The following is a 288,358-nucleotide window of genomic DNA, read 5'->3' on the forward strand; positions in this document are numbered from 1 at the left end:
TTCTGATGCTTGGTCTGCACTTCAGTAAGTTGTCCTGACCACCTCTACATGCCTAAACGCATTAAGTTCTTTCTTTTTATTTTATTAATCCCACAAACGGGGAAATTCCACCTCCGCACTCAACCCACCCGTGAAGTGAAACACCACATACACACTAGTGAATAGACACACACACTAGGGGGCAGTGAGCACACTTGCCCAGAGAGGTGGGCAGCCCTATCCACGGCGCCCGGGGAGCAATTGTGGATTAGGGGGTTGTCTTGCTCAAGGACACCTCAGTCACATGCTGTCGGCCCTGAGGACTGAACTGGCAACCTACCGGTCACAGGGCCAGTTCCCTAACCTCCAGCCCACGATTGTCCCGGCCTTGTGATTGGCTGATTAGCTATTTTGTGTTAACAAGCCACTTAACAGGCTTAATTATTAATTACTAATAAAGTGGCCAGTGAGTGTATATATGCACATGCACATATTAAGCATGTCCCAGCATTTTCCAGCTTAAGTGATTGATGTTCTGGATGAGTTGTACAATAATCAGAATATAAGGTGTTTCAATAACTGTAGTCTAACATTTTGCAGTCGCCAAGTAGACGAGGCTGAAGAGGCTCTTATTTTCTTCTTATTTTCCAATTTTCCGTTCCATGTTAAATGCTGCTACAGAGATAACATTTCACCTAGTAGTAACAGTTCACTAAAAAACCTTGTTGGAGCTCATTACCAAGAACAACTGCACAGCGAAGACACTGGACTTTTTCAGCAGCAAATCAGCATATAATTAAGTGTTTATCAACTAGCTGAATTTCCTAGAGAGCAACACCAGGTGTGCTAGCACAATCATGTACCCCCGGACAAAAGAGACAAGAGCATTTCATGCTTGCTCAAGCCAAATGCCACTGCTATACCAAGAAGTATTTGGGGAGTAAGATTAGACAAAAAGCCCCCCGATTATCCATCCATCCATCCATCCATATCCTGCTGGAGAACAGTACTGTAGCCCTCTCTTGATGCTTAGGCCTGTATCTTTTAGCTATGTTTCTGAAAGCAACCACAACCACACTGAGATAGCTTTAAAACACTGTTCATAACAATTTGTTGTCTCAATGTCCTCTACATTGAGTATTCTGAGTATCCAACATTTAAAGCAACATTAACACAATGACACACTTCTAAACAAAATACATCTAAACAAAGGTGTAAAGCAATACCCTTCATAAACACCAAGCCCAGTGGATAGACAATCCTTAGCAATGCTATCCTAAAGTCATGACAATGCTTGGTAATGGCATCAAACCATAAATGAACCGAAAGGACTGATGCAATGACTCTAGGGGTGTGCTTTGTGTTGATAGGCCCAAATGGGAGGATGCATCCAAAGACGGAAAAAAGTTTCGACGAAGCTGAGTATCTTTGAGCAATGTACCTAAAAGCAAAGCCAAGCCTAGACCAGATGTTAATGCAGAAATCAGAGTTATTATATTAAACCAGGAACAAGCCACAATCAAGGACTTCCAAACTCAGTCATGATGTTTGTTCAGTTCAAATGGCTGATATGTTCCTTTTGCCTTTCAAATAAAAAAAGCCTACGCAAGAGCAGTGATTAGTCCCTTATTGAAGTAAATGTTCATAATGGAAAAGGTTATAGTACCAAAGTGTGTGTGTGTACATGTGTACGTGTGTGTAGGTGAGCGTAAGGTAATGATTTCAGGCAGACACAGTCGGGCCAAACCGACCAGCCAAACACATTTGATTATAGAGCATTACAGCAGCCTCTGGCACAGAACACACAACTAATGAGAACATGAGAAGGGACTCATCCGCCATAACCAACACACACACAGAAACAGAGAGAGAGAGGGAGAGAGAGGGAGAAAGACACCACAAGCACCTTAAATAAATCTCACTGAGGCTGGGCAGGGAGAGAGAGAGAGAGAGAGAGAGGATTAGATGAATTTGCATGCCATTAACAGGAAAGAAAAAAGAGAGGAAAAGAAAAAGTGTTTTGGGCATCTGTAGATCATTATTCACAACAGCCGCGGTAATTCCCTCCTCTTCCACCACACACGCCACTCTCGTTTCTTTGTGCCCTTAAACCAATTACGCCTGCTTTGGCCTGTTCACTTCGCTGACGGCATGAAAGAGATGGATTAGAATGAAAGGATGTACCAATGGACATAAACAAGCCAGCACAGGCAGACACAGAGACACATGCATACAAAGCAACGTCCCCACACACAAAATCTGCCCTGTAAAGCATCACGGCCTGTCCAACATATCGGTGGATTATTTCAGTTAGGGCTGGGCCGTACACTCTTAGAAAAAAGGGTAAGACACTGTCACTGGGGCAGGACCCTTTTTGTCACTGGGGTGATACCCTCAGAGGTACATCTCAGAACCTTTAGTCAGGGAACATAACTGTACCATAATCCAGTTAAATGATATTTTCTAAGCTGTACTGACTCCACACCTCCCATCTCACCTCCAGGCTTTTTATTTTATTGCTCTGTTTTAAAACATTAGTTCATAAAAAGAGACAAATATCTACTTTTCCTCTGGGAAAAACTTATTTAAGGTGCACAGTTGGACCTTAAAACCGTTGTCGCACCTTTGAGGGTGCACTTACATTGTTTGTACCTTGGACAAATCATGTATCTGCACGGTACCTTTATTACTAACAGTGTATGACAATATTTACTGTAGGAGTGCAACGATTATTCAACTGAGCTGTAAAAATCTACAATCAACGAGCAAATTAGCTGGCAACTAATTTAGTAGTCAATTAGTTGGTGACATCACCATGTGCGTTTCTCAAGCTAACTAGGAATGCAGGAGCGTCTGATTCACTGTTTAAACTTAAATTTTAATTTAGACTTTACTTCATCAAGAGAAAAATGTTTTATTAAATATTACTGCTACTTTGCACACACATGGTTTTAAATTTGAACAGGAAAAAGATGTTGGAGTTTTATTTATATTTAGCAGGAAAGTTCATTACAACAGTAAAACAGGAAATTATTGAAGTCATTCATCTTTGTTGGTCTTCATTGTTAGCAAATCCCTGCTGTCGTAACAAAACCTTGTATCTCCACTTTGTCACTTTAGTTTTTGACACAATTTGGAGTGCCTTTGGTCTCTTACACTGTGCATAAATTTCATGATGAAAGAACCAAAGGAAGTGGCACAAAATTACTTGGGGGGAAGTTCTGGTTACATTAAAAGTAGTTTTCTGTTAAAAGTAAAAGTAAATCCCCCTTAAAATTACCTTTTTGAAGATATGAGGTTTTGTTCTGATAGCAGCGAAATGCATGAAACAACCTCAAGCTATATTTAAAGGCTGACACCTGCATAAGACTAAATAATCAATTATTCTTTTCAATAATCCACAGATTATTCGACTATCAAATTAGTCATTTGTTGCAGCCCTAAAATCAAGACACAACGTTTTTCTGAGCATATTGTGAATATCGTCAGTACTACTAGAATACTGACCAACTGAAATACAACAATTAACACTAATCAATCATTGACTGAATATCAGTCAATAGTGCAGGATCAGCAAAATTCCCACCAATCAAGCATTGATATTAAGGGCTTGTTTTATACTAATTTATAATTGATTATTTACAGTTTACAACTAATAAATCACATCATTATGTACAACACTGCTTGCCTAAAATTACTGCAGTTAAATTTAGACTATATTAAACTACATAGGCTTACAGTATGTGTTACAGCAATTTTAGTTCCTTGAAATTTTCATATTGGTCAGGACCTACAAAGCATGCTTTGGACATAAAAGCAGGCATGGATGTGGTAAGGACGGAGAAAAAGGAAAAAAACAATGGCGAAAGAGATTAAAGCAAAGAGGCGGCGGCATTTCAAATCCAGTCTAAATCCAGTGTGGGCTGCACCCATGCAGTTTACTGGCAACTCCACTGCCACAAACAAACCACTACAACTCAAACTACTAGAATTAGCATCTCCAGAGCTAATGGTGCTGCATGACTGCCAATGAGGCACTATAACAGCGCGTGTGTGCGTCGTTTATCCAACAAAGAAAGCCATTCAGTAAATGCAGGTGGACCCAGGTGGCTTGATTAGGGCTGAAAGCAGGGACGATGCTGTCTGTAATGACGCTTCCCCACAGTGTGGCAGAATGGAGATTAGGCCGCTGTTTTTGTCGCATACACACAACACACAAAACAAGAAGAAAACACCCCAAACCATGGACAGATGGGTCTGATGGAAATGTAGAAAGAACTTGGCTGGTTGAAGATAAATCTGTATCTGGTTGCTTTTTACAGCAGCACATTTTTCCTCCAACCTCAAAATTCATAGACAGGCTCTGGTTTGAAATTTGAGATTTTTGTCACAATCTCAAAGTTCAAAGAGCTTCTACAGGCTCACATAAGCTGTGAGTGAAAGAGAAGCCTGACCAGTCTTGTGCTGCTTCTGTGACTTCTTGATCAGAGTCCTGTTAAAGGAATACCTCAGGGTTTACCTTACATTTACGGTATTTGGCTGACGCTCTTTTCCAGAGCAACTTACAATTTGATTATTGTTACACAGGTAGGCGAAGGCAGTGTTAGGAGTCTTGCCCAAGGACCCTTATTGGTATAGTGTAGGGTGTTTGCCCAGGTGGGGATTGAACCCCAGTCTACAGTGTAGAAGGCAGAGATGTTACCCACTACACTAACCAACCACCCCACCTTAACTCACCAATCAGTGCTGCATTTGCATTTTACATTCAATTATTACACACAATTTCCCTGTATTCAGCAAAAGAACAGAAAAACGTACTTATAATGACAGCCGATGGAAAGTTGCTGAATTCAGGTGCCCAAAGGGTGTTTTTTTCTGTTCTTTGCAAAGTTAGAAACTCAAAAGCAACTCAATTCAAGCTTAGAACCTGTGTAATTTCTCAAATAATGGCCCTTATGTGCTCTTATTCCGACCTCAGATGCTGCAGGTCACCTACCAATGGCTCCCTGCAGTTTAACCCCTTCTTTAGAGCAGCCTGGGTCACACATCTTCTTAGGACAGGTTAACGTTGTTAGCTGGATACCTCTGAACTAAGCTTGACTTAATAAGATCATGAAGCCAAAAGGAAAAGAAGCTTATCTGAGATTAAGAATGCGTAACACAAACCACCTGCAAGACTTTTCAAAACCTGAAAATCCTGAAAAACGTCAACTTCAGCCAGGATGATCATGGAAGTTTTAGGTACACGGTCATGTGCTCCAGACCTCACCACACAGTGATGAATTTAAAATGAATAAATACATAAATAAATAAATAAATAAAAAGACAGATCTGAGAACAACAGCTGCTATTAATACCTCATCTTTGGTCAATTATTAATGGATTAACAGGACCTTACACAACTGCAAAGCCAAATGAATGCATTCATAATTCATGTGTGGTATTAATGGCCGGCGCTGCCGATCTGAAGATGGCCAGATCTATTCTGGGGCCACTTTGGCTGTCCACTGCCAGAGAGAGGGAGGAGTAAGCGGAGTGCACTCTCCATACCCCAGATGGTCCCCCTTTTCTTTCTCGCTCTCCCTCTCTGCTTTTTGACACATCGTTTGTGATCACTGGGACGATTTGGCGATTAAAGGCGCATAATCTGATTGTCATTGTGACACAGAGAGCAAGGCTGGTGCAAAAATACACACATACATGCTGCAACAGACCAGCTTAACCAGCCAAAGACCAATTCCCTTTCAATTAGCCACCAAAAGTGAGATCACTTTGTCCCCCGCCCATATATTCTCCCACCCACCCAGCCCAGTCCATCTGCTGTGGTTAGCCACAGTACGGCCCACTAAACGATCCTTAACACTTTACAAGCTGTTATCAATTACAAACTCTAACATTCTCCAGCTCTGCTCGACTTTATCCTGCTACTCTAAGACTCCGCTTGCTTTATTTCACTCGCCGGGGCTCCTGGACTGAAAAGAGGAAACTATAACATGTAAAGAAAGACGGAGTAAGAACGAGTGCTTTCAGGTTACAGTGAGGTGTACAGCACTGAGTCGCTCACTCACATTGACTTTAACGGATTTCTCAGAGATAAGAATGAGAAACAAGCGCGCAGTCAGAGCCTCAATCGACTCTCAACAGACCAACATCGGAAATCACAAACAATTAACCTTCAAGAACGTGAACTTGACTGAACCTGTGTTTGGAGGGAGAGAGAGAGAGAGAGAGAGAGAGAGAGGGAGAGGGAGTAAAAGAAAGAAAGAGATAAAGAGAGATACAGAGAGAGAGAGAGAAAAAGAGAAAGAAAGAGAGACAGAGAGAGAAAAAAAAGAGAAAAAGGGAGAAAGAAAGAAAAAGAGAAAGAGAAAAGGAGAGTGAGACAGAGAGAGAGAAAGAATGAGGGAGAAAGAGAAAGAAAGAGAAAAAGAGAGACAAAGAGAGAGAAAGAAAGAGAAAGAGAAAAAGAGAGACAGAGAGAGAGAGAAAAAAGAGAAAGAAAGGGAGAAAGAGAAAGAAAAAGAGAGAGAAAAGGAGAGAGTGAGCCACAGAGAGAGAAAAAAGAAAGAAAGAAAGACAGAGAGAGAGAAAAAAAGAGAAAGAAAGAGAAAAAGAATGAGAGAGAGAGAAAAAGAGAAAGAAAGAGGGAGAAAGAGAAAAGGAGAGATGAGACAGAGAGAGGGAGGGAGAGAGAGCGAAAAAGAAAGAGAAAGAGAGAAAAAAGAAAGAAAGAAAGACAGAGAGAGAGAAAAAAATAGAGAAAGAAAGAGAAAAAGAATGAGAGAGAGAGAAAAAGAGAAAGAAAGAGGGAGAAAGAGAAAAGGAGAGATGAGACAGAGAGAGGGAGGGAGAGAGAGCGAAAAAGAAAGAGAAAGAGAGAAAAAAGAAAGAAAGAAAGACAGAGAGAGAGAAAAAAATAGAGAAAGAAAGAGAAAAAGAATGAGAGAGAGAGAAAAAGAGAAAGAAAGAGGGAGAAAGAGAAAAGGAGAGATGAGACAGAGAGAGGGAGGGAGAGAGAGCGAAAAAGAAAGAGAAAGAAAGAAAGACAGAAAGAAAAAGACAGAGAGAGAGAGAGAGAGAGAGAGAGAGAAAGAATGAGGGAGAAAGAAAAAAGAGAAAAAGAGAGAGAGAGAAAAAAGAAAGAAAGAGAAAAAGAGAGAGAGACAGAGAGAGAGAAAAGAGAAAGAAAAAGGGAGAAAGAGAAAGAAAGAGACAGAGAGAAAGAAAGAAAGAAAGAAAGAAAGAAAGAAAGAAAGAAAGAAAGAAAGAAAGAAAGAAAAAGAGAGAGGGAGTAGGAAAAAAGAGAAAAAGAGAGAGACAGAGAAAGAAAAAGAGAAAAAAGAGAAAGAAAGAGGGAGAGAGAGAAAAGGAGAGATGAGATAGAGAAAGAAAGAAACGGAGAAAGAGAAAGAAAAACAGAGAAAGAGAAAAAGAAAGAGAGAAAGAAAAAGAGAGAAAGAAAAAGAGAGAATGCGAGACAGGGAAAAAGAGAGAGACAGAGGAAGAGAGAGAGAGTGAGCTTGCAAAAATAAGAAAGTTAAGAGCGAGACAGAAAGAGTGAGAGAGAAACAGAGAGGGAAGGGAGGCCGAGTGAGGGTGAGTTACAAAGAGAGAGAGCGAATGAAAGAGCGAGAGAAAATGACAGGAAAAGAAGGAAAAGAACAACAGCGAGAAAGACCAACGAGGAGGGAACACAGAAATAGAAAAAGAGAGGAGGGAATGCAGGAGGTGACAGACAGACAGATAGATAAATAGAGGAGGCAAGAAAAAGTGAGAGAATGAGAAAGGAGCAGAGAGAGGGAAAGGGGAGCAGAGAGGAGGTGATGGATAGATACATAGACAGATAAACAGATAGAACCAAGAGAGAGAAAAAGAAGGGGGAAAGAGGGAGAAAAAGAGGTGCAGAGAAAAAAACTGGGTGAGAGAGAGACTATTGTTGCTCTTTCTCTCCCTCTCTCTCTCTCTCTCTCTCTCTCTCTCGTCTTTAAGCCTTTCTCTGCTACTCGATGACTGAATTCTGGCAGCGCTTCACCATCCAGTCAACCTCCATCTGTCAGATGCCAGACAAGGCAGGATACATTTTCTCCTCTTTTTACGCTCCTACGGACGTTCCTGGTCACTCTCAGAATAAATCACACCCTGATGTGACCTGAATAGAGCGGCTAGTGGCTCCTTAGTGGAGCCGGAGGCGTCCATCAAATCGCCAGGGCAAGCGTAAACACTACACAGGCTACTCCACCGTCATCTGACAAGCGTCTTCAAACAGAAACACAAATCGAGATCCTTCCTTCACCGATCATTCTCGCCGTACACCTCAACACCCGGAAAAGGCTCAGAAGACATGAGCCAGTCACTATTAGTGATTACAAAAACACGGTCCGGTCACTTTACATCTTCATGCCAGCTGGACTGTGTAACACCCCACCTTCACGGCTCAGATGCAGCGCTGCTTCACCCAGGCCCGGTTCTGTGGGGGTGCACAAGCATGCACTGGACCCTTAGTTTGGATTTCTGACAGGTCAGTTTTGGAGGAAATGCTTTTAGACAGGCTGCCTGGCTCAGCACCGTGGCGTGCAGACAACTTTTTTAGGTGAGTACAAGAACTCTGGCAGCGCCGTATGAAGAACAAACACTGCTAAAGTCACGGCAAACGGAAAACAGGTCTCGGAAAACCGTCGAATCATGACCACACGCACTATTCCAATACACACACTTCCAAATGATGGCTCTTCAAGAGCTCCTCTGCAAAGGCAATAGCCCTATTTAGAGCCATTTGCATGCTACAAAGGTTCTTTTTGGTGAAATGGCTCTTCAGACGGTCTTCTATATGGTTCTACGTAGCAGCAAAAAGGCGTTCTTCTGTTGTTGACATCATCATAGTAGCAGTACCCTTCCTGGTGCTATATAGAACCATATTCAACACATTCACTATCAATCTAAAGTTCCATACAGATCCAACTGCATGCTTAAATGGACCTCTGCCTGGTGAAACGGTTCCTCTGATTTATGCAGAACGTGTTATGGAAAATGGTTTCCCACAGCACCAATAAGGGTTCTTCTGTTGTTGATGTCGACAGTAGCAGAACCCTTTTTGGTGCTATAAAGAAACGTATTCGCCATCAATCTTTAGTTCTACATGGAACCATTTGCATGCTTAAATGGTTCCCTGCATGGAGAATGTGTTGAGGGAAATGGTTCTATATAGCATCAAAAAGGGTTCTGCTACTGTGCAACTGTGGAAGAACCCTATTTGGTGCTTTATTGTCAGCAGTACATGTTCTCCATCAATCTGAAGAACCACGTCACCAAGCACAGAAGCCTTTAAGCAATGGTTCTAGACAGAACCACTGCATCACTAAAGAACCCTCAAAGGGTCATCTTTTCCAAGTGGGTACCCAAGGAGATATTCTGTTAGCTATCCTGGGAGGTTAATGTGAAGCCTCGCTCTTCCACAGGATCGTTAGCCTTATTTATTTGTTTATTTATTTGTTAACTTATTTGGCTTGTAGTCATTCCCACAAATTCCACTTCCCTGCTGTGCAGCTGCACTTATGTCTGTACTCGTTTCTCAGTGACTGTGTTTGGGAACCGGGACTGTGTTTTAGGAGGAGGGGTGGGGGTCAAGTCCCAGCAAACCCGAAGAGGCGAGGCTCCATCCTCATCCCACCACAACAAGCTAGAGCAACCTCCGCGTCTGTTAAATCCGCCCAGAGAAAGTTCCACAGCCACAGCCGAGGCGCCAAAAAACGAGCTATTCCTGTGAGGAAAGTTGACGCGAGTCCCGCGTGACAGAGAAGCAGAAGGAAAATCCAGCGAGTTTTAAACGCTCACGTTACCTTCCATCGCCGTAACGGCCGTAACGGCCCACAGAAGAAACGTTAGCACGTCCACGGCCATGGCCAAAGGCGTCCTCCTCCACTCGCCGTCGCTGCCCCTCGTGGAAACCGCGAACTCCTTTCCGTCGTAATTCCGTAGGCGAGCGTCGTGTTACATCGCCGGTGAAACGCCGTGTGTGAGACCGTGTGAGTGTGTGAGAGGGAGAGAGAGAGGGAGAGAGAGCGAGGCTCGCCGCGAATGAGAGGGAGAAACTCCAACTGCCAGCCTCAGCCTCTCAGCGCGCGGATGACAGGAGCCGAGCCGGCCCCGCCCCCAGAGTCACCGCAGCCAACCCGAGAGCGAGAACCGAACCGCGCCGACCAATCGCAGCCGCCCAGCCCTCCCCGCGCGCATTGTTATTCAAAACAAAAACTTTTCGCAGGCCCGCTCCGGCGCGGCGGACCGCGGGGCTTTGGAAGGGAAACGGCGCCGCCAAGCGGCCGAAGAATCGCACAGCTTTGAAAAAAATCTCTGCGCTCTTCGAACAAGATGCTTCTTCAAGGGTTCTTCAGTAAAGGCAGTGGTTCTATTCAGAGCCGTGAGTTCCGCTTAGAGCCATTTGTATGCCTAAAAGGTTCTCTGCATAGTCAATAGGTTCTTTAGATTGACGGAGAATGTGTTGTATGTTTTCTGAAATTGGTTCTATGTGGTGCGGTGGGTAGCGCTGTCGCCTCACAGCGAGGCGGGCCTGGGTCCTGGGTTCAATTCCCTGACCGGGCAACTGCGGTCCTCTCTGTGTGGAGTTTGCATGTTCTCCCCGTGTCTGCGTGGGTTTCCTCTGGGTTCTCCGGTTTCCTCCCACAGTCAAAAGACCTGCAGTCAGGCCAATTGGACATGCTAAATTGCCCCTGGGTGTGTGCGAGTGTCTGTCTGTCTGCCCTATGATGGACTGGTGACCTGTCCAGGGTGTCTTCTGCCTGATGACCTCTGGGATAGGCTCCAGCAACCTCCTGTGACCCTGAGGGAGAAGTGGCTTAGAAAATGGATGGATGGATCTATATAGCACCTGAAAGGGTTCTGCTTCTGTTGTCACGATGTCAAGCTTGTAAAAGTACACTCTTAAAGATGGTTCTTTAGTTAACATTTAAAAAACGGTTCTATAAAAGAACCACAAACACTAAGAACCCTTTGCACAATTAAATGGTACTTTGCATCATGAAAGGATTCTGCAGAATGCTTTGGATGGTTCCATGTAGAACGTTTTTGAAAAGGGTTCTCTACAGCACCCAAAAGCGTTCTTCTGTTGTTAGCTTGTAACAATACACTGTCAAAAAAGATACGTCTTAAAGGGTTCTTCAGGAAAGAGAAAGGTTCTATAAAGAACACTGACAGAACGTTGTGCATGATTAAAGATAAACATTACCAGATGGATTGATGGAGGTGGAGATAGTTCTGCATGTATCCCTTTTGAAAAAGGGTTCTTATACTGTTACGATGTCAAGCCTGTGACAACAGAAGAACCACTTGGGGGCTATAATAGAACGCTTTTCAAAAAGGTTCTACGCAGAACCATCTATATCTACATTCTCCAATAATCTGAAGAACTGTTTCATAACACAAAGAACCCTTGAAGAACCCCCCCCCTTTTTTTTTTTTTTAAGCCTCTTGCTGAAGATGAATTGGCCCGGCTTGGGGCCGTTTCCTTCAATGAGTAATTGTTTGAGAATCGCAGTCGGACACGAAACTTAATAAAAAAAGCAACACAAGCTGGCTCGCACTTGCATCAGATGCTTCATCAGTAATAAATCACATCGTCCCCTGTCTCTCAGATTGCGCGAGAGCCTTGAATAGTGTTTTTTTTTTTTTTGGTTGGGGGTGAGGGGGGAGGGGGGGCAGCATGGGGACAGTAACTAAGGTCTAATGCAGGAGGAAATGTACTCCATCATTGTTTCAGGTGTAAAAATACAGGAAAGGGAGGTTTACCTGTTACCGACATTGCCTGCCTCATATACAGGGCACCACATGGGTCAGGGCTTCTGCACCCAAAGAGGGCACACTAGCCACTGAAGTCATGGCTGACTTTATGCCCATAGTAGGAAATTGGAGTCCAAGATTGTTCCATCTATGGGAAAAAAAATAAGGCCTGTAAACAAAAACGTTCCAAACTCAACATGTTTGTATGTCCTGTGGACATTTTTAATCACTGGATTGTCCTTCTTAAAGGGCGGACATGCAGTATGAATACTGGTACATGCAAGCCAACACTGCTGGACACTTATCAGGCGTAAACCTAGTGACCTCAGAAAAAACAGCAAACTTTGTTAAGTGTGGTGTTTAAGTGGTAGCCTACAGTTTGAGAAGCAAAGTCTAATAGTAAACCTGCTTTCATAGCTATGAAGCGGCAGACCACACAAGCTTAAGAGTGGAGTGCTGAACTACAGTGTTCACCTGCCTGACTGCATTGTGCCAACTGTAAAGTTTGGTAGAGGAGGGATGATGTTATGGGGTTGTTCTTTTAGACACCTTACTTCCAGAGGGGAAATCTTAAACCTTCAGCAACTTTGTGGGAACAGTTTGGGGAAGAACCTTTTCTGTTCCAGCATGACTGAGCCCCAGTGCACAAAGCAAGGTCCATAAAGGTATGGCTGGGTAAGTTTGGTGTGGAAGAACTTGAGTGTCCCACAAACAGCCCTGAACTCAAACCCCACTGAGCACATTTGGGATAAACTAGAACTGAGATTGTGAGCCAGGCCCTCTCGTCCAACGTCAGAATCTGACCTCAGCAGACACTCAAATCTTGTAGAAAGCTTCCCAGAAGAGTGGACGCTGTTATAGATGCAAAGGGAGACTAAATCCACATTATGGCCTATGGGATTCATAAAAGCTCTTGTGGGAGTACTGTGTAGGTGTCCCAATTCTTTTGTCCAAATAAGTGTAGTTCCACAGAAAAATTCACCACTATATTAGTGCCACCATCCAAAATCTGTTATATCTCTATTTTTCTAGTTTTAGTTGCTTACATTATTTGAACATAGCAAATACCACGATGAATAGGCCAATAAAATGATCCAAAATGATTTGGAATAAAGTCTTTTGGCATTAACTTTACAGATTAAACTTCTTTTGTATTCTCCTGTTAAGTTAGATACAGTGTAAAGATACAGTGCACTGTTTTACTCTGAAGCTATTGTGATTATCATCAGCATCAGTGCACTATAAGAATCCATTTGCAAGCTAGTTGAGAATCAATCACAGGCGAGTAGTTCCCTGTTGGACGTTTCATGCAATGGTTTTATGACCTACGTAGTGCACTAAAGTGGGACACTATATGTCCAATAGGCAGCCAAATAGTGCACTGTATACTTAATAGTCAGCCATTTGGGACCACTGGACACTGTGCACTAATTGGGTGCTGTAGCCAGTTTCATGACCTATGTAGTGCGCAAGAGAGCGAGTAGGGAGCCATGTGGGATTCAGCTGTCAGAGAAACCACACCATTGCACTGGACAGAGCGCTGTGAATGAGCTCAATGCAAATCTGCGGGAACTCAGACTGAGGCTGTTTGCGCAGCATCCTCCTCCAGACTGGAGAGCTGAACACCCTGCTGTACCTGCTCTCTTCCAGGGAACAAAAGAACGGGTGCATCTGCGCCAGAATAGGGTGTCTCAACACACGTTCAGGAGGTGATTTGCCTTAATTGGCGCGCTCTTCATTAGCCGTTGAGCTTATTAAGTAGCGCACGCGAATGAGTTGTAGCTCAGCGGGCGATCTGCGGGACACCGCTGCTTTCGAGCATCGACCTAACCAGCCTGTCACACACACACACACACACACACCTTCGGATGTCAAGCCCATCCCGCGCATGTGCAACACACACATATACACACACACACACACACACACACACATACACGTCCGCGCCCACGCGCGCGCACTTCTCAGCAAGCCCAAACAGAGTGGTTCTCATAATTGTCTGTGCATGCTCAGTCCATGGCCTTGCATTATTATCTTCATCAGGGCTGGAGGAAGACATTTGAATTCAAATTGCCCCCTAATTACCCTGAAAAATACAGAGACATTTCATGACATTTCATTTTCAGCATAATCCCCTTTTCTCTCCCTCTCCCTCCCCCCTCTGTCGCTTATCTCTCAGGCTCTCCTTTCTCCTGTATTTTTCATTTGTCCCAAACACACACACACACACACACACACACACACACACACACACACACACACACACACACACACACACACACACACATACACATACACATACACATATATATATATATATATATATATATATATATATATATATATATATATATATATATATATATATATATACATACATACATACATATACACACACACATATACACACTCACTTCTCAAAAAAATTAAGGGAACACTCAAATAACACATCCTAGATCTGAATGAATGAAATATTCTCATTGAATACTTTGTTCTGTACAAAGTTGAATGTGCTGACAACAAAATCACACAAAAATCATCAATGGAAATCAAACTTATTAACCAATGGAGGCCTGGATTTGGAGTAAAACACACAAAATTAAAGTGGAAAAAGACACGACAGGCTGATCCAACTTTGATGTAATGTCCTTAAAACAAGTCAAAATGAGGCTCCGTGTTGTGTGTGGCCTCCACGTGCCTGTATGACCTCCCTACAACGCCTGGGCATGTTCCTGATGAGGTGGCGGATGGTCTCCTGAGGGATCTCCTCCCAGACCTGGACTAAAGCATCCGTCAACTCCTGGACAGTCTGTGGTGCAACGTGGCGTTGGTGGATGGAGCGAGACATGATGTCCCAGATGTGCTCAATCGGATTCAGTTCTGGGGAACGGGCGGGCCAGTCCATAGCTTCAATGCCTTCATCTTGCAGGAACTGCTGACACACTCCAGCCACATGAGGTCTAGCATTGTTCTGCATTAGGAGGAACCCAGGGCCAACCGCACCAGCATATGGTCTCACAAGGGGTCTGAGGATCTCATCTCGGTACCTAATGGCAGTCAGGCTACCTTTGGCGAGCACATGGAGGGCTGTGCGGCCCTCCAAAGAAATGCCACCCCACACCATTACTGACCCACTGCCAAACCAGTCATGCTGAAGGATGTTGCAGGCAGCAGATCGCTCTCCAGGGCGTCTCCAGATTCTGTCACGTCTGTCACATGTGCTCAGTGTGAACCTGCTTTCATCTGTGAAGAGCACAGGGCGCCAGTGGCGAATTTGCCAATCCTGGTGTTCTCTGGCAAATGCCAAGCGTCCTGCACGGTGTTGGGCTGTGAGCACAACCCCCATCTGTGGACGTCGGGCCCTCATACCATCCTCATGGAGTCGGTTTCTAACCGTTTGTGCAGACACATGCACATTTGTGGCCTGCTGGAGGTCATTTTGCAGGGCTCTGGCAGTGCTCCTCCTGTTCCTCCTTGCACATAGGCGGAGGTAGCGGTCCTGCTGTTGAGTTGTTGCCCTCCTACGGCCTCCTCCACGTCTCCTGGTGTACTGGCCTGTCTCCTGGTAGCGCCTCCAGCCTCTGGACACTACGCAGACAGACACAGCAAACCTTCTGTGCCATCCTGGATGAGCTGCCCTACCTGAGCCACTTGTGTGTGTTGTAGAGTCCGTCTCATGCTACCACGAGTGTGAAAGCACCACCAACATTCAAAAGTGACCAAAACATCAGCCAGAAAGCAACTGAGAAGTGGTCTGTGGTCCCCACCTGCAGGACCACTCCTTTATTGAGTGTGTCTTGCTAATCGCCAATGATTTCCACCTGTTGTCTGTTCCATTTGCACAACAGCTGTGAAATTGACTGTCAATCAGTGTTGCTTCCTAAGTGGACAGTTTGATTTCACAGAAGTTTGATTTACTTGGAGTTATACTGTGTTGTTTAAGTGTTCCCTTTATTTTTTTGAGCAGTGTATATATAATATATTTTTTATGCTTGTTATGAAAAAAAGGATCATAATGCATTGAAATGACATTAAACTAAGATAATGATTATCATGTTTTTTAACAGAGAAAATACATTTGTGGGTTTGTTTGGTCACTTGTGCAACCGTCTTGCCAGCTTTTCTTTTATCCTCTTAACACTCCATTTGTGGTGTTGCCTCTTCAAAACCTCCGTTTGGAGAACCATGTAGCCCTAACACTTCAACCTACCCCTCCATCTCAACAAAAATTTAACAAAAAATTCTTCTCAGTAAGAGGATGTGACGGCTACACATGCTTTCACATCCATAGCCCTGAGTTGTCTCATCGCAACGGAAGGATGGACAGATTTTCTCCTCTCTGTCTCGAAGATGAAGGCTTTAAATGTTGGTGGTCTGCCAGGTCTTGCTGTTAACACGCCTGTTTTCTTTGTGGCTTGTAATCACTTTTTTTTAGTTTTAGAAGCTCCATTTTACTTTACTTTGGCTTTCTCTTTTCTTATGCAAGTGGAATATTGTATATAATCTTAGAAATATCACCTTTAACCGTTTTTTCAATGCACTTGAGAAAGAAATTTGCAGGGCAGCTGAAATGTGTTTGAACAGTTATTATGTTAATGTTAGTGTTTTTCTGTTTGGAGGGAACATCATGTCAGTGACAGTAAACAGTTTTTGTTGGGAGCCACTGTCACTGGTTGGGTTTCAGATCGTAATGATGGAAAAGTTATCAGCAGGTGCACAAAACCAGACAGTGGACAAATGAAATGATGATAGATTTGATATATTTAGTGCAGAGAGTCCAGAGCCCAATGTCGTTGAGTGTCTTTGAATGAATCAAGAGAAGAAGAAAATGCAACCAACTTCTAAGACTGAACTTTGAAGGTGTGGAAAAATGTCCCTGCAGGTTTCTTTGAAAGATTGAAAGTAGGTCTCCTGAAAAGTATGGAAGCTCTAATAAAGGCAAAGGGTGGACACCCTAAATACTGAAAAAAAATGACATTTAGTTGTTAAGGCTTCTGTGTAATTTTCTCTTAAATGTTTTCTGAATTTGTTTCCTGATGCTGAAAAACAAACAACTTGTACTCAATGACTGTTTTGAGTGTGAATACCTAAGTAAAAAGGTGTTCTCCAAGTTCTCACAATACTGCGTCTCATTCCCCCCATTCATCCCATATGAGTCTCGACCCTGTATACTTTCTCTGCCCTCATTTCGTCTTCTCTCATTTTGCTCTTTCATTTGTCCTCCTCCTTCTGTTTGTCCGTTACCTCTCTCAACCCTGTATACTTTCCCCTCATTCCTCTCTCTCTCTCTCTCTCTCTTTCACTTCCATTTTCCAGTCTCTAATTTTCCCCCTCTCTCCCCTCTTTGTTCCATATCTCTCTCGACCCTATATGCTTTCTCTCCTCTCGTCTCAGCCTCTCTCTCTTTCTCTGTGATGGAAGTGTTGGAACAGATGGTGGACACAATGCCTCCCCCCCAGAGGGACAGCCACTGGGAGGGTTGCTGCAGACCATTTCCGTTCTATCCTCTTCACAGGCTTATCAATAAGACACCTCCATCTCCTTCTATTCTCCATTTTCTCCCCTCGTTCTCCTCTCTCCCCGAGTTCCTTTCTTCCTCCAAGTCCCTACGCACCACCGTGGCCGTGCATGGCCTGCCCCTGATAACACCGGGCCAGGTTCCTGTGCTGTCAGATCACTCACACACACACACACACACACACACACACACACACAGGTCTACACTCTCTCCTATCTCTCCTCAATTCCATCCCTAAGATTGAAGAGGAAATTCAATCCTGTTGCAATACCTGTAATATCTCATAGAAGAACAGCAACTGAAAGCCCTGAAGATAGGAGCTTGGCCATAACTCAGGCCTGCAAGGGGTCTCAATGCCCCATCCTGCATACAGGAACCAATATATATTCTATAATCTATATTAGCCAGGGTTATAAGTCTAATTAGCTATTTAAGAAAAAAAAAAAAAAAAAGAGATGTAATTTTACACGACGCTCTGAAGAGGCAATCTCACTATGATTTGATAGCCAAATCCCATTTGAAGGAGGAGTTGAGGAGGAATAGTTTGACAAACAATCACTCGAATCACTTCTACTCTATTTGAAGCACATTTCAAATGCGTATTCTTACTAAAGCATTTTCATTGATTTTAAATAATTTTCTAAATAATACACTTAAGTTAATTATAAATATACTTTTATGTATATTCTTGAAAAAGAAGGTTCTTCAAGGGTTCTTTAGTAAAGAAAACAGTTCTATATAGAACACCATGAATGCTCAAAGTATCCTTTGCATGATTACAAGGCTCTTTGTACTGTGAAGTGGTTCTTCTGAGTAACAGAGAATGTGTTGTAGACGGTTCTATATAGAACATTTTTGGAAAGGAAACCCAAGAGGGTTCTGCTATTGTAACAATGTCCAGCTTGTAACAATAGAACACTTTTTGGTGCTATATATATATCCCAAAAGGTTCTATATAGAACCATCTACAGCACATTCTCCGTCAATCTGAAGAACCACTTCATGATGCAAAGAACCCTTTCAGAACCATTTTCTTTACTACAGAACTCTTGAAGAACCATCTTTTTAAGTGTGTATTCCACAGTATGTTAAGAAACACATGTATACATCCTTACAGTGTAATAATCCCGGTTCGATCCCCAGAGCCGACAGCACATGACTGAGGTGTCCTTGAGCAAGACACCTAACCCCCAAATGTTCCCCGGGCGCTGCAGATTGGGCTGCCCACCGCTCCGGGCAAGTGTGCTCACTGCCCCCTAGTGTGTGTGTGCTCACTAGAGTGTATGTGGTGTTTCACTTCACTGATGGGTTAAATGTGGAGGTGAAATTTCCCCGTTGTGGGACTAATAAGGGTCACTTAATCACTTAATCACTTAATAAAGTATAATTGAAAATTATACCGGAAAGTATATTTTAGATGTATGTCCATAAACATAAACATTTTAAAATGTACTTTTAGTATTGTCTATGTTGCAAGTACACAGTTAAAGTACTTGTGAGAAAGTGTGGTATGAATGCCTTAACCACACCTTTAGGCCATCAGCCAACTATAAAAGAAACGAATAAATCCAAACTGTGCTGCTTAGCCACACTTTGTTAAAACATCTATATGAAGATTTACAACTGTGTCATGACCAGCTTAAAATGATGCAGATGAATGATGATGCTGTGATACCAGCAAGATGTTTGAAAAGTATTGCAACACTGTGGTAAACTTAATTCTGAGTCCACATTTGGTTTCCCCTTCAAGCACAGCAAAAGATGGATGTCTGACATCTGCTCCTAACACCCTGACACAACTGAATATGCAGCACAGAAGCACAGCTCAGTTGGCCAGGCATTTTCCATCAGTCTCTTCTGCTCACTACCAGTCATACTGTACTGCACTCGATTCCACAGTGGAATTGCATCAGACCCAAACATCATGGACTCATGACAGCCTGAATCCAGATTAGTTCACTCCTACAAGCTTGTGTGCATCCATATGAACGTTCATCATATGGTCTTGCAAACTCATGGTTAGGGTTGTGATATCGTTCATATGAAAGGAGCATTTAAAGGTTTCTAATCCTCCTATTAACATTGGGGTCAATTTATGTTTTCAGTGCTTAACATCTCTGGATAAAATGATTGATTTTTTTTGTTTATTTTTTGCTTCATATGTAATGAATCCCAATTTAATTGGGGCACCTGGCTTAATCTAAAATTAACATGGTGTTTTCAATGTCCTGTACACATTGGCCTTCTGTGGGGTCAGTTTGACCCCCAAGCTGTTTTAGCTATCTAAAACAAATATCAACATTTTACACACATTTGTTTTGGATCATATTCAGGTCATTATAACATGCAATTATATACCTGCATTAGTGCGAGAACCACTGATTTACACAGAACAGGCGAGGGGACAACATATCCCACCAGAACTTTGATATTTCACAAAGGTTTAAATTCCCAGGGTCAAACTGACTCCAAGGATTAAAAGATGTTAAACTGGAGGATAACAAAAAAGGCCAAACTCGTTAATGTAAGTATATACAGTGATGCGCTAAACCACTGGAGCACCTTACACTTTAGTTTTTAAAAGGTTCCTAAAGGGTCCTCAGTTTGTAAGGTTCTAGGAATAACCTTTAATAGAACCTTTACATTTACCTCATAATGTAAAGGTTCTATTGAAGATTACTCCTAAAGGGTCCTCAGTTTGTAAGGTTCTAGGATAATGCATCTAATGCATCTATTCTAAGGGTCCTCAGTTTGTAAGGTTCTAGATAATGCATCTAATGCATCTATTCTGCCAAATGCAGAAAGAAGCGTCATCTCTTTTCTGCATATCTTCTTTGGTATGTGCAGTCTCCGACTATTTTTACATGCATTTTGTCTCTTAATGAGGTCTGAATTGGTAATTATAGAATGGATAGCTTCAGTCACGTTCCAAGCTACAATAAAATACTAATCACTGCACACCTTATATACTCACTGCTTTCCATTTGATAAAAGCAGTGATCTACTCAGTGATCTACTCAAGGTTGGAACAGGGACATCATTCTATTTTGTGCTGTGGGAAAACCACAGCTGTTCATGGTCTATTACTCTGGAACAGGAGTGCCTGGAGATCTACCACCCTGCAGAGCTTAGCTCCAACCTTAATGCACCTGATCTTGTAATCGTGGCCTTCAGGGGCATCTGTCTATGCTAGCCAGGTGTGCTAAATCTGAACTCTCCAGGGTGGTAGATTTAGACCAAGATTGCGCACTCCTGCTCTAGAGTATTAAAAGACATAAAACAAGACATAGGTGAAACCAACAACCTCAGTTAAGCCAGAATAGGGCATGGCTCCGAAAGATTGCTGGATATTATCCCACTTAAAAAAATAAATAAATAAAAAAATAAAAAAACTGATGTAAAAAAAATAAACAAAAAACTGTTCAAACAATTGTTTCATTTTATCTCTATGACTTTTCTTGTTCTATGTTAAATATGTCCGCATGAACCCCAAGTCAAGCAGAATTAAAATGTAAGAATGTATCATTTCATGATTTAAAGCCAAGGGAACCAAACATCAGATATAAATGCCATCAGATATAAATGCACCCTTAGGGTGTAATAGTAATGTGTATGTTCCAGAAACTCATATTTAATACCTACGTGAAAATGCTTCAGTATAATTTGATAATGCCAACTTGCACAACCCCAGAAAAGCCAAACAAACTCAATAATAAAATTCTAAGACACGTGTATAAAATGTATAAAGGTCAGGATGAAATAAGGGCTTAGTATTTGAGATTGTGAGAGGATTAGAAAGTTCTGTGCAGAAATGGACCATATGAACCATATGAAGATATTAACCAAGTCCCCCAAGTTCTAGGTACTGAGGGACAAACTCCATAGTAATTATTTTTTGTATACAGTTTAATGAAAGCACACTGGAATGCATCAAGTTCTAGATATTCACGGGGTAAGTGTGGAATACTGTGTAAGTATTTTGGGTTTCCAAAACAGTATAATTGAAATACCTAACATTTGTAGCTATTAAACCATTGCACTAGTCTATCTATAAGAAATTAAACTGAATATAGGCTGCTAAGGAAAGCAATGAACAGTGCTATAGTTTTACTGGGTCTATTTACTTGGAGATGCCCAGCTAAATGTGTGATGCAATAAAATTTACAATGTGTTTCTCCAGAAATTTCTATATTTTTTTGAGTTTTTACAAAGATTTTTTTACAATGTCCTTTATCTGCTTAATAGCTAGAACCTGTAAGTCATTTCAGTGTAATTTAGTCCAACTCTTCAAACTTACCATCATGTAAAATAATTAGTACTTTAGATTTTGTATCTCATGCCTACTAGTTAATACCTACAACCTAAGGGATTGCAAAAGATACCATACAATTGTTATACGTACATCTTAACTTAAACCCCTTATAGCTTATTTTTAACTTATAGACGCAGAAGCATTCTAAAAGCATAAAGAAAGTTCAAAACTCTTTTGTGAAAGTAAGAGTCTTTTTTTTGTTTTGTTATTGTGTTAATGTGCTGCAAAGCATATTGCATAATTTTGTCATGTAAAAATTAATTGTCATGTAAAAGTAATAGATCTCTGTGCTCTTTTCATTCACTCATTGTTTAGCTTTGAGCGTGCAATGTCTAATATTGTCTTTTTAATCAATCAATCAACCTTTATTTTGACTCGGAAGTACATTGAGGGCAACCCTCATTTTCAATGTAGCCGAGCATTTACAAAAACGAGGGATTGACATGACAAAGAAAATAATAACTACATTTAATCATTTTAAATTAAAAGAAAATTTAAAATAACAGTGAATAAAAGATAAAAGTAGATAAAAATAGAACTTGAGATTTTAAATGGTAAGAAATTAAGATCGAAATAGATAAGAAATTAGTAAAGTAATAGTAAGACTACAGCTCATCTTATGTAGTATTTAATGCACGTAGCATGATATGTACAGGAGCTCTGAATGAAACTTAGTGTTCTGGACACAGAGAGAAAGCAGTTTCTGAACTAGGCCAGAGTATTGCACTAAGCTGAAGCGCTATGAGGCTTTCTGCTGCTGTCGCCTCGCTCCTACTGTCCCCAGGCCCATTCTTCATTTTTAATGGTGTCTCTCCGACTGGAGAGTACGTTCGGTGGGCATATGTGCGTGTTTGTACCGTGTGGATTTACGAGGCCCGGCCATGAGGATTTGTCATGCCCCACTCTTGACGTTCACACTGTGACCTTTAACCGCAGGGTCATCTCTTGGGGAGGACTCCAGCCTGAACCAATCAATCCCTGTTTACACTGCAAGCTCTGGGGAGAGACAAGGAAATGTAATAGCTTGCGGATGCGCTCACACACACTTAGCAGCTGTAAGTGAGCTCATACACACACTGAGGATACACTACACCTGCACGTACACACACACACACACACTTACACTTATACAGACAACACAAACAGAGCCAGGGTAATTGAGCCAGGGCTCTCCATTACTGTGTACTATTAAATCACATACATACAACACACATAACTGTTAACTGTTATTTGTTAAATATCCAGTCAAAATGACTTAAGTACAAGCTCTTCACTTTTCAGGAAAAATTTGTAATTAGACTTTGATTAGATATGATGTAATTAATATAAAATTAATATAAACAGATGTAGAGAAACTGGGATTCCTAACAACCACCCCTAAAAGACCTGGTAGAAAATCTCACTCTTGTGTCAGATCTTCCTGTCCATCCTTCCACCGTGAGAAGACGACTCAGCGCTATGGGTCTGAAAGGATTTGTAGCTGGACTGAGCGCCCCAGACTCCAGATCTTAACATCAACATCATCAAATGCCTTTGGGATTATTTGGATTGTGAGGGGACTGGACTTTGGAGGCGTAGAAAAAATGTCCAATCAAACTTTGTTTGAAATATGAAAGCAAGATCAATCTGAACATTGAAAATATTTGATATGTTTAATGATTAAAGTGTTTGTGTAAAATACATGCTTTGGTATTTTTCCTGGTGCAGAAAAATCTATAGCTTTGTATTTAATGGCTGTTTTGATTTTAAAATAAATGAATAAAAAGGTGCTTTCCTGCACACAGAGGTTGGAACAAGGCAATACGTTGCAAGTAACAAGTAAGTCTCAAGTCTTCACACTCATGTCCCGAGTCAAGTCTCAAGTCAATAGTCCTTATCGCCAAGTCCATGGTACACAGATGACCACACTCTTAAAAAAAGGATGGTTCTTCAAAGGTTCTTTAGGAAAGAAAATGGCTCTAAACTGAACCATGAGCACTCAAAGAACCCTTTGCATGGTTTTAAGTGCTCTTTGCATCATGAAAGGGTTCTTAAGAATGTGCTGTAGATGGTTCTATATAGAACCTTTTTGAAAAATGTTTTTGGAGCACCCAAAAGGGTTCTTCTATTGTTACGATGTCAAGCTTGTTGCAATAGGAGAACCTCTCTCAAAAATGTTCTATACAGAACCACCCCACTTATCTGACTGTTACCTCACTCATCCCGTTGTCTGCCACTATACACCCTGTAACTGCTGCTGCACTCAGCACTTTAACTTTAGACTCATACTTTGCACGTTGTATGGTTTACAGGTATGACTGTGTGTGTGTGATTGTAGGAATGCAGGATTTGTTTAATTTAATTTTATTATATTTTATTTTATATGTATTTTATCTTATTCCCTACTTGTGAATGTCTGTCTGATACTGTGTGCTGTGAGCTCCTGTAACCAAAACCAAATTCCTTGTATGCACAGCATACCTGGCCAATAAAGCTTGATTCTGATTCTGATCTCCATCAAACTGAAGAACGCTTTCATTATGCAAAAGGTTCTTTGAGTGTTCATGGTTCTTTTTAGGACCAGTTTCATTACTAAAGAACCTCTGAAGAACCGTGCTTTTTAAGTGTGCCTGACAGACATCCACCCTAATAGTACCTGCTCTGTGAGGGTCCATGGGGACCACTGAAGAACAGGGTAAAAGGGGATTGATAAATTATGCAGAGAAACAGATGGGCTACAATCTGTAACTGTAGAACTACAAAGTGCAGCTATATAGTAAGTTGAGCTAATAAAATGGACAGTGAGCATAGAAATATATTAAGTACACATATATACACATCTCGTGTCTCCTTCACCAACACGGTCATCATTGCAACTGAAAGTCATTCAGTCCTGAGTGCTGCAAAGCAACCAACGCCTTCATTACATCAAACTAAACTCTCACTGTGGAGACAGAGGAGACTGTGTTGGGCTTTAGTGCCTTTTGGTGTGAAGGAAAATTGAGGAATGACCGTTATGATCACGATTATGATGAACCCGTGTCCATATGCCTGCCTGATTTCAGACATGCAATGAGTCCAGACGCGCAATCTGAGCCTTTATTTCCAGTTAAAGTGACAATGTGTTTATTTGAATCAGTAAAATATGACTGTTTATTCCATTGTTTATAATTGGATTTTATGATTACTTTGTGAAACTGCAAATGAAGCCATTTCTTGATTTTTCTTTTTTTGCTCCGGAAAAAACAAATAGTGGTGAAAAGCTTCCACTTTCCACTACTGCGCTTCAGCAGTGCAGTGTTTTGTGTTCAGCTCTCTGTGAGAACTGAAAGCAATTAGTTTAGTGATTTACTGGAACCAGTTGTATATGAATAGTATGGAGGAGCTAAATATGCACAGCTCATGTAGTGCAGACATGCCATGCAGCATACATTCAAACCCAGGACAAAATGGAGGTCCAGGAAGAAGTGTTCCAAGAGAGAAGTCTGCTTGACATCGCTCAAACTGTGGAGCGAAAGCAGCACCTCCTGCTGGCAGATCTGGAGAACCTGACAGCATTGCAGGAACAGGTGAAGTCGAGCTCCTGACAAACCTCCTGGTCCTGGAGAGAGAAGACTTCAGGATGGAGAAGGAGATTCAGGAGCAACGAGAGATATGGAGAGCAGAAAAGGAGGAGATGAAGAGGACCGCACAGGAGGTCCTGGAGATACTGAGGAGGTCAGAGGAACACATGAAGGAAATGTCCAGCAACAAGGTCATGATGGGGTAGAAGGTGAGAGATCTGGAGAGTGAAAAACACCACCTGAAAGACACGCTGGGAGCAGTAAATGAAGGGTAATGAGCTGAAAAAGCAGATGGAGGAGGAGAAGAGGGTGAGGAAGTTGGAGCATGAAAGGGTGAAAGAAAAGAAAGCAGAGGACAAAGAAAGGAAGAAGGAGCAGAAAAAGAAGGATGAGGAGCTGAAAACGCAGATGGAGGAGGAGAAGAGGGTGAGGAAGTCTGGAAAAGACTGTGGAGAAGGAAATAAAAACCACCCTTAGAATGGATGAAAGTGAAGGAGTGAGAGAGACGTTCCTAATAAAAATGTATCTAGAACCATTAAGTTGTGTTTGAGTGTTTTCTGTACTCAGCTGTACACGCGTCACCACGTGTGCACTGCCTAAGTAATAATAATAATAATAATAATAATAATAATAATAATAATAATAATAATAATAATAATAATAATAATAAACACAATCATTATTTAGCACCTTTAGAAATTTTATATGCCGTGCAAATTTGATAAATATTATTGACATACTGAGCCAGCTAACAATACTAAGCTAAAGAGGAGACAGTCGTGGGCTGGAGGTTAGGGAACTGGCCCTGTGACCAGAAGGTTGCCGGTTTGATCCCCAGTGGCGACAGTCCATGTCTAAGGTGTCCTTGAGCAAGACACCCAACCCCCAATTGCTCCCCATGGATAGGGCTGCTCACCGCTCTGGGCAAGTGTGCTCACTGTGCTCACTAGAGTGTATGTGGTGTTTCACTTCACGGATGGGTTAAATGCGGAGGTGAAATTTCCCCGTTTGTGGGATTAAAAAGTGTCAATTAACATTGCTAACGGTTTAACGTCTGTGGCCTAGAATGCTATCACTTATCTGAATGTAAAGGAACTCAATGCTAATTAATACATTCACACTACTTAGAAACCTTCTGTTTAAACCAATAAGCAAAAAAATAAAAAACAACATAAAAATCACTGGAACGTGTGACAGACAGCTGCTTTACTTTATCCAGCTGGTAAAAACAGTGAAGGCTAACATGTTTGTGGGCAGCATTAGTGTTAGCTTCTGTGAGCAATGATCTTTCAGCTAGCATAGTTGGCCAAGTATAATAGCCAGATAAAGACAAATGTCTGCATTTCATCACAGAAATACTTCTGAGTGCAGTTTTAGCAGTTAGCATAGTTAAAATAGCTAGGTAAGGCCATGTGTTTATAGCTTGGAGCTAACGCTTTAGTACCCTGATAGCAAGAGGATGCCTACTGGTCTGGAGAGGAGAGATCTGAGAGCTGCTGCATTTACTTTTTTTCCAGTTTACTGGTCTCAGCAGGGTCTGTGTATCTTTTGGTCATTTGATTTTCATTCCAGAAATGAAATCACAAAAAACAAAAGTAATAAACAAAAATAATTGGTTTTCATTTCAAAATGGAACAGAAATGTCATATTTTGTTTTCCTTGTCAGAAAAAACAGATACAAAAAGGTGAGAGCGAATTCTCTCTCTTCTTTCTTCCCAACACGGAAAAGAAAATCTCAAGGAATTCTCTCTCTTCTTTCTTCCCAACACGGAAAAGAAAATCTCAAGGAATTCTCTCTCTCTTCTTTCTTCCCAACACGGAAAAGAAAATCTCAAGGAATTCTCTCTCTTCTTTCTTCCCAACACGGAAAAGAAAATCTCAAGGAATTCTCTCTCTCTTCTTTCTTCCCAACACGGAAAAGAAAATCTCAAGGAATCAAATACAGAAAAAAGGTCCGTCTTTTCATTTTCCTGAAACCGGAAATAATTCAGGTCTGTTGGGACAAATCAGAGCGACTTTCCCATTCTATCAGCGGGATAAAGCAGTACATGGAGCTACAACTAACTCAAGTACATTTATTTAACAGCTGTCAGCTCACAGTCTGTACATCACTGAGGGTTCAAACATAGCACTGTTTCTTGGAGCTTCTGGCGCTTGTAACAGACCTCTCTCCAAGAGGTCACCATCAAGTCCATGGTGAGGAAACTACTTCAGCCATTCCTTCTGCGACTCATCTTGCAGCTTTACAGTAAAAACCTTAATCTTAAAGGTATGTTGAATGTGTGTGTTTATCGCCTCAGGTGTTAAGATGCCATGCTTTGATATTGAAATAAATAACTTGGGCCAGACATAAGTAATAAATGTTTTGCGTCAAGCATTTAGAAATCTAAAATAATTTCACTAAACAGCAGCACATTGATACAAATGTTAAAAGAAAAGAATTGGTGGCTTAACAATCCATACAGGACTGTTTCAAGCGTATTGATTAGAAGGCAGGTACTGCCGGGGGTCGTGTGCGTGCACATGCTCATGCTTTTTGTGGATAAGCCTTTGTGTGTGAGAGACTTTGTAAAGACCCCAGTCAATAATCACTTGCAGACACGTTCTTTTTTAGTACTACAGTGGCCTTTAACACAAACATCTGGAGCCTTTGTTGGAAATGTAATTTTGCTACACTACTTAGATGTAGTTCCATAATTTTGACTTTATTATTATTATATATAATTATACAGTTGGGTAACACATTTGGTCACTGCTGTAATAAAATCTCATCTCATAAATGGTAAGAAATAAAGGAGACTATAAAAGCTGTACCTTTGAAATCAAAGTCTTAAGTTTGCTTGGGGGATTAATGCAATTAATCATTTCCACTGCTCCTGAAGAAATGTGTGCCTAAAGGCGTGGACGTAATTTCTTTGTTCAAAATGTTCAATAAGCGTGCCACCCAGGATCTTTCCATTGCTGTACTACATAAACTCAGATCACTAATCCATAGTAGATGACATGAGGCTTGAAATTTGTTGAAGTCGTTAAGATAAACAGATACATGTTGAGCTTCTGCTTTCACCAAGTTAGCTAGATCAAACCAAACGTGATAAATTCACTAAATGACATCAAATGAAAACTTTATTCTTCCACAACTATGAGTAGTAGTGTAAAATCAGCTAATGAGCTTGAGCTTGATTAACTACCACCAGGTGCCATAGCCCCTCTGGCAGCCTAGTGTGGTAGCATTTAGTTGGCTGCAGCAGTCTTTCTACGCTTCTTCTTTGACTTGAGAGATGAGAAACTAATCAACATGTAGGGCACAAGCTCTTCACTGCCCTCTGGTTTTGTGTAGGCTCAGATTTATGGCCCAGAGGTGAGAATGTATGAATTTGCATATCAAAAATGTTCGAGATGTTTATATTTCCATTCATTCACCTTCTAAACCAGAGATCTTTAAAATTCAATAATGTCCAGTTCATTTCCTCAAGCAAAGGTCTGGAGCATCACAATGTCTAACTTGCATTATTATTCATTGCCATATACTGTAAACTGAAGTAGCCTAGTAAGTATATCAACTTGTGTAGCTGACAACTGAATATCAAACCAAATAAAGCACAATTCAGTCATATTTCAATAACATTTATTGTTAGTATTCACTTTTTAGAACGTGACGTAAAATAATCTGGCTCACTTTCTTCTCCAGTTGTCTCGCCTTGTCCTTTCACTGTGTGTGCGCCACTCAGTCCAGTCTCAGTGATTATTGTAATGGACAGATCTGACTGGCTGAGTAGTGTCATGTGATATTACAACGCATGCGATTGGTCTGTGAGTTTCCCGGGGCACTGAACTGGTACCATGATGACTAGAAATCATATGCCAATTAAAAGAGGACAACACCATCAAAACATTAATTATCCATAGTGTCTCCACCTATTAGTGACTTCTGCTCTAAACTGTTCTTCCTCCTGCATCGCAGGGGGTTCTAGAGCCAATTTCAGTTCTCATTGTCAGTCATACACACACACACACACACACACACACACACACACACACACACACACACACACACACACACACTCCTGCCTAGAGGCAATTTGTGATCTTCAATTGGCCTGACTTGCATGTTATCTTTGGAAAGAACATGCAAACCCCACATAGAAAGGACCCTATTGACCTAGCTGGGGAATCGAACCCAGGGCCCTCTTGTAAGGTTCAAATGATTTATAAATTCCATACTGTAGCAAGGTTCATGTCTGTTCTCCTTTTATTATGACATCACAAGTTACAAAAACCTGTCAAAATGCGAAGGATGTTAAAATAATTATTTTTCCTTAAATATTAATAAGCTATGAGCCAGTAATAAATGAATCAATATAAATAACATTATTACAAATTAATAGAAAGATAATTACCAGTCTTATCATTTCAGTGATAACTGACTTCTAAGTGTTATGTGATTAAAAAAAAACCTTACATATACAGAATGTACATCAGTTCTTGGTTAGGAATCTCTTAAAGTCTCAGGGTGACTGTAGAACATGTTCCTGACTGAGCTTTAAATGAACTCTCTCCGATGTGACTGACAGCGCTCGTATTACTGCAGCTGGAGACGGATTGAATCTGAAACTCAAAAATCAATTCAGACAGGCTTGATCTTTAACATATCTGCTTGTTATTCCACCATTGCCCTATAGGGAAGAACCCCTGGGGCCAATAATCTTTTTTTCTGAAAGATCATACGTGCTGCAAATTTTGTTGGCGGCTCCGAAACCGAATGATCTCTTTAAGGCATCTTAAGAGGACTGGATTAATGGCCTCGTCACAGTTTGATATTACCGCATTTCACAGTCATCTGTGACATTCATTTAATGGATGGAAACTGTTCCACATCAAGAAGCAACAGCAACTGCAAATGAAACACTGCTCACTAAAATCTCTCTTTTATGCCATGGGTAAAGAAGGCCTCCTTTAACCTTATCTTACTTAGTATTATGGGCAGTGTACACAGAGACTGTCCTGGTCTTCTTTTGCTTATTAAAACCTGCCATCAGGGTGTTGTATCCAAACTGCGTAGTAAAATGGATCAGCATGTGGAATTGGAGATTTCTGGGACCTACGGTGTTTCAGTGTATAAAAGGAGCAAATGCTGCCTTTATTGTTGGATGCACTGCAATATTTTCTGAAAGGAGCATGTACACGTATTCAGATTGAAAACTGATAGATCGGTAAATGCTCATTTTTGACTGAATAATAAAATGCATGGTGTTTTATGGGGAAAGTCTTGCTAGGCCGCTACCTCAGCCGTTACAATAGCAAAGTCCTCAGCTAGAGAAGTCATTAAATAAAATATACGCAAACAATACAAAACAGTACAAACACCACAAACTAAACCAAACTTAACTGATGAAAAACAGCGGCCATATTGCGTTAGCACACTTAGAACACACACACACACACCCCCATCTCCACACCATTTAACAAACCAAAAAACTTTATTTATATTGTTATGTGGTAGTTTGCCCCAATACCACAAAAACCTACACATTTTCTGCCCTTTAATGTGGAAGCAAAAGAGCAGCTGCATGTGTCTGCATGCATATATACAAACACACTACTCACAAAAAGTTAGGGATATTTGGCTTTCGGGTTAAATTTATGGAAAATGGAAATTGTTCACACTACAGTGATATTATACACTGCTCAAAAAAATACAGGGAACACTTAAACAACACAGTATAACTCCAAGTAAATCAAACTTGTGTGAAATCAAACTGTCCACTTAGGAAGCAACACTGACAATCAATTTCACAGCTGTTGTGCAAATGGAATAGACAACAGGTGGAAATCATTGGCGATTAACAAGACACACTCAATAAAGGAGTGGTTCTGCAGGTGGGGACCACAGACCACTTCTCAGTACCTTTCTGCTTTCTGGCTGATGTTTTGGTCACGTTTGAATGTTGCTGGTGCTTTCACATTCGTGGTAGCAGGAGACGGACTCTACAACCCACACAAGTGGCTCAGGTAGTGCAGCTCATCCAGGATGGTACATCAATACGAGCTGTGGCAAGAAGGTTTGCTGTGTCTGTCAGCGTAGTGTCCAGAGGCTGGAGGCACTACCAGGGGACATGCCAGTATGCCAGGAGACATGGAGGAGGCCGTAGGAGGGCAACAACTCAGCAGCAGGACTGCTACCTCTGGCTTTGTGCAAGGAGGAACAGGAGGAGCACTGCCAGAGCCCTGCAAATGACCTCCAGCAGGCCACAAATGTGCATGTGTCTGCACAAACGGTTAGAAACCGACTCCATGAGGATGGTATGAGGGCCCGACGTCCACAGATGGGGGTTGTGCTCACAGCCCAACACCGTGCAGGACGCTTGGCATTTGCCAGAGAACACCAGGATTGGCAAATTCGCCACTGGCGCCCTGTGCTCTTCACAGATGAAAGCAGGTTCACACTGAGCACATGTGACAGACGTGACAGAGTCTGGAGACGCCGTGGAGAGCGATCTGCTGCCTGCAACATTCTTCAGCATGACCGGTTTGGCAGTGGGGTAGGTACCGAGATGAGATCCTCAGACCCCTTGAGACCATATGCTGGTACGGTTGGCCCTGGGTTCCTCCTAATGCAGGATAATGCTAGACTTCATGTGGCTGGAGTGTATCAGCAGTTCCTGCAAGATGAAGGCATTGAAGCTATGGACTGGCCTGCCCGTTCCCCAGACCTGAATCTGATTGAGCACATCTGGGACATCATGTCTCGCTCCATCCACCAACAGACGGTCCCAGGAGTTGGCAGATGCTTTAGTCCAGGTCTGGGAGGAGATCCCTCAGGAGACTATCCGCCACCTCATCAGGAGCATGCCCAGGCATTTTTAGGGAGGTCATACAGGCACGTGGAGGCCACACACAATACTGAGCCTCATTTTGACTTGTTTTAAGGACATCACATCAAAGTTGGATCAGCCTGTCGTGTGTTTTTCCACTTTAATTTTGTGTGTTTTACTCCAAATCCAGGCCTCCATTGGTTAATAAATTTGATTTCCATTGATGATTTTTGTGTGATTTTGTTGTCGGCACATTCAACTTTGTACAGAACAAAGTATTCAATGCGAATATTTCATTCATTCAGATCTAGGATGTGTTATTTGAGTGTTCCCTTTATTTTTTGAGCAGTGTATCATGAAAGTAGAGCATTTAAGTAGAAGCATGCAGTGGTGATTTTCCTCATGTCAAACAATTTATTGAAACAAAAGCCAACAGTGGTTGGTTTATCCCAACGAAAAATGTCAGTCTCTCTATAACTCATCATGTGCCCTTGAGCATCAATTACAACTTGACAACGACGTCTCATGCTGTTCACATGTCAACTTATTGTCTGCTGAGGCATGACACACCACTCTTCTTGAAGGGCGGCCCTCAGGTCATTGAGGTTCCTGGGGTACAGTTACGAGCCTCTACACGGCGTCTCAGCTGATCCCATAGATTTTCTATGGGATTCAGGTCTGGAGAAAGTGCAGGCCACGTCATTTGAGGTACCCCAGTCTCCAGCAGCTGTTCCCTAATGATGTGACCTCGATGAGCTGGAGCATTGACGTCCGTGAAGATGAAATTAGGCCTGTGTTGTTCATGCAGAGGCACAGTGACTGGATTAATGATGTTATTCAAGTAGTATGGGCTTGTCACTGTGCCATTCACAAAGTGTAGGGCAGTTCTGTATTGACTAGATACACCTGCCCACACTAACACCACCACCACCACGCCATTAAGGTCCTTGTTAAAGAACAGCAAGTTGTGCAAAAAGTACTGAAGCATTGAACAGTTGGACATTGCATTCAAAAGTTTAGAGAAGGTCACATTAAGTTCACTTGCATAGCTTAGAGTGCATTTTAGGTTCATCCTGAAATTTCACCCAAAAGCCAAATATCCCTAATGTTTTGTGAGTTGTGTGTGTGTGTGTGTGAGTGTGTGTGTATATATCTATATACCTATATATACACACACATATACACACACAAACATTTTGTATCAATCATTTTGCTCCTTGAGCCACCTTACTCATAGCTCATTGAAACAAGTGGAGACATTCTGCAGAAAGTGCAGATTCTAAGCTTTCCATTTCTACTATAACAGTCTTTATAATATTAAAATAAATAAATAATGTACATTTCAGTCTTGTTTATGGAAAGAAGAACCACCAGTAAATTTTAAATGTTTAGTCATTGCTTGACTTCAAAAGAAACAAAAAAAAGTTGACTCAAAACCTGCAAATATAGAATCTAAAACAAATGTGTGATAGATTGTATAATTGTTTATGGAATTTAAATGTAGCCTAAATATTACGATAAGTACATGGTATATGTGGCAAAATTATCTCTGTAGCAAGAAAATATAGACTTCCATGGGTTAACTCAAATCTAGAAGTAAGTTTTCCAGCATCTGTTGCTTGGTCTATAGGTATTTGTTGCAAACCTCTACAGCAGCACCAGATTTCACTAATGAGCTCTTCTTATCCAAGACAGAAGCTAATTAGAGAAGCTGGCTGTTGTAGTGTGGGAACGAATACCTGTAGAAGCTCCTCTACAGCAGAGCCGCCTGAGTAGCTCTGTATTACAGGAGTCATCCCAGATTCAATGCACATAATACATCATGCGGTTTAACATACCTGCAAGGAACTTTATTTCACTGTCTGCTTCTCACAGGCAAAGTTCTAAATATACTTTTCAGTTTTTAAAACCCGCACCATGCAAGTTTGTTAATTAGTCAGGAGAAGAAAATGCTAGAGTATGGTATGCGTGCAGTGTTGTGAGTCACCCGGTTAAGCCTGAAATCATTTAAAAAGTTAGAAGCACACACATACGTAGGCATTCACACCTAGGGGCAATTTAGCATCTCCAATTTGCCTGACTGCATGTCTTTGGTCTGTGGGAGGAAACCAGAGCACCTGGAGGAAACCTACGCAGTCTGTCTGGCCGGGGAATTGAACCCACACCCTTCTCGCTGTAAGGTGATAGTACTACCCACTGTGTCGCTCATAAGTAAGATATATTGGATGGGATTTTGTGAGAGGTTTTTGGACCACATCATACATTGTTACATTCATGTCGAATGTAAAGGTTCAAAAAAGGAGGTCTGGCTTGATGTTTAGGTGTCGAAGGCAAAATTAACATTACACTGATGGATACGATAACAGTAGTAGATCATTCATTCAAACCCACAAAAGACACATCCTTCACCAAGTTTTGACTGCGTTCTCTTTGAATAATCTCAACATGCTCACAAGGGGTCTGAAGCACTACCCATGTTACAAAATCTTCCATGTGTTGCATGCAATTACATATATTTCCATCAGAGTGGTCTGCAAACCCCCAAAACTTTCATAGTGTAGCTTTAAACACCAAAATATTGTCTATACTGTGACTATTGTAGCATTCTGCTACTGGCTGGCGCTGGCACCTAAGACTCTGGAGGTGTCATGGTACCACATGCCATCCAACAAAGGGACTAAACACTGGTGTTTATGCTGTTGTCTATTAATTGAAGTCACACGTACAATTGACTTATTTATTTTTGGGTCTGTGGGTTTTGTTTGTTGAGGAGGGGGGGTTCCTTTGAAGATGTTACGTTATTATTTCATGGAATGTCTGCATATTATACAGTACTTCATTCATTTTCATAAGGGAGATGAATGCCAAAGTAAATATAATGGATTAAAAAATTTAATTGCATAATTAGAAAGATGATCTGTAAAGTTATATGAAGAAAATAATAAATAAAATATACAAGAAAAGACGAGCATGTGCATGATCTTTGAAAGCAAAGTCAAAAATGATGTCAAAAAAAGCCTTTTGAGAGGCAAGATCAACTGCACTTATAGCAAGAAATGGTCCTGTTAATTTAGTTTATGATGCCCATGCATATATTTTTCTCTCTAGCATGTCCGATAATTTAGATTACTACTAAAATGACTGAAAATGTGCATAAAAATTGTATTTTAATTACAGAAACACAAGTATCTAGTGGTTTTGTACTTGCTCAGAGTATTCATTGTAATTCACACTGTTACAGTATACATCAGATGACCACAGTCCAATAAAAGGTCATGAATACTGAAAGATGTGAGGTCTGGCCATCAGTTCTATGAATCTAAACTACAGTGGTATACAAAAGTTCAAACAAGCCTGGTCAAATTACAAGTTTTGTTGATTTTCTACTAGAGAACACATTTTTTTGATGAACTCTTTATTTGCTGAACATACCACAAAAATAAAACATTAAATGTGCCATAATTTTTGCACTTGTTATAGTCTTTCTAAAATGTTAAATCCAGCAAATAAACATTGATTGTATATTTTCAAAAAGCAGAAAAGAAAGCCACACTTCTCCGCTGTTCTCTACAGTGGATTTGTTCAATTTCAGGGGTGCCCAAACTTTTGCATTACTGTTCATGTACTATATTTACTTGGCATGCTGTGCTATTTGTACAAGCACGTTGCTGTAATAAAATCTTAAAGACCCCTTTAACCAGGCTGAAAGGTTGCCATTGTTTGAACATTGGAACACCTTTCACTCTAATTTTCACTGTTTAGTGCCTCAATTTTGTACTTGGTTATTTCATTTGTTTGTTGAGTAGGTGGGTTGTTTTCTAATGTTGCCCAAGACAAAGACAAACGTTTCTGTTGATGTCTACATATGATCATGCTCACTGTTAACAGAATAAAAGCACAGAGTGATCGAAATGGTGAAGCAAAGGAGTCAAACAGAAAACAGCAGGAGGCATATGGAACAAATGAAAAATGGACACAGTGGCTCGAAATGAGAGTATGAAAGTAAAATGCCTTACTCAATAAAACGCTCATGCACACAGGCACAGAGTAGTCCTTGGGGAACTGGACTGCTCTGCTTTTATGTGGTGGTGCATCATGTATTCATTTGTCTTCCAGAAGTCCTGTGGATCCATAGCCGTCTCAGTGTATTGTTATTCAGGTCTGGATGGGGCAAACAGTCTACTACTGTGCAACATACACAACATAACAGATGCCCCACTATCTACATATTGCATGCACTGATGTCCAACTAGACACTCCTTCAAATATGTGGGATGAGCTGGAGTGATCCAAAATGGATCATCCAACATCAGTACCTGACCTCACTAATGCTCTCGTGGTTGAAATCAATCAAATTCTTACAGCAATGTCCCAACATCTGTAGCAAAGGAGAGGCAAATTAAAAACCCTTAAAAACCCTTGGTTTCCACAAGAAACGTTGGATGTCTGCAAACCTTTGGACATGCATTATGTGAAAGTCAGAGACCAGCGTTCGTTTATTTAAAGACCCAAATCTGTGTTTTTTCTAACTAGGCTGATCTCGTTCTTGCGGGCAAACCATAAACATGTACCAAGTTACCCCATTGAATAATGTTATCTCAGTATAAACTGGACAGCTCTACTCTAATCTAAATTCCTTTTTAACTGGAAAGTCCCGGAGTAAAATATTGTTTGTATTACACTAAACCTGAGTGTAACAAACATCCAGCAAAGCTTAAATGAAAAATAAGAGATTAATTTGATAAAACATGGCTTAAAATACTGATCAGACCTATCTGAGAACTGTGGGTGTGGCTAACAGCTTGATTGACAGTTCTAGCCAACACACCTCGCTTGCTCTGCCACTCATACTGATTTAAATCATCCAGCTTTTATGTGACAGTAATTGGATGAAAAAAGCCACAGACGAGGAGATGCAGAAGGAGGGACGAACGGACGGACAAAGCAAAGTGTAAATCAAGAAACAGATGACGAATGTTGGTGTGTGGATAAACAAATGAGGAGGCGACAGGCAGCTACATACAGGTGGTCTAGCTCGCTAACTTTCTCTGACTGGCAAGAAATGTCAGGTTTGTGATTGGTCAGAGAAATGCTTATGGAAGTGCTCCCCAAGAATAGGGGTGGAACTGTGGTGATTTTCCTGCTCGAGTAAACCTGATTCAACTCATGTACTAGAGCAGGGAAATCACCAAACCGTGCTGGACTTTGGCCCTCAGTTCCCCGCTCATGGACTAGATACAAAATAATCCACTTGCATGACTGAAGTGCCCTTGAGCAAGGCACCTAACCCCCAATTGCTCCCCGAGCACCATAGATAGGGCTGCCCACCACTCCGGGCAAGTGTGCTCACTGCCCCCTAGTGTGTGTGTTCACTAGTGTGCATATATGTGGGTGTTTTCCTGCACAGATGGATTAAATGCAGGTCTAATTCCACAGTGTGCAAACACATTTGGCTGCTGGTTCAAAGAGTCAAAGGAAAATCTGTGAAAAAATAGGAGGTTTGCATAACTGGAGTTCAAAAAGTTACAAGATATAGAGACATGGGACCCCTTACAACAACAACACAAAGACCTGGAAGGCCACCACACAAAAAAAAAAAAAAAAAAAAACACCCCAGAGACCAGACCTCAACATCTTCTGTTTGGGATTACTTGGATTATAAAAAGCAGAAAACACAACCAACTTCTAAGACTGAACTTTAGAGGTGTGGAAAACTTTCCTGCAGATTTATTTGAAAAGCTTAAAATGATTCTCCTGAAAAGAACAGAAGCTGCAATAGAAGCAAGGTGTGGAGACAAATAATTTTATTTTTTTTTAAATAATTATACTTAGTTGTTGAGGTTTCAACAGTTAAGGAGCTCACATAACACAAATCTTCATAGATTCAAATATCAGCATAGACTGAATCCCTGTATTAACCACAAACTCCACAGCATAGCTTCACAACACTAAACCCAACCTAGCAGCATTATATCACAACAGAATGCATTCAGCTTTATTTCTCAGCGAATGCACAGCAACAGGCAGCATATATTAGCAGCAAATCCTAAAATATACAGGATCTGTGGCATGGCCCTTTAACTGCTAACCCCTCTGGCAGTAGAAAACCTGTGTCTGTGTTTCAGCCCCCAGTGTGTTTCATGACGCCTACAGCAGACCTACATGAGAAGGAGCCCTGGGCGAAAGAATTACACTTCATACAGCTGCCAAAAGGCTGTCAGAAAGCATGGAGATCAAAGAAACAATAGAATGATTAAAAAAAAAAAATCTACATCGACGTCTACATGACTATTTCTCACCACCAAAGGGCAAGGATCAAAATCCAGAGCAAGTGAGCGAGAAAGAGAGATTTGTTGTGTGTACACATGTTGAATTCTAGATACCATGCTCTAGGGGACAATGAGGTAGCATGTATACCAAATACACCCACATGTGTATCTTGATACTTGATTTTAAGTACTTGATGTTTCCAAAGAAATCTGCAGGGATATTTTTCCACACCTCCTCCAAAGTTCTTTCAGTGATGTTGAGGTCTGGATTGTTCTGAGAACACCAGCAGCTTCTTTGATTGATTGGCAAATATTTTGGCAGATATCTTATTTCCTTTTCTCAGTGAGGGCTTCCTGACAGCTACACATACACTATATGGACAAAAGTATTGGGACACCTACACATCACTCCCACAGGAGCCATGATGAGATTCCATTCTAAATCCATAGGGATTAATATGACGTTGGTCCCCCTTTGCAGCTGTGACAGCTTCCACTCTTTTGGGAAGCTTTCTACAAGATTAAGTGTCTGTAGGAATTTTTGTCCATTCATCCAGACAAGCATTGATGAAGTCAGACACTGATATTGAACAAGAGCACCTAGCCCCCTTTTCTAAACCAATCTCACCCAGCCATGCCTTTATGGACCTTGCTTTGTGCACTGGGGCTCAGTCATGAAGGAACAGAAAATGTTCTTCCCCAAACTGTTCCCACAAAGTTGGAAGCATATAATTGTCCAAAATGTCTTGGTCTGCTGAAACATTAAGATTTCTCTTCACTGAAACTAAGGGGTTCTAGGCCAACTCCTGAAAAACAACCCCATAGCATCATCCCTCCTCCACAAAACTCTACAGTTGGCACAATGCAGTCAACAGGTAACGTTCTGCTAGCATACACCAAACCCAGACTCATCCATCAAACTGAGAAACAGAGAAGCACGATTCATCACTCCCTAGAATACATTTCCACTGTTCCAGAGTCCAAGTCACTGAGCTTACTAATATGACCCAATTCTACTGCCAGTGTTTGACTATCAAGATTGCATGGCTATGTGCTTTTATTATTTAATTTTATACATCTGTTCGCAATGGGTGTGGCTGAAACACCTGAAATCAATAATTAGGAGTGTCCCAATACATTTGCCCATATAGTGTACTTTCAGATAGCGTTATCTTCTCACAATGGAAAGATGGACAGAAATAGCGTTCCTCACTTTCTAAAGATGAAAACTAAGTCTTGGTAGTCTACCAGGTTTTGCAGGTGGTTGTTAGGAATCCTTGCATTTGCAAGTGGATTGTCTTATATCCAATCTCCTGAGAAATACCTCCTACAAAATAAACAATGAGGCTTAAATAGCAGTTTTAATTTGAAATTTGAAATTGAGGGCTGGTCTTCCACTATAGCCTATGTTTTGCTGGTTGCAGTGCTTCGATCATATGAATGTATTTTATCAAGAGTGTAAAGCAAATATGGAAATTAACTGACATCCATGTTATGCCTACAAAATGTGTTCTTTCGTATAGAGAAAAGTCTTTTGAGGGGAAAACTGAGCTGTAACAATAAAAAAAATACTAAAGAACAGAGAGAGAGAAAGAAAGAGAGAGAGAGAGAAAAAGAGAGAGACGAGAGACGACAAAGCTGCTGGTGTCAAAAGCTGACCACTGTTCCAGTGACCCCATCTTAATGTCATTGCTTAAGTTGAACCTGTTCAGGTGGAACACTCTGTAAATGCCAAGTGGAAGAAACAAGCAGCTACAGGTCACTAGCCTTCATGTTCATTTTGTTGTCTGGAAACAAGGCCATCACAGTCAGCCTGTAATTTAACTAATAAAATAGATTCATGTGGTGTACAAAAAAAAAAAACATGTCTTGTCAAGCACGACTGTTATATGTAGACAGTGTGTTGAATATTTCTCATAATGGTGTATAAGATTGTCCAACCTATTTCTAGACAATGTTGCTTACCTTCGGTGATAATCTATCGATAATTAATCAAATAGGTTGAAATTGTCAGATAAAGTTGCTTGTTTCAAAATACCGCTTGCACTATAAAAAAGTTGTAAAATGACACTAATTAACAGGCAACAGTTTCTCCTATATAGCTGTTTATGAGGGGTAGGATGCTATGCTAGTTAGCGCTATGTCTCCCTCCAAAAGGGTTTTTTTTCCAGAGAGACACTCCAAACGGAAAAAAAAGAAAAGTCGGCAGGGTTGCCACACAAGAAACACAAATGTGAGTATTTTCTCTGCTAAACTGATAATCATTGTATCATCACAGTTCAATGTCATTTAGATTCATCATGCTTTCTTCACAACATGCATAAAATTGCTAATAGTTTGCTGATGTCTTGGTAGCTAGTTGGCTAAATTCCCCATCCCACCTTAAACGGTGCGTCAGTTATATTCTGGTATCTCAGGCATCAGAACTATTGCATCATTTAAGGTGGAACGGGAAAAAATTAAAACAAGAAGCTTATTAATAGCCAATTTCAGCTTCATTTCATTGAAGAATCAGAGGGGGCGATGATAAATTGTCACACCCCTCCTAGTTTGAAGGCATAAGATTTCGTACATGTAACTAAAGCCCAGGAGTGAGGTTGCTGAACTTTACCGCCCCTCTTATCACTTCAGACTGGCAGGATCGTCCATAGAGCACCACTAGTAGCCTGTTAGTGAAGCAATGCTCTTTATTTGAGGGTCTCAACCATTGGCCCTTGTAAATCAGTTCCAAGAGGCAAGGTGACACTCGAAAAGGGGTTAAAGGGGAAGGGGTTAAAAATAAGATATGGGATTGGGCGTTAATGTACTCCTATATAACCCCTTACATGGCCAGGGCTACCGACAGACCCAAAGTTTTATTAAAGACTACTATAACCTAAGAATAGTTCAACCACTTTGCATTGAAGTCACAGAACAATAAGCCTTAGTTTGCAACAAGCCTGGCATTTTAAGGGGTTAATAAAATGAGATAATAGTATGATGGGCTGCTATCCAATCATTTTCTCTACTCATACTATGCAGCACTTACAGGCTCTATGATTGGTGTAAATCCTTATGATTTATAATGTGTAGAAATACTGATACTTATGCTTTACTCAAATGTATTGTGATCACTAAGAAAACCACACTGCCAAGCGCCAACACAGTCAAACATCTTCTGACCTATCTTTACAAGGAAATGTGTTAAACATATTGGAAAAATATTGCATCATCAGAGCACAGTGGTCTTGATGACAACGTAGAGTGAGACTTGCTTTCTCATTTATAGGCTAGTCTCAACACTACGAGGCTTCTGGGAAGCTGGCATTCGACAACTGATGAAACATCTGACCAATAGCTGTATTTAATAATACATTAGATTTCTTAGTCAGAGTCAGGAGAGTAGTCGAGCTACATCAGGACTAATGTAGATCAGCCATTAATCTGCTATGTGCACACGTAGTGAGAGAAAGATTAAGAGACCATGGCGACTTACAATAAACATCTACATTACAGCGGCACTATACAGATGTACAATTATAGACTTTCATGCACTGCTACTGCATAGTTTGTCAGTTATCCTCCATCCTCTTCATCATTGGTTTCTGATCACAGGTCCAGTGCCGACCCAATATTATGTGGGTGGTGGATCATTCTCTACGCACTATAACAGTCATGGTAGGGTGTGTAGGGCTGGTATGAAGAGCTGTGTGGCAAAGTCATCCCCAGACCTGTTTGTAAAGCTTTTGGACAAGGTCCTCTTAATCTGAGACACAAAGAGCCCAGCAAGACCCGACACAGTAGTGCAAATTCCTCATAGAGCCAAAGACACTGAGAAATTTGAAACATGTATGAACAGGTGTCTATTTCACTGTCGTATACAGTCAATTTTGTTTTTTGATTTTTTTTTTTTTAAATAACATTCTCTACTAATTCTCTATGGCATTTTCAACTGTTCACTAAAGGCTATTCAAGTAATGCCGCTGGGCAGTTATTTCCAGTCATATAAGGCCAGGCTCCTCTCTCTTTCAATGGGGAGAGGCCTAAAAACAAAGGCCAAATTTTCATTTCAAAAATACATTTGAACTCTGTGGTAAGATCTGCCGAAAGCTCTCATAAATAGTTTAGTGTTTGACTGAAATAACACTTTTTGGGTTGTTCTAGCTACTGCACATATGCATATCTGCGCACAGATGGGGGTGGGAGTTCCAGCTGGCAGCTTTACCAGCAAGCTGATTGACTCTTATCGAAGGGCAGGACTTGCCTCATAAAGAGACATATTGTGCATGTTAAGCTTCCTATTCATTTTCCAACCAGTGACCTGTCTCCTTTAGAATGTCTCTGGGTTAACATAATTGGGGGGAAAAAAAGTCATTGTGCATTAAAACGTGCAGAAGTTTGCTCTCTTTAGAGGATGCATTTACTTATTTACACTTAAATCAACAATACATTCATTTGACCGGGGTGTTGACTTTTGCGCTCAACTGTAGCTTCAAATTCAAAACATTTGTGGGAAATTTGCAGTTCTGCTGCTAAAGAGCTGAAAGGTAAAAGGGCTGATTGGAGGGCTGGGTTTGAAAGTACTCGACTGATGAAACGCAGAGGTGATTTTGCATTTGATATCATAAGCAAAAGTGATTCAAAGCAAATCCAATCCCTGCGTACCCAGTCGTTGTGCCACTGGGCAGTTCAGTGGTCAAACACTGACCACTGATGAAGGTCTAGATGATGGCCAACACACAAATGGGCCTAACCCTAACTGGATGGATTTCTTCACAGTGCTGTCTCTAAAAGCTCCCTTACAGAACATTATTACATGAAATGGTTATTAATATCTGATGCCAAACTTTGTTTTGAGATAAGCTTTTGAGCTATAATGCATTTTTTTGTATAATGGCTATCTTTGCATTGTAGACATTGTGAGCTCTGGCTCCCATCACTACCATGGTAAGGAAATCTGAGCCTCTCTAAAGTACACTGTGGAATATTAAACTGTACTGAACCCTTTGTTTACATCGCAACAATCAAATTTTGCAAAGTTGAATTGGTGGAATTCCCCTTTAAGCTGAAGATTCACAATTAAAGCTCGCTCCCTGCTGATCCTGCTGCTGCTGCTGTCCCCGCACCCCGTAAGAGGTCAGGATGAGCGGTGTTTATTGAATAGCTATTAGCTGATTAATGAGTCATTATCCTGCGGGTGTGTTTGTAAGCTCAGTGCTGAGCGAGGGGCAGACAGGTCACAGTGGGAAGAAAACCCACCTTTACCCCACGTTCATAAAAACACCATTAACTCCATCAGCCTGACTGAACTGATTTCTCCTCCCTGTCTGCTCCAGAGACTGAACGAAGCAGAAAAAACACCAGTTTTAGCAAAAGTCTGAACTCACACACACAAACGCTCTCTCTCTCGCTGACACACTTTACCCTATAGCTTTACGTGCCTCCAGCATGGAGGAAAGAGAGATGGATGAGCACATTTATCAGTGAGGTGATAGAGCTGTAATTAATAATGCATACTCTGAAATTAAGCCCATTAAACTTTTATAATTAAAGCCTTTAACCGTTTTTCAGGATTAATTAAAGTTTCATTCACCAAAACGAGGGTTAGAAGAGGCACGGTGTTACTCTACAGCCATGCTGAGCATTAGGAGGTACTGCACAGTGACTCAGACTTGGGCTGTTATTTAGTACATCAAGACTACATTGTGCGCGTGTGTGTGCGTGTGTGCGTGTGTGCGTGTGTGTGTGCGTGAATAACTGGACAACACAAAAATAAACACTGATTTCCCTTTAAACAAGCTAGTGTTTACAGTTTACAGTATATGTGCTACGCTGACCAGAAATAATAAACATAACTAGAAAGGGAAAGTTCCCAAATTAACATTGGCTTGACAAAGCCAGATAATAATGCTTCAAAGGCTAAATGAATTGCATTGATATGCATGCAGTTATAATAGTTACTGCCTTGTTCTGTTATTTTGCTTATGTTTACCATGTTGCTTACTGGTGGTTGGTATCCATAATATCCATCACTCAATGTCCTACACCAATGTCCTTCCACCATTGATTCTGATGTTTTGTATTTATGAATTTTGTAAAGAACCTGGAGTTGAAAAGGTGCTACATAAACAGGCTATAATTTACCATTACTATTAACAATGTATAGTACCAACAAAACAGAACAATGACTTATTGCCAGTCATACCTGAAACTTTTCTGAAAAACTTAGGATCCCCAAACTTTTGATGGGCAGTGCAGTGTAGGAAAAAGTTTAAGATTCTTTTTGGTTTCATCCCTGGCACAAAGGGAGTTTTTTTTTCTTCTTCTTAAACTCTTCTCTAGGAAAGAATGAGAACCTGGCAGCTGTTGAAGGAAGAGAGAGAAAGAGAGAGAAAGAGAGAGAGAAAGAGAGAGAGAAAGAGAGAGAGAAAGAGAGAGAGACAGAAAGAGAGAGAACAAGAAGAGGGTGAGAGAGAGGGAGGTGGGTTATTAGGAGTGGAGAGCCATATCAGTCTCAGCGGATTTCTTGGGTTATTAGATCAAACACACTCTTATCTGATGTCGTGGTAATGAAACCTCACTCTCCTCCACTACTGGAAAAGTAATAGCAGCACAATAAATTATTGGGGGGAAAAAAAAAAAGCAATTCCTGACCTTCAGTTTGAGCTCTACAGTACAGAACACTTCTAGAACTGTTTCATGATCTCATTTCTTTGTGTTTTTTGCTTATTAATTGACATCTCCATGCTCCACCCATAGTCATTCAACCCAACACGATTGCTATGTTTGTTTAGAGTCAGTAAAAGTCAATGGAAAGAACTAATTTATGCATTTTTTAAAAACCGGATTGAGCACTACAATAACCACATTTGATAATCTGTTAATAATCCAATTAGTAGCTCATTAGGAATAGACTAGTTCGATTGAGGCCATTCAAAATGCAGTTTCTATTCTGAGGTTTTTTCCTGAGTCAATAATTTTAAAGCAATTAAAAACAAGTGCACCAGCTGAAAACTCCTAACACACAGGCCATGTTTACATGCAAATCTGATTGAATCTGATTGAATACAATCCTACTACAGATTCAGACCGAGGTGTTTATATGCACACACTACAACAATTTGATGGAAATTCTTCATTTACACGATCACTACTAAGTAATCCGATGCAAAATGACATGCATGTGTGGAGTACTTAGAGTAAACGTTACCATGACAGCGACCATCACGTGAGATCGTCAGAGTGAGATGAGTTTAAAGTTGGCACGATGAGTTTCCAGTTGTCTCTTCTGCAGAACAGTTTCTGCTCTGCCATGTTGAATGATATAAACTTTTGCTATGATGTGGCACATGCACAGAATGCACTTACACATTCCGATAGGGAATGTAATCAGATACAGACGTTTTTCATGGCTATTATTCTTCTATTTAATGGATTTAGAGGCTTACCCACCTCATTCAATCGGATAGAAATTGTATTCTGAATGGCCTCAGTTGAACTAGACTACTCCAATTGAGGTGTTTACATGGACGTGTTCTATTCCAATTGAGCTATTAGTCAGACTATTAATGGATTATTAGGCTGCATGTAAACATGGCTACTGCTCACTCTGACTGGACTCATGGTAACATCTACACCAAGTTGTGCTCTAGACGTGGGATTTTGGATCTGTTTTCTTGTATTGTGCATGTAAATGAAGATTTCCATCAGGTTGTTGACTAGAGTGAGCATATAAACACGTACTTATTGGTATAGAAATCAGAAATGGCCATGTAATTATTGTTGATGTTGCATATGAATATTTTATTGGTTGATAAGCCGATGATGTATTATCAGCTCTAAACTGTATTGGTGTGCATCCGCCTCAATTAGGGTGGGGCTTATACTTTAAAGCCAGTCTATAGGGGTTTCCTGGGGAAGTGAAGGAGTAGGCTCAAGGAAGTCAGTGTGTAGCCGGTTTGGCCTTCTGGCCTCCAGACATATTTTGGCGCAACAGACTGATGTTTAGGCTGTGAGCATGAGTAAGTGATATTAGCTGAGGAGCAAGCTAATGGAGTCACCTTAAAAACTAGTTTTGTTTTTAAACCCCCAACACTGCTGCAAATATGTAAATATCTTCTTTTCTGGGCAAATGACACTTAATAAATGAATGAGAGCACTTGACATGTATGTGTGACATTAATTGAAGCAGAGCCCAAGGCTTCTTTCCTGCTCATTCCATCTCACTACTGGTGACAGTGGTGTACCATAACACACCATAACCTTGTAGATGCAGTCTAAAGGTGTAAAACCACACAGTGCGTTAGCCACCCACTAGCCCTTCATCAAGTCAGTTTCCAACCACAGAGCCATGTTTGGGTAGATACATGTGGGTGGTGGTCTGACCTCAACCTAGCAATGACACAGACATGTGTAAAACACTGCAATATCTGATACAATCATACTAGCATCACACACACTACCATGTCAGTGTCACTGCTGAACTGGGGAGTGATCTGCCAATGATGAGAGGTAGAGGGTGGCAAAAGATGCGCTGTAATTGTGCATCTACACAGTGGACCTGTAAGATGGATGTTTCTATAAAAAAGTGGCCAGTGAGTGAAAGCATAAGGTAGGTGTTTCTAATAAAGTGACCAGTGAGTGGAAGTGCAAGGTAATTGCTTCTAATAAAGTGACGAGCGAGTGGAAGGACAAGGTAGGTGTTTCTAATAAAGCAGCCAGTAAGTGGAAGCACAGGGTAGGTGTTTCTAATAAAGTGGTCAGTGAATGGAAGTAAGTGCAAGTTAAGAGTTTCACCCATAAAGTGGACAGTGACTGTATCTGAGGATATTTCAACCAAAATTCAAGAACCGTCCCGCTGGAATTATTCTCTCATTCCTGGCTTCAGGAAACAAAGGCTAAGTGTCACGTTTACATAGAACATAAATTCCAAATCAAGTGACCAGAAAAAAAATGTGTTTAGTGTTTCACCCAGATTCAGCTCAATGTGAAAAACATTAAACTTTGTTTTAAGCCACTGAAGATGACATGATTCCAACATGTTATTAGCATACAACATAAGGAATCCGTATAGTAGAGTTAACTTGTTCTTGTAAGCAACTAGTCTTGGCCCAAAGTAAACTTCAGTTCAGAGTTCTCTCTCTCAACCCTAAATTGGCCTATCCACTGTAGAAAGTGTAGCTTTGAGTCAATAGCTAGTTAAGAGTTTTAAAATGCTACATGTTTGGATTCCAGGCCATGCATGCCTGTGGCATCAGATCCTCAAATACCAAGATGGTTTGCTATTTGGAATCCAGAAAAAGCTTTGTTTTAAACAGATATGCTTAGATATTGTGACAATTTATGTGCAACCATTTCCCTTTCAGCTCTAAACAAGTATTTTTTCCAGCATTCTGTAAAGCTTGCAACAGTTGCCATAAAAGGATATTTGTTGACTGAGTTTGGGCAAGTCTTTTACCCATGAATCAAGGCTTGGAAGGCATAACCCATGAAGGTGCCATTTTGTGAGTTGTGACAAAAAGCCAACAAAAACGCACAGGCCACATTTGAAATGTCACCACTAATTTGATTAAACACTGAGTGCTTAAGTGATGCATGGACCAAAGCAGCAAACAACGAAGCAGCCATCAGAATGACACTAAATGTCCAAATGAAAAACAAGACTGTGCAATCCTGTTGAAACCTGCCAGACTAAATTGCCTTGAGCGCCCTGTCTCGTCTCTGACTCTGTTTACAAACAAAAGGAAGTCAGTGGCTGTTGGGTTTTGCATTCAGAATTTGTTCTGATTTTTTTTTTGTGTGCCTTCAGCAAACTTCAGCTGTAGCTCAGGGCACTGTCTCAGTGTTTTAATTGTAGCTTTAAGACACAACAGCCAATGTCACATCAGCACAACACTGCCGTCACCACACACACACACACACACACACAGCTCTGATGAACATATAAGCGTGAATCAGTGAATGAAAGAGCAAAGAATGATGTGTTATAGAGACAAGAGAAAGAACAGAAGAAAGTAGAGACAGAGAGGAGAGAGAAAGAGTGAAGGAGAAGAAAGGGTGGGGAGAGGGAGAGAGACACAGAAAGAGAAAATGTGAGATAAGAGAAAAAGAAAAGAGAATGAGAGAGAGGCAAGAGAATCAACAAAAAAATGAGAGAGAAAGAATAAAGAGAAAGAAGAGAGAAAGACAGAAATGAGACAAACATGAGAGAAAAAGAGAAGAAAAAAGGACAGAGAGAGGAAAAGAAAAAATGGGAGCGAAAGAGGCTGTGACAGTGCTGGAGCCTATACCCAGGGGTCATCAGGCAGAAGCCAGGATACACCCTGGACAGGTAAGAGAGAAGTAGATAAGAGGAAAAAGAATAGAAAGCATAAGGGGGGGGGGGGGGGGGGTAACATGGCAGAGGGAGAGAGAGAAGCTGGGATAAGGAAAAAGAGGATGAGAGAGAGAATGGAGAAAAAAGACAAAGAAAACAGAAGAGAGTGGGAGAGAAAGACAGAAGAAAAAGAAGAGAAAGAAAAGAATAGAGATAAGAGGAAAGCATAGCAAATAGAAGAGAGAAAGATAAAATGGCAGAGTGGGAGAAAGAAAGAGAAGAGAGAAGGTGAAATAAGGAAAGAGGAAAAAAAATACAAGTACGAGAGAGCGGGCAAGCGAGAGCAGGCGAGAGAGAGAGAGAGAGAGAGAGAGAGAGAGAGAGAGAGAGAGCAATGGTCGTGCTGTTCTTGCCGACACCTTCATTGACTCGGGCGAGAAGAGGAATTGAGCATTTAGACAAACAAATCATCTCGGAGTGAGATTGCTCTTGCCGCATAGACCTGTTCCATTACCTGGCTGCGGCTTGGAGAATAATGCTCAATTACAGTATCATTAAAGTGGAGGAGCGGACCTGCGAGGAATAGGCAATGGGGAGGCAGGAGAGAGTGATCGAAAGGAGAGAGAGAGTGAAAGGAGATGCTTATTCAAGTGTTCTGCCACTGAGTGGGTTGCAAATACAGGCCTTTAGAAACATAATTGGCCTTTTGGTTCAGGCCAGGCATGTCATGGAGTTGGACCAAGAAAACATGCGTTTGGCCTCATGTGATGAGGTATAGTGGATTTCTATTAGCTGAAGCATTAGGTTACCCCAGTTACATGCCCTGCTTTCCGCGCACAAACATCTTGGTTTGTGATACACTAAGAGTGCAGTAGATGGAGTGAAAAATGAAAAAGAAATAAATAAATAAAGAGATAAAAATAAGAGGAAACAGGTACATTTTTTGGCAAGGTTTGGACTTCGCTCAATCCCTGCATTCATTCCCTGGCAGGCTATACTCTACGGTCTCCTTCAGTCACTCAAACTAAATGATCTTGAGTGAGCCTATGATCTCTTAGGTTTGCCTGAGGTCTCAGAACAGAGACCCATATAAAAACTCATGAAAAACCAATAGGAGCTCTAAGCAAATAGAGAAGAGACCTGAACTCCGACTTACATGAACTCAGATTTCTTCTTTCTGGCTGCTGTTCTTGGTAAGCCTCCAGTTCTACTTCCAATACTCCTTCCTTTTGCGCCGCCATCGAATACTCCATGGTTCTCTACCTGTTCCCTTTTACTGCACCTGAAACAAGAGATAAGAGGGCTGCTTTTGTGACTGATCATTTCCCCCCTGCAGCATTCAGTATTAAATGATCTGCTGGGTTTTTAAATTACTTTAACATCAACAAAGTTGTGGAGTGCTGTGAAAAAAGTATTTGCCCCTCACCTGATTTCTTCTACTTTTGCAAATTGAGAACACTTAAATGTTTCAGATCATTCAACTAATTTCAATATAAGATAAAAACACTGAGTAACGCAATTGCTCCGTTTATTAAAGTCAGGACTTTGGCTCAGCCACTCCAAAACCTTTTTTTTTGAGCCATTTAGAACTGGATGTGCTTCTGTGCTTTAAATAATTGTCTGCTGCATAACCCAAATGTGTGTGAGCTTTAGGTCACAAACTGACAGGCAGATATTCTCCTTCAGGATTGTCTGATAGTGAGCAGAATTCGTGCTTCCAACAATTCATCCAGGTCCTGCAGAAGCAAAGCAGCCAGAGACCATCACACTACCACCATGACATTTTACTGCTGGAATGATGTTCTTATAGTGGAATGCAGTCTTAGCGTTACGCCAGATGTAATGGGACACCTCTTCCAAAAAGATCCCCTTTTTAAACTCATCAGTCCACAGAATTTTGTCCCAAAAGTCTGAGGAGTCGTCTAGATGTTTTAGTAACGGCAACAACTGCCTGTGTGTTCTTTTAGGCCAGCAGTTGTTTGCACCAGTTCTCCCATCAATGTCATTTTCACCTGGTGCCTTTTTGTTGAATTGTGTACACTGATCTTAACTGAGGCAAGTGAGGCCTGCATCTCTTTAGGTGTCCATATGGGTTCTTTTGTGATATCCTGAAGGAGTTGTCGATGCACTCTTGGTGAAGTTTGGGCAGGCCACTCCTGGGAAGGTTCACCACTGTTTCAAGTTTTCGCCATCACCATGGTGCGCTGGAGTCCCAGATCCTTAGCAATGGCTTTGCAACCTTTTCCAGACTGGTAGATTCCATTGATTGTTTTGCATGTGTATTTGAATCTCATCATGGCATCATGTGCTGCTTTTTTAAACCTTCTGACAGGCTTCCCATTGCCAGACAGATTCTATTTAAGTGATGTTTAGATTCAGCAAGTCTGGCAGTGGTCATGCCTGGGTGTGGCCAGTGAAATTAAGCCCAGTAGTCAATTGAATTTGGTTAACTGGTTGATTTAGAAGATAAAGGGCAATTACTTTTTCCACACAGGTCCAGGTGGGGCCGAACAGCATTTTTCCTTCAGTAAATGAAATCAATGATGCTTGGACCATCACTGACTAATATTAAAAGGTAGTCTGATCTGAAACACTGAAGTGTGACAAATATCAAAAAATAATTAATTGGGAAGGGGCAAATACTCCTTCACAGCACCGTATATAGGATTCTAAACGGGAAGAAAGATTTCCATTGAAACCCCGTGAGGAACAGCTGCCACGTCTGGACTACCTATGAGTTTATTAAGATAAAAGCAGAAGCACACTGTTGCGGTTGGAACAAAACCTTGTATCGCCATTTTTGTAAATGTCATTTGAAAATGATAAATGAAAATGATCATGACAGGAGGACAGATAGAAACTGTCCAATGTCACAAAAGATCTTGTTGCATTAACATGTGTTGACAGCTAAAGTTTGTTCTTGTAAACTTTATTAGAGATGAGAGGTTTCTTTTGGACATTGACAAATATATGTTTAGTGGCGGTGTTAAGATCTGAAAGCATTGCCCTAGAGGTTGTAGTCATTGCTCATTTAGTCATGAAAACAATGTTACACCTAATGCTCACATTGCTAATAATGAATAGAATCTAGCCACCAGTTAGCATAATGTCATTAGCTAATTGATGGCCATTTACTTTCACTGCTGGCATCATTAGCACTTTGACTGGACCAGTAATTGAAACGAGACCCCACAAGGAAAACTCATTTAGAAAGTTTGACATCACATTCATTCATTCATTCATACAAAATCACATCAAATAATTGAAACTAAAACTGTGGTTTTTATGGCTTTCCTATGATTCCTGTGATAAAAGTGAAATAACCCTAAGAGCAGGAACTGAAACATGAGTCAACAGCTGCCACACAAATCCATATTCCATCCTCCATGCCTTGTGCTTGTGACCCAAAATAAAGTAAGAAGCAATGATGTAAAAATTTCAATGCACAAAACACCACCTTTCTCCCCAACCTGTGTTATGCAAAAACAATGACTCACCTTGATGATGGATGCTTTGAAGTTTGATCTTGTTGGATATCAACATCAAAACAGCCTATCCGTGGACCTCTACCTGCAAACATGAGAACAAAGGGACTCATTTGCAGGCCATATGCTTTCACTTACTGCTAGCAACATTAACATTTTTGACTTGTCCAGTCGATGCCCCTTTAAAGCGGCTAACCTGATATTCATTTGAGCGAAAACTGAAAGTCATTTAGGTTTTTAGAGATAGTAGCTTTCCTTCGATACATGCCTAAAATTAAAATAATGAGCACCAGAATGTTCCGGCAGTGTCAGAAAGTGAGGCATAGGCTAAAGCTATCAGCTGCCAGAGCTCTCCACAAAAATAAATACTTTGATGCAGAATGAAACAAGAATCGCCCGTTAGTGCAAGACACACAAAACACTTCTTTTCTTTTACAGAGCATACAGTTCTTAACAATTACTGCCCTTGACTGATGAATCATGAGCATAGGACATTAGAATAAGAACATGGGACATCCAGCAAGAAAAATGACCATGGCAATAGCAAGTCTAGAGTCAACAGGCTCAAACAGAAATTAAGCCATGAGAGCCAGCACTAGTTTCAAAAAGAAAAAAAATAGAATTTGTGTTTCGTCATCATGCTGGTCAATTAGCATATGCCAAGTGGCCAGCTAAACCAGCACCAGACCTGCTTCAGACCATTATAATCCATCTTAGACCAGCATGGAATTGAAGTTTTGTCAGGAGTGTGGACCCACCAGATCATTTGAAGAGGCTAACTTGAGCAAAAACTGAGATTTGACAATTGTGTTTCTGTGGTACCTATGCTAACTGTAAACATGGGTGCGTATCTACACAGTGTCCTAAGTTTTCAGGGCCAATAAGGAGGCAACTTGGTTAGCTTCAGTGATCTAATTACCCAAATAAGCAAACTTCATTAATGCAAACCATGTTTTAGAAGTCAGATTAATTTTGAATAATCACTTTGTGGTGCATTGGCCTCCTTTTTGAGCCAGAGCTATCTAACTAGCATGTTACCAGTGTAAAGTACAAACGTACATCAGCAGTTATGTGTATTACATGGAGAAACTAAACTTATCAAGCTCAGTTTGAAAGCAAATCAGATGATATAGCTTATATATTAAGTAACAGACAAAATTAGTGTTGTATCAGATCACAATTATATCTGGGCAAGTTCTGCTCTGGAAGAACTTGAAGCATGATTTAGGCAACTTAAGGCTGATGCACATTTACATAAACTTACTTCTTGATGTGGTTCATTGAGACTTCTAGGGGAACTGCCGGCCTGGTTATCATCCTCTTTTATCATGTTGTAAAGGCCCAAAACCATACAGAGTGGAGGGGGGTGATCCCATCATCAGCCAACCTGATAAAGGAAGAAGAACATTGTTACTAGAAACCATGTAAAGTATATTTAGTTGCAAAATGTGTATAGGCCTAATGACATGTTAATTTTGAACGCGGTGCAGAGCAATCACTTGAATATCACTTTGTGTTTGCTGAGCACCTACCCCTTTGGGTGTATTGGTTTACCCTGGGGCAGGGCTAGAGATATAAATACACAGGGAGGGGTGGGGTTTGGAGCGAGAGCTTGAGAGTAGTCTCTTTGATCTCATTACCTTGAGACATGAAATTAAACCAGTACTGAGGTTGAGCCATGGTCTTAGAAGGTGGACCGGGCCAATGGGTGTAATTTTTTTTTTCCCTTTTGTAATTCACTTAATAAACACAGTCACATTTGCACTTACCTTTGGAGTTCCAATCCTACATTTTGGTAAACTCAGGGTTCCTGTCTAGCTACTTGAGCAGGTGTGAATCTGAAAATTATCCAACGTTACAGTAAACAGTGGCTGATGCAGAATTTTTTACTAGGGGTGGCAGGTGGTTTCCACAGGATGGCGATGTTCGCGGAGATTCTCACAATGTTGGAACAGGGGTCAGTGTGGGAATTTATCTGGTCATAGTGAAACAACTCTACCCTTAATGGCAAAGCAGGACAGAGCAGACATACGTGCAATGCTAATGTGGAACCAATGGGGGTGCAGAGGTTGTTGGAAAGATGTACCACTGATAGCACAGCTTTCCCTAAAAGGCAGAAACACCCACCAGACAGTGAGGTGGAAACCAAAGACATGGCAGAAATTTCCCCAGTGAACATGAGACCGTGGAAATATAGACCTGGGAAAAAAGGTACTGTTTCCAAAATTACAAACAGGAAACACAGACCCTGGAGAACATGGGGGGCTAAAGCCATAGGGCTGTTTCCCAGATATTTCAAAAGGAAAAAAGGCACGGGAAACATAAGGATACCCTAATTTGCTCCGGTATTGGCATAAAGTGTAACAAAGGCTGCAGTCATGCATGTCTAATACAAGGGAAAATCACTCTTGTAAAAACATGAATGTACAGCATGGCACTTGAAGGCCTTCTCCTTCCCTTATCATGCAAACAACTGCTAATCTTGATAATGAATAATTCCTAATAGATGTTTGATCTGACTAGGGCTTTGTCCGTCATCAAGATGAGTATCTAAAGCATTTCACACGACAACAAGAGCATAGGCTATGCAGCTAGAACCATTAACATAGCAATAGCAAACCTGGACCTGGATCAAACCAGAAAACATAAGCACCATCATCAAGCAGTGACACATGAAAAGAACATACAGTCAGGCAGATAAGTAACACAGTGACCTTCTTCACGTACACACACACACACAGGGGTGGGTTAGCTTCACATCAGTAAACACATCCACTGGCAGCGCCATAATCTGTCTGTTATCGTGCCCACAACAGCATGTAAAAGAGCCTGGAGACACAAACTCAACACTAAAATGTCAGGGCTCGACATGGGCCACCATTTCACATGCACCAGCTAAGATATTGGGCTCGGGGTGGGCTCTGGGATTAGAACTGCTCTGGTGGCCATTTTCACAGATGCCTGCTGAATGTACATCATCGGTTCATGAATAAATTGGTGACTATCGCCTAAACATGTTTGAAATATTAAAGACATATCTTATCTTTAGTCGTTGGCATTTTAGCCAAGTTGAAAAACTGTCATTGTAGTGGAGAAACTGAAAAAAATCCTTTCTTGAAAGTTGTAGGCCTGAAGTTATGCTAATCCATGCTAGTTTTGAGGTTTATTCCAACACACTAGTAGCCACAATAAGAATGGCACTTGAATCCTACCAGAATTGTGACTAATATATAGACGACCAGCATAATTAAAGACTAAAATCCCCAGAAGATACTGAGATTAGATGGGTTAAGTACATAAAACATTGCTTCTAAGCATCTCTACATGTATAGCTTGTTTTACACTTTTTCCCCTGTACCTGTGTCTTATTATTACATATGGACATATTTTGATAAGATCACGTATCATGATTGATAAATTAAACCCACATAGTTTCTCAGTCATAAATCATAAGTCTATTCAGAGCTTGTCAACATTCTTATTAGTTCTTCTAATAATAAATAAAGAAGTTTAAAGGATTGCAAAGGATTCATTTTCTTTTATCAAAGAGCCAATATCATGGAAATCTTACTTTTCTTGCTTTCTGGAAATAAAAGAGTTTGATGCTATATGTAAACATTGTTAGGGTTTTAAAATGTGTCATTCACTCCTCTGTTTATAGTCTATAAATGAAAACACAGCTGCATCAACAGCAGTTCAGCTCTACTCACTGACATAGAGGTTAAAGGAATGTTTCAGACTGGAGTGCTTTTTGAATGAGGCGCAATACAGAGCAGCCAATCAGGACAGACATCATTTAGATATATCAGTCTTAAAGGCAAAGTCACAAAAACAGCCTGTTAAATTCTAAGCAGTAACAAGCATTTTTGATGTTTTTCAGTTTTTGACATAATTTGAAAATATTTGTTGTCATTTTATGTGGGCTTAAAATGATTTTGGAAAATAGTCTGGTTCTACTGACTTACATTAAAAGTAAAGTAGGTTTTTTCCTTGTCCTGTAAAGTTACCATTTTGGAGATACATACACTATATTCACTCATCCATCCAAATCTCTGAATTCAGGTGTTCCAATTTGTTCCATGGCCACAGGTGTATAAAACCAAGCCCCTAGGCCTGCAGACTGCTTCTACAGACATTAGTGAAAGAATGGGTCGCTCTCAGGAGCTCAGTTAATTCCAGTGTGGTACCGTGATAGGATGCCACCTGTGCAGTCATGAAATTTCCTCGGTACTAAATATTCCACAGTCAACTGTCAGTGGTATTATAACAAAGTGGAAGCAATTGGGAACGACAGCAATTCAGCTACAAAGTGGTAGACCACGTAAAATGACAGAGCGGGGTCAGCGGATGCTGAGGCATATAGTGCACAGAGGTCACCATCTTTCTGCAGAGTCAATCACTAAAAACCTCCAAACTTCATGTGGCCTTCAGATGAGCTCAAGTGTACACACAACAGTGTGTAGCGAGCTTCATGGAATGGGTTTCCATGGCCGAGTAGCTGCATCCAAGCCTTACGTCATCAAATGCAATGCAAAGTATCGAATGCAGTGGTGTAAAGCGCCACCACCAGACTCTAGAGCAGTGGAGACATGTTGGGATGAATTAGAGCAGAGACTGTGAGCCAGGCCCTCTCATCCAACATCAGTGTCTGCCCTCACAAATGTGCTTGTGGGATATTGGTCAAAAATTCCCATAAACACACTCCTAAACCCTTGTGGAAAGCCTTCCCAGGAGAGCTGAAGCTGTTATAGCTGCAAAGGGTGGGCCGACATCATATTAAACCCTTTGGATTAAGAATGGGATCTCACTGAAGTTCATATGCGTGTGAAGGCAGACGAGTGAATGCTTTTGTAAATATACTGTGTGTATGTATATATACATATATAATGAGGAATGATGTTGGTACAGTTTGCTTGCTTTGCTAAAGCTTCACTAAATAGAAAAGCTTTACTAGATGGAAATTAAAACTACAGAGCTACAACACCCCATTAAATCACTTTTTGGCTAAGGTTGTACCTCAGGGTCAATTCTGGAGCCAATTCTTTTTACTATATATACTAATAATCTTTGTCGCGATGTACAAAATGCAAAATATAATTTTTATGCTGAAGATTTTTTATTGTAATTTCACCCTCTAGTTTTGTTCTGAAATGTTTTACATGCAGGTGCACACATATAGCTCAAGTGAGTCTAATGGGATTTCCTGACTTGTGAAAGACGCTGTAACATAAGATATAATTCCTAAATTAAGGTAAGATTTGCTTTGGTATATGATTTTTATAATACATTTTATCATGACCTCATCAGATCTTATCTTAGCACTAAAGATAGGACATTTCTTTAATATGGTCCTGGGTTACTAGAGATATTGGTTTTTCCTATGCTGTCCAAGAATAAATAAAGCACTGGAGGGATATAGACTTTTCCCTATTTGCCCATATCTATTTTCCTAAATACGTGTGTGGATACAGAATGTGTATGGGCAGGTGAATTTCTCTTGCTGTCCCTCTACTACCCTCATCATTCAGGTACAGTCTGACTCCTCATCAAATTGCAGCAGGACCCTATTACTTGCCAATTTCCTAGTCAATGATTTTTCACTTGCCCCATATTGCCAAGATACAGCACTCATTGGAGGCTTGATGGATGGCCTGGTGCAAATCTGTCAGCATGTGTGTGTGTCAAGCAGGGCTAGGGGGCAAGATGGTAATGTGTGCATGTGTGGGGGGTTAAAAGCTCTTGCCCTTCTCCACCCTGTCGGCTGTTGCATGCGCTCATCCGTGACCTGTGGCTCATAGCTGCTTGCATGCACTCAGCGAAGGGAGTATTTACACGCAGCTCCAGGCATCTGGAAGGCAAACAACAGCATTAGAGAATGCAAATTGAATATGCAGACGGGAAAAATGGGGCCTCGGGCATCAGAGGGTGAAGCAAAACTATTACACAAGTCACTCTATGTGCTGCGTTCAGGAAGTGCTGAAGCTCAGGCTAAACACTGCTGCCTAAAGGCAGGGCTGGGTATTGTGATTTATACCTTTAATAATTCATAAGCATTGTCAACGCCCAAATGAGACAAAACTGTGCTCCTATGCAGTGGCAGTGTTTGTTCATGCACAATAGGTTGCTGTAGGCTACATTTTTTAATTGAATCTATGTCTATGCTTGTACAGTGAGAGTTCACTGCTTTTATTTTTTCATTTATAACAAATGTGTTTTTTTTTGTCAACTTCTAGACTACATGACCAAAAGTTTGCAGCTATCTCTTCTGAAATCAAGGCTGTTAATAAAGAGTTTGTCCTTCTTTCACAGCGGTAACAGCCTCTACTCATCTGAGAAGACTTTAACTGCATTCCATCAAAGAATTCAGTCACAAAGAGCATTAGTGATGTCACATCCTGATGTTGGAAAACTAAAGGCCGCTCTCGTATTAGAGGCATTGGATGGAGCACCATTACTCCAGAGAATGCAGTTCCACTGCTCACAAACCCAGGATTTGAACTGTCTGAGCATTTCTTTACAAGTATTGATAGGCAGGACTTCATATCTGTATCAATAGAGATAACTTTTGCTGACAATACGACACAGCAAGTAGTAGTTAATTAATTAAAATATTATCTAATATTCCTTTGCTAGGAAAACAAATATATCAGCTGGCAGGTTTGGTGAGTTCACTAAGACGTAAAGCCAAACTATGATCTGGTTTGCTGTACAAATGGGTAAAATATGTGTATTTGCATGATGGCCTGGAATAGGCGAGTGCAAACACCACCCACTGCACCTTTATTCTTCTCCATTCCCAATCGAGAAGAACTTGGCACAATGCATTAGATTGATTGGTTAGGTTACAAATTCAGACTGGGTGAGTTTTCAATTGATCAAGGTGGAGTAATCTAATAATCATCATGACGAAAACACAGTACATTCATTTGGTCAGAAAATTCTTTTTTATTTTTTCATTTTGAAGTCAATTCAGAGCTTGTCAACATTCTTATTAGTTCTTCTAATAATAAATAAAGAAGTTTAAAGGATTGGAAAGGATTCATCTTTTATCAAAGAGCCAATATCATGGAAATCTTACTTTTCTTGCTTTTTGGAAATAAAAGAGTTTGATGCTATATGTAAACATTGTTAGGGTTTTAAAATGTGTCATTCACTCCTCTGTCTATAGTCTATAAATGAAAACACAGCTGCATCAACAGCAGTTCAGCTCTACTCACTGACATAGAGGTTAAAGGAATGTTTCAGACTGGAGTGCTTTTTGAATGAGGCGCAATACAGAGCAGCCAATCAGGACAGACATCATTTAGATATATCAGTCTTAAAGGCAAAGTCACAAAAACAGCCTGTTTAATAACAAGTAGTCTTACTGTCAGAAACGGCCCAAAATGACTGGGAAAACTAACCTGGTTCCACTATTGATACAGATATAAAATTAACACCCCAAAAAAGTGATGGGTTCACCTTTTGAGTCTTGGTTCCTTCCAAGGGACTTTTACTTCTTTCCACAGCAGCTCTTGGGTTTAATTGAATTGAACTTTAAAATAGTTGAATTCCCTAATTGTGAAGAGGCTCACGATACTTTTGCACATATGTTGTATTTTTCCACTTCAGTTTCCCAGTTCTGTATTTACCTGAAGTGGTCAGTGATTCATTTTAGATCAAAGTGGCTGCAAAGATTTCACAGAATGGTTCACTTTCTCTATTGTCAAATCTGTTCAAAAGGTCAAAAATATATATTCTGGAATACTAAGTACCAACTGAGTAAACAAGTTTTCTTTTCTTTTTCTGTTAGTTCTATTCCTTTTTTTTTTTCAGATGTGCTATTTTTTATAATCTTTTGACGCCACGTATGGCATCATGTGCACGGGTCTCGTCAATGAAAAATGACACCAAAAAATCATGAAATTTAATAACGCACTAATGCACACGGCTCTCTTCTTCCCGCGCTCTTCTTTTGAAGTGTCTCTGGGTAGGCGCGTCACGTGGTTACCGCAGCAACGAGCTCCGCGTTCTGTAAACAGACTCACGAAGCGGGACGCGCGCAAACCGGGGACGCGCCTTCGGTAAGTTGTGTGATTGAGCGTCTTCTGCAGTCTCTCTTAGTTTATCCCTATAGAAACGCTAGTGCGGAGTAACCGAGTCCTAAACGATCACTTTAACGTGTTTCTAATGTATGAAGACTTTGAACTTCCTCAGTTAAGACACACAGTACGAGGAGGTGAAGATCCATAGCATTGTTTTAAAGGGGATCACCACCAATTTTTAAAAATGCCTGATTGATTCAGTCTAGAATTCGATGTAGATGGCTGGATATAGAACCTTTTTGAAAAGGATTCTATGTAGCACACAGCAGGGTTCTTCTATTATTACGATGTCAAGCTTGTAACAATAGAAGAACCCTTTTTGTGTGTTGTGTAAGAACCTTTATAGAATATACATCATCATATATCTACATTACATTCTCCATCAATCTGAAGAACCCTTTTCTGATGTAAAGAACCATTTAGTTCACTAGCGTATCTTTACTAAATAATCCTTGAAGAACCATCTTGTGTACCAAGTGTGTAGCTTTTACAGACATTATATGATTCGTCTGGTTCCTATCACCACCACTTTCTCTACTTGTCTCATTTCACATCAAACCACACTGACTTTTGTATCTTAATGACTTAATTAAGTCGATTTTTTGAAAAACCAGTAATGTATGTGGTGTTTTATGAGGACACTATGTTAGATGTTGGAGCAATTAGACATTATACCACTTATAGTTGGTATAGTGTAGTGGGTAACACCTTCTTCTATACTGTAGTCTGGGATTCAATCCCTGCCTGAGCAAACACTCTGCGCTATATCAATAAGAGTCCTTGGGCAAGACTCCTAACACTATTTTTTCCTTTCCTGTGTAAAATGTCCAAACCGATAGTTGCTCTGGATAAGAGCATCTGCCAAATGTTGTAACTGTAAGCACAGTGTGTTGGATATTATAGGACAAACATTATAGGTCCTAAATGACAAAACCAATCTCTTTTTTCTGCTTCCTTCTAAAATGACCGCTGTGATGTCATGAGTCTATTTGTAGTATTTCCCTTTGCTCATTTAGAGCTCGAAGATGTAAACATCAGCAGAAATTAGAATAATAACAGTGACCTGTAAATCCTGATGGCCCAGAATATCTGAAGCAACACCGCCCGTATTTACATTCCACTAATCTACATTTGGTAAATTACACATACTTTAGGAACATCACATGTTACAAATGTGTACTATTTGGGATTATTATGCATCATTACAGCATTACATAAAATACAGTGCAATACAATACAGACTTCACTGTAAGGGTGCAATGATTAATCGACTTAGTTAACTAAAATCGCTGACCAAGTTAATCAAGTTAATCAATTTTAATAATTGATTAGTGTCTGACCTCATTATGTGTGCTGGTCTCTTGGTAACTTTGAATGGTTTGACATTTGGGGGCAATCGTGGGCTGGAGGGGAACTGGCCCTGTGACCGGAAGGTCGCTGGTTCAATCCCCAGTGCCGTCAGTCCATGACTGAGGTGTCCTTGAGCAAGCATGACTGAGGTGTCCTTGACACCTAACCCCTAATTGCTCCCCGGGCACTGTGGATAGGGCTGCCTACAGCTCTGGGCAAGTGTGCTCACTGCCCCCTAGTGTGTGTGTCTATTAACTAGTGTGTATGTGGTGTTTCACTTCACGGATGGGTTAAATGCAGAGGTGGGATTAAAAAAATATCGCTTAATTACCGCTTATTGGAGAGTTAACATAAGTGCAAAGGCAGCCTCAGGGGAAAAAAAAGGTTGGAAGCATTTTACTTCTGATGTCCTTTAATACTTTAACTCTGGATTTAACAGCATTAAGTGCCTTTGTTTGCTTTTCCTCGGCTGATGGATTTGCACTGCCTACTTCTACTTCTACTACTGATTAAATGTACCCTGTAATTGAGTAGAGCTTTGTTTATTCTACAGTAGCGCTGTGTTGGTTAGGTGCTCCTGGCCTGGATGGAGGAGGTGAACCGGCTGTGTGTGCGCATCCTGGTGCATCAGGAGGATGTGAAAGAGAACCCAGTGAGTGCACGGAAGAGACAGGACAGCCTCCGGGAGTCAGCACAATCACCTGTCAGTGTCCTTCCACAAGTGTGCATGCTGAAATGTCTCTAGACCAGTGGTCCTCAAACCTGAGGGACCCCAGATGGCCCATGCTTTTTTAAGCATTAAGCAAAAGCTAAAAATAAGAGACATAATAATGAATATGTAGATTAACAGTATAGCTCTTCAGGCTGCACCATCATTGAATCTGTGTGTACAGGTTCCCATATGTTTACAAAATGAGCCCTATTTTAAGCTAATTAAGCAGTTGTACATAGTCAGTTAGCTAAGGTATGTAACTCTGTGACTGGACGAGCTGCTGAATTTTTAATAGGTTTTTGTTTTATTTTAATAAGCCTGTTAAATACTTCTGACAGAAACTTATATGGTTTAGAATATTCTAGTGACTAATGCCGGTACTGCATCAGAAGCCTCAGTGATGTTTGTAAGAGTAATATTAGCTCATTCTGACAAATCACTTACAGTGTGCATCCTCAGTAGTTCAGTTTGCCAGAACAGCTGCATGGAGAGTGATTGATCATTTACTGACCGCCTTGCTGCTTCAACACGTTTTCTTTTCAGGTGGTTGAAGGTAACGTCTTTTCGTGGATTATGACTGTGTGTATATGTCGTAAGTTAATACTTTATTAATTGATTGTTAATTAACTAATTTGTTAATACTTTAAGAAAATGCACCCAGACATAATTGTCCTTTTTCTTTCACTATCTGCTCACATGGATGCGACACTGTAAGCGAATTGCTGCCCTCTTCAGACATTCAAGTCATTAAGTCACTCTAGGTTGGACATCACTATGAAAATATAAACAAAAAATCAACAAAGGAAAAATTTGTCAAGTAATAATGTCAAATATTTGATTCATCCCAACTCCCAGCACACCTGAAACAAGCCATTTAAAGCTCTGAATAGCTGGTTCAGGTGTGTTTGGAGCTGAGTTAGAGCAGAAACATGCACTGAAGAATGACTGCAGAAGACTGAATATGTGTGTAGGTGTTTCTGTGTGTGTTCGTATACACATATGATTTTCCTCAACTCAGTGTGCTTTAGTGTGTTTGTTGGGTACCATGGCAACACTGAGTGAGGCGATATCCCAGCTCCCCCTTCTGCCAAGGCCTGGTCACCCCATGCAGGTAAGCGAACACATTCTTCTTCAGAATCCTTCCCAACTTACTTTCTACAGCCAGCCAAGATTCATTTATTCAGTACTTTAAACATGTACCACAGTACAGTTCTGATGGATTTGTACTTTGCTGAGTATTAAAAGAAAATACTTTTACTTCTATTAAAGTCTGTTTCACTTCAGTTATTTATGTTTAGTTATTCATTTTTTTTTTGAGTTTCGGGTTAGGAATTCTGTTGAGTGAAGACTGGAATAATTACCATAGATGACTACTAACTAATTAACGTCTGTTTTTTTGTGCATGTTTATTCTATATTTGTTGCCAAAAGTTGGAACAGAGGCATGTTACCCATTGTGGTACATCACTTTTCCTTTTAGCAATGTTCAGTAATCGTTTTGCAAACTCAGGACAATTGTTGTTGTTATGAAAGAGGAATTTTTTCCCCCATACTTGCTTGATATAACACTTAAGCTCCTCAACAGATGTGGGTCTTTGTTGTCATATAATGTTCTTCGTAATACTCCACGCACTCTTTTAATAAAAGACAGGTATGGACCATAAGCTTTCACTCTCTGATTACAAAGCCACTCTGGTGTAGTATGTGCAGATGTGGCTCGGCACTGTCTTGCTGAAACAAAAAGGTCCCTGAAAAAGACACTGGCATGACCACACCCCCATACTATGACAGACATTGGCTTTTGAACTTTACATTGGTAACAATTGGGATAGTCCTTATCCTCTTTGGCCTGGACAACATGATGTCCATCATTTCCAAAGACAATTTGAAAGATTCACACATTAGACCACAACTTACGTTTCTACTTTGCCTCAGTCCATCTCAGAAGAACCTTATCCCACTGAAGTTGGTGGTGTTTCTGGACATTGTCGATCTAGTGTTGGTTTTTGGCTTTGCCCTTAATGAAAAGAAATTTCTCTGAACTCTCTGAATCTTATCGCCGGTAGATATGAAATTCTTAAATTCCTCGTAATCATGAATTGAAAAATAGTTGTAGCATAACCTGTTACATATTCTACTGTTTACTTGAGGAAAGCTCAAAAACAAGTGTTTTTGATAATTCCACAAACTTCCTAGTCTTACTTTATCTCTGTCCTATGTGTTTGGAATGTGTTTATTATCATATGCTTACAAAAGTAAATAAAATTGATAAGCTAAAATATTAATATCTCTGCTGTTTTCAATCAAATAGCTGTGAAAGTCTGTGAGTCACTACTTGTGTCTTTATATGCATTTTACCTATTGTCCCATCTTTCATGGATGGATGGATGGATGTACAGTGGTGCTTGAAATTTTGTGAAGCCTTTAAAATTTTCAATATTTTTGCATAATTTTTACCTAAAACTTTATCAGATTTTCATTTCATTTCAAGTCCTAATAGTAGATAAAGAGAACCAAATATAAACAAATGAGACAAAAATATTAGACTTAATTATACTATTATACTTATTAGACTTAGACTTAGGTCATATATTTATTGAAGAATTGATCCAATATTATATGTGAGTGGCAAAAGTATGTGAACCTTAAGGTGTGACTCCCTTGTGCAGCAATAACTGCAACTAAATGCTGCAGATAACTGTTAATTACAACAAAAACAACAACAAAACAATTATTTGTATAGTGCTTTTTACAGCTAATGTCGTCTCAAAGCAGCTTTGCAGAAAAGCAGTTTATGGAAGGTCCTGTGCATTGGCTTGGTGGAATTTAGCCCATTCCTCCATGCAAAACAGCTTCAACTCTGTTTTGTTGGTGGGTTTCCTTCCATGAACTGCTTGCTTCAGGTCCTTCCACAGCATTTCTATAGGATTACGGTCAGGACTTTTACTTGGCCATTCTAGAACCTTCGCTTTATTCTCCTCTAACTGTCCTTTCGCAGAACAACTTGTGTGCTTGGGATTGTTGTTTTGCTGCATGACCCACATTCCCTCGACTTCTCTTTCACAAACACGTGTTGTGAAGATCAGAATGTGATAGATCCCTGTTCTTTAAATAACTCAGGTTGGTCACTCACACCTGATTGCCATCCCATTGATTGAAAACTCCAGATCGAGTCATTTTCCTCTATAAATAAATGGCCAATTCTAATATTTTTTGTCTTGTTTTATTTGGTTCTCTTTATCTACTATTAGGATTGTGTGAAAATCTGATGAAGTTCAAGTCAAATTCATCTAGAAATATAGAAAATTCTGAAGGGTTCACAAACTTTCGAGCACCACTTTAAATACATACATGTAGTAATAATGGTATATCCCATATGTATTATACATATTTTATAAATATTGTATATTGTGGCCGTCAGAATAAAACCAAAATAGTATTGGTCTATTCATCATGAGACATGATGTAAAAGACAGGTGCCATTTTTGACAGTATGAATTGTAAACCCAGATGTAGATTCAGCAGATTTGTCTACACCTGAACCTCATTCTTCTCACACATTCATCTGTCTATTGTTAACATATTTGCCGTTAGAACTATAATGCAAAGCTGCTCAATTTCCATCAGCACCCGCGACACCCACAGCTGAAAATTAGAAATGAATTTTTCTGTTGTCTCAGAATTATAACGCAGGAAATGTTGACCGTGCATGATCAACAGATTTAAATATTGAACCTCACATCATGATATCAAATATTAGGACGTTTTGGCTGCTCAGTACTTTTTGTCCTGAAGATCAGATTATTATGTCATATATCAACTGTACTATTCATTTTAAAGCCCATTTTAAGTAAGCTCTTGATCATTCCACGTGTGTGTGTGTGTGTGTGTGTGTGTGTGTGTGTGTGTGTGTGTGTGTGTGTGTGTGTGTGTGTATGGGTGAATGTGTTTCAGATCAGAAGCGCTGATGGAAAAATCCAGCCTGAGTCTACAGCTGATGATGGTGTGTATGAGCAGTTCATAGTGTAGTGCACTGATCAAATTGACAAGCAGGTCAGATTCATCAATCAGATTACTTTTAACCCTTTCAAACCTAACATAACATCAGTAATACATGCAGACACTTTGTCTTTCTCTCCCTTAACTTGTTTAAATCTGCTCAAAGACTAGTTGGGCCACATGCATGACAGTAAAATAGATCAGCATGTTTAATTAGGACCATTCTGTGCTCTACAGTGATTCCTATCACTGTATTAACTAAAGGAATATATAACAAACATCTTTTATTTTTGGTTTGGTTAGCTCATATTCTTTATACAACTTTATACAACACTTAAACATGACGCTTTTAAAGAAGAATGGGTGAAAATGAAACATTTGTTCTTGTGGTGAATGTGTTGTCTTCTAGCTATTTGTGAATTGCTCTGATTTAATGTAATAAAAATACTGAGGACACTTTATCACTGGTTTTATTGTTGTGCATAAACTTGTAGAAACTGAGTTTCCTTCTTTTTTGCTGTGTGTGTTGTCACTGCAGAAAAGACAGAGAAGCCCCGCAGTCTTCCCTGGTCCACCTCACACAAGAGTAGAGTGGCCACTGAAAAGGTCAGAGGTCTTTGTGCACAGGACAGTGACATTCTGTCATTTCTATGCTGTTGTAAATTGAGGTATTAGCAAAATTGTAACGTGCAGACAGAATCGCAGACGCTCGCGGGTAAGATGAGGTGGTTTAATAATCCACACAGTCAAAGGGAAAACACAGGTCACAGTGAAAGTCCAGTCCAGATATCCAAAACACGAGTTATAGGAGTTCACCACTGTTCACCACTGTTGCACAAGCGCAGCTCATTCCCATCTATCCCTTGTGGACTGAAAGTGCTGCTCTGCCTCTCTGCCACTAACTGAACAGAGCAGACACAGAGAGAGGTGCCTCTTGCTCATGGAGCAGTACTGGCGACTCTTCTAAGTAGCTAAGGTTTGTCCAAAAAGTAGCTGGATTTTTTACTAGCCGCTTTCTTGAAAAAAATGGGTCTGAAACATTGCTAAATTGGCAACATTTTTTTTTGTTTGTTTGTTTTTTTTGGGACTTACCAGATAAGAAACTCTGGTCAAAGCATAGGATGCAGGCTCTACACTGCCCTCTGGTGGAGGATAGCATTCAGACATCTCGTCGTTGTTCAGTATAAGAACCTATAATGTTAGAGGGAAGTTAATGTGTGTATCAAAACTCCTAATTTATTTTTCAGTTTTTAAACATTTCCTCATTATTCAAACATTTGAAAATTCTGGCTCTTCCCTAACTTGCATGCATGTTTTCAGCGTGCAGTGATTACAACAGCTTTTATTCAACTAGTATAAAAAAAATTCTACTCAAACTACTGTTTTAAAGTGTACTTTAAAATCAAATGTACAGAATTTCTTCCATACCTTGTATATGGTTGATCGGCCAGGACATGTTTGGTGTCTGAAGTTTTCTTTTTTAGTTTTGCACTGGAGCTATGAGGCTAATGTAGCTAACAAGTAATGGAAACTTATAACCCTTATAACTTATAGCATCATAGATACTGTCAAAATATCCTTATCTCCAACTGTGTTGGTATATTAAAGGGGAACTCCACAGATTTTTAAAAAATCCACATTAAATAAGTGAACTACACCATTCTAGGGAAACTTGCCGAGTCAGAATTTTTACAGTGGTCGTGATAGAAACCAGACGGCTGAAGAGTTTAAAGCTTCTGAACACTTCCTCACAGAAAGGTATTACATTAAATGTTTATGAACACACTGCTTGATGTGTGACACATTGTTTTCTGATCATTTTGTGGTAAAACTTTGGCTTAAAACATATTTGAATCCATTCATGGTGGAGGGGTATGTGCAGGGCATTGTAAGGCAAAATAGTCCCCAGATTTTCAGATTTATGACTATTCATTAACTTCATCAACATTATATATAAAAGCTCAGCAGGCACGGGTGGTTTTGGATAGGCTATATTTGTGTTATTGACATTGTGACTCCTGGCACCACCACTGTAAAGAAAGTTTGTAAGTTTCTCTACAATGAGCCATTTCATGTGAAACCACTCTGAATGACTGTGTACATCACAAGGACTGAATTATTTACAACGTAGAATTTTTTTTTTTAATTGGTGGAATTCCCCTTTAAATGATCTGAAATAGACTTGCTAATGTGGTATGAAATACATGTATATACAACAAAAGTACATTGTGTAGATTACATCACTTTATTGAGTGGATTCATTGCATGCACTGTGTATGTCTGGTTGTGTGTTTGTGTAGAGAGGAGAGAGGATGAAGATGGTGGAGCTTTACCAGTGTCCTGTATTCACTGACATTCCTGTTCCTCTGCCTCATGATACTGCATACGCCACCATCGTCACACATGTTGTACAAGCACAGCGCCACCTAGTGCACAAGGTGCCTGAAATCTCTGTCAGCAGTCACAGTTCTTTAAACGTACTGGCCTCTTTATGAGAAACACCTACCTTATTGGTTCACTTTACATGGATCATTCTTCGGAATCCTTTTGCTTTGAGTCTTCATATATTTCAGTTATCTTTCATTAAAATACATGATTAAACATTCTAATTTATCTCTACCAATCATTTCAGTGGTGACTGTTTCTGTTGGGACAATTGTAGCTAATTTGAATACAGGAGAGTGGCTAAAGTTAGGCTCCGCCTACAGACTAAAACTCTGTGATTTGGTACACTCTTAAAAAAGATGGTTCTTTAAGGATTCTTTAGTAAAGAAAATGGTTATATAGAACCATGAAGACTCAAAGAACTTTTTGCCTGATTAAAGGCTCATGAAAAGCTTCTTCAAACTGAAGGAGAATGTGCTGTAGATGGTTCTAGGAAAGGGCTCTGCTATTGTTATGATATGAGCTTGGATAAATAGCAGAACCCTTTTTGGATGCAAAGAACCCTTTAATCATGCAAAGGGTTCTTTGAGTGTTCATGGTTCTGTATAGAACCATTGCTTACTATCCTTGAACCTATCCTTTAAGTTTTTGTTTTTATTTAAAAATGAAACTATGGTTAATTAAATCTTCACTTTAAAATAAATCAAAACTATCTTAAACAGATAGAGGTAAACAAAAAATGTAAGTATTATTTTCACATAATTCAGGGTTTGGGTGAGACACAGCCACCTTCCAATACAAAGTACAATAAAAATTATATATACATATATATGAAAGATAAATAAGATATATATTTAAGGCCTGAATACGTAGTTGTTTTTTTAAATAGTTTAACTATGACACTAATCCAGTAGAACGGTCCACATATGTACAGTTACTGACTATAGCCTATCTGTTGTCATGCATAATTTGTGACCCCAGTGGTCCTCACTGTTTTTGCTAATTTGTCTTTGCACAGTATACAGTGTATGCCTATAATGCATACAGTTCAGTGTTAGCTCCCTCTCCATCATCGCTGTGGTTTTCAGCCCTGGACTCTACACAACTTTTACTCGCCTTTATTTGGTTAGAAACTTTTTTTCTAATTACTAGCAATCCATTTTTGCTTTTCTGAGCATAAATAATATCCTCTCTCTTACTAATATAACAACTGATTGGCTAGTAGTAGTAGAGGACAGAGAGAGGCTTTATGGTCTTTGCTTTCTTCCCTATGGAGTGGAAGAATACAGGACAATACCTAGGATGGTGAAAGGCTAGTGTATGGTCAGAATAAACTGTGTATCAACTGATGGGCTACAGTCACTAACTGTCCACCAACAATGTGGCGGTATAAGGTAGGGGTTTGTAATAAAGTGGCCAGTTGTATTCCAAAAGGAAAAAAAAAATAAATGAAAACATAATGAATGTAAACTCCAGGACTGGAATGTAGTAAGTACAGATACTTCCACACAGGTAGTTAACATCTTATGATGCTTTGCGGCTTGTATGAATATGCTGAGCAGGCTCAGATGACTTTGATTTTGGATCGAGATGGCAAAAGGAAAAGATCTAAGCAACTTTGAAAAAGGGTTCATTATTGGGTCACAGTTGGCTGGAGCTTCAGTGGCAAAAACTGTGCAATTACTTAGTGACCAAAGTGACATCTACATTTAGATCTAAGGAACAGACATCAGTAAATAGGGTTGGAAATTGTGGTCAAAAGCGTATTACTGACCATGATGCTTATGCATTAGTGAGGCATGAGGAAAAAAAAAAAAACAGAAGAGCAACAGTTCCTCAGGTGACAGATTGTCATAGCAGAAGATTATCATATTATACGCTCATGAGCCAAAATATTATGACTTGCCTAATATGCTGTTGATCCTCTGAGTGCTATCAAATCAGCTCTGACTGACTGACAAAGCATGAGCTCATTGTTTGGACTAGCTCATCCCACAGATTCTCAATCAGATTGAGGTCTGGGGATTGTGAAAGGTCAGGGCAGCACCTTGATCTCTACATCATGTTCCTCAAACCAATGAGTGCATTGTGGCAGGGCATTACCCTGCATTACTCTGACATCAGGGAATACTGGTATACCTGGTCCATAATGATGTTTAGGTAAGTGGCACATGTCAAATTGATTCCCCAGACTCAGGGCTTCCCAGCAGAGCATTGCCCAGAGCATCACAATCCTCCACTAGCTTGTCCCCCAGTGCATTCTGGTACCATCACTTCCCCAGGTAAACACTGCACACATTACTGTCCATGTAATGTAAAAGAAAAAGGCATTCTTCAGACCAGGCAACCTTCTTCCATTGCTGTCAGGTCCGGTTTTGACGCTTGCATTCCCCTTGTAGGCTCTATTGACACTGGACAGGGGTTAGCATGGGCACTGTAACTGATTTGCAGCTGTGCAACCCCATACACTACAGATCAATGCACTGTGTTATGACACATTCCACCCAGAACCAGTGTTAAAAAATTCTGTGACTTGTGTCACGTAAGCTCTTCTGTTGGGTCAGACCAAATGGGATAGACTTTGCTGCCCTCGTGCATCAATGAGCCTTGGGTGCCCATCACTCTGTCATCGGTGCAGATATTCACCACTGCTGCCCATTTTTCCCACATCCAACACGTCAACTATAAGAACCTTACCTTCGCTTACCATCTATTATATCCTAGACCTTGACATGTGCCATTGTTACAAGATAATCAACATTATTTGCTTTATCTCTGTGGTCGTGTTTTGGCTCATCAATGTATACATAAAGAACATATCGCTGCTGTTATGACAAAACCTTGTATCTCCAAAATGGTTACTTGAAAGAAGAAAAAAACATACTTTACTTTTAATGTGAGTGAATGGAACCAGATATTTTTCTCAAGTACAGTTTGGTCATTTGTGTTGGCTCATTCGTCAAGAAGTTTACACACAATATAAACGCATTTTCAAATTATGTGAAAAACTTAAAAATGACGAAAAAGGGAGATACAAGGTTTTTGTTCCAACAGCAGTGATATATGACATTTTGAATGTTATATGCTGTAGTTTTAGGTCTTGTTGTGCACATCATGTGTTATAAACTATGTGTTATAGCCCAGCTTGAAGGCCTCTTTCCAGACCATTCTCTCCTCATCCACCGTGGAGCACTTTGTCATCGATTCATTCTGGTGGTTCTTCCTTTATAACTTTCAGGTGAGTTTTTTTGGAATAGCAATCGAAAAAAAAGTTGGATTTTTTTTTTTAGGTCAAGGTTTTCATTTAAAAAATGGCAGAGGAACTTTATGCCTTCCAGATTCAAAATGATTGGAAGGGCATCAGCAATATGGTAATAAATCTTCCCCACCTCTGCACGGCTGCTTGTCAGGTGCAGAGGAGCTGGCCTTGGGGGAGCCACCAGGGGACAGTTTTCTTACACTTTAGTTGCTGCACAGTCACTTGCGGCAACTGTTTAGACCTAAATTATCATTCTGACTGACAGTCAATCTCTATTTCCCTCCCTCTCTGGCTTACCGTTCTCTCTCTGACGCTGTCTTGCTTGCTTCTCTCTTATTGTTTTTCAGCCCGACAGGAAAACTCAGGATCGTCTGTTTTGCCGGATTGCTGAGAATTACATCAGTATTCTGACCCAAAACCTCTCCACTCGCAGTGGCACCACATTCCTCCGGGTAGCCTAAACTACTCTCTCCCTCTTTATAGTCTACAGTATCTCAGGATATGAGCAAGATTTCAGAAGTGTAAATGCAGGTGCAAAGGCCAGATCAGGACAGTGTAACCTACTTCAGTCCAGTTCTAATCACTTGAGACCAAACATCTTGACACATGCGCTGCCGTTCAAAAGTTTAGAATCACTTGCCTCTTAAAGAGGCCACATTATTGCTGTTCAGAGAAAGACTTGTATTTCCAAAAAGGTAACTTTAAAGAGGAAGAACTTTCTTTACTTTTAAGTTAATGTAACAAGATTTTACCCCAGGCAATTTTGGAGCATTTTGGATGGTGCAGTCACTGTGAAATACTCCCACAGTGTAAAGGGCAAAAATAGAAATCAACAAAAAATGGAGACACTTTTTTTGGACAATGACAATAAATATTTTCCTTTCAAATAAGAGTTTGATGTAGTATGTAAGTATTCTTAAAGTATCAAAATGTACCATATGGAAACTACAATAACAGCCCATTTTTTTGTCTTTTTGTTGTCACAAAAAAGCACATTTAATAATAATAATAATAATAATAATAATAATACATTATACTTACAAATTACAAATTTTCAAAACACAAACATCACAAGCAGAAACAAGACTTGGTGTAAAGAGCTAATTTAAGACTGTGGATGGTTTTAAGCTTAGATTTATATGTGGGGACTGTTGAACATGTGGGGGAAGAGACTTTCAGAGTCGGGGAGCCAACCAAGACAAAGCACGATGGTCATACCCACATAGGTTGGATCCAAATCCAGCAGAGGAGGACCTGAGAGTGTGGATTGGTTTGTAGGGAATAAGGAGATCAGTGAAGTAGGAAGGAGCAGGTCATGTAGAGCTTTGTAAGTGATGCATATTTTACAGGGAGCCAGTAGAGATTCTGGATGTACATGTATCCATATATTCAGCCCACAGCAGTTTAGCCCCACCTGTTCACATTGACGTTAGAAGGTCTTTCAGTTTGGACTGCCTTTTGAATGAGGCACAGTACAAAGCAGGCAGTCAGAACAGAGGTACAGTGGACCAAAGTGTTTCTTAGCTTTGACCGTCTGTAGGTGTTTCATAGAATATGGGAATTAGTTTCCTGCTGAAATGTGTGCGAGAGGGGACATTGTAATATGGAAGGCCTTTGGGCTCAAAACATGTATAAACATGCATGTTAACACGTTAATACATTTTTGTGTATTAACGTTTACATGTCTCCAGACGTACATGCATATTCATAATAGGAATTGCTGTACACATTATAACCAACAGCGAAACTGAAAGCCTATGTGTACGCAGCCCCTTCATCTCATTTGGATTATTCATGATACAGTGAGCTGATCACTGAGCTGACCTCATCAGACAGGGGAAACTGACACAAGAGTAACATCCCTTTAAGGAGAAGTCAATAAACATAAACTTTTAGAGGGAGTGAACCTGGAGGAATGAGAGGAAACGTGCTTTGAAAAATTTCTTTTGAACTGCATTCATACTTTTAGGGATTGCAGAAGACCTGTTAACACTTTAAACAGCTCAACAATACAGTGTACCTATGCTTATAAAAATTCTACCAAAATACATTCATTCACCGATCAGGCATAACATTATGTCCTTGTTTCTACGCTCATTGTCCATTTGATCAGCTCCACTTACTGTGTAGCTGCACTTTGTAGTTCTACAGTTTGAGACTGTAGTCCATCTGTTTCTCTGATACTTTGTTACCCCCTTTTACCCTGTTCTTCAGTGGTCAGGACCCCCATGGACCCTCACACAGCAGGTACTATTTGGGTGGTGGATCATTCTCAGCACTGCAGTAACACTGATGTGGTGGTGGTGGTGTGTTGGTGTGGGTTGTGCTGGTACAAGTGGATCAGACACAGCAGTGCTGCTGGAGTTTTTAAACGCTGTGTCCACTCACTATTCACTCTATTAGACACGCTTACCTTGTAGATGTAAAGTCAGAGACGATAGCTTATCTGCTGCTGCAGAGTTGATGTGGTCATCCACTAGTGCTTCATCAGTGGTCACTGGTCACAGGACGCTGGTCACAGGACTCTGTTGGCTGGATGTTTTTGATTGGCCCAAAGGCCTGCCATATCACAAAGGCCACTGCACACCGGATGCGTCGTGTCATATAGAGCAGCGTTAGACAGCAGAGCTTTGTTATAGAATGCCCGGCACGGAGAGCTGAAAATAGCCAGGTGCAAGTTCATTTTTACACTATACTCATAAAATGAATGAAATAAAGTGTTTCTGATTGCCACCACACATGCTTGAGACCATCTGAACCAAACAAATTAATCTTGGTCTCATCAGACTATAGGACATGGTTCCAGTAATCCATGTCCCTTGTTGACATGTCTTCAGCAAACTGTTTGCGGGATTTCTTGTGTACAGACTTCAGAAGAGGCTTCCTTCTGGGGTGACAGCCATGCAGACCAATTTGATGTAGTGTGCAGCATATGGTCTGAGCACTGACACGCTGATCCCCCACCTCTTCAATCTCTGCAGCAATGCTGACAGCACTCCTGCGCCTATCTTTCAAAGACAGCATTCGGATGTGACACTGAGCACGTGCACTCAGCTTCTTTGGACGACCACCACGAGGTCTGTTCTGAGTGGACCCTGCTCTTTTAAAACGCTGGATTATCTTGGCCACTGTGCTGCAGCTCAGTTTCAGGGTGTTGGCAATCTTCTTGTAGCCTTGGCCATCTTCATGTAGCGCAACAATTCGTCTTTTAAGATCCTCAGAGAGTTCTTTACCATTAGGTGCCATGTTGGAACATTCAGTGACCAGTATGAGAGCGTGCGAGAGCTGTACTATAAATTTGCACTATGCACACCTGAGACCTAGTAACACTAACAAGTCACATGACATTTTGGAGGGAAAATGACAAGCAGTGCTCAATTTGGACATTTAGGGGTGTAGTCTCTTAGGGGTGTACTCACTTTTGTTGCCGGTGGTTTAGACATTAATGGCTGTATATTGAGTTATTTTGAGGGAAGAATAAGTTTACTGTTATATAAGCCGCACACAGACGACTTTTCATTGTGTCAAAGTGTCATTTTGTCAGTGTTGTCCCATGAAAAGATAAACTTAAATATCTGCAGAAATGTGAGGGGTGTTCTCACTTTTGTGATACACTGTAACTCAAAAAACTGGCTGCTGGAGTTGTGATTATCATTGCACATCGGCTCAAATGCCGGGTGCACGCCTTTACTAAAAATGATTTCAAATTGTTAGACGTTGCGTGACAACCCTGGTCAAATTACATGTTCTGTTGATTTTCTAAGTGAAAATAGGTTAACACATCCTCTACCGTCCTCACAGTTACTGTTTATTTGCTGTATTTTAAATGGAAAAAAGTATACATTTATCTTTTTCCAATATGTTCAACTCAGCAAATAAATAGGAATTGTTTAATGAAATTTTAATTTAGAAAAACAATAAAACAAAGGAAATTTTGCTTAGGGTTTTCAAATGTTCTTAAATAGCTAAAAAGAAGTCCTTTAAAGTGAATAAAATTACAAATTAGTTTTGGTACATAGACCCACATGCCATAATGCCAAATTGTTTTACTCATTTTTGTTATTTTACAATAAATATCAGTATGGATTCAATCATTTTAGACAGCATTAGGTGATTTTAATGGTTTGTTCAATATTTTCATTTATCTGGGAAGAACTAGTTTTACACACACACACACACACACACACACACACACACACACACACACACACACACACATATATATATATATATATATATATATATATATATAGTAGTTGTTTTGCATCATATATAACACACTGTAATGATCTAGTTACAGTAAACTACAGCAAATGTCAAGCTGAAGATTTTATCACTAATGTGGAATATGAGATATTCTAGATACTAATTTTATGAAATGTTAAATGGAATAAATAGAATTGAAGTGTATTCCCTGTAGAGGACAGCGCAGAGTTTGAGGATTGTTTGGTAGATGTTGATGTTGATGGTGATGCTGGCAGTGAGGGAAAGTGTTCTTTGCTGTTTTTTTCAGTACTTCTCCAGCACACTGAGTCAGACACTCTACTGCTGCTTCTGCTGCTCCTTCCCTCAGTCCTGCAGCTTCCGCAACCAGGCCTTCCTCACTGCTCTGTGCTCCACCGCCTACCAGTGGACAGGAGGTGCAACTGCGCTTTTTCACTCTTTTGACATTTGTATGTTTTTATACACCAAAAAAGTCACAGTTTCTTTTTACATGACCATTTTACAACCATACATTTTGTCTTAGAATTAAACAGCCTGTTTTTTGGAGGTTTTTTTTGTTTTTTTTACCATGCCTTTAATATTGACATATGTAAATGACCTCTGTTGTGATTGGCTGCCCTGTATTGTGCTTCTACTTCTGTACTGCCTACTGCTGTAGGCTGAATAGACTAATATTTTTTATACATAATCATAATGCAAGTATGAAAAGTTTATACAATTTTTGGAGGGGATGACTATTGTGCCTTACTTCACAAATGGATTTTAAAATACATTTTAGACCAAATTCTTATCTCAAATCTGCCATAAAACAATATCTCAGGCATCAGGCAATGCATCTGAAACCATTTCATGTAATCTCTATACGTGAGGGAGCTTTTAGAGCCATTAAACTTCAGCCGTCTGGTTCCTAGCACCACCACTGTCAACAGTTCTGACTTGCTGCATTTCTCTAGAACAGAGCACTTCACATCAAACCAGTCTGAATTACTTTGTTTGTATCTTAATGACTGAATTGCATTGAAAAGTAAAAAAAAATGCTGTGAAAAATAAAAGGTACCATTCGCTCAAGCTGCAAAAACAGCCTGTTAGCCTATTTTAAATTCACTGTTCTTATGATGACATGAAAACCAGCTCATTTGTAAATATCCACCTATTCAGCATGCCTCAGTTTAGCCTTGCCCACTTACACTGAAGTTAAAACGACTGTTTTAGCCCTGAATGCTTTTTGATTGAAGCACAATACAGGACAGCCAATCAGAATAGAGATCACAGAACTCAGAAAACAGTCTTAGAGCCAGAGTAACAAAAGCAGCCTGTTTAATTCTAAGGTGTACAGAGATGTTGGAAAATGGTCATGGAAAATAAACTGATGACTGTTTTTGATGCATAAAACCCCACAAAAGCCATACAAAGACCTCAAGGAAAACAATAATATACAAGATAAATGCAGGATATATGTCCTAAATTCTGTATTCCATTAATATTTCATTAATATGTGTTCAATTAAGTGTTTTCAGGTTTAATTTCAGCAAAGTTTTTAAACATTTTTAAGAATGTCACAGTGACAAAGAAGAGAAAACCGTAGCCACAGATTACTGCTTTTGAGTTATTGACCGCTGCTGCCCTTTTCGAGTCTAAAATAGTGTTCAAGCAATAAACCAGCTTAGATCTGTCAGCCATGGCGCAGGGAAATCGGTACAATGGATCGTCCTTGTGTGAACTATTGAAGTATTGGTCACAAGTATGTGGATCAAAGACGCTATTATGGAAATGAGTCTCTTTCTCGCTGTGTTTCTGTAGGGATCTGTCCTGCTCCTGAAGTCTATAAGACGTGGGACTTTGAAGCTCTGGAGCCAGACGAGGCCACTGGCGTCTCCGAGAGTGAGAAAAGGCAGAAGGAGAGTGGTAGGTCATTACCCAAGAAGACTCTAATCCCTATAATGGGAATAAAATATCCCCTCCTTCTGCTCTTTAATCCTTAATCTTTATTGAGCTTTCAAATCTTCTTGCTACATTCATCGGATTTGCTTATTGTTGCTTTAGCACTAAGATGTAATGTATGCTGGAGCGATTCGGGCTGCATTCAGCTTTGAGATGGATCGTAGGGGTGCTGGAGTTTAAATTAGCCCCTCTAGAGAATGAGAGCTTAAATCCGCTTAAAGGTTTTTTCCCCCTTTTTCCCTTTTTTTTGGTGGTAAACATAGCTTTGACTTTGCCTAAGTGTGTATTTATGTGAATATGTGCTTGTGTGTATATGTCTGTTCTTTTGTCTGTGTGTGCATGTGTGTGTGTGTGTGTCTGTGTGCTTGAACAGGCTCCACACTGACTCTGTCTGAGAGTATGTTCTCCAGCACCTCTTTATTTAACCCCCCCATCCACAATCAACATGGCAGTCTCACAGGCCCGAAGAAATCGGTCAGTTTTTCACTTTCAGTTTCTCAAAAAAACTGCTGGGATATTTTTCCACATCTCCAAAGTTCAGTCTTAGAAGTTGGTTGCATTTTCTGCTTCTCACCATTCACCGTTCTGCAGTGGTCACATAACATTTTTCTGCAAACACCAGAAGCTTCTTTGTTTACTTCCTTTTCTCAGCAGCCACACATCCTTTCAGACCCATAGCGCCGAGTCGTCTTCTCACATTGGAAGGATGAACAGGGTGTTTTCAGATCTGAAGCAGCTTGATTTTCTCCTCTCTCTCCAAAATGAAAGCTTTAAGTGCTGTTTATCTGATGGGGACATTAGGTTGTTATAAATCCCATTTTTTCTGTACATTTTAATCATTTTGTGAACTCCAGTTTTGAAAACTCCTTCACTTATTTTCCTTAAAAAGTGGATTATCTTAGGCTTTTTTGTCTGGAAATGGAAAAGCGTTATTAATGTTACTGGTGTGATATTTTCATTGTCGTAACAAAGCCTTGTATCGCTCTTACAAGAAAAAGAAAAAATAGATAACAATTGAGTGATATTGCAAGCCAGTTTAATACAGACCCTTTAAAATTCATTGCACAAGCAGCGTTTGTTTGTCCGATCACCACCACTATAAATGCAGTTGTAGTTAAAGCTTTTCCTTTGTGTTGTAGTTTTCCAGTGATTCCTCATTTAAAGTAAAGCCCGTTGTGTGACGTTAGCTCACATTCTTCTAGCTGTAACCAAACAAAACATTGGATTTCCCACAGGTCATTGCAGTGTGACTTCACATTCCAAAGCCATGACAATATCAAATGTTTCTTACTTCATTTTTAAAATATAAATTCCAGCTTTTTAAAATACAAATTCCATTTCACAACGGTTCAAATGAACTTGAACTAAAATGGAGTTAAACAATATACAATACAAAATGTACATTTTAGTTGTTTTTTGTTTTTTTGTTTTTTTATTATAAAGTTACCATTTCAGAGATATGAGGTTTTGTTCTGATCGTGTGTAAGAAGTATGATATGAGGCATGAAATATAGCTAAAGCACCACTGATATTAAAGAGTTACTGTGTGCACGCAATACTAAAAGGTTTGCGTGGGTTTCAGAGGCGTGGTAGTGATGCGAATGAGGCCAGTATCATCTGCTCCAGGAACAACATGGCCATTACAAGCCACAAAAGCATTAGTGAGGGTGAGTGAGGCTGCTAAGCCAAAGCTCTTTCAACACATCCTCATTCTCTCTCTCTCTCTCACTCTCTCTCTCTCTCTCTCTCACTCTCTCTCTCTCTCTCTCTCTCTCTCTCTCTCTCTCTCTCTCACACTCTCTCTCTCTCTCTCTCTCTCTCTCTCACTCTCTCTCTCTCTCTCTCTCTCTCTCACTCTCTCACACACACACACACACAGCTGCAATCCTGGAATTCAGTTTGTTTATTGTTAATCATAACACGTCTAAGAATGACAGCAATTCTCTTTAACTGTGTTTTGCATGCGTATTGTATCTTTGTGTGGGTCACAGATGACGTCATAGGCACTGACCTAAAAGCTCTTACTGACCACGTCAACTACACATCACTAAGAGAGGTCAGTTGCACTCATTACCTTTAAAGAAATCAGTCGAAGGTCTAATACCAGTAATATCTGTTTAAGTCTTTCGCTTTAATGCGTGAATGTAATTAAGCATCAGTGTTAAACAGTAACACATTACAGTGATGTGACTACATTTTTCTGTAACGAACTAGTGTAATGCTTTACAGTGTTGGTTGAGTTTTGAATTGGGTTACTTGCAATATTTATATGCCTTTAAGAGAACAAAATATACTACTATGAATTCATAAATCTTCTTTCGTATTGTACATATCTGTCCTGTATGACTGTCCTGTGAACAGCGCAGCGTAAAGAGCTGTAAAGTTGGCAGAAGTCATTTGGAAATTGTAAATTAAATTTGACAGAATTTCTCCACTTGTTTTGACTGTAGGGAGTACAAAGTAATAAATATCAAACTACACCAAGATTTTCTCGACTGTGATATGTGCTGTGTCTATAGGTTAATATCTGTCTCTCTTTCTGTCCTTCTCTCCATCAACCCCCAAGTCCCATGCAGTGTATAAGTGTGTGGAGCTGAGGCAGTGTGTGTTTAATGTGTGGGGGAATTCTCCTCTGGTTCAGCACTACATGACCACACTCAACCTGAAGCAGACCGTAGGCCATGACCTTCTAGTGAGGAGATCTCAGATCCAGAAACTGCCTCCATATCCTTACATGCTCAACCCTATACACTCAGAAATCTCCTCATTCTTACACACACACTCACCTCCATAGGGGAGAATGATGTTGGTTGGCTCAGGGGTTGATTAGCAGTGTTAACTTTTGGACCTGTAGGTGAAGATCTCACAAAAATGGAGTAAGCTAACATCCTCTACAGGGAACAAGCTTCAATAGGGCATTTTTCTGCAAATGTTAGTGGCACAATTGCTATTTGCTGAGCTTAACAAATTGGGAAAACAATAAAACATAAAATCTAAAATGGAAATACAAGTCACAACTACAAAACCAAAATACACCCCCTGTAATCAACCAAGTTGTTTTACACCAGATGCTCTTTTGATGGACTATACTCACTTTTCGTACCAGCTATTCTGGTGACAAAACAAAAGTCTGCTGAGTTTGAGAAATACTACATCAGAGTTCAGACAACGAGACGACTCTGGTTACTCAAAGGTGATGGGGGTTGGTGTAGTGTAGTGGTTAACACCTCTGACTTCTACACTGTAGACTGGAGTTCAATCCCCGCCTGGGCAAACACCCTACACTATACGAATACGAGTCCTTGGGCAAGACTCCTAACAACACCTTCGCCTACCTGTGTAAAATGATCAAATTGTAAGTCGCTCTGGATAAGAGCGTCAGCCAAATGCCGTAAATCTGAAATCTGATGCAGGAGGGTATGCTAACCTGGTAGCTAGCGTTAGCATATGTGTTTAGCGATTCTCTCCGAGCAGTAAGTAGTCTGTAGCATTTTTATGTTACCTTTTGGTATCGGCTCGGCTCGCTTGGAAGCATGATGGATATAGTACCAAAAAAAAAAAACAGATTTGCTCAATGGAAAACCAAACAAAATGAGTCGAGTCGAGTTACCATGCTGTTAGCATGAAGTGGAAAAGCGGCTTTGAATACTGTGGTTAAACTGACCTCTTTTCATCAGAACACTGACAAAATAGCCAAAAATGGAGGGAGAGAAACCAATCCATGAGGTGGAGAAACATGAGCTGTATGATCTAATTCTTATAAGGACATTGCTTGCATGCTAGCATGGTCTTAAACCATGGTAGCTGATGATATTGCTTTTTAAAAAAGTATGAATGTGTAAAGTGTGTATCTCAAACCATTACCCTATAAGCTCTTGACGTTCCGGTTTAGTTATCCTGAAGTTTTTGCGTTGCGATACTTCATTTAGTAGCATTAATAAACAGCAGAGTTAGATCGAAGCTGTTTTTCCTCTTAACGTGTATATAAACATTTTTGTCAATTAGTTTGTATGTCATACATTTTACAAAAATTAATAATAAACATCAAAAATTGGTGTACCAGCACACCAAAGCCAATATTTCATGGTATAGTAGTCCCTGTTATGTATTATTGCGGCAATAAGCACATAGACTGTAAATTCTATGGGTTCATCTTAGATTCTTCTACACCAGACACCCTAAAAGCAGTGAATGGATCTCTGAATTACTGTTGCAGTATATGTCATCTACCTTGACTGGCCTGTCGCTCACTGCAGACTCGCTGACGTACCGTGACGTTTTAAAGCAGACTCTGCAGCGTTCCTCCAGCCGGAGGAGGGCGCTGGGCTCTCTGTGGACACAGCATGCACAGGAACTAGCCAGCCTGCAGCAGAAACACCTGGAAGAACAAATTCAGCTTCTCAGGTTAGAGGCATTGGGTGCATCTTATTTATTTAATTGTGCTCCTTCTTATTACTTTTCCTTGTGTTTTAGCTCCTTCCGCTGAGGATGTGAGGAAAAGATGCAAAGTTTAGTCTTGAGGATGAAGCAATTTGATGCCATACTGTAATTTACTAGCTGACATTTTCAGCAATCATCACTACCAAACATTTGTTACATTTTAATTCTATTCAACGTGCACAAACATATGGTCTGCTGATTTCACAGCCATCACTGGGCTTAAGGGCTCTTCCAACACACAAGGTGCTACAATCTTATAGCAAAATCAGCGCAAATATTGCAGTGCTAGATGTTATTCCCTGCAATAGATTTGTATTCACATTCTAGTGTTGGAGCACCAACAATACAAGGAGTGTTAAATGCCCCAAAGTCCCTGCACAAAATGAAAATTTGGCTGAAATGACTCACTGGGCCAAAAACCGAAAAAGCTGAGAACAAAAACAGTTTGTTTAAAAAAAAAAACAAACAAAAAAAAAAACAATTTAGATAAGATAAACTTACAAAAATAAACGAACAAGTTCGACAACAGTGAACTTTTGTTTATCCAAGGCAACGAATTCCATTACTTTTTAGGTTTTGATTTGTACGGTCATGTTTTTTTGGCTTTTAAAAAACATATGGATTTAGATGGTGTCAGCATTTGCAATGGAGATGTTCTTGCGTGCTGCACCTCCTCATAATGAACATTGATTAATCACTTGTCTGTTGTTCCTCATAGAAGCTGTTAAATAGTTCCACTTAGCTGACAGTTTCACTGTTGATCTGATGCTGCTCAGATAGTTTGAATGCGTCTGTAAAGGCCGTCACAGGAGAGCAAACAAGGTTGAAGTTAGCTGTGTATTTACTAGCTTCTTATTCGATTTTCCATTCCACCTTAAGTGGTTCTGCAGATACATTCTGGTGGCCACAGATGACAGTGTGAATTCGGTAGTGGTACTACTGTGCCACTGTAACTGTAAATTTTGGTGGAGGAGGAATAATAGTCAGGGCCTTTTAGTTTCAGTGAAGGGAAATCATACCGTTACAGCATACAGTGGCATTCTAAAGAATTCTGTGCTTCCAAATTTGTGGCAGATTTTTGGGGAAGATCCTTTTATGTTTCTTTATGATAATGAAGGAAGTTCCTCACAGCAGTCCAACATCTGGAGGGAAGCCTTCCGAGCAGCCTAGACAGTGTTCAAGCAGCAAAGGGAGCATGAATGTCATATTAATGCTAATGGTTGTGCATGACTGGAAATATTTGTCCAGGAGACGATACCAACCTAGTCACAGTGTGGTCAGACTTATCTATAAGGACTTTGGCCATGCATGCCATTCAAACGGTTGAAGCAGTTAGTGAACTCGACAGAAGATGTAAAAAGAACCATTCAGATACACAATGTATTTTGACCTGGCTTGTAGTTTGCAAGGCATCTGCATTCATATTTCATTTCTGCTCTTTTTTTGTGCAGAAGACACAAGAAAATCATGTCTCAGAAAAATGTGGTGCACAAACTCTGCCAGCTGCTAGTGCCGCCAGCCAAGGTCAGCTTTCTTTTAGTTTATATTTGTGGTTATTCATTCATGTCAGTAATGGCAAAGCTTTATTATACACTTCCATTCAAATAACATATCAAGTGTTTGACATTTTTGGGTATAAGAACGGTATTTTTTGTTTCACTGTCAACTTTGTATGCGTGTGTGGCAGGGTGAAGAGGACAACAAAACTCGCTCTGAACAGCTGCTTGCATTTGAGATGACGTTGGAATAAATACTGCTTGGACTCACACGCGTACACACATTCACACCACAACACGCAGTTTACATACAGTGTCTACCTTTTGTAACACAATCAGAGCATTAAAACCAGAATGAACTCTGTGAAGTGGAATACTCTGTCACTGCCCTACAGAAGTGAAGCAGTACTGTGATCAACCACTAGATGGCAGTACAGGCTTGAAGGAACTGTTGTTCCTCTGTTCCCCTGATTGTATCAGAAAAAATAACTGGTCCTGAACTCTGTAATCATGATTACAGTCGTATTTCAGTAATACGTTGCTATAACACACATATATGTCTGTCAATTTGTCTGTCTACCTATCTGTCTATCTGTGTATCTATCTGCCTGTCTGTCTACCTATCTGTCTGTCTGTGTATGTATCTGCCTGTCTGTCTACCTATCTATCTCTATGTTTGTGTATCTATCTGCCTGTCTGTCTACCTATCTGTCTGTCTGTGTATCTATCGGCCTGTCTGTCTACCTATCTGTCTGTCTGTGTATGTATCTGCCTGTCTGTCTACCTATCTATCTCTATGTTTGTGTATCTATCTGCCTGTCTGTCTACCTATCTGTCTGTCTGTGTATCTATCTGCCTGTCTGTCTACCTATCTATCTGTCTGTCTGTGTATCTATCTGCCTGTCTGTCTACCTATCTATCTGTCTGTCTGTGTATCTATCTGCCTGTCTGTCTACCTATCTATCTGTCTGTCTGTGTATCTATCTGCCTGTCTGTCTACCTATCTATCTGTCTGTGTATCTAGCTGTCTGTCTGTCTACCTATCTATCTGTCTGTCTGTGTATCTATCTGTCTGTCTACCTATCTGTCTGTCTGTCTACCTATCGATCTGTCTGTGTATCTATCGGCCTGTCTATCTACCTATCTGTCTGTGTGTCTAGCTGTCTGTCTGTCTACCTATCTATCTGTCTGTCTGTGTATCTATCTGCCTGTCTGTCTACCTATCTGTCTGTCTGTGTATCTATCTGTCTGTCTATCTCTCTGTCTGTCTGTCTACCTATTTATCTGCCTGTCTGTCTATCTGTCTGTCTACCTATCTGTCTTCCTATCTATCTGTCTGTCTGTCTGTCTACCTATCTATCTGCTCACTCTTGTTCTGTCTTCCTGCTCTCTTCATATTTATCTGTCTGTCTGCTGACTCTTGTCCTGTCTTACTACTCTATCATCTGTCTATTTATCAATCACAGTTCAGTCTGCCTAAATCAGTCTTCTCTCTCTATCTCTCTCTCTCTCTCTCTCTCTCTCTCTCTCTGTCTTTATCTAAGGGGGATTTAGATGCACTTAGTGGGTCCAGGGCTGTTTAAAAGTGAAGCGCTCTGAATCAGAGCCGCCTCAGCTGATGCAAATACACATCGCAGACTCTCCTTTTAGTCTGCACACATTAAAAGAATGTCTGAGAGAGACAGAGGGAGAAAGGGAGAGGAGAATGTAGTTGCTACAGCCAGGGCCCTAACCACAATCACAAGAAAGCCACTTTTGAACTCCCATATAAATGCCTGCCTAAAAAATGGAATGGTGGTTTTTCCCCCGTTTGCTCAGAAAAACGTTTCCGCAAACATGTGGAAGAATCTGAAATGTGGAATATGCTTGTTGACGTTGGATACAGAGACTGCAGACATTATTACCCTAATCCATAATCCATCTCTCTACGGAAAGAGAGACGCGCCTCACATCCTCCTGCAGCCGTCTGCCACTCGGAAGAAATCAAAGCAAGGAATCTTCAGTCAGATCTTAAAAGAAAGGGGAGGATGACACATTTTCACAGTGAAGTTTTCATGTCATGCTGAATTGGGCCTCAGTGCGCTGAGGAGGCACGGGAGGCAGCAGCACAGCTGATTTGAAGTCTCAATAAAACGGAAAAGGCACTGCTGGCTGCTACCAATATATATGAAATGCAAGAGAGACAGAAAGTCACTCGTGTCACAATAAAGAGGCTACAAATGGGCCACAGCAAGGCTACTCTGCAGCCCTGCACTGTGGAGAAAGGGCTCCAATGCCACAGCTATAGGTCTTTAAATTGTAATACAGGCTGGGCTCGGCAGTACAGCAACACATCTTGTGGATTACAATATACTGTTAGGGCAAGGGTCAGCAACCCAAATGTTTAGAAAATCTGTTTTGTGCTTTCAACGAAAATCAAACCTCCTTGGGAGCCTCAACATTTTATGTCAATTTTACCATCTTGACTGTAAATATGTCCCAGTATGTGCTAATGTACCATAGTACAGGCTAAAATCTGATAAAAACAAAAAAGCCTTAGCTCAGTTATAGCCACTTTTCTCGTATCTCCATCAGGAAACTATCTACAGTAAAATGTCTTTCAGTGTTCAAGTTTTTACGAGACTGAAGTCACTTCTCATTCGCCAGCTTCTTGTTAGAATTTTCCAGTTCCACCTTAAAAGGTGCCTGAGGCAGCAGAATACAATTACGTCAGATGTAATTGCTGTACCATTTAAGGTGGAACGAGAGAATTCAAACAAGAAGCTGGCAAACAAAAAGCTGACTTTTAGCATTTGACAGTTTTTCATTGCAGATTAAAAGCCAGAGTGATTACAAACAAATAAGTCCGTTCATCTCCAGATCATCAATGTTTGTCTTAAATTCTCTATGCTGTTTCGTTAGTTACTAGCTAGGTGAGACTGTTGTTTGTGTTTCTGTGGTGACCAGTAGTCTGCCCGGCAGTCTTCAGGGTTAAAGGGTGAATTAACAGTTATACATTAACTCCAGCATTTATTATTAAAACGGTGTTGGAACAAAAATAAAATTTTGCCGTTGAGCTGCAACAGGGCAGTAAAAGAGCTGTCTGCCCCGTTTTCCCAACCCTTGTTTTAGTATATTTTCAGTTAAGGAAAACACAAGTCATTCGCCTTAAGCCAAGGTTCTTAAAAATAAACTGCAACTCATTAAACAGTCACAAATTCTAGGCAGAGCTTTGTTGGTCATTAGATGGTGAATATACAAAATAAACTCACCTAGCCTCCAGCATCATCCACAACTACATAATTGATCTCCTGTAGTTGGTTTGGAGTGATGTGAGATAGGTTTGGTTGAGGCGGCTCTTGAGGAAAAGACTGGCATCAGCATCAATGTGTAAAGGCTGTTGCAGACTGAAAGTAATATGAGGAAACAATACAAAAAGGCACAAAGTTTAGATCTGTTCACACCATCACTACACACACTAAACATTTGTGGAATTGACTGTTTTCAAATTATTAGAATTTTCACAAAAAGGACAAATCGTACCATTGGGTAGGCTACTTTCTATGACAAAGTGAAAGTAGCATGAAGAGTTTCACTCCCTCATTCAGCTGATCGTTCATCTCAATCACCATGCAAGTAGAGAGCATCTCCCATTTTTGTCGTTTTTGTCGTTGGACAAAAAGAAACAACCAAAAATTACTCAGAGAGATGTTTGGTTCCATTGACTTACATTAAAAGTAAAAGTGTTTTTTTTCCCCTTCTCCTGTAAAGTTTTTATTTTGGAGATACGAAGTTTGAATCTGACAACAGTGATATATATATATACACACACACACATACACATACACACACACACACATATACTTAGAAATATACTTGACTCATTTTAAAAAATACATGCAACCCAGAGGGATATATACTCATAGATAAATGTTCAAAGATGTTTGACATCTATATAAATATTAAAAATTGAATGTAAAATTACTTTTACATATATTTTGGTTTATATTTGTATGATGTGCATATTTTGAAATAAAATTCAAAATTTAAAAATGCCACTGTTAAATATATTTAGCACCTATATTTCAAAACAGCACATTTATTGCATGCTATTTTAATATGAGCAAATAAATGAACATATATTGTTCTTCCACATGAAATTAAAATGCATTAAATTTTATGCATGTGCGGAGCCAGACTGACAGATTGTTATATGCTACAGGACGCATAGGGGGCGATATGGCTTCGTTTGTTTCACTGCACCAAAAAAAGTAGAAGCGTGTAGAGCTTTGAATGATGGCAGCAGCAAAGGGACATGAACCAAAGAAGGCATAATACATGAATAACTGATGATAGGTGTTGTATAATAATGTCATGAGGGAGGACTGCAGTGCTTCAATGAAGTGCTCGATTCATGATGGAAGTACATAAAGAAGTAAAAGTCTGTTAAGCCTGCAAGTCACGGGCCACAAATGATGTGTTTAACCAAAGTGCAAAATTTAAGAAATGAGTGGCCATTAGAGAAAGAGCAATGGGTTATACGTGCGCAGGCCTCTGGAGCCGACAATAGAGATGTCTGTGAGAAGTGCTGACTTGCACACGTCTGAGAAATGACAGATGACTACTGGACTAATATGTGGGTGGGAGAGAGAGAGAGAAATAGGCAGAAAGAGCTACAGTATAAGGATGAACAGTGGATTAAAGACATGGCGAGAAAACAAAAAGCAGTATGAACAAATAAGGTTCTTTGGAGTGATGCCAAAGAAGAGCCACATTTTGTTCCCTAAAGAACTCCAATGCACGGTTCTTTTAAGAGCTGTTCTATTACTTTTGCACATGTTTTCAAAGTGGTCTGGGAATTGTTGTCCATGCTAATTGGTAGTTGGTAGTGCTACAGATGCAGATAGACACAGTCTCATTGATGCAAAGCACCACTCATAACTGCTAAAGGTGCCCCCTTGTGGAGAACTATCATACTGCCGAATGTGAGTGAGTCACAAGCCAACATTTTTAGATACAAAGCACTTTAGGTATATTGTATCTAAAAATGCTGAAATATTTCTTTGAAGAACCATCAACTGGTTCTTTAGGGCAGTTGTTCTCAAACCAGCCCTCACGGCCGCCAGACAGCCCTCATTGGTAATTTAAGCAAAAAATGTCTGAGGACCGTGAGGGCTGGAGCCTGGGGAGCCCTGAAGACTAGTTTGAGAACCACTGTTTTAGTAAACCAAAGGTAGTTCTTCTGTGTCATCACTCCAAAGAACCCTCTTGGCACTTTTATTTTTCTGAGACAATTAAAACACTGATCTCAAGCCGGTTGTCTGTTAGATGGCAAAACAGTACAATGCTGGCATCAGTCCTAGTACAGCAACAGACGGCTTCTACCCAGGAGAGGGAACAGGTGAGCTGCATGGGCAACAAGCCCAGAAACACTGAGGGCTATATTTATCAACCTTCCCGGAGCAAATGTGCTGATCTGGCATCAGTTTATGTCTTATGTATGCTAATCAATGTGACTGTGAGGACACAAGAACTGATCAAAAGCTCTGGCCAGATGGATTTATTGTTGCAGACACACTTTGTGGAAAAAGCCAATGATTTTTTGATAGTTATTTACATTCAGACTCCTCTCTTTAGTTAATGGCCAGACTTGATTCAGTGTTTACTCTAGGACTAGATTAGTATAGATCATATTTAAACAATGTGCATTTGTATAATTAGTAAATGACTTGTATTTGCAAAGTTGGCCTCCTCACTTTAGAGCATTATTTGATATTAACTGCATGTTTATGATCTGTACAGTATAAGAGTGTTTTAAAGCATGAGCAGTGCCCCCCAGTGGCCAATACCTGTCATACTTTAAAGGGTAGTAGACAGTCCATACATAGAGAGACTTATTAGGTTTCATGGTGATTGGCCAATTTTAAGGCTGTCAAATACCTGCTCAAACCTGTTTGGTCAATGGCAGCCATGTTTTTTGGAATATGACATCAGTCTCATAGATCCTGATCCAGGACAGCACATTGTAGCACCATGCCAATTTTCATGTCAATCGGACAACCTTTGGTCGTGCAACACTCGTTTGCTTGTTATAGCGCCACCTAGAGACGTTCAGTTCCACTGAACTCTGAGAATCCTCTACGGCTACGTACAAGCCTACGAAGTTTCGCTGAAAGCGTTTGAGTTATAGCTGTATATGCATGATATTTGAAATTTGAGCTGCACCCACATTTTTGGGTGGGGCCTGGACGATACACAGTGATGAAATTCCAACATTTTTTGATAATTATTAGCGTTCAGCTTGTTATGATTCCAGATTTGTGCAGATTATGCAAAATCTCAAGCACTAGTTAGTTTGTACGAATTTGCATTAAATGCAAGTTACCTTTAAATCTATAGAGATTTTTAATATGGGCAAAATAGATGTTTTTAGGGCCATGACATCATTAATTAGAAGCAAATAGAACTTTGTTTCTATGACATACGGTGCAGAATCACCGGTCCTAAACATATGACGCTTTGCTGTAGTGCCTTTGTGCTTGGCACCACCATAAAGAGTAAGGCCACCTTTTCCATCTGGAACAGCTTCTTGGACCTTCGTAGATTGCTGTGATTCTGCCAAGTATCAAGTACAACCAAATAAACCCTGAACGTGTCTTACAAAGCTCCTACAGACCAAAAGCATACCTTGGTGTAGAGCCAATGTGACTCAAGATAAGATATAAAATTACCTTGGATCAGGCCAGGATGACTGTAGATGAAGTGTGGGGTGGTTTCCAAGACATCAGGCCTACTTCTGGTCTATATAATCTGGCATGTATTAATTTAATCAAATAAAAACACACTTCTGCATATTTAAATACACAATTACTGTATGATTTTCACATATTGGAAAAATAAAACTACATATGTTCCAATGTGTTAAACTTGTGCACTAAAAATTTAAAAGTGTCATATTTAAGTTTGTTCTCTGTAATGGATGTATTAACTAATTACATCAACAAGATGTAATTAGTTTGGCAGTACAATTTTTTTGCATCAATGCTGCTCATATAAGAATCAATGGTACTGCAGAACCAGGATTAAGAACTATTGACCAAATCTGACAAACTCTAAACTGTGTGTTGTGATGCTGTATATTGGTCCAGTTGTCAGAGGAATATATTTAGTGTATTTAGTGTGTTTTGTGAAATTCTCATCAAGAAGTTAGTGTTGATCACCAAATCTCTTTCATAGCTGAAATTGCCATTCAACTTGGTATGAAGAGAGACATTATAAAGGAGGAGGAGACGACATTGAAATATGAGTATGATAGCTTGTAACGCTCAACATGGTGGTGTTATTATGGAAAGTCCTGCTCTTTAATGAAAAGCACCGATTGTCTTGTTGGTGAAGGCATAAGGGGAAAGAAACCAGCCTCATTGTGGAGATACTGCTATACAGAGAAAACAAATCTCTATTTTTTTCCAAATTTTACTTTTGTACATAATTTTATTATGGCAGATATTCTTTAAATTGTTTTCATGAATGGTCCAACAGAAATATTCTAAAATATCTTGTAATAAGACAAACCTACATTAAAAAAGTGAAAAAACTTACATTAAAAGTGAATGTTTTTGCCCTCTCCTGTGAAGTTTCTGTGAACTATTTTGGAAATACTTCTTGTTTTTCTTTGAACATTATGCATATGCATATCATCAGTGTTCAAGCCAAATACCACAAACTGTTTACCATCGATTTTAAGCTCAGTGTCAGTTTATAGGTCTCTCTCCATTCAGACAGGAGCATGGTCTTGTATGACTGAAAGCAACTGCTCGGGGGAAATGCTAAGTTTCCTCAAAGCATCTTATTCATGCGTTTTTCCATTTATTTTGTCCTCATCTTCTATATTCTAACAGTTACATTTAATAAATTGTATTCTGATAATCTATGAGTACTCAATTAGCATGTGTCACAGCACATATAAGACAAGACAGTCCCAGATCATCACATCTTTTTAAACAACTTTAAAGCCAGGCATAGTGTTTACCAAATTACTATAAAATTTAACAATTGTGTGTATTGTAACTCTGCCATACATTTTAATGAATCTATGTCTGTAATAATAAAAATTGTATTTTCTATTGACTACAAAAAGTACTCTCTCAGACAAATTTGAAAAGCTGTTACTCATTTAGTTGAATTCTTACTCACTGGTCAGTGGTGGGAAGTGGGAAATTCGTCAAATTAGCAAGAAAGTGTGACAATTTTGAACTTCATCTCTGTCACTTGACTGACTCATGAATTAATACACAGGGAGTCACTGTGTTTTAAAATTTCTCTCCAAAGAAATCTGCCATAGACTGAGCATGAATTCTTCTGTTCTTCTTACGGTTTGTAGATGTAAAATACCGTTACAAAACAGAAAACAACTTAAATGAGTTTGACACAGACATCTTGAAAATAGTATAATGTATATAATTGACACAAGAAGTTGTTTTTTTTTCCAGGAACATACAACAGCAAATTTGACACAATTTTCATCAAGCTCCTTGACGGTTTTTCACACTCTATCCATGAACACAAACTCTATTGGTGTTTTATTGGAAAACAAAACAGAAACACAAAAGAAATTAATAAAGCATATATCAGAATGTTTTTTATGTCGATTTTTTTTTTCCATTCTTGTTCTCATTCTCTCTTTCAACCTGGCACGTTTCAGTAATGCCACCCACATTCAACAATTAAAGTGGTGCTTTAGGGTCCCTGGGACACCAGTTCTGTCAGAACAATTAGCAAGTCTCAGGCTAGTGAGCTAGCATCAGGCTTGGCTTAAAAGTCAGGTTGTTACACAAGTAACTTTTTTTATTCAGCTCAAACTGACAAACTAAATTAGCTCACTAACCACCATCATAGCATGATCACCTTTTCATTCAGGCCTTTTATCCACAATGCTATCTGAGATGCTATTGCTAAGTGCTCACCTGGGATCCCATCACATGTATACAGTACCTGTTAAGACACCCAGCACTTTACCCCGGGGTCGCAGTCACAGCACGCATGTATGTGACGGATCCCCATTGATCAACAATAGCTTTGGCAGGCTGTTGCTCTGCTACGATCACTATAATCAGGTTAGCATCAGGCTAGCATCAAGCAAGGTTGTGCTGTGCTATTGATGAGTGATCATGTGCGTCAGAAAAAGTGCGTTTTCAAAAAAAAAAAAAAAAAATCAAGCCGACTAAATAAAGGAGTGGAGCACTGAGGATGTGGCGCAAAAAGTTAGAAATACAGGCAGATAACAAGGAAGGTGGAAACTGTGCAAATTTTCAGAAATGGTACCATTTTATCCCTCACTTTTTCTTGTTTATATTTTGGAATGTGTCCTGTAGGACAGTAGATAACAAATGGAGGCAGAGAAAAGCCGGGATGTCCCATGAGGCTCTCAATAGAGTGCTGGAACTGCAGAAGGAATTATTCCCTCTAAGCCCCCACACTGCCCCCCTCTGGCAGACTGTAAACTCCAAGCTTTTCTCATAATCTACAGACTGCCCCCTGTGGTAGACTATTAACTCTAAGATTTTTTTCCTTTGGAATCTCCATAAACTGGGAGGCAGATTGAACTCCAAGAATCCCTTAGAATGTCCACACCACCCCCTATTTCAGGCTGTGAACTCCACAGAATTTTTCCCTAAGAGTCTCCACACTGCCCCCTATAGCAGACTATTAACTCCAAGGATTTTTCCCTAAGAGCCTCCACACTGCTCCCTACGGCAGACTGTGAACTCCAAGGAATTTTTACCCTTTGTCTCCGCACTGCCCCCTATAGCAGACTGTGAACTCCAAGGAATTTTTACCCTTTGTCTCCACAATGCCCCCTATAGCAGACTGTGAACTCCAAGGAATTTTTACCCTTTGTCTCCACAATGCCCCCTATGGCAGACTGTGAACTCCAAGGAATTTTTTCCCATAGAGTCTCCACACTGCCCCCTATTTCAGACTGTGAACTCCAAGGAATTTTTCCCTTACAGTCTCCACACTGCCCCCTATGACAGATGGCAAAGTCCAATTATGTTATACCTTGGAGTCCCCACACTGTCCTCTATGGCATACTTTTAACTCCAAGGATTTTTCCCTTGGAGTCCCTAAACTTCCCCCTGTGACAGACTGTAAACTCCAAAGTTCCCTCTCCACACTGCCCCCTATAGTAATCCGTAATATTCGTGCATTGCTCTCAACGAGTGCACTTTATGACACCATCTAGAACTCCACCACACATTCTGGGGCCATGACCTGTGAGTGAAGACATGACTGAGGGCTGTGAGGACTCATTCACAGAACAAAGACATTCTGTCACAGACACTGAAACTGAAGCATTCAGCAACCTTGAGCATCAATCAAGCCGCAGAACAAATTTCTATTGTCTCACACTCTCATATAACTTTCCACACACAGACAAACACATACTTCCAAACATGTATATGTCCACACAGAACAACACACACACTGGGCCTGATGTACTAAGCCTTTTGCTACAGGTTCCAACACATATCAGATATATTCTGCCTGGGTGTCACATAAGAAACGCACACACTGTTTATGACCTGTGTGCATGGAAAAAGGCAGAATGACCATCTCTCTCATGCACCTGCATCTGAGGGAGGCTCATGCAAAACGTAGGAGGATGACACAGAAATGGGTGGAGATATAGGAAGCAGGGCTGATTCTGTTCGACTTGCTACGGTTTGAACAATTTGTGTAGATCTCCTTTTAAAACTGGCCAAAAGTTTGTGTACCTTAAGAAAGTGATGTTGGAAGACTTCCTTTAACAGTAGGGGCTGTCACAGTGACTAAATGGAGACACAAGCCCTCAAACATGCGGTGAAAAAATATTTACCCTCAAAATGACACTATTTCAACTCTCCAGATCAGATGTACGTGTGAGGGCTAAATACGCAATGATGCAGCTGCAACATGTGCTCATGGCCTATGCTATTGTTGCACAAATTCTATTATTTAATTATTTTGGAGATTAATTACACCCTTGTAGAATGTTTTGGTGGGATCAAAATGCCATTTATTAAGAGCGCTGTCTGAACTTTCATTTCCTCTTTTGTCTTTTCTTTGTTCTGTCTCGATGGCTCCAATATTTCACTGTGTCTTTTAAACCCTCTACCAAATGAGCGCACTGTTGGGAGTCAGAACTGTGCACCGTTTCAAAAAAGTGAGGAAAATTAGGTTTTTCATGATATTGGCCCTTTAAAGACAAACACACTCACACTTTCAAACATACCAACATAGACAAACACACACACAAACACACTTACAAACATGCACATAGCCACACACCCATTCCAGAGTCATGGATGCTTTAACATTCCTCTCAGCTCTCATTCTCATTTGTCTGTCAGTGGTGTAACGGTTCTGAACTGAAACTCAGATCCACAGTTTGGCAGCCTACGGTTCAACTCATGGTGCATGTAACAAACAATTTTTTGTCTTGCCTATCATAGATTCCAATGTAGTACTCAAGTCCAGAGTCTCTGCCTTGTCTCGGTCTTGGGGTAAAATGGACTTTGTTCTTGAGACCAGTCAAATGCGACACCTCCACCTAAGCTGATTGGATTCTATCATTATTGAATATCACCAATATATCCAAACAGAGAAAAAGGTCATTCTCTACATGTTTTAATAAATCTGAATCTTGTTATTACTGTTTTCATTTAATGATAAAAATGCATGTTGTTTTATTTTAAATTCGGATGGCTTTAGGTAGTGATTCTGAATAAGAGACAGAATAATCTCAGCATCATTTGCTTCCAAAAATTAGTTGGACTAAGAACATAATATAATGATCATCATATATTGTGATACATATTATGTAATGTTGTATTTTATTAAATGCAGTCTTTACTTGGACTCTGTGACTACACAGTATTGGTCATGACTTGGACACGATGTGTCCAGGTGCTCAAGCAATAACAAAGGCAATAAGTGGATTCATTGTGTAAGATAATAGTAAGAATGGGTTTTATTTATATTGTGCCCTTCACAGTTTCAGATTCACAGGCTTTCAGTTTTATTTATATTCTTTAATTTCAAATTGTATAGAATTTCAGTACACTTGGAAACATGAAAAAACAAATGTAGAACTTTGTGAAGAGTGAAGGAAGGCACAATTCATTGCAATTACAATGGATAGCTGGACATCAAGTTGTTCTACCATCAACTTTAATGAAACGTGGAAAATGAGTGATTGTTAGATTTATTACACTTGAAGTTTATAATTAGTTTGTTATTCTCACTGATTGATACAACTGCTCTGCCTCTTGATGTTCCCGTTTTACATTCCAGGTGAAGTTTCATACTACTTGCTGATGTTTCCATTCATTTTACTTACGCTCGTTCTTGCGCTTTGTTTGGTGAAGATATTGAATAAGAGGAACTTTGTATTTGCACACTGCATTAAACTTATATGTAATAAAAACAAAAAAAACTATGGTTTAAAGTTACATCCACAGTGAACCATGGTGACCACAAACTGAACCGTGGCCTAGAAACCGATGACCGAACCAAACTGCAAAAAGGGGTTAACTGTTACACCACTGCTGTCTATAGCAGAGGTCTTCAAATCAGGACCCTGGATCCACTTTCTGATCTGGGAGTTTGTAACCACTGGTTAGGCACTAAGTTGGCATCAATAGTTACCACAAATTACAGGACCAGAAACTCGATTCAATGTCCAGATTTGAACATCTCTGGTCTCTAGAGCGCCACTCAGAGACTTCCCTCTTAAAAAATATAAATCAGTGAAGGTCTGGATTGCAGCGAGACCACCACATGCATCATCACAATCAAACAGTTTGAGTTAAAGCAGAAGGAAGTAGTAGTACAGCGATAGATTAGCGAGGGGATTGTATCATCAGTTACTGAAACCTGCATGTTGCTGTTCTACTAAAGCATACAGTAAATTAGAGTCTTTCCAACTTTCCAGAAGGCTGCATTTCATCATCCATGGGTGTCTCCAAAAGATGTTTGAGTTTTTCTTCATCCAGTCCAAAAATCTCCTCTTGCTTGGTTCCTGTGTAGTCTTTTTCATCACAAAACCTCACAAAACACACACATACACACATCTTTCTGCATATTCCAAAGCTGATTCAATTGAGAGAGTCTCTTCTGTGGGCTATTCTATGTAACATCTTGAATTTTTTTGTCTTTTTCTCTTTTGCTGGTGTACAAACTTCTTAACTCTATGCTTTGCCAAGGGCCACAAGCGATGTGTCAGAAACTGATGGCTGTGTTAGTATCTTCGTACTTCATTCGTAACTGTGGTAACATATAGGTAGTGCTTTCTGCAGGCCTGCCCATTACTGTTCATACAAAGCTGTGGACGGAAAAATGGTAACAATATTGATCAAAAGCATGAGAGAGATGGAGATAAATGACAAAAGATGGTCTCATCAGCTAAACAAAGCGAACAAAGAGAAGCAACTGCAAAAGCATGTTAAGTTAGGATACGTCTTCTTTACTCATTAGCAGGTTTCAATCATTGTCAGGCCTTGGAGGCCCAAACTATCTTCTCTTTGTTTATGGTAACTGCTGATAGGATCTGTTTTGTGTATACCGGATGTCCAAATGCTTTGGGATTCATGATTAGAACCAATTTTCGACTGAAATAAATAAATTATCAGAAGTTCTAATTTGGAAGCAAGAACAAGCTATTTGTGCAGCTCTCGTGGTGCTAAAACTCAAATATATAAGTTGCTTCTATGGCCAGAAATTACCAGCTCGTGGGTGCGCAATGTGTTTCCCTCACACTGGAGATGTAGAAGACCAGCAAAAGAACTGCTCTAGGAGCGCAGAATACTTCAAAAAGAGACAGAAAGAACAGAAATCTAAGAATATTTGTTCTTATAGTGACAAAAAAGTCAAGTCATTCAATTGTTTCCACTTGTTTTGCTATTGTTTGTATGTTTTGTATGTTGGTTTTGATTTTTTTTCTTTTTTGGCAGTAACTACCCTGCCTCATATCCCCACCCCTCCTCAATCCGTCCACCTGTGCCATACTGAGTCCCAGTTGGTGGAAATGCCTGTGGATTATCGCCTCAGCAGGACTGTGGCCAGTGACAGCAGGTAGAGGGCACTGCAGGGGACGTTCCGGCTGCCCAGGCCTTTCACCACCTTCTTGTTCTCTGGGGGGTTGGGATAGTTCCTAGGTCTGTTTGTGCTAGGGGTCATAACACGGGGATCACGGACACACTGGTCATCACTGCACATGCCACTTCCAGAGCCGCTGATGTCGTCGCCTATGTTGGAAAACACACAGAAGATCATAACATAAAACATCAGAACTGACCTGTCCATCCTGCACCTACAGCATTATTAAACAAATTAAACAAACAAACAAAAAAAACAAAGATACTCTGTTAGATAAGATATACTATTCAGTATGAAGCAAAATATACAAGCTTGTCCATAAGAAAGGTGCCAAGAAACCATTTTGGCAATAATTTTCAACTAAATATGCATGAAAAACCACTGGATATTGACCATGTTACATGCAAGTCAAAAGGCTTTTATTGTTATTCCATCTATGTACAAGTACACAGAGGAGTGAAATTAAGTTCTTCCAAGGAACATCCCTCCTAAATAATGATTTCAGCCACACCCATTGCTAACAGATGGATAACATTAAGCTCACAGCCTTGCAGTCTCAATAGACAAACACTGGCAGCAGAAGGGGCTGTACTGATGAGCTCAGTGACTTTAATCATGGTGCTTTCATAGGACGTCACCTCTGTTTGTGAAATTTCTGTCCTGCTAGATCTGCCCCAGCCAATTGTAAGTGCTATCATTGTGAAATGAAAGCATCTAGGAGCAACACAAAGAGGCAGACCACACAAACTCAGAGAGGGACTGAGTGCTGAAGTGCACAGTGTCTATCCTCTGTGGACTCACTCACTAAAAAGTTACAAGCTGCCTCTGGAAGCAATGTCAGCAAAACAACTATACTTTAGGAGCTTCGCGGAATGAGTTACAATGGCTGCGCAGCAACACACAGGACTAAGATCAAAATGCACAATGCCACTCAAAATGAATCACGCTTCTCTACCTCTCTACCTAGTCTTATGGATGAGTCTGGGTTTGGAGAATGCCAGGAGAACGTTACCTGCCTGACTGCTTTGTGCCAGCTGTAAAGTTTAGTGGAGCATGGATGATGCTATGGGGTTGTTTTTCAGGGGTTGGCCTAGAACTCCTGGCCTTGGTCAGCAGATTAAGACATTTTGGACAAACTGGACCCTGTTCTGTTCGAGGATGACTGTGCCACGTTGCTGGTTTTGTTCTTGGTGAATGTAATTCTTAGTCATGTTTGACTTTTCCTGCCTTTGTATGTTGATAATTGGTTGAAGGATTTGTTGCATTTTTCCTGTCTGCTTATCTTGTGATCGCTGCCTCTTGAAGTTTACCCAATTAAGTGATTTATCAAAATTGGACTTATTCAGTTAAAGAAATAATTAAATATAATTCATTTTGTCTTCAACTAGATGGTTACAAAGTAAACTAAATAAAAAATTTAATAAAAGAAATAACCAGAAATCTAAAAAAAAACCTGACAATGCAAAAAAGAGCCAGAATGCCCATCACTAGTGTCATATGTATATGTCCATCTACCTTATAGGGATGAAACTTATAACTGAGTCACTAACATTCCTGGAAGTGAGCCTGGAATTTTATTAACTCAATGAAAGAAAATTGAGTTAAAGTACAGCCTCAATTTGGGCCTAATTCTCTGGGTCCAAATTCAAGGGTAAAATTTGACAATAATATTACGTAACAAACTCAGATCACACTTTGATAAAGACAATACAGTGAGCACTGAGAAATCTGTGAAATTCTGCAAACTTAGTGTACTCACTGGCATCCTGGAAGTCCACATCATTGCCATTGATGGCATTCTTCAGTCGATTGGTCATTATTTTGAGCTGCATGATCTGCTGTCGTATGTTCATGTCTGGCTTGGTGATGTCGATCTCCACCTCTGGGTTGTTGATCTGGCTGGCTAGGCCATCTCCCATCACCTCAGGGAGATACCTGACACACAACAAGCAGACACTTTTAGCTTCATTTATACTGAAACGACTCTCTTGTGCTATTAGAATTATTTTAAATAAGGGTTAGTGGCCTAAAGATCCATGTGAACATCTGAAACAAGTTTCAAAGTTTCTAGTACGTTATTGATGTGTATCAACACAGCAGAGGAGAGAACAGTTTCATTGGTTAATGGTAGTTCATTCTTCCAAATGCTTTTAGTAGTCACCCATTAGGCCTGAGATGTTTGCTTAAATCTATAGCCAAGGCTAAGAAACAAAATAAAAAATCAGAGCAAAGAAACATTGTGTTTCTGTCCTTGTGCTCCAACCGACAAATCATCTAATTTGGATCAAACAAAAAAAAATTTATTTCATTTCTTTTTTCCCCACAGACTGTATTTAGGCCTAATAAAATAAAATAGTAGGTTTGGAAAGCTATTAAACATGACAGTTGTGTTTATATTGATAAGGGAAACAATATAGAGTTTATAAAGTTCTACAGTTCATAAATCAGTAAATTGCTCCAATATAGCTAAGAACTAGACAATAATAATTTATTATGCCGCGTTCAAAGTAAGTCTAAATACAATGTTCCCTATTTTAAAATGCATAGACGTGCTAGCCAGTAAATTGGTTTCTTGCATCATGATGTAATACAAACTAAATCAAGTGAGAGGGTACAGAAAGCACAGAGAACATTCAGTGCTATTGTCTCCTTATTCGTCATGATTACTGAAGTATAGCTAAAGCACAAAAATATCATTCACGCCACAGAGATGTCCACAAGCTGCTTCATGTGAGTCCAAAGTTGCTTATTTCCAAGTGGAGTTTCGATTCTCTAAGGTACGAGACTGAGTTAAGTCTTGATTCTTTGGGATGCAAGTCTGAGTCAAGTCTCGAGTCCCTGGGGTGCAAGTCCAAGTCTAATTTTAATTTTCTGATGTGCTAGTCTGAGTCTAGTCTTTAGTCTTTGGGGTGTGAGTCTGAGTTGAGGCAAATTTCAAGCGTGCAAGTCCGAGATGAGTCTCAAGTCTCTGGGGTTTGAGAGTCCAAGCTGAATCTCAGTTTTCAGAGGTATGAGTCTGAGCGCAGTCTTGAGTCTCTGGGGTGCAAGTCCAAGTTGAGTCTCAATCCTTGGAGGTGTGAGTCCAAGTGCAGTCTTAAGTCTCTGAGGTGCAAGTCGAGTAGAGTCTTGAGTTTCAGGGGGTTGAGTGTCTTAAGTGTCTAGGGTTCAGATCCAAGCGTAGTTTTAAGAGTCTGGGCAGCGAGTCTGAGGCTAGTCTGGAGTGTCAGGGGTTCGAGGCAGAGCTCAGTCTCAGTTCTCGAAGGTGTGAGTAAGAGTGCAGCCTTGAGTTTCTGGGGTTCAAGTCAGAGATGAGTGTCAGTTCTCAGAGTTGCGAGTCCAAATGCAGTCTTGAGTCTCCTGGGTGTGAGCCGAGTGTTACTTTAGTCTCGTTATTAGCTGCAGGCATTGCACTGTACAAAACTAAGCCTCTACTAAAAACCCATTAGGTTTGACAGGATTCGAATAACGATGGAAGCCCTTATAGAAAAATGTGATTTTGCCCATCAGTTTTACTCTGATCATAAGTAGTTTATATTAATACAAGCAATTACAAAGAAGCTCAGTGGGGCTGATTGAGCCTGACTGTGTTGTACCTGTCTACAGCCATGCCGTTCCAGCACTTGTTCTCATCACTGGTTTTGGCCTCGCGATCCACACACAGCTTACCGGGCAGCTGAACCCAGTACTTCATCATATCCCTCAACTTTATGGAGACATCTGATAACTGAGAGAGAGAGAGAGAGAGAGAGAGAGAGAGAGAGAGAGAGAGAGAGACGTGGAGAGGAGAAGACAGATGACATCTAAAGCTCTGATCTTTAGATAAAGTTCTGCAAACACAGAATGTGAAAAAATATGGCTCATCTGCTGAACCTAAAAATGTGGTAACAAGCTGTTTAACTGGTTTTATCTACAGGTTTCATAATTTTTGACAACGTCAAGAACCGTCTTCTTTTACAGGGAGAGAAGATTTAACTGACCTGTAAAATGACCCACTACAAATTGTTGTTTGCAGGGGCAGGAGTTACAGTGCTAGAGCAAAACAGACCCATGAGAAATAGTGGCTCAGCAGCATCAAACAACACTTGATTAACTTTTCAGGATCCTGTTAACCTCAAAATGTTATACTTCAAAACTTGTTACTGGCTACAGATGGTGAACAGGGTTTATGATCTATGATCACATTACACGCTGCTAGTTACAAAGCACCTGAGGTGTTTGCTGTGCAACTGAAATTCTTTTCAAACTAACCACACTCTTTGTATGGTTAAAGATAAACTTTGGATACAAATTTGTTGGGCTCAGTGCGGGTTCAGACTCAAAATGTGATGATGTGGGGTCTTGTGCGTCTTTGTACAGGATGTTCTCAGGCTGTATTTAGATCCAGACCAAAATTTCAGGCCCAAATATCTAACAGATACGGACACATACCAGTTTCTCTGGTCCTGCTCCTGAGGTGCTGCTGACGTCCTCGGCCAGGTTCTGGCCTCTCTTCACCGGCTCCTCTGGGCTGGGGCTCTCTGTAGGTGTACCACACGCCTGGAACACCTAACACACACACAGAACAATTCATCATTCTCACATTTCGTACCATCAGTAGCAACTGCTCAGTAATAATAATAATAATAATAGTAGTAATATTAATAATATTTACAGTTGACCTAATTGTGGAATTATGGAAAATTATTGCTGATTTAGTTAAATATATGATAAATTTGTGCCAAGCATCCATGTTGCCTCGCCTCAGAGTGTAAACTTCACCACTTTCCATGCATCCATTGGGGCTAATAAAGTAGAGATGCCTGAGAAAGAAATTGTGTGTGGGAGCACTTTTAATTATCGGACAATAAGAAAAATGTCCAGTGCAAAATCTGCAAAAGAGGTTGGTACAACATATGGGCATGATCAGTGTGATGAATCATAAATACAGTATCTCATAAAAGAGTACACCCCTCACATTTCTGTAAATATTTTATATATTTTTATTACATCTTATTATATCTTACTGTACTCTAAAAATAACACACAGCCATTAATGTCTAAATAGCCGGCAACACAAGTGAGTACACCTCACAGTGAACATGTCCAAACTGTGCTCAAAGTGTCAATATTTTGTGTGACCACCATTATCTAGCACTGCCTTAACCCTCTTTGGCATAGAATTCACCAGAGCTGCACAGGTTGCTACTGGAATCCTTTCCCACTCATCTATGATAACATCACGGAGCTGGTGGATATTAGACATCCAGGCTGACTTCCCACTTCTCTGACCTCTGCAGCACTCATGTGTCTATTTTTTAAAACCAATCTCTAGATATGACGCTGAACACGTAGACTCAACTTCTTTGGTCGACCCTGGCAAGGCCTGTTCCAAGTGGAACCTGTCCTGAAAAACCCACTATATGACTTTGGCCACCGTGCTATAGCTCGGATTCAGGGTGTTAGCAATCTTCTTATAGCCTAGACCATCTTTGTGGAGAACAACAATTCTATTCCTCACATCCTCAGAGAATTCTTTGCCATGAGGTGCCATGTTGAATATCCAGTGGCCAGTATGAGCGAATTGTACCCAAAACATAAAATTTAACAGCCCTGGTCCCCATTCACACCTGGAATCTTGTAACTCTAACGAGCCACATGACACCAGGGAGGGACGACGACACAATTGTGGACAATTTGGACATGTTCACTGTGAGGTGGACTCACTTGTGTTGCCAGTTATTTAGACATTAATGGCTTTGTTGAGTTCTTTTCAGAGGACAGTAAATTTATACTGCTATGCAAACTGTACTGCTTATAAGGTATATCCAAGTTTAATTTCTATAGTGTTGTCCCATGAAAAGAAAAAATAAAATAAATGCAGAAATGTGAGGGGTGTACTCACTTTTGTGGGATACATTATGTGAATATAGTGGATAGTCCTTATCCGAGTACCGCCATGCTTCAATTCCACACTGCCACCAACTCAGCTCCAATATTAGTTTTTCGTTCTTTGTTTTCTAATTAAACAGTATTAAGCACGTTTCAAATTTGACCAATCTGGTCAAGATCACAATAGTTTAACCACTGTATCAGAGAAGAGTCTCCTCCACACATCATTTTGAACTACTGAATTATTATTATTACTATTATTACTATTTTAAATGCAGTGTATAGCACTAAGAAAGTGGAATTGTGTGATTTGAATGGATCTCTATAGAGTTCACGATACACTCAGTGGAAGTGAAAAAAACGTGATGGGCTAGTGACAGACGTAAAACCAATATCTACCATAGTCAGTGTGGACTGAAGCATTGATTAAAATGGAAGTGTAATTGTATTATTTTCAAGAGTGATTTTGAGAATGTGGATTCAACAATTGTAAAATGCTGTTTGGGCCAGGAATAATAATAATGATAATAATAATAATAATTTCTCTACATTTTTGCTCATTTAAATAAATAATATTTAAATATCTCTTTTCACACAGTTAAGCTCAAGGGTTAGGCTAAGTATAAAACGACACAAATTAGTAGTTGTGAATGGAAGTGCGCTCACTAACAGTGTGCTGGTAGTTAAAGTCCTCTCCAGTTGCCTTCTGGACTGGGCTGCTCTCTGAACACGTGACCATAATTTACAAAAAATTGCATCTAAACCGCAAACTACCTGCATATTAATCATTATAACCAAAGTTTGCAGGGAAGGTTGAGCAAGACAGTTATTTTCGTCCTCTCACTATTACCATAATTTCTACATAAGCTGTATGAATATTTCATAGATGCTAATTGTGTCTAATGGCAGCAATAATAGCGAAGGCTTAATGGCTGGCCAAGAGCAATGCAGCCAAGTCAGCTAATGTTCCTGCTGAAGAGAAAGCACATACCCCCCACAAAATCTAATAAAATGCGACAAGTCTATTTCCTTCTTTATTATTCAAATCTGGAACTGACCTATCCATGCTCCGCCCACATATGCATTTTGCTCATAGCAGCTGTTGCTAGTTCGGACAAGCTTTACGGAAATTGTAAAGATTTTATGAACTTCACAGAAATCTAATGAGAAACTGTAGCACAAAAAGCAGATTGTGTTGAGATGGCCGATCTGATACAGAGTATCAGGCTGATATCAACAGCATACATACCTTCCAATAAATACAGTAATTAACTTGGCAATGTAATATTTCATAATATTCCAATATTTCATTTTGATAATACATATTGAGAATTTGACTGTAAAACATTACAAAAATATTGGATTCACTGATATAATAAATACTACCTTAAAAAGGTATCACTATTGCTAATACTGAAATGACAACTATAAATGAAAATATTTTTGTTGCTCTTTTCCTGGTTCTAAGAAACTGAAGAGTGAAGTTTCATTGCTTTCCTAAAGTTCCTAAGTAGTAAACACTTCCTGCATTTGGCCTTCCATCTCCCACTGGTGGCAATTTCAACCATAACACCAAAGAGAATGAGAAAGACATCAGTCATTCATTGTAATAAACAAACAAACAAATGAATAAATAAACAACCAACCAGTGGAGATACTTTAAGTTGGAGCAAATCTAATATTTCACTTTATAGGATTTTTCCTGCCCGAGCAGATTATTCCATCTGTTTCCAGACTTTTCATACATATTCCACGTAATCCTGTCAAGTGAAACGAGCTTACTCCAGTACCAGATAATATTGCCTCCTTCAGGAATTTATTTCTTAACTTTGATGATTTGTCATGCTTTCTGCTGTATTTGGAGGACTCGAATCACACATATCAGCTTAATAAGTGTCTGTGAGTGTGTATGTGTGGTTGTCTCATGGCTGGATGTGCAGTTGGAGCTGGACCTTGCTGTTGAAGGTGCTCAGGTTGTCCTGCATGTAGAGGATGGCCTCAGCGATGCGCTTGGGCAGGGAGAGCACTGCAGCATTCATACTGTAGGGTCTGTTAAGCCTATCAGCTACCTGTAACATAGCCTCTGCACACACAAACACACACACACACACACACACACGGTCAATGAAGTAAATCGTCTGGAGAGAACATCAGTGTTCGCACAAATGCAATTAATATTCTGAGCAAATGCTTTCATTTTAAAGCTCTTCCTATTATGGGTAAATAGTGATTGAGGGTAATTTGTTGTTTCCAACAAATGAAGCTGCAAAAAAAAGAAACGATCAGTGAATCACACCACAGCCATTATTCTAACACTATAAAAACTCTGGTGATAACAAGAGAATGTGTAGTTGATTGAAATGTTTTATTATTTCTCTCCTATTGCCTAAAAGTACAGATTCTAAACCCTGAACTGATATTACATTTATGTTCCAAAGTAGAGAAGGAGATATTTTAATGATGATTTGAATGTGATAAAATGTTTTTGTCATGCATACAGACTTGTTTTGTAGAAATCAGAACCATCTTTTACAATTTTGCAACATTTTTATCATTGCAGCAAACAAGCAGAAAAAAAGAAATATAAAATTATATAATCACGTCATCACACTTTTAGGGTCTATACTTTACATTTTTCCCCCCAAAGTCCTTGCTCAAAGTTTGAGATTATATGCAAAATCAGTCATAAATCATTTTTACATGACCATCTTCTGGCCTCCCTTAGAATTTAATGGGCTGTTTTTGTTACTGTGCCTTCAAGAATCATATATGTAAATCACCTCTTTTCTGATTGGCTGCCCTGTATTGCATCTCACCCAAAAAGCAGACTGGGCTGAAACAGTCCTTATTACTTTGGCGTGTATAGGCGGAGCTAAACTGCTGTAGGCGGGTGTATGTAAATGCACTGGTATTTGCGACATCAGCGAAATGGCTGTATTGGCAGGTCGGTTTTCATATATGGACTGTATGGACCGTTTGTTTGGAGAGTACATTTTGAAATATTAACAATGTTTATATCTCATATCAAACTCTTATTTAAGGAACGTGAGGAATTCAGTAGACCATGATTTGAGCCCTTTAAATGGTGCATCAAAACAATAACAGTAACTCTAGACTTCACTGTGACGATGTTCATATGAGCCCCATGCAAATTCCTTTCCACTCACTCTGATTCTAAATCTTATTCCTGTTCTGACGCTCATTGAACTGAGGCCCACAGAAGACCCTGCCCACCTGCCAAGTTCTTCCACTCAGTGTCCAGATCCGCTTGATTGGCCAGGCAGCCCTTCATCACGTTCCTGCAGTAGCTGGAGCAGGGCTTGACTGAGGCCACACCTCTACAGTGAGGACAGTACGTCAGCTTCATCAGAGCCCGCACACACTCCGCACTCAGTGGAACCTGAGGAGCATAGATAGATAGATAGAGAAGGAGAGAGAAAAAGAGCGAGAGAGAGAGAGAGAGAGGTATTTGCTCACAGTAACAAATAGGAGCAGCTTTCTGGGCATGGATTAAACCTAGTCTTGGGGCTAAATTAAACTGCCAAAGTGATTCATCATTGAAAATCATTTGAAATGATATTTTGCTTGTATGAAAATCCAAGATTAATGAGGAATATGAAGACAAAGAAGAGCAAGAAGAAGAAAATTATGAAAATGCAGAAGATGGTGATGATGATGAAAATGCAGGGGAAGAAGATGAAGAAGAAACAAAAATTATAAAAAAAGAAGCAGAAGCATGAAATTTTGATGTTGAATAAGAAGATATGAAAGAAGAAGATGGAGAAGGAAGAGAACAACAGATGTAGTAGTAAAAGAGGAAAAAAGCAAAGAAGAAGCAAAAATGATGTACTAGTAGTAATAGGGGAAGAAGAAGAAGAAAAGATGAACATCAAGATGAAAAAATCTAACAAAAGAAATATGAAGAAGGAAAAGAATCATGAAATAGCAAAAAGAAAAATAAGAAGAAAAATGAAAGTAATAGAAGAAAAGGGAACAAGTAGAAATAAGAGGGGGAGAGAAGAAGAAGAAGAAGAAGAAGAAAAGAAAGAAGAGGAGACCTAATCAAAATGAAAAAGGAGGAGGTGGAGAAGATGATGATGGAAAAAAAAATCACAATTGAAAAGAAGAAGATGATGATGATGAAGAGAACATGGTGTGAGACGTGCGGGTGCTGTTTTTGGGGAGGTGGGTGGTGGATATGAAACAGCTGATTGAAGTTTCCAATCAAACTTTAGTAAAACGGCTGTAATTCGTTCAGGAAGCAAATCTTTTCAACAACCTGGACAAGTGCATAAGCACTAAATTGCCTGGTAATCACTGTAATTTCCTTTTGTCAAGCCACACCAACTTCCCCTCTCCTCCTCAGCACAGGTCACTGTGCACAGCCTTCGAGAGCACAGAGGGAACAGGGCAGGAAACCCAGAGCACTTCCAGCCTCTTCAGCATTCTACACTGCTACTAACCATAATCTCTACTTACCGCAAGAGGAACATACACCCATGCAGCCACCTGACCAAAGCAGAGGCCACTCAAAATTATATGGAATAGCCAATGTTGCTCTGACCGAAAGCCGCTATTGTTAGCGTTTGTACATGAAACCTTAAACCAGCCAATTTTGTTCTCAAAGAATCACAACCTGTACTTAAAGATTATGTAACATTTTGATAGCTTTATGTAATGTGATGTGAAGTCTGTTTACAGGCTATGGTAACTGTATCCAGTAGCTGTTTATATTTATGTGTTTTTCATCATGATGTTTGGTCTGGGAATTGACTGTTTCAGGGTGAGTGAAGTCATTAATGTCTATCGCGTACAAGAAGGCAGTTAATCCTTCTTTTAATGTCTTTAATGGAAGTCTGTTTCCAGAATTCTGACCAAACCATAGCGGTACAATCAAGCAAAAAAATGCAGAAAGAATCTGGGACACATATTTTGGCTGGACGCAAAACACATTAATAATCTTATTTACTGGTGACCATAACAGTTCTTGGTTATGTAACTTACTGGAAATACAACCAACAACTCCATGGATCAAAAAATGCCCCCACCAGCCTTTAAAAACAGAGAAGTCTAGTGCACAACATGGTTGTACTTCTCAAAACTCAATGACTACAATCCAGACTCATGTGCCTGGTAATACATCAGACCAACACTACTAAAATTCTTCTAGAAATTTACAGTTGCCAGGTTACAGCGGACATACTGTTGTGTTTGTTTACAATATTATTGTATTGTATAATATACAATGCCCTGCGATGGTCTGGCGACCTGTCCAGGGTGTATCCTGCCTTCCGCCCGAAGACTGCTGGGATAGGCTCCAGCACCCCCCCCCCGCGACCCTGAGGGAGAATCGGCTTAGAAGATGGATGGATGGATGGATAATATACAATATTATACGTTATGATACTTGTTTTTAAATGCAAAACTGCTTTTAAAATTTATTTTTACAAGATTATGATGATGGGATGATTATATTGATAGCTACATGTTACTGTACTCAACAAAAATATCTCTTACATATATCCTGCTAGCAAAACCAGCATAGTATCTTACCTTGTATCTTAATTTTTGTTGTTTTGTACTTTTTTATAGGATTTGAAGCTGACCTTTACAACGAGCGAAAATTTGATAAATGGAACAACTGAAATGCTCCAAAAGTGCTTGGAAAGGAAATCTAGTTTGTTCCATTCTATAGTTTTCCACTCCAAATGGAGAATGACCCAGCTAAGTTTTTAAATAAAAATCATAAATCCTAAAAAATAATCAATTATTTATTTTCAGTTTTTCAAAGATGCAGACTACTACTCTTTCAAAAGCTAACAGGCTAACAGACTCCTCTAATACTCATTAAGATGATAAAGTCCTATGTTTATGACCTTATACTGCTGTAACCTAGTATAATAAAAGTATCCCAAGCCTTTCTTTTAACATCCAAGACTGATATCTTTTTTATCTTTATAATTTCACTTGGCGTGAGAAAAAGCTTTTTTGGCTCTGGTTAGCTCACCACTCTCTCCATGTGCTCATCTCAACCAGAATTCATGTGAATTGAACTATTTTTCCTGAATCTGTGATCCCATGCTTATTTCTGCGCATGGTTGCCCAAATACAAAAGGTGGCTCATTTTACCCGCTGGCTCGATATATCTCATTCTCCTCTATTCAATTTGAAATGGTCAGCTGGGAGCCAAGGAAATGATTTTCTTTTTTGATATATGAATATGTCTGCTTGAAGGTCAGCCCATAGACTGTAACAACTGTGCATGAGTGAAAATGGCTTTCTCCTTCTGAAATTCAGAAGAAATGAAATACATATCCAGCACCGACACTAGAACACAAAACAGACTCAATGAGGTGTTCAAATCAGATTCTGCCAGAAATGCAAAGACTAAATGGGTAGTAGAAGTAAACTATGTTCTATATTATATATCACTGCTGTCGGAGGAAAACCTCATATCTCTAAAATGGTAACTTTACAGGAGAACAAAAAAAAACATACTTTTTTTTTAATGTAAGTCAATGGAGCCAGACTTTTTGGATTTCTTTTGGTCTAATCATTATGAAATTTATATGCAAAGTAAAGAGCAAGAGGCATTTTCAAATTATGTCACAAACTGAAAAATAAGATACAAGGTTTTCTTCCAACAGCAGCAAATCTTTTTAAATTATAGTGCAAATAAAGTATTGAAACATACTGTTTTGGAAGTATCACTGAATCTGCTGAATTACGAGGTTGTTTAGCAGTCTAAATATGAATAATGCAGACATACTATAAGCAAGCTAAAGCTCCTGCACAGTGAACTGAGAAAAGGCTATAATTAAACTATATAACACTGTTATATACCAACACCAGCAACTCTCACTGAATGTGTTTACATGCACTTAATAATCCGATAACTGCAGAAAAGATTATCTGAGCATCAGATAATGGGGAAACTCCAGGTTTACAAGAGTCAGGCAGTAATCGTATTTCTGCTATGCAACCAGCCAGTAAACTCACAGAAAAAGACGTGTTTGAAATGTAATGTAAAACTCAAACTTCATGCCAACTTTACCATTGCGCCACTTTACCTGGAAATATAAACATACACCATGTAGGAGATCAAGAATATTTAAATCCTTCATTTCATCAAGCATGTAGTTGGTTTCAGCGCTGCTTCAAAGTGTTTTGCTGCATCTCACAGCAACACTGCTCGCTTATTATAAACAGACAGACCGCTGTTTTTGCACATGCGCAGACTGAGAAATCTGAAAGGAATCAGAGTAAGAGTTTACATGCACTGAGAAATCTGATGACTGAGCTAAATACCAGCTCTCTATCAGATTTCTTTATCAGATCTGCAGAACTTAGTATACATGTAAACGCACTCACAGTCAGCTACTACTGCCGAAACAACTCGCACATTTGACAAATCTTGCTGGTTTACATGGAGCATTTTGTCAAGGTTGGCAGTGTTATGATGTCAATTCAGTGCACAGCAGTGTTAGCATGTAACAACATTCATATTTCAATTTCTTGGCAATTTTATAATTCAGAGGATCTAGTGACATGGGAGGGGTGTATGAAATATATCAGCCTTGGAACTTTCTTTACCACAGGGCGGGACAGCGGCAATTTTCACAAATGCCATTCATTTTTCCCATACAGAAATCTGCTTATACCTGGAGTTGAATGACGACATGCCTTCAGAAGTCTGCCTCAATGACTAGAAGAAACTGACTGATTGTACTTTTCTACTACTGCTTTCTGTCCAGGTGTCAGAGTCACCTCGAAATTGAGGTTACTTGATCTGCTGCAACATAAAGGGACTCTATAATAGCTGCTACTGCTCAGTTTTAGGCCTGATTCACTTCTTTCAGTCTTCACACCATGTAGACTGTTTTTGTTATGCTCTAAGTAACCACGGAAACAGCAGAGTCCCTGAACAGTGCAGTGCTTTTGATGTGTGTCCGCAGAGGTGTGACATTTCCACTCAGCAAAATCTGCTGGTCTTACCATTCTGCGCTTTAAAGACGTGACGGCTGATAGTGGCCTTAACACACACGGAGCCTGTCTCAGCAGACACACCCTTAACTGCATTTTTGTGTGGTCCCTGAGTTGGTAGCTGCTATAAAACTGGCTACTTTTAGCAGAAATGGCTTGTGCTTTTGACATCTTACACAAACACAAGGAATGTCATCAGCCACTACAGCTAAACACAAGCAGATCTTTCAAGGAAGGTTGATGTATGTCACTTTAAAAAGAAAGTAAAAGCTTGGAGAAGTTTAGAAAGGAAAGGAATGGTTTGGTAAGGAAAGGAAAGGAGAGGAGAGGAAAGGAAAGAAAGGGATTAGTTTGGTTTGGTTTGGAAAGGAAAAGATTAGTTTGGTTTGATTTGATTTGGAAAGGAAAGGAAAGGAAAGGAAAGGAGAGGAAAGGATGAAATGAAAGGAAAGGTTGATTTGGAAAGGAAAGGAAAGGAAAGAAAAGATTGATTTGGAAAGGAATGGAAAGGAAAGGAAAGGAAAGATTGATTTGGAAAGGAAAGGAAAGGAAAGATTGATTTGGAAAGGAAAGGAAAGGAAAGGAAAGGAAAGGAAAGGAAAGGAAAGGAAAGGAAAGGAAAGGAAAGGATGTTTGGAAATGGGAGGAGAGTGAATGAAACGAATAAAGGAAAAGCACAAATAAATACTGAAAAATTAACTAATTCCAAGTAAAAGTACAAAACAGTTTTGTTGCTGCTTTAAGCTTTGCCATGAGATTTGTAGCTGCTGTAAGGTGAAACTCTGTTGAGTCAGCTGAGTATGGTAAGAATCCTTTAGTATCAAGGTCAGAGACTCAGAGGCTATGATACAGCATATAGCTGTTAAAGTGTATACTTTTACCCCTGTCTCAGAGAAACTGGAGATTTGCACCAATAGTCTCTTTGTCCATGTCAAGCGAGACTCATTTCACAAACAGCCGCCTCTTAAATGCCACGGGCATTATTACACCTATCAGCATGAACTCATATCAAAGCAACTGAGGAGCAAATACTACTTATGCTGGCCAAGCCCTATAAAACATAAATCACTCAGGTACCAAGGGTGTAAATTACGAAGGTAAAATCTCTATCAGCTAAGATGTGCCTCCAAGGCATCTGAGAGGTGTGATCTCCATCAGGGTGCTGATTCGAAATTTACACAAGGAGAGGTAAAACTGCTGAGGAGCAGCAAGGAGGTGAGTAGCATGCATAAGTAGGCAGAAGCACTCTGAATCTGATTAGGAATCATGTGTTATGTATTCATTTAATTGCTTATTAACAGCAGAACATTCTAACTTAAACTGGGTCTATTAAAATATTAGAGACCATTAGGGCTGCACAATGTGGACAAAATATTAGTGTTGTGATTCTACTGCTACACACTGCCATTATGATAAGTTGGGCCTATTTGGATATTGTGGCCTTTTGCAGTGCCAGTATTGCTAAGTATAAGTTTCCTGTTTAAAGGAGCAATATGTAATACTGACAGCAAGCAATCCAAATTCAAAATATTGGAGAGATCTGTATGCCCCCACTCCCTTCTCCCCAGACTCGAAGCACACTCGGGTTGCCAGGAGGACACTGAACCTACCCGAATGAGCGCAATCTTAAACTTTGACAACAGCAAGCGACGTCATGCATTGTTGGTTGATCAGCTAGTGTATACATTTGTAATGTTTTTATTGCTTGTCAATGATACACCAGCTAATGTGGACATTTTTTTATACCTCTGTCAATTACATTGCATGCATTTTCTGCTCCGGAACAGACATTTCAAAGGAGAACATGCTGGCTGTAGTCACCTGTCACCAGTACTGTCACCAGGATTTCAACACAGCAAGTCTCCTTTACCTCTGAAGACATATCATGGTCATTTTATGATTTACTACAGTTAATATATTACATATTGCTCCTTTAGTGGGTGCAGTTAGAGGAAAAGTTCAATTTTTTGATCTGATTTTTTTTCATGCAAGACATTTTGACACAAATAAGTCTGTAAGTCAGACCTAGGACAAGGCCCTTCCTTCAGACACCTTCACTCTCTATGGAACAACAGACGCAGACAATCATGCAGAGAATCCTTAAGGGAGCTGTGACTCACACATTTTTAATGAGAAGAGAAAATAAAAAAATAGCTCAGGAAGAGCTTGGTCAGTGAGAATAGTGATAAGGAAAGTGGGAGGAAAACAGTAGCAGCGGGAAGAAACAGAAAGTAAAAGAAAGAGGCGAGAGGGCAGACTTATGAAACAGGAGCCAGATTGAGGATGTGCGCGTATATGTATGTGTGGATAGAGCAAGAATGAGCGTAGGAGACAAGGAAAGTGAGAAAAAGAGAGAATGTGGGTGAGAAAGAAAGAGAAGAATAGAGAAAGGGAACATGTTAATGAAGGGGAATTATACCACATCAAACCACCCAAGAGCATCTGTGACTCATCACATCATTAGAAGGCTGGACAGAGGCCTATCAGCAAGTTCATGCAATACAGTTCCACAGGCCAGCAACAGTTCCAATGGTGCTCTTGTAATAGGATTCTAGAAATCTTGGGATGGGAACCCGAGAAATCTGGGCAAGGAGTTCTAAAGATCTGGCCAAGGAGATCTAGAAGTTTGGGCATAGATTTCTTGAAATCTAAGCATAGGTGTCTATAGATGGGGCATGAGGGTCTAGAACACTGCATAGGCATAGATTTCTAGAAATCTAGGCATGGATTTCTAGAAATCTAGGCATGGATTTCTAGGTTTTACACATTTAAATATGGGGTTATAGAAGACTTATAATGGGGTTCTAAAATTCTGTGTAAAGGTTCAAGACATCTGGGTTAAGGGTTAAAGACATCTGGACATGGAGTTCTAGAAATATGGTCATAAGGTTAAATAAAGGCGAGTATGGGGTTATAGAAGACTCATAATGGGATTCTAGAATTATGATTAAAAGGTTCAAGACATCTGGGCAAGGGGCTCAAGAAATCTGGCCATGGAGTTCTAGAAACACAGGTATGTTGGAAAGTCATGGGCTGGAGGTTAGGGAACCAGCCTTGTGATGGGAAGGTCACCAGTTCGATCCAATGAGCCGACAGTACATGACTGAAGTGCCCTTGAGCAAGGCACCTAACCCCAAACTGCTCCCCGGGCACCATGGATAGGGCTGCCCACCGTTCTGGGCAAGTGTGCTCACTGCCCCCTAGTGTGTTCACTGGCGTTTCACTGCATGGATGGGTAAAATGCGGAAGTGAAATTTCCCTGTTGTGGGACTAAGAAGGGTCATTTAATAATAAATTAATGTGAGTTCTAGAAATCTGGCCAGGTGGTTCTAGAAATTTGGCCATGGGGTTCCAGAAATCTGGTTAAGGGTTTAAATGTAGGCTTTTGTTTCTAGGCACTAAGTGACATATGGATCTAAAAATCGAAGCAGGGCTTTTACACATCTGGACATGATGTTTCAGAACTTTTGACATGGGGTTCTAGAAATCTAATTATCTGGACATGTGGTTCTAGAAATATATGCATGGGGTCCTGTTTGTTTACAGTTCTAAAATGATGTGCATGGGGTACCGGACCGCATGCAACTATTGCCCCAGAATACACAGCGAGCCCAGTACTACACTGAAATCCACAATGTGAATCAGAGGCTGCTGAAATTTGAGCAAAGCTTCAAAGTGAATTTGTTTTGGAAACTCATTTTTCATCAGGTGTTGACCAGAGCATCAAAACATGAACAAACAGACCTCTTTTTGGGTATTTTGGACAAATTATACACTATAAACTCGATAAAATAGAATTTAAATCAACAAATCCAGGGCTTGGTGCAAAAATATTCAGAATTGAACAAATCTCTGGACAGTCAGCTCACAATCATGGCACAGCTGAAGAGGCCCACAGTGTAGATTACAAGCGGGCCAAACACATTAAACTGGTAACACAAAAATCTTAGGCCCAATCCCATTTCACCTTTCACCCCTACCACCTAGCCCTACCCTTCCATTTTGCATGTTCACATCTAGGGGTACGGCATCCTGATTTTTGTTGCAATAGAATTGTAGGGCTCGGTGGTAGGGGTAAGAGGGGTAAGTGTTAGGGCTATACAGCCTTCCAAATGATTTTCTCTATCATAACCATTATATTATCTTAGTTTAATATCGTTTCAATGTATTATGGTCCTTTTCTTCATAACAAGCATTAAAATCACCAGTAGTATGCTGACGTTTAGCTAATCAGAGGAGAAAATGTTCCCAGCCTGCAAACTCCAATACAAACATGCTAAGAAAGGAATCTCTCTCTAACTGTCTGAAGGTCTAGAATCATTCATCTGTGAAAGTTCCTGATGTTTCCTAGACAGAGCTTTTTTGGCTGTCTGGATCACAATTTCCTTCCCTGGTGGCCAAAGTTCCTCCTCTGCACACTAATGAGGACTTCATCGCAGCCAGAACAAATCTGGCATCAAACACCAAAACAATGAGCTTAATAGACTTAGCCATGCCGCTAACGCTACACCAGCTCGAGGTTAAGGCATGCTGCCTGTTCTTGGGTTTTGCAGTAGCACAGGCTACATCCTGATAGCTAATTAAGTTACGCTACAAGATTGAAGCCAATAAAGTGATTACAACAGGCACTGCGAGGCATACATTACACACACACACGTACGTCCCTAATCTCTACCGATTATGAATATACTTAGTAATTTATCAGTGGTAAAATGGTGGGAAAGCAGTTCCGGCAGTCAGTGATGTTCAGACAAATGGAGAAGCCATTTACTACAGCATGTCTGCCAAAGTTTGGAGGTCATGTGTAATTGGTCACATTAACTATTTTAAATGTTACTGAGATACTGTGATATTTTGCAGCACAGCACAATGATTAGAGAAGAATTTTCAACCCTGAGCTGCTTAGTCCATAATATTTTTATTTATACTATTATCATATTTCAGTTTAGATTATCATTCCCAGACAGTGCTGTGCTTATACAGTCTGTGTGCCAGGCTGTTTACAGTACAGTCTCTTTCCACTTGTCTATTTATGTTATATCCAGGGTACAAGTACATTTGCAGTAAAGTCACTTGAAAGTTATCTGAACCGGCTGAACTTCAACTCTACAGATTTGTGATAGGTAGAGGACTCATTTATGCTCCTTCTGTGTTGCATAGGTGCCATAAACATGGCTACTGGTGGTACAGATACTGTAGGACACATGATCTCAACTGATTCTCCTTCTGTGGCAAGATTTTTGACTTCTGGTCGACCATGTGGATAATGTAATATATAATGTAACAATATCCTGTGCTCTATTGTATCTTTAGGCCTCTGCATGGCCTGTTTAATTTTTTTCTGATTACATCCATCCATCTTGTAGCTGGTCATCCTGTTTCTCTTTTACCTTCAACTGTTCCAAGCATAATGGACCTGTAATTAAACCACTAGATCTAGCTATCAAGTAAGATCTATTTTTTACTGCTATTGTAATATATGTAGACATTTAGCGACACAATGGGTATAATATATTTCATCATGAATAGAAGTGCGAGATACAGTGGGTTGCAAAAGTATTCAGCCCCCTTGAACTTTTCAACCTTTTGCCACATTTCAGGCTTCAAACATAAAGATATGAAATTGACATTTTTTGTGAAGAGTCAACAACAAGTGGGACACAATCGTGAAGTGGAACGAAATTTGTTGGATATTTTAAACTTTTTTTAGAAATAAAAAACTGAAAAGTGGGGCGTGCAATATTATTCAGCCCCCTTGCTTTAATACTTTGTAGCGCCACCTTTTGCTGTGATTACAGCTGCAAGTGGCTTGGGGTACGTCTCTGTCAGTCTTGCACATCGAGAGACTGAAATTTTTGCCCATTCTTCCTTGCAAAACAGCTCGAGCTCAGTGAAGTTGGATGGAGAGCGTTTGTGAACAGCAGTTTTCAGCTCTTTCCACAGATTCTCGATTGGATTCAGGTCTGGACTTTGACTTGGCCATTCTAACACCTGGATACGTTTATTTGTGAACCATTCCATTGTAGATGTTGCTTTATGTTTTGGATCATTGTCTTGTTGGAAGATAACTCTCCGTCCCAGTCTCAGGTCTTTTGCAGACTCCAACAGGTTTTCTTCCAGAATGGTCCTGTATTTGGCTCCATCCATCTTCCCATCAATATTAACCATCTTCCCTGTCCCTGCTGAAGAAAAGCAGGCCCAAACCATGATGCTGCCACCACCATGTTTGACAGTGGGGATGGTGTGTTCAGGGTGATGAGCTGTATTGCTTTTACGCCAAACATAAGTTCGATTTTGGTTTCATCTGACCAGAGCACCTTCTTCCACATGTTTGGTGTGTCTCCCAGGTGGCTTGTGGCAAACATTAAATGAGACTTTTTATGGATATCTTTGAGAAATGGCTTTTTCTTGCCACTCTTCCATAAAGCCCAGATTTGTGCAGTGTACCACTGATCGTTGTCCTATGGACAAAGTCTCCCACCTCAGCTGTAGATCTCTGCAGTTCATCCAGAGTGATCATGGGCCTCTTGGCTGCATCTATGATCAGTCTTCTCCTTGTTTGAGCTGAAAGTTTAGAGGGACGGCCGGGTCTTGGTAGATTTGCAGTGGTCTGATGCTCCTTCCATTTCAATATGATCGCTTGCACAGTGCTCCTTGAGATGTTTAAAGCTTGGGAAATCTTTTTCTATCCAAATCCGGCTTTAAACCTCTCCACAACAGTATCTCGGACCTGCCTGGTGTGTTCCTTGGTCTTCATGATGCTCTCTGCGCTTTAAACAGAACTCTGAGACTATCACAGAGCAGGTGCATTTATACGGAGACTTGATTACACAGAGGTGGATTCTATTTATCATCATCAGTCATTTAGGTCAACATTGGATCATTCAGAGATCCTCACTGAACTTCTGGAGTGAGTTTGCTGCACTGAAAGTAAAGGGGCCGAATAATATTGCACGCCCCACTTTTCAGTTTTTTATTTCTAAAAAAAGTTTAAAATATCCAATAAATTTCGTTCCACTTCACAATTGTGTCCCACTTGTTGTTGATTCTTCACAAAAAATTACAATTTCATATCTTTATGTTTGAAGCCTGAAATGTGGCAAAAGGTTGAAAAGTTCAAGGGGGCTGAATACTTTTGCAACCCACTGTAGATCTGAATTTCATACTGTGATAGACTAGTGAAAGTCAGAATAAAATATAGGTTGTTTATTGGAGGCAAATATGAACAGAATATAACAGAGGTAAATTGGTGCATTTCAATCATTGAGTGAAACCAACCAAGTCAAATAAGAAAAGACACAAATGTTACAAAAACCAAAATGTTGCAGTGGACTGTAGAAAACAAACTAGACGTGAAAACAGCCTAAAACACTGAGTGGGTTTACATGCACTCAGTAATCTGATCATAATCTCCACACTCTGATTTCTTGGAGTGGAGTAAGAAATCCAATTGAGAAATCTGATACAGAGAGCTGGATTTTAGTTATCTGATTTCTCAGTGCATGTAAACGCTTACTCTGATTTCTTTCACATTTTTCAGTCTGCGCATGTGCGAAAACAGACGGTGGTACTGGAAATAAGCAAGCAGTTTCCCATGAGATGCAGCAAATCGCTTTTGGAGTGATGCTGAAACCAACTACATGCTTGATGAAATTAAAGATCTAAATATTCTTCATCTTCTGGATGATGTATGTTCATGTTTTCAGGTAAAGTGGCATAATGATTATACAAAAAAAAAAAAAAAGCCATGACATGAAGCTCGAGCTTTACTTTACGTTTATGCTGTGTCTTCTTCTGTGATTTATTGGCTGGTTGCAAAGCAGAAATCTGATTACTGCCTGACTCATGTAGACCCAGAGTTTCCCATTATCTGATTACCCAAGTGCGTGCATGCATTGATTAGATTACTGACAAAAGTTATCTGATTATTAAGTGCATGTAAATGCACTCTTTGAAAGTCTGGAGTGATATGTAGAGTGAGGGCCTGTAATGACTATTCCACAGCGCCCATGTTCATGGTTCCAAAAAATGTTTCTTATTGTTTTAAGAATGAGGCCTCATTCACAAGACATTTTGGTATCCATTGGGAAAATGCACTGATGCGTGTTCCCAGTTTGTTGTGGGTGTAGATTGATGTGAGTGGGGAAACTTATTCAAACATGAAAACTGCTGGTTTTTGCTGTTCTTTCTCAAGAAAGGAACCAAAAAAAGAACACTTGCAAGCATGTGAGCTTTATCCAAACCAGCCACTGTCTGCTGTTTCTTTAGAGAGGGACTGTACGACTATGGATGGTGTATTGTTCAACATTGATGACTGACTGAAGCCCCACCCCTCACCATCTCCTATTGGCTGATGCATTGGCACAGTTCAAAGTTTCTTCAGTGGACAACAGACTGAAATCTTCATGCACGCTAATGCATTGGTGCTTTTATTTAAATCAGTGGGAAGAGATGCATTTTAGAGATAACAAAACACCTTTGTGAACGCAGCCTGAGGAAGAAACTGAATAAATTAGAGCAACTAGACTCCACTTTCATAGTAATGAGGGTAATAATGAATTACAGTGGCTCAGCTCTTTCTGTGGAAGCTTATGACTAGTTCTCTCTCTCTCTCTCCCTCCTTCATTCCTCCCTTTCTCGTTAACGCTCTATTCATACTGCTGTCCCTAAATGCTGTCTCCGGTGAGAGATATGTTGCCGGCTTGGAGGAGATGTGTTTTAAAAGGCATTCTCTGTAGTAATTATAGAGAAATGTGAGCGATCTCCCTCTCGGTGAGGGCAAAAATGCACTGCCTGGCCCACTTACAAGGACAGGAGGAATCCACTGTCCTTAATAAGAAGGAAAAATGCTAAAAGAGGACCAGCTGTGCTCCATGTCTCATTTTACTCCTCTCTTTCAACTCCTCTGTCTCTCGAAACTTTCTTCTCATGTCATTGTTCCTTTTTTCATGACTCCAATTAAGAATGGTCAAATTCAATCTCTTTTTTGTCTTTCGTTCTATGCTTGACAGATGCTCTGTGTTACTGCACACGTACCTGGGAAGCGAGAGAGTGCAGGGTGCACAAGTAATGAGCACAATGAACTGGTTCGGGTTGCTTTTAATGAAAAAGTTATCCAGCAAATTACTTCACTGAAACTGGCACCAAATCAGAAACGGCGAGGGAGAGAGAGCAAAATATGTATCACTGGTTATTCATTTAGAGAAAAGAATGAAACAGTATCCTAAGCCGATTCTACTTAAATATCTTTGTACGGCCGTGTGTGTGTGTGTGTGTGTGTGTGTGTGTGTGAGAAACTAGACCTTCAGTTTGATCTATAAATATCAACGCCCAGTCAAAAAATAAATAAATAAATAACGCTCATTTTTGCTAATCGCATCAATGGGATTTCCAATGCAGTGTACTAAGCACTAAGCTAATGCTGGTACACAAGACTATTTTTTGGCCATTCTGAATTAAACATAGACATTTGAATCTTGCTAATGAAATTCCGTAGTTCCACATATTTCATCTGAAGTGCACAGCAGACAATATATTTTATCTTGTATGCAGCAGTTTTACAGTGTCTCCTTCAGTAAAGAGCCTCCACCCCACAGCTATAACTCGTATTCAAGGTCAGTCAGACTGCCAGACGGCCTACTGTAACAGAACTGCAGCATAGGCAGAGTGAATTCAGTCGACTGTTGTTAATGCACCATAATAATCTATTATTTATTTAATATTCTATTGTTTTGTCTTATTCGAAGGTGAATTTATCCATAAGTGTAATGTTTTTTTTTGTTTAGTGCATTTATTCGTAAGCATAAACAGCAAAAAATATATATATTTTCATTTCATTTTGGTGCTGCAGTGAACTAAACTGTTCTGACATGTTTCAAATGGGTGACTTGACTATGGAAGAGCATTACTTTTAAGAGCTTCAACACTGGAAGTGTGTGGCAGAACAAAACAGAGAAAGCAAAAAATAAAGATCACACACACACACACACACTCACACACACACGCACACACACACACACACCCCTCCACATATACACACAAACACGCACTTACACACATACACACACATATACAATCCCTCCTAACACACTCACTTTCTCAGTTTGTGTTTTGAGAGGGACTGTGTATGTGTGTATATGTGTGTATTTTTGTTATCTTTGACAGAGTCTTTATCTTCATCTCCTTCATTTCCTGTCATCTGACACATTTTGCCTTTGACCTCCTATTTTCATCTTCATTTGTTTCACACATGTGCTCTTACACACACACAAATGCCCCACCTTCTATACACACACACACACACACACACACACCTCCACATGTACACACAAACACAAAACAACACAAAAACACACTTACACACATATATTACTTTTACAAAAAAACACACATACGCTAACCCTCTTAAAACACACTAAGAAAGTGAGAACTTGAAGAAATTCCAGCAATTCATCTATCTTCTTTGACAGAGTCTTCATCTCCTGTCATCTAACACATTTTGCCTGTGGTCTCTTATTTTTGTCTTCATTTGTTGGTTTCACACATGCACTCACAAACACACACACGCACACACGCGCACACACACACACTCTCTTGCCCTTTTCAGATAGCAATGCTGCCAGCTTCTCTGTATGAGGCTTACCTTGACTTTTAGTCTGGGTCATATTTAAAGTCACTACACTTTCATCACTTTCTCTTCTTGCATTTTTCCTTTTTTCCCTTTATATCACACTGTACATGATTCCATTACTTCAAATTGTTTGTCTTGCACCAGGCTTTTGCACAGATAGACCCCAGAGGGGGTCTGAGCCTCAGGCCTTTTGCGCTCAGACTGGGCAATAGCCCACCTGGTCAGTGGGTTATGTTTGAAAGCACATTATAAACCACTTTTGATATATGTCAGAAGTGGAGATTATATTTACAGAAAACATCAATACTGTATTATGTCCTCCCACAATTCCTCCCACTATTTAGGAATCCAAAGACATCCAAAGGAGCACAAAGGCTAGCACACTCTGAGACCTGTAAAGTGCCACAACATCTTTTTGAAGTGCCACTCACGCAACATCATTGGACAGCCGAACACGCTCAGAGGAAAGCAGCGACCGCCAGATCGCTGACTAGCATGGGGCGAGAAGGGGGGCTATCCTATCCAACCAGAGAGCGAGGCCAATTGTGCTTGGACTCCCAGCCAGATGGCTGTAGCATCACCAGGGATCGAACCACTGTATTGATTAAGATGCAAAGTTTAAGCACTGGTTTGACATCTGAAGCAGATCATGTATGAAGCAGATGTATTTCTGCACATTAGTGTTATTCAGTTAATAAAGTAAACATATCACCTCTTTCAAAATGAGTGAGCTGCTTTAAACCTGTCAGTTGTTTGCAAATATTCCCACAGTATCTAAAACCCCATATATTTCTAATTATAGCTTGCTAATTTTTTATGGTCAGCAATGGCACGTTGCGATAATGTAATGTAACTAATTTGTCTGAGACACATGAGCCACAGCGGAAGTAGTTTTATCACTCGAATGGATGTTTTGTGCACTCAAACGTGCATTCTTGGATTCAACGAACATTTAAATGTCAAATTTTATTTCGACAGCCCTACTTGTACCTCATTTGACTTGGTAATCAGTACTCTAGTGTGGAATACAGTGTGGTACCACAGTGTGAAAAATACAGAAAAAATCAGCGTTCAAACTCATCACTTGCGGCTGGTTTCTTTTTGCTGATATAATTAAATCTGTCTGAGGATCTTGTCAGAATATTCATCCTTCTCAGTGGTTTGTGAGCGCATATGTATGATTATACATATGTAGCCTCGCTCAGTAAGCAGGCCAAGGTTCAGTGACATTTAGATGTTTAGCGAAAGCATCAGTAGTTCTGTCCACGTTCTCGCTTTTATCATCAGAATCTGATGAACATATCACTCAAATGCTCTTGAAGCAGCCACAAAACACTGTTCACTCAGCGAGAAGGAAGGCACAGAAGTAAGACAGAAGATAAGATTGCAAAGAAACACACTGACATACCTGCTTAATGGCAGCTGTCACCGTCTTATCAACCCATATGCATTCCCTTAGTGCCGAGACAGTCAAATGACAGTCACCTTAAACGCCAATCAGAAGAAATTTAACAAATGAAAACCAATTATCTTGTTAAAAGATTAGTAAAGGTTTGTTTTGGACGCTCATATATGAGTATCTTGCGCAGTGATTTGGCTGGTCGGCCTTCATCCAGAGCAGGGCAAGTAGGGCAGCGAAGAATGCTTTAGCCCTTCCAGCAGTTTCAAACACAAGTCAGTAATTTTAACAAATCAAACCACACAGACATGAATAGGGTTGGATCCCCCCCCACCTTCCTTCATGCTCACTCCATTCAGTTCCTCAGGGAAATTAAACAGGATGAATCAAGACATTACTTTGGAGCTTATGATGGCAGGGATTGCCAGGACCAGCCACAGTCATTTGTTAATACAGATACTGCCAGTACACACTGTACTAGTGGTATTTTTTGGAAATAAAGGCTTGGTTTGGTCTCTTTTAATGACTCCAAAAGGAATAGATTAAGGTTAGCCTTCTGAATATGTTACAATCTAGACAAAGCAAAATTTTAGGCATGCTAACTTATACATTTATAGGTATTTTTGACATAGTGCTTTAACACAGTGCTGTCCAGTTAGCTTGTGTTGACAAAGCTAATTCGTATTAGCAATTTTAGCTTACAAAGTCAGTGTTGGTTACTTAGTTTTAGTTTTAGCTTACAAAGCATTGGTCAGAAAACAGAAGTTTGGTCAGACATTTTAAAGTATAGCAGTTGTATAGCAATGTAGAGTTCTTAGCAAGGTCTTTAAAATTGTGCTAAGAGAGAATGTGCAAACATTTTAAATCATCATTCATTTTGTCATACTGCACTTTGGTGAAAGTGTCATTTTGAGATCACACAAGCCCAGTAGCTACTACAGTTTAATATCAGAATATTCAGCAAGAAGTGTAACTGTGAGAATTAAAATATAAAATATAAATTAAGCGTGTTAGTGTATCAGCACCTAAAGCAAACTGGCACAATATTACTCAATGAAATGCTCCCAGAGAATCTGTAGTGAGAAGAATTGCCACTTGGTAAAGCCTACAGAGGGTGAAAAAGTCTATAGTAAAAATGAATAGGTTCCTATAAAGCTTTTGTGCTAAACTGTATTATATCCCATCATGACGCTAGCTTTACTTAGTCAGTGAGCTGAGCAACTCATTGCCCAGTAAGAAATACTTTGCAGTAATTTCAGCTACTTTCCAAAGCCTTTTTGCTGTTGAAAAATGGAAAGAAACTGGTATGTTTTCATATTTTTTTTATTGTTATGCATTTGCTTACTTTTAATCCTGAAATTGTCTGAAACATTTATCTGTTTTAACTCCATCTGTTCTTTGAGTACTCGCCAGTGGGCACCGTCCAGGGTTTTATTTTATAAACATAGTTTCTTATATAATGGGAGAAATAGGAAGGGGCTCGGCTCCCACTTTTCCACCAAACAAAACAAGACAGTGATTAATCTCTTTGTTTCCGAACACTAAAGCATCATAGCACTCTATAATGAGCATTACGGCAAGGGCAACACAAGAGCGACAGCCAAGCTTGACCAAACTGTCTTGTATCAACAGTGCTTTCGCCCAGTCAGCTGTCATGCAAAGCAGTTGTACGCGTCTCTTACAAAAAAGACTGCATAAACATTATATAATATATATTATATTGCTGTTGTCATCATACAACAGTCTTTTTTTTTCCAGTTGCGCTTTGTGTTGTGTTTAAATTTTCATGATCAATGGTCCAACAGAAATGCACCAAAAAAACTTAAGCGTTACATCTGTTACTTTAGTGTTCATTACATTTTAAGACTGTTTTATCCTTTTCCTGTAAAATTACCATTTTGAAGATATGAGGTTTCATTCCAACAGAAAAAAATCAAGGCAGTTCACACTCCTTTGCTGTTCACATGTTCAGTTACTGTGACTGTTCGAATAACAGCACATCCCGTTCTGATTTTTCCTCTGTGTTTTCATGAGAGAACATACAGTGAGTATGTACTAAACAGCCATGCATTTGCAAAGTGTTAGTCGGGTGTTGTCATTTACATTCACATACTTGTGTTGAGTATATTTCTGACTATACTCACTGGGCACATTGACACAGCACCAAATATAACTGAATATGGGAGCGTCATGGCATGTTATGTTGTACAGCCTGTAATCTGCAACACCACAAATTCATTGTTAATCTATGTTTTGAGTGCAAACAGCAGGGGTGATCTGACCATGTCCCTTCCTTAACAGGCATAATAACAAACTAATCACTGTTGACTTGGCACAGTTTCTGTCTGCGTATCATTCACACCATATACAGTCGTTTGAAAAGTTTGTCTGCCCCTGGTCAAATAATGTTTTGTTAACTCTCAAAGTGGAAATAAGTTAACATAGAGAACATTCTTTTCCTGATATATGAATGAGTAATTCTGAGAAGATTTGAGATGTGTATATTACTTCAACATGCCCTTATTTCAGTTATTCTAGTGTAAAAAAAGGAAGAAAGACAAGAGTTCAATAGGTATGGGCTGGAGTGTGTGTGTATGTGTGTGTGTGTGTGTGTGTGTATGCGCATGCGTGCGTGCGTGTGTATAGGTGTTGGCGAAGATGGGCAGAGGACATCTTTCACTGTAATGCTGACATTAATTGCAGCTGCAGTGGCTGATTGCTTTGGCAAGGTGTATATCTGTGTGTGTGCTGATTGCTTCAGCCTCAGGGTTGTTCTTGACGCTCCTACTTCCTTCCGACCATATTGATCGTCAGGTTTCCTCAACACAGCCTTCAATTTACACCTACAGCTGTTTTTGTTTGCATACAAATATATAGCAATATGCAAATAGAAATGCATGGAAGGAAGCCCAGATGAAAAAAAAAGAGATAAAATAAAAGCAAATGAATTGAAGGATGGATGATACGCAATGACTGAGTAACAGTACAGTTCCCTGAGGCACATTAAATCAAGACAAAAAAAAAGATCAGAGTGAGAAGAAAACATGTCCATGATCAGAGAAATAAAGGATAAAAAAAGGACATCAAACATGAAGTAGATAAAAAGCTGAAACCAAATAAGCAGAGATAGAAAGGCAGTAAGAAGACGGAGGACGACAGAGAAAAAAAGAAACAAGCACACAGACTGGAAGACAGACCCTGATATCAGCTTAGTACAGTCTGGGTGATTCAATGGTGTTTTTGTAGATAAAAACAGATACAGTACATGTCCAAAGTCACCTCTTTTAATTAGTGAATTCAGCTACTAAGGTGCACCCACTGCTGACACAGGCATTCAACTGAGGAAGCACAGCTAGAACAGAATGGGACACCCTGAAGTGGCTGCACATGAGCCTAAGGGCATCACGGATGGTGCTCCATCACTCCAGAGAGCAAATTTCCACAGCTCCACAGCCCAGTGCTGGGTGAGGTTATACCTCTCTAGCTGATATATAGAGATATGTTAGAGTGACATATCTAGTGACCTAGATGAGGTTGTTGCTGAATCTGAGACTACATTATACTTGATATGGTCATAGCATATTGTCAAAAGCAAGAACACGATCAGGCAAAAGTGGAAAGACCTTAAAGCAATTACAAAATCTTCCACATAGCTAAAGTAATCAGCCAAGACATTTCGTTCGGTCAGATGTTCGCTTATTTGGCGCCATGAGGCTAATGTAGCTAACAACAAACATGGGGACTCGAGGCAGCAGTTTAGAGGACTGGAGCCTGACACAGCGAAACAGCGAAACAACAAGTGCTGCATGCAGTAAATGCAGTGTTTAAAGAAAAGAGGAAAAACTAGCAACAGGTACCTAATTCAGCTTAAGTTGCCAATTGATCTAGACAAAGTTTTAGCAAAGTTCAGACCACATTAATGTAGAACTTACTGAAACTTCAGCTGGATTAGCCAATACGCTAGCTAGAAAATATACAAACTACAGACTAACCGGCCATTTTAACTTGTTTTGCCTCTTTATCTTAAGCACTGTATTAACTGCATGTAGCATTTCAGTTCAGTTCTTTAGACTGAAGGGTTTTCTACAATGAAAGGCTTGTTATTTCAAAAAATTGAAATTCTCTACTAAAGGCTCGAGACTTGACTCAGACTCGCACCTCAGAGACTTGAGACTTGACTCAGACTCACATAAAGCTACTTGTGAATACCTCTGGCTAACAAGTAATAGAAGCTAGTTCTTCAATTAGCATTATGTAAATTGCAATACCTAAATCATCACACACTTGCTTCAAACCACACTGAATTAAAGGGGCACTTGCATAATTAAATGGTTAAGATGTAAACAAACTCATTCAGAGTGGTTTGATGTGAAATGCTCCATTTTGGAGAACCTTGCTGAGTCAGTATTGTTCACAGTGGTAATGATAGGAACCGGACATCTGAAAAGTTTAATGTCTGTAAAAGCTCCCTCACAGAAAGTTATGACATCAAATGTTTATGGCCTGATGTCTTAGACATTTTTTACAGTAGCCTTGTGATAAAATTGTGGCCTAAAATGTATTTAAATACATTTATTTTAATCTGTTCATGATGGTGGATACATAAAGGGTGATCTAAGGCTAAATAGCCCCTAAAAAACATTTCAGGTTTTCAGATTATTTCAGATTCAGATGTCTGACTGTTTCATCATCAACATTACATATAAAAACTCGAAAGGCATGTGTACACTCACTGGTGGTTTTCTATAGTGAATAGAATAGCAGTAAGAAGTGTATTATGGTACCTGGGACACTTTCCGGACCACCTCCCCAGCCACCACCAGCCCCTGCACGAAAGACCTGGCCGCCACGAAAGTGCGAGTGACCTTTAGCTTGAACTCCCTGGGCGTCTCCCCAAACGGCCGTAGTGTCTCTGACTGCTTGGACACGCACTCCAGGTAGTCCTCACTGATGCTGTATTGTGCGTTGAGGAAACGCAGCAGCCTCTCCAGCAAGCGAGCCCAGAAGTCATTGAGAGACTCCTCCAGGTTGATTTTGGAGCCACGATAATAGAGCCGCAGATCTGTATACAGATCCTGGAAAACCCGGGAGTTCTGGGAGAAGAGTGGTCCAAAACCCCTCTGGAAGGAGTCCTGGAGAGAGGCCTCAGAGCGGTTCAGCAGATCCCGGAAATAACCTGCAACACACAAATCATTTACAGTGTGAAACTCTGCAAGCTCATACTGTGCTTTCGACATTCACTCATAAAAAATGTTCATAAATGGTACCTGGCTTGGCCCAACAAGTTCTTGAAAAGATCTTTCACTGGCACAGAGCAGGGGTCACCAGACTTATCTGCAATTAGCCAGTGTGGGTGCAGGTTTTTTCATTCCAACCAAACAGGAGCTCAACTCATGACATAGGGAACAATGTTTCTACTTGATTGGAATGAACACCTGCAGCCACAGCAGCTCTTTGTTGGTATGACTGGTGACCCCGATACAGAACCTTTACATTACTGTAGCGCTTCTCTGAATTTTAAAAAGGTTCTTAACGCATTTCTCACAGAACTGTACACTGAAACATTCATGAAGGAATTAAAAGGAGTTCACTTATAGGATCATTTCAAAAGACACAAAAGACACACTTTTCCACTTTTATTTTTAAGATGGTTTAAATTTGAGTAGTGATATAAGACTATAAAAGGGAAGAATTTGGGCTGGAGTTCTTGGGCAGCTTTTGCTTTAAACCAGAAGATCAGATGTCTTCGTCAAGCACTCAGACATAAGACTGAGGAAATGGAAGGAGACAGGGAGATGGCAGTTGCTGACTGCTGTACTAAACATACTAAACCTACTAAACACAGTGTCTAATAAATCAGACATGAGCTGGAAAATCCAAACCCTTGAGTACTGTAGATAACTACAGATCCATGCAGACTACAGGAGAAGCTCTGGAGGAATCATTTTGACATTAAAAGTTAAATAAGCATTAAGCAAATAATTCATTCTGAGATTAACTGAGTAAACTGTGTTACACAATAAATGACAAATCTCTCCACAAGGCGAAAACTGCTCTCTCTGAACACTTAAAGAGATGGATAATCCATTTCAAATATGACACCCAAATAATGCCACATAACAGTTTAGTCTTCAAATCTTGTTTTTTGGCCCTCAAAAGTGGAATGTCCTGATGGAACCACACTTTTGGATAAAAAAGTAAAAACCTTCAGTTTCTGAATGTGCAGACTTTTCATTCAGTTATCAATCATAAGACGTCTTAATAATATGTAAGTTATGTGCTTGTTAGAGTGAGGAACTGAAGTGTGGGCCAAAATACAACTGTAGGGTTTCAGAGGTTCAGAATAGTGCTGGGCATTGTTACATTGTGATAAATTATGTCACAATATACTTTTCACAGCATATCATGGATATTATCGGTATATAATACTGAAAAACTGCAAGTTTCTTTACTGAGAGAGCACAATTAGTCCTGTTCATTTGGATTTCATGCAGTTCAGTATGTGACAGGAAGTAAAAAATGACTGAAAATAGTAAAAATTGTATATGTGACTCTAAATTCCAACTTATCAAAGGTCAACAACACTTAAACTAAATTGTGATAGGTAAAGTATTGTGATGTTATATTTTGCTAGTGTCAAAGAAATCAAACATCTTCAGCTACAGCAACTTTTACTGTTTTATCAGCTCAGGACCAGCCTAGGCATCAGATCACTGATGCAGGACCCAGCGATTGAAAATCTGAGCTGCACCTTTTCACACACACAGATACATATGGACACATAGACATACATGCACAGAAGTACGCACACACGCACACACGCACGCACACACACACACACACACAACACACACACACACACACACACACACACACACACACACACACACATACATACAAAGACTTCATAAAGACATACAAGTATACAGACACACACATGCTCACATACACGCACATACTAACACACACATACATACAAAGACTACATAAAGACATACAAGTACACAGACACATGCACAAAAACAAACACATATGTACACACAAGATACATATACACATGGGCACACACACCCACACACACACACACACACACACACCCCCACACACACACACAAAGACAGTACACTTGTAATAGGTAGAAACAATCAGTGTGGACAGATACGTGTTATGTAAGACAGTAAAATCATAAGCTTGCACTGACCCAGTGACAGAGTTACCTAACTGATAGACAGATATGAGAGATAGAGAGAGAGAGAGAGAGAGAGAGAGAGAGAGAGAGAGAGAGAGAGAGAGAGAGAGAGAATTAAGGCCAGGTAGGCTTAATACTGTGTGATGTGTGCATATTTAATAGAGCTTAGGCCAAATGAGAAAGAAAAAGAAAATAAAAATGTCACCCGTGTAAAAGTTATAACACATTTTTTTTAATCTTATGTCTTCCAATATGTTAAACTCAAATAAATTGGAAATCAAATGTCATATTTAAGAGAAAGCGTTAACCTATTTTCACTTAGACAATCAGCATGTGATTTGACTGAGGGGGTTCAAACATTTTCCCACAACTGAAGATGTATAAACACCTGTGGTAAAATGTCAACTAAGTGAAAAAGAGAAAATAACAGAATAAACAGGAATGAATGCTGAAAATAACAGAAATAAACCAACAAACAGATATAATAAATCTGTTATTTTAAAAAGCAGTAATTTTGCCTCTTCTTGTTCTGCTATTGTAGGTGCGTAGGATGTTCCAGAAGAAGAAAAAAAAAACAGCAGAGTGCGAGAGATGAGCGACAACACACACTTCCCACGTTCCATGACACTTATCTTTAACGCTAGTGATCATCCCTAGCACAGGACACACATCTACATACGCCGCCACACAAAAACACACACTCTCGCACCCACACAGCAAGATTAACAGCGGTGGAAGGGATCGTGGCATCGCTGACACAAGCCAAAACTATGTCACAGTTAATCCCCTCTCGCTCAAAATCATCTTAATAACTTCTGTCAGAGCACTGTGCGCTCGCCTGTTCTAGCTATAATGTAATTATATTCATAAGGCTGCCTGGCCAGGCCTGCACTGACACACTTTTTATTCTACTGCACAAAATAAGAGAGAAACTCACTCAGTAGTGACAGGACACTGTCAGCTCCATGGAACTTGTGTGTATATTATATTCGATATATAGGCCATTTCATTTCCACTATACTGCCAAAAGTATTCATTCACCCATCCAAACCATTGAATTAAGGTGTTCCAATCACTTCCATGGCAACAGGTGTATAAAGCAAGCACCTAGGCCTGCAGACTGCCTTTACAAACATTAGTGAAAGAATGGGTCTCTCTCAGGACCTCAGTGAAATAGCATGGTACCATGACAGAATGCCACATGTGCAACAAGTCCAGTAGTGAAATTTCCTCGCTACTAAATATTCCACAGTCAACTGTCTGTGGTATTATAACAAAGCGGAAGTGATTGGGAACGACAGCAACTCAGCCACAAAAAGCGGTAGGCCACATGAAATGACAGAGCGGGGTCAGCGGATGCTGAGTCGCATAGTGAGCAGAGGTCGCCAACTTTCTGTAGAGTCAATGGTTACAGACCTCCAAACTTCATGTGACCTTCAGATTAGCTCAAGAACAGTGTAGAGAGCTTCATGGAATGGGTTTTCATGGCCGAGCAGCTGCATCCAAGCCTTACATAACCAAGCGCAATGCAAAGCGTCAAATGCTTTTGCATGCTAGAGCAGTGGAGACATGTTCTCTGGAGTGACGAATCACGCTTCTCCATCTGGCAATCCAATGGATGGGTCTGGGTTTGGTGATTGAGAGGAGAGCAGTACTTGTCTGACTGCAGTGTGCCAAGTGTTTTTCAGGAGTTGGGCTTGGCCCCTTAGTTCCAGTGAAAGGAACTCTTAATGCTTCAGCACCAAGAGATTTTGGACAATTTCATGCTCCCAACTTTGTGGGAACAGTTTGGGGACGGCCCCTTACTGTTCCAACACGACTGCGCACCAGTGCACAAAGCAAAGTCCATAAAGACATGGATGAGTGAGTTTGATGTGGAAGAACTTGACTGGCCTGCACAGAGTCCTGACCTCAACCTGATAGAACACGTTTGGGATGAATTAGAGCAGAGACTGTGAGCCAATCCGTCTCGTCCAACATCAGTGTCTGCCAGTGTCAGGCCAGAGAGAGAGAAAGAGAGAGAGAGAGAGAGAGAGAGAGAGAGAGAGAGAGAGCGAGAGAGCGAGAGAGAGAGTGAGAGAGACACACACACCCCGAACCTTGTTTCTATGCTCATTGTCCATTTCATCAGCTCCACTTCATTAGTGGTTAGGATCCCTACTACTTGGGTGGTGGTTCATTCTCAGCACTGCAGAAACACTGACATGGTGGTAGTGGTGGTGGTGTGTTAGTGTGTGTTGGGCTGGTCTGAGTGGATCAGAAACGGCAGGGCTGCTGGAGTTTATACATACATATATATATATATATATATGTGTGTAAATTTCATGATGAACCGACCAAAAGAAAAGGACCAAAACGAGCTGGAAAAATGAACCATTTTGGACATATGATGAATACACATCTATAATATATATATATATATATATAAAATCACTGCTGTCGGAAGAAAACCTTGTATCTCCAAAATGTTAACTTTACAGCAGAAGGAAAAAACTTACTTTACTTTTAATATAAGTCAATGGAACCAGACTTTTTGGCCAGACATTTTGGGCCGTTTCTTTAGGTCCATTCATCATGAAATTTACACACAATGTAAAACACAACAAAAATGGAGAGACGAGGTTTTCTTCTGACAACATTATATATATATAAATAAAACTAGGCATCCAAGCATCACACTGAGATACTGTTTTTCTTTGGATTTTGTCTCTTGTTGTTATTATTATTATGTGTAATCAAATGGAGGCAGAGCTAAACAGGCCTGACCTTTATCCTGAGTGACGGTTCACTTCGCTACGTTATTTGAAGCTAGGCTGATTGTGCAAGAAGTAAAGATTAATTGTGATGTCTCGCAGTGACCCATAAAGTAAAAAGGCTTTTCATACTGAAATGGGGATTACTCGTGCACACACACACACACATGCCCTTGTGAAGGTCAGAACACACAAAATCAATGACCTCAATAAGTGGTTTCTTTAAGCTCCTAATAGACCTTAATGTAAATGTGCAGCTGCTGATGTCAGCAAAAAGCTGCATGCATGAAGGGAAACGTTTCCACAACAGCAGATTTAAACTAATCTAACTCGCTGCATATTTCATAAAGAAATGGGTACAACTACAAGTACCTGCATTCACTAATTAGAATGAGTATCTAGATACAGTACATAGCATATATGTACATACCCACACAGGATGGAATGAGAGAACGTCTCCTTATGGACCTTATGGAGTCTCCCTGAACACAGTACACTCCATCAGCCCCACAGTGTACTACAATCTATAACAGCAACAGTTGCAGTGTCAATACTAATGGATGAACAAATGGTCTGAAACACAGACATTTGCTTTTTTCCCCTCTCATGGCGGTCTTCTGGCATGCCTAAGCAAACACAGTGCCTTGTAAATGTCAGCAGCACTGTGGGACATTTTTAACTATCCGTAACCCTGATCCCTTTAGACAGCGGTGGGTGGACTGAGGTGGAACTGAAAGCGGAATCAATAACTGAGTGAATGACAAGCTTCCAGCTTCAGCACTTAACGTAAGCTACACTAATGTGCTCAGAATAAAGATATGATGCTATTAGGAAGCTCTTTCACCACTAAACCAAGCAAATCATGGATATAGTATATACACATACATTATGTGCTCACTATCTGTCTAAATAGGGGCACTTGGTAGTGGACAATGTGGTCTCCATCTTTCCTTTCTCTCTTTCACTCTCTTTACCCATCTCTCCATCTTTCTCTTTCTCTATCATCTCTCCATCTTTCATTTCTCTTTCTCTACCATCTCTCCATCTTTCTCTTTCTCTATCATCTCTCCATCTTTCATTTCTCTTTCTCTACCATCTCTCCATCTTTCCTTTCTCTTCCTCTACTATCTCTGCATCTTTCTGTTCTCTCACTGTCTTTACCTATCTCTAACTTTCCTCTCTTTTACTCTCTCTACCCACTTTCTTTTCTTCTGCAGAACTTTCTTCTTTATTTAGGCACCTTAAATGTTACTGATGCCCCATTTAAGGTTGAATGGAATTTCTTAATAAGAAAGGAAGTTCAGCTTTATTGAAGTCATTTGTATCGTATGCGTGTTCCATTCTCACATACCCCTCACCACAGACTTGCTGGACAGTGCTGGAATTCAGAGAATATTACAGTTATACCTCTCTCAGTGGGAGCTGGTCCATGGCTTATTTTACACAAGGTGCTGAGACTGTGACCTCGTTTGATGCAGCTGACCACATCAGATGGCCTCTCAGGTGGTACAAGTGGAAGTGTGGTAGGCACTCTAGTGTCCATGTTACGTTAAGGCTAAACCCAAAAGACTGGCCGTTCCTTTAAGGCCGCTACATGGAAAATAAAGCCAACTACTTCAGATGAAATGAAAAGATTCTTCACTCCAGTGGTCCCGTAATCTCCTCTTGACCATGTGCTACTCTAGCCCTTCAGCAGTCAATTTCTGACCACAGAGCTGCTCTTGGCTGGATATGTTTGGGTGGTGGTCCACTCTCCACCTAGCAGTGACATTGACGTGTATAACAACTCCACTAACACTGCTGTGTCTGATACACTCACACCAGCACCACACACAATACTATGTCAGTGTCACGGCTTTGAGTGGCCCTGTGGTCAGAAACTGACCAATGATTAATGGGTCAGCCTGTAACTGTACAGCTATGCAGTGGGACCACATAGGTGTTCCTAATAAAGTGTACACACACACACACACACACACACTTCTTAAACTGCTTCTCCCTCAGGGTCACAGAGGGTTGCTGCAGCCTATCCCAGCTGTCATCGGGCAGAAGGCAGGATACACCCTGGACAGGTCAATAAAGTGTACCATGAGTGCAAAATAGATAGATAGATAGATAGATAGATAGATAGATAGATAGATAGATAGATAGATAGATAGATAGATAGATAGAAAGAAAAATGATGAAAGACAGCACAGAAAAAGACAATGACTAAAGATCTGCAGTTGCATTCCTGTCACAATCTTCCCTCCCTCCCTTCCTCCTCCATCCTTTCTCCTCTTCTCTTTCTCTCTCCATCCATCTCTGTGACAGGCGTGCTGCTCTAATGGTATCAGTGGCATTGTATCAGGACAGACTTGTCTGTTAATTTGTGGCTGAGTCTCTGATGGACAGACAAGTGGAGGGGAAGAGAAAGAGAGAGATGGGGAGAGAAAGAGAGAGCAAGGGAAAGATGGGAAGAGAGAAAGAGGGGCTGAGAAAGAGAGAGGGGTGTACAGCAGTAATAGTCAAGGGAGATGTACTCAATTCTGTTTAATTGTATTTGTCCACTTTGACAGAGCGATGAATGACTGAATTAAATGAGTGTGAAGGGAACGAGTGCGGGTTCTGCCTTAGGGGTTTATGAGTCTTTTTTCCTCCGTTTTTCTGCTGACGCATGTTGTTCACCAGCCTGTTCTCTGGACAGCTCAATCCATTTCTCACTGCCCTTTCAAATGACCACCTTACTCTTGCACCTCTCTCTCTCTCTCTCTCTCTCTCTCTCTCTCCCCCACCCTTCCTCTCCTCACTATCGTTACCTACTTCTACATATTTCTTCTCAATAGTGCTCTCTTACTCTCTACCTCTCTCCATTTTTTATTTCTCTCTCTCTGTACTCATCTCTCCAGCTTATCTTTCTCTGTCTCTACCATCTATCTTTCCTTTCTCTTTCTCTACCATCTATCTTTCCTTTCTCTTTCTCTACCATCTCTCAATCTTAACTTTCTCTCTCCCTACCCATCTCTCCACTTTTCCTTTTACTCTCTCTACCATCTCTCTATCTTTCCTTTCTCTTTCTCTACCATCTATCTTTCCTTTCTCTTTCTCTACCATCTCTCAATCTTAACTTTCTCTCTCCCTACCCATCTCTCCACTTTTCCTTTCACTCTCTCTACCATCTCTCTATCTTTCCTTTCTCTTTCTCTACCATCTCTCAATCTTACCTTTCTCTCTCTCTCTACCCATCTCTCTATCTTTCCTTTCTCTTTCCCTACCATCTCTCCATCTTTCCTTTCTCTCTCTCTCTCTCTCTCTCTCTATACCATCTCTCCATCTTTCCTTTCTCTCTCTACCCATCTCCCCATCTTTCCTTTCTCTCTCTACCATCTCTCCATCTTTCCTTCTCTCTCTCTATCTCTCTAACTTTGCTTTCTCTCTCTACCCATCTCTCCTTTCTCTCTCACTCTCTACCCATCTCTCCATCTTTCCTTTCTCTGTCACTCTCTACCCATCTCTCCATCTTTCCCCACCTTTGTCACTCTCTCTACTCATCGCTCTATCTTCCCCCTTTCTCTGTACATCTCTCTCCCCCTTCTTTTCATCTTTCCTTACTCACTCCCTACTTCTTTGTCTCAGTCTCTTGCCCAGTCTACTTATCTCTCTCCTCGTTTGTTCTACTCTGTCTCTCTCTGTCTTTCACTCTTTCTTTCCCCATTTCTCTCCGTCTCTCTAATCCATTATTTTCTTTTTTTCAGTTCAGTTTAATCAGCTTCACTGGCAGGACCATATTTAGCTACTGTACTGCCGAATAACAAAAACGAGCATTAAGAGCTCAGAAGTCTCAGTTTCAATTACAGAAAGCTTTATCTAGAAACAGCACAGGAGAAAGAACAGCAATGATACTGTACAAGCATAGTCATAAATCTTGTGTGTTTATGAGTGAGAGTGTCCTATTTGGGTGAGTCACTCACTGTTCATATTGCCGCAGACAGATATACACATTATTAGGCACACATACCATGTAGGCGGCTACTTAATTAGAAATCTTACAATATATGTCAGCTATTTTCAATAAAACCTCAACACCTATATTATACATATTTCTAAGAAAGATTAATCAACTAATACATTTACTTGCAAACACCTTCTACATAGGTGCGAACTATACATTTACAGTTACTGACTGTAAATCATCAATTGTTGTGCCAACTATCTGCACCCCACCCCCCGCAATCATCGCTTAATAGCAAAAGACCACCACAAGACCACCACTGATGATTTTCAGCACAGCAATGACTTTGTAGTGCCATGTGGCATTGATATGCATGAATCAGACATTCTAATCTCAAGCAAAGCTCCATCTTGCTGGTGTAAAGTGTGAGGCTGTAGCCCATCTCTAGATGGTCATCCTCCATCCCTTCATCATTGGTCAGTTTCTGACTACAGAGCTGCTCTTGGCAGGATATTTTTGGGTGGTAAATCCTTCTCAGCCTAGCAGTAACTACCCTGTCAGTGTCACAGATGTGCTGAGAATGCTCCACCACACAGTATCCTGTCAACAGTGGTCCTTTGGTGGTCCCTTTCCACTGTAAAGAGTGTCTGATAAATTGTGCAGCAACATATGAGCTACAATTAGTAAATGTAAACCTACAAAATGCATGGTAATCTACATGGTAATCATTCAATAATAAAGAGATGCTTCTCTAATCTCTGTCTCAGATGCTCCTCTAATCATGCCAGAGTTACATTTCACTCCACACAAAAGGCTTTTAATCATTCAAAGAGCACCAAACATTCATATTGACTAAACAAGACACTAAAAAGGCATCTCTCTCTCTCTCTCTCTCTCTTTCTCTTTCTCTTTCTCTCTCTCTCTCTCTCTCTCTCTCTCTCTCTCTCTCTCTCTCTCTTTCTCTTTCTCTTTCTCTTTCTCTCTCTTTCTTTCTCTCTCTCTAGCACTTCTGTACAGGATGTTAAATAACCAGGCCCAAATCATCCAGTCTGTTTATTTATATGTAATATATTTTCTACTTTCCGTTTCATTTGCCTAGTTTTTCTCAAGAGCACATTTGCTTGAGCGAGTCTCATTTCAGGGCTAAGAAGCTGCCGGCTGATCTCCTGAGATGAGATGTTTCTTTCTTGATTTTTAGGAAATGAAGAGCAAAAACCTAAATAAACAAAGAAATTTTGAAATAAACAAATACTTCCTCAGTTCGAAATTCTATAACTATGACCCCAGTCATAAGTTTGGACAAATCTGCTCATAAAGCATTTTATTATATTAGTATTTATCTTTTATTAAGCTTTTATTATGTTCCACATTTCAGAATAGTGAAGATATCAGAGCCAGGAAATATCACACATGGAATTATGCAGTGACCAGAAAATGTTAGACAAATGAAAACTACACTCTTCTAATTTGTGAATTCAACTACATTAAGGTGACACAAGAGCCTTACTATTGCTCTGGAGCAGCCACACACAAGCCTAAGTTAACCATGTTGGCTAGAGGGGTATAAAGCCCCCCAGCACTGTGCTGTGTAGCAGTGGAACTGTTCTCTAGAGTGACAGAGCTCCAAACCAGTACTTTTGGGATAAGCTGTAGTGGCAAACTAATCAGAACCAATTATCCAATATCAATGCCTGACCTCACATTGATGAGCTAAACAACTGCCCATCCTGTGCGGCCTGACGCTGTAACTTCATGCACCGTAATCGAGTGTGTACTGCTCACCAGCCTTCTGGACCAGTCTGACCACTACGGAGGTTCCTGCTGTGCAACACTTTGCAAACCTCACTTGCATGAACTGACCCTCCTGATACTGCTGCTGTATTTTTTAATCATAGACATTACTTCTTCTGATTTTTCCTTTTTTCTGAACGTTTTATTAACGATCAAATCTTGACCAGAGGAGAACTGATTGCCCTTTTGAGTCCTGGCTCCTCTCCAGGTTTCTTCCTCTTGATTTCTGATAACGCCTGTTGTAAAAAGCGCTGTATAAATAAACATCGACTTGACTTGACTAATGATCTTGTGACTGATTACAATTAAATCACAGCAAATGTTCCAACATCTAGTATAAAGCCTTCCAAAAGAATAGAGGCTGTTACTGAAGCAAAGTAGAACAAACTCTCATTTAGGATCCCTGATTTCAGAAGAAATATTGGATGAAACCTGCCTAGGTTGACTGTTTTTTTAGGAGTAGTAGCACTAGGATCATCCTGCATACCTGGATCATCCCACACACAATAGTTTAGTATCTAGTGGCTTTCCTGATATAGTAAGCCTATATCACTAGTGCAAATGAAAAACCTGTAATGCATTGCTGAGTGTTGCTGAGGTATTGATCCACTGTTGCATGTAATCCCTGAAAGATTGGTGCTATGAAAGAAAAGGAGCAGTGTTATATCAAGGAAGAAACACCATGATGGATTTCCTATTATATTTCCTATTAAATTTCGTCTTTCTAAACATAAAAAATTCAATTGGCACCAATTTAGGTAGTTATAGCATAGGATACAGTGACTGGACACTGCCAGACATGATCCCATGCACATACGCACGCCAGCCTCAATAAAAACTGCACACTGTCAGCTTCCATACACTGGAATTTATGGCAGGGATTTTGTTCAGAAACTGTATCCAAGGCCATTGCACAAGAAAACATAACCCAGTATAAAAGGCATAAGCATAAATCTCTGAGCAATGGACAGGCGTAACATGGTCTGCTGATTATATTATGTAATACAGTCTGATATGGTCTGATGAGTTGTCTTTTACTCCTTTCCATCTGGACATGTTTATGTTCATAGAAGCAAAAGGATGCTTTTAACCCACGATGCTGGTTGCCAACTGATCCGAAATGATATGGACAGCATCCTCATAGGAGTCATTAGATCCTATTATTGCCTTGCACAGTCATAAAACAGCTAAAGGATATGAGGCCATTTTATAAGGCCAGGTGCACCCTGCGGTGCACACACCATTCTCTCACGATGTGCCCATATTGAAAGACGATAAAGCCCCCATACCCACTGCTAAACAAAGTTAAGTGGCTTCACGAACACAAGGATGAAATCTAATGCCTTCTAATGTCTCTGCAATCTCTAGTTCTAAACATCACTGAACCTTTATGGGACATTTTAGAGCACAAAGTAGATTTCTATCTCCTTCATTCTGTAAGGATAGTCTAGTATCACATTGCACAGTTTAAGACTTGAATGCAGGGCTGCTGAACCACTTAAAGGACTGAGGCTGTTCTGAAAGTAAGAGTTACTCTGTAAAAATTATGCAGTTTTTTAGCTAAAAAATGAGTAAACCTGGTTTTGTTTGCGACTTTAAATAATACGTTGAAAAAGAACTAATTATAGTTCTGTTAATATTAGAAGCTGAATGAACTCAAAAGGACTTGCCCCAGGTGGAGGAGTTTAAGTATCTCAGGGTCTTGTTCACGAGTGATGGGAAGAGGGATTGTGAGATTGGCCGCAGGCTGGGACAGGCGGCAGCTATAATGCAGTCACTGTACCGGACTGTAGTGGTGAAGAGGGAGCTGAGCCATAAGGCAAAGCTCTGTTTACCAGTCGGTCTACATCCCGACCCTCACCTATGGTCATGAGCTGTGGGTAATAAGCGAAAGAATGAGATCGTGAATACAAGCGGCAGAAATGAACTTTCTTTGCAGGGTGGCTGGCTACACTCTATTCGATAGGGTGAGGAGCTCGGCCATCTGGGAGGAGCTTGGAGTAGAGCCACTACTCCTCCACATTGAGAGGAGCCAGCTGAGGTGGTTTGGGCATCTGATTCAGATGCCCCCTGGACACCTCCTGGTGGTGGTGTACAAGGCACAGCCTACTGGGATAAGACCCCGGGGTCATCCTAGGACCCGCTGGAGGGATTACATCTCCAAGTTGGCCTGGGAGCGGTCTGGGTTCCCTGGGAATGAGCTGGAGGAAGTTGCGGGGGACAGGGTCATCTGGGAATCTCTGCTCTCCCAACTGCTACTGCAACCCTATCTGGATTAAGCGGTTAATGACGATGATGATGAATGATGATGATGAACTCAAAGGTTTAACTCAACCAAGTTTATTTACCTTATACTTCCACTCACTGGCCACTTAATTAGAAACAATACCTCATACTTCCACTCACTGGTCACTTTATCAGAAACACCTGCCTTATACTTCCACTCATTGGCCACTTTATTAGAAACACCTGCCTTATACTTCCACTCACTGGCCACCTTATTAGAAACAATACCTCATACTTCCACCCACTGGCCACTTTATTAGAAACACCTGCCTTATTTTTTCACTCACTGGTCACTTTATCAGAAACACCTGCCTTATACTTCCACTCACTGGCCATGTTATCAGAAACACCTGTCTTATACTTTTACTCACTGGTCACTTTATCAGAAACACCTGTCTTACACTTTTACTCACTGGTCACTTTATCAGAAACACCTGTCTTATACTTTTACTCACTGGTCACTTTATCAGAAACACCTACCTTATACATCTACTCACTGGCTACTTTGTCAGAAATACCTACAGACTGTAGCCCATCTGTTGTTGTATTTGTCAGCTGCCCTCTAGCCCATTCATCACTGGTCAGATTCTGGCCATAGTACTACTGTTTATCAGCAATTATATGAGTGGTGGCCACTTTCAACACAGCAGTATCACTGACATGGTAGCGTGTGGAGCTACTACAGTGCTGTTTTGCTGAGTTTTTAATACGTCACTGTTAGGCTAACACTCAAAAAACCAGCCAAGAGCAGTTCTGTGGTCAGAACACAAACTGAGCATCAACAGGTTTTTAATTGTACACCATATAAATATGAGTAAGTGCCCTTGAGATACTCAGATATAGGATACCTGACATACAAGATGCTGAAAGGAATTTAATTATGATTCTCTTTGGCTAACTCTAAAGCCAAAAAAGTGTGTGTGTGTGTGTGTTCCTGGCAGAACTCTTGGTGGAAGCAATTAATCATCTAATACAGCTTCACTAACCACAAACATATAAAGAAAGGCTTATGTCCGTGACATAATGATCCTGCTGCAAAACTGCCCCCTCCTGTTCCAAGTGATTTGCATGGCGACAGGAAACGGCCAATAGGAATACACAATAGCGCAGATGTCCTTGTCGCCAGTGACATCAGCAGGGGTGACCTCCAATCCAGGAAATAGCTCTCATGCATGAATTGAAAAGCTTCTGTCTAATTGAAACTATTCCCTCGCTATCTGCAAATGTGATCCGCTAATAGCCTCCCAACTCACACACGCAACGCTGCTGAGCAAACTCAGATGCGTGGCCATATCTGATTCATTCAGCTTAGGGAGAAATAATTAGTGGATGCTAGCTTTCAGTGATAGGGCCCAATACATAAAATCAGAAGAGATTGTAATCTTGTTCAACACATATAACACTAGCATGGTGTTATAGCATTCATAATGAGAAAATCCATCTAAATAAATAAGGGTAGCTGTGTATCATGCAACTGATCTCCTTGGAATCATAAGGTTCTATCTGCTTTCGGAGTTGTTCTGAAATACTGAGCTTCAAAGAGTTTGGATTTCAAATAGCAAAACTGATATGCTGAACACTCTCTTTCCTACATGATAATGAAGAACACACTAAATTTGCTCTAGATGTGCAATATCAGAATCTTACCAGATTTGTAAATTAGTTTTTTTGGAACAGGTCAAATCCTGAGAACTCATTTTCAAAAAACAGTTTATACTTGTGATTTGCACTAAAACATAAAATTAGTGCTGTAACAGAAAAGTAATGCTTTCCCTGACATTTTCATGCCATTTATTTTTATTATTTGTTTAGTTTACTTCTCATTTTAGGATAAATCATCATTTTCTTATTCAAGTGGGACTCTAATGAGCTAAAGTGTCTTATTTTGGAAGACAAAAGAAACAAAATGCTGAATAAATGAATAAAATTCATGGTTATGTTGCAATTAAGAGCCCATCTGTTCAAATATACACTATTAATGACCTTTAAAAGGCTTAATATTCATAACATTTAAGACAATAAGACTTTTTAAGGAGCTGTAAGAAGACAGGGTTTCAGCAACATGTTTTCATGTTTTGTTTATAAACTCTCGCCGGAGTCACTGACCAGTGTGACGACATGACAAAGAAGCAGAACCTGATTGGTACTCTTGTGTGTATTCGAAGTGCTAAATGGCTCACAGATAGAACCTTATAGAACTAACAAAGTTTGACTTTGGAGAAAGGGAGAAGAACCCTTTCCTAGACAAATTGATTGACAGAACATTCCAATAAATCTAGGGGGATGAATTGGCTACAGACATATTTCATTTTCTATGCAGAATGAAGTGACAAACAGGTAAGGTGTAGATCATCACTGCCATACATTATAGTACAGAGACCCCTTTAATTAGTGAATTCAGCTACTTTACAGTAACACAGCTGTAAAATTATTCTTGGAAAATCTCAACAGAATAGCACTTTTAATAGAACGCTCTAAAGCAGCTGCACATGAGCCTAATATCTCCATGCCCAATGCAAAGTGTCTGCTAGGGGGGTATAAAGCCCCCCAGCAGTGGGCTGTGGAGCAGTGGATCTGTGTTCTTTGGAGGAGAAATAAATTTGGGATGAGTTGGAGTGCCGTTTGTGACCCAGAACTGATCATCCAACATCAGAACCTGACCTCACCAATGCTTGTGTGGCTGAATGCAACCATACAATAATTATGTCCCATGCTTAAAACTGGTCAGTCAGCTTATGGGAAGTCAGACTTTTCACTTTTCCTAAAGAGAAAGGTCTCTCTCCCCATCAAGAGACTAAAACAGAGAACACACACACACACACACACACACACACACACACACACACACACACACACCACACACACACACACACACCACACACACACACACACACACACACTCTGCACCACCTATATTTAACCTCACTGTTAAATCTGTGATTGTAACAGATTGTAAACAGTAAATTACACGGTTCCCAGAGCCAATTCCAGTATGCAGTAACACTTCATTTCAGTGCTCTTTAACCAAAGAATGTGGAATATTGGGACAACATGCAAAGTGAACAGCTCAGACACAGCCCTGGGCATAGCAGAGAGCCTAAAGCTCAGATCAGAGACAGATCAGACCTGGGCACCAGTGTCTTTAGAGGCCACTTTTTCTTCTTTCTTTCCTTTTTTTCCCACTGCTATTGCAACACTTCCATTTCTCCATTATTCATTCCCTTCTGCATGTGAAAAGATGCCTTTTTAGTCATCTGTCTTGAATCTTTGGTTCCTAGGCGTTGGCCTTGCTGGTCTTGATTTTTACTCTGTAATTATGGAATGAGAAGAAACACTGAATGAAAGATGTATCAATGGACAGACAGACAAATAGATGGATGGTCGGAATGACAGGTGGTTGGACAAATGGAGGAAGGAATAACCTAAATATGTATGAAGATTGATCAATTGATGAAATGATGGATGGACAGGTAGATGAACATATGACAGGATGGATTAACAAATGGATGGATATGATGTCAGGTGGATGAAGGCAGGAAGATAGAAAATGGGTGGACAGATTAAAGGATAGATCAATGAATGGCTGGATGGGATGATCAGTGGGTGGATGGATGAACGAATAAATAAATGGAAGGATGAATAAACTGAATAGGCATGAAGATGGATGGATGGACAGACAAATAAATAGGTCTAAAGATAGATGAACAGACAAAAGGATGGATGCACAGAAGGACAGATGGAGAGGCTAAATATAGAGGTGAATGGGTGGTAGTTTGGGCAATGAAGTCTCTGTAATCTGCTGTAGAGTGAAGTTGGAGGGCAAAGTCCTAAAATATTATCACACACTGCATTTACACACACACACACACACACACACACACACACACACACACACACACACACACACACACACACATTTTAAACTAAAGCAGATGTGTTGCTATGGGACAAATATGGTGTTTGTAAAACTGGCATTTAAACACTCAGAGAAGCTTTCTGAACAATGTCTTGCACAGCTCTCTCTCTCTCTCTCTCTCTCTCTAGGAAAAGAAAACACTGAAAAAGGATATAATGTAACACAAATCAATAGTAGTAAAATGCAACCAATAAAGCATGGATTTGAAATCACGCGAAATATTGATAATTAATACAACTATAAAAAATATGTAAAATATAAAAAATGTAGTTTTTTCATGCTAGACCCGTTCAATCATGCCATTGCACAACGTTCACTCTGTCTTTCTTTCTATATCATCTCATCTGTTTAAGTGTGTCCTATTAAACATAAAAAAGAGAAAATAGAAAGAACAAAAGCAAAATAAAATAAAAAAACAGTAACTACAAAATACAATAATATTAATGGTAAAAATGCTAAGGACTAAAGCACTGAATGCAAAACATTTAAACTAACAAAATAAAATTCTTTTAAATGAGGGAAACATTTAAAATAACAAAACAAGACAAGACAAAAAAAAACAAACAAACAAAAAAACAAAACCTGCACCCTGCACTACCTTTTAATAGCAAGGTGCCTAAATCTTCTAACTGCATACTCTCTCTCATTTACTGACTCTCTCCACATTACTCTCTTTCCACAACACTCACTCACTCTACACACACCCTACACCTGGTTTCTTTCTCATGCACATTCATTCGCACTCACACAGGCATAAATGTATACACAACCCTACACTGACACACCCAGAGTCTCTTTCACACTCACACTCACACACACACACACACACACGGCCTCACATCACTAACACCTAGAACGAAAACAAACTCCGGTGTGCATGGCGTTCCTGCACCGCTTAGCTTAAACTGAAAAGGCCATCAGAAGTGACACATTCGATCAACAGTCTGCAGCTGTATCATTAGTGATGGACCTTCTACTCCTGAGTGAGTTTCACTGAACTGTTTTAAACCGTCCCAAAACATCGTACAGTCACCTAAACCGTCCCAAAACATCATACAGTCACCTAAACCATCCCAAAACATCGTACAGTCACCTAAACCATCCCAAAACATTGTACACTCACCTAAACTGTCCCAAAACATTGTACAGTCACCTAAACCGTCTCAAAACATTGTACAGTCACCTAAACAGACCTATATCATACAGTCACCTAAACCGACCCAAAACATCATATAATCACCTAAACCATCCCAAAGCATCATACAGTCACCTAAACTGACCCAAAACATTGTACAGTCACCTAAACCGTCTCAAAACATTGTACAGTCACCTAAACCGACCCAAAACATCATACAGTCACCTAAACCGTCCCAAAACATCATAGTCACCTAAACCGACCCAAAACATCATACAGTCCCCTAAACTGTCCCAAAACATCATACAGTCACCTAAACCGACCCAAAACATCATACAGTCACCTAAACCGACCCAAAACATCATACATTGACCTAAAACAACCTAAAACATTGTACAATCACCAAACCAACAGATGAGAAAAAAAAACTAATTTGCTCAAATGTAGACAACCCGCCATAGCATGTTTGAAGTTACAAGACTACAATGTAGGTGTATAGGATGCTTATATACCATCAATAAGCATCAAGTGAACTTCATGCTTAAATCATCACACAATTTGTTCAAACTATGTTGAGTTGTTTACTAACCCAAATAGACATGCTTATGTCGTTTCTGGCAGTGTATGACTTATCTACAAAAATGAAAAAATGTATGCTTGTAACAGCACTTATTTAGCATAGCATTTTATTATCCAAAATGACTACTGAACTAACGTGTCTTGAATTTTTATATATGTCATATCGATGATGGTAAAATAGTGTTAAAACCTCAGAAAAATAAATTTTCTTTGGGGACTACTTATTTAAAATCTTATCTAAAAACTGTATCAGGCATCAGACAGCATATTCAGAACTATTTAAAGTAGTTGGAGTTTGGCCTGTCTCCCGACTCCACACGCGCACACACACACACACACACACACACACACACACACACACACACACACACACACACAATTAGTCCAAGACCAGATTCTCTGATTCAGCTTCTCCTCCCTTATCCACAGCCCATGGAAAATAATCACTGCCCAAGCATCCTTACCACAGACTCACCACCACTGTGTGTGTGTGTGTGTGTGTGTGTGTGTGTGGGGCTGGGGTGAGGGGACAGGGGGCTGTATGGTCCCCTTCTGCTGGCAGTGCAGTGTACATGTGTGTGAAGTTGAAAGCAGAGGAACACAGTTTATAGAAACTCTGCAGCCACCTCACTGATAGAGCAGCAGCACTTTACTCACCATGTGAACACAGTATAAACACCACTACCACATACATACACACATGCACACACACACACACACACACACACACGCACAGTCATACACAAAGGTTTAAACAGTCCTGGTCAAATTGCATGTTTTGTTGAAGTTATCATGCATGAAGGATGAGGGACATCAACGAGAAATCTGGAGCCAAAATTTGCTCTTCAAACTAGCTTACAGTATACCAACTACTTTTTTGAAAATAAGACATTCTTGTTATTTTTATTTTGGATGACAGCATATGTTTCTCCAAAACCTAAATATATCATTCAGCGTTAATGATGCCTTCACAGATGTACAAGTAACCTATGCCATGTGCACTAATGCACCTCCATACCATCACAGATGCGGCTTCTGAACTGTGTGCTGATAAAAAGCCGGATGGTCCCTCTCCTCTTTAATCCAGAGGACGTGGCATCCATGAATTTCAAAAACAATTTCAAATTTTGATTGGTCAGACCACAGGATATATTTCCACTTCGCCTCAGTCCATCTGAAATGAGCTAAGGCCCTGAGAAAGCAGCAGTGTTTCTGGATCCTCTTTATATATGGTTTCTTCTTTGCATGGTAGTTTTAAACTATATTTGTGGAAGCAGCAAATGTGACAGCAACAATATACATATTCATATACACCGATCAGGCATAACGTTATGACTTGTTTCTACGCTCATTGTCCATTTTATCAGCTCCACTTACTGTATAGCTGCACTTTGTAGTTCTACAGTTTGAGACTGTAGTCCATCTGTTTCTCTGATACTTTGTTACCCCCTTTTACCCAGTTCTTCAGTGGTCAGGACCCCCATGGACCCTCACAGAGCAGGTACTATTTGGGTGGTGGATCATTCTCAGCACTGCAGTAACACCAATGTGGTGGTGGTGCGTTAGTGTGTGTTGCGCTGGTCTGAGTGGATCAGACACAGCAGTGCTGCTGGAGTTTTTAAACACCTCAGTGTCACTGCTGGACTGAGAATAGTCCACCAACCAAAAATATCCTGTGTCGCTGTCCTGTGGGCAGCGTCCTGTGACCACTGATGAAGGACCAACACAAATTGTGCAGCAGCAGATGAGCTGCCGTCTCTGACTTTACATCTACAAGGTGGACTGACAAGGTAGGTGAGTCTATTAAAGTGAACAGTGAGTGGACACTGTGTTTAAAACCTCCAGCAGTACTGCTGTGTCTGATCCACTCACTAACACATCACCACCACATCAGTGTCACTGTGCTGAGAATGAGCCGCCAACCAAATAGTACCTTCTCTGTGTGAGGGTCCATGGGGGTCCTGACCACTGAAGAACAGGGTAAACAGGGCCAACAAAGTATCAGAGGAACAGATGGACTACAGGCTCTAATTGTAGAACTACAAACTGCACCTACAGAGTAAGTGGAACTGATAAAATGGACAATGAGCGTAGAAACAAGTCATAATGTTATGCCTGGTCGGTGTGTATACACACACACACACACACACACACACAGTGAATGCTTTTAGCCCTGAGCTTCCTAAAACTTCAAATAGAACGAGTATCAGCTTTTAGCGTAAAAGCTTTTGCAGGCTTACTGTCAAACTCTACATCACTTTTCTTTATAATACCGACACTCTGCAGTCTCTATAATGTAGCTCTGAAGATCACTCCTCTAAGACAGAAAAGCCTGCTTAAAAAAATGAGATCCTTCATATTTAATGCACACCAGATCACCAGTCCCAATGCAGAGTGTAAACTAGAGGGGTATACAGGCCCCCAGCACTGGAGGAGAAGAACTGCTTTCACTGGAGTCTTTGTCCAATACCTTTGGGATACGTTGGAATGCAGTTTGTGATCCAGAACTACCTAACTGATGCTCTCGGTACTCAAATCTATATGCAATCAAATCCTCACTGCAATGTTCCAACACCAACTTTAAAATAATTCCCAGAGGAGTAGAGGCTATTACTTCATCAAAGGGGGAACAAACGTTCTATTAATACTCATATACTTGATTTTAGAAGAAGCCTTGGATGAGCAGGTGTCTTCATAGCGGTCTGGTAAACGCAGTGAATCATGAAACCTTGAATACTCTGTTATTTGTTTAAATATTCAAGTAGTTTTCCAAAAAGACTTCACTCATAATAATGTTGTGCTACTCTCTGCACTAGCTGAATGGCATCATATTTAAATCTAACCTGTCTTGAGCTGCACCATCCACTTGTGCTGACTTCCTAATCCCCCACTACTGCTTTAATCTGTCTCATGAACCAATCAATGCACTGATTTTGGGAGTCTCTGAGCTTTTCCAGCAGAAAGAACCCCGAGTTCCAGACAGTTGCGCTGCGGTATTTGGCATTTCACTCTGGACCTTTTTTGGTAACAAGCTTAGACAGTGCAGTCAGAATTTAATCATTGTTTAGTGCATTTGAATGTTTAAACATCTCTAAATGTCATCGCTAAATGTCGACACGTCCATGCCTGGACATATTTCAGAACTTTCTGGAGCTTTTAACGAAGACAGGGGAGAGAGAGAGAGAGATGGAAAGAGATATGAGAGAAACAGAGAGTGAGAGAGGAGGCTGTTTGTTTGTCATTCTGTTCTTCTTTCTTCATGTTTTCCTTTCTTCGTTTCTTGTTTCACACACACAGAGGTGGGCGAGAGAGGGGAGAGAGCGAGGAGAGAGATGGGAAAGAAATGAGAGGGAACGGAGAGAGAGGAGAGAGAGAAAGACACAGAGAGCGCGGGGGGAGGGAGAGACAGGAGGAGAGAGAAAGGCCTAATCCCATTTCAACCCCTCAGCCCCAGCACTTAGCCTTACCCCTCTGTTTTGTGTGTTCACGTCTAGGGGTAGGGGGTTCTGATTTCTGTTGAGATAGAGGGGTAAGGTGAAGTGATAGAGCTATGTGGCCCTCCAAACTGAGCTTTTTCATGAGGCACGCTCCAAATAGAGTGTACGAAGAAAAAAAAGAAGAAGAAAGCCACAAATGTGAGTATTTTGGGGCAGTCGTGGGCTGGAGGTTAGGGAACTGGCCCTGTGACCAGAAGGTTGTCGTTTCAATCCCCAGTGCCGACAGTCCATGACTGAGGTGTCCTCGAGCAAGACACCTAACCCCCAGTTGCTCCCCGGGCGCTGCGCATAGGGCTGCCCACTGCTCTGGGTAAGTGTGCTCACTGCCCCCTAGTGTGTGTGTATGTGGTGTTTCACTTCACGGATGGGTTAAATGCAGAGGTGGAATTTCCCCGTTTGTGGGATTAAAAAAGTATCACTTATTTTCTCCGTTAAAACATTATGACAACAATTGCATTATTATAGTTTAATGTAGTTTCCTTTTTTTTCATTACAGGTATGCTGATGTCTCGGTAGTTAACTAGATAAATTTCCTGTTCTATCTTAAATGGTGTAGCAGTTACATTCTAGCAACTCAGGCAAGACAATTGCTGCACCATTTAAGGTGGAACAGGAAAAACTGAACAAGAAGCTGGCGATTAGCTGACTTCAGCTTCATATCAATGAAGAATTATTATACATTATTACTGTACTTTTTTACTATTGCTTTGAGTGTATTTCTACTTATTCAGTGTGTTTTCTATTATTTTCTAAGATTATATGCGGTGAATGGAGGAACAGCAAATTAAAAATTCCACTGTACACTGTAATTGCCTGTTTCTGCTGCGCATATGACCATAAAACTCTTGTATTTTGAAGAATCTGCTTTCACTGCAAACTGGCAGGGTCACCTACAGCGCACTGCTAGTAGCCTGTTAATGAAGTAAAGTCCTTTTTATTTGAGGGTCCCATTTCATAGGGCGAGATTTTAACCACTACTCCTCGGAACTTGGCGTTACAAGAGGTAGTGGTTAAAATCTTGGCCTATAATATGGGACCCTGAAAGATGACACTCAAAAGCAAGGGGCATGGGTAAAAATAAGAAATCTGATCAGAGCAGCTCTCCCTAAACAGCACCAGACTACGACTAAACATCATGGAGGGAAACGACTATAACTCCAGTCTACCGTAAGCACATGTCTCAATCCAGAATCCAATGCCCTTAATAGGGCACACACACACTTATATACACTGCTGAAAAAATAAAGGGAACACTTAAACAACACAATATAACTCCAAGTAAATCAAACTTCTGTGAAATCAAACTGTCCACTTAGGAAGCAACACTGATTGACAATCAATTTCACAGCTGTTGTGCAAATGGAACAGACAACAGGTGGAAATTATTGGCGATTAGCAAGACACACTCAATAAAGGAGTGGTTCTGCAGGTGGGGACCACAGACCACTTCTCAGTACCTTTCTGCTTTCTGGCTGATGTTTTGGTCACTTTTGAATGTTGGTGGTGCTTTCACACTCGTGGTAGCAGGAGACGGACTCTACAACCCACACAAGTGGCTCAGGTAGTGCAGCTCATCCAGGATGGCACATCAATGCAAGCTGTGGCAAGAATGTTTGCTGTGTCTGGCAACGTAGTGTCCAGAGGCTGGAGGCGCTACCAGGAGACAGGCCAGTACACCAGGAGACGTGGAGGAGGCCGTAGGAGGGCATCAACCCAGCAGCAGGACCTCTACCTCCGCCTTTGTGCAAGGAGGAACAGGAGGAGCACTGCCAGAGCCCTGCAAAATGACCTCCAGCAGGCCACAAATGTGCATGTGTCTGCACAAACGGTTAGAAACCGACTCCATGAGGATGGTATGAGGGCCCGACATCCACAGATGGGGGTTGTGCTCACAGCCCAACACTGTGCAGGATGCTTGGCATTTGCCAGAGAACACCAGGATTGGCAAATTCACCACTGGCGCCCTGTGCTCTTCTCAGACGAAAGCAGGTTCACACTGTGCACATGGGACAGACGTGACAGAGTCTGGAGATGCTGTGGAGAGCGATCTGCTGCCTGCAACATCCTTCAGCATGACTGGTTTGGCAGTGGGTCAGTAATGGCACAGCCCTCCATGTGCTCCCCAGAGGTAGCCTGACTGCCATTAGGTACCGAGATGAGATCCTCAGACCCCTTGTGAGACCATATGCTGGTGCGGTTGGCCCTGGGTTCCTCCTAATGCAGGACAATGCTAGACCTCATGTGGCTGGAGTGTATCAGCAGTTGCAAGATGAAGGCATTGAAGCTATGGACCGGCCGGCCCGTTCCCCAGTCCTGAATCCGATTGAGCACATCTGGGACATCATGTCTCGCTCCATCCACCAACGCCACGTTGCACCACAGACTGTCCAGGAGTTGGCGGATGCTTTAGTCCAGGTCTGGGAGGAGATCCCTCAGGAGACCATCTGCCACCTCATCAGGAGCATGCCCAGGCGTTGTAGGAAGGTCATACAGGCACGTGGAGGCCACACACAATACTGAGCCTCATTTTGACTTGTTTTAAGGACATTACATCAAAGTTGGATCAGCCTGTCGTGTGTTTTTCCACTTTAATTTTGTGTGTTTTACTCCAAATCCAGGCCTCCATTGGTTAATAAATTTGATTTCCATTGATGAAGTTTGTGTGATTTTGTTGTCAGCACATTCAACTTTGTATAGAACAAAGTATTCAATGAGAATATTTCATTCATTCAGATCTAGGATGTGCTATTTGAGTGTTCCCTTTATTTTTTTGAGCAGTGTAGTACCCTATGGATATGATGGCCATTCAAAAGTTCAAAAAACTGGAATTAAACTGTTGCTGTCACATGTATTTAGGAAACATGATAAACAGACCATAACAATCAAGACATGAACACTTGCACTTACTCCTGAAAATGCAGTACTTCTAGAAAATCTATATATTTGTATATAAATGTAGTCGATCAGACAAGACACACTTAGAGTAATGAAGTTTCCTTTTTAGTTGTCCAGTGAAGCTATGAGGCTAATGTAGCTAACAAATAATGGAAGCTTATGTATGCCAATTAGATATGCCATCGTATGACACTGTTATAAAAACATGCAAAATCTTGCGTTCAAGCTGGCTGCTACTATTGTTTTTAGCTATGCAACACATTTTTGTTTTATTTTACAGATAACAGTATGTCATACAGTGTCAGAAACCACATTATTTATTGAGATTACTAAACAACTGGTCTGAGGACACTATATGATGATTTAGACATGCGGTCTGTCAATGTATGATTTTAAAGGGGAATTCCACCCATTCTGCATAATGCAGCCATTAAGATGTAATCAAAAGTTATTCACAGTGGTATGAGGTGAGTCAGAATTGTTCACAATAGTGATGATGGAAACTTGATGTCTAAAGTGTTTAATGCCTCTAAAAGCTACACAAAAAGCTATTACATTAAATGCTGCCTGATGCCTGAGACATTTTCATGATAGTTCTGACACAAGCTTTTGAGCTAAAATGTATTTTTAAGTACATTAATGGTGGAGAGGTATATGCAGAGTGTTGTAGGGCAAGAGTGTACCCAAAGAATTATAATTTTTTTTATTTTTTCATTGAGTGCGTTTACATGCATGTTTACATTTGAATCCAATCATAATTGGATTTCTGCAGTTATCTTATTATTCAAAAGGTCATGTAAACATTCCGATGTAAACATATAAATATTCCGATGTAAAAATTCGAATATGATATCCATTAAAGAGAGCTGGATTGTAGCTCAGTAATCAGATTTCTCAGTGCGTGTCAACTCTTACTCTGATTTCTTTCAATTTTCTCAGTCTGTGCATGTGCAAAAACAGACGGTGGTGCCGCATATAAGCAAGCAGTGTCGAAGCGAGATACATCAAAACACTTTTGGAGCAACACTGAAACCAACACATTTGACAAAATGAATTTAAATGTTTTTTTTTTCTTTCTAGACAATGCATGTTCATATTTTCAGCTAAAGAGGTGCGATTTTCTTTTTAAACTGCAGCATAAAGAAATCTGATTACTGCCTGACTCTTGCAGACCTGGAGTTTCCCCATTATCTGATTACTCAAATGCATATAAAAACGTTGATCTGATTTTCTGCAGTTATCATAATTAAGTGTATGTAAACACACTCACTGTCAACATCACATATAAAAGCTTGGAAGATACATGGGTTTTGGAGGGTAAAAAATGGCTATATTTATGTTGTAGACACTGTGGCCCCTGGTTTCTATTGTCACCATTGTAATGAAATACAGGTTTGTAAATTTATATACAATTAACCATTTCATATCAAACCACTCTGAACGGCTTTCTTAAAACAAAATAACAAAAAAAAACAAAAAAAAACAAAGGATTGAATTATGCTGAAATTTGGAAAAATTGTTGGTTGAAGTCCAATTTAATCCACAAAGGCCCAGTGTAGCTTCAGCTTTTTATTATAATAGACAGGTAAACCACATCATCACACTGCTGCCTCAAACCACGGCTGATTGTTAAGTTGTTAAATTTTCCATTTCATTCTTTTTGCAAAGATACAGTAAAAAGAGAAAGAGCCATTTTTGATTTTGGCCACTAATCATAAACTAGGATTAAAATTCATGAGCATGCAGCAGAAGGGCAGTCATGTTGGACTTAGCTCCTGATGGTCAGTTTCCAAACACCCTGCAGATAAACAGTGGGCTCAATGGCCACTCACCATCAAAGCTCTTGTACTGGCTGTTCAGCGAGGACTGCAAGGTGCGTCCAGATTCTTTCACCTGGACCTCAAACTCCCTCTTGCTCAGACCGGACAAATCATCCTCCATTTGGCTTGTACAACAGGTGTAGCCCTGCGGACACACTCGCAAGTGCTCACCTAGAGAGAGAGAGAAAGAATAAAACACTTCATCACCTTCCTGTACTAAGAATGTGTCACAGTTAATGAAGACAGTATTAGTCTTGTAAAAGCAATGTAAAGCAATGCAAAATTAGACCTGATACTGAATCAAATAAACAAAAATATGCTCAGTGAAGTTCTGTCCATTGACTTACACTAAAAGTCAAGTAGTTTTTTCTTTCTCCTGTAAAGTTATCATTTTGGGGAAAAAAAAAAAAAAAAAAAAAAAAAAAAAAAAAAATATATATATATATATATATATATATATATATATATATATATATATATATATACACACACTATGTAGATAATGTATACATTTTTAATACTTGATATATATGAAAATGATACATACAAATGGAAGAGATTATGAAAGGTATATGAAATATATGAAACCTCACACATTTACACCTTTAAGACCCAAGTATTTTCCACTGACATCATGTGATCATGCTCTATTCTTATCCCTAATACATACCATAAATTAACATTATTAATGCTTCAAATTACCTATCATCACTGTATAGTAGTAATTTCTGATGACTGTTCCAATGGACGTTCTAAAGAGCAGCAACATTCCAAAATTAATATGTAATAATTTCTGGAGTTATTGCACAAAAATAACGATTACATGACATTCACAACGATTGAGTCAACGTAAGTACCAAATTCATGCCAGATTTATTATAGATCAACTCATAGTCAGATCCTTCACAAGTCCTCTACTGCCATTTACACCCTGCTGGTATTGGTCACAAAATGTTCATATCAGTTGGGCCCTATTATAAACATGGGAGGCTATGGGTTAACCCATAGCATTTGATGCTAGCTGCCCAAAAAGTGGGTCAACACACTTAGAAGAGAATACTAAACATTCAGTCTTGTTTCTATGACATAGCAAATGTGCATTATTGGCTGGCATCACTCTAAACTGACAGGTTTGGGAATCAGTAAGTGATTGTAGAAGCTATAGATGACTGTGAATCACAACACATTTCTATTTAAGGCGTAGTATGTAAACACTGGGCCTCATTCACCAATATCTTCTTAAAATCTTTTTTGTTAAAATTGTTCTTGAGAAAGGTCTTATTTAAAAAGTCTACGTCAGATTCATGACATGTTCTTAAACCATAGAACTGTTCACACCTTAAATTCTGTAAATTCTGTTCTTACCTAAGAATAAATCCCAAATCAGAAAACACTGATGAATGTCGAAATCTTTGTTTTTTACATATATCCATGTATTCAACCGATAGCGTTCTAGCTCTACCCATTAATACTAAGTTATAAAGAGTGTTTCAATCTGGACTGCTTTTTGAATGTGGCGTGATACAGGACAGCCAAACAAAACCGAAGAATCCAAACCCGAAGCTAACCAGGGGAACCAACCTGATGTCTGGGGAAGTGAAGTTTATTCATTGCACGTACCAAGGTACCAGACACCTAGCTGGTACCTCTCCCAGAGTGTCAATTTTTTGAAGCCAGCTAACTTTCTTTGCTGACTTCTACAAATTTACACATAAGAAGTTCAAATTGAGGCAATACATTCCATCATATCCAGATTACTCTGCACACTCGTAAAGCACTGCAAGAAGAATGAAAGCTTTGCATTTGCATGCTTTAGATCTCTCTTGGTCTCTCTCTCCTTCTGAGCCTTTAAAACTGATATGAAACTTTACAGTGAGCTTGATGAATGTTTCAATTCAGCAATCTAAAGTCCAGACGTGCTGTGAAGATCAGCCTAATAAACCTCAACTACAGTTACATAAGATCCAGTATTTAACAAGAGCTAAGTGGGTATGAATACTGATGAAGAGAAGTGTGTTACTTTGCTACACATACCCCCTGTATGTCCATCACCAAGTCCAGGAGAGTATTCAGAAGAAGAAGGAAGAAAAAGTGGGATAACCAGAGAGATGAAGGAAGTAGGCAGGAGTACCGTGAGGCTAGTCGCATGAGGTGTGCAGTTGGAGTGACAAATGGTTTCAAGGTGAAGGTAGGGTAGGGTATGTGTTGAGGAGGAATAGTGGATATATTGGTCAAAGAATGTTGGAGATGGAGCTGCCGGGTAGAAGGAGAAGAGGTTGACCTCAGAGAAGGTTTATGGATGTAGTGAAGGTAGACATGGAGACGGTTGGTGTGAGAGTAGAGTAGGCAGTGGATAGGGCAAGATGGAGGCAGATGATCTGCCGTGGCGACCCCTAAAGGGAGCAGCCGAAAGAAGAAGAAGTATGCTTCCAGCTTTGCGGGAACAGTTTGGGGAAGAACCTTTTCTGTTCCAGCATGACTGAACCCCAGTGCACAAAGCAAGGTCCATAATGGCATGGCCGGGTGAGATTGTTGTGGAACAACTTGACTGGTCCTCACAGAGATCTGACCTCAAACCCATTGAACACTTTTGGGATGGGACAGAAGGGAGAATGTGAGCCAGGTCCTCTAGTCCAACATCAGTATCTGACCTCACAAACGCTCTTCTGGATGAACAGACAAAAATTCCCAAAGACACACTCCAAAATATTGTAGAAAAGCTTCCCAGAAGAGTGGAAGCTGTTATAGCTGCAAAGGGGACCAACTCCGTATTAATGCATGTGGATTTAGAATGGGATGTCATAAAAGCTCCTGTGGGTATAATGTATAGGTGTCCCAATACTTTTGTCCTTAGAGTATATTTGCTATACACTTCAGAAATAAAACTCACTGAACACTTTAATAGAAACACATGACTTATAGATTCCCTAATTAGAAATCCAATTTTATTTGTAAGTTTGTCACCCCACCTTACTCACCCGTGGTCAGTTTCTGATCACAGTACCAATTTTCACCAGACAATATTCGGGCAGTGGACTATTCTCAAAACCTCAGTGACAATAAATGCGTGTGTGTGGTGCTGGTACAAGTGGATCAGCAGTGTTGCTGAGGTAGTCTTACACATCGCCATCACTGCATTCTTGAGAGTGGTCCAGCCAAGAGGGCAATGCAGTCAGAATTTCAACAACACCGTCTCTGCATGCACACCAGCACCATGGAGCTAAAAGGCAGGTGTTTCTAACAAAGTGGCCAGTGAGATAAGATCAAATACTGATTGTTTTGATGACTGTAGAAAGGGAGAGGCAGCGAGAGAGAGAGAGAGCTTCTGGATGTGTGTTTGATCACAGTCTTCACTCAAATGAAAGCTCTTCACTGCTGCTTTTGACTCCTGCAGCTTGTCAAAAGTAATAACAGTGATTTGTACACAAAGTGAATTGGAGATAAGTTTAAATGAGTTAAAAAGAAGTCTGGTTTTACAAGCTGCAGTGAGATGATAAGTGATTTTTTCCCCTGCATTTACTCCCTTAGAGATTCTCTGTCTGTGTGTGTGTCCTCTGTGCCTGCCAGCCTGGGTGTGTCTCAGCCTCCAAAATACCAAAATAGCATGAGCCTACCTTTAGTAAGTGTGTGTGTGTGTGTGTGTGTGTGTGTGTGTGTGTGTGTGTGTGTGTGTGTGTGTGTGTGTGTGTGTGTCATCAGGGACAAGCACAATCTGTCAGAAGCAGGATGCTTGTTGTAAAGACCTGGGCTGTTTGCCATGCCTACCCTGAGCTTCATCATCTAACCAAGGACGAGAGAGAGAGAGAGAGAGAGAGAGAGAGGGAGAGGAGAGAGAGAGAGAGAGGGAGGGAGAGGGAGGGAGAGGAGAGAGGGAAAGGAGAGAGGGAGAGGAGAGAGGAGAGAGGAGGAGACAGAGAAAGAGAAAAGAGGACATGAGAGAAGGTAAGAAAGTGGAACAGAGAGAGGAAATAGCAGAGATGAAGAAAGGGTAGATGAGAGGGAAAAGAGAGAGGAATAAACAGAGGAAAGGGGAGAGAAGAAGAAGAAGAAGAAGAAATGAGTGAGGAAAGAAAGCAAAAAAGGAATAGACAGACAACAGAATAAATAGAATAAAGATAAGGGATTAAAGATAGAGAGAGAAATAGGAATGTGAGAATGTGAAAGTGAGAGAAGGTAAGAAAGATAAAAAAGAGAAAAGGAAAGAAAGAGGGCGAGAAAGAGAAACAGACTTAGAAAAGAGGAGAAGCAGAAGAAATACCAAAAAAAGGGAACAAGGAGAGAGAGAGAGAGAGAGAGAGAGAGAGAGAGAGAGAGAGAGAAATAAAATTAGAGAAAAGACGAGTGTAACCCACATGAAATATGTCTTCTTCTTCTTCTTTCGGCTGCTCCCTTTAGGGGTCGCCACAGCAGATCATCTGCCTCCATCTTGCCCTATCCACTGCCTCCTCTACTTTTACACCAACCATCTCCATGTCCACCTTCACTACATCCATAGACCTTCTCTGAGGTCTACCTCTTCTCCTTCTACCCGGCAGCTCCATCTCCAACATTCTTTGACCAATATATCCACTATTCCTCCTCAGCACATGTCCAAACTATCTCAACCTGGCCTCTAGCATTAATCGCTAAGCTAGGGCTAAGCGGTTACCAAGAGCACTATTAGCTTAGTGAAACCTTTAAAAAAAAAAAAAAAAAAAGAGTATTTTACGGCATTGTGTTAGTTGAATTTATGTATTTTGATGGTTTTGATGTAAATATGTTACTATTGAGTGTATTTTGGATATCAGAATGTGCACATTATAAGTCTAGCTATGATTTGTATTCAAACTGATGTTAAAAAAAGTTAAAAATACTGGTTACTGATAACTGATTTTTTTTTCTAGAGCTAAAGAATGTGTTGGAAACCTGTGTAATGGCGAGCCGAGCCCAATGAGACCGCCGATGGTTGTTGAAGCGCTGTGGCCTACCGTTCGACTGCATGCAGAAAGCCCTTGGATTTCTCCAACTGATTTAACCAACGGCAGATAAGATCTTGAGCACACCATTTATTCTACCCGGGTAGATAGGTTTTAGACATAGTCAGAAGAAACAGCTTCAAAGGAAATTTCTTTGCACCAGGACACAACCTGAACTCTATTTTGGATCCAGAACTCCGCCTGTTAAGGGACAGTGTTTTTCCACGTAAAAATCCATTTCCCAATTTTCCATTTTTCTATTTTTTTCACAGAGCTCTATTTTATTTCTTTATTTTCTTTATTTAATAAATCAGCGCTGAATGTTTTATTGCATTGCTTGTGAAGCAATAAATGTGTTAATCCTTCAACTTCCCGTCAAGGTCCTCTGTGACTTTAAGGCGTAGCGCTAGCTGAAGCTAACAAGATGTTAGTGTCACTTGTTACTAGTTTAGTAAGCACAGGTGCTACACAAGAGATAAAGAAAGAATAGACAAGAGATAAAGAGAGAGAAAAGAAAAGGTAATATGGAGGAAATAGAAGAGATAAAAAAGAGATCAGCATGTGAGGGAAGAGGACAAGGAAGAGGAAAAAATAAAAAGTAAGATGAATCCAGAAAGAGAGGTGGGGGTGAGAGATGGAAAGACAGAAAAGGGGAACAGACAGAGGAAAGAGCAGAGATGAGGGGAGATAAAGAAATAGAGAGAGAGAGAGAGAGAGAGAGAGAGAGAATGAATGAATCATGGAGAAATTGACGTGAAGTGACGTGAACCAGATAATGTCCAGCTCAGTACCAGTTGAGAGACACAGCAGTTAAATATCCACCAAAAACAAACTGTGGTCACAATTCAAAACCAATGCGGCTCAGATTCACAACCAGATTATTTATTTTGAGCTTATTTGTTTTTTTACAACACAAAAATGACTTGATTAATTCGGTGGTATATAAAAGTGTGAATGCTCCCAGTCAAATGATGTGTCCTGTTGATTTTCTGAGTGGAAATAAGTTACACCTCCTCTGCTCATTTTAATACACAATTGCTGTTTATATGGATCTGAGCAAAAAATCGGATTTGAGCCACACGGCTTGTAATGTGAACATAACCTAACTGTATTACGTCAATACAATAATTGCAATAATTGTGTTGATGTAGTATATTCTATTCATGTACATATTTTAATCAAGTAATTCAGTGCATTACATTTTTCAGTGTATTTCTCAGGAGCTGTCAGTCCTCTGAAAATCTTCAGTACATGGAGAGGACTGGCATAAGTGGCATCGACACACTCCCCACCAGAGAGCAGAGTAATTCTCCCAGCATTAACTTATCACAGCTCTCTGGAGAGGAACAGCCCTATTAGGATCCAATTGGGAGACATAAAACGAGGACAGAACGAGATAAACTTTAACTCTATGTGTGTGTGTAGAGAGAGAGAGAGAGAGAGAGAGAGAGAGAGAGAGAGAAACGGCTATTTATAGACTGGAAGATAGGAACACAGTCTATAAATTCAAAGGGTTTCAATGCTGAGTGCTTGTTTCCTTCATCAGCCTACAGCTGTAAATGACATCAAAATTACACACACCCACACACAAACATGCACACACACATGCACACGCGCACACATATACACACAGAAATACACATCACACATGCTGAACTAGCCTGGGTGGGGCTAGAAACAGTGCAGACCATTGATTGGTCAGATGGAATCATCACATGGAGTCCCTAACCCTAACTAGCCAGAATCACTGTTGGTGACCCGTCACAAACCAAATGCTGAATAAAAGGTGATTCAGAACCTGCAGCTCCTCCACTGTTGCTACTGTTGTTTGTGTTTAGTTAGCATTGCATGATGTGCTGCCTGGTGGAAAACTGCCTATAGTCATCAGCTCAACAACAAGCACAATCACTACACTAATGCTATATATGAAGCAATAAAATGACTTTAAATTCAGATGAAAAATCACAACATACAGCTGCATCTTTCTCACAACCCTGATCACCTGTTCCTCAGTACAGGAGACGGTCAACTAGATGAAGATTTTGAGTAAATATAACTGATACAATCTGTTGTTGTGAAACCAGACAAACACATGCTTTTATAGCAGATGCATTATGAGCTGAGACGGCTCTGAAGTGTTTGTCATATTCACAAGCACTGAACCCCCTTTATATTCAGACTCTTTTAGTGGCAAAATGGAAAACTGGCAAGGTTAGAGTTTTACAGAGCTATGAAAGTTAGCCAAAGCTCATAACCAACCGACACAGAGACATTTATGGACTTTTTGTGGAGAAGAAGAAAAAAAAAAACACAACAACACACAAATGGACACAATACACAATTCACACAAGCACCTACCAATTTTACAGCTGGCCATGAGAGAGAGAGAAAGATGTATAACATTTACACACAATATAAAGGGCAACAGGTGTTTTCAAATTATGTTAAAAACTGAAAAATGACAAAAATGGAGACACAAGGATTTCTTCTGGCAGCCTAGAAAGAGAGAGAGAGAGAGAGAGAGAGAGAGAGAGAGATGAAGAGAAAAGAGGAAGTGAGAAGGTAGGAAAGTGGAACAGACAGAGGAAAGAGCAGAGATGAAGAAAGGGTAGATGAGAGGGAAAAGGGAAAGACATTTACATTTACGGCATTTGGCTGACGCTCTTATCCAGAGCGACTTACAATTTGATCATTTTACACAGGTAGGCGAAGGTGGTGTTAGGAGTCTTGCCCAAGGACTCTTATTGGTATAGTGTAGGGTGTTTACCCAGGTGGGCAGAGAAAGAGAAAGAGGGATAGACAGAAAAGGGTGAAAAAAAGAAAGGATGTGAGAAACAGGAATAGAGAGAGGAAAAGGAGAGAAGAAGAAGAAATAAAAAATAGACAAAAGACAACAGATAAAGAAAGGATAGACAAGAGATAAAGAGAGACATGAAGAAGTAAGAGAAGGTAAGACATAAAGAAAAAGAGAAAAGGAAAAAAAGGGCAAGAAAGAGAAACAGACTTAGAAAAGCGAAGAAGAAGAAATGAGAGAAGACCAAAAGAAGAGGGGAGACGGGGAGAGAGAGAGAGAGAGAGAGAGAGGGAGGAGGGGGGAAAGAGAGAGAGCGCAAGAAATAAAAAATAGACAAAAGACAAGAGATAAAGAAAGGATAAACAAGAGACAAGGAGAGAGACAGATGAAGAAGTGAGAGAAGGTAAGACAGATAAAGTAAAAAGGAAAGAAAGAGGGCAAGAAAGAGAAACAGACTGAGAAAAGAGGAGAAGAAGGCTGAAACACTCTTTATAACTCTTTATAACTGGGTGAAGCTAGGTGAGCCAGAAAGAAGAAGGAAAATGGTCATGGAAAATGATTTGTGGCTACTTTTGGTACATAAACCTATATAAATATTATATGTGGGTAAAACAGAATACAAGTAGCATATGGGCCATTTCATTTCCAATCAAAATGGCCATCAAGTACAAGTTCATTTTTCAGCGTCAGGAAAAGAACTCAAATTTAATCAGTACCCAGAAGCCTCAACAAATTTAGTGTGTCCACCCTTTGCCTCTTTTTGGGAGACTAGGTTACAGGTTTGTTTGTTTTTTTACTACAATTTAAACTCAGATGGAAAATCACAAGATGATTTTCAGCTGCATTTTTCCCACAGTCCTCATTACCGGATCCTCAATACAGGGGATTGTCATCTAGGTGAAGATTTCGAATGAATACAACTGATTCAATCTGCTGCAGTGAAACCTGACAAACAGACACACCCAGGCCTTTATAACAGATGCACGCAGAAATACTCTTTATAACTGCAGTGTGAATGGCAGAGATAAACTGGGGCATTTAAGGCTCACCCCTTCTGAACAGATGTTGCTGGGTTCAAATCCCACCTGGGCTGGTCTTGGAAGAAATAGAGCGTGCATTTCAGCAGTATGAAGCTTGTATCCTAAAATATTGATCTGGATAGTGCAGTTGGTAACACAGCTGCCCTCCATATAACAAACTGGGGTTTGATTCGCCACCCTGCACCAATAAGAGTCCTTGATCAAGACTCTCATCACTAAATTCGCCCACCTCTGGAACATGATTAAAACTAAGTGTTTCTGGATAAGAGCATCTGTCAAATGCTGCAACTGCCGTAGTTTGATCAGGCAGTGATGTGTAAATGCATTAGCTGTTTTTGCAGCTCAGTTTCAGAGAGTGGACCAATAGTAAATGCTATGAAACGTCATCAGTATACTACATACTACAACAATCTTTTAATGCAAAAAAGCAAGGAAAATGTACGGTCCCTTTAAACCAGGGATCAGCAACCAGAATGTCAAGAAGAGCCAATTTTGTCCTTTCAACAAAAATCAAACCACGACATTTTATGTCCATGTGGCCACCTTGGCTGTACATATGTCTTAGTATGTGCTACTGTGCTAGTACAGGCTCTGCTTTAAAGTTTAGCTCAGCTATAGTCACTTTTCTCGCATCTCCAGCAGGAAACTTTTCCTCAAAACTAGAAAGTTTCTTGTAAAATATCTCTCAATTATCGACTTTTATATGAGGCTGAAGTCAGCTTCTCATTCTCCGGATTCTTTTTGAATTTTCCTGTTACACCTTAAATGGTGCCTGTTGTGCCACAATGTAACTGCTGCGCCATTTAAGCTGGAACGGGAAAATTCTAATGAGAAGCTGGCAAACGAGAAGCTGACTTGAGCTTCAGGACTTTTTAGTGTTCGACAGTTTCTTGTTCCAGATTAAACATATCAGGAAACCAGCTGGAGTGATCATAAATGTAAATAAGTCCATTCGTCTCTAAATAATTAATGTTCACCTTAAATCTGTCTCTTTGCCTTTTCTTTAGCTACTAGCTAGGCGAGATTATTGCCGTGGCTATGGTGACCAACAGTCTGTCTGCCAAGCTTCAGGGTAAAAGGTGGATTAGCAGTTATACGTTAACTCCAGCATTTAAGATAGCTTATTTTTAAAACTGTGTTAGAACAATCAGCAGAGCTTTATTTTACTAGAAAGGAGGATTTTTTTTTTTACCAAAAAATTATATTTTTCTGTGAAGCCACAAAAGGGCAGTAAAAGAGCTTCATGCTGCCGACCCCTGCTTTAAACAAATGAGGGGTAGAATATAAACTTATATGTCCCACAAACTTATGGAGGCCATACAACAACAATTTGGCCTGCACCCTAATGAAGAACCTGAAGTCGCAGAGTCCCACCCAGTTATAGCTGTGTTTACTCTGCTGTGATATATATTACAGTAACAGAAAAGATTTGCTAATGAGGTGATTACTCAAATCAGGTTCACTGCAGCAGGACACAGGGTAAATCACAGCTCTGGCCCAGCGGAAACAACCTGCAGAGTGCATACAACCCTACAGTGCCTTAGCAATGCCAGTATGTCTGCTGCACGTCTGTGCTCAAGTCTGAAGGCTTTTTTATTGGTCTCTGCTGAGCATGTGTAGGTGTCTCCTGTCTGCCTGCTGGGACAGCAGCTAGGGTGGAGGCTGGAAGAACTGGAAGAGTGCAGAAAGAGAGAAAAAGCTGGTAATATCCGTCCAGAAGGGTGTGTGCTTCTGTCTAAATGTGTCACAGTATGGATGGGGTGTCCCTGCAATGTACACCATTCATAGAAATCAGGCTTTATGTATTGCCTTGGTGGGTGTGAGAGAGTATGTGTGTATATGTATGAAGATAAAAAACAGCTGACAACATCAAGCAGCTGTGCTGTAGGCTGAGAACTTCCTGTTAAACCCTGAAGCAAGTAACCCCCACACACACACACACACACACACACACACACACACACACACACACACACACACACACAAGCTGTGGTGGCTGTGTAGTTCAGTAATGTGATATGGGCTTTATAAATAGTTTCCTGTAGGTCTGCCAGATTTCACTGAACTCTGGAGCTGCACTGGATGACCTCAGAACCACCCCGCTTCCCTAAAGGCCGCCTATAAAACCACCCTACCTCCCTAAGGACATCATTATTTGAAACAATCACATTTTCCTAAAGGACTCATTTAAAAACATGAAAAAAATCCTTAAAATCGACCTATAAAACTATTCTAACCCTTTAAATGATCTATCCCAATCCCCTCATCTTCTTCATCAGTATTGGAGTACTAGGAGTACTTTTTTGTAGTTAAAATTAACATAAGGTATCATTTTTCATTCATACAAATTCACACAAAGTCATGCATTAGAGTACTTTTGTTACTTCTGAGTAACCACCTTTCATGGCAACTAGCAATGTAGCACATCATTTACATATTTCATTACATATTAGTTATTACTTGTTAACCAGAAATATAACATTTTTCAATTCATATTAAATTCAGGGCTCCCAAGCGGCACAACTGTCTAAGCGTTGGCCCCATCATCAGGAGATTGCAAGTTCAATCCCTGGTGATGCAACAGCCATGTGTAGCTGGGAGTCCAAGATGGCAACAATTTTGTTGTCTGTATTGATAATATTATCTAGTACAATTTAAATCATTTGAAGTGATTTTGAAGCATTTCGATTGGTCCAATCATCAGGAAATTTTCACAATATAAAGGGCAGCTGCCAGGGTCAAATGATGTAGAAAAATTTTTTAAAAGTTTTTCTTTGAACAGCAATGAAGTGATTAACTTGTACTATTGCGGACACAGGTGACATACTGTAGCTTGTACCATCTCCACAGAGAAGCACTGCCAATAGAACGCGATGATTTGGAGCAGCCGCACATGAGGCGTGGCCTCCATGCCTAACTCTGAGCATCAGCTAGAAGGGTCCGAAGACCTCCAGCACTGGGCTGTGGAGCAGTGGAACTTTTTTATTCTAGGGTGACAGAGCTCCATCCATTACCTTTGTGAAGACCTGGAGTGCAGTGCGGATGAAAGTAATCAAATCCTCACAGCAATGTTCCAATATCTAGTATAAAGCTATCCCAGAAGAAAAGAGGCTTGTGCTGCGGAAAAGGGGGGCAAATGATTTGCTTTACTTTAAGGGTACGACTTTACCCTTGATTTCGGAAGCAACGTTGGGTGAGCAGGTTTCTGCGAGCTTTTGGACACATAGTGGATGTTAAAGACTCCAGCTTAGAACAAGGCGTTTACTCACTGGACAGTATCTACAAACACCCACTCATTTCTGGATCAGCAGCTAAGGGAGGGCAAACTTCTTGAAGAGTGGCGGACTAACTTTGGGACAGTAAAAACTTTTTAATTTTAAAATCCCACACATAAGCTGACCCGAACCTTATCCACAGCAAGAGAAATTCAGGAAACCGATCAAGCAAAAAGTAGGATTTCTCTGTACCACTAGCATGTGCGCTGTTAAATTAGGTCCTGGCGGAAACGAGGCACCCACCCACTCTTTGTTCCCAGCAGTGAGCATGACAGCAGCTGCCTCCTCCACAGAGACAGAGAGAGAGAGAGAGAGAAAGAGAGGGAGAACGCGTGAGAGAGGCATTAGGTGCTTATGAGAGAGAAAGATATCAGGAACATGAAGGATCACAACACATTTTAGCAATGAAGCTTTTCCTGAAGACACGCACACATGCATACTAGTGTTGTGGTGATGGCAGAGACATAATGAGTGTGAGAACTAATCAGAAACTGCAGTGGAGGCAATGATTAAAGCTGTATTACACTGTATGTTTATCATATTCCGTCTTTATAACATCATATTGTCTACAGTCGGTGCCGGAGAGGGTGAATGGGAGGGTCTGGACAATTCCCACTGGGATGCAATTGCTTTGGGCTGGTCACCCAGATAGCAAATGAGCGACAGCCCAGTTCTTAGTACTTTCCTCCATTTTATATACTGCCATCAAATTTTGGCTATGACTACAATTCTGGCAATGACATTAATGTAGTATTCAATGTTCGGTCAGTTTAAACCAAATTCGAGTTAAACTGGAAATCACGAATGTTCCCACTCTTTCAGACAGATTATACTGGACTACCTCATTTTTTCCAGGTCACAAAAAATGTTTTATAGGCCAACATACTGCCAAATCTCTGCCAGAAGTGGCCCAGATCTGTTTTAAGACATGTGGGTTAATTAAAAGGTTTAAAGTGGACCGCTTCTGGCTCACATGCAGTTTGCCAGTGCTGTCAGGGAGCCAGGCGAGCCATATGCTTGCCAGAAATCGCCAACGTCCACATGCTATCTGGGACTGTGCACGAAAGTCATACATCACAACAAAGTGTCTTCATGATTTAAGCAAGTAAATTGCTGGCCCAAATGCTACAACCTTGATTTGCTAACCGTAACTGTTAGTAAGATAGATAAATTAGATAATGCTAGATCTTATCTATTTAGATAGATAAACGATTAGTTACTAGTATGTTCCAAATCATGGTGCTATTAATGTGGGGATGTTTAACACATCAGGCTGTGTAAAGAAATTACTATCAATGTGAAATGTGAGCAAACTCATACATGAATGGCAATGAAGAAGATATATGGCAAGAAATGACATCTTGATGTGTGGAATCATCTTAAATCTTGCTGATATATCTGATCTCTCTCCTTTTTGAGAGTATTGTAAGAATATGCACTGCAACAGCAAAAACTTTAACACCTGAAATCTAGTCAGTGTTTCTATCTTTTAATTTATTTCTAGATATTTTTATTTGTTCAGTCATTTAAACTTCAAATCATTTTCCTTTGAGAATCATTTCTTAAAATAAGCAAAATTATATCGCTGTTGTCGGTAACAAAACCTTATATCCTCATTTTTTTTTTCATTTTTTGACATAATTTAAAAATGCCTGTTGTCTTTTACATTGTGCATACAATTTCACGATGAATGGAGCAAAATAAACAGTCCATAATGAAAAAAAATGTAGTTTTTCCCTTCTATTTTAAAGTTATCATTTTGGAGATACAAGGTTTTTTTCCAACAGCAGTGATATGTTTTATACCTTGAAACAAACAAAATTATTGGGCAACAGAATAAGACAATTTCACTATATTAAATGTTTTTGGACCATTTATATATAACCATAAATTACTTTATGTACTGAAGTATTTTTAAGACTAAATTAGCAATTATAAGAACTATAAGAACTTATTACTAGCTAGTCGCTAATTTGGTCTTAAATTCAGTTTTTTTAAATAATAAAATAAGCAACTGAACTTGTTTGTTTTGTATTTTTAAGGTGGCAATAGAACTACCAGCCTGAAAACGAGACCCACCACAAATCCCCGGTCCATCTTAGGTGATGTCTGACCCTTCTACAATAGCATTCCATCTATAACACTGTTTAGAGAGAGAGAGACAGAGAGAGAGAGAGAGAGAGAGAGAGAGAGAGAGAGAGAGAGAGAGAGAGAGTTTCTGTCAAGTATATTACACTGAGTTGTCTGCACTGTCTCCTTCCTATGGCCTCCAAAACACTGTCTAGCCTATACTGCTACCGAGAAACAGAGAGAGAGAGAGAGAGACAGACAGAGACAGACAGAAAGAGAGATAGAGCATCTAGCCTATATTGCTGTGTTCTGAAGGTTATGAGCCTGCCTGGTCTAAACTGTCTCTCTCCTCTATGTTTGTCACACTTTCTCTGTCTGGCTGTCTTTTTGTCAGGTATGACGTGCTCCAGTCTTGAATTTTCCTCTTTTGAATAACAGTAAAACCCTCAAGACATTACCAGCAATTAAACTATCAAGTATCATGCTCTTGCTGAAATAGGCATGGTGTCATATTCAGAGGTTTATGCTAATAAGTGAACAGAAAAAGGCAGGAAATGATTGGTGCTGAGAGCTGCATTACGTGATGCCTGGATGCAGCAACATTAGCAAATCTTCAGAGATAACGCTTCTAAATAGCTAGGACAACTAGCTATTTAGAATTAGTGATACCTTTTTTCTGACAATGCAGGATGACATCCCGCTAATCAGGCCCAGATCGTCCTGTGGGTATTTTGGGCATGTGCCCAAGGGCCCAAGCCACTGAGGGCCCCTGTGAGCAGTTATGATAAGAGCCACATAGCTGTCTTGTCTTGCAGTAGGAACTTGAACAGTGGTAGAGTGGAAAAAAAGAACTAATCATCCTTTCGTTCTCCATGTCATTCCAGAACGTCTGCATCATTTCTCCTCCTGTCGTTGCTTAGCAACCATTTCACTATCCACCACTATTCAGTCAAGCCAAACAATTAAACTGATTTGCTGCTGTGACGGTTATCCAGAAACCGTCGTTTAAAAAGCTGAATAATTGGTTTTCTCAGGAAAATATTAAAGAATAAACAGACAGTGGCTGAAGAGAATTAGCTTTGCTCAGTTTAACTTGGTCATATAACTCTTTTCCATGCTGGATATTTCCATTGTAAAAGTCAGAGTCAACTGCTGCTCCGTTTCCATGGCAGCAGGTTTACTGATTGGCTCTGAACATATTTATCGTTTTCACATCTTTATGCGTACAAATTAGATAGACATGACTTATGGATTTGCGGTGTAACCACATCTAATAAAAGGATAGCTGACTAGAAACTAACTAGCATAACTAAGGATGTAGTAAAGTCTTTATGTCCAAACTTAAGTATAAACCAAAGCACACCTGGTGCAACCCAGTCCAAATCTGCAAGGGATATCTATAAAAGTCAGACCTAATACCTCGACAGAGTAGAGGATATCTATTTTCAAAGGCTCAACACAAACAAAACAATGTCAGCCCACATTAAAGTAAACATCTGTTGCATAGTTTACATTGATCTGTAAACTTTCAACATCAGTACATAAAGTCATTAAAGGTTATATATAAATGGCCCAAAAACATTTACTATGCCTGCCATGCCATGACACTACTGTCTGATCTTAACTGACATTTTCATTGGGGTAAATTTTGTTGGGTTTTTGCTAACTTGTGTTCTTATTAATGTGTGCTTAATCTTGCTATTGGTTTGTTTTTTTCCACTATAGGATGCTGTAATGTGTAGGATGGTCACTGCACTGTTGTCAGCAATAGGCTATGGTATCATACCACTGTCAGATAGAAAGGTTCTGTGCAGGTACATTTTTCTTTCATCAAAGTACCAACAATGTAAATGTTCCCTCAAAAGGTATGAAAATAGATTTAAGGTCCATCTGTGTACCTTAAAAAGTTTTTTTTTTCCCCCCCAGGGGAAACGTACATATTTGTGCTTTTTCATTATCGAATGCTTTAAAACAGAACAAGAAAAAAAGGCTGGAGATACAACTGTGTATAAGTTAATACAACTTAATATGCAATTATATTATCCATATAATTGCAATGGATTATGGTATAGTTATATTCACTGACTAAAGGTACTGAGACATACCCTTGAGAATACCACCGCAGTGTAAGAGGGGTATTGAAAGGGTTAACTTTCCTTTGGCCTGTCTCTTCCCCGGTGACTAACATGTATTAATAAAATCAGACACTGCTGAGGGTGCAAGGGTGTCTGCCCTTTGTGCATACTTACAGGCTGTTAATAACTATTGTTCCTCTTTTATTCTGCAAACCACTTGCACTTTTGACTTACTGGATTTTGATGTTGAACTGAGCACATCCAGAGATGGAGAAAAACAACTCCATGTATGGACCAGCAGGTTACGACATATGTTAGAATGTGGTCGGGCCCTTCCTGGCTGCCTGCGTGCACGTGGGACGGGCTCTCTGTGTTTATATAGAGGGGACTGCCCCTTCTTCTGTGTGCTTTATGAATAAAACTCTCATCTCTCTACGAGAGTGTTGTTCATTATTGCATCGAGAGCTCTCTCTGTCTTGGGACTTAGTAGGATTGCCGAGCAGGTTTATCGCTTCATTCTCTGTTTCTGAGGGAGAGCACTGAGTGTTCTAGGAGACCCTTCCTAACAGTCTTGGTGACCCCGACGTGATATCCTCACCTGGTAAGTCCGTTTCCTTCCTTTGGACCTCTGCCTGGTTGACGATATCGCGCTCCTTTTTGGCTCAGCTAACCTACCCAGCCCTGTCTGGTGGGCGGGAGTATGAGATGAAGCAGGATTTTTGCCCCTGTAACGAGGGTACAAACCTAGGCGCCTAGTGGTTTTATGCTCACAATCCCTCTGACTCCCAAGATTTGTGTTGTTTGTATTTGTATTGTGTTTGTTGATATGGGTACCTCGTTTCCCAAACCAGAGCCGGATGGGAAACCTGCTGATTGGATGAGGCGATGTACTCTGGCCTACTATGTTGACCCGTTTCTCTCTAACCTAGCGGGATGGACTGAGAGTAATCCTCAGATTCCGCCATACCCTAGGAATGGGACTTTTGATGCAGGGTATTTGAGTTCTGCTCATAGAATGATTTATGAAGGTATTGGGGATCCGCAATGGGACCTCCCCTACATGAAAGAGGGTTATACGTCGTGGTATGAAATGAAACAGCGGCAAACGAGTCCACGTATATTGGCGCTGACGGTGCGTGAACGCAGAAATGTGCTGCTCTTACTGTTGATTGCCTCCCTGGCCTGGATCTGGTTGATATCCAGTCTTCTGCCTCGCCTTCGGATGTGCAGCATTGGCTCTCGTGTGGTTATGACTCTGCTGTTGTGCCGTTCCGTGACGGTAAGGGCCGTTTGTGTCTCCCCTCCCATTGTGTTCCTTTTCTCGTTCCCGATTTTCATGGTATTTCTCATCGGGAGCGAAGAGGGGTGAAGCATGACATGTCAGATTTGTTTTGCATTCATAATTTGAATTCGGCTATAGACCGCATTCTAGACCGATGCCTAGTTTGTGCACAGAACAATCCAAAGCCTAAAGGCCCTCACCAGGTTCTTCCCAAACCTGAGACGCCGTTCCAGGAATGGCAAATAGATTTCACACACATGACAACTGTAGGGCCCCACAAGTATCTACTGGTAATGATTGATAAATTCTCCAGATGGACTGAGGCCTTCCCGTGTAATAAGGAGAACGCGAACACGGTAGTGACAAAACTATGTCAGGAAATCATACCACGATATGGCGTCCCTCTAGGTATTGACTCCGACAAAGGTACATCTTTCACTTCAAAGGTCACACAAGCGCTTGCTAAACAGCTAAGCATAGACTGGGCTTTTCACATTCCCTATCACCCCCAATCCTCCGGAATGGTAGAAAGGGTGAACCGCACTATAAAGGGGCGGCTGAGAAAAGCCATGCAGACTCAAAACACAACCAACTGGGTAAAAGTCCTACCTGTGGTCTTAGGTGAACTGCGCATGACGCGAACAGACACCTTAGGTGGCTTATCGCCATACGAGATTGTCATGGGACGACCATTTCCTGTTCCATGGCGACAAGTAACGGCTCTGGGGGGACTGGCGGACCTTGAGGTACGTCGCAGTGAGTACACAGCGGGCCTGTTGTCAGTCTTGAATGAGTACTGGGAGAGGGTCAATCAAAACATCACTGACCCTCCCAAGACCCCCACGCATCCGTATAAGCCCGGGGACCAAATCATGGTTAAAAAGTTCGAACGAAAGGGTTTTTCTGACCCTCCTTTTTCAGAGCCCACAACTGTACTCGCTGTTACGCGTACTGGTGTCTTAACTGACCTTTTCCCACAGTGGATCCACGCCTCCCGTTGTGTTAAAGCTCCTGAATTATAACCCACTCTGCCTATTATTAATCTCTCTTTTGTTTTGCAGAAGCATGATGCTGCTGATAGTGCTCTTTCTCTGCTCGGAAGGTATCTCGCCATGAAAGCTCCTATTGTATGTGTATGTGTGCTGTTGCTACTGTTGTGTATGGGACCGTGTCTTTTCAGGTGCCTCATGGATCGAGTGTACGCTCTGGCCTCCTCACTCATCCCCCACCGGTCCGACTACGTCTTTATGGCACAGACCGTGCGACAGCCCGTCTACGCGTCATTGGAACCATCTTATGATGATGCTGTTTCTGTGTAGGAGCCTTTTTCTCTGTTCTCTCTGATGTGCGTATTGCTTATAACCCGTCTTCAACGAGTTATAAAAGAGGGGAATGAAAGGGTTAACTTTCCTTTGGCCTGTCTCTTCCCCGGTGACTAACATGTATTAATAAAATCAGACACTGCTGAGGGTCCAAGGGTGTCTGCCCTTTGTGCATACTTACAGGCTGTTAATAACTATTGTTCCTCTTTTATTCTGCAAACCACTTGCACTTTTGACTTACTGGATTTTGATGTTGAACTGAGCACATCCAGAGATGGAGAAAAACAACTCCATGTATGGACCAGCAGGTTACGACATATGTTAGAATGTGGTCGGGCCCTTCCTGGCTGCCTGCGTGCACGTGGGACGGGCTCTCTGTGTTTATATAGAGGGGACTGCCCCTTCTTCTGTGTGCTTTATGAATAAAACTCTCATCTCTCTACGAGAGTGTTGTTCATTATTGCATCGAGAGCTCTCTCTGTCTTGGGACTTAGTAGGATTGCCGAGCAGGTTTATCGCTTCATTCTCTGGTTTCTGAGGGAGAGCACTGAGTGTTCTAGGAGACCCTTCCTAACAGGTATTGCCCCAGTGACACTCCAATACCTTTTATTCTGAGAGTTTAGGGGGACACAGTGCATTTGGAAAATATACTGTTTGACAACTTGCTTGTCTTTATACGAACAGGGCAGATCAAAATAGATGACAACAAATGATAAGTAACTTTACATTAGGTTATCATACATATATACAAGAAATATTTAATTCAAGAGGTTTGTTCCTAGAACCTCTTAGAAAGTCCTGATTTTAGTTCTTGTCCAGCCTCAAACTATTCAGAAAATAAAAAAGGCTCCAGTAATCTCACAAAGATTGACTCAAGACAGAGGCTTAATGCTGTGAACACACACAAACAAACATACTCACACATGCGTACACACACAAGCAATGTTCTGGTAATCTCTGAATGAATGACAGAACTGAGCTCAATCCGGCCTAAATCTCCTCCCACAAGCCTGTCAATCAAAGCGCCTGTGACGCAGAAGGGCACCGCTGGCCTACATCTGCGAGCTGGTTTTCAGCACTTGTGCATGTGTGTGCGTTTTCTCTACTTGTACACCTGTTGGCCCCATTTCTGAAATAGCACCCAAACACAAAACGTTTGCAGAAAACAGAGAATCCACCACACCGCCACCTGTAATCAGAGCACCAAAGCAGCACACACACACACACACACACACACACACATACAACTGGATCACTGTCCAGGTGACTATAATGTCTAGGAAGAAGGGCCTTTTTTTTCTTACAATAATAGCAAAGATGTAACATGCAAGGATTTACTGCTTTCTCTCTGTTTGTGCAACACACAGCCAACTCACCTTCACACTGTGGGTGTTTTTCTGCTGCACATTCAAAAATAAGAACTGAACTTGTTCAATTGTAGTTCTAGTCCAAACGGGAACAGTCATAGTAACCATGATTAATGACTGAATTTCTTTTTTCTTTTAGCCTATTTCACAATGCGCTGTACTACAGTCCCCACCATACACTGCACTGTAATGTGCTGTTACTTACTCACCCCAACAACAAACGATGGGACAGTGGTTACATGTCAGTTCTGCACAATTCTACACAGTTCCACACCAGTTATACCACTAAACACACTAGGTAGGTTTAAAAGATTGAGCTCCTGGGTACACCTTATTTTTTTATATTTCAAGTGTCCGTGTGATATTTCCAGGTCTACTACAAATGTCTGTATTTTACTGCTGTAGCTTTTGCATATTTTGAATAAACAATTGCCAGTGCAGGTTACAGCACATTAATTAAAAATGAAATAAAAACACAGGCGACCTCTGGCCCACGGATTTGTTGACGTTTTATATGTAAAAACTCACAAAAATGTCTATAATTATCCTGCATTAGGAAAGCAAAGCTCATTTCTCTCTGTTGAGTGTGAAAATATGAGCAAAAACACTGTGGAGGCTAAAAGAAATGCTAATAATGTTAACTTTAGCCTCCCAACCAGCTTATGTTACCTTAGTGAACTCTTCAGAAATGGACCTTTCTAAAACAGCAATGGCAAAACGAACATTTCATTCTAGCTTTTTCTAGGCTTCAGCAGCAAGAGTTACCAAAGACAGCAGAGCCTCCTCGGGTATAATTACATCCCCATCCAAAGAAGGTAGCAAAATCCATAAAGCTGAAACTTTCTGGCCAGTGGAAAAAGAACTGGTGCCAAATGTCTCAGTATTTTATGCAGAAGAAAGAACGCCCTATGCTTCACTGCGGAACACACCTTGACTAGGTGGGGAACATAAAGCATGACAGCATATTTTCTTTTCACTGTAACCAACACAACCTAAACCCACACATTCATTATATGTAGACATCTACTCATCTAATGTTTCTTCTGAAATGAAGGGTATTAATAGGGATTTTGTCCCCCCTTTGCTGCAGTAACTCTACTCTTCTGGGAAGGCTTTACACTAGATGTTGGAACATTGAAGTGAGGACTTGATTGCATTCAGCCATGAGAGCATTGGTGAGGTCAGGTACTGAAGTTGGATGATCAGCCCAACTTATGCCAGAAATTATTGGCTGGAGTTCCCTCATTCTACTGCCCAATGTTGGGGAGCTTTATACCCGAGGCTTGGCAAACGGGGTAGGTGACTTTGTGGCTGCTCCAGACCGTCTTGTTCTAATACACTGATCAGAAGAAGTATCTGGATCTGTTAAATGCGATTTCTCTGAAGAAATGCTATGTTTGAGAATCAACAACAATCTAACATGAATTATTTGGCAACCAAATCTACTCTGTAAGTAGTCAATCGGCCAAGCCAAGCATGTGTTAGTCTTTAGGTACCCAATGGAGCTACACTAAATGACATATTGTTATAAATGGAAAACAAAGCTAGACAAAAGTCAGGCTTCAAGATGGCTGCTACTATTCATTTTAGCTCTATGACATCTTTTTGTCCATTTTTACCATAAAAAAATCCACATAAAAGCTAGATTATGTGTATGATTACTTAGACATGTAGTTTACACAGTGCTAACTAGCGTACCTAAACTTCCATACTTGTTAGATTATTATTATTATTATTATTATTATTATTATTATTATTATCCACACAGCTCCAGTGCAAAACTGAAAATGTACCATATTTAGGATAAGGGGAATACTGTATGAACTAGATTTTTTTGCAAAACTATTCCTTTAATTTATGGTTTCCCACAACCCTGAAGGCCCGACCATAGCAGTACTCCCGAGAAAGTGGTTTGGTCCTTGACTTGACCCGCAGTTTTGCTAATCCAGATGCTCTGCCTTGTTTGAACATTCATCACAGCCGCAGTGGCGCAGAAAACAGGCTGATGACGGCGCGAGTGTTTCTGTGTCAGTGCGTGTTTTGACTGAGCACATTGCTTTTTGTCAACAGCGGGGACCTACACTGTCTGACAGACTTTCACACTTGGGGACTGCGGCTGGGGATGAGGACAGGATTTGGCATGACACCAAGCCATGTGAGAGTGTGTACATGTGTGTGTGCTGTGGCAAACACTGTCTCCTTGACGAACGAGTACCAGCACTGACTGCTGGGTGCTGGGGGCAGAGAGAGAGAGAGAGAGAGAGAAGGAAAGAAAGAGAGAGAAAGAGAGAGAGAAAGAAAGAGAGAAAGAGAGAGTGAGAGGGAGAGAGCAGGAGAGAGGGTGAGAATGAAAGAGAAAGAGAGAAAGAAAAAAGAGAGAAAGAAGGAAAGAAAGAGAGAGAGAGAGAGAGAGAGAGAGAGAGAGAGAGAGGGAGAGAGCGGGAGAGAGGGTGAGAATGAAAGAGGGAGAAAGAAAAAAGAGAAAGAAGGAAAGAAAGAAAGAGAGAGATTTTGCTTGGTCCTCATCAAATCACAACTACCAGTTATTTCCATCCAGGTGAAAAATGTTTCATGGCTCAATCCAGACAATATTCACCCTATTTGTACACTGTATACTACATACTTCACTACATGAGTACTTTTTTGTATAGTTTCAAGGACTATACAAAATGCAAGTGCTCAAAAATGCAAGAAAAAAACGACATTGCCGTAGACGTCATGTGATTTACCCGTTGAAAATGTTGTATTGTCACAGTTTTGGAAGTATAAATCTGGGATACAGGAAATTTAGTCAATTACAGTTTCCCAAAAACTTCACCCAATAATTCTGTGGCTGTCTGATTTATTCACATTCTCTTCATTTATTTATTTATTCATTAAGAATGAATAGCCTGAACAATGTTCAGATGGTGGGTGGTATGGTGGGAGCAAGTTAAGGCTGAAAAATTAAACATCAAACTTTCTGTTTTGTCAGTTCATTACAGAATGCAGCCTCTGCAGACTCTGCTTTCTCTTTGACTCTTTGATCATGTTTGTACGTGTGTTTGTGACTGTTTAACTGTCTTGTAGCTGTTTAACTTAAATACAACAAAAATTTCTGACTCTGTGTGATTAGTGCGATTACTAAAGGAATACAACAGTAAATCAAAACTGGATAGATTGCTGTTGTTGCTAATGACTGTAACGGGTACAACTACACAGTGCATTCATACATTTTGGAGGTTTACTCTCTCTAGAGGTTGACAGCTATGCTTTGCATTAGCCAGCATTAGTTAACTCACTACATTAACATTAACAAATGATTCAGAGATGACAGTTATCTTCACCTTTAAAATAATTAATGGCCAAAACTGCTCCACCGCAGGCTAGAACTGTTTGCTAAGATACAACAAAGACATAAAATTTGACCTTTCTGTTTAGGTCCTCATCTCTGCAAAATCATGAACCTACCTACTATATGAAGTGACGTTACTGAATTACCTGAAAAACTACTTTGCTGTGTGCACATTCTGTGCCGCTTCACTGCTCATGCAGGCTGTGCGAACTCTCTGACCCCTTAACATGGGCGGTTGAAACAAACCTTAAACATTCAGTGTCTTCAGTACACTGAGTACGATCATCACTTCCCTAAACAGAAATGACAAATTACGGGCTGGTAATTTCTCTCAGTAAATAGTGTCTGAATAGCCAGGCACCAATTTTAAAGTAAATAAAAATGCTCGCCCTAAAGTTTTGCTCTAATTTGCATCTGCAGTTCACCAAAGTCAGTTCAGCCATTATGGAATTTTCAAACTACAGTGGCCTTTGGGCCTGTCCCAGTTGGCAAACTTGCAATATTGCAGTTCTCATTTGCATATGTCCATGGGAATTGCGGAGTTGTAAGGTAGCCCATTCGTCATTCTGATGCTCAAAGGGGTGTTCAGGAGTGCCCTTACTGCGCCATGTGGCAGAGCCTGCATTAGTGAGCATACAACATTTTACTCTTACTAAAATTTCTTGTGGTACAGGCTAGGAAAAGGCAAATACATGCATAGCCTGTATGTCATGCAAGTCTAAAGCATTAAACCAGGCACTCTTGAGGGGAGTCCTATAGGTTAATGCTGCCATTTAGGACAGTATATCATGCAAATATTAATAGTATGCCCTTTCCCTACTCAATCTGAGACACAGCATGTGCGTGTGGTGTAGAAAATGCCGTTTCCTTGAGGGACAGATACCCACACTGACTACTGGGTACAGAAAAAGGGAGTTAGTAGCTGGAGGCAGAAGCTGTCAAAGTCAAGAAGATGCCAAAACACTGCTAGAATTGCTAACATCACACAGACGAGAGAGAGAGAGAGAGAGAGAGAGAGAGGGAGAGAGATAGAGAGAGAGAGAGAGAGAGAGAGAGAGAGAGAGAGAGAGAGAAAAGAGACAGAAAGAGCACAAGAGAGGCTACAGTATTGCCAGTTGCCAGAAGGGAAGTGAGATAAGTTGTTATTATCTTGTATAGTTCCCCTTCACAGAGGAAATAGAAGGATGCTTGATTGAATGAAGCACAAGTGGCAGCAGCCAGCCAAACCGAATCAGGCCTTTCAGGGAGTATTACAGCCAACGTCACATGGAACACACACAGCACAGATGTGTTTGTGCAAGAAGTGCATGTGCAAGACTTCATTTAAGCCTTTGCCTCAGTAGCAAGTCGGCAGCCCACAAGATCAGAAAACAAAGTATTTCAAGGTCTTTGTGCCACCAACAGCTGTTTGCACTGGGGCGGTTTTTGATATATGGAAAGTTACATTTTATATCCTCATATATCTAAAAATCACACTAAAACAGTCAGGATCATTTGCGCTGGTTAGTGCCGATGATAAAAAATGAGATAAAATGTAGTGTGTTATCTTAAAAGCAATACGAGCACAAACAATTATGGGTAACACTGTACTGTAGGGCACCATTAACAAGGCTACATGACACCTACATAAGCTTGTCATGACAACTGACTTAACCCCACCTAACTGTTTATAAATGCTTGTTCCAATAGGTGTCACTGGACATAAAGGCTACTTTAGCTACCTTCAAAATTGGCAAAAGTAACCTTTATAGAAAATGATGGCTATTGGAAGAACCATTTATAAATATGTATGTAAAGTTATGTTAGTTGTCATGACAAGTTTATGTAGGTGTCATGTAGCCTTATGAACAGTACCCCACAGTAAATTGTTACCCAATTATGTTTAATACATTATTGCGATAAAGTACACCACAGTATACATTTACCATGGGCACCACAGATATCATCAGTAACACATCTGCCAAAACAATGACTGGGTTGATGTCAATCAAAAAGTGGTGGGGCTTCAAACTTATTTCAGGGAATAAAAAACCCTCCATAATAGGACCGCACTGACCACTGGCCTGTAGACATGAACAGACACTAAACAACTCAACAACAACTGCATGTATCATAAAAAAGACAAATATTCAGAACCAATAACCAACGTATACTGCAAAGTAATAAGTGGCTGATTGGATGTCAGCCCGTAATGATATTAACTTATTTTATTCAGTTATTTTTATTTCCAAAAAATGCTCTGCCTGATGCACTCGTACCACCACCACACACACACACACACACACTACCATGTTACTATTATATTGTATATTATACATGTTACCAATTGTCCCTGTGCTGAGAATGGTCCTCCTCCTTAATAACATCTGGTTAATGTTGGAGGACCATCATTGATTGACAGTGACAAATTGTGCAGTAACAGATACAAAGTGCACCATAAGGTAGGTGTTTCTAATAAAGTGACCAATGAGTGCAAATACAAGCTAAGTGTTTCTGATAAACTGGAAACTCTTGCTACAGATCTGTTCCTGCAAACACATCTATACATTGTTGCCAAAGTGTAGTTGTAGTAGGAGGCAAAGTTAATCTGCTCTATTGCTTAGAGGAACAGCCTCATACACCTAATATTAGCCTCAAGCTGTGATGCCATTTTCCTAATATAGAATGAAAGAAGTGAGGTTAAACTTCTAATCTAGGACAATGAAATGATTCCACATCTCTCCTTTCTCCCTCAGAAACTGCACTCCAATGGTTCGCATGCATAACACTCCTGTGCATTGTGTTTCTTATTCAGTCCCCTCATTGTAACTGAGACAAGCATTCTGAGAAATGGGCTCATTGTAACTCACGTGCTCTGAGTTAACCAGGCTGTGTCATGATATGACTACTACAGCACACAAGGATAGAGTCATAGAGGTTAAAGGGGTTGTGTCACAGAAACTTTGGCACTCAACCAGCCAAACCGCATTGTTGTGCATTCTGTCAATGGTATAAAGAAACAATATCACAGATTTAAGTATTAATTAGTATTAAGCTATGAACTAACCCCTAATGATCAGCCTCAGGGCACCAGTGGAAAATGCTCCCAAGAGTGTACTAAGCGGAAGCAAGACTCAAAAGGAAAAACTCCCTAAGAGTATGAAGAAGAACCGCTGAGAGAACTTGTGGAGAACCTTCCGCCTGCTAAATGTGAGTAAGTGAGGGAGTGAGTGAGGGAGTGAGTCAGTTAGTTAGTTAGTCAGTCAGTCAGTCAGTCACAAGCCAATTATAAGACGTGTTTTACATATAAACACTTTCTAGAAGCATGGGGAAAAACAATGAGAAGAACCAAAGCTTTAAAGAAGAACACATCCTCCACTGGTCTGGATAACAAATGTATAATAAAAAGAATAAAGGTTAGAGGTTAAAAAATTACTAACATTAATTAACAGAGTCACTTGGATCAACAAACAGCAAAGATCTCCAAGGTAAAATAAAACATCTATCAGAAAACGGGGGTGTGTTTGTCTTTAATTGAGTTCCCCTAGACCAAAGCACTGTTACATTGCAGTTCTGGTTCATGTAGGGTTTACAGCAACATATTTGACAAAAGTTGTAAAGAAAAGGTCACAGACTGATTCTGATGACTGACACAGGCTTTCTCTGAGACCTGTGAAGCACCACTGCATCTTTTCAAACTGACGTCTTTAGACAGCCAAACACGCTCGGAGGAAAATGCCAACCACCAGTTCTGTTACTTCATTGGATGGATAACTGCATTGACTAGCATTCTGGCCATCCTACTCACCCAGATAGCAAGGTCAATTGTGCTCTCTTGGACTTCCGGCCACGGATAGCTGTAGAATTACTAGGGATCAAACTTGTGATCTCCTGATGACAGGGCCAGTGCTTAAGATGGTTGCGTCACTTGGGAGCCTGATGACAAATTTTAATGACATCCATTTTGCTACAATAACTGTGAAGTTTTGAAACCATGCAGTAGTCTGGCCTGCACACAAAAGTCTTATTGTATATCACAGCACTCTATGTTTGCCCCCTGTTTCACCAACTGAGAGCTCATGAAGAGACAATAAAATGTTTAACTGTCAAAACAGCATCACGAATGTAACTGTCACAGGTACCAAAGAAGGAGATGATGGTTCTGACGCCTGTAGGTGCAATATGTTGAAAAGAACCAGACATGCACTTGTAGTCTTTTGACATCAAAGAAGCAAGTCTATATAGATGTCTATGGTTTGTATTAGATTCTCACTTCAAAGGAACTGCACCAGAGTTCTCGAGGAACTTCTTCCTCAGGGGGTCTCAGTTCGCTAACTTTATGGGCACTGGAGTTCAAAAGGCAATGTTTTTTTGCTTGTTCTAACAAACCACACTAACAAAGCAGCTACGCCTGAGTGCACTTCAGCAGAACCAAACCTGCCAAGTATGAACATTCCCCAGAAATGCTCTGGTGGGCGACTCACTGTGTTAGACATATACAGAAGAATAAAAATAAGAACATGGTAGATGAAGAGTGCAAAATGAATGGTACAGAACAGGCCAGAATTTCAGGCAGAACTGGCAGTCAAACTAGCGTGTGTCTAATTATAAATCCTAATAGGGTGCTCCAAATTGTTACTCAATGCGTTTCAACTCTGCCACGGAACTTTAAATCTACATCATTGCAAAACCTCAATCCAGTTATAGAAGAGCTCATGTTATCCCAAAACCACCTCATGACTGAATGACATACAGGATGAGCTGAGTCATGTGCCGACTCACCGAGTAAGCCCAGTGCATGTGATGGTGGTGAGGACATTGAGGGAGAAAGAGTCCACAATAACTCATCTGTCCCCTGTCTGTGCCCCGTCCAATCCAATTTTAAATCCTGAAATTCCTCACACACATGTCGCTCACCCTCTGTGAACCCAGTGGCACTGTCAACATTAGGCCTCAGGCCTTTACAAACTGAGGGCCCGATGTACCGAGCCTCTTGCACCAGTTTCAGGCACAAATCAGACACATTCTGCCTGTGTATTATGTGTAAAACTGGCTCAGGGGCCTAAAAGTGCATTTTACAGATCATGTGCATGTGAACTGTAAAATGTCCCTCTTTACCTAATGCATGTTTTGATGTGGGATAATCATGCATAAAGTAAGCGATACAGCTGATTACATATTATACTTTATATGCTCAAGTCAAGTTCAAGCAATTTGTTTTTGTGCTATTCTCCTCCACCTTTTAAAACTGGGCAGAAATTTACCCTAGGGTCTCAAAAGATGCATCATTGAGAGACTTTCTAACAGAAGACATTTCTTCTTAAAACCCACTTCTGCAGTTTTCACAGCATGTTTTCTTATTTGGGACTTAGGCAAGACCAGAATCTACACACACTCAAGGGCACAAAGGTGTGAAGAATTCTGTGTTGTAAGAAGTCATGAATCTAGACTTCTTCTTAGAGCCTTTCTCAAGAACACATTTAAGAACAAATGTGATATTGTATAATGAGGCCAAATGATAGACAAGGAGGCATGAACCTCAAACGTGAGCTGAAAGAATGTTCACCATCAGAACAACACTATATAAGCTCTCAGGACCAGATGTGCCAATGTGAGAAGATGTGGCACAAAATATGTTGTGAGGCGGCCACCATATGCACATGCAGTCTGTATTATTGTTTCACAAACTCTGAGTAAAATAATACCTCTGAAGAAAGCTTTGACGAGAAAGAGTGTATTAACAGCGCTCTCTCTTCATCACTGAACACTCACATCTGTTTCATCTCAAACTTGTTGACAGTTTTTACTGCATCTTTTAAGCCCTGCAGCTAATGAGCGAGGAGTCAGTGGACAGGGATATGGACGGTTTAGGCGATAAGCAATCTCAGTAAATTGAATCCAATCTTAAATTCAGGTTCACTGTGGGTGCACATTGTTGTTCCCTCAAGACATGTTTTGCACTTGTTCACACATCTGATCCTGACAGTCCTGATCTAGTCCTGATTAGTGGAGTTATATAATGCACAGCTGATAAGCATGTCTTAAAATGACCACAACTACAAGTCATTCAGGCTAATATATAAACTCCAAAAGTATCCAGACACGCATTATAATTAGAGAAGTCTGCTATTTTAAGGTGCACTCATTGCTGATACAGGCGTTCAATTGAAAGGCATTGCCAAAAGAATGGGACACTTTGTCGCAGCTGCACATGAGCCTAACTGATGCCAAGCATCAGCTAGAGGGGCCCCTCCAACATTGGAGTATGAAGATCCATTTGGGATAAGTGATCCAGAACTAATCATTCAACATGAGTACCCAAGCTCACTAATGCTCTTGTGGCTGAATGCAATTGAATCCTCACAGCAACGTTCCAACATCTAGCTTAAAGCCTTCTCAGAAGAATAGAAGCTGTTACTGCAGCAAAGGGGGAACTAACTTCCTATAAACCCCTTAAAATCCCAGACTTATTACATGCCAAGGCTTATTATTCAAAAACTACAGGGACTTCAATGCAAACTGGTTGAGCTATTCTTAGGATATAGAAGTGTGCAATAAATATTTGGGCCTGCCAGTGGTCATTTAAGGTTTTAATACCCTCAATTGCAGAAGAAACACTGGATAAGAAGGTGTATATAATAAATAATGCCTTTTCTCTGGCCATTTTATCAGAATCACCTACCTTCCACTCCCTTCCTACCTAATCACTACCTCCATTATATAGGTAAATCCCATTCTCTATCACATTCATCACTGCATTGCAAAATATTACATCTATACAAGTGAAAACATCTTAAATCTCATCAATGTAGCTAATATTTCACATTATGTGATTGTTGGAAAAGTATAATTTCCCTGATTTTCCTCCCTTATTTGAAAACTGCAGCATATGTTTAAACTAACAATGATAGTTTAAAAACATAGTTTCCATACCGCCTATTCAGCATGCAGAAGCTTAGCTCCGCCCATTCACGCTGAAGTTATAAAGAGCTAATCAGAACAGTCATTTACATATAGTCCTTAAGACCCTTGATTAGATATTTTTTGCATTGTGACAGGATTGCTGCTGATGTGATATTATTTGGGTGGTGGACCACTCTCAACATAGCGGTGACCATGACACAGTAGCGATATAGCAGTGTTGCTGAAGTTTTACATGTCAGGTGAGATTAGTCCAGCACCCAAAAACATTGAGCCAAGAGCAGCACTGCGGTCAGAAACTGACCATTGATGACGGTCTAGAGGATAGCTAACACACAATGTACATCCACAGATGGGCTATAGTTTCAAACTGTATATAAATGTGGAACAACAACCTGGGGGTTCTGAATGGTAGCCTTGAAAATCTCATGAATGGCCCATTTTTGTTTCTTCTGCTCATGAAAAGCTTCGTAATTACCCTCTGAACTACACCAAGTGCATCAAACACAAGAAGCAGGAAAACAAGTAAAGGGTCCCCGGAGTTAGTGCTAAAGCCCACTGACCTTGTAATGATGTGCTGACACCTTCTACAAAGCCATGGATGTGTTAAGCATAGGCAAAGCCCCACGGCACCAGCTGAGATGCGGCACAAGCATCTTATTACTGGAGCTTCATACCTTTCATATTCAGACGGGTCAAAGGCCATTGGAAGTGTCAGACGGTTGACGTTCAGAGCATCAGGCTTTAGTGCTGTTTACAGACGTTCTTCCTTTTGGCTTGATGATTGATTTGAGATCTGTTTCACGGTGCCTTTCGCAACGGCTTGGAAGAGGACTTGGGTAGGAGAAGCTGTTCCCTGGATCAGTGCTGAAGGCCCATGTCTAGGGTTAATGAAAAGAAAGAAAGAAAGAAAAAAAAAAACGAGCTTCTACGTGCTCTGTTCCGAAACGCAAGACGAAGGGTGAATCGAAGTGTTTTGACGGATGAATGCAAGAGGTGTGGAGGAAGAACGCAGGGTGCTTTTTTCTTCTTCACTTCTCCATAATCCCTTTTTCACAGCCGTGCTGAAAGGCAGCTTTTCACTGACAGAACGCTCGTCACTTCTGCACTCTTTCGCAACCTTTGAGACAACAAAGATCCCCCCCACAACTCTCTATATCTCTTTCTTTACTCATTCTATTCTGAATGGTATTCCCCCACCTAATGCTGCTTCACCTTCTTTTTCTTAGCATCTCTCTTCACTTCCTTAAAGTGCATTCCAGCTCTTCACTCTCATATCTTTTTCCTTTTCTTCTCTTTTTCAACAAGAGGAGTTGTGACATTTTGATTACCAGCAAATGACCCTGTGCCAAGCCATCAGCTGCTTGTTGTTGTACGTTGCTTAGTCCAGAGGTTGCAAATGTTAAGAAGAGCCATTTTGTCCTGAATTTGTCCTGACAAAAATCAAATCACTTTGGGAGCCACAATATTTGTCACAAAATATATCCATTTTATTGAAGTAATGTTTATCATCTTGGCTGAAAATGTCTTAATATGCGCTACCTAATGCCCTAGTATACATTTAAAAATATAAATGAAAGCACAAACTTACTTTGCCCTGCTTTAAGGTTTAACTCAGCTAACTTATAACCGCTTTCCTCACATCTCTTGTAAATTGTCTCAATAGTCGATTTCTTTATGAGCCTGAAGTCAGCTTGTCATTTGAAATTTCCCATTCCACCTTGAATAGCACCTGAGGGGCCAGAATGTAACTGCTGCTCCATTTAAGGTGGAACCAAAAAAATTCAAACAAGAAGCTGACTTCAGCTTCACGACTGTGTTTGACAGTTCCTCGTTGCAGACTGAAAGTATCAGGAAACCAGCTAAAATGCCTATAAATGCAAATAGGCCCATTCATATGCAAATGATCAATGTCCGTCTTAAATCTTTCTCTTTGTCTTTTCTTTGACTAATAGCTAGGTGAGACTGTTGTCTGTGTTGCCAACCTTCAGGGTTTGTCATGCATCCCTCCGGCTCTGAGGCACACTCAGACGTCATCTCCTCTGAAAGATCACCTAACTCACGTGACCCCTGACCTTCCCTCACGATCCAATCAGTGTTCACAGTCTCCTGAATACTAACTCTGTTCACCTGTGTTCTATGTCACATGACTTAGTTTAGTTTAAAAGCCCAGGCTGTAGCTGCAACAGATGGCGAGGTATTGCTCCTCCCTTAGAGCTACTGAGTGTTTCTCCTGTGTTTTTGTTATTGCCTTTTTTGTGCTTGGACTGGTTTTCTTGATTTCTCGTTTTTCCTTTTTGTCTTTGCCCTCTCGTTAAGGTTGCCTTTTTGCTCTTTTGGATTTGGCCCACACCTGTTTACTGACCCTGATTCCTGTCAAACCCTGTGATATTAAAGCCTCATCTTTTGGCTTTAACCATGAGCGTCTGGCCCTTTCTGTTTTTTATTGAGTGAGTAGGATTATTTTATTTTACCTAAAAATATAATTCTGCTGTGGAACCACATGTTGCTGACCCCTGGGCTTGTCCAACCCAAGCACCTGCTCTAATTGTACAGACTTTAGCCCCAGTAAAAGAGACATCACTCTAATATAGAGACTATGATGAAATAAGAGTAACCAGTTGTCCATGATCAGGGCTGTGTGTTGACAAGTCAGCTAATTTATTTATTTTTGCCTTTAGGCTGTCATTATTATTTATTTCTCACTCACTCACTCCTACACTCACTCCTTCACTCACTCCTTCACTCACTACCTCTTCCCTTTTGCTGCAGTAATAGCCTCTACTCTGCTGGGAAGGCTTTACACTTGATGTTGGAACATTGCTGTGAGGATTTGACTGCATTCAAAAGAGCATTAGTGAGGTCAGGTAGTTATGTTGGATGATTAGTTCTGGATCACAAACTCCACTCCAGCTCATGCCAAAGGTATTGGATGGAGCTCTGTCACACCAGAGAATGCAGTTCCACTGCACCACAGCCCAAGGCTTTATACTGCTCTAGCTGATGTGCGGTGACCTCATGTGCACCTGCTCCAGAGCATCCTGTTCTATAGACAATGCTTTTCTCTGGAGATTATAAAAGCTTTTGTGCACACAGTTCAACATTTGTGCCAGCAATGGGTGACCTTAAAGTAGCTGAACTGACTAACTAGAAGGGGAGTCCAGATACATTTGGACATACTTCTGCAAATTAAAATTTGGATGATGTAGACAGTGAGTGCATTTACATGCACCCAATAATCTGATTATAATTGGATTTTTGCAGTTATCTGATGATTAAAATTGTCATGTAAACAGCATACTCTGATTTCTTAGATGAGAGTAAGGTCTAGAAATCAGACCAAGAAATCTGATAAAGAGAGGTGGATTTTAGCTCAGTACATGAGTACTATATGTATACATTTCTCAGTGCAAGTATACTATTACTCAGATTTCTTTCAGGTTTCTCAGTCTGCACATGTGCACAACAGATTGTGGTACTGGAATTAAGCAAGCAGTGTTGCTGCGAGACACAGCAAAACACTTTGAGCGATGCTAAAACCGACTACATGCATGGCGAATAAAGGATTTAAATATTCTTCATATTCTAGATGATGCCTGTTCATATTTTTAGGTTAAGCATGAAGCATGAAGTTTGAGTTTTACATTATATTTACATCATGTCTTCTTCTGTGAGTTTATTGGCCGGTTGCAAAGTAGAAATCTGATTATTGCCTGACTCATGTAGACCTGAACTTTTCATGCTATCTGATTACTCAATCTAACATGTTTCTGATTTCTTAATTTCTGCAGTTATTGAATTATTAAGTGCATGCTCACTGTTATTAAGTGCAGCTCACTGGTGTCACTCAGTCATTTTAAACTATTAATATCAAACCACCTACAGACAGCCTGTACCTGTTTTACTTAATCATATTTATTCATAACTTTTATTTTTGTGTTAGTTCTCCTTAGTTCTTTATCTCTTTTTATTTATTTATTCATTTCCTCTCATTTTATTTTTACGTTTTTTTATCATTACTTTTTTAATTTGTGATATTGTATTATTAAATTACTAATTTCTTTTCTACTTTTGATCTTAATTTGTTACCATTTAAATCTCAAGTTCTATTTTTATCTACTTTTATCTTTTATTCACTGTTATTTAAAATTTTCTTTTAATTTAAAATGATTAAATGTAGTTATTATTTTCTTTGTCATGTCAATCCCTGTTTTTGTAAATGCTCGGCTACTTTGAAAATGAAAATGAAAAATACTTAATCACTTCCATTTAAGGTGCAAACAAATTGTAATGTATATAGCCCGTTGTTTTCTGATACTATGTCGTTAGGTGATTTTTAGGGATGGTTATTTCCACCAAATTTGAAAGGCAATAGGTTACGTCAGGATATATTAGGTGGACAAAAAAAATCCACCAATCAGAATCCTACTATTGCAGTACCATATTAAACCCAGACCTGGACCACAAGTCAATGGTAGGTGATATGTAGCTTGAAATTTACACCAAGAAAGACTGCCAATCTGAGAGATAAACAGACACATGCTGTTCTAACTTGAACTACAGTTACTAGCCTAGATAAATCATAGCTTTTCACCTAGCACCTTTTAGCTTGTAAACAGTGAGTTTTTAAAGAGTTAGTTAGCTGATTCCAAATGTGATCGATTCTGATATTGAAAGTTTTATTCCATGTAATCTGTACGAGTAGACTGTAAAGTGAACTTGAGCTGCACATTTCTGTGATGCTTCCTATGTACTGTAGCTGCACTCTGTACTATCTGCTGTGCAGCACTTCTCGTCCAGTCTTTAAAAAGCTCCAATAGCTTTTTTTTATATTCTTTCCTTAAATTATAGAAAATATCAGGCATATTCATAGTATTTATATAGAAGTTCAGACATTAATCTTACATATGAGAATGTGTGATGTTAGAAAAAACTAAAAACTTATCTAAATTGAATTGTTTGATTTTTAGATGTTTCCAACTTTTCGAAAATGTAACAAAATCTCACTAAGCTTTAGTGATTAGCTACCAGATCAGGCCTTTTGAAAAACCAAGAGATTCCTTTGCCTGGGTAGCTATTATTAGGTCTAAATATCATCTCATTAACCTCATATTTTTAAAAAAGCCCCTAATGTTTCACTTAATTGTGGTGCTTTATTTTCCAGCTGTTGTCGGCCACAGCCATGCAATACATACCCAGAGTTTTTCCTCTATCAGCTCGCTCTCTATCCAGCTCACATCTAACTGCTCACACACATATACACACCTCTGGGGCAGTTTCTAGCCCAACCCTCCACAATAAGACTCCATAACAAAACTATCCAAGTATAATAAATGCTAAAGAACACATAAACCAAACCTAACATGCCAAAACATTTTTGAACAAGCTACAATATTAAAAATCCACACTTTGCAGAAATTACCCTGCCAGAGGAGACTCTTCATTTAAAATATTTTAGTCTAAGACTAGACTAATATGTTTGCAAAAGCATTGTCCAAGTTCAACAAGTGCACCCTCCTGTCCTAGCGCGTGACTAGTATATTATGTTTGTTTCTTCAGTAAGCCAGGGATTGAGTCAGGGGAAATACTTAATAACTCTCTCAGTCCATGACTTCTTGCCAGAAAGCAGACCAAGATGGCAATTTGAATTTCTCTACCTCCCTGGGCTTCATATTTGTTCTTATTCCATGTGTTTTTGACCACCTAAGCTAAATTTGATGAGATACACTGCAAAAGGGAGATCATTACCTGCATCAAAGACTCATACTCCCTCCCCAAAGGAGAACAGAGAAACCAGCCTTGTAGCTATTAGCATTCAGCACAGATACTGATCAAACAGATGAGGACTCAAGACCTCTAAACATACAGGAGATCTCCAGTAGCACTGCTGTGATTTGTGTTTAACAAGTTTTAGAGAGAAAGATAAAAGTACAGGCTGCAGTCTCAGAACTAAAGGTCTGAAATGGTCACTAGGGCAGTACCCCTCTTGTCACTGGGGTGGTACCCTCAAGGGTGCATCTCAGTACCTTTAGTCAGGGAACATAATTGTTCCATAATCTATTAAAATGATATTTTCTAAGTTGTATGGACTCCACACACCTTGTCTTGTCTCCACGATTTTTATTTTATTGTTCTGCTTTAAAACTTTAGGTTATGAAAAGGTACAATTAGGTATGTGTCCACTATTAAAACCTTATTTAAGAAACACAACTAGACCTTAAAACCACTGTTGTACCTTTGAAGGAACATTTACATTGTTTGTACCTTGATGAACGAAAATGTAACTGCACAGAACCTTTATTTCTAACAGTGTGGGTTTCAGTGCGCCAACCAAAAATGACAGCCCAGAGTTTTTAAGGATGCTATTCAAAATAGCCTCCACACATTAGAAAAACACCTCGCATTTATGCAAATATATTAGTCCAGAAATCTGAAGGTAAAGAAGTAAACTGCTACTTCTCTTAATCGCCACACTAAAATCTCATACACTATTTTTATAAATGGTCCAAAATGAGTTGCCATAAAAATCAGTTAATCTACTTTAAAAGTTAAAAATGTTTTTTCCTCGCCCTTTCCATTTTCAGATATGAGGCTCCGTTACTATGGCAACATCACGTTCTTTCATCATTTCATGCTAAATCTTTAAGTTGAGTAACTGACACAAAGGAACAGTGTGGTACTTCAAAGATGCTTTGGCTAGATTGTGACTAAATATGGCCATATTAATAAAACCTGAGGAGCTGAACTGAATTAAGGAATTAAGAAAGGAGGAGAGAGAAAGAGAAAGATGGGGAAAAAGAGGGCAAGACAATGAGAAAGAGAGAGGAGGAAAGAAAGGGGAGTATGGAGAGAGAGAGAGAGAGAGAGAGAGAGACCAAGAAAGAGAGTAAGAAAGAAAGAGTGAGACAGACAGACAGAGAGAGAGAGAAAGTGAAAGGGGTGAAAAAGAGGGAACGAGAGAGTCAGAAAAAGTGAAGAAAGAAAGAAAACGTAAGTGGGATAGAGATAGAGAGAGAGAGAGAGAGAGAGAGAGATAGAGAGAGAGACTGATAAAAGGAAGGGGGGGATGGAAAAGAGTGAGAGAGAGAGGGACAAAGAGGGAGAGAGAAACAGATTGAAAAAGAGGGCAATAGAGAGTCAGAGAGACAGAAAAGAAAAAGGAGGAGGGTTGGAGAGAGACTCAGGAAAAAGGGGTGGATGGAAAGAGAGACGGGTGTTGCTTTATTCTGGGCTTCAGGCACCAAGAAAGTCCAGGATAAGCCAGACCAAAACCCAGAAGCGACTGTGGAAAAGTGGTGGAATGCATTGCTGTGTATAAGCCATGAGCTTGACTGACTGACAGAGAGAGAGAGAGACAGAGAGAGAGAGAGAGAGAGAGAGAGAGACAGAGAGAGAGAGAGAGAGAGAGAGAGCGTGACTGAGCATGTGTACACACATGAATGTAAGTTGTGAGTGAGAGAGTCTAAGTCACAGTAGATTGTATACTTCTCTCACAGAGAAATGCATGGCTGCATCTGAGCCGGCCAGCCTGCTTGCTTGCTCCCTCCCTCGCTCCCTCCCTCACAGAGAGAGAGAGAGAGAGAGAGAGAGAGAGAGAGAGAGAGAGAGAGAGAGAGAGAGAATCCCCTAAAAGATCAAATGGCGCAGGATCTGACACGCTTTTCTGGCACAGAACATGACAGACTGACAGATTTCAAGTTAATTAAAAGTGAGCTTTTTGTCCATTCATTTAGAGAGAGAGAGAGGGAGGAAAGGAAGGGGAGGATGGAGAAGAAGCGAGAGAAGGAGAGAGAAAGAGAGAGGAAGATGGAGAGGTAAAGAAGGATAAAGGGGGAGAGACAGAGAGAGAGTGGGAGACAGAGAGAGCCTGAGCGAAAGAAGGGGAGGGGAGAAAGAGAGAGAGAGAGAGAGAGAGAGAGAGAGAGAAAGAGATGAAAGGTGACAGAGAGACAGAGCGGAAGAGAGAGAATAAGGAAAGAAGGGGAAGCAGTGGAGAGGTGAGAGGGAGAGAGGCAAGAGGAAGAAGCAAAAGAGGGGGCGAAGGAAGATGAGAGAAGAGAGAAGATGAAAGAAAGGAAAGGAGAAAAAGAGAAAGACGGGAAGAGTGAGAGGAAAGAAAAAGAGAAGGAAGGGGAGAGAAATGAGAAAGAGAAGGAAAGAAGAGAGACTGTGAGACAGAGAGAGAGGGATGGTAAGTTAGTTGTACAATGAGTGCTTTGTACGTTGCTGTGATGAAGGGCAATGCTGAGGTGATAGAAGTCTGGCCGCCACCCAAACATGTCCCCTCTCAGCTTTTTACACACACACAAAACTGACCGTGCGTATGCACACACAGACGTTCTGATGCACTCCACACAAATGACTGCGTTAAACACAGAGCCAAAAAGTTTCCTCTACAGTCTACAGCCAACTGCCTGATTTTATTTGCTAATCTTCTGCGTCTAACATTTGGCCAGCGTGTGGCTAAGACAGATGGCTCCTTAGTGAAGCTAAAACATTCTAGACTCGTATTGACTATTAGCCAACTTCTATCCATCAGTCAAAAACTTCTGAAAATCTATCAGAATCTAATGAACGAATCAGTGAATCGTGAAATGAATCAATTCACTGTCAGCTCTGAGATTAACACACTACTAAATCGAAAGTTCTGAGCTCTAAGAGCCACATACACAGAGATGTAAATGGTTTCTCTCCAGTCTTCGAAAACTACACAAAATGCTATACCAATAACATCCTTCTAACTCAGTGGTGTGAAACTCAACCATTAAAGGGCCATATTAAAAATCTTAACAAATCTGTGGGCCAGAGAATGACAATGTTTTATTTATTTTTTTAAATTTGAGCTATAACCTGAACTGGCCAATGTTTATTCACCATACAGAAAAGCTTCAGTAGTAAAATATAGGCACTTGTATCAGACCTTGAAATATTATATGAATACTTGAAATATTCAAAATTTGCATGTACCCAGGGGCTCGGTATTTTAAATTTGCCTGAACTAAACAAACTTTCTTTGCTGCACGTTCATTAATATTTGGGCTCAATTTCTGAGCAGCTGGGCGGGCGTTAGGCATTTATACTGGTTGAACTGCTTCTGAAATGCAGCTAGTGTGTTTGTTGACACAACTGGTGTGGAGTTGTATAGAATTGTGTAGAATTGAGGTGTAACCGCTGTCCCATAGACTTGTTGGGTTAGGAGAGTCAGAGAGCACATTATTTTCCATTACATGCTGGGGACTGTAGTGCAATGGTATTGTGAAACAAGCTAACATTAATAGAACATCAAAGTACTTTTGTGGGCCGGATAGGATTGTGCCACAGGCCTAATCTGATCCACGGGCCTTCACACCAATGAACCATTACACCAACGACATCCATCTAACTCACATAGCACAGTCTATGTTGAAACTGGCAGTCAAAGGGTGGGACTAACAACAGCCTGAAAATGAGCTGGTAAACTCACAAAAGCAAATGATCTCACTGCAGTCAGGCTTTTTCAGGTGTGCGTTTGAGGGTAATATTTTGATGGAGAACCTTCACAGAAAGGAAAAACAGCGTTTTTGACGATTGACCTTTCAGAGCTGAAGTAAAGTCCTGGAAGCTGCTCAAAAACCCAGAATTGAAAAAAAAAAAAAAACAGCCACTGAAATGAGCTCATAAACGACAATAATGTACACCTAATATTTCAGAGCACCGGACGAAAACGGGGGGGAGGGGGGTGACGAATACACATATACACACACACACACACACAAACACACCTGCTTGTCTGGACAGGCTCAGGCTCAAAATTATAGGCTGACAAGGGTCATGTGTGGACAACACACCTTTCTCTCTCTCTCTCTCTCTCACACACACACTCACACACACACACACACACACACACACACACACACACACACACACACACACACACTCATGAGGCATGCTGCCACAGCTCCTCTCCTGAGCCCAGCTATAGGGAAATGCAACCTGCCTAGTTAAGCTCCTTCCAGGACTAAGACTGACACTATTGTCGAAACGTCAATGGAAATCGTGCTCAGTGTATGTTTGTGTGCCAATGAAATCACTATAACTCTTTAAATCAGTTTTCTCTTGTTGATGTTACTTGACAAATGCATGTAAACTAAGTTAGTTGTGCTGTTTTAATGAAATACAGTGATTTGTCAGCTTTACTTGATGTGTGTGCTCAGTGCATTTTTGACCAAACCAAGAAATACAGTCTTTCCCACTGGCTGCTGGCACCAGCTAGTGTGTTGTTGCACTTGTTTTACTCATTCTCCGTGTGTCATCTTTCCTTTGTGTGTCTTCCTTCTATAATTTGGTTAACCACAGTATTATTAGTTGTAAGAGCAAGTTAACTGTAATCTGTCGCGTATTATGATTGGTTGGTGGGGGGCCCCACTAAATGAGCCCCCCAACACATGTAACTACATTACATATATGAGCTTGACTGGTGGATTTGGATATTAAACAGAAAGGCTATATTTGACTTGTGGATAGCATAAGCCCTGGTTCCTAGCACCACCACTGCAAAGAAATCTGAGTCAATGAGTTTCTCTACAATTTCACACCAAACCTCTGTAAATGAGTCAAGTCAAGTTAAAGTTTATTTATATAATGCTTTTTACAACAGGTGCTGTCATAAAGCAGCTTTACAGAATAATTCAGGTCCAAGCTTCCATGACGTCACCAATGGCAAGGAAAACTCCCTAAGAGTAAGAGGAAAAAACCTTGAGAGGAACCAAGACTCAAAAGAGGAACCCATCCTCTGGTTGACAGTGGATAGCAGACAATAACTTACATACTACATAACTACATAAAATATGTAACATAACATTTCAAAATATGTAATTCTGACATTTCAAAATTCCAGTTTGACCAATAACTATGAGGCATTTGTTAAATGTTTTCAACCTTGGAATATGTTAAAACTATGTCATTAAAAAGAAAACTCTTCCTAGATATGGTTCCAGTCCTTCACCACCACTTATGGACTGGAAGTATATGCACACAGGTTATACAAAGCACAATGGGGGCTGGAGGTTAGGGAACTGGCCCTGTGACCGGAAGGTTGCCGATTCAATCCCCAGTGCCGACAGTCCATGACTGAGGTGCCCTTGAGCGAGACACCTAACCCCCTATTGCTCCCCGGGTGCCATGCATAGGGCTGCCCATCGCTCCAGGCAAGTGTGCTCACTGCCCCCTAGTGTGTGTTTATGTGGTGTTTCACTTCACGGATGGGTTAAATGCAGAGGTGGAATTTCTCTTTTGGTGGGACTAAAAAAGTATCACTTAATAAGCAACAAACCACAACATGTGGCATTTCATAATAGAGTCACAGTCAAACTAGACTTTTGCAGGTCACGTTGTTATGGTAGTTACTACTAAAGAAAAACTGTAGCTTGGAACTGCATCATTTTCTGCATCATGAAATAAAAGCGCATATTATTAGCAGCGAGTGATATGAACGATAACTAACATACGTAATGTATTTACCTTCTCGGAGGTGAACTTTATGGTGAGCACTGCAGTTTAACCAACTGTGTCTATACAGTTGACGATGTGGGTAGTCATTTTTATATGCTGAGCTCAGAGTTGAGAACACCACATCCCAACTTTCCAAGTAGGAATTTGGAATTCAGGGGGGTATTTCCTTTGATTTTTCCTGGTCAGAGTTGGGGAATTCCAAGTATTAAGCTTCAGTCGAACACAGAAGTAGACACCAGTTAAAATAGCATTTAATTCATTTCAGAGGTTCAGTGTTATGAAGGGCCATCCTTTCAGAGGTTAACATAGCAGAAGTACTAGCTTTCACATGTCACAGTTCACCAATGATGAACTCAACATGAAATGTATTTGCCCTGGAAGGCACAAAGTCGCTCATCGGGACTTGACACTACTAGCTAGTCAGCTTCTAACGTTCTGTACAGCTGGTAGCAGTTGCAACAAATGAGTGTATTTGTGGGCGGAGCATGTATAAGTAAATTGGTTTTATTCCAAACTTCTGAACTACGTCAGGTCATCGAGTCTATGTGTCTCTCTCTCTCTCTCTCTCTCTGCAGGTGCCAGCAGGTCTTTTCTATATGCTACTTCAAGAGGTCTATTGTGTTCTCACAGCTGTATGTGGCGACCTAATGTGGAGAAACACACACACACACACACACACACACACACACACACACACACACACACACACACACACACATCCCCTTTCACCCTGCCTTCCTGAAGCATGAGGTTAGTCTCTCCTATCTTGAACGTACAGTGCTTAGACTTCGATAAGGCATATTTGTTAAACAGAAAAGATGTTATGGCGCAAATTCTTTCCTGTCTTGACTCATAAGCACAAGGAAAGCAAAGACAAAAGGGATTAAAAAGTGCATGTCTCCTTTCACAGTGCACAAACACATACACGATGTTCCTAGCTTATCCACACTACAAGAAAAGAGGCCATCCAAAGGCCATGAACTGTCATTTCTTGTTTTTACATGACAGTTTTCACATAAACAAGCAATTCGTGACACAGAAACAGGGATCAAATTTCAAACAGAATTAAGCACTTGCTTTTAAAGTAATACTTTGGCCAGAAACTGAACTTTGCACAGTGTACCCTTAGCTCAAACGTACTTGACCAGCCAAAACATGCTTGGTGCTTGAAGTGGTGCTTGGTGCTTTCTTTAGATGTGGACTGAAGATACAAGTCTAATTTACCCCCCCCCCCCCCCCCCCCCCCCCCTCCATTATCATGGAGCAAACTACTTAAATCATCACACCCTTGCCTCAAAATGCATCTAGTTGTTACGTAATCTAAAACTAATCTCAAATAGACTTGCTTAAGTGGTTTAGGACACTGTATTTACCGTAGTTATTAAAAACTGACAAAATTCATGATTCAAGATGGCCGCTCCTACAGTTCTTAGTCACGCAAAACACTTCTGTCCACTTTTATAAATAACAGCATGTCATACAGAGTCAGAAATCACATAAACAAGCCTACTTGAGATTACTTAATAATCCAGTGTGGTTTGAGGGAAAGTGCCACTTAGGTGTGTGATTGGTATAATATAAGCTCCCACTACTTATTAGCAACATTAGCATTGTGGCTCTACTGCGAAGCTAAAGAAGCAAACTTCAGGCACCAAGCACGTCTTGGATGACTGTTTTCTTTGGGGTTGGGAGGAAAAGATCCTTAGATTTCTGGTGCCAAGTTTTTCTTTAATGTTGTATATTAATATTAATATCTTGTTAGAGGCTAATCCATTAGCATGTGCGTGTGTTGTGCCCAGACATTCACATAAGCTGCATAACGTAATGTGTGTGCTCAGTAAGTGCCAGAAAGTGAAAAAAGGCCAAATTTTTCCCTCTCTCCCTCCAAAGAGTAATACTCACTGCACTGTTTTTGTGATATTTTAAAGATGGGCATTTTTAATGTCTGACATTTAATGCCAGCCGACCCTCGCGCTATTCTATTTTAATATTGCACTAGCTCTTGTTTGGTTCTGGTTATTCCTGGGGCTTTTCCCACCCCCAACACATTTGCCTGATGTGTAGCTCTACTTCTGCAGTTTCACACAGTTGTCCTTATTCGAATTGCGTACAGTCTAATCTGATCGTAAAAGGAGCGCACAAAGATTTGTTATTGATCAGTTTCATCTTTGCTGAACCTATACTCTCGAACTCATGTCTGGTAGGAGTCTGTGTACATTTGAGTGTAACAGTTCAACCTTAAAAACAATCTGTGCACATGGTTATCCATTACAAAGGTGAATGTATATTACAGTATATTATAGTAAGTGTCTATTACATAAGTAAGCTATAAACAAATGCTGAAACAATTCTGTATTCAATTTGAAGACAAACAATACAAAACACTCAGTGCAGAAGGTGTAATAATACAGTGTTTGAATGTGTTATTTATGGAAAATAATTACACTATGCAATCACATCGTGGCTTACGAGCTGCTGCATGCTGTCATTTTACTGGCTCCCTTCCAAAACATCTGCCTAAATTAGGGCATACTTCATGTAAAATGTATGTAAATGAGGTCCTGGGAGGCTGGTGCTTGATTTCACGCACCAGTGTTCAAATTTCCACGTCGTATAAAAGTTTCATGGATCACCCGCAAAGCAGTTCGTACATCAATAAAGGTGGTCAAATGTGTGCACTCTTTTATGCAACTTGAATAGGAGTCATTGTGTAGTAGAGATTTTGGAGGTATGCACGTTGCATGAGCCACCCTCCCAATTTTAAACTAGCCTTTAATGTGGTCAAGTGTACAGGATGGTTTCAAATTGAGCAAGAAGGGAAGGATGGAAAAAGCAAGGAGGGTAAAGGAATAAAAATGGAATGAGGGGAATCAATAGAAACAGAGGAAACAAAAATGAGGGTGGAGGATGATGGATGGATACTAGAATAAACAGAGAGAGAGTGAGGAGAGAGAGAGAAGAAAGAGAAGAGACAGCATTCTAGCTGAGCAGGACCAGATAAGATTTGAAAAAGGAAAAAGGAGGGATTCTGTGCATTCGCTTCAGACACAGGATTACGGCCTTGACATTCTTGGCAAATTCAATTTATCAAAGGCATCCTAATCCCACAGTAAACACACTCAACTGACCTGAACGGTCTTCATGCACTTCTCTCTTTCTTTCACCCACACCTCTCACCTCATAAGCCTCTTCTCTCTGGTGGTCTGGTCAATGTCTGATCAACACAGTAATCAGTGTACTCAATACAGTTTGATACATGCGCACACATCAACCCAGTGACACCCCACTGACACAAGAGCCGATGAGCTCTTGGCAGAAAAGCATAAATATTAACACTTTTTAAAGAGCACATACTGGGGGTTTATTAAGGCCTTGTTTTTTGTTCTCAAATTAGACACTTCTAAATAGTTTGTCCATATGCATTAACCTCTTAAATGGCCAGGAACCACACGTTTTTATTACACACTTTTATAACATATGAATAACAAGTTTGCATTGTAGTTCATGTAGGTACTGAATGTTAAGTCTTAGTATGTAATATGCCTGGGATTTTTAGGGGTTTTATTTTATTTATTATGATCTGCATGAGTATGCATTAGAGGTCTGTTATGTGCAAATCACTAGTAATTGCACTATTAGTTATAATATTTAATCCAAGTTTAATGAAGCAACAAGCCACTTGAGGCAGTGTGCTACTGCGATTCTATCACAGGAAGAGTGTTCTTTGGCACGGCGTGAAGCGGAGATAAATTCGCAGTATGCAGTTCCTTTAGTGTATGCTATCAATGCCAGGCAACCATGGACTGCTGAATTAGGAGAAGAATGTTCTGTCATCCATCGCTGTATATTGTGGTCATTTCATGATTTACATTGATATTTACAGCGTTTGGCAGATGCTCTTATCCAGAGCGACTTACAATTTTACATTTTTTACACAGGTAGGTGAAAGTAGCGTTAGGAGTCTTGCCCAAGGACTCTTATTGGTATAGCGCAGAGTGCTTACCCAGGCAGAGATTTCAACTTCAGTCTACTGCATGGAAGGCAGAGGTGTTAATCACTACACTATACCACACCATGATTATTTTTTTGTACTTTTTGTCACATAACCATGAACATATGATAAACCTTCGCTTTATAAGTACTTTTTGGTCACCAAATTACCACCACAAATCTTATTTAACACTAATCCAGCACCATCCCCCTTCTTGTGCTGGGTCCCAAATGGCTCCCTGCTCCCTACACGGTGCACTACATAGCAATGTAAATACTGCATCCTGCACTACAATGGTACATACTATAACTAAGAAATAGTTCTTTGGGACTCAGACACATCCACACTCGATAAATAATGCACTATTTGGCTGTAGAGGCTATATGAGTATGGACCCATTTGGGATTCAGCCTGGATGATATTAATAATGAGGTGTTTTAGGCTGTTGTAGTTAAGAAGATAAGCCAGCTCCTCAGTCTGAACAAAAAAGGGGTTCTTAGTTCATCAGTGTACTTTGTGGTGCATATGAGACCAGAGCAGCATGAAAGTCAAACATTATTCCATTAACAGCACACGTGCCATGGTATTAATGTACAATTCAGTGTTGAGGTGGCCATAGACATACGCATATTGTGCATGTATTATGGATTTTTACAACAGCTTCAAACAAGGCTCAGCCAATCAGATTTTAAAACAGTAACTGTCCAGTAACTATTTTAAAATAAGTCTTTTAATGTAACTTTTTTATTTTAACTTAATCTAACATGATTAACATTTACCCATGGAATTATGGACCATTTCCACCCGTCTACCCTTTGTCAAATTTAGACATAATGTAAAAAGTAGCAGGTATTTTAAATGATTCTTTAAAAAAAGACAACAAAAAAAGATGTTTTTTTTCAGCAATAACGAGAAACTTTTTCCACCTGCATATTTCCAACTAGACCCCAGAAATGCACTGCAATAATTCATCATAATAACCACATTTATTGCTACCTTTCTTAATGATCTGAAGGCATTTTACATGGCAAGTAGTCTACAGCCAAGAGGGCAATACATCTTACAGACAGCCAAAGAGGCAATTAGGCATTAGAGCTGTAAAACAACTATATACATGATATTTTTTGTGCACACAGATCAATGAGAGCTGTACAGTACAAAAATATGACAAAACTGGCTGCTATAGTCAGTTCATAACATTCAACAACAAATGAAAAACATGAACTGTGACAAAACAATTTATAGTACATTAATAAAACGCTGCTTTTGAAACATCATGTGTGCGGGAGCGTGTATGTGTGTGTTAGAGCAAGAGAGCGAGAGAGGGAGTGGATATACAAGTAGACAGCTCTGGACTCCGCTGGCCAGCCTTTAACAGCACTTCTGTGTAGTTTGTCAGGCCTCCTTTATCCAGCCATCACTCAGCAGCAACCCCTCTGTCTCTCTCCCTCCCTCTCTCCATTTATTTCTCTCTTTCCCTCTGCTCCTTTTCTGCTCTCTCTTTATCCCTCTCCGTCGTTCTGCTTTCTCACTCTGTTCCCAATTCTGTTCATTTTCGTTCAATTGCTCCACCCACAAATGTGTTTGGTCACAGTAGGACAAGCTGTAGAGAAAGTTAGTATAAATCCCTTTCAATCTACTCGGACGTTGAAGAAAAAAATTTTTTATAAATGTTTTTATAAGTGAGTTTTATAAATGTTTACTTTTAAAACATTACTGGAATAACAACGAGCACGAATGAGCTGCCACAATCAACAACGGTGCCGCTGAGCTCTCCGGAGAGCACACCAGACCTGCCGAAAAGTGTCATCAGCACCACTGGGCGCTCCATTGGTGGTACTCTTCATGATGGTGTTATTCACTGGTTTATCCTAAAACATGTGTTTATATATATTGTATCTCCTAAGTGGTAACTTTAAAGGAGAAGGCAAAAAAAACTCTGGGGGGGCGGACTTTGAAAAGTTTTGTGCAAGTCACTGAGTGACTTACATTTTCAAATTGTAAAAAAAGAAAAAGATTTTATATATATATATATATATATATATATATATATATATATATATATATATATATATATATATATATAGCTACTGTCAGAACAAAACCTCATAGTGAAGTTCATGATGAATGAAGCAGAAGAATTGTCCCAAAATGACAGAAAAATGTCTGATTCCTTTGACTTACATTAAAAGTAAAGTAGTTTTTTTTAGCAGTGTATATACATATACATATATATATACATACATATATATTATATATACTGCTCAAAAAAATAAAGGGAACACTCAAATAACACATCCCAGATCTGAATGAATGAAATATTCTCATTGAATACTTTGTTCTGTACAAAGTTGAATGTGCTGACAACAAAATCACACAAAAATCATCAATGGAAATCAAATTTATTAACCAATGGAGGCCTGGATTTGGAGTAAAACACACAAAATTAAAGTGGAAAAACACACGACAGGCTGATCCAACTTTGATGGAATGTCCTTAAAACAAGTCAAAATGAGGCTCAGTATTGTGTGTGGCCTCCACATGCCTGTATGACCTCCCTAAAAATGCCTGGGCATGCTCCTGATGAGGTGGCAGATGGTCTCCTGAGGGATCTCCTCCCAGACCTGGACTAAAGCATCCGCCAACTCCTGGACAGTCTGTGGTGCAACGTGGCGTTGGTGGATGGAGCGAGACATGATGTCCCAGATGTGCTCAATCGGATTCAGGTCTGGGGAACGGGCGGGCCAGTCCGTAGCTTCAATGCCTTCATCTTGCAGGAACTGCTGACACACTCCAGCCACATGAGGTCTAGCATTGTCCTGCATTGGGAGGAACCCAGGGCCAACCGCACCAGCATATGGTCTCACAAGGGGTCTGAGGATCTCATCTCAGTACCTAATGGCAGTCAGGCTACCTCTGGGGAGCACATGGAGGGCTGTGCGGCCCTCCAAAGAAATGCCACCCCACACCATTACTTACCCAGTGCTAAACCGGTCATGCTGAAGGATGTTGCAGGCAGCAGATCGCTCTCCACGGCATCTCCAGACTCTGTCACGTCTGTCACATGTGCTCAGTGTGAAGCTGCTTTCATCTGTGAAGAGCACAGGGCGCCAGTGGCGAATTTGCCAATTCTGGTGTTCTCTGGCAAATGCCAAGCATCCTGCATGGTGTTGGGCTGTGAGCACAACCCCCATGTGTGGACGCCAGGCCCTCATACCATCCTCATGGAGTCGGTTTCTAACCATTTGTGCAGACACATGCACATTTGTGGCCTGCTGGAGGTCATTTTGCAGGGCTCTGGCAGTGCTCCTCCTGTTCCTCCTTGCACAAAGGCAGAGGTTGCAGTCCTGCTGCTGGGTTGATGCCTTCCTACGGCCTCCTCCACGTCTCCTGGTGTACTGGCCTGTCTCCTGGCAGCGCCTCCAGCCTCTGGACACTACGCTGACAGACACAGCAAACATTCTTGCCACAGCTTGCATTGATGTGCCATCCTGGATGAGCTGCACTACCTGAGCCACTTGTGTGGGTTGTAGAGTCCGTCTCCTGCTACCACGAGTGTGAAAGCACCACCAACATTCAAAAGTGACCAAAACATCAGCCAGAAAGCATCGGTACTGAGAAGTGGTCTGTGGTCCCCACCTGCAGAACCACTCCTTTATTGAGTGTGTCTTGCTAATTGCCAATAATTTCCACCTGTTGTCTATTCCATTTGCACAACAGCTGTGAAATCGATTGTCAATCAGTGTTGCTTCCTAAGTGGAATGATTGTTATACCACAAAACCAAAATTACAGAATTTAAAACAGACTCTTTTCGTTTATAGACCAGGGAGTGAAGAATGGTAAGTAAGAATATAATGCATAGTGTTTAATGAGGTGTCCTCAGCAGACAAAAACAGCAGGTAAATCCACATCCGCCGAGTTCGCATCTCTCTGTTTGCTCTACAACCTCACAGCATGCTGCCTGCAGTCTCTGAAGTGTGTTCTAGTAAAAGACCCAAAGCTGAGAATCAATGCAAGCGTGTATATCATGACCCAGCTCAACTTAATCCCAGAGTGAGGGGGTTATTTTCCCAGCATGTATCAGTGGGATACTACACACATTGCTAATCCTACCTATAATTCCCTACAGAGGAGGATTACACACACACACACACACACACACACACACACACACACACACACACTTTCTCATCCACACACACACACACATGCAGACAGAACAAGCTACATGCATCCAGCAGTGTTTAGACATGGCAGACAGCTGGTGGCATTATAAGAAAAATGGTTATCTAGTGAACATCAGTGTAGGAGTAGGAGGGGAGAGAGTTTGATGCTTGAAAGAGTTTGATGTAGTATATAAACACTCTTAAAGTTTAAAAATGTACAGCTTGCCCTCTACTCCATACAGTCCAAAAGCTAAGCTGTGAAAACAGCCAACTCTGAATACAACACACTTACATTCATCCTCCTCTAACCCCGACCCTAACCAGCCTACAGCAGTTTAGCTATGTGTATATATATATACACCTCATATCACTGTCAGAACAAAACCTCACATCTTCAACATGGTAACTTTACAGAATTAAAAACATTCTCAACTTTGAATGGAAGTTAATGGAACTAGATTTTTGTTTTAAGTATTTCTGTCAGTTCATTCATCGTAAAAAAATCTTAGCAAGATTTTTTGCACATATAAACACACACACACATACACACACGGCTGAAAGTGTTAACGTAGAAGTAGTAGAAACCACACTGGTGCTTATATACACAAAAAGACTGCATGGAGGTTAATAATATTAGAAACAACCAAAACAACCAAATTAGCTTTTAAATTAAGCCACGTTCGCCTACAGCGGGCACCTCATGTGGAGTTTAAGCCTGACTCATCAGCTGAAGCGCACAGCTCTCTATATAATCTTATTCATCAAAATAAACAAAGCAAAGCAAGAGCTAATGTCTAAGAGCTGCACACACCGAATATGAAGGAACAAACCTTTCATTTCATCTGTAATATGTAGGATCCACACAGAATAAAGGTGGCAAAAACAGTGCACAATTTTTATTTATTGGCTGAACTTACCAAATTGGAAAAAATCTCAAATAAATTAATAAAATAAGATGCACCATAACTTTTATGCACAGGCCACATTTAATGTCTTAATATTTTTCCCATTATGTAAATGTAAAATCCAGCAATTACACAGTAAGTGTGTATTAAAATGTGCAGCGGTGTGTTCTCTGTAGAGGATTATACTACAACCCCAATTCCAATGAAGTTGGGACATTGTGTAAAATATTAATAAAAAATGCAAATCCTTTTCATCAACAATTTGAAATGTGGACTCATCAGACCACAGGATACTTTTCCACTTTGCGTCAGTCCATTTCAGATGAGCTCAGGCCCAGAGAAGTCGGCGGTGTTTCTGGGTGGTGTTGATATATGGCTTTTGCTTTGCATGGCAGAGTTTTAACTTGTACTTGTAGATGGAGCGACAAACTGTGTTCACTGATAGTGGTTTTCTGAAGTGTTCCTGAGCCCATGTGGGAATATCCATTACAGAATGATGTGGGTTTTTAATGCAGAGCCGTCTGAGGGATTGAAGGTCACGGGCATTCAGTGTTGGTTTTCTGCCTTGCGCTTACTTGCAGAAATTTCTCCAGATTTTCTGAATCTTTTGATGATATTATGGACTGTAGATGATGAAATCCCTAAATTCCTTGCAATTGAAACGTTCTTAAACTGTTGGACTGTTTGCTCACGCAGTTGTTCACATCCTTGCTTGTGAACGACTGAGCCTTTCAGTGATGCTGCCTTTATATCCAATCATGACACTCACCTGTTTCCAATTAACCTGTTCACCTGTGGAATGTTCCAAACAGGTGTTTTTTGAGCGTTCCTCAACTTTCCCAGTCTTTTGTTGCCCCTGTCCCAACTTCTGTGGAATGTGTTGCAGGCATCAAATTCAAAATGAGTGAATATTTTCAAAAAACAATAAAGTTTATCCGTTTGAACATTAAATATCTTGTCTTTGTAGTGTATTCAATTGAATATGGGTTGAAAAGGATTTGTAAATCATTGTATTCTGTTTTTATTTATGTTTTACACAACGTCCCAACTTCACTGGAATTGGGGTTGTAGCACATTAGCATCTGACTGCAGATATTTCAGGGCAATTCCCCATCTGACGATAATGAAACGAAGCCACATTTCAGAAAATGCCACTGCTTTGTAGTCTCTCGGTACAAAATATCACAAAGCCCCTTTAGGCACTGGGTGACAGTTTCAAACCATGTTCAATTTAAACTTGGCTGATTTCTGAAATGTAACTAGATTCATTTGGCTGCCTAGTTCAGATGAAATAACTCAGAAAGAGCTGCTCATATTAAGAATGTGAATATGAAGCCAAGAGTTCATTTGAAAAGACGCAGCCTATTTTGAAGTAGCCTGCAGCCAATGTCAATAGAGAGCAAACACGCAAATCACAGTGGAGACTTCATCACTCAGTCAGTCAAGTAATGGCAGTCAGGATAAACACTCAACACCTGGAGCATACCAAGACTATGACATTACACATAGTCATAGCCATGTCAGTCATCGTGTATATGCTGGTCCATGCATCATAGCAAGCTTTTGTGGCAGAAAACCACAAAAAGTTTGGTCTTGTGCACTGAGCACTGGGTGCAGGAATCAACAGATGCCTCAGGGTATGAGATGCATAAATCACAATGTAATTCTGAGCAGTATGATGTGAAATGGTGTACTGTAGAGAAACCAGGTTTCTTTGTGGTAGTGAGTCTAAAACACACATATAGCCATTTTATTTACTATCTACAATGAGCAGTGATCCTACATGTCTCCAAATTTTTATACATAATGTTAAAGGTAAAATAGCAGTAAATCACAAAAGATGAGTTTTTTGGGGATTAATTTGCTTTACAGCCTCCTGCATGTACCTCATATATATCTATATATCTATATATATATATATATATATCAATCACAGTTGTGTGAAGAAAACCTTGTATCTCCAAAATGGTAACTTTAGAGGAGCAGGAAAAAACCTACTTTACTTTTAATGTAAGTCAATAGAACCAGGTGTTTTTCCAAGTCATTTTGGGTCATTTTTTTTAGTCCAGTCATCATAAAATTTACAGAAAATGCAAAGGGAAACAGGCATTTCCAAATTAGGTCAAAAACTGAAAAATGTAAAAAAATGAGATATGAGGTTTTCTTCCAACAACAGCAATATTTTAATATGTTTTAAGCACAACTCTTCTCATAACTATCATAAAACAACATCTAAGGCATCAGTGTATTCATGATGATTTCATGTATTATTTTTCTGTGATCTTGCTTTTAAATGCCTTAGACACTTTTGACATCTGGTTCCTATCACCACCACCGCAAACAATTCTAGCTAAGTTGGTTTCTCAAGAATGAATCGTTTCACATCAAACCACTCTGAATGACTCTGTTTACATCTTAATGATTAAATTATGCAGCATTTTGAACAGTGGAATTCCCCTTTAAGCCACAGTACAAACATACTGTAATTTTTTAGGGATTTGTGATATTCTAGTATTACTATATATTGCTATGTAGGACCTCAAAACTTGGGCTTTCATGTATTGATACTACTTTTCCTACACAAAATATCCTGATATTATGTTGTGTCAAACAGGACATCTTCTCAACCTCGTCTATACTTTTCCCCTGCCAGCTGATTAAAACAGAAGCATGTAGAAGATTTAGCCCTCTGTTACCAAAGAGCACCAGTCAAAGAGCACCAGTGACACGGCCCTCTTAATTTCCAATGTACTGTTTAAAGCTTCAGACAAACAAGTATAGCTTGGATTTTGATTGGTTCTTATTGGTCAAATTGTTTGTGTGACCATATATTTTGCTCTCTGTAGGGCGCAAATGGAATCAGGATGATGGAAAACACGAGCAAACTGATGCTCTGGGCATGTTTGTTTCCCATGACAAAAAAACTGCTTTTCACGGCTTTTTACTTTTATTTCTGGAAAAAAGTAAGAGAGTACATAGGGTAAAGGAATGGTCTGGCAAAATTTGTTCATTTTCAATTTGATCTGGATTTAGACATGTTTTGGGTCCAAATCTTGTGTCTGTACTTTAGAACTGGAGCATTGAGGCTAATATTGCTAGTGAACACAAGAGAACTCAATAGTCACCCAAACTGTTTCTGTAAAAATACATCATCAAAACTTCAGCTCAAACCACATCTACGTCTTCATAAATGTTGTGCAGACTGGTTGATGTAATTGAGAACACCCGTCTGCATAAAATTTATGAAGACCTTGATGTGGTTTGAGCTGAAGTTTTGATGATGTATTTTTACAGAAACAGTTTGGGTGACTATTGTGTTCTGTTGTGTTCACTGTAGGCAGCCACTTAGACATCAGGGTCTGGTCTGTAGTCACAATCCACTTCAGGAGTAGGAGTGCTGATCTAGAATCAGTATAAGTGACAACTACTGGAAGGAATCTGATCTAAAAATCAGTCCAGCTTTGAGAACACCAACCTTGGTGTTGTCTGAAATGGCTGCCTATAGTGGTGAAGTTAATGGTTATAGCTTAGAGTTGTACTGAGCTCTAAATCACATCAAGTCTGTGCCACCTTCATACCCAGATTTCAGTCGGTTGAGAGATGTTTCGATTGTTTAGTTTTACAGAAAGGATTTGGGGTTTTTGGGTGACTATTAAGTTCTAGAGTTTGTTAGGAAAGTTAGCCTTGAATCTCAGGCTTAAACTAAAGGAGCTAAATTTGGACTTCAAGCACATCTTGGCTGAGATTAAATCTGGGTTAAGTGGAAAATTGGGTAAATCTGATTTATTCGCCGACCCCTTTCTTTAAAGCTTGGTCAATAGTTATTTAGGTTAGATATAGCAAAGCAGCAGCTACAGCGCCAGAGTGGTTATTAAAAATAAATACACCATAAAGATATATACCAGAAATATACAAGAGTGTATAGAAGGGAAAGTAGTGTAATGTAATGTTAATATGATTCCAAGCCTTTTGAACCATTTCTATTGGTCCATTCACAGGAAGTAAAGGGCAGCTGGCTGTTTTTGAGGTAGTGAGCGAGGATGCTGAATGCGACATGTGTGCATGTGTTCCAGTGTGTGGGGTGGCTAGGGGTGTGTAAGCTACATCTACATGTGCTTAGAAGTATGTTTGTGTGTTTGTGTTTGTGTGTTTGTGTTTGTGTGTGTGTGTGTGTGTGTGTGTGTGTGTGTGTGTGTGTGTGTGTGTGTTTGTGTGTCCTTGAGGTCAACCGATTCTGACACAGAGCAACAAATGTCTTAATATCAGTTTGACTGCACTGGCACATGAACAGATGAGCAGTAATCAGCGCTCGGATGAAATCCTGTGGGTGGGGAAGATGACGGATTTGTGTTTGGATGAAACAGGAACGATTGCTCCACCTCGTAAAGTCTTCGTGTCCAGCAGCTACATCTTTCCATGTCTTGCTCCAGTCACGGGAATCGAGAAACGAGCAGCCGTCCAACACATAAACAAAAGAAATTACATCGGACTTCAGCTAAAATCAACATCAGTCAGAAAACAGCCTGTTTAAGTAACAAAACAAAGCGACTAAAGCAAGCCAGCACAGCTGTGTTCAGGCCAAAGACAAAGATTCGTAGAACTGCTCCTTAACACTGAATATCATTACAAATAACAGTATCTTCACTGTTGTTATCATCTCGTGTTCAATTGTTGGGGCAACAATGTTTCATATAGGGGCAGGCTATGTCAGGATGTGTTATTATTATCATGATAAATTACATCACTATATATATATCCATCCATCCATCCATCCATTTTCTAAGCCGCTTCTCCGTCAGGGTCGCGGGGGGGTGCTGGAGCTTATCCCAGCAGTCTTCGGGCGGAAGGCAGGATACACCCTGGACAGGTCGACAGTCCATCGCAGGGCACTATATATATATATATATATATATATATATATATATATATATATATATATATATATATATATATTATCTTGTGCTCAATTGTACAAAAAATACATTATATACATTATACATTATATATATATATATATATATATATATATATATATATATATATATATATATATATATATATATAACAATTTTTTGGTTAACTTCATGTGTTAGGCCTTCTGTCCAGCTAGGTTAGATACCATGGGAAAAACCCTGACTGGACAATTTTCCTTTGCTGTTTCAAGACTTTAATCCTTTCATTTACATCTAAAATTGAATCAATTAATATAATTACTACACTACATACAGATCTGAACTACAACACGAATATTAAATTAGAATGGATTACCGATATTTATGTTCCCAGAAATCATGAGGCATCTCTGATGGCCTACAAGGTCCTGAGGGTTCCCCACCTCCAAATACCCCAAAACATGCTGTATCAATTCCTCACACCTGCAATATATAGTGCACAATATCTACCAAGAGCAAGACATCACACACATTCAGTCATGCAATATAACCCACCACACAGTCTCAATCATTTTCAACTGAATTAGGCACCACCAAAGCTCATTTAAGCTAATGGGTTAAAAGTAGGTTTAGCCTGACTAAAAAGAACTGAAACAAAAATGAAACTGCATAACTCAATGTGCTTAACCAAAGACTCTGATGTTCTGGTGGTACACTGTGCATTACCATGTTGCTACCAGAATTAAAATGGAATTGATGTTTTGGTGACGGTTAGCCTCTTGTTAGCAGGTTAGCTTGTAAAACATCTTGGAGAAACTAAGCAGAACTGTATTGTTGTGGGCCTACAGCCTGAATATCAACAGTTAATTTAAGAATTAAAGGCTCTTTTAGAATGAACCACTTTCTTCCATGTTTCATTATGGTAACGTTTTGCTTAGCAGTAGAGGGAAATCTTGTCTCCACCCGAAGGCTTTCAGTCATATTTATCCAACAGGTAGCTGCATGGTGTAAAAATGGAGCTGTATTCCAGTACCACTACTAGCATCTCTAACTGTTTATAAAAGTTGACATTTCATAAATACTTAACGAAATCACAGGCAGATGTGAAAACAGCTGTGGCTAAACTGGCATTCAACATCCACAACAAATGTTCATTTGCTTATCTCATGTTTGGGGTAAGCTTATGGCTGTCTATAATCTAATCGGACACTTCGGCTACATCTAGCCAACAGGCTGTAATGAACAGGTCGGATGCGTTTGCTTCTTGGACTGGATTTATGTTTAGACAAGCTGTCATCATGCAATTATTTTTTGGGAAGGCTGAATACCAGTATGTTCCAAATCCAAAGTGGAAAAAAAAAGATTTGGTTCTATGTAATTTCTCATTTTGCGGTTTGGCTAGAAGAGTTGCATATCCCTCCCCGCAGTCCTTAATGTGGAAAAAGGAAGTAAATAAATAAATAAGACGTGATATAACTGCCTGCGTGAGTACAGACTTAGTAGCCAGCTTGTCTGGGATTGCAGATTGTGGGCTTGAATACAATGTAACACAGGACATTTTGAATGAATATCATCATGACCAGGTGCTCGATATGGCAGCTGTGCATGGTAAAGTGAAGAGAGACTGATGTGCCAGTGATTTGTAGTAAGATGGAGAGATGGTCTTAATCACATTAAGGGCACAGTTTTATGAAGTTGGACCTCAGAGCCCTAAATAACAATAATAATGGCCCTAAATAAATAAAATAAAATAAAAAAACAGAAGAAAAAAAAACAGAAAAAATAAACAAATTTGCACAGTGAGCATAGAAACAAGGAGGTGTCCATAATGTTATGCCTGGTCAGCACGTACACACACACACACACACACACATATATATATATATATTTATTAGTATTTAGTCAGTCACCAATTGTGCAAGTTCTCCCACTTAAAAATATGAGAGAGGCCTGTAATTGACATCATAGGTAGACCTCAACTATGAGAGACAAAATGAGGAAAAAAAAATCAGAAAATCACATTGTCTGATTTTAAAAAATTTATTTGCAAGTAATGGTGGAAAATAAGTATTTGGTCACCTACAAACAAGCAAGATTTCTGGCTGTCACAGACCTGTAACTTCTTTAAGAGGCTTCTTTGTCCTCCACTCATTACCTGTATTAATGGCACCTGTTTGACCTTGTTATCTGTATAAAACACACCTGCCCACAACCTCAAACAGTCACACTCCAAACTCCACTATGGTGAAGTCCAAAGAGCTGTTGAAGGACACCAGAAACAAGATTGTAGACCTGCACCAGGCTGGGAAGACTGAATCTGCAATAGGCAAGCAGCTTGGTGTGAAGAAATCTACTGTGGGAGCAATAATCAGAAAATGGAAGACCTACAAGACCACTGCTAATCTCCCTCGATCAGGGGCTCCATGCAAGATCTCAAAATGGTCAAAATGATCACAAGAACGGTGAGAAGAAATCCCAGAACCACACGGGGGGACCTAGTGAATCACCTGCAGAAAGCTGGGACCAACGTTACAAAGGCTACTGTCAGTAACACACTACGCCGCCAGGGACTCAGATCTTGCAGTGCCAGATGGGCACTTCAAACTTCAGACGAGCGCGTCTGAAGTTTACAAGAGAGCATTTGGATGTTCCGGAAGAGTACTGGGAGTATGTCATATGGTCAGATGAAACCAAAGTAGAACTGTTTGGTACAAACACAACTCGTTGTGTTTGGAGGAGAGTGAATGCATCCAAAGTGAGTTGCATCCAAAGAACACCATACCAAGCATGGGGGTGGCAACATCAGCTGGATATTTTTGGTTGGTGGACTATTCTCAGCCCAGCAGCGACACTGAGGTTGGTTAAAAACTCCAGCAGCAGCTGGTCCGAAAGTATGCAGAGAAACAGATGGACTACAGTCTGTAATTGTTGAACTACATAGTCCACCCATATAGTAAGTGTAGCTGATAAAATGACCAATGAGCGTAGAAATAAGGTCATAATGTTAGGCCTGGTCAGTGTGTATATGGAAGGCTCAATTTTGTACATATACACAGTTCTCAGAATGACTAGTAAGATATACATACTAAGAAATGGTTCTTCCAAGGTTCTTTAGTAAAGAGAATGGTTCTCTATAGCCTACCATGAGTTCTATATAGAACCATTTCATACATAAATGGTTCTCTGCATGGTGAAATGGCTCTTCAGATTTTTGGAGGTTGTGTCGCATATGATTTTATATAGCCCCAAAAAGGGTACGCTACTGTTACAATGTCGAGCTTTTAACAATACCAGAACCTTCTGGTGAGGTTTGGAGAATAGGAACCTTCGACTGGAACTCTTGGTCGCATGCAAAATCTGAAAGTGTGTGGTGTTTCTTTCAGGGCAGATTGTGTAGTGTGGGGACAATTTTCTGAACAAAACATTTAGGTGTTCCTTGTTTTTACATATAACTGTTGCTTTTACTAAAGATCCCTTGAGGAACATATCATTGTGTATGGTCAGATTAGTGTTTTTTAAGATTCTCTAGTGTGGGCCAGGCATTAGCTAGATAAGTAAACCCCCCATTTTTCTCTATAACTGCAAAACTAGAAAATGTTCGAGTGTACATGTGGCGTAATTAAATGTAGTGCTGACAGAATGGGTTCTCTTTTCTAGATTTGAATATTTTTAACAAATTTATCCTCTTCATCTTCACTTTAATCGCTTTCGCCCAGTAAAAAACTCACTATTTAGCATGACATGAGTAAACCTTTAACTAAAAAATGACAGGGGACAGAACAGTATGGGGACATGAAACTATGCTTATGAATCACACTAGTTCACATTAGTCACCAGCACGTCTTTCTCCCTGTCTCTCTCATGTCCATCCATCTCTCCATCATTCCCTGCCCCGCCTGATCCCCCTGCATGGATTTGCGGTTCAATTTTGTTAAGTGATGTCATGAGGCAGGGCCTTGACGAGAGGGAGACCTTGTTTTACAGCCAAAAGGACAGATTCAATTTACACGCCGGGCTAATTTAAGAGCGGTCCCAGCACACACACTGGGGTCGTATCAGGGAGATCACAGCATGTAAAACTCAGAAAGGGTCTCATTATAATCGGCAGTTACTGTAGTTATGTCCTTGGCTGATGTCCAAAGACACCGAGGCACATGGGGGACCAGGGACACTTTGTGCCAAAAATGCCAGAAAGTGTTGGAAGACCTAGAAAAGATCTGTAAATGTAAATTTACATAAAATGTAAAACCTTCTTCACTACCAACAACAACAAACAACATCCCATATTCAGAAAGGATTTTAAAGTTATTCTATCCAAGACTTCGAATATTATATTGAGAAAAAAAAGTTTCATTTAAATGTCACCAAATGTCTTGGGCCAAAGAAATTCAAAGCTGACACATGAAAGGTTTTTCTTTATTTGCCAGACACGGTGCTCAAGCGCAAGATACACAGGTGAAGTAAAAACAGGGCAGCAGACGTTGCTACAAAACGACAGGGTTGGAAGTGGACTGCACTCTTGCCGGATGTCTTTCCAACCATTTATATGAATATGATGCATTACTGACCTAAGTCACAGTCATCACCCAGGCCCTACATGCAGTGTCCCAATGGAAACGCTGGCCTCTTTCCTCCTCTACCTCCAGTGTAAAAAAAAAAAAAAACCCTGAAATACCCTCAACTTAGCACGCTGTGCCAAGTTCCTTCTGACGGAAACCACATCCAATCAGAGGCCATTTCCAAAAACATGTGCTTGATATGGGTTAATGAAGCATGAATGAAGCATGCATGGAAGACTGGATCTCAGACTGGGAAACAGTGCCGGAGCTGAACTGCAGTTCATACAAAAGGAGTTCTTCAAGGGTTCTTTAGTAAAAGCAACAGTTCAATGTAAAACCAAAGATCCATCTGAACACCTAAATATTTTGTTTAGCAAATTGTTCTTTTTATTTGTCTTATTCCCAATATGCCACCATTGCCTCCTAAAGTCATAATTTTCTCTATTTTCCCCATTCCATCAAATATTCATTGTTAACATGAGCTACTGGTATATCATTAGATGCAAAGCATAGAACCTTTTTTGGGCATATATAGAACTCTTTTTGCTATGTGTGTGTAATCTCTGGAAAATACAAGAGCGAGAAAGAACTGAGAGAGACAAAGGGGGGTGGGGGGGGGGGGTGTTGGGTATTGCATCACATAAGGCAAAAGCAATCACTGAAATACCTGTACAGTGTGGGCGCCTACATAGGTCTGGTTGCTTTATTTGGTCTGGTTTATCTCTCTCTCTCTCTCTCTCTCTCTCTCTCTCTCTCTCTCTCTCATTATGTCTTGTCACTCTCACTCCAAATCACACACATTTACACATACACGCCAGATGTGCACACAAAACAGGTGCTCTGATCCTCTCAAAACAAAGCCAGGTTCACCTGAAATATTCATCTTACACACGGTAAGAGAGGAGGAGGAAAAGAGAAAACAGTTGTAGTAAAAATCTTCCAACATTACCCCACCACACACACACCCCACAACACAACACCCAAATACTAGCCCACCCCCCTATGCACGCACACACACACACACGCAGTGCTGGAATGAAGCTGTTGCAGTTTGTGATTTATTAGTTCAGTTTTAGCTGTTAGGTCTGAGCTGTATGAACTCAGGGACGGGGAAGCTAAATACATCCCTGTATGCTTTTAGCACTTCTGAAGATAGACCACTTACCACACGCTCTGATGAAAGGCGAGTGAATGTCATTCACCCCCGCCCCCCCTACACTTACTCACTCGCTCACTCTAACTCAGGGTGGGTGATATGAAGTCAAATTCTTTTATATATACATATACACATACATTATATAACACATAATACATATAATACACACACACACACACACACACACATACATATATATATATATATATATATATATATATATGAACATATATATCTGAACAATAACAGCATAAGAAGAAGAAGAAGAAGAAGAAAGAGAAGAAGATTTGTTAGTGATTTTATTTTTTACATACTTCATATATAATATAAATATTCTAATAAAATATAACATTTATTAATAACATCAAGTGAATAGTTTAATATTATTATTATTTTACTTTATTCATCATCATCAATCATTCTTCTTCTTCTTCTTATTATTATTATTATTATTATTAGTTGTTGTATTTTCTTTTATTTAATTGGCATTTATTAATAAAATAAAACAAAAGAAAACATTATTATTATCATTGGAAGCACTTTATTTTGAGTGGTCCTTTGTAGATGATTAAACTCTTAACAGATTATCAGTAACACTACATATCCTTGAAGTAGCAGTAGTAAAGTATCTGAATACACTGAAGTAAGTATCTTAAATATGTTCTGTTAATACATTACTTACATTAAGCAGATGTATTATTAATATGTTACTTCCATTACGTAAAACCTAACCTTACCAACCTTATCCAGAACCTAACCCTAACCCTGGCCCTGATCCTAACCCTCACCCTAACCCAGAACCTAATCCTAACCCTTATATGTCTTTGACATGTTACTGAGAGTCTGTTGAGTGTTTTTTTCACCTTTATTATTATTCAGAGATGTCACTTTTATATAGTGCTATATTTCACTCACTCTTCTCAAAAGAACATAAAAGCTGAATGCTCATCTCTGATCGTATGTCCAGTTAACTTGTGTTCTTTATTACCACTAACAAAACAATGTGAGTAAAAATAGCTTGGCTTCAGTGACCATACTCTGAATTCATCAGACGCTGGACTCATCGCCCATTAATAAACGCCACACCGATTTTCTGGAGAACGACTTTTAACTCCCCGTTTCTTGACAGTTTTGTTTGAGATAAATTGAAAACACTCATTCCCTATTGTGTCTTACTCACAGCATCTTTTCACCATGAGACTGGGCAAATTAACTGTGGCCACTGTGACATTTTGCAAAGATCATGCCAGAAAACTGTGCAATTCAAATGGTCTCTTCTAGGTAACTTTTTAAACTGCATGCAAAACTAATATGTGCAGTTTGTAGCTGCTTGGACCTTCTGGCAGACTTAAAAGCGCTGTTGTTTGTGAGTTTAACACTTTTCTTAATACAACATGGAGCAAAATCTCTCCAGAAGTAGAGGTTTCAATGCAGCCAACAAGTAATGGAAGTTTATACCCCATCAATTAGCATCATGCAAACGACATGCCCAAATCTTCACATTTACCACAAACCGCACTGAGCTGTTAAGTAATCTCAAAAGTCTGGGAGTTCCTCCCTCTTCCTCCCAGGCCAGTGCAGCTGAGCGAATCCTTACAGCAAGTACTCCAGCAGAATGTTAATTAGAGGATGTGTGGGAAAGAAAGAGAGAGAGCATACACTCATTAGTGATTTACTTTGATAACAGTCCACTCCCCAGTATCTGTCACTGCATCTGTTCCATACAGGAAACAATCCTGCTAAACACGGCCTTCTAACTTTGTTCTGTCACCTATCGGAAGATATGCTCCTCAAATCATCCTTGAGCTTATCGAGAAAGTGTATTATGACATTGTCACAATCATGTCTTGAACATGTCACGTCATGATGGGTGTCACATACTGCCATGGTTGTCATGGCAGATTCTGTTCATTAATATAACAATTATTATGACAGAAGTCAGAACATTGGATGTTTCTGGTCATGTCAGTAGCCACGTTTACATGCAAACTGATTATCCGTTAATAATAATGTAACTACTAGCTCAATCGGAATAGAATGCATCCATGTATACACTTCAATCAGAATAGACTAGTTTGATTGAGGCCGTACGAAATATAGTTTCTTTCCGATTGCACAAGGTGGGTAATCCTGTAACCAATTTGTTAAATAGAAGAATAATGTCCGAGTCTGTATCTGATTACATTCCCAATCGGAAACTTTAAGAATTGTTCTGCGCATGTGTGTTGCATCACAGAGAAAGTTTATAATGTTCAACATGGCAGGAGCAGAAACTGGTCTGCAGAGGAGATGGAGTTGGGGTAGGACGGGTGTCCAGCTTACGGGTCTCAGAACACAACGTCAGCGGTCTTTAATAAGTACGTGTGAAGTATATTTTCTGACATAATTTTGAAATAATTAAAAACACAAGCACTGCACACTGCTGTTCATCTCACTCTGACTGGACTCACACGATGCTCGTTGTCATGGTAACATCTACACTAAGTGGTGCTCTATGTATGTGCCTAATTTTGGATCTAATTACTTGTACTGTGCATGTAAACAGAGATTTTCCATCAGATTGTTGAGTAGAATATAAACACCCCAGTTTTACTCTATAATTGGAATGTATTCAATCAGATTGGCAAAAAATCTCTGCATGTAAACACAGCCACTGTCATGTAGCAGGACTCAAGTCGTATGGCCTTTAATGACTTTAGTATCATAACATAACGTTGAGTTTACCATTTAAAATGCTGCGCTACCGTGCTGGAGTATGTTGCTGTAGCTTATCAGAATCAAGCAGATTTTTTAAAAGATAATGAATTTGGCACCATGCTAACATTAGCTTGATAAAAAACACCCAGTCTATCCTAACAGTCCAGCCCCTTCACACGCATGCATAATAAATATCATTTGATATAAATAACTGACTCAAAATGTCTATTTTGACAAAAATGAGTTTTCAATGGGATTCTGGGAAGCTTGACCAACCTCATAGCAGTAGCTCTAAAAGAATGCATTTGTGGGCGGAGCTTGTACAGGCTGATTATGTTTACACTCGTCATTTACTCAATGATATCGTATGAAATCTTGTGAAATACAACAAGCTAAACAAAAATATGTTTATTCAATATATTAAGTTTTTTGGGAGTATCAAGAAGCTTCTAAATGATAATATACTGTAATTATTTACTGTAATTAATTACTATGACATCTGCCTTGAGAGTTCATCACCACTTTTTCAATGGTTATCAATTTCATTCTGCATGTTAATTTTATTACAATTCATTTTCAATGTTACAGCATTCTCAATCACTACACTGTTAAAAAGATGCCTATTCAAGGGTTCTGTATAGAACCATTTCACGCTTAAATGGTTCTTTTCATGGTAAAATGGTTCAGATTCATGTGATGTATATAGTTCACATGAACTCTCTGCATAATGAAAGGGTTCTTCAGACTGATGGATAATGTGCTGTAGACGATTCTATATAGAACCTTTTTGAAAAGGGCTCTATATAGCACAAATAACGAGTATAGCAATAGAAGAAGCCTTTTAAAATGTTCTACATAGAGTAATCTATCATGTTTTAAGAGCCCCTTTTTGATGCAAAGAACCCTTTAATCATGCAAAGGGTAATTTAAGTGTTCCTAAGAGTACTGATAACTGATAACTGTGACTTCTATTGGTTAAGAACGGACAGTGCTGGCTCTCGGTTTACAATGAGCTCTTCTCCTGACCCTGCATCCAAGCTACCTCAGCGTCTTCCCAGAAACCAGTAAAAACCCTCAGTCCCTCCCCACAGCTGGCTACAAGTGGCTCCCGACCAAACTTCCACATTTTCCCTTTAGTGTTCTTACAGACAGCTCAGCTGAAGTCTTGCTGTAATTGCTCACCACCAGAGACGCCATCTAAACACTGACGAAGCCAGATCTACTAGATCTCCTGCGTTTGGAGTGATGGTCTGGGACTGTAGTCTTCAGGTGTGCAGCTAAAGGTCTGAATCCCAATTGAGGCAGACAGGCCTCCGCCTAGACTCCTTTAAACACAATTATCCTAAATTCAACAATTTTCCTTTTATCCCAAATGTTGTTGTGATCAGCCAACACATGTTTGGCATCTGAAGTTTGCTTCCTTAGCTTTGTCCTGGAGCTGAGCTAGGAGTCAGAATTACCTGACGACAGCGGTAGACGACGTGTATTTCAATGGGCTCTCCGTTTTAGCTAAGTGATAATCAATTAGGCTTCTTTCTAATATATAAACATTAAAGGGCTGAGCACTTTAAGCTACTGTGCATTTGCACCAACTTATCCCACTTCTATTGTATTTGACTCATTAAAACACACACTTTAAAGTTACAGATTATTCATGTTTAAAAGTGAACAAACATAGCATAGGTTGTACAACACTAATAGTTGAATACAGTAGTATCAGCCATCATCACCATACGTTTGTCCATTTCATCGTAGGCGTTTACTTGTAAATGAGATATATTCATCTCATGTTGTGACTGCCCTCTTGTATATTGATCTGCTAGCCTCGCCTGTAGCTATTTATCTTTGTGACTGCCTTATTTTTAGTGTGCATACAGAATCTATGGGGAGTCGTACATTTAATTTCACTGTACATGTGCATTTACAATAATTCTATTTCTAATAGAATTTCTAATTCTATTGAATTGATGATAAAAGATGCTATCAAACTAGGAGCGTGAAGGTTAGCACATGCTTATTCCCAATCGTGTAAAACCCGTCACTGCTTCTTTTTGAACTGTTGCTAACTAACAGCTCAACACGCTTGGAGGAGAACACTAACTGCTAATTTTGCAACATCAGCTAACAAATGCTCACATTAACTAGCATCATACTCAGTGATAGAGGAAGCGGGAGGGTAATCCCAAAGAAAGCGAGGTCAATTATGCTGTCTTGGACTAGCCACGGATGGCTGTGGCATCGTAAAGGATTGAATTCACGAGTTCCTGAAGACAGAGGTAGATGAGGTGTATCTCAACAGCATGCCTCATATAGGCTTCATTTTGGAACATATAGATATGCATTATAGAGCTGGGTGTTACTGTGCATTAGCACTAACTTATTCCACTTCTACTGGATTTAACTCAGATGAAATCCAGTCAAGCCAAAATAATTAAACTGGCTATTGTTTAAAAAGAAACAAATACAGCATAGATAGCTAGATAGCTAGATGGAAGGACTCAATAAGCTAGCTGTGTAGTGCACTGACACACTCACCAAACCTGAAAATTAAACAAAGAAATGCTACGCAAACACAAGCTGTTTTTAACATTCCCCATGCTAAAATTGGCAGGCCTCACTGGTATATAATAAACTTGGGGAATATTGTTCGGAACTGATCACTTCATCAAATCTGAAATAACGTACAGTCGACAGAGTTGAATACAAGCATTTCCACTCAGAGTCGCTGATCAAGCACCAATCCTGACTCCCAGTTTATTCTGTTTTCTTGTGAAATGTATGCATGTGTGTAAGACCTTCTTCTCTGTGGACTATTTCCAGTTCCCATCTTAAGAAGCTTAACTCTGAGTCTCCTGGGTTCATACTTCCTGTGCTCTCTCTCTTTAATCAATTCAAGAAAGCATTATTGAGGCTTGTCAAAATTCTTGCATAACCACCTGATTGCAATTATTTGTTTTGATTGCAGTTCAAAATCAGAATGAGGTTCATTTTTATAGAATGATTTAAGCTGGACACAACTACTTTTCACAGTCCTAAGTCAATGCTGGGGTGTTAATGAATGCATTTTTCTCCACTGGACTGAAACAAATGCATGTAAATAAAAGAAAGCAGAAAATGTTTTAAGTTCTGGAGCTATAACATCTGTAGAAGGCAGCATTGAGTGATGTTTGTTTATTTGATGTTCGTTAATAACACCTTTAGAGAGCAGCGGTGAGTGATGATTATTTATTTGATGTTCGTTAATAACACCATTAGAGGACAGCGGTGAGTGATGATTGTTTGATGTTTATTAATAACACCTTTAGAGGGCAGCGGTGAGTAATGATTGTTTGATGTTTATTAATAACACCTTTAGAGGGCAGCGGTGAGTAATGATTGTTTATTTGATGTTCGTTAATAACACCATTAGAGGGCAGCGGTGAGTAATGATTGTTTATTTGATGTTCGTTAATAACACCATTAGAGGGCAGCGGTGAGTAATGATTGTTTATTTGATGTTCGTTAATAACACCATTAGAGGGCAGCGGTGAGTAATGATTGTTTATCTGATGTTTGTTAATAACACCTTTAGAGGGCAGCGGTGAGTAATGATTGTTTGATGTTTATTAATAACACCATTAGAGGGCAGCGGTGAGTGATGATTGTTTATCTGATGTTTGTTAATAACACCTTTAGAGGGCAGCGGTGAGTAATGATTGTTTATCTGATGTTTGTTAATAACACCTTTAGAGGGCAGCGGTGAGTAATGATTGTTTGATGTTTATTAATAACACCATTAGAGGGCAGCGGTGAGTGATGATTGTTTATCTGATGTTTGTTAATAACACCTTTAGAGGGCAGCGGTGAGTAATGATTGTTTATCTGATGTTTGTTAATAACACCTTTAGAGGGCAGCGGTGAGTAATGATTGTTTATCTGATGTTTGTTAATAACACCTTTATTGGACAGCGGTGAGTAATGATTGTTTATCTGATGTTTGTTAATAACACATTTAGAGGGAAGCGGTGAGTAATGATTGTTTCTCTGATGTTTGTTAATAACACCTTTAGAGGGCAGCGGTGAGTAATGATTGTTTATCTGATGTTTGTTAATAACACCATTAGAGGGCAGCGGTGAGTGATGATTGTTTATCTGATGTTTGTTAATAACACCATTAGAGGGCAGCGGTGAGTGATGATTGTTTATCTGATGTTTGTTAATAACACCATTAGAGGGCAGCGGTGAGTGATGATTGTTTATCTGATGTTTGTTAATAACACCATTAGAGGGCAGCGGTGAGTAATGATTGTTTATCTGATGTTTGTTAATAACACCTTTAGAGGGCAGCGGTGAGTAATGATTGTTTCTCTGATGTTTGTTAATAACACCTTTAGAGGGCAGCGGTGAGTAATGATTGTTTATCTGATGTTTGTTAATAACACATTTAGAGGGCAGTGGTGAGTAATGATTGTTTATCTGATGTTTGTTAATAACACATTTAGAGGGAAGCGGTGAGTAATGATTGTTTCTCTGATGTTTGTTAATAACACATTTAGAGGGCAGTGGTGAGTGATGATTATTTATTTTAGTTCATTAAGATATCTAACCAGGCAATTTGGACATTTAGCCTTGTACTGTAATACAATTTAATCATTTTTCAAATAAACACAAACTGTTAATCACAGTTACTTATATAGTAATTAAATGTCAGCTAAAACTTTTAAAACAATTGTGATAATTAATTATTACAGTAATAAAAAGTAATAACACACTATTTCTTCCTTAATAATTTTTTTAATTGTTGTAGTAAATGCATTGTGTCTCTCTCCCTCCCTCTCTCTCTTTCTCTCACTCTCTCTCTCCCTCTCATACTTTAAGAGCCTGTATGTATAACCTGAACATCTCTCACTCTTTCTCTCTCTCTCTCTGCTTCCCATTCGCGCTCTCTCTTTCCCTCTATATTTCTCTCCTTCATGCTTCTCTTTTTCTTACTTCTTTATCTTCCCCTTTTTTCCATTCTTTCTTTTTTCTTTCTCTCACTTTTCTCTTTTTTTTTGTCTTTTTCACTATCATTTTATCTTCTTTCATCTCCTTCTCTCTTTCTCATTCTCTTTGTAGATGTAAGCCACCTTTTGGAGCTAGCGTGTAACTAACTAACTGACTGAATGACCAACTGAATAACTGTCCAACTCCATGTCCATTCTGAAAACGTGTCTCTCCCTTTTTTCCCTCTCTGGTCTCAGCCTGTTCTCCCACTCACTGACCACTGAATAAAGAAAGCTGTGAATATAGGGCTGTTTCACTGTTCGGAAAGTGGAGACGTCCGAAGTTCTCTTTCTCCTGACCTCTCGCTCTCCCTTCATCAGCTGTAAAATGTGCCCTGTAAGACTGTTATTACAGAAAGGCTCACGGGCTGTGCGGCGTGGGCCTCCGCGCCAGGCTTTTTATGTGACAGACGAAAATAGCAGTTAAAAGCAGAGGCCAGAACGCTTTACACTGATTCGAGAGCTGGATGATGTTTATATGCAGAACACGGCAGAGTGAGGGGTCCTGATTAGCTCCATCTGAACCGCTTCAGCACATTAGTGCAGCATGTCAACGGGGGCTTTACACATTGGTGGAAGGGGGGGCAGGGGGATAAAGCAATAGAAACACAGAGAGAGAGAGAGAGAGAGAGAGAGAGAGAGAGAGAGAGAGAGAGAGAGAGAGAGAGAGAGAGAGAGAGCGAGAAAGAAATAAAGTAATAGAAACAGAAAGAGAAAGGGAGAGAGAAATAAAGTAATAGAAAGAGAAAGGGGGAGAGAGAGAAAGAGAGAGAACGGGAGAGAGATAAGTAAAGTAATAGAAACAGAGAGAGAGAGAGAGAGAGAGAGAGAGAGAGAGAGAGAGAGAGAGAGAGAGAGAGAAAGAAATAAAGTAATAGAAACAGAAAGAGAAAGGGAGAGAGAAATAAAGTAATAGAAAGAGAAAGGGGGAGAGAGAGAAAGAGAGAGAACGGGAGAGAGATAAGTAAAGTAATAGAAACAGAGAGAGAGAGAGAGAGAGAGAGAGAGAGAGAGAGAGAGAGAAATGAAGTAATAGAAACAAAGAGAAAGGGGGGAGGGAGAGAGCGAGAGAGAGAGAGAGAGAGAGAGAGAGAGAGAGAGAGAGAGTGAGTGAGTAAGGGAGAGAGAGAGAAATAAAGTAATAGAAACAGAAAGAGAAAGGGAGAGAGAGAAATAAAGTAATAGAAACAGAAAAAGAGATGAGAGAATGATAAAGAAACAGAGGGAGAGAGGGAGAAGGTGAGGGAGAGAAATAAAGAGACAGAAACAGAAAGACAGAGAAATAAAGACATAGAAACAAGAGATAGAAAGAGAGAGAAAGAGAAACAAAGAGATGGAGAGAATAAGAGAGAGAGAGAGAGAGAGACACACAAAGAGATGGAGAGAATGAGAGAGAGAGAGACAGAGATATGGAGAGAATGAGAGAGAGAGAAAGAGAAACACAAAGAGATAGACAGAATGAGAGAGAGAAAGAGAAACAAAGAAAGATGGAGAGAATGAGAGACAGAGAGAGAAGCACAAAGAGAGATAGAGAGAATGAGATGGAGAGAATGAGGGAGAGAGTAAAAGAGAAAGTTTTGAGTTTCAATATTGAGTATTGAGTCAGTGTTAAATATGTATGGGAGAATCTGGCCGACTCTCTCTATCCTGTTGTCAGCTGTTAGTGATTGATCAACCCACTCTGTAAATCCAGTTAAACAAACACACACACACACACACACACACACACACACACCCATCCATATAGCACGATCTCTCCTCGTCTCTCGCCTCCAATATTTATGGGTATCATTCCTTTCTTTTCTCTTTGTTCTTCTTAAACTTCTCTACATCCTTGGGTCAATTCTTATTTCCTGATCTTCCATCCATCCATCCAGGCAGAAACAGACAGACAAATAGACACAGATACACAGATGGATGGATAGATGGGTAGATATGTACAGATTGATTATTCTTGTATCTCTCTCTCTCAAACTGACAGAAAGAATAGCAGATCCATCAAAGATGCTTTCCTCTGAAGGTCACCTTGAACAGTCATGCTTCTGTGTCCTTTGGCAGGACAATAAATCACTGTTCTCACGTCCAGCCTCCACCTGCAACTCCTGCTCATTCAATCACACACACACACACGCACACACTCTGTTGATCTGATGCACTCTGCTACAAACTAACATCTAAATCATGATATCATCGTGGTACTCTCATTCCCTCAGATCTCGAGTATTATCTGTAGCAGAGGATTAGGCCATGATTCAGAAACTAGAGAGCAGAAATGTTACTTAGCCCTCGCGTTAACCACTCACTCAGCCTCTGACTGCTTTTGCAATTCACTGCCAGAACCGATCTAATTTAGCTGCAGCGGTAATGCCTGCATCTCATCTAACTCTATTTCGGATCATGCCTGTTCAGTTGCAGCGTGTGATTCACCAGAATCAAACGAGACACATCGTGTATTTGAAACATCCACGCTGCCCTCCCCAGGGTCCACTTTAGGTCAGTCAGGTGGTGTAATGACTCCCAGCAGTGCATCAGCCTGGAAACCCACGCTAACTTTAACCGTGATGAAATAGTGGTCCCTGTGCAGACCACACAATGCACAGCAGATGAAACAGAAGATACGCTTTAGTCTCGGCCAAGGACTGGGCCATGAATCAGGGTTTGAACATCTGTGAAAAAGGAACGAGAGTAAAAGACAAAAAAAAAAAAAAAACTCATCCCTTAATCCTCTTCCTTTTTTCTCTCCACCAGGACATTAAAAGCTGTGCGCTGGGTTTCATGCTCCTTGAGGTTGATTATAGCATAACGCTTCTGCACAGTTTCAACTGAATCAGCACATTATGCAGTTCTGAGCGTGTTTTGTGTATATATGTTTTGTCAAATGTGCATCTTCATCCTCTGTCACTGATTTGAAGCTACAAACCTCAATTCCAAAGCACATTGGACAGTCCATGAAACCCAAATAAAAGAGAAAGCAGGGATTTGTAAATGCTTTCTCTTTTTGAAGTCATTGTTTTTTGTAAAATATTCAAATATTCATTCTGAAATACACGCCTGCAACACATTCCAATAAAGTTGGCTATCTGAGGCTGAATTTAAGTTCAAATGTTCAAAAATATTCAGTAAATAATAACAGTTTAAAAACAAAATTCCTCAGCAAGGAACAAGATTTTAGGAATTTTACTCTCTACAGTGCATAACATCAGCAAAAGATTTAGGGTATATGAAGAAATCTCTGTGCTTAAAGGGCAAGGCTAAAAACAAAAGCTAAAAGCTGATGGTCTTCAATACCTTAGGCCTCAAAAAACAAACAAAAAATGCATACTAATTAAAAACCAGCATGCTTCTGAAATATATTGCGACATGGGTTTGGGAATACTTTGTCAGTAAATGCTGTTTGTCACTGCATCTACAAATGCAAGTTTAGACTGTTGTATGCAGAGCACAAGCAACACGCCAACAATGTCTAGAAACACCGCCGATTTCTCTGGGCTCAAGCTCTTTTGAAATTGAACGATACATAGTAGAAATGTGCTGGGATCTGACCAGACAACCTTCTAGATTGTTTATGTAAATACTCTGCATTCTCCAAGCCAAAGACAAAAAAGGACCATCCAGATATTTGTCTGTATAAAGTTCAAAAGCCAGGGTCTGTCATGGCATGGAGGGCTAATAGTCTGGCATTTGTGAAAGTACCATTAACACTGAAAAATATATTGCCGTTGTCGGAAGAAAACCTCGTATCTCCGTTTTTGACGTTTTTCATTTTTTGACATGATTTGAAAATACATGTTACCCTTTACATTACATGTATATTTCATGATGAATGGACTAAAATAAATGACCTAAAATGATTTGGAAAAAAATTCTGGTTCCATTGACTTTCATTAAAACTAAAGCATGTTTTTTCCTTCTCCTGTAAAATTACCATTCTGGAGATACAAGGTTTTCTTCCGACAACAGCAATATACATATTTTGCTGCAACACATGCTGCCATCAAGAAGACTTTTTCAGGGTATCCTTCCTTATTTTAACATGACAATGACAAGCCACATTCTGCACAAGTTTGCATGGCTGGGTAGAGAGTGGGAGTGCTAGACTGCCCCGCCTGTAATCCAGACCTGTATCCTGTAGAATATGAATGGTGAATAACGAAGAGCTAAATACAGTTGAAGAACAGAACGAAACAATGAAAGAAAAATATGCCATCACATAACTCATCACGTTTTTTTCTTAGCACAATCCCTTCACTTCCCTCACCTAAATTAACCTGAAGAAGTCTAATGTATATGAAATTACTTTGTAAACACTTCTCTCAGCCCTGTTCCCTGAGAGACCACAGTTCAATATCTCCACTAAGAGCTTCAGGCGAATAGCAGCGTTAGCTTGCTGGAGTACACCGTCAGCTGCATGCAGACACGCGAATGGCCATCATTAGTGTAGACGTAGAAGGGCAGGCCATGGGTCACAGAGCTAATTGCAGCTTTCATACGCTGTCTGTGTCTTTAGCGATCCTCATTATAGCTCTGTCATGCTAACCGCTCCCACTGTACTTACAGCTATGAGCCACTAACCGTCACTGCTCAGAGACAAAGAGTGGCTCAATCAGAAGTCTGCAATGTCAGTCTTGGAAAGCTGTGGCTACACATGATTAATTGTTTCCCTGGCTCTATGAGACCTGACCCATCTCTCAGCCAAAAGAAAAAACGGCTATGCTAATTAGCCTATAAGACGTCACCTTATAATTCCAAATTCTCCAAGGCCAAGAACAGGGTGGAAGCAAGGACATAAAGGATCACTGATGCAAAACATGTGATACTTCAAAAGTCCTAGAAAACATGCACGTGTTTCAGCTAACACATGGCTGTTTTCACTCTTGTTACTAAAGCATCACTAGCTCCACCTTGTGGAAAATCTTGTTAAACAGGACTAAGTGAGTGAGCGAGTTACAAGACGGGTCCATAAGGTGCTTTGCATTTAAAAATATCGGTTGTGAAACTAAATTCCTCTAACAACAGGTAATCACACTGCCATGAAGTATCATCTCATTGAGTTTGCTAGCATTTAGATTTACCAGAGCACCATGATTATGAAGGAGGTTGGGGGGGGGGGGGGGGGCCAAATAAATTTCAGACCATTTTTCTTGGCCTTCCTTGGAATATGACAATCATTAAACAAGAATGTTACGTAAGAATGTGATGTGACTGGTGACTAAGGCTGGAGAAAACACCAAAATGGATCTACACCCTCTTAAAGACACACCGGGCCAGTTTATAAGAAACCCGACCTGGTCTACAGTTAGAGTCCATCATCTGTAATCCATCTGTTGATGCACAATCTGTGTTAGTCATCCTGGTCAGCTTTTGACCACAGAACTGCTCTTAGGTGGATATTTTTGGATGGTGGACCACTCTTAGCCTAGTGAGTTTAAGTACAAGGTAGGTGTTTCTAATAAAGCAGATGGTGAGTATACGCCAAGCAGTATTTTCACACTTGTGTTTTCAGACCAAAGAAAAATCATCCCTAACCACAGAACAAAAACATATTATGCCCAGATCAAGGACGACATTGCGCTTTTATGTCTTATTCTGAGGAACATTTTATATTCACCAACCATTAATTAGGAATATTTTGTTCTTAATAAATGAACAAAAAACACTTTAAAGATCATCACTACTAACTAATTCTCTTTGTCCATCTTCTCCGAAGGCCTTGAGAATTTCTAAGGTCTGTACAGTGTGCTAAAGAGAGGAGTGTGGATTCCAGAACGGGTGGAAATGTTTCAGTCCATATGCCATAAGTTTCTCTTTCTGTTTGATCTGAGATCACTGCAGCGGTGGAAAGAGGTTGATAAGACCACAGGGAGGCTCAGGTTTTACAACAGAGAGCTTACAACTCACAGCTTTGACATAAATCACATCAATCTGTTTCTATTACGGATATTGTACATGCTGCACCTTATGCTGTACACTTGTGTATATGTACAATGACAGTAATGCTGAATTGAACTGAGGATACAGCACTAACACTAGCAATATCCTGTTGTTAGGAAATAGGAATAGAAATACATCTCTGCCATGGATGTTATTAAATAATACAATTTAGGCCAAAATCTTCTCAAAACTATCATAAAACAATGATCTCATGTATTAGGCAGCATATTCCTAAACATCTCATCCAATAGCTTTCTGTGAGGGAGCCTTTAGAGGCATTAAAACTCTTTGGATGTCTGGTTCCTATCACCACTGCTGTGAACCTGAAGTGCATTTGTTGTCCCAAAACCATATTTTTTCAGATTCATTTCTGTTTTATGACTATTAACATTACATATCGCCTCACAGCAAGGAGGGCCTAGGTTCGATTCCCTGGCCGGGTGACCGGGGTCCTCTCTGTGTGGAGTTGTTCTCCCCGTGTCTGCGTGGGTTTCCTCCGGGTTCTCCGGTTTCCTCCCACAGTCCAAAGACATGCAGTCAGGCCAATTGGACATGCTAAATTGCCCCTGGGTGTGAGTGACTGTCTGTGTCTGTCTGTCTGCCCTGCGATGGACTGCGACCTGTCCAGGGTGTATCCTGCCTTCCGCCCGATGACTGCTGGGATAGGCTCCAGCACCCCCTGCGACCCTGATGGTGAAGCAGCTTAGAAAATGGATGGATTTATGGAACATTACATATAAAAACGGGAAGACCGTAAAGTTCACTGGTCATTTTGGATAATAAATAAAATGTCTATGTTATTAGGCACTGTGACTTCTGGTTCCTATCACCCCCTTTGTGAAGCAATCTGAGTCGGAACATTTTTCTACAGTGAAGCATTCTACATCAAACCAATCTCTGGTTTAAATCATCTATTTAAATGATTTTGACCTTTCAAATGACCTAAATTTGTGAAAAGTTTTGAAAAGTTGGTGAAACTCTCTTCTTCTTCTTCTTCTTCTGCCTTTAACAAAGACAAATAAAAAGGCATACACTAGGCAAAAACTAACATTCTCATGAACTCTTATTCATTGTACATGACAAAACTAAACTACCAATCCAAACAATCTCTATTAAGTTACTAAAAGATATATTTATTTTCTCTATGAATTAGCAAGTTGGCAGTTATTAATGAAGATAATATATGTTTTAATTTAACCCTTTACTCATTTAGATGCATTTTGCTGCAGTGTTTTTATATCTTAATGCCCTACAGGTCTTTTTTAAAGGTAGCTTTGTTTATCACTCTCCAGTGAAGTATTTGGACTGTTTTTTTTTTTTTTATGATGTGGCCTCCAGTTACATTACTCGGTTAATATACTCGATTTGTGACAGCTCTAGATGGTGGTAGTGAAAGTGCTATCCAGCCTTATTCATATCACACACAGCACAGACAAAACCTGAATGTGAGATCACCTCTGGAGTCCAGATGTTTTACCTCATTCATCCAACTTTCCCTGATTTGTCAAAACAGCAGATTCTCGCAGCGCATGCATGAATGGATAAGTGTGTCAGCACCCGGTATAATGGGACAAGGACAGCTTCTGTTAAAAGCTCCTTTCTTCAGGAGCAGTACATACCATGACAATACTGCATGATAATACTAAAGTACAGACTGACAAGCATCATACAGCATTTATGCATCAGGCTCTTTTTTAAAGGGTCCATATGATGAAAAAAAATGAATTTTCTTCACTTTGCTATATATACACCGGGTGATTCAAAGAGATTCATCTGATTTCAAAGCGTCATATTTTTACAACTGTGTGGCACCTAGGAACCAATCACATACTAATTGAAAGAGAGGGTCATAGAGTTTCTGACTCTCACCGGAAGATGTTTCCCTTCAGTCTGCAAGGAGATGATGGAGACCCCTGAGCAGCAAGTGTTTTGAATTCTCCATTTCAATAAGAGTGAATCCATCATAACTGCGCAGCAGTGAACCTCCAACAGCTCAGAGCGTTCGTCGTTGGTTCCATAACTATGGATGATCGCTAAAATCGCACTGAAAGAACCGCGAGTGCATACTCGACATGCTCAATCAAGTATGGGATGAATTTGACTATGCCGTTGATGCTGTCCATACAGCTGGAGGAGGATCACTGAGCACTAGAAAAATTACATAAACTTTATGCTGACTTAAACCATTTACAGTTTACTGCATCGTTCTGTAATGATTTACAAAGGAAATAAAACATTTTTAATATCGGATGAATCACCCTGTATAAGAGTTGATGTAGTACGTAAATACTATTAAAGCTTCAAAACATACCACTCAATGATATCCACATATGTAAAGCTGCAAAAGCAGCCCTTGTTCAATTCACTATTTTGGTGGTAACAAGAAAGCCACCATGCTTAAATGCATCCGCTTATTCAGACCACAGCTCCACCCATTCATGCTGAAGAAATAAGGAGCATTTCTGCCTGGACTGCTTTTTGAATGAGGCAAAATACAGGAAAATCAGTGCAGAGGTCATGTAAATACACTCACTGAGCACTTTATTAGGAACGCCCCCTTGTTTCTACACTCATTGTTCATTTCATCAGCTCCACTTAGAATATAGGTGGACTTTGTAGCTTTCAATTACAGACTGTAGTCCATCTGTTTCTCTGCATACTTTCACCCTGTTCTTCAATGATCAGGACCACCACAGGGCAGGTACTATTTGGCTGATGCATCATTCTCAGCACTGCAGTGACACGGGTTAAGTGGTGGCACGTTAGAGTGTGTCGCTGCTGGAGTTTTTAAACACTGTGTCCACTCACTGTCCACTCTATTAGACACTCCTATTTTGTTGGTCCACGTAAAGTCAGAGACAGTAGCTCATGTTGCTGCACAGTTTGTCTTGGTCATCCTTTAGTCTTACATCAGTGGCCACAGGACACTGCTGGCTGGATATTTTTGGTTGGTGGACTGTTCTCAGTCCAGCAGTGACACTAAAGTGTTTAAAAACTCCAGCAGCACTGCTGTGTCTGATCCACTCGTACCAGTGTAACACACACTAATACGCCACCATCAGATCAATGTCACTGCAAAGTTATACAAAGTTAATGTTGCTTCCAAACTTTTGGACTATAATGCAGCTTTTGTCAAGACACAGCAAACGGTCTTAATTCCATGTGCACTTGAAAAGGATGTAACCTGGCTTCCGTAAGAATTTGAGTTCATAGAACTATAATCAGAGTGTTACGTTTTTTGTTGTTTAATAGCCTGCCAGCTTACTTTTAAGTGAAACCACCCAATCATGTTACAGTGCAAAAGAGACATTAAAAAAATGAGATTATTCCACTAAAACAATCCCAGCTGAGCATGTTCGTCTGTGTTCCAGCCTTGGTAACCCTCATTTGAACAGAGCACAGTCATAAAGCCGTCTGCTTCCAGCATTAATGTGTCTGACTGATATACGCTCACCAATTAATCAGATTGATTGAATGCATCTCCAGAAGTGCAGACTTCATGCTGTGATGTACAGTAGAAGATGATGCTTTTATGACTGTAATAATTTCATCTTGTAAGTGTCCAATAGCTAATGGCTGATTTTTAACCTGTATTTCAGCACAGTTAGTGGGCTTGCTGGAATCAACATGCACAGCACATTAAAAGGAGATCGGCAAGAGCTACAACCTAGGAGTCAAGTATATGTGTGTGACAAAGAAAACTGTTTTGCTGGGGTATTTTTGCCATTTCAACTAGCTCACAAACCTCAGCAGTGCCAAAAACTAAGGCCCAATCCCATTTCACCCCTTGGCTCTACCACTTAGCCCTCTGCAAAAAGCCCTCTGTTTTGCATGTTCATGTCTAGAGTTAGGGTGTCCCAATTTTTGTTGAGATAGAGGTGTAGGGTGAAGTGTTAGGGCTACATGGCCCTGCACACAAAGGTTTTTCAGATGCACACTCCAAACATGTTATGAGAAGAAAAAAAACACAAGCCGGCTGCAAAAGCAACCAAAGAAACCCACAGATGTGAGTATTTTCTTCATTACAAATTACAATAACCATCATATTATCTTACTTTAATGTTGTTTCAATGTATTATGGTTCTTTTCTTCACAACAAGCTTAAAATGTGCTAGTAATATGTGGATGTCTCGGTAGTTTACTAGCTAAATTTCCTGTTCCACCTTAAATGGTGCAGTAGTTACATTCTGGCACCTCAGGCGTATGATCTGCTGCACCATTTAAGGTGGAATGGGAAACTTTGAACAAGAAGCTGGTGAAAAGCTGACTTCAGCTTCATATCACTGAAGAATTAGGGGAGGGCAATAATAAATGTGTCATATCCCCCTCTTTGAAGGCATATGATGCCCTTAATCTAACTAAAACCCAGCAGAGAGGTTCTTGAACTTTACCCTGCTCTGCTATCACTGCAGACTAGCAAGGTTATCTACAGAGCACCACTAGTAGCCTGTTAATGAAGAGTTTTGTTATTTGAGGGTCCTGTTTTGCAGGGCACAATTTCAACCACCACTTATAATCCAGTTCCAAGGGGCAAAGAGACACTCAAAAACAAGGGGTAGGGGTAAAAATAAGAAATAGGATTGGCCCCTTGGGCCCTAACGCATCATCTCCAAGTATCACAAGATTATATTTTTGCTGCATGGCTCACCATTAGCTCTAAATACCTGAATTTGATGCTTGCGTTTTCCCTACTAATTGCTTTGAACCAGAAACTGCACGTGTCCATTACTGCAGTAATGCTTCTTGTGACTTAGCAGGTGATCTCCTGAGAATGGCAAGAATCAATGGGTAGGAAAGCTGTGTGGTTAGCAGCAGCATTTCAGGAGTAGATCATGCGTGCAGAATGGGTTTTGGGGGCTGTAAGGAGGATAAGCAGGTGTTTGCAAGAGGAAGCGCTTCTAATCTCAGTAGCTGTCCATTACAGTGGAAGCCATCATTGTCTGTAGTGCAGCATAAGAGCAATTCACTCAAAGCCAAGCCCAGCTTCATTCTGCCTTTATAACAGCTGTTTGTAAATAAGCATTCCCTCTAGTCGCTGCTATACTTCCTGCGCAGATTTAAATTCCAAGCGACTCCTCTCCTCAGCGAGAGCACGCACACACACAGCAGTGATCTCCAGCCTTTCAGACAGACCACAGAAGTAGCCAGCGAGGAAGAGCATGCACGCAATGTCCAGAAAATCAGTTTGCCCGTGTGTCACGGACACACACAGATAATGACTGACATCACCAGCAGGGATTGACTGAGCTTTACATCACTGCCAATTGGTGCCTCAATCAAGGGCACTAAAGCAAGGACAACGTTTTCAGCACACATCAGTGTATTATTACATTAGTGCCTTCTAATAGGAGATTAACAGGGCTGTGTCCTACATTTTCCTTGTGTTTTATTTTTTTCTCTGAGGTCCAGTTAAGACATTTGTCTGGGTTTTACGGACCAAAATTGCCACAAAAGTTTTTATACATGAATAAACTATTTTACTTGCTTAAGTATATAGCTATTTTTGCAGGTTAACAGAAGCTTATTATTCTGGAATGTCCTTTTTAACAAGAACCATTTTTAACTATCAAATAAAATCAGACATATTTTATTGCGCAAAACGGTAAAAATAAAATTCAACAATACAATATTGTTATCAATAAACCTGTCAGGATTGATTTCTAACACTAGCCCCTTAGGTCTGGCAATAATGGTGCTAAATGCTGTTTCCCGTCTAATGAAGTTGACTTCTTATTCAGCAGTGTTTCATATGAATATTCCATTCATCCTTAAACAGAGCAGCGGTTGCATTGTAGAATCTGTACAGGCGCCTGAATGTAATCACTGCGCCGTTTAAGGTGGAATGGTAAATTCAAATAAAAAGCCAGCTTATTTGAGCTCTGTCAAATTTCTCAAGTCATCTGTCTCATATACGCTTGCCATACACCTTCAGACTGTCAGACAGTGCAGGAATCTGAAAAAAATTACAGTTGTTCATGCTTCAGTACCAAATGGTTCATGGCTTGTTTCGCACACAAGGCCCTGACATCGTCTGATGCAGCTGACACAGTGAGGCGGCTTCTCAGATGGTAAGAGACGATGCGTGGCAGTCGCACTGGTGTTCGTATTAGGCCAAGGCTAACCTTGAAAAACAAGCCATTCCTTTATGTCTGCAGCCCTGAAAACAAAGTGGACCTCAGATGCAATGGATTAGATGGAAGGATGCGATTCATTTAAAACATAACTCAGCCACTCAGCTAATGGGATTAAAGCTAGTGTGCTCTCAGGATTTAAAAACATATAAGAACTGAAATCTCCAACCATGGGTACACTACTAGAGCAGAAACTTGTCAGTTGGGAGTGTACTGCCCAACCTCAGGCATTCCCAAAGTAACCTTCATGTGTTTTGGGTAAATTACAGGCATTTGCAGCAGTCTAACAAAAGCACATTTTGGTCAAAATTACAAAGCTTTAGCTCTAACCGTGTCACGTGGATTTGCCAAGCGTTCACCCATGTGTTATGATGCACTGCAATGTATTGCGACATAGTCATAATACAGTGTTCTTCCCCTATGTTGTGTGTCCTACTGTTTAGAGATCTCAATATTTGCATGACTTGTAAGATAAGGCCATAATTCACTGAATAATATGGGCACATCATTTAGAGGGGAAAATTTATTTCTGTAAGTCTGTTGGGCACATGAGGTCAAAGACATTTCCAGCATTTACAAAGCCAATAAAGTGGACCTAACTTCACCACAGGGGCCATGACTCATTCAGTATTCCCATCAAGAAAACCTGGGAATCAGTGTAACTTAATGAAAAAAAAAAATTCCCACACTTGCACTGCTGATTAAATTATTCAACATGGTCATTACCATTTGCCATAAATATCCATGACCATAATATCTCTATACAATTTGCAGTCATAATCTCATAGATAGGCCTGTGGCAATCCATGTCATCAGTTTGAGTAGCAAAAAGCACAATTCATAATCGTTGAAAACCGATTTAATCTGCACCCCAAAGCCATATTTTCTTCTACCGGTGTAGAGCGACAGTACAACCGTCATGCTGCCACTTTGAACTTTGTAAAGTGCAATTTATAAACGTTGAAAACTATCCAAATCTGGGATCTACTGTCATAATCATGATTCATAATAGATTAAGTCCATTTTAATCTCTCCATACCAGTCGGGGTCTTTTCCACAGGCCTGTGCCAGTACTGAAACACCCACCACATCACTTTGAATACTGAATAGTTTTAATAACAATGTACACTTAGTCTTTTCTACCAGCCTTTGTCAACACTGAAACATCCACACTACCACACTGAACAAGAAAATTTTACAAACATCATCTCCATTACAGGCCAAAAGCTATGATGAAGCAATCATACTCCCACTCTGAATTCTGAAAAACAATTCATAATGGTTAAAAAGTGTTTAACCATTCAATCTGCTGTCTTGATCTCTTCAACATGGCTTTAGCTATAATGATACATCCATACTACCCAACCAGAATAGTGAAAAGCAACATTCACAATCGTAAAAAAACTGTTTTAATCCGCAACTAGCAGTCATAATCTTTCCCATGGACTTGGTCAGCAGTGAAGTATCCGTCCCATCTCTTTGAATATTGAAATGCTTGATCTTTCATATGCCTACAGCTACAATGAAACATCCATATTACCACTTTGAATCGCGAAAGTGCAATTCATCATGGTGACAAACTGCCAAAAACTGCAATCTGCAGTCATAATCTCTTCCATGGGCCTATAGCTATAATGAAACATTCACTTTCAATGCTGAAATGCACAATTCATAACAGTTCCAAGTGTTTAAATCGGCAATTTGCAGCCACAATCTCTTCCATTGGCCTCTAGCTATAATGAAACATCCACCCTGAATAGCAAAAACCCACATTCACTATGGTTAAAAGCTGTTTTAATCTGCACTCGGCAGTCACAACCTTGCCTGTAAACTGAAACATCCAGCCCATCCCTTCCAATATTGAAATCCACAATTTAACATGGTTAAAATCCGCATTCTGCAGTCGTGATCTCTTCCACAGGCCTGCAGCTATTATGAAACATCCACATTACCACTTTGAATGGTGAAAACACAAGCATCTGCTCAAAACTGGTTAAAACTGCAACCTTCAATCCCGACCTCTTCCAGTAACCTGTAGCTACAATGAAACATCCATACCTCCATACTGTCACCCTGAATAGTGAAAAGCAACATTCGCAATGCTCAAAAACACTGTTTCATCAGCAGTTAGTGGTCATAGTCTTTTCCATGGACTCCACTATTGAAATGTCCATCCCATCCCTTCGACTCCTGAAATGTCCCATTCATAATAGTTCCAAACTATTTCAGTGCAATCTGAGGTCACAATCTCATCCACGGATTTGCTCAATAGTGAAATGGCCAGGGAACCCTGAAAGGCGCAATTCATAAAGGATAAAACTGCTTAACTACTGCATAAGGAGAAGGTTAAACGTACAGTGTGCAGTTATATCTTTCCCTTTGTCTTACAGCTGTAGTGTAACACTCACTCCACCACTCTGAACAGTGAAAAGTACTCTGGGTGCTGGACTGCACTGCTCTGTCCAGGAGCCGCACTCTTCCACGCTCATTGCGTACCAGCGCACAGGACCTGCCGGACCAACAGCAGCAGGGAGGGCTCTGACCGGTGCTGCCCAAAAGCCCAAACCAGGGCACTTTCTAACGCCCACTCAGAGTGATGGGTAACGCTGCCACTCACCGGATATCGCCGCCTGCGGGACTCCGGCCGCCACGAAGCCCTTCTCGGTGTAGAACTGCCGGACGTCCGAGCAGCTCCTGGGCTGCTTAGCGTCCCCGCGCGCCTGCCCGGCGAGCACGCACAGAACGAGAGCCACGCGCAGCAACATCCCGGAGAGTGAAAGAAGCTTCTGTACACGGCGGTGACGCTCGGGTCCGAGAGAGAGAGAGAGAGAGAGAGAGAGAGTAGCTATAAACGCTGTCGCGGAAAGCTGTCCCGTTAAACGGCATCCACAGGAGAACGGAGAGAAATGAGAGCGAGATCTTCTCGCGCTGCCTCGCGCAACTGAGAGATGCACTGAGGGGGAAAAAAAAAAAAGAAGAAGAAAAAAAGAAATCTCGCACACGCGCTTCGTTCCCGCGAGTTATTTCCTCGTCAGTCCGCGGACTGAGGCTCGTCTAGACTTTCCTGCGTCCCGTGGGTTTGTTGGTGTCAGAGGTCCCGTCCACCTACGAAAGAAGAGAAAACCACGTTAAAATAACGAAAAACCGGAATGATAAGATGCGAAGTCGTGCGGTGGAGGAAAGCGTACGGTGAACGGGAGCAGAGTGCGGCTCCGCGCGCGTGTCCTCAGTCCGGGTTCGGTGACAGGAGCGCCGTGTGTGTGAGTGAGCGCGAGCTGGCGGCGGCGGCGGCGGTGCGCTGACTGGCCTCTCCGAGCTCAAGGTACTTTCAGACGTTAAATGAGTCTGTGAGGTGGCCTCGAGAGCTGGTGCCCAAATAGAAACGCCCCCTTCAAAACCTCACAGGCTGGTGTTTTACCTAGCCCCGCCTTCCGTGCAGCCTCATTGGCGGGTTGTGACATAGCCCCGCCCCCCAGTACAAGTCGAGTGGACAGGCTACTGCAAAATTAAAATAAAGTCCAATTTTTTGGGTTCTGTTCAATGTGGCTCAGTGTCAGGGCCGCGCACAGGGGAGAACAATGACAACTTAAACATGCATTTAACTTAATTTCATTTACAGCGTTGTTATGGAAGCCCGTTTCTATCACAGGATCTTATAATTATGACTTGCTATGGCATAATAGTGAGGTTTCTCATAAATATGACGCTCAATAATTTGCTATCTCGCAATAATGAGAAATTGTTCTAACAATTTTGAGTCATATTAAGTCATAATTGTGAGAAAGTAAGTCATGATTGAGACACTAAGTCATAATTATGAGATACCAAGTCATAGTTATGACACAGTTGTTATTATTATGAGATGCTAAGTCATAATTGTGAGAAAGTAAGTCATGATTGAGACACTAAGTCATAATTATGAGATACCGAGTCATAATTATGACACAGTTGTTATTATTATGAGATGCTAAGTCATAATTGTGAGAAAGTAAGTCATGATTGAGACACTAAGTCGTACTTATGAGATACCGAGTCATAATTATGGCACAGTTGTTATTATTATGAGATGCTAAGTCATAATTGTGAGAAAGTAAGTCATGATTGAGACACTAAGTCATAATTATGAGATACCGAGTCATAATTATGACACAGTTGTTATTATTATGAGATGCTAAGTCATAGTTATGAGACGAAATCTCAGTATTATAAGATACTAAGTAATAATCATGATTATGAGATGTTAAGTCATAATTATCAGATACTTGGTCATATGTATGAGGTGCTAAATCATAATTTCAATAAAGTATGTCATGCTTACGAGATTGTAAATCATAACTATGACTCAAGTCAATATTATGCACTGCTAAGTCATATTTATGTGATGTTAAGTCATAATTACGAGATACTAAGTCATAATTATGAGGGAACTAGAGAATCACTGTTGAAAAACTGTAGAGATTTAGAACACTAGATGTACCTTTTCCCATCAATAATAAACAAAAATCCAACACAGCCCTTTTTTGGCCACATTCTCTACTCCATGATTTGCCTAGATTTCCCTTCAGCATTCCGACCACTGCATTATCCAAGGACCCATATGTCCTTTTCTCCTTAGTCAACTCTGAGATCCTTCTTCTGCTCTTGTCTGGTTGAATGCGAGGAGGGAGGGTGAAAGCCCCATCACTGAGCTCACTTATTGACCCCAAGACAGGAAGTGATGTCAAGCCTCTTCAGTAGCCAATGGAGATGGGTTTAGGTTCATGAGGGTCTGCTAAAGTGTCTCTTCTGGAAGATGGGATGCCGCTAGCCCCTACGGCTTTACGGAAATGTGGCGTTTTGATTGGATTTAGGCAGCTTGAGCCCTGATTATCAGACTCTGTGGACGTTAGGCTCATTCAGATTGCACTGGTCCTGCATTACAGGCAGGGATAATGGAGCCTGAGGAAGAGATATTTATGTGGAAAATAAGCAGGCGGAAAATCATCCACAGTAATTCATGTGACATTAGCACTAAAACTACTGACTTTGTGCCTTTTATGATGCTGTGATGTGATGATTTGATAAAATTTACACACAATCTAAAGGGCAGCAAGCATTTTAAAATTATCCAAAAAACTGAATAACAACAAAAATGGAGATACAAGGTTTTTTCTGACAGCAGCGATATACGCACACATGTATACATGGATGTATGTGTGTGTGTGTTAATGGTCAAATTATGTTTTGTTGATATAAAATTTAGAACATATCCTTTACAGAGAACACACTTCTGCATGTTTACATTTACATTTATGGTATTTGGCAGACGCTCTTATCCAGAGCAACTTACACTTTGATTATTGTTACACAGGTAGGCGAAGGCAGTGTTAGGAGTCTTGCCCAAGGACCCTTATTGGTGTAGTGTAGGGTGTTTGCCCAGGTGGGGATTGAATCCCAGTCTGCAGCGTAGAAGGCAGAGATGTTACCCACTACACTATCCCAACCAAGCACAATTACTGCTTATGCACTGAATTTGAAAAAAAAGGAAAAAAAAATAAAAATAAAAAAAATAAAAAATAAAATGTGGCATGTGCAAAAGTTATGTCAGCTTTTATGTTTAACTTTTTTCCCCTATTTTCTACCCAGTTTAGACATGTCTAGTTCCACGCACTAATTAGCACTTCCAATCACACGATACCTCCGTCGTTAGGAGGGTAAAAGTTAGCACAGGCTTCCTCTGAGACACGTGAAGTGCCACTGTATGTTTTTGAACTGCCGCTAACACACCATCATTGGACGGTCTAACCCGCTCTGAGGAAAGTGCCAACTGCCAGTTGTGTTATTCCAGTTAACAGACACCTGTGCTGGCAAGGATCACACTTGTTGATGGGTGGGCCCGTCATATCTACCCAGTGAGGCCAACTGTGGTCTCTTGGACTCATGGATGGCTGTGGCATCAACAGGGGTGGAGCTTGCGATCTCCTGATGACAGGACCAACACTTAGACGGTTGCGCCACTCAGGAGCCTTTTACTCCAATATGTTAAACCCAGCCAAAAAATATTATAGTGACCCACTAATATCTGACACTGGCCTCTAGAAGTGGCTGGCCATGCAAGGAGTCACATGGCAGGTGCACACCACCCAAAAAAGAAATGTTGTTTATGTTGTTGTTGTCAGTTAAAGGTAAGTGGTATGTGTTTACTGTGTTGTTCTTTCATGGAGAGTGGGTTTATTTGGTGTGAGCCAATGATCATCATGAGGGTGAAAATCAACATAAATCAACATAACGTAATTTGGGAATGTTCAAACTCTTCCACAAGACTGTGCAACCATCATTTTACTAAAATTACCTTGAAGAACCTCTTTTTTAGGAGTGTAGATGAAATTTTGAGTTGTACTCCTTCTCCAGTGGACAGGTCGCATCCTGACAAGCTTCAAAAGGTACCATAAATTACTGAGCATGTTACTGCATGCCCTGCATCTACTACAACCACACCTTTCCTCAGTGGCCTCTGTGGTTCTGAATTCCTCCCCACTTTCTGCTGGACAAACAGGACAGGAAGCATTACTTGACCTTAAAAGGAACACACAGTGGTTTGGGTGACAAATATAAGGCCAGGAAATGAGCCAGATCATTTTTAAGTGGCGAAAAGTGTGTGAGTGAGTGAGAGAGACAGAGAGAGAGATGGAGATGAACAGAAGGTTGGTTCGAAACAGCAGGACGCTTGATGACGCATTCTAAAGAGGAGAAAAAAAGACACATACATGGATGTAACACTTATATAACGCCACAGTAACGTTGGTTGCCAAGAACATTTGTGTGAGAGAAAAGTGTGTGTGCACCTGAAACTGTTTCACAAAGTTGCCGTGTGAAAAACCCTCTCTGTGCTTTTAGGAATCATCACTTCTTTTCTTTGTAACCAAGGCCAGACTTCTCCAGAGATCTTTCACACGCACATCTGGAGCTCTATAAAATTGAATATGCACCCTTAGAAATCTGTATCGCAAAATACACAGCTGACTTCAGCTTCATGTCATTGAAGAATTAGGGGTGGGTGATTAAACAACTGTCACCCTTTGGAGGCATATGATGCCCTAAATGTAACTAAAGCCCAGCAGTGAGAAGCTGAACTTTACTCTCCTCTGCTGTCACTGCAGACTGGCAGGGTCACCTACAGAGCAGCACTAGTAGCCTGTTAATTAAGTAATGCTCTTTTTTATTTGAGGGTCCCTTTCCGTGGTGGAAGATTTCAGCCACTACTTCTTGTAGCTCCGTTTCAAGGGGCAAAGTGACTCAAAAACAAGGGGTAGAGGTAAAAATAAGAAATGGGATTGGGTTTTATTTTCCTACACTAGCTATGATTCTATGCAAAGCACTTCTTTGTGAAATTTTTTTCTGTTCTCAGATTTTTTCATTTTAATGTTTAAATGTTTTTTCGTTAATTCATTAATTCTCCTCATTAAAGTATTAGCAAGTTTGGGGCTCTAGGCTAAAAAGGAATGATGCACATTAGATGCACATTTTTAAAATGGTTGAAGCTCTGGGCTTCCATGTGTTTTACAGATTATCACTGAAATGCCTCGGTAATACCAGCCTGTCTTTAAACAGTTGTATTATCACAAAACATTATAACCATGCCTGCAGGTTGGTCTTCATAAAAAGAAAAAAAAAATAATATATATATATATATATATATATATATACAAACAGGCATATATGATTTTGGACTAGGTCATTCAACATCAGCATGTATAGTATATCTAATTTGTACATTCTAATTTGACATGAAAACCCATTCCAAGAAGCTCTCTACGCTGTTCTTGAGCTGATCTGAAGGCCACATGAAGTCTGGAGGTCTGTAGCGATTGACTCAGCAGAAAGTTGGCGACCTCTGTGCACTATGCGCCTCAGCATCTGCTGACCCCACTCTGTCATTTTACGTGGCCGACCACTTCGTGGCTGAGTTGCTGTTGTTCTGAACCGCTTCCACTTTGTTATAATACCACTGACAGTTGACTGTGGAATATTTAATAGTGAGGAAATTTCACAACTGGACTTTTTATTTATTTTATTGATCTGTTTTAAAACATTAGGTTACGAAAAGGCACAAATATGTACTTTTCACCTGGAAAACCTTATTTAAAGTTCACAGCTGGACCTTAAAACCACGGTCGTACCATTGAGGGAACATTTGCATTGTTTGTATCTTGATGAATGAAAATTTAGATGCACAGTGTAATGCAAAGACTGCCTCTGGAGATGAGAGCACTTTTAAAAGGAATGCTGCTACTTTTCTTACTTTTCTTACTTACACACAATAAGACACTATACAAAGATGATACAAAGGGTATTATAATACTGGACAGTGTGCATAACTAAGGCAGATGAGAAAGCTGTTTATTTGTTGGTTTGCTTGTTTACTAAACTGAACTCCTCACTAAAATTTGTTTATTCATTTTGCTCATGCATAAAGCATAGAGTATTAAACAACAGCTAACACTGGAATAAAGAAGAATCTCTTAAAGTGTCCACTATGACCCGATGGCCCACCATCCCTGAATCCACCCTAATTCAGTAACAGTAATATTATAGGAATTACAGCAGGAGCTGCTGTTCACTTTCCACCTGTGTTCCGACGAAAGCCCCGCCTCCTGTGACCGACAGACCAATCCCAGCACAGGAGGCGGGGCTTTGCGAAAAAGGCGGGAACATGGCGTCTTGTTGGGACGACGTTGATAAGCTAACGATGGAAATGATGTTTTTTTACACCACTTATGGCAAATGTACTCGAGAGAAGCGGTTTAAATATCTGCTTTTTCTTATTTAAACAGTTTCTAAGTGTGAATAATACAAACAGCTCTTAGACGGTCTGAGCTGAGCTATTTGTGGAAAGAACACTGAAGAATGGAAACAGCGTTGTTTTCTTCTGACAGCTGAGTTACTGAAGAGTGGAATGGGACCAACGGTTTAGACAAAAAAAGAGAGATATAGAGATGGTTCTGTCTATTTTTGGACGGAAACCTGTACGGAGAGAACTGGAATTTCAGACATGTGTCTTAATGTCTCGTTTGAACCCTCAAAAATGAACGAGTCACCTGGAAACTCCATAAAAACACAAATGCTCCAGTGCAGCAGAAATGATGGATTTGCTTTAAGTGCTGTAGACAGGCCCAAAGGTGGAGAAGAGGGAAGAGCGGCTTGAAGACAGTATTCCTGAACCCTGCAGCTGTAAGGATTAGATCACCAGCACTTCCAGAAGTTTCCAAAGGCTGCTGCTCGACTCCAGACAGGCCTATTGAAGTTTAATTAGACTTAACCATGAAAGAGCCTCCTCCCTAATGAGGAACAGGTGCGTGTATGCATGTGTGTGTTGTTAATGATGTAAGAGACATGTGGATATGTTGCCAGTACACACTTGCCCTCTTTAGACCTGGTCTCTTAAACACAGTGTGGCACAAGAAGGTAAAGAGCCATAATTTATTACAATCATTTCCTGAGCACTAAACAGCTTAAAACATTTTTAACAACGCTGTTATATCTTTAAGAGCTTTTAAACTCGAGCTATAGGAGTTTAAAACGGCGCCTCGTGTATGTCCATGACGTCAGTGAGCGCGAGCAGCCTATGAGCTGCTCCGCTCGCCAATCAATCACGCTCTGGCAGTAAAGCCCGCCTCCTGCTGCACAAAACCCGTTTGCTGTAGAAAAAAGGAAATGTATAGATAAGATTTCTGTGTTTAAAATTAAAGAAATGTTCTAGGAAAGTGATTAGAAACTATTTTAACTTTTCCTTATTAGCCGTTGAGCTCCATTTACTCCCATTCGTTGAGGACTCGCTCGCGGGCGCCCTCTGCTGTTCAGCAGTCGTGTTTTTGATATAACGGGGGAAATAGGAAGTGGCCAGGCTCTGAAGTAACAGCGGTTGCTGTTTCTGTCACGATTTACGTAATATAAACGTATACATGGTCCAATTACCTCATATAAACTTTATGTAAATGTGGTAAATAGATCAACAATAAAATCCTGACTAGCTGCAGTGACTGTTGCTGGCTTTCTCGTCAGCTACTGTAGCTCTATATAAAGAGGAGATCCCTGTTTGTTCACCACAGTAATCTACTCAAGGGATTTCAGTCAACCTGTCATAGAGTTAAAACTAGATTGTATATTATATCATAGGCTCTGCATTTTGTTACTGTTTCTGCATATAAACTGCTAGCATGCCGCATGCGGCAAGCGTCAGAAATAGACCCAAAGCTTATTTTTCAGCTTCAGGCATGCGCGTCTGATGTGAAAGGCAACATTGACTAATATAGAAGCCATGTGAAATGGGCTTAAGGCTTCATATTTAAAGATATCTATTCTGGGCAGTAAGTGCTTTTTTTGCAGGAAAAAGTAAAATTTTAGAATAAATACAAATAACATGAATACAATAAGTAATATTTTATGTATGTCAGTGTCTTTGTTTTAAAACCTCTCCTGCTGGCAGCCAAGAATTTTTTTTTGTGATAATCAAATATTGGTTTTGTTTATCAGTCCTTCACTAAATTAAATCAGGTGTGCTTTTATGGTGGGTTTATCAGGTGGGTTTGAGCAGGTAAATCACCTGAACACCGGCCCTCCATGACAGAGTTTTGCACCCTACAGCATTTATTCGCTGGGTTATTCTTATTGTGAAGGCTGGGCTGGCTACCATACCGTGTTTATGAGTAAATCAAGAAGACCCGAGAGTCATTCCAGCACTGATGGCTGAGAAAGTAAAACATAGTGAGGCTAGAGTGAACTGTTAAGAGACAATTCTGCTTATGTATGGCACAGCTGTGGCCAGCAGCAGGTTAATAAAGCACAAATACTTGTGCAAAAGTTGTGCCTCCTTTATGAGAATGTGAATGCTATGAGATATATGTCCACACATCTGGCTGTTACTGTAATACCAGCCTAAACACAAATATGAAACTACTAATAAAAGACTATATGAAACTGAAATAAGGGTGATTTCTGTTTCATAATAGGTTTGCCCTGAAGCTCACATGGTACGTATGAAGAGCTACAAAGAGATGAGCACAGAAGAATGTTGCCATTTGTGGTCTGCAGACTGTACTGAGAGAGGATCAATCATAAGGGAATGTGGTACATGTATATACACTGCTCAAAAAAAATAAAGGAAACACTCAAATAACACATCCTAGATCTGATTGAATGAAATATTCTCATTGAATACTTTGTTCTGTACAAAGTTGAATGTGCCAACAAAATCACACAAACATCATCAATGGAAATCAAATTTATTAACCAATGGAGGCCTGGATTTGGAGTCACACAAAATTAAAGTGGAAAAACACACGACAGGCTGATCCAACTTTGATGTAATGTCCTTAAAACAAGTCAAAATGAGGCTCAGTGTTGTGTGTGGCCTCCACGTGCCTGTATGACCTCCCTACAACACCTGGGCATGCTCCTGATGAGGTGGTGGATGGTCTCCTGAGGGATCTCCTCCCAAACCTGGACTAAAGCACCCGCCAACTCCTGGACAGTCTGTGGTGCAACGTGGCGTTGGTGGATGGAGCGAGACATGATGTCCCAGATGTGCTCAATCGGATTCAGGTCTGGTGAACGGGCGGGCCAGTCCATAGCTTCACTGCCTTCATCTTGCAGGAACTGCAGATACACTCCCGCCACATGAGGTCTAGCATTGTCCTGCATTAGGAGGAACCCAGGGCCAACCGCACCAGCATATGATCTCGCAAGGGGTCTGAGGATCTCATCTCAGGCAGTCAGGCTACCTCTGGCGAGCACATGGAGGGCTGTGCGGCCCTCCAAAGAAATGCCACCCCACACCATTACTGACCCACTGCCAAACCGGTCATGCTGAAGGATGTTGCAGGCAGCAGATCGCTCTAAACGGTGTCTCCAGACTCTGTCACGTCTGTTACATGTGCTCAGTGTGAACCTGCTTTCATCTGTGAAGAGCACAGGGCGCCAGTGGCGAATTTGCCAATCCTGGTGTTCTCTGGCAAATGCCAAGCGTCCTGCTGGGTGTTGGGCTTGTGAGCACAACCCCCATCTGTGGACGTCGGGCCCTCATACCATCCTCATGGAGTCGGTTTCTAACCGTTTGTGCAGACACATGCACATTTGTGGCCTGCTGGAGGTCATTTGCAGGGCTCTGGCAGTGCTCCTCCTGTTCCTCCTTGCACAAAGGCGTGAAAGCACCACCAACATTCAAAAGCGATCAAAACATCAGCCAGAAAGCAGAAAGGTACTGAGAAGTGGTCTGTGGTCCCCACCTGCAGAACCACTCCTTTATTGAGTGTGTCTTGCTAATTGCCAATGATTTCCACCTGTTGTCTATTCCATTTGCACAACAGCTGTGAAATTGATTATCAATCAGTGTTGCTTTCTAAGTGGACAGTTTGATTTCACAGAAGTTTGATTTACTTGGAGTTATATTGTGTAGTTTAAGTGTTCCCTTCATTTTTTTGAGCAGTGTACATACACACACACACACACACACAAACTCAAAGGGGAATTCCACTGATTATTCATAATTTTTGTGGTGAGATGTAAACAGAGTCAGTTCAGAGTGGATTGATGTGAAATTGATCATATCAAAGCCTTAGATTTCTTTACAGTGGTGGGGTGAGGGACCTGGGGTCACCATGTCTACAGCACAAATATAGCCATTTTATTTACAGTCTAAAACCAGCAGTGAACCTACACAAGTTTTTATATGTAATGTTGATAATGAAAATGGTGATAAATAATGATTCATTAAACCCTCTCAAAACTATCATAAAACAATGTCTCAGGCATCACACAATATATTATTAACCATTTCATGAAGTAACTTTCTGCAGTGTATGTTTCAGAGGCATTACATTTTTCCAAGATCTGAGTACTGCCACTACTGTTATGGATAATTCTAGAATGGTGCGTTTCACATCAAACCACTCTGAATGCCTTTGTTTATGTCTTAATGACTTGATTATGCAGAAATTCAGAAAGAAATTAGTGGAAGTAGTAACTGAACTCCTAATACTGCATTTAAAGCTGTGAGGATGTGTACCATTTTTATATTTGAGTATCCATAAGAGTTAATGAATAGATATCGGGTTAACTACAGGGAAGAAAAAAAGCAACAGTAAAAAGGAAAAAAAAATAGCCATTACCATTTTTAGATAATAACATAGGATGTTTTAAAAAAAACGCTTTATTATTCAGAAATAGTCATATGAAATTGGTATTTCTTTTGCTGGATTATTACCAGAGGCTGCCTCTTCAGATGAACTAATGAGCTTACGCTAACCGGTACAACATAGAATGTTAATGAGGTCTCGTCGTCTCAGACTCAGTGTGTTTTCTTCTTAGGAGACAATGTGTCAGCATGATTGTCAGAAAAATATGTTTTCACTCTCCCTAGACTTAGCTAACATCTGCTAGAGCAGTTAGCGTAGTTAGTATACTCTTGTAGTTCTAGAGTTTGGTTTTGAGACTGTAAATTAATGGCCTTGATCTTTTCTTGGCCTTACCATTTTGAGTCGTTTGAGTTGTTCTTGAGACTGGCTGAATGCTTTATATTATATATTATTATATTATTATATTATATATATTATATATGCTATATTTTACAAAACATATAATAAAATACAATATTATTTACTAATATGTACTGTGCATAATGAATGATAATGACTGTAAAGAAATTACAAAAGAATTTCAGTTTTTAATTTTCATTTTTTTTATGGTTAAACAAATGAACTTGATTCGATGTTGATGTGTCCAGGTCTTATTCCCTCATTCGATGTTGATGTGTCCAGGTCTTATTCTCCAGCTACTTACACTACATTCCCAAACTATCATCACCACGGGAGCAGCTTTTCAGTCGGCAGCTGTGACAGAAGAACAGCTAAATAACCTGGAGTTAGCCAGAAATGAACCCAATACCATTCCCTAAACATGTAATATTCAGAGTCTGAACAAATCGGACTGAGCCATAAAACTGCTACAATATCAAGTTTAGCTCGGTTTTGTCAATATTTGCAAGATCAATATTAATATTTTGTTCCAGACATCCAAACATTTTACAGTCCATTTTGTTTGGCGAATAGTATTGGGTTTATTTCTGGTTGATTCCAGGTTGTGTAGCTGTTCATCTGTCACAGCTGCTGACTGAAAAGCTGCTCAATGGTAATGAAAATTTGGGACTTTAGTGTAGTCTCATCTTCAGAGTCTGACCAAATCGGATGTTGGATAAACGTGATCTTAAAAGTAACCATTTTCTGTTTAGGCAAAGTAAGAAGTAAAACCTTGAGTGTCTCATACAGCTGTCAAAGCTGTTGCTTAGCAACAGCGTCACAGCGGAGTGACACAGTGTTACAAAAAATGTGTGGTTATGGCAAAATAACATCACGGTTAGAACGTCTCAACCATTCAGCTTGTGTGGCCGGAACTAACTGTTGTATAATGTTGTGTATATAGTTGTTTCAGAGGGAGAAAACACACCCACAAGATACTCCCACACTGATAAAACACATTCTTTTTCACAGCTTTGACACAGAGATTGGAATAATTGATAGAGATAATCAAGAGATTAGTATTCAGGCCAACTTTTTTTCCTCTTTGTGCTGGGTGGGTGCTAGATATCATCACCTATCCCACCCTAATCTCAGATTTATTAGACTAATCTCTAGATTACACGCCTGAAGTTTAGCCTCTGGGACTTCTTCCATTCTGTGGAAAAGAGATTTACGCAGGATCAACATTTCGACTTAAATGTGCTTCAACAAGTGAGAAACATGTAGCACTGTGCAGTTAGTTGCTAATAGCTGTAAACTGACAGAGCCATTTCATTTGATAATCAGTGTATGAATAACAGGTTTTGGGGGTCATGAAAAAAGCTTGTGGGTGTTTTTAAAAGGTACGTGTACTGAAGAATTCATATTTGAAACACTGAAATGTCTCCCCAGTCATTTCAGAAAGACACTATTTGCATCTTTCACTGTTGGCACTGACTTAAGCTTGTGTCCCTAATTATAAATTCATTATTTTAAAAAGAAAATGTAAGGACACTTATTGCCAAGATTTCAGAATATTTTACATGTTCAGTAGAACATTTCATTGTGAAATCAACTCACCTTAAGAATTACAAATTACACATATCATAAATTACATAAATTACAAATCAATACTTGAAATATTGTGTGCATAAACAGTGCAAGTAAGTTGTGCAACTAGTAGCATTGTAGAGTGATTTATTACAATGTGTCTAGGTTTCTTTGTGAATACTGGCAAGATTTTTATAAATGATGTGTGTTAACTGCCACATATGTTCACGGTTAGTAAACGTAGGTCAATTCTGTAGAGTGCTTGAACATGATGGTAGCTATCCACTAACATCAGCTGGCAACATCTACCATTGTTGTCCAATTTCTAATTTTTAGCTATGCCACTTTTGTGTATTTTTAGCTGCGCTATCTGAGAGCTAACTGGCTAGAATTAGCTACGTAGAATTCTATTCACCAAAGAAATTTCAAAATGTCTGCATAATTAAATGGTAGAGATGTAAGCAAAATCATATAAAAGTGATTTGGTGTCAAATACTTAATTCTAGAAACATTTCGAGTCAGAATTGTTCACAGTGGTGGTGATAGGAACCAGATGTCCAACGAGTTTACTGCCTCTGAAAGCTGCATTACTGCAAGTTATGCGTCTTTCAGATTCAAGTGGGGGGGGGGGGGGGTTCTCTGATGTTCACCCAACATACGCGTTCATGTGGTTTATGTGTGAGATAAGCAGAACACTGAGGTTGTGAAATGAGTGTAGTTTATTAACTAGCTGGCATCTATCGGTTTTTGCCTCAACTCATACTGAGCAAAAATAAAATATGGGTTAACTGGACATGTTTAAAATCCACTTTGTCATAACCATTTATTGTATTTATACAGTTTATCTGAATGCATTTTTCTGTTGTTTGACTCCACCATTATGAAAATAGCATGAACATCACAACCAGTTGATGTTAATGCTAATCAACAAGACCAGTTGAAAGCAGCATTATTACATGCAACAGTATTGAATATGATGCGTGATTCCTAAGACACTGAGTCACTCAATAATCCGATCATAATCTGATTTCTGCAGTTATCTGATTATTCAAATGGTCATGTAAACAGCATACTCCCATTTCTTAGATCGGAATATGGTCTGTACATCTTATAAAGAGTCATCAGATTTCCCAGTGCATGTAAACTCTTACTCTGATTTCTTTCAGATTTCTCAGTACCAGTACCAGAAATAAGCAAGTGGCATTGTCGCAAGATGTCAGCAAAACACTTTTGGAGCCAAACTGAACCTGAATACTTGATTACTAACCTAAATACTAAATGCTTGATGAAATGAAAGATTTAAATAGTCTATATGTTCTTGATGATGTATGTTCATACTTTCAGGTAAAGTGGCACAACGGTTTTAATAAAAAGTTTTTATGTTGTTTATGATGTTCATGGCACATCTTTTTATGTAAGGTTTATTGGCCGGTTGCAAAGCAGAAACCTGATTGATTACTGCAGACCTGGAGTGTAACATTATCTGATTAACTTGTTTCTGTGCACTTGAGTAATCAGATTACAGCCAACATCCGATTTTCTACAGTTATCGGATTATTAGGTGCATGTAGACACACTCATTGTTTCATGATAGTTTTAAGTAGGTTTATTTTAGCTAAACCATAATTTTGAAAATTTTTCCATGGTGGAGAGGTAACATGCAGGGCATTTATCAACATTGCATATAAAACTCAAAACACACACATAGATTCACGGATAGTAAAAATGGCTACATTTGTGTTGTAGAGATCACGACCCCTGGTTACTATCACTACTGTAAAGAAATCTGAATCTGTAGAGTTTTCTAGCAATTTCACAACAGACCACTCTAAATGACTCTTACGTCTGGCCACTGAATCATGCAGATATTTTGAAGAATCCGTGGAATTCCCCTTTAACATACATGGTAGTTAGTTCAACAGCTAAATAGCTAGCTTAATAGCCTGTTTAGTAATACAGTAAGCTATGATTACTGTAGTGTAATGTGTCAAAACAACACAGATATACAGATAAACAGAGTGAGAGAGAAACAGGCATATCATTTTTCCCTGTGCTGCTTATTAGCCAAGCACCAAAGGATGTTAGTGTGCAAGATTGTACTATAAGGGTCATATGTTTCTCAGCCCCCTACTAGACCATCTTAATTATTTTCCCACAGTCTGTGTGTGTGTGTCCTGTTCAAGACAACTCAACACACTTATCAGCCGACCAGCGTCAACTGTCCATTTTTTTTTTTTCTTCCTTCTTTCTTCCCTACATAGTTTGGCAAGCTGCTTTGCACTAGAGTCTCCACAGTGATTCTGGAACTTTAGAAACATGAAAGAGGGAGGAAGTGACATAACGAGAGAGAGAGAGAGAGAGAGAGAGAGAGAGAGAGAGAGAGAGAGAGAGAGAGATGGAGGGAGAGAGACTGGATGAGTGATTTGGAGAGAAAGACAGAACCTCTGTTTAAAGACTGTTTTTAAAATGTTCTCGCCCATTTGCCCCATTGTGAGATCTGTTGTATTACAGTATCAGCTCAAATGAAGCTTGTTAAATGACCTTTGGAGGAATCGAGTCAACATGAATGTAAACTTTGGCAGCCAAACTTGCCTAAAAATCATTGTGATCCGATTTGGTTCCATTTCCAAGCCCCCTTCCCAAGGCCCAGAAGTTTGTAGAAACCCGCTCAGCCAATATTTCTTCTGAAATCAAGGGTGTTAATAGGGAGTTTTGCTGCAGTAACAGCATCTGCTCTTCTGGGAAGGCTTTATACTAGATGTTAGAACATTGCTGAGGATTTGATTGCATTCAGCCACAAGATCATTAGTGAAGTCAGATACTCATGTTGGATGATCAGTTCTGGATCCCATGCTTCACTCCAACTCATCATCAGTATTAGATCAGGAGCTCCATGACTCCTGAGAATGCAGTTACACTGTTCCACAGCCCAATGCTTGCACATTACATTGCATGGATGCTAGATTAGGTTGCAACTTGGGTTGTTTCTACTTATAAATATGTATCATCAGCTTGAAGATTAAGAAATGTTTATAAATAGAAACAGCAGACATTTTGAATGTAATCTGTAGCACCCACATGCCTGCACAACATACCTTCACATGAAAGGGTAGTCGGAATTTGGCCTGATGCCTTCAGTGGCCGCCCCCAGTGTGTAACTACTCAGTAAAGTTTTGTTGTATTCTTGTAGTTCACAGTGAGTCATACAGTGTCGTAAACTGCGCTAAGTCTGTTGAGAGACCTTTTTGGCAGAATTGGGTGAATATTGACTTCCAGTGTTTCTTAGCAACGTTAACCACAAAGCTCTAGTGATAAACAAAAGGAGCAAAATTTAGACACTAGGCATGTATTGGCTGGGTAACTACAGCTGGGCACTTCATATATTTTAGTTTTTCATAACTATAACTTAGTTTGTTCCATTCAAACTGCTCGATGAAGCAAACTTTACTGACTACAGACGTTACTTTGAAAACAAGTTAAAGTAGCTAATTAGCTCAGGAAAGCTAGTGTAACCCTCCTCATCTTGACCTGTGTGTGCCCAATTGTGTAACATGCTATGCACTCCTGCATCATGAGGAAATCTTTAAAACAGTATTCAAGTAGAGAGAGAGAGAGAGAGAGAGAGAGAGAGAGGGAGAGAGAGAGAGAGAGAGAGAGAGAGGGAGAGAGAAAGAGAGAGAGGGAGAATGTGGCCTGTTTACAGTTTCTCACAAGCTGCCTGCCATCATCCCAGATTGTTAATGGTATATTGACATTTTGATGAATGGACATATCACATTTTTCAAAACGTGCTGTAAAATTTCTACAAAAATGTACATTTATAACCAAAAGCACCAATAAAATACAATCCATCTCTGGCCAGTGCTACACATATCTCTCTCTAATGGGGCAGCGATTTGCACAAAGTACGATGAAAATCCTGTCACCATGCAATAATGCAGTGACGCTAATTTGTTTGGCCCGTATCCCTAAATTTAATAATAAGCAGCTTTGGAGAAGACTTGTCTTTTTGGAAAACAGCTCAAGCCGCAAAGACCAGCGTCACACACTAGCAGTAAATCAAAGCAACAAATGCTAACCATACATTCGGACAAAATCGCTTTGGCACTTATGCTTTCACACTAGCCAAAGTGGCCAAGGCAAATCTCTAGACAAGATAATGACCTCAGGAGCTATGCCCAGCCAAGTTGGCTTTTTGAGAGGTTGAGAAACAGGATGACTACATGATGTGGCTTAATCAGAATACTTCGCTCATAATTGCAAAAGTGGCTGAATGAATGCTGGTTAGCAAGATCTTATTTTGTAACACCTATATAGTTCTATTAGCTGTAATTTGCTGTTAGCATTTCTGGATAAAAACAACATGAAATGGCAGTAAAATACAGCAGACATGCATTGTAATGTTACGTCATTAAGTTATGACCTTAAATATAAAGGTTAAACTTCAGGTTCTGGTTTTAGTGATTTATACTTCGATATACTGTCTTTTGGGGATAATTAAAATATTTATTCACCATTAGTCATTTTTATTTGCTTTATCTGTTCAAATTTGTACAGAAAGAAAGATTTCTTTTCCTTTTTGAAAGCAGTATTTTTTGTTACAGCTATATAAGTGGAATAAGCTTTATCTGAATATTTGAATTACTTTCAGCATTTTTACATCAGACCTGAAAATTACGTGATTTAGAGTTTCCCATTTTCATCACTGATGAACAAGTGGTTTCATGTTCCAACCAATGAGTGTATATATCTAAAATATAATAAAGAGTCAAGCACTGTCCAGTGTAGTCAGCATAGTCTGCTGAAGGTGTGTCTATTTAAAAGCTGTATTTGAATGAAAGGGCTAAAATACGATGTGTGGCTTCAGCCTGCAGTGTTATGAATGGTTTGAAAGGTTAAACTAGGACAAATGTGTTTAAAAACAGTGGCATTTAAGGGCTGCATGTTAAATCATATTTATAAATCATAATAAGTCATTATTATTGTAATGTAAGTTTCCATGATAAACACTTTGTTAACAGACAGAACAGACTAATTACCTCACAATTGGTGGGAACATAGCATAAGAGGCCTTGCATGGGGCTTGAACACTACTGTCCCTTGTGGAGAGCAAGTAACTTAAGCATTTGGCTTAAAGGCCACTGACAGAGCATGTAATATCAGGGCCAGGATGCTAGGTGCAGAAAATAGAATTAAAAAACAAACCTGTAGGCCTATATGGAAAATAAGTTTTCCCAAGCTGGCATTCAGATGATTTTTTTCAAATTATCTCAAGCATACTTTGTTGTTGTCAATGGAGTGATGCACATTTAGACTAAAATGCACTCTTATAACATGCAGTGCTCTTTTAAATCAGGCATTTAAGTTGAGAAACCATCCACTTTTCTGCTGAGCACTATGAAAAAGTGCTGTACGTCATCCATAGCTGGCTAACAAAGACTGAGAATGCTTTCTCTCTAGTCATCAATGGACGAGAAGCTAGTTTTGGCTGTTTTTCAACTGTACAGCACTTAACACAAAGGTTACTACAAACTGAACATGAATGAAGAGTTTTCTATTTTATTTTCAGACAGCTTTAAATGTTTATCACTCATCTCAGTCTTTCATGTTCACTTATATACATTGTTCTCAAGTCTCACGCTTTGAGCGTGTGACACACGCACCTCAGCGAGTTCACATGCTCACACGCCACACATGCTATTTCTCACTCTTGATTTTTTTTTTTTTCTAAAAAGTCACAGCGAGTCTAAAGAGTCACAGCCACTGGTCACAGCGCTTCTGTGCTCAGAGAAGTTACCCAGTTACCACACCCTATTCAGCCAATCCATCGGTTGCATATTATAAAGTACTCTCGTTGAGCCAATCAGAATATAGATCGCTCTGTTGTTTGGCAGATCTAGTCAAAGAGGGTGGAGTTTCAGCCAGAGTGTCAGGCACGAAGAACTGTCCGATTCGATTCTGACTAACACACGTCGGTGAACAACTGAAGGAGAACGGCACCACTGGAGCCTGACGACGTGACCCCCCCCAAAAAATCTCACTCCCACCAAACTTAAAAACTTGAGAGCCCTGCTTATATAGCTGTCTTGTGCTTACATTCCTGTCAGTCAGATGTGTTAAGTCGCATAAGAAGTGCATCCTGCATCTTTTTTGGCATGAGGTGCAGTGTGCTTGTTACATAAAAACACTACAAAAGTGTGAACACTCTCTTACTGTGCACAGAAATGTCCTTGCAATCCTGATGTTCACCCAGTGAGCAGATCCAACACATCCAGCACAACCATATCATCATGATGTCCAACAGCTTTATTGAACATCACATTTTATGTCCAAATCGTGCAACTCTAGTAACAATAATAATTTATCATGTTAACTTTCACAGGCCTAAAACATACACCAATGCGCTAAAACATTATGACCACTCATTCACAGATGAAGTGAATAATGTCAATTATCTAAGAACAGTGCACATCAAAGTTTGGTTCTTGTGCATGTTGAATGCAGGACAAACGTATAGGCGTGAAGGTCTGAGCAACCATGGCAAGGGTGGACTAATTATGGCTAGGCAACAGGGTCAGAGCATCTCAGAAATGGCAAGACTTGGTTTGCAGTGGTGAGTAGCTTCTGACTGTGGTCTGGGTAGGGACAAACCAACAAACTACGTATTGACAGGGTGTTTGATGCCCAAGGCTCATCGATGTGCGTGGGCAAAAGAGGCTGTCTTGTCTGGTCTGAACCAAAAGAAGGGCACAAGCCACAGAAATTTTTAAAGACGATTACAGAGGGAGTGTCACAACGCAGTGCAAAACACCCTGCTGCGTTTGGGGCTGTGTAGCTTCAGACCGGTCAGAGTTCCCGTAGAATCCCTGACCTCTGTCAAACGTGCCTACAATGGGCATACAAGTGTCAGAACTGGACACTGGAGCAATGCAAGAAGACAAGCTAGTGGAAGGAGTGTGATGCAGTGGACAATGTAGACGGACATTCACATGGATGTCAATTTGATATGTGCCACCTATTTGAACAGCTTTGTGGACTAAGTACACCTGTTCATGACAATGGTATTCCATGATGGCAGTGGCCCAATTCAGCAGGATAATATGCCCTGCCACACTGCACTCATTGTTCAGGAATGGTTTGAGGAACATGATAAAGAGTTCAAGAAGCTGCTTTGGCCTCCAAATTCCCAAGATCTCAATCTGATCGAGCATCTGTGGGATGTGCTGGAACAAGTTTGATCCATCTTCCAACTTACAGGGCATAAAGGATCTGCTGCTAACGTCTTGGGGCCAGATACCACAGGGCACCTTCAGAGGTCTTGTAGAGTCCATTCCTTGGTAGGTCAGAGCTGTTTTGGTGGCACGTGGGGACCAAAAGCATATTAGGCTGTTAGTCATAATGTTTTGCTTCCTCAGCATATCTTTCCTCATATTCACAAATATATGTGCACCTCAATATATGTCTTAACATCAGTTCACAGCTATGCTAGTCTTTGCTAAGCTTGCCTAGCAGATTGCCAAGCTACAGAGAGTTGGGTATTTGGAATGCTTTGAATTATGTTGTGAAGTGAACTGCCCAAATCGTGCAAAACAAGTGTGGTCATGTTCCACAATTTAATGTCCTAAATTTCTCTGTGTGCATGTGTTTTTTTCAGTGTACGTGTGATTCTAGACACGGAGGCTGACCTCTCTCAGTATTGATTATTTGCTGTCTCTGGCCTGCGGGTAAGTTGCTCCCCTGAGCCTTGGCATCCTTAAACGTGGCAGATTAATGATCCTCCTGGAGTCCTCACACCCACACAGAACCAACACCCTCACACAGGCGTACATACACACACATACCTACACGTCCTTGGATACTGCACAAATGTAAACATATGTCCTTATCATAGCTGTCATACAAATCCAATACAAATAACAGTGCTAAAATACAAATACAAAGACTGTTCTACAAGAGTGAACAGGGTTGTGGGAAGGTGTCTTAAAGTGAGGGTGCTGTCATTTTTAGCAGCACATTTTTTATTTGAATTGTTTGGATAATTTATATGAATCACAGTGTATAATTATAGTGAGACATGACAGTACACATGCGCACATATCACCCTGCTGTCCCTGCTCTCGTTTACCGGACACATTTTATGCAAACGTGCAGAGCATCTACCAACCGTATCATTAATATGAGGTACAGAAACCACTTGTGTTACACCTGTAGTCAAGCTACATGCACACATCTAGCAGGAGATTACTACTATGATGGAAAAAACAGGATGGGATAATTACATTGACTGAAGTTTTTTATTTTTAAAAACATGTACTGTACACCCCCGGTCAACAATTGGTGTGGGAAGTGATTTAAATCCAGTGTTGAAAAAGTGCATTACTACTATAGATTTTGAACATATTATTACTGTCCAAAAAAATAATAATTCTAAACTTTTAACATGTTGTCTACATAATTTCAGCACAGCAGCTTCCCTTTATATTATATGAAAATGTATTGATGAATAGACCAATATAATGCTCTAAAAAGTGCTTGGAATAATTTGTGTTTACATTAAATTAGTTTTAAAAGTAAACAGCTTTGCTTTTTTGCCTTCTCCTATGAAGCTGCCGTTTTTTGGACAGCAACAATATATATATATATATATATATATATATATGAATAAAAATATATAAAAATACAAACTTCACTCTACAAAAGGTACACTTCTGTGCTATGCTCAAATATTTTTTGTGTGTTATTTTTCTGTTGTTATTTGTTGCAGTTGCAGATAAACAATCCTGAAATCTGGGGATGCTGCAGCCCCCTCAGCACCCCTACATCCCATGTCCCTGAGACTGATAATATGGAGAGGTGGCTGGATGGATGGAAGGAAGGACAGATGGATGGCAGAGAAAGGGCAAGGTGGGCATTTGAGTGAGATGGAGAGAGGAAAGGAGGGTGGATAGAAAGAAGAAGACGGATGAGTGGAGTGAGAGATAGTGGGATGAGAGAAAGGTGACAAGAATACTAAACAAGGTGCAAGAATGAATAAATGAAAACAAGAAGAGGATCGTGCTCACTCTGACCTTCAGCTAATAGCTAGAAAAACATACAGGATCAAAGCAGAGCGGATACAGCACATAGAAATCCGTCTGCCAACCTCTTCATCTATCCTAACTTCTATAACATCCTTTCTGTTTGACCGTCTGCCCTTCTGTCTATGTACACTAAGTGTCCAGAAGTGTCTAGACAGCTTAGTTATTTCAGCTACTTTAAATTGCATCTCTTGCTGATACAGGTTTTCAGTTGTGCATCCAGCTTGTATAATCTCCATAGAATAGCATTGCCTATTGAATTGAATGCCCTGGAGAAGCCGCACATAAACCTAAAGTTGCCTTAAGCTCATAATTGACCTGTCTTTGTTCTGCCTATCAGTGATTTCAGGTGAATTGCTGGATGAACAGGTGTCTACTAGGGCTAGGAGGTATAACAATAATAACGTAATACATATGTCCTAAAATGCCAGCATTCAAAAAAGGCAATATTATTTTAATATTATAATACGTCATATTCCTATTTCATGTCCGAAGGGCTAAACACATTCTACCCATTTATATTTTAGATGGGTCACTGAGTGATTAAGATTAAGATTAAGTGATACTTTTTAAATACCACAACTGGGGAAATTCCACCTCCACATTTAACCCATCCGTGAAGTGAAACACCACATACACACTAGTGAACACACACACACATTAGGGGGCAGTGAGCACACTTGCCCGGAGCGGCACCCGGGGAGCAGTTGGGGGTTAGGTGTCTTGCTCAAGGACACCTCAGTCATGGACTGTCGGCACTGGAGATCGAACTGGCAACCTTCCGGTCACAGGGCCAGATCCCTAACCTCCAGCCCACGACTGCCCCAATGTTGTGGGAGGTGGAATAATGGGGAAGAAGGGGGAAAAAATCAGAGCCAGGAAAACCTCTGAAAAACTAAGCATGATAATAGCAACACGTTTGATTCCAGCTATTGCTCTAACACCAGTCATTTCATTTTGCACTCTCAGATATTCTCTAAACGCATAATTTTAACAACACTTATCTGGAACCGAGTCCGAACTGTGGTGTGTGGCACATTTGACCTGCTAACTAAGCTAACATTATAGCCCCAAACACCACAGAGGAAGTTTGAGTTCAGCTTTCTGTCACTCCAGCACCAGCCACTTGACTTTTACTCGCTCTGAGTTGTATCAGCAGAGGACCACTTACTTAGAATCAAACTTGTACTTTAGTGTGTGGCACTGTTTGCCTTTTCGCTAAGCTACAGAGGATGCGTCACATTGCAATGATCTTGATGTTTTTCTACGTTTATGCTACCAATATTGATGAAAATATATAATGTGTCGGTCAATCTATCATGCAGTTTGCAATTGATCTGTCTATGCCCTGCCTATCAGTGTGTTCTTTCCTTGGATGGACAAGCTTTACAGAAAACATAGGCAAAGGTAATGAAAACCTGTAGCATGCATTTTTCTAAAATAGCTACATTTAACATAAAATAGTATAGATAATGGTATTTATGATATAAATTTATTTTATGTGTGAGTGAAAAGTAATTCTGTTATAATATATCAGTTGTAGTTTTATGACATACAGTTGAGCTAAAAGTTGGCATGGTGGCTAATCTGTTATTTTCAATCAGCTGCAAGAAGTTAGTTCAGCTGTGTAGCATAGCATTTTTAACTGGACTCAACCTTATGTAGTTATTTTTATAAAAGAGTAAAATTACTCATTATGCTGAATAGAAATGCTACTAGTGTTCTGTAAAGTTTGTCCAACCTCATAACACTTGCTACAATAGAGCTCCTTTGTGGGCAGGCTTGGATATGTCAGTTAAACAGTGATGTCGCTAAAATTTTGGGCACTATGCATAAAACTGTGCTTTGATTCCTGTATGATTTACCCAGCATAGATGCAAATGTGCTGGATGACATTGTGCTCTTTAACCTTATAGTCATAGTTTCTTCTGTTAACCAGTTAGCCAAATTAGCCATTGTATCCCAGACATTTACAGCCATCTTTATCATCCTTCCATGATCTATCAATCCATTCATCTCTTCTGTGTGTGTGTGCGAATGGCCTAGTGATCAAAAGATCTGGTCATCTCAGGGGACAAAAGAGGGGTGGGGGAGGGGGGGAGGTTGAGGCTGTGTGTTCTGTTCTGAAAGAGCCCCTTCTGTCATTGCTTCACAACAGCACTTGTACACTCCCCATTTAGCTTAGTTCAAGAGCTTTTTTTGTACTGGTACATCTGGAACATTCATAGCACTGTATTACGTGAAACCATGGGTCTGGTGACGAATCATGACTAGTGGCGAGAGATCTGTGAAAAGACAATGCTGTTTCATCAGCAAGACGTTTAAACACCTCTTCAAAAAAAAAGTAAATCTGCAGGGATGTTCTTCCAAAAAAGTGAACCCTTTGTTCCACACCTACGAAGTTCAGTCTTAGAAGTCGGTTATATCTTCTCATGATCTGAGCAGTTCCAAACACATTCAGTGATAACAGGTGATCGGAGAACACCAGCGGCTTTATTCTAAGAGTTTTAAAGCAGGAATCTGACTTGTTTTAAGGGCAAAGCACTATGTGATGAACTGGACCATTGGTCTTCACCAGCATGCAAGAGAAACAGAAGCAGTACTATTTTGAAATAATGTAAATTAAACTTGTTTCTGATTGAAATTTTAGCTGTTTATCATGTCTATGTATGCAAGGTTATCATTTTAATTGAAATGCTTTGCCAATGAAATGGGTCTGCTGTAGCCACTGCTGCTGTTGCACACAGGCGTAAAGCCCTTGACTGATGGAACGCCATCCAATATCTTTGGCCAGAGTTGGCATCTGTAACCCAGAACTAATCATACAACATCAGTACCTGAGTGATTTTTGAGGCTGAATGCAATCAAATTCCCACAGCAATGCTCCAACATCTAGTTTAAAGCCTTCTCATAAGAATAGAGGCTGTCACTATAGCAAAGGGGGTCAAACCCTATAGTAATACTCTTGATGATACTTTTGGATGTATAGTGTATGTGTAAATATGTGTATCTCACTACAACTCATACATTATAGTAGGGTAGCAGTCAAGACTACCTTTGTTGAGTCCAAGACTCTGACTAGTCAAGATCAAGTCAAGACTGAGTATAAAGAGGGCCAAGACTAAACTAAACATGAACAAAAATAAATAAATAAATACAAAAAGTGAACCCAATAATTTCAGATAATTATATCGCCACAGCATGGTGTTGTATTCTTGGGTGCCTTGCGTGCAGCTGCGATTAGCTAAGGAGCTAACATAGCAGTTAGCATGTTGGCTAACTTGTCTGCCACTTGTGTGCGTCAAAGTCTCTTTTTATGTGTGTATTTATAGCCACAGGGGAAGAACATGATAATATAACACAGAAAGATGGAATGTTGGTTGAGCAAAGGTCTTAAAAAAATGTACAAATCTTTTTAACGGACTCAGACCAGGACTAAATTTGGCAACACTGACAGCTGAGACTTACACAAGTATATGTTCAGATATTATTGACTACAGCATCTAATCTGATATCTGCACTGAGTATGCATGAACTGTAGTTAGCAGTCATGCTGCATGGGCCTTTTCACATCATGATTTTACAACCATCAATAGTGTTTAAACACAGAGAGCTTCTGGCCAGAAGTACAACTGCCAGTAGCTTCTTACAATATTAATGAAACCTTGAAACAGCCCAGAAACACCACATCCCCTCTCTGCTTCACTGACAATGATAGAGAACTGCTGAAGAAATCACAGAATTATAGCTATCTGATTCCTTTTCATGCAGTCTAACACCACAGCCAAGTATCTAGCCAACATATTCTGGTTAGCAAACTTTCCAGAATGTAAGTACATGAAATTCATAGATCTATTAAATGGCTGCTTGTCAAAAAAAAAAAAAAAGCTTTGTATTGGAGGAGTGCCCACCCGTGCACAGTAGGACACATTGCAGGGACAAAACTACAAGCAGTAATAGGAAAACATATTGTCATTATCCTGTTTTGGCAACCTCCGGAATATTTCTCTGAGGAGTATCAGGTGGTTGGAAGTTTTGTTTTTCAGCAATCTCGTCAAGAATCATTAGCTATGCCTGAAATGATGCCATATACACAATTTAGCAAACTTTTTCGGAATTCTGCCATTGCTTGGTGGAATCCAGATACATATTGGAGAATAATGGCACTATTGCAGTGTACAAACTGTGTAGCCTAATGAACTTGAAATACCATTTACTGTTAACATAAGAATCCTTTTACCTGAAATTAGTTTCTATATCTTCCCTGTAATAGCGAGCTGTTTACAGTTTAGGGAATATTGATTAGGGGGCAATATTGGAAACGGCGTTACTGACAGTATTCGAGGGGGAGACTGTTACAGACTTTGCTTTCCATAGGGTTATTATAGCTGTTTCGGTTTTGAATGCATGGTATGCAGTCATTTGACAGACTTTGACTGCATTCAACTAGATTGCATTTTCATTTGCATGGACTTCCCAATCTGTCAGCCATCCCATCAGGGAGGGGCCAACAGCAGAGCCAACCATAGGCCACAGATGTGGCAGATACAGATTAGTTTAGCTTCAGGGGCTATTTTCCAACTTCCATAGTGAGCAACAGACACGGACGAAAATTCAAGAAATAAGCTGGCACGAAGGAAGCCAAGTTCAGCTATGTTTTTATCAACCAAATTGTTAAACTAGAAATCTTTAAACACTTTCTCATGGAGTCATATTACCTCATCTGCTAACCTAAGAGAAACTGTAAGCTGTCTGGATGGCTGCAGAACTACAAAGTGCACCTATATATTAAGTGGAAATGATAAAAAGGACACAATGAGCATCTAAACAAAGAATGTCATAATGTTATGCCTGATTGGTGTATGTGTGTATATATGTATGTATGTATGTATGTATATAAATATGTGTGTGTGTGTGTGTGTGTGTGTGTGTGTGCGCTGTCAAACAGGAACATTATGGAACAAGAATAGATGCAACATGTACAACATGCTGAAAGATTACAGTATCATGCTTTCATGCATTTTTGAGACGTTACCGTCAAGGAACACACCATCTGCCCATTAGATAAGTGTTAAACCAGTTCAGAGTGGCTCCAAAGAGACTGAGCAGGTTTATTTAAAAGCACAGCAAGATCTGTGGTGTCGAATGGAGTGCTTACATCTAAAATTACAAGAACTGAAACAGTATTTTAGAGAGCAGCCATCCTATGAATATCTATGTTTTTGATGTCCAGTGAACACCCTATATATACTACATATGATTGTAAGATCAGTTGTCAGTGTATTAATTTTAGTAAACGAAGGCCTGCTTTGTCTGTATAGTTAGCAACAATTGGCAATTAAGCAAATTTTACAATTATATCTGTAAACAAATGCAATAGTAGGGGAAAGCTGGATGTAAAAATATAGACACAAAACTCTCTCATCGAATTGAATTTGGCATTGCAAACATTGCAAAATTAATGATATATGTTCAGTAATTCACTGTAACAAAACTGTACCAAATTGCACTCATATAGCAATGCAATGCGCACACACACACACACACACACACACACGTACACTCCATTGACGTAGTGATGTTCATGCAAGATGACTAATGCACTCTCCTAATTTTAATATATTACTTGGCATCTTTGAGAATTGTTTTTCTTTTTCTCATCGAGAGAAGCAGCACATAAAGAGCAAATGTTTCACACAGTCTACTCAAAAATAACAGCAACTGTGAACCGTATCTCAGGAACATTTACAAAACTCAGATTGAGTCAAAGTGCGTTTTTAAACACGGAGACTGATTAGTCGATTAATCAAGCGCACAGAGGCTGAGCTAAACACACCCACCCACACAAGACCAGAGAAAGAAACACTGCATAAAACAATGCAAAGAAGGAGCTTCATTGAAATCAGGTTATAATAGTGCTTCGGAAGAGAGGCCATCACCAACGTCTGACTAATTTTATTAAATTCTCATCATGGCATGATTAAAAAACACACTTTCTATTTCTGCTTTAATTGCTTGATTAAGGCAACTCATTTATTTAGCTTACTGTTTTTAGAATTCCTTGTTTGTCAGTTTTGCCATCAAAAGTATATTGAAATATGATCGTCACACTAAAGCACTGCTCATGGGGATCTATCTTTCTGTAGACTTTTGAGCCAATCCTAATCAACCCACCTGATCCTTCCCAATTATTGACCTCAGAAGGTCTCAATTAGCTTAATGAGGTGTGTTAGTTTTGGATTGGATATGAAATATGGAGGAAGGTAGATCTCCAGGAGGACACTTGATACCACCCATTTGACCTCAAGATCCTTTCCTATCCGTTCAAATGTAAGCTTGGATCAAAGATGCTATAGTTTCGGCCAGTAGTCTGCATGCCAACCTTCAGGGTTAAAAGGACAATTAGCAGTTATACATTAACTCCAATGTTTAAGACCATTTATTTTTAAAACTGTTAGTTTTAAAACTGCTTTATTTTACTGCAAAGGAGGATTATTTTTACCTAAAAATCTGATTCTGCTGTGGAGCTGCAACAAGGCAGTAAAAGAGCCACATGTTGCCGACCCCTACTTTAGGGTCTCAAGCGATCTGTTGTTGATTGCTGAATATGCTGTGATGCGGTTGCAGTATGCATGTGGAGTTAGTTTTACAAACTCTTTTCCCAGTCAGAGTAAAAAAAACCTGTTGAATGTTTTGATGAGAAAGAACTCGTATTATTAACAGCGCTATCTGTTCATCGCCAAACCTTCGGTGTCTGGTTTGTGTCCAGCTTATTGGCAGCTCCATTATTTAACTGCTTCTTTTAAACGCTGAGCCTCATGAGTGAGTGGTTAGTGGGTGGGGTTATGCACTGTTTGCGTGATAAGCCACAGTGCTTTATCAGTGGATTTTCTGATGATGCTGATAAACACGTAGAACCTTATTATCAGGCAGTTTCATCAGCCTAACAATATATTTGCTGGGCACAACTGCAAGAAGGCCCTCCTTCTCCTTCCCTCTCTGTTCCCCTAGTTCGCAAAAGGGTTGGACATTCTCTGCTACAATCCTGTAGGCAGTGACTGCCACCCCACCCACCCCCTCCTTTTCTATTTTCATTTAATAAAGTCCAGAATATGGGTACATTCCTCAGGGATCCAGTCTTATTACCCAGTGCAGTGGATGCTCTGCATTACTGCTCCTGTTTACTTCACTGTACTCGTCTCACACACACAGCTATGCTTTAATGACTCGCCCCTGGCCACTGCAGGGACTGGACCAAGTGCCTCTCCAAGAGAGAGAGAGAAGGAGAGAGAAGAGAGTTGATTGGCTGCTTAAGGTCAGCAGAATATGCAGGGATGAGTACTTCTAGATTATCACTATCACTGTCATCATCACTGTAAACATCATTGCTGTCATCTTTAGTAGAAACGACTGACGTTCTGGCTCAGTTCTGTCCTTTTTCAGAGTTACCTGCCAGCATCATCACAGCATCATCATAATCATCATCATCCACTGTCCTTTTTCCAACTCTCTTTCTCTCTGGATGGATGTGACACTTTGCTGTGTTAAAGCTGAATTGTGACTACGTCTGCCTTGCTAAGCGCTCATCTGCAATTCCGCACAGAGAGAGGCAAGAAAGAGAGAGATTTGTATCGTCTAGCTTAAGAGTTGTTGCGTGAGCAGGACAGATGGATATGTCTCCTCACTGATATAGTAATGTGGCCTCACGTCAGTGTGAGCGAGTTCAAGAGCTAGTGCTTCTGCCAAGAGAGCTCTGTTTTTATCTATGGCAAACAGCAGCTACTCCATTTGCCCTCATTCAGACCTGCACTTCGATTCTTCACTCTCATACCTACATTACTGTTTTACAGAGTAGTACATCTTAAATCCTGTATTTTTTGGTATTTTATTTTTGTCTTTTATCATTTTAAACAGAATTCATTTCCCAGTCTCACTGTGTTTTGTATACCATATATATATATATATATATATATATATACTGCTCAAAAAAATAAAGGGAACACTTAAACAACACAACACAAACTCCAAGTAAATCAAACTTGTGTGAAATCAAACTGTCCACTTAGGAAGCAACACTGATTGACAATCAATTTCACAGCTGTTCTGCAAATGGAACAGACAACAGGTGGAAATTATTGGCAATTAGCAAGACACACTCAATAAAGGAGTGGTTCTGCATGTGGGGTCACTTTTGAATGTTGGTGGTGCTTTCACACTCGTGCTAGCATGAGACGCATTTGACCTCCTGGCAAAATGACCTCCAGCAGGCCACAAATGTGCCTGCACAAACGGTTAGAAACCGACTCCATGAGGATGTTATGAGGGCCCGACGTCCACAGATGGGGGTTGTGCTCACAGACCAACAGCGTGCAGGACACTTGGCATTTGTCAGAGAACACCAGGATTGGCAAATTCGCCACTGGTGCCCTGTGCTCTTCACAGATGAAAGCAGCTTCACACTGATCACGTGACAGACGTGACAGAGTCTGGAGACGCCGTGGAGAGCGATCTGCTGCCTGCAACATTCTTAAGCATGAACGGTTTGGCAGTGGGTCAGTAATGGTGTGGGGTGGCATTTCTTTGGAGGGCCGCACAGCCCTCCATGTGCTCGCCAGAGGTAGCCTGACTGCCATTAGGTACTGAGATGAGATCCTCAGACCCCTTGTGAGACCATATGCTGGTGCGGTTGGCCCTGGGTTCCTCCTAATGCAGGACAATGCTAGACCTCATGTGGCTGGAGTGTGTCAGCAGTTCCTGCAAGATGAAGGCATTGAAGCTACGGACTGGCCCGCCCGTTCCCCAGACCTGAATCTGATTGAGCACATCTGGGACATCATGTCTCGCTCCATCCACCAACCACAGACTGTCCAGGAGGTGCCGGATGCTTTAGACCAGGTCTGGGAGGAGATCCCTCAGGAGACCATCTGCCACCTCATCAGGAGCATGCCCAGGCGTTGTAGGGAGGTCATACAGGCACGTGGAGGCCACACACAATACTGAGCCTCATTTTGACTTGTTTTAAGGACATTACATCAAAGTTGGATCAGCCTGTCGTGTGTTTTTCCAAATCCAGGCCTCCATTGGTTAATAAATTTGATTTCCATTGATGATTTTTGTGTGATTTTGTTGTCAGCACATTCAACTTTGTACAGAACAAAGAATTCAATGAGAATATTTCATTCATTCAGATCTGGGATGTGTTATTTGAGTGTTCCCTTTATTTTTTTGAGCAGTATATGTATGTGTGTATATATATATATATATATATATATATATATATATATATATATATATATATATATACATATATATGTATGTATAAACTGATCTCTGTTCTGATTGACTGCACTGAATTGTGCCTAATTCAAATAAGTCTTCCAGCTTCAGTGTCAGTGGGCGGGGCTAAAATGCTGTAGGCTAAGTAGGTGGCTAGTTGTAAAAATGGTTTTCATAGCATTGCAAAACTAGTTTATCTAGCATGATCTACTACACCTTAAACTCTTGTTTCAAAAACATATCATATGCTTATATACCAAATAGTAAGCCTCCATTTAGGGGTTTAAATGCTGAAAAGACATGAGTCAAGCATTCGCTGTCTTGAAGCTGACATTTTTACATTAAAAGCATTTGTCAAAAACTGCATTCTCTCCAGCAAGTGGCTGCGTATAGTGTTCAGCGACACTAAAGTTTTGACAACTTTTTTTTTTATAGTTCACAGTAAAGGCACAATTTGATCAGTGATGTCAGCAGCACACTGAACAAACCATAAACAATGGCAAACATGGCAGAAACCTTTGAAGAGGTTGTGATGCCTTATATGACATTTTCAATGCCGCTTTGCAGCGATAAATATACTTGCCAGAACAGTTAGCATGAAATTGCTGACACTTTACAAGTAGACACTGAAACTTGCAAAACATACAAGTTTTACAGTGGCGATCCGGTATTTGTTGGCACTTAAGTGCCCGGTAGGTGGTAGGACTTTACATTCTCCAGAGGGACAGTAGCTCCCTGAGTATATGAACAGTGCTGCTCACATAGCTGCCTGTTCATATGCGTACAAGTAATTATAAGTAAGTATATCACTGCTCTTAGTCATACCGTGTTGTAAACCATAGTAACAATTCTACGCAACCTTAATGAAAACCAGAATGTGATTTAAAGGGGATTGAAAGATGTTTTGTGGATGTATTTACAGAAAATATTTGGGTGTCTATTGACTTGCAGTGTTTGTTAGCAGTGCAAGCCTCTTAGCTCCAGCACTAAACTACACTCACCAGCCACTTTATTAGGTACCCGTTCAGTTGCTTGTTGAAACAAATTGCTAATCAGCCAATCACGTGGCCGCAATTCAGTGCATTTAGGCATGTAGAGGTGGTCAAGACAACTTGCTGAAGTGCAGACCGAGCATCAGAACGGGGAAGAAAGGGGATTTAAGTGACTTTGAACGTGGCGTGGTTGTTGGTGCCAGACGGGCTGGTCTGAGTATTTCAGAAACTGCTGATCTACTGGGATTTTCACACACAACCATCTCTAGAGTTTACAGAGAACAGTCTGAAAAAGATGAAATATCCAGTGAGCGGCAGTTGTGTGGACGAAAATGCCTCATTGATGTGAGAGGTCAGAGGAGAATGGGCAGGCTGGTTCGAGATGATAGAAAGGCAACAGTAACTCAAATAACCAACCAGAATCTCTGAGGAATGTTTCCATGAAGAATTAAGGCAGTTCTGAAGGCAAAAGGGAGTCCAACCTTTTACTAGCAAAATAAAATTACATAATAAAGTGGCTGGTAAGTGTAAAAAAGGCAAAATTCAGGGACCAAACATGTCTTGACTGTTTTTTCAACAAACCATTCCTTTAAATGTTGAACAGTTAAACAGTAACCTATAAACTTCATCCATTCAGCAAACTACATCTGAAACAAGCCCTCCATTCTAAAATCAGCAAGTACTGGTATATCATTTGATTGAGAGCTGTTAAAGGAATACACAACCTGGCTATAACAGAAGCAACTTCCTGTTATAGATGTGTTTCAGCAGGCTTTCTGTTCTCTTATTAAATTGTCTGTGGTTACTGACTGTACAGCATAGATACTGCAGATGGAGATTATTGGATTACTGGATTATTCCTTTAAGACAAAAATACTTCCAATTTGGAATCAATTCTAGGAGGCGAGAAAGTGAATCTAAACATCATATTCAATTAATGTGAGATATGAACCTGTCCACGGCTCATTTCAGTCAACAACTCGCTCGGGAGGTCCAGACACAATTAATTACCTACTTAATTAATCATTTCCAGTTAATGCCTCTTTTAAATGAACGCCTGTCCACTAGACAAACTTCTTGACCGTGGCCAGCTTGCACTATGGGTGCCTCACACAGTTAACAGTTATTTAAAGGCAAACACCATAAAGATGAATGGTCATATGAAAGCGTATTGAGTTATGAGGTGGTGAGATGATGTGTGCACTTTGGTGCTTGGAGCCCTGGATGTATTTAGCCCCTGCAGATACACAAGCATAGGCTCATATCCCTTTCGCTTATTTCAGTGGAAGTCCCTGTGGTGCCTTTGAGAAGGTGAAAGGGCCAACACACATTATTACATTTACCTTTCTCTCTTTCCTTCATCATTCTTTCTTTCCCTCAGTTATCTGGAGCACTCATTCACTTTCCCTTTAACTACATCTTCTTCTTCCTCTCTCTCTCTCTCTGTGCTATATTAGAAGCCTTGCTTGTCTGGGCTGGGTACTGAGTTGGCAGTGGTTATGGCTCCAGTGGTTGTTATATGAGCATTAGCTCTGTGTGTGTGTGTGTGTGTGTGTGTGTGTGTGTGTGTGTGTGTGTGTGTGTGTGACAGCGTTATTTCTGTTGCAGGAGGAGTGTGTATCACATTCTCCCATTAGTTGTGCTGACTGGTCAGTCTGCATTCTCCTGCAGGACACACACACACACACACACACACACACACACACACACACACACACACACACACACACACACACACACAGAAGACAGGAAAAAGTTGAGGACACACCAGCAACAGACAATTGTGCCGAAAAGAAAATTTGGAAATGACAAATTGCGATGCAACTAAAATCCCAGGACAGGACAGTGCTGGACAGCTAGACAGGGAAATACGAAACAGCAAAAAAGAGATGGGCAGCAAAAAAAAAGCAGACAATATCTAGTCATATGCAAAAAAAATTGCTTATTTTCTAAGTGAAAATATTCTAAGTACAATGTAGGTATTTACACAGTACAGTTTGTTAAAGAATTCACATTACTGAGTCAAAAGGTAAACAAATCTGCTAAAAATATGGGTTTTACGTTGCTGTGCGTGTCCCTGTAAAGCCTGAAATATTCATTCAGACGTTATCTGAGCAGTGTTGCTGGGTGTGTTGCTGTTCTGTACAGAGCTTAAAGTTAGTAAAAGGAAGGAGGTGGATATTGCTAAATATCGAGATGTCAGAAGGCCCGGTCGTCCTCTGTGGCGTCACCCCTGCTCAAATAAACGGCAAATAAACTGAACGGGAACAGTAAGCTAAAGGAAAGCTAAAATTTAAGAGCAACACAGCTGAAGCTATAGCCACAGTTAACATTGGCTTGGCTTTTCAGAGGTGGTGACAGCTCTGTGATCTGAGGGGACTCAGAGTGATGCTGAATTGTTTTGTTTTTTTATTGCTGGAGACATTGTTTGTCTGTTAGCTAACTGCTGAAAATAGCCAGCCAGGTTATTACTGATGGATCGTACCAGATAGTTGTCGTGTGGGTCATTGGACAGCCAAACACGCTCTGAGGAAAGCGCCACCCGCCATGATGGGGGTAGAAAGGGGACCATCCTACCCACTGAAAGAGGGTGAAGCTAGTTGTACTTTCTTGGACTCCAGGCCACATATGGCTGTAACATTACCAGGGATCTCCTGATGATAGGGCCAATGCTTAGATGGAAATGCAGCCATCCGTGCAGTAAAACACCCATACACACACTAGGGGCAGCCCTATCCACAGTGCCCAGAAAGCAGTCAAGGGTTAGCTTCAGTCACGTCTGTCATGGTAATTCCCAATGTTTTGTCATGGAAATCCTGACAAAAGAACAAATGACAAGTTTTGAATAAGCAAGAGTTATTTAAGAAATGAAAGTGATTCAGACCAGAGAGTGAAGAGAGGAGAGTGTGCTCTGAGGCAATCTCCCTTATACCCCAAACTAAGTGTTGGCTAGATACCACATAAGGAAAGGATTTGACGGCTGTTATCAGTCTTTGGCAGATTTCTGTTAATATAGCCATATGAGGTTGTGAGTACATGGGGAGCATCTCCAGGTCATGCTGTATGTGCATGACCAGAGTAGGGGTGCAACCATTATTCGACTTAGTCAACGACCAAATTAGTTGGCAACTAATTTATTAGTCGATTAGTTGGTGACGGCATTCCGCGTCTTTCTCGCGCTCACTAGGAATGCTTTGACACGGTCGCTCACTGGAGAGTTAACAGCAGCACGATGGCAGCCTCAAAAACAAAATCCTCAAAACAAGCTTGTCAGTTGTGTCAGTTGTGGCATGAGAGCGCATCCTCCATGCTGGAGCATCATGTCGCCTAGACTTGGGTGAAGAAGATTCAGCTCGTCGCGGGCCATAGTTGTGCTAGCGAGCTGTGAGCTGATGTTGACGTTAAAAGCCGTCCTACTTAATGTACTTTCGAAAAGCTGCTCTCTGGAATCGGTAATGGAGGTGGAGCAGAGGAGCAAGTAACTGTTATTCACTTTGCAGATAACGATGAGTTTTAAACGCTGCATCGTTGTTTTAACGTCGAGGTCAAACCCAGCGAACACAGGAGAGCGACTGTTCTCTCAGAGGAGAGCGAGTCTCTCTCAACAGACTTCCCTCCGTTTCAGTGAAGACCTGTGGTTGTAGAATTTAGTTGCAGCAGAGTTTAGACAGCCAGCAGAACTCAGAGCACAGACTGCACTGTTTACAATTCACATTTAAGTTTAGATCGATTTTCTATTTACTTGATTAAAGAAAAAATGATTTATTTTTGTTGTTTTATTGCTGCTTCTTTGCACATCCTTGGTTTTAAATTTTGACAGGAGAAACATTGAGTTTATTATTATTTTTTTTTTCTTTTGCATTAGCAGGAAAGTTCATTAAAACAGTGAATTCTTTAATGTGATTCGTCGTTATTGTCTTCGCTGTTCATTACCAAATGCATAAAACAACCTCAAGCTAAACCTAGAAGCTAATAGCTACGTAAAAGTTATTTGGCAATGTAGTGATTCATAATCCGAATAATCGATTATTTGTTTCAGTAATCAGTTGATTATTCATCTATCAAATTAGTCATTTGTTGCAGCCCTAGACCTGAGATGGCCCGACTAGAATACCTTATGAAAGCAGAAGTACTGGGGACACAGTAGGACAATTGACCAAGGTCAGTCACTATATATGGCAGTCGTGGGCTGGATGTTAGGGAACTGGCCCTGTGACCGGAAGGTTGCAGGTTCGATCCCCAGTGCTGATAGTTCTTGAGCAAGACACATAACCCCCAATTGCTCTCCGGGCGCTGTGGATAGGGTTGCTCACTGCTATGGGCCTAGTGTGTGTGGTGTTTCACTTCACGGATGGGTTAAATGCGGAGATGGAATTTCCCCGGTTGTGGGATTAAAAAAGTATCACTTAACTTATATGAGGATCCTTACTGATCTTTACTGTTTTTTGTATCTAGGCAGCTACTTCTGTTGGTCAGAGGACAAGGAATTTTGTCCATTCCTGTTTTGTACCTAGGCAGCCAAGCATTTCTATCAGTCAGAGGACAAGTTGCCTGTATAAAGTCTTACACTCTGCAAGCAATAAAGCAAATTACACTGAATTAATACAATTTCCGTGATGCGTCCTGTCAGCTTAGGAGATCAAACCAGAGGTTTACATAACTGATGAACACACCCACCCAGTTGTTGTATGAATGTTAGTTAGCTGTCAGTGATCTGTGGCCAAGCAGGTAACATGTCCATACTCTTCCCCTCAGTTCTGCAAAAGAGCAGTTCAGATGAATCTACTCGGAGAAGTGGACCTCAGCACAGGCCATGTTATTAAATGTTCCTCTGCTCTTTTTGTGCAATTATGATTTCTACTAGAGATGTCGCCAGTTCCCCAAATTTGCTGAACTTAAAGTGCAGCTTTAACACATCCTCTACAACTTAAATATGGCACTTTTCTGCAAATTTAGTAAACAATTTCTATTTACTTGTGTTCAATATTTGGGAAAAAAACATATAAAATGTGCTATAACCTTTGCACAGCGCTCATTTTGTTTTTTTCCAGTATGTTAAATTTAGCAAATAAACAGGTGCTGTGCATTAGAACGTGCATAAGCGTGTAGAGCATGTTAACTTATTTTCATCTCAATAAAACATTAACTAGGAGTGCCCAAACCTTTGCATACATCTGTGTATATTAAGGACTGTGCAGGAGTCGGACACCACCATTTCATTTATTTCATTTTCAGTCAAAACAGCTATTAAGTACAACTGATTCATTTTCAGGAGATATTTCTGAAAAGATTAGCTACAAGATCATGCAGTAAGGAAGGAGAAAGTCAAAGGACAGTTTACAAACGGGATTTTAAAAACTATACTGAGAAAATTGGACTCCTAGCAAACTTGTTAAACTTGGTAGACACCAAAACTGTCACTGTCAGATAAACAGCACTTACAGCTTTCATCTTTGAGAGAGAGGAGAAAATCAAGCTGCTTCAGATTTGAAAACACCCACAGGTGCTTCTGTCTGTTCTTCCACTGTGAGAAGACGACTCAGCGCTGTGGGTCTGAAAAGTTGTCAAGAAGCTCTTACTGAGAAAGAGAGTGAGACCTCAAAATCACTGAATGTGTTTGTTACTTGGATCGTGAGAAGCAGAATATGCAACCAACATATACGACTGAACTTCTTAGAAAAACTGAGTGAAAGCAAGTCTTCTGAAAAGAATGAGAACTGTAGTAAAGGTAAAGAGTGACACACTCAGTACTGAAAGAAAACCTTTATATTCAGTTGTTGAGGCTTCTGTGCCATTTTGTCAAACATTTGATTTTTTTTTCTGACTAAAAATGAACTTTTTGCCGTTTTTGACTGGAAATTTAAAAAAAACAAAGGGTGGTCTCTGACAGTACTGTACATTACAGAAATATTAAGAAATGACCACATGACAAATCATCAAACAGCAAAAGAGCTTAAATGTGAAAATGTATTTGAAAAACTGTATTAATAAATATACAGTTGTAGTGACATTGCCAGATGTATCACGCTGACCGCAAACTATTCAGCGCAAGGCATTTTAAAGGTCTGCACAACACCCTGTGGTCTAAAAAAAAAGTAATTTTTGTTTAAACATTTATGGCCAATAATTGAATATGTCAATATTACAGCTCAGTACTCAAAGGCTTTGAAATATGCAGATGAAATTTTAGCAGCTAAAAGATGCTCCTATGTTGATCTAACTAGTCATATATTCAGAGTTTCATTCATAACTGATTTACTTATTGATCAATCAAATGATGGTCATTTTAACACTCGAAGCAAGTAACGAGCTACACCAGGTACTGTCACTTTAGTAACTGTAGGACAGCACTGCACATCTGAGCTGATGGAAATTAAGAGGAAAGTTACAGAGAGAAACATGGTTTCATACAGAGATTTATTTGTAAAGTTTCTGGCTGCATAATTCACCAGCTGGTGACATGCAGAGCTATATTTTACATTTTTTATGAGGTTTACAACAGATTTTCCTTTCCCAGATCTCATCCAATGGTACAGTACTACCAAGCTTTGGAGGGTGAAGGGTGTTCACAGGTCAGCCACTGCATCTTTTCTAACAGTTGCTAATGCAAAGTCACTGGACAGCTCAAATGTTCCTGAAGTAGAACCAATTCTGTTATGTTAGCTAACAGATGCCTGCAGTAGTTAGCACTGGACTGAGGGAGGACCATTCTTCTCACTCAGAGACAGCGAGGCCAATTATGCTCTCTCGGACTCCCGGTGACTGATGGCTGTGGCATCACAGAGTAAATATTATATTTTATTATAGAACAAGAAAAGTGTAACCTTTGTTGTCCTTGCATAAGAGGTGATCTGTACCCGATTGTTCAGTCGATTTAGTGGTTTATCTTTTTTAGATATTAGGTATAATTTAACACACTACAAAACAACAACTTGGAGTTACACAGCACATCTTTGTTTTTTCATTTGAAATATCTCAATTTAGCTGCTGTCAGAATAAAAACTTGTATCTCCAAAATGGTAACTTAATAGGAGAAGCAAAAATAGTCATTTTTGGGCAATGTCTTTTAGTCCATTCATCATAAAATTTACACACAATGTAAAGGGCAACAGATATTTTCAAACTAGGTCAAAAACTCAAAAATGGAGATATGAGGTTTTGTTCCAGCAGCAGTGATATGTAGCTTTGCTTAGATGCCCTTATCTCACTGCAAGTGTTTCTACATTCTTGGCCAGGGTTTGATTTGTGGCAGAGGTCTTGCAGGTCCCCTGGTGGAAAGTCTGATTATGTCTGATGTATACATTGTATATTTACATATTATATTTCACTGTATTTTTGTCAGGGTTACCTCTGTAGTTTTTTAGTATTACAAGGCAGGAGTCATATAAGGAGTGAATTACTGTTTATACGGCATGGCAAGTAGGTCTAATAACATACGTTTTCTCAGTTCATTAATGAAATATTATTCTCTATTATTCAGCTTGTCATTAGCAGGTGGGTTTAGTAGGTCCCACAAGAAGTAAAACCAAATGATGATTCAATTCGCTGGACAGGTGTGTGAAAATTCTGGCCACATGTTGGTAGTTGTGTAAAAACACATTGTCACATGATGCTGTAGGCTACTGTGAACATTATTCATCACAAGTTCTTGAACAGCCTCAAATGGAAACTGGTTTTTGTTAACAAAAACATACCAATATGTAGCATCTGTCATAAGGCCTACTTTAGCTAACTTAGAGCATAACTAGCAAATATAACCTTCAGAGTAAACGGTGCCAACACCCTACAATAAAGTGTTACTTTTAATAGTCTTATAATAGGTAACACTTTTTTTTTTCAGTCCCTTGAATTCTAGGATTTAGCCATGTAATGTGAGGAACAAACTGCCAAGTACTAGTTCATTCCACAGTATCATGATGTTCTGAAACACACTGAAATGCCAAATAGGTTCTAGATATTCACTGAGTTTTGGCACAAACTCCAAAGTGTTGTGTACTATTTCAGGGAAAGTGATGTAAAGTGCTAAGCTATGTACAGCCATGTTAGGAATTCAGGCTTGGCACATCTGCATTTTATCCAGGGAGAGGAATTTAACGTTTAATGTGAAGAGAACGTAGAAAAAAAAAGATGGCCACCTTGTGTGACAGCACTTATTTTGTGAAAAACTTATTCAAGGCCTCCAAGTTCAGATTTGTCTTTTTATGGGGTCCTGGTCCCCATGTACCCCCTCTGTTTAAACCCTGTTCTTAGCTGTTCAATGTTGCATGTTTAGTCAGTAATACATTTAAAAATAATAAGATTGAGAACCTCATTAAGGTAAAAGAAATGAGATGAGTTTTGACAGCGGTATATTCGAATAAGAGGCCAACCTTTCTCCAGTGAATACAGGTACACCATAATATCATGTAAAAACACGATTTACACATTATACTGTATTTTTGTGATCAAACAAGATGTTTGGTTGTTAAAGCCTCAAGTCACACCAAATTCACCAAATTCACTCAAAAAAGCTCAAACACACAGCTCAACCTTTTACTTTCCAGGGTTATTATTCATTTATTACCGTAATGCCTCTTATTCTGTTACTGCCCTAATTCAGATAGGATACGAAAGTAACATGTAAGTGAACAAGGGAATTCTGGAACCTCACAGCTAAATGAGTTAAAGACTGACATGCTCTAATTTCAGAAACCAAGACCAATGCAAGCAAAGTTAAATCATTCCAAGTTGTTAGAGAAAAGCGGAAATGCATTGTCTGCTTTCTTTATTGTTTCCTTTAAAGACGAATCATTTTGACCTAAACCAAGCATTTTTTTAAAACTTTCAGACCTCTAAAAGACCTTGCATTTACGTTTCCTCTCACTCAATATAAAAAAAAACAATACACAGAAACAAACAGTAAGTGACTTCAAATATATACATTTATACACATGCTATAATAAATGTTCATTGTGCATTTGATGCAAATTAAGGACAAAAGAAAAGACAAGTATGGTGGTTGGAGTTGTTTTAGATCATTTCCATAACATTTTCTACCCTCTGATATTCGCCAGTCAATGAAGAGATAAGGACTGTCCAGGTCTTGAAAGGACTCTAGAATTAGCCCTCCTTTTGAAGTTCTTGTATCTAGGCCACGTTACAAAGAGTGCTAAGTAAGAATGTGGGACACGGCGCCCTCTTTCAGGTCAAACCCTGCTCATGCCAGTGGACCTGGCAGTAGCTGCTATGGCTCTCTTTGACTCTCTTTAACCCCTCCCTCCTCTTGAACATGTATGCATTAGAGATGACATATGTTTTCTTTTACATTATCAATACTGAAACATGAGTATCGGCTAATACTGATCCAGTTTATTCAGTAATGCTTTACTTGAATGCAGCTACATAACACTAACAAGCTTGCCATGAATGTGTCATGGCAGACGTCATATACCGTCTTGCTGTCATGACAGATTTTGTTCTGTAATATAACAGCATCATGTTGGCATTACTGTTAACCGTCTTGACGGATCTAACAATAGTTAAAGCTATAGTTACAGCCCCCCAAGTTCTAGGTAAGTGTGAGGTACAAACTCCAAAATATTAGTTAATTGCTTTGAGGAACATGATGGTCCAAAACTGAAATGGCCAACAGGTTCTGGATATTCACTGAATAATTGTTTGGTACAAACAAAATGATGGAAAATGATGAAAAGTACCAACACAATCTTCCTCAATTACACTGAAATGATAAAGGGTTATAGCCATTAAACTGATATAGTACAACACCTCATAATTATTTGGAGTAATAAGGTGTTTAATACAGGCATACACTAAATTATACAGTAATGTCACATTTAAGCAGGAAACAGAATCAGAAATTAGTTATATGGCGTAACACGATGGTGCAATAGACAATTTTTAAAGTAAGAAATGTTACTTTTAAATCTTACATTTAATTTCATTTACCATAATTAGCTGATACATACTATGTCAGGCTTTTTGTACCTTACTCATGTATTATCATTGTAAGTCATATGACTACTTTTTGCCAAACATAATTACATAGCATTGGGCAGATTGTGCCACATAGTTGATACTTAGAATCCGTTTCTCATTTCAGCATAATTATATAGACTTCCTTGGAAAATGATCTAAAACTTGAGTTTTTACCTCACTCTTTCTAGAGTAATATCAAGAAGTTATGGGTATGTAAAAGAAAGCCTTACATTTTTCACACTGCTAAGCTTTGCAATGTTTTAAACCACCTAAGACAACCATCTAAACTGCACAAATTTTAATTTTAGCTCAATTCACAACTAAAAAACTACACACAGTCTTTGCTAAGTGTAATGTTTCTTTGCAGGCTATATATATATATATATATATGTATATATATATATATATATATATATATATAATTTGAAATTATAAATGCACTTTAAATGCATGGAATTTGAAGGAAAAAACAGATTTTGTTAATATTTTGTAAAGCTTGTCCAGCGTAGAAACATTAGCTATGAAAGAACGCATTAGTGGTCAGAGCATGGATAGGTAATATTTCAAGAATCTGATCGGATTTGATCTTATTTTGTCCTCCAATATCCGTTCCATCACACTGGCCTCATACAGATACTGGGTATTTATTGGATGGATGCCATCTCTAGTACATATATAATCAGAAGTGATGGATGAGAGTCCCTGATGCGTTGATGAGGTCATGGATGATGTCTAATTCCGTATCATATTTTCAAATTTGATGATACAGTAAGAAGGAGGCAGGGTAGAGCGCTGTATAAGTGCTGGCACATGGCCAGCTGTTTCGACAAGCAATGCATTCTGCTCAGGTCCGCAGAACTGACTCAGACAAATATCTACTGCATAAATAACTAATGAGTTTACGCTGCTTCTCCTCTATACCCTGCAGGACTCCCGACTAGCATCCAAAGAGCAACTTCTGAAAGAAAACCCAATAAAGTGGAGTAAAAAAAAAACAAAGATGTCAACAGCACAAGGACTGTATACCATATAGTCTAAAGAACAAAAAAAAAAAGACAATGAAAACAAAATCATATTTTTTGGGCAGTGTGTATGGCTGCCTTAAAGGGAACTTCTAAATTTCTGCATAAATAAGTGGTTAAGATGTAAATAAAGTCAGAGTGATGCAGAATGTTCTTATAGAGAAACATACCAAGTCAAAATGTGCAGTGTTGCTGTTAGGAACCAGACATCTGAAAGCAAAATAGTCTCCAGAGAAAAATGATTTTTTTCAGATTTACCACTATTCATTACCATCAACAACATTACATAGACAAAATCGTGTAGATGGCTTTGCATAGTAAATACAATGGTTACATTTGTACTGTAGACATTGTGACCCCTGGTTTCCATCATCATCACTGTAAAGAAATCTGAGTCATGTTTCTTTACTATGAACCATTTCACATTGAACCACTCTGAATGACTTTACAGCCCAAACATTGAATTGTGCAGAAAGTTTGAAAAATCTAATTCTCATTTAGCACTAATTTCAGTTTCTAATCTTTGACTCAAAATTGATGTGTGTATGAATTAATATGGTAGCCATGTTTCAGTTAAAAAATACGCTGAGTTATTGTCACATATTGAGTGTCATATGACGCTATAGAGGGGTATGCAGCTGACTTTGTACAGACTATGAGTGAAAAAAGCGAAAATCTTGGAAAAGCAGGGTTTGACCATCTGTCCCTTGCTAAAACAATAGTCATGCTACCTGTTTTACGTGGAAAAAGCTAAATTAATTTAAAATACAGAACACAGGCACCCAGTATCTCTTAACATATCTTGATTATCTGAAGTGAATGTTTTACATATTTATATATATAAATATATATGTAAAAATATGCGTGTGAAGCCGAACATTTAATCCAATCCCAAAAAATCTAAAATCGAATACATTCGAGACCCAGTTACTACACTCTTATAGATGGTTCTTTAGTTAAGACAGTGGTTTTATATAGAACCATGAACATTCAAAGAACCATATGCATACTTTATGGTTCTTCGCATGGTGAAACAGTTCTTCAGGTTGATGGAGAATGTGTTGTATATGTTTCTATAAGTACCAAATAGGGTTCTTCTATTGTTATGGTGTCAAGCTTGTAACAATAGAAGAGCCAATTCTGGTACTATACAGAATGCTTTTTTTTTTTTTAAAAAGCTGTCTATAGAACCATTTTTAAAGAATGGACACATAATAACCTTCTTTTTTTGACATCCTTTAAAATGTCCCCATGAAATTTGCTTGTTGAGGGATAGAAACTATGCTAGTGTTTGAAAACTGAAGTCAAAAATATAATATTGCTGGTTCTAAACTGGTTAAATGTGAACACAGAACACGAAGAAATATTGCTCATATACCTAATGCAGGAATTTACTATTGAAAACATTTGGTATCTATATTTTGCATTGCTTCATTTATAAGTCTACTTGAACAGACTGAAAAACTCCCACAGCATGTTTGAGATGTTCAACTTTTCAACAACAAAAAACTTTCATTCCATGTTCTAAACTTTCTGCTTTGTCCTCAGTGCAATTTAAAGCCACCCATTCAAAATCCTGATGGCTCTATCTGATCATTTTGAAAGCTTTGAATAGATAACTAACTCTGTTGAGTAAGAGACTGTACGTGTATGAGCTGAAGAGGTTTTTGTTATGTATAGTTAAGGATTTGAAAGGGTTGTAAAAACATTTGTTTATGGCGCATTTTTTTACTTTAAAACTCTTTCCTATAAAATCAACACCAAACACAACTATATACATACTATACTGTGCATAGCGTTCATATTTCACTTTTCTAGAAGTAACACTTCTCTGTGTGTGTATGTGTGTGTGTGTGTGTGTGTGTGTGTGTGTGTTTAATAACAGGTTCGGTGACAAGGCCAAATAAGAAAGTCTGTGACTACTGTTTTTATCTATGGAAAAAAATGAATGATAAAAAATGACCCATCATATCCTGTGGTAAACAGAAATGTTCCAATGCTGATACAGTACAGTCCTCAGTACATTTTCCCTGAATGTCTCCTCATATATGGCATTTTAAGTAGTCAAATTTCAGATGTTGCTATAAGCAAGCTAACACTTCTAATATTTAACTGATCTCAATAAGTTATATTAAAGTAAGGCTACTAGTCTGACTATACACTACTTTCAAAGTACAGGGAGATTCACTCAAAAGAGGCCCCAAATATTCTGTTGCAACTCCTGTTAGGATGAAGCAGTCTGAATTATTACAGAATATTCGGGGACTTTTTCAAGCGAATCACCCTGTATTATATAACACTATTAAGAAGCATCACTATAATTGCACTAATTCAACACTAAGACAAGCTACCAGCTAAAAAGGGATTGTGGTGAGCCAGTTTTAAGATGTCAAATTAAACATGCATCAGAAGTGTTTGCTTGTCTACAGTATATTGTCACTGTCAGGTAAAAACCTTCCATCTCCAAAATGATAACCTTACAGGACAATAAAAAATGCAGCTAACTTTAAATGACTGTAAAAGTAACATTATATTCCGGGTAATTGTGGATGATTTTGACTGTTCCATCTATGATAAAATGTTTATGCAAAGGGCAGCTGACACTTTCAGAGTATTTAAAAATGCAGATAAAAGGTTTTATCCCAACAGTGACCACACAACTATTTTTATTATTTTTATTTATTTGTTCATCACAAAGTTTAACACAAGGCAAAGGCCAACTTGAGCCTTCATATGAAATGTTTTCACTTTCCAAGATTTAGTTTTTTGCTAAAATATACTAAAATCTTGTTACATTAACTTTTAACTAAGGTTAAGACAGTTTTTTCTCTCCTGTGTTATTTTTATGATATGAGGTATTGTTCAGACAGCAACAACATTATACTCTTTACCTAGATGTTTTTTTCTTGTATAAATTTGATCATTTATAATTTTATTCTGTAGGCATCATGTTGCATTATGTCTTGGAGACACTTTCTCAAAATTACTCAAAAGTTCTTATAACAGTGTATTCCTACTACTACTACTTTGTGACTTTGTAATTCAAATGATCATGATATGCATGAAAATGTACATAGGACAAAATGTACAGGCTTTGGAAGTCATTGGTTAACCACAGTGCTTAATAGTGATGATTTCAGAAAACACCATTCATTTTTCCCTTTGAAAAAAAGACAGCTTGGACCTGGGACTTGTTTGGATGCTAATGCCAAACTATAAAATCATGAGATGTTCTCATGGGTCTGTTCCCTGCTGATCAGTCAGTAAATACACAATTAATTTCTCCTCTTTGTCTGTGGTAACACTGTTACGGCATTTTGCTGTGCATTCCTCTGTATGTTACTGACTGTTTGAAACTAATGATGTGTGTAGTTTATGTATACAATCATTCAGAGCTGGATCCTGTAATCCCTTACTATTGCCAGCGAAGGAAGAAAAGTGAGTTATAGGAATTATGAGTACTGGTATGTTGGATAATATATGTTTGTATGTGAATGTCAGTGTGTGTGTATAAAGAGAGCATGTTTGAAGCAGATATTAGGCCTTCGGTGCCATAATAAAATAGAGGCAATCTCAGAAGACAACAGACGCAAGCAACCAGGCAAAAGAAGGTCCTGTGTGTTTGCATTCATGTGTGTGTGCGTGTCAGGTCTCTCAGTTCAAGGCCCACTGCAGTGCCAGGGTGAGGATGAAGATGGTGAAGGTGGGCAGAGTGAGTGGAGCAGTGCTGGATCCAGAGGCTCTGACAGAAGGTTCATGAGGTGGAGCCTTCGCCACTTCAGTAACAACGGTAGAGTCTGTAAAGGCGAGAGAGAAAGGGAAAGAGAAAGAAGTCATTCTTTTGTACTCTTTCCATTAGAGTTTGAAACTTTCAAAGTGTTCCATTCATTTCCCAGTCCATACAGTCAATGTATGGAAATCAGTTTACATAAGGCATATTTACATACAAACCCCTATTCAGAATACTGATGTTTAGCTCCAGCCATTCACACTGAAGTTGTAAAAAGAGTGCTTCAGCCCAGACTGCCTTGGCAGCCCATCAGCAAACTCTGTTTTATATGTCAATATTAAAAGCACAGTAACAAAAGCATGTTAAAGGGATGAAGAGAGGTTGAAAGGCATGTATGAATGGATTATGACTGTTTATGTTACAAGCTCAAGTCCAAAAATTTGGGACAGTAGGAAAACTGTAAATAAAAACTGAACACAATAACACATTCTTTTTGACCTGCACACAACTGTCAACACTACAAAGACAAAGATATATAGCAATGATATATACTTAAGTCTATTGTTTTTTGTATGTATGCTTATACTAAATTTAATGCCTCCAACATATTCCAAAAAAGTTGGCACAGGATGATAAACTGTGTTTACTGACAAGCCCATGTAGTTCTATTCTTTGCAGAAGCATGTTGCTATTTAATGCAGTGCGGTCTGAGGGTGTCAAAGGTCAAGGCCATTTAATATTGGTTTTCAGCTTTGCCCCTTACACACAGATTTATCCAGATTCTCTGAATCTTTTGATAATTTGTGGACTGTAGAATGTGAAATTCCCTGTAATTAGGTGTTGAGAAATGTTCTTAAATTGTTGTGCTAAAAGCAAAGTGGCGACTGAGCTTTTCATGATTGCTCCTTTTATACCCAACCATAATACTACCACCTGTTAATTATTCACCTGTTTGCCTGTAGAAAGCTGTAAAACATGTTTGATCATGCCACAATCTTCCCAGTATTACACCGCCCCTCTCCCAGCTTTTCTGGAATGTGTTGCAGGCATAAAATTTGTCATTAGCATATATTTACAAAAATCTAATGCAACTGATAAGATAAAATATTAAATCTCTTCTTTGTGCTATTTTTAATTCAATACATGTAAAAGGCAGTTTATAAGTCACTGTTTTCTGATTTTGCCTACTAGCCCAACTTTTTTGGAATTGTGTGTTTATACATAAACATATAGCATACGTTTGGATCTAGGGGAAAAAAAAGTGATACTGAGTATCTGCCAGTCCTACTTGAGATTTGCATTATTGTACATATGGTCATTAGTAAAACCAAGCAAGCAATCATTGGGCTTGAAAGACCAAGCATCAATTTACTGAGTTTACTGATAAATATTGACCATTCTGTTTGGAAAAAAGTTTTTCAGTACTGAAAAAAAAATAAATCAATATCATGTTTTTTCCTGAATATGTCACAGCATCACACTATCAGAAGACAGATTTTAAGGTTCATCAGCAAGTCTGTACAATCTCAATGAAGACCTGGATGTGGTGTGAGCTGGCTGAGAGATGTTTAGGGCATGTAATTAACAAAAAGATTTGGATGTCTACTGACTTCTAGTAACTGTTAGCAATGTTAGCTATGTAGCTCCAGTTCTAAAATCTGGACACCAAACTTGCCTTAGCTGATTGACTACATCTGAGGAAAGTGGAGAACTGTGCAAGTTTTTTTTAAATAATGTTGATAAGTTAGCATTAATAAGTGTAATAAATCCTGAGTACTGGTACTCTATGATAAACACTGTCCAATAAATCTGAAATAGCTACTTCTGATTGGGCTGTTTTGACATTTTCTTCTCCTCGAAATACACCGAAGGGAAACTTGCACATTATTGTAAAGATTAAGAGGTAGAAAGTACATTTCCTGAAAGGAAATTATCAAATCAAATCAAATATATTGCTAAAAATATTGCTGAAAACTGAAAAGCAATATAACAGTATGCCAATATCACATTGATATACTGTCAAACAGTAGATTTACTTCACCCAACTTTTCCGCTACTTTGTTTTTTCTTCCATGAAGTCTTTTGGGTTTCATTTAATCATGATCTAATGTAAACCTGAGCTCCACTATGAAGATGTGCACAAAGGTTTCTTTGCAAATTCCCCATAGA

At 40.0% G+C, this 288,358-nt stretch overlaps 4 protein-coding genes and 1 long non-coding RNA gene across 10 annotated transcripts in view; 1 reads left to right on the forward strand and 4 right to left on the reverse strand.

Annotated features, from left to right (window-relative positions):
- The window catches only part of LOC108430182 (ephrin type-B receptor 1), a 406,692-nt gene extending 396,608 nt beyond the window's left edge, over positions 1-10,084 (reverse strand). For both annotated transcript variants that reach the window (XM_017702512.2, XM_017702510.2), the window contains exon 1: positions 9,816-10,084. In XM_017702512.2, the coding sequence (XP_017558001.1) occupies positions 9,816-9,876 (61 nt within the window). In that variant the 5' untranslated portion in view covers positions 9,877-10,084. The remainder of the gene's footprint in view (positions 1-9,815) is intronic.
- A 12,127-nt stretch (positions 10,085-22,211) lies between these two features.
- LOC108430164 lies at positions 22,212-53,291 on the reverse strand. Its single transcript, XR_001858064.2, has 4 exons — positions 53,269-53,291; positions 52,017-52,089; positions 49,676-49,801; positions 22,212-22,595 (listed from the first exon to the last, which is right to left on the reverse strand). It is a non-coding gene; the product is annotated as an uncharacterized LOC108430164 (long non-coding RNA).
- Positions 53,292-60,026: 6,735 nt separating this feature from the next.
- Positions 60,027-84,253, forward strand: LOC108430155 (protein FAM227A-like). Of its 4 annotated transcripts, none has more exons than XM_037530898.1 (17): positions 60,027-60,067; positions 61,992-62,145; positions 63,179-63,261; positions 66,104-66,152; positions 66,687-66,754; positions 68,449-68,586; positions 71,673-71,771; positions 72,140-72,244; positions 76,306-76,432; positions 77,817-77,921; positions 78,331-78,431; positions 79,540-79,624; positions 79,949-80,013; positions 80,524-80,681; positions 82,209-82,361; positions 83,849-83,921; positions 84,085-84,253. In XM_037530898.1, exons 2-17 carry the CDS (start codon positions 62,025-62,027, stop codon positions 84,145-84,147), a joined length of 1,593 nt encoding a protein of 530 aa, XP_037386795.1. In that variant the 5' UTR covers positions 60,027-60,067; positions 61,992-62,024; the 3' UTR covers positions 84,148-84,253. The 4 variants fall into 4 exon arrangements, with proteins under 4 accessions (XP_037386795.1, XP_037386798.1, XP_037386796.1 ...); XM_037530899.1 differs by having other exon boundaries at positions 60,029-60,067; positions 62,010-62,145; XM_037530900.1 differs by having other exon boundaries at positions 60,045-60,067; positions 61,995-62,145.
- An 8,055-nt stretch (positions 84,254-92,308) lies between these two features.
- gpc1b (glypican 1b) lies at positions 92,309-240,386 on the reverse strand. Its single transcript, XM_017702513.2, has 10 exons — positions 240,226-240,386; positions 239,655-240,142; positions 155,693-155,851; positions 128,673-129,064; positions 107,111-107,276; positions 105,829-105,959; positions 102,437-102,553; positions 101,602-101,732; positions 99,768-99,943; positions 92,309-98,157 (listed from the first exon to the last, which is right to left on the reverse strand). Exons 2-10 carry the CDS (start codon positions 239,800-239,802, stop codon positions 97,949-97,951), a joined length of 1,629 nt encoding a protein of 542 aa, XP_017558002.1. The 5' UTR covers positions 239,803-240,142; positions 240,226-240,386; the 3' UTR covers positions 92,309-97,948.
- Positions 240,387-286,055: 45,669 nt separating this feature from the next.
- Positions 286,056-288,358, reverse strand: part of gpc5c (glypican 5c) — a 306,030-nt gene continuing 303,727 nt past the window's right edge. For both annotated transcript variants that reach the window (XM_017702515.2, XM_017702514.2), the window contains one exon: positions 286,056-286,256. In XM_017702515.2, the coding sequence (XP_017558004.1) occupies positions 286,114-286,256 (143 nt within the window). In that variant the 3' untranslated portion in view covers positions 286,056-286,113. The remainder of the gene's footprint in view (positions 286,257-288,358) is intronic.

Source organism: Pygocentrus nattereri, chromosome 19 (genome assembly GCF_015220715.1).
Source record: "Pygocentrus nattereri isolate fPygNat1 chromosome 19, fPygNat1.pri, whole genome shotgun sequence".
NCBI lineage: Eukaryota > Metazoa > Chordata > Actinopteri > Characiformes > Serrasalmidae > Pygocentrus > Pygocentrus nattereri.

What these genes read in the sequence shown, in the direction of transcription:
- LOC108430155 (XM_037530898.1), top strand. Translation starts at nt 62,025, where the DNA reads ATGGAGGAGGTGAACCGGCTGTGTGTGCGCATCCTGGTGCATCAGGAG. An exon ending in GGCCTGGTCACCCCATGCAG is followed by an intron (nt 63,262 to 66,103) that starts GTAAGCGAACAC and finishes AATGTGTTTCAG; the next exon opens with ATCAGAAGCGCTGATGGAAA. An exon ending in CCACAAAAGCATTAGTGAGG is followed by an intron (nt 79,625 to 79,948) that starts GTGAGTGAGGCT and finishes TGTGGGTCACAG; the next exon opens with ATGACGTCATAGGCACTGAC.
- gpc1b (XM_017702513.2), bottom strand. Translation starts at nt 239,802, where the DNA reads ATGTTGCTGCGCGTGGCTCTCGTTCTGTGCGTGCTCGCCGGGCAGGCG. An exon ending in CCAGTACAAGAGCTTTGATG is followed by an intron (nt 129,065 to 155,692) that starts GTGAGTGGCCAT and finishes TGTGTGTTGCAG; the next exon opens with GTTATTTCCGGGATCTGCTG. An exon ending in GAGCAGGACCAGAGAAACTG is followed by an intron (nt 101,733 to 102,436) that starts GTATGTGTCCGT and finishes TCTCTCTCTCAG; the next exon opens with TTATCAGATGTCTCCATAAA.